This window comes from Triplophysa rosa, linkage group LG21 (genome assembly GCF_024868665.1).
Source record: "Triplophysa rosa linkage group LG21, Trosa_1v2, whole genome shotgun sequence".
Taxonomy (NCBI): Eukaryota; Metazoa; Chordata; class Actinopteri; order Cypriniformes; family Nemacheilidae; genus Triplophysa; species Triplophysa rosa.
Window position 1 is genome coordinate 11,077,249 of NC_079910.1, and position 287,072 is coordinate 11,364,320.

The 287,072-nt window shown below is 38.3% G+C and overlaps 19 protein-coding genes and 2 long non-coding RNA genes across 44 annotated transcripts in view; 5 read left to right on the forward strand and 16 right to left on the reverse strand.

Moving 5' to 3' along the window:
* Positions 1 to 6,448: 6,448 nt before the first annotated feature.
* Positions 6,449 to 79,425, forward strand: LOC130571970 (uncharacterized). Of its 3 annotated transcripts, XR_008965145.1 has the most exons (5): positions 6,449 to 6,550; positions 51,436 to 51,672; positions 70,782 to 70,866; positions 75,409 to 75,468; positions 78,863 to 79,425. It is a non-coding gene; the product is annotated as an uncharacterized LOC130571970 (long non-coding RNA). The 3 variants fall into 3 exon arrangements; XR_008965144.1 differs by lacking the exon at positions 75,409 to 75,468; XR_008965146.1 differs by lacking the exons at positions 70,782 to 70,866; positions 75,409 to 75,468.
* On the reverse strand, positions 28,071 to 72,429 carry pax7b (paired box 7b). Of its 3 annotated transcripts, none has more exons than XM_057363328.1 (9): positions 71,806 to 72,429; positions 70,738 to 70,973; positions 70,407 to 70,536; positions 70,021 to 70,149; positions 53,910 to 54,109; positions 46,700 to 46,865; positions 46,349 to 46,545; positions 31,854 to 32,103; positions 28,071 to 30,039 (listed from the first exon to the last, which is right to left on the reverse strand). In XM_057363328.1, exons 1-9 carry the CDS (start codon positions 71,888 to 71,890, stop codon positions 29,924 to 29,926), a joined length of 1,509 nt encoding a protein of 502 aa, XP_057219311.1. In that variant the 5' UTR covers positions 71,891 to 72,429; the 3' UTR covers positions 28,071 to 29,923. The 3 variants fall into 3 exon arrangements, with proteins under 3 accessions (XP_057219311.1, XP_057219310.1, XP_057219312.1); XM_057363327.1 differs by having other exon boundaries at positions 70,392 to 70,536; XM_057363329.1 differs by having other exon boundaries at positions 70,392 to 70,536; positions 71,748 to 71,862.
* Positions 79,426 to 84,415: 4,990 nt separating the features above from the next.
* Positions 84,416 to 86,363, forward strand: LOC130571971 (uncharacterized). Its single transcript, XR_008965147.1, has 4 exons — positions 84,416 to 84,660; positions 85,347 to 85,471; positions 85,712 to 85,911; positions 86,032 to 86,363. It is a non-coding gene; the product is annotated as an uncharacterized LOC130571971 (long non-coding RNA).
* A 3,680-nt stretch (positions 86,364 to 90,043) lies between these two features.
* Positions 90,044 to 97,071, reverse strand: LOC130545594 (ERBB receptor feedback inhibitor 1). Its single transcript, XM_057320208.1, has 4 exons — positions 96,436 to 97,071; positions 93,985 to 94,133; positions 93,813 to 93,883; positions 90,044 to 93,349 (listed from the first exon to the last, which is right to left on the reverse strand). Exons 2-4 carry the CDS (start codon positions 94,032 to 94,034, stop codon positions 92,379 to 92,381), a joined length of 1,092 nt encoding a protein of 363 aa, XP_057176191.1. The 5' UTR covers positions 94,035 to 94,133; positions 96,436 to 97,071; the 3' UTR covers positions 90,044 to 92,378.
* A 5,714-nt stretch (positions 97,072 to 102,785) lies between these two features.
* On the reverse strand, positions 102,786 to 107,183 carry zgc:154075 (uncharacterized protein LOC556929 homolog). 4 transcript variants are annotated; one of them, XM_057319312.1, is made up of 14 exons: positions 107,046 to 107,183; positions 106,559 to 106,663; positions 106,356 to 106,440; positions 106,193 to 106,266; positions 105,935 to 105,994; positions 105,722 to 105,829; positions 105,574 to 105,630; positions 105,358 to 105,488; positions 105,036 to 105,090; positions 104,859 to 104,951; positions 104,454 to 104,588; positions 104,204 to 104,305; positions 103,956 to 104,117; positions 102,786 to 103,367 (listed from the first exon to the last, which is right to left on the reverse strand). In XM_057319312.1, exons 2-14 carry the CDS (start codon positions 106,649 to 106,651, stop codon positions 103,242 to 103,244), a joined length of 1,281 nt encoding a protein of 426 aa, XP_057175295.1. In that variant the 5' UTR covers positions 106,652 to 106,663; positions 107,046 to 107,183; the 3' UTR covers positions 102,786 to 103,241. The 4 variants fall into 4 exon arrangements, with proteins under 4 accessions (XP_057175295.1, XP_057175296.1, XP_057175294.1 ...); XM_057319313.1 differs by having other exon boundaries at positions 106,559 to 106,684; XM_057319311.1 differs by having other exon boundaries at positions 106,559 to 106,819.
* A 2,515-nt stretch (positions 107,184 to 109,698) lies between these two features.
* Positions 109,699 to 116,449, reverse strand: ttc34 (tetratricopeptide repeat domain 34). 3 transcript variants are annotated; one of them, XM_057363231.1, is made up of 8 exons: positions 114,703 to 114,775; positions 113,434 to 114,415; positions 113,134 to 113,356; positions 112,830 to 113,022; positions 111,632 to 111,810; positions 111,194 to 111,467; positions 110,900 to 111,114; positions 109,699 to 110,798 (listed from the first exon to the last, which is right to left on the reverse strand). In XM_057363231.1, the coding sequence occupies exons 2-8, from the start codon at positions 114,267 to 114,269 to the stop codon at positions 110,262 to 110,264; spliced, it is 2,457 nt and encodes an 818-aa protein (XP_057219214.1). In that variant the 5' UTR covers positions 114,270 to 114,415; positions 114,703 to 114,775; the 3' UTR covers positions 109,699 to 110,261. The 3 variants fall into 3 exon arrangements, with proteins under 3 accessions (XP_057219214.1, XP_057219212.1, XP_057219213.1); XM_057363229.1 differs by having other exon boundaries at positions 113,434 to 116,449; XM_057363230.1 differs by having other exon boundaries at positions 111,632 to 111,798; positions 113,434 to 116,448.
* A 164-nt stretch (positions 116,450 to 116,613) lies between these two features.
* On the reverse strand, positions 116,614 to 123,080 carry si:ch211-112c15.8 (tumor necrosis factor receptor superfamily member 1A). 2 transcript variants are annotated; one of them, XM_057363234.1, is made up of 10 exons: positions 122,121 to 123,080; positions 120,866 to 120,926; positions 120,588 to 120,695; positions 120,261 to 120,398; positions 120,069 to 120,177; positions 119,575 to 119,621; positions 118,963 to 119,118; positions 118,772 to 118,809; positions 118,530 to 118,653; positions 116,614 to 117,776 (listed from the first exon to the last, which is right to left on the reverse strand). In XM_057363234.1, exons 1-10 carry the CDS (start codon positions 122,148 to 122,150, stop codon positions 117,442 to 117,444), a joined length of 1,146 nt encoding a protein of 381 aa, XP_057219217.1. In that variant the 5' UTR covers positions 122,151 to 123,080; the 3' UTR covers positions 116,614 to 117,441. The 2 variants fall into 2 exon arrangements, with proteins under 2 accessions (XP_057219217.1, XP_057219218.1); XM_057363235.1 differs by having other exon boundaries at positions 122,294 to 122,536.
* A 301-nt stretch (positions 123,081 to 123,381) lies between these two features.
* znf362b (zinc finger protein 362b) lies at positions 123,382 to 128,956 on the forward strand. Its single transcript, XM_057363233.1, has 9 exons — positions 123,382 to 123,787; positions 126,327 to 126,393; positions 126,735 to 126,981; positions 127,064 to 127,168; positions 127,256 to 127,577; positions 127,664 to 127,888; positions 127,969 to 128,047; positions 128,599 to 128,757; positions 128,840 to 128,956. Exons 2-9 carry the CDS (start codon positions 126,331 to 126,333, stop codon positions 128,954 to 128,956), a joined length of 1,317 nt encoding a protein of 438 aa, XP_057219216.1. The 5' UTR covers positions 123,382 to 123,787; positions 126,327 to 126,330.
* On the reverse strand, positions 128,925 to 145,975 carry ccdc30 (coiled-coil domain containing 30). Of its 5 annotated transcripts, none has more exons than XM_057363226.1 (29): positions 145,921 to 145,975; positions 145,290 to 145,439; positions 144,513 to 144,692; positions 144,231 to 144,351; positions 143,948 to 144,138; positions 142,381 to 142,461; positions 142,158 to 142,235; positions 141,576 to 141,729; positions 140,252 to 140,323; positions 140,033 to 140,148; positions 139,846 to 139,934; positions 139,556 to 139,748; positions 139,361 to 139,450; positions 139,098 to 139,223; positions 138,847 to 138,984; positions 138,560 to 138,738; positions 138,087 to 138,297; positions 137,853 to 137,975; positions 136,040 to 136,210; positions 135,688 to 135,897; positions 135,452 to 135,609; positions 135,195 to 135,360; positions 134,820 to 134,941; positions 134,446 to 134,587; positions 133,247 to 133,383; positions 133,048 to 133,165; positions 132,895 to 132,953; positions 132,553 to 132,787; positions 128,925 to 129,024 (listed from the first exon to the last, which is right to left on the reverse strand). In XM_057363226.1, the coding sequence occupies exons 2-28, from the start codon at positions 145,302 to 145,304 to the stop codon at positions 132,583 to 132,585; spliced, it is 3,645 nt and encodes a 1,214-aa protein (XP_057219209.1). In that variant the 5' UTR covers positions 145,305 to 145,439; positions 145,921 to 145,975; the 3' UTR covers positions 128,925 to 129,024; positions 132,553 to 132,582. The 5 variants fall into 5 exon arrangements, with proteins under 5 accessions (XP_057219209.1, XP_057219208.1, XP_057219207.1 ...); XM_057363225.1 differs by having other exon boundaries at positions 145,723 to 145,955; XM_057363224.1 differs by having other exon boundaries at positions 145,290 to 145,955.
* A 773-nt stretch (positions 145,976 to 146,748) lies between these two features.
* On the reverse strand, positions 146,749 to 150,659 carry usp21 (ubiquitin specific peptidase 21). The gene is given in 15 exon segments (XM_057363236.1): positions 146,749 to 147,124; positions 147,226 to 147,340; positions 147,436 to 147,545; positions 147,701 to 147,734; positions 147,737 to 147,773; positions 147,865 to 147,951; positions 148,065 to 148,168; positions 148,259 to 148,323; positions 148,479 to 148,601; positions 149,316 to 149,355; positions 149,358 to 149,429; positions 149,602 to 149,719; positions 149,846 to 149,899; positions 150,190 to 150,374; positions 150,529 to 150,659. Coding segments are annotated over 14 exon segments (1,206 nt in total). The 5' UTR covers positions 150,346 to 150,374; positions 150,529 to 150,659; the 3' UTR covers positions 146,749 to 147,033.
* Positions 150,660 to 151,089: 430 nt separating this feature from the next.
* Positions 151,090 to 159,859, reverse strand: arhgef3l (Rho guanine nucleotide exchange factor (GEF) 3, like). Its single transcript, XM_057320105.1, has 13 exons — positions 159,631 to 159,859; positions 159,346 to 159,403; positions 159,177 to 159,236; positions 157,626 to 157,670; positions 157,232 to 157,339; positions 156,718 to 156,882; positions 156,131 to 156,193; positions 155,957 to 156,053; positions 155,801 to 155,877; positions 155,444 to 155,701; positions 153,437 to 153,607; positions 153,089 to 153,281; positions 151,090 to 152,063 (listed from the first exon to the last, which is right to left on the reverse strand). The coding sequence occupies exons 1-13, from the start codon at positions 159,684 to 159,686 to the stop codon at positions 151,816 to 151,818; spliced, it is 1,599 nt and encodes a 532-aa protein (XP_057176088.1). The 5' UTR covers positions 159,687 to 159,859; the 3' UTR covers positions 151,090 to 151,815.
* A 915-nt stretch (positions 159,860 to 160,774) lies between these two features.
* uba1 (ubiquitin-like modifier activating enzyme 1) lies at positions 160,775 to 181,086 on the reverse strand. Of its 4 annotated transcripts, none has more exons than XM_057320226.1 (26): positions 180,938 to 181,086; positions 175,772 to 175,888; positions 175,560 to 175,618; positions 175,290 to 175,458; positions 171,177 to 171,311; positions 170,947 to 171,053; positions 170,394 to 170,484; positions 169,433 to 169,565; positions 168,248 to 168,345; positions 168,012 to 168,158; positions 167,371 to 167,547; positions 167,154 to 167,258; positions 166,919 to 166,999; positions 166,573 to 166,725; positions 166,292 to 166,457; positions 165,080 to 165,276; positions 164,902 to 164,966; positions 164,622 to 164,817; positions 164,392 to 164,466; positions 164,099 to 164,288; positions 163,846 to 163,934; positions 163,668 to 163,760; positions 162,253 to 162,444; positions 162,069 to 162,170; positions 161,869 to 161,969; positions 160,775 to 161,764 (listed from the first exon to the last, which is right to left on the reverse strand). In XM_057320226.1, exons 2-26 carry the CDS (start codon positions 175,886 to 175,888, stop codon positions 161,629 to 161,631), a joined length of 3,174 nt encoding a protein of 1,057 aa, XP_057176209.1. In that variant the 5' UTR covers positions 180,938 to 181,086; the 3' UTR covers positions 160,775 to 161,628. The 4 variants fall into 4 exon arrangements, with proteins under 4 accessions (XP_057176209.1, XP_057176206.1, XP_057176208.1 ...); XM_057320223.1 differs by having other exon boundaries at positions 180,848 to 181,085; XM_057320225.1 differs by lacking the exon at positions 180,938 to 181,086 and adding an exon at positions 178,430 to 178,903 and having other exon boundaries at positions 175,772 to 175,901.
* Positions 181,087 to 181,708: 622 nt separating this feature from the next.
* Positions 181,709 to 211,536, reverse strand: camkvl (CaM kinase-like vesicle-associated, like). The gene is made up of 11 exons (XM_057320227.1): positions 211,332 to 211,536; positions 190,537 to 190,643; positions 190,213 to 190,344; positions 189,219 to 189,293; positions 188,089 to 188,227; positions 186,674 to 186,794; positions 186,519 to 186,594; positions 186,200 to 186,336; positions 186,023 to 186,101; positions 185,797 to 185,884; positions 181,709 to 183,945 (listed from the first exon to the last, which is right to left on the reverse strand). Exons 2-11 carry the CDS (start codon positions 190,629 to 190,631, stop codon positions 182,644 to 182,646), a joined length of 2,244 nt encoding a protein of 747 aa, XP_057176210.1. The 5' UTR covers positions 190,632 to 190,643; positions 211,332 to 211,536; the 3' UTR covers positions 181,709 to 182,643.
* Positions 211,537 to 222,072: 10,536 nt separating this feature from the next.
* Positions 222,073 to 231,609, reverse strand: adnpb (activity-dependent neuroprotector homeobox b). The gene is made up of 4 exons (XM_057320004.1): positions 231,125 to 231,609; positions 229,038 to 229,154; positions 226,278 to 226,370; positions 222,073 to 226,170 (listed from the first exon to the last, which is right to left on the reverse strand). Exons 2-4 carry the CDS (start codon positions 229,143 to 229,145, stop codon positions 223,342 to 223,344), a joined length of 3,030 nt encoding a protein of 1,009 aa, XP_057175987.1. The 5' UTR covers positions 229,146 to 229,154; positions 231,125 to 231,609; the 3' UTR covers positions 222,073 to 223,341.
* Positions 231,610 to 232,310: 701 nt separating this feature from the next.
* On the reverse strand, positions 232,311 to 235,089 carry dpm1 (dolichyl-phosphate mannosyltransferase subunit 1, catalytic). The gene is made up of 9 exons (XM_057319535.1): positions 234,928 to 235,089; positions 234,615 to 234,714; positions 234,507 to 234,540; positions 234,351 to 234,427; positions 234,240 to 234,265; positions 234,073 to 234,168; positions 233,255 to 233,323; positions 233,048 to 233,162; positions 232,311 to 232,834 (listed from the first exon to the last, which is right to left on the reverse strand). The coding sequence occupies exons 1-9, from the start codon at positions 235,056 to 235,058 to the stop codon at positions 232,730 to 232,732; spliced, it is 753 nt and encodes a 250-aa protein (XP_057175518.1). The 5' UTR covers positions 235,059 to 235,089; the 3' UTR covers positions 232,311 to 232,729.
* A 315-nt stretch (positions 235,090 to 235,404) lies between these two features.
* LOC130572015 (collagen alpha-1(XX) chain) lies at positions 235,405 to 258,043 on the reverse strand. The gene is made up of 42 exons (XM_057363413.1): positions 257,253 to 258,043; positions 256,137 to 256,258; positions 253,275 to 253,379; positions 250,198 to 250,341; positions 248,888 to 249,037; positions 247,803 to 247,994; positions 247,110 to 247,277; positions 246,874 to 246,993; positions 246,601 to 246,765; positions 245,613 to 245,771; positions 245,317 to 245,486; positions 244,274 to 244,403; positions 243,988 to 244,133; positions 243,780 to 243,909; positions 243,496 to 243,635; positions 243,281 to 243,407; positions 243,058 to 243,197; positions 242,846 to 242,978; positions 242,611 to 242,753; positions 241,981 to 242,110; positions 241,742 to 241,858; positions 241,361 to 241,507; positions 241,212 to 241,268; positions 240,766 to 240,804; positions 240,502 to 240,640; positions 239,809 to 239,951; positions 239,154 to 239,263; positions 238,748 to 238,906; positions 238,557 to 238,634; positions 238,386 to 238,472; positions 238,237 to 238,290; positions 237,991 to 238,086; positions 237,841 to 237,894; positions 237,681 to 237,734; positions 237,475 to 237,528; positions 237,320 to 237,391; positions 237,185 to 237,220; positions 237,029 to 237,095; positions 236,763 to 236,951; positions 236,595 to 236,672; positions 236,341 to 236,499; positions 235,405 to 236,258 (listed from the first exon to the last, which is right to left on the reverse strand). Exons 2-42 carry the CDS (start codon positions 256,231 to 256,233, stop codon positions 236,230 to 236,232), a joined length of 4,707 nt encoding a protein of 1,568 aa, XP_057219396.1. The 5' UTR covers positions 256,234 to 256,258; positions 257,253 to 258,043; the 3' UTR covers positions 235,405 to 236,229.
* A 799-nt stretch (positions 258,044 to 258,842) lies between these two features.
* Positions 258,843 to 264,424, reverse strand: slc35c2 (solute carrier family 35 member C2). 3 transcript variants are annotated; one of them, XM_057363416.1, is made up of 10 exons: positions 264,205 to 264,424; positions 263,622 to 263,748; positions 263,360 to 263,510; positions 263,046 to 263,109; positions 261,899 to 261,971; positions 260,492 to 260,660; positions 260,275 to 260,358; positions 259,782 to 259,957; positions 259,444 to 259,573; positions 258,843 to 259,334 (listed from the first exon to the last, which is right to left on the reverse strand). In XM_057363416.1, the coding sequence occupies exons 2-10, from the start codon at positions 263,733 to 263,735 to the stop codon at positions 259,207 to 259,209; spliced, it is 1,089 nt and encodes a 362-aa protein (XP_057219399.1). In that variant the 5' UTR covers positions 263,736 to 263,748; positions 264,205 to 264,424; the 3' UTR covers positions 258,843 to 259,206. The 3 variants fall into 3 exon arrangements, with proteins under 3 accessions (XP_057219399.1, XP_057219397.1, XP_057219398.1); XM_057363414.1 differs by having other exon boundaries at positions 263,622 to 263,782; positions 264,205 to 264,419; XM_057363415.1 differs by having other exon boundaries at positions 263,622 to 264,421.
* A 140-nt stretch (positions 264,425 to 264,564) lies between these two features.
* On the forward strand, positions 264,565 to 265,446 carry taf13 (TATA-box binding protein associated factor 13). Of its 2 annotated transcripts, none has more exons than XM_057363419.1 (2): positions 264,565 to 264,687; positions 264,828 to 265,446. In XM_057363419.1, exon 2 carries the CDS (start codon positions 264,829 to 264,831, stop codon positions 265,201 to 265,203), a length of 375 nt encoding a protein of 124 aa, XP_057219402.1. In that variant the 5' UTR covers positions 264,565 to 264,687; position 264,828; the 3' UTR covers positions 265,204 to 265,446. The 2 variants fall into 2 exon arrangements, with proteins under 2 accessions (XP_057219402.1, XP_057219401.1); XM_057363418.1 differs by having other exon boundaries at positions 264,571 to 264,687; positions 264,809 to 265,446.
* A 748-nt stretch (positions 265,447 to 266,194) lies between these two features.
* Positions 266,195 to 268,645, reverse strand: tnnc2.2 (troponin C2, fast skeletal type, tandem duplicate 2). The gene is made up of 6 exons (XM_057363417.1): positions 268,526 to 268,645; positions 267,502 to 267,553; positions 267,260 to 267,403; positions 267,040 to 267,154; positions 266,814 to 266,950; positions 266,195 to 266,732 (listed from the first exon to the last, which is right to left on the reverse strand). The coding sequence occupies exons 1-6, from the start codon at positions 268,526 to 268,528 to the stop codon at positions 266,701 to 266,703; spliced, it is 483 nt and encodes a 160-aa protein (XP_057219400.1). The 5' UTR covers positions 268,529 to 268,645; the 3' UTR covers positions 266,195 to 266,700.
* Positions 268,646 to 268,859: 214 nt separating this feature from the next.
* tnnc2.1 (troponin C2, fast skeletal type, tandem duplicate 1) lies at positions 268,860 to 276,413 on the reverse strand. The gene is made up of 6 exons (XM_057363271.1): positions 276,257 to 276,413; positions 274,762 to 274,816; positions 274,426 to 274,569; positions 274,133 to 274,247; positions 270,886 to 271,022; positions 268,860 to 270,663 (listed from the first exon to the last, which is right to left on the reverse strand). The coding sequence occupies exons 1-6, from the start codon at positions 276,257 to 276,259 to the stop codon at positions 270,632 to 270,634; spliced, it is 486 nt and encodes a 161-aa protein (XP_057219254.1). The 5' UTR covers positions 276,260 to 276,413; the 3' UTR covers positions 268,860 to 270,631.
* Positions 276,414 to 285,137: 8,724 nt separating this feature from the next.
* Positions 285,138 to 287,072, forward strand: part of si:rp71-17i16.5 (phosphatidylinositol 4,5-bisphosphate 3-kinase catalytic subunit gamma isoform) — an 8,641-nt gene continuing 6,706 nt past the window's right edge. For 2 of the 4 annotated variants that reach the window (XM_057363254.1, XM_057363257.1), the window contains exons 1-3: positions 285,138 to 285,269; positions 286,067 to 286,103; positions 286,209 to 287,072. The exon at positions 286,209 to 287,072 is cut by the window's right edge and continues 1,048 nt beyond it. In XM_057363254.1, the coding sequence (XP_057219237.1) occupies positions 286,228 to 287,072 (845 nt within the window). In that variant the 5' untranslated portion in view covers positions 285,138 to 285,269; positions 286,067 to 286,103; positions 286,209 to 286,227. The remainder of the gene's footprint in view (positions 285,270 to 286,066; positions 286,104 to 286,208) is intronic. The other 2 variants (XM_057363255.1, XM_057363256.1) reach the window with 2 other exon arrangements.

Genomic DNA, 287,072 nt, shown 5'->3' on the forward strand with positions numbered 1-287,072 from the left:
GAATTAAAAAAACTCCAGAATTTATTACCTCGAATTTTACTGTCCTTCATTTTAATTACTTGAAAATCTTTTTGTTTGAATTCACCGTCCTAAAAAAATTTGGGTTGTGAAATTCAGGTTTTCTTTATTCAAGTTCACGCTTTCACAAAACGTCGCAAAACGTGTTTTAAAAGGAAACGGTAATGAACACCCTGTTGTGATGACACGAGTTGAACTATGGCAGCTGAGAAGACCATTCTTTGTGTTCTTTTTTAAGTATTTTCGGAGCCTGGTGAAATCTGTATACAGTAAATACGTGTTGAATACAGCGGACTCATTTGTAAACGACTTTACTTGGACCAATTGTGCGAGCTGTGTCTTTAATACCGCGTGGGTTATATACTGTACATGTTGCTGCTGATTGGGCTGACATTCTTGACACACCCACCAAACAAGAGAAAACGTATCTCAAACCCTGTTGCACACCGTTTCCCGGAAAGCGTAGCAAAACGTTGCGAACCGGTTTGAGCTTGAACGTGCCCCTGGTGATATAAATCTGACGCCATACAACTTCATTGTTTTGGATTGGAGCGTGATCTTTGAACTCTAAAAAAAGTGGTTCTCATTAAATGCGAATTAATCAGAAAGCATGGGGCATTATAATTTGTTTTTATACATTTTCTACCAATCCTAAAAAGTTTAACCAGGTAAAGTAAGCGTAGGCTATAGGCTAGTATGTGACAAATACACGGAAGTTCGGGTCTATCTCATTTACCACACAAAAAAAAGATGTATTTCGTAACTCATCCACTAGATGGTACCATATGCTTGTTTAATAGTGAACTTCGAACAATCAATGTTTTTTATTTGTGTAATGGCCAGACTATAAAAGTATACATGTACATTCTTTCAAATAAATATAATATATCAAATAAAATAATGTGTGAAAGGTGTGTATAAAACCAAGGTCAAATCTGTTTATTTTAGGTCAGAAAGTTAAGTCTGAATTGTGTATCCCAGTATATAATACCATTTAGTGCCATTTTGTTACATTGCATGAACACAGTTTTTATGAGATTTCATAGCCAAGTGCTTTATCATTCATAATAATGTAAATATGAAACAATGTAAAAATGTATCTTGAATGCAATAATGTAACTATGTATTTTGGTGGCTTAAAAATCTACCAAATCACTATGATGAACACTGCAAAATGCATCTGGGCTGTATATTTTCCTGATATGATTTGCATATAATTAAGCATTTATTAAACTTGCTTGTAATGCAGGTAACCTGTTATGCGGATTAGATTCAGAAACACTAGCAATGCAAATACCCTGGCTGTGCCATCTGTATAACGCTGCAAACTTAAATCAGCCATAGCATGGCATTCATCTAAACATTCAACTTTTTTCTAGCCTGCTTTGTTGTCGTAAAGCAGGGAAAAGCCGCTCCAGACACAAAGAGGGAAGAAACAAAAAGCCTTTTGTCAACTAATTACACTAAGCTATTATTTTCCCTTGCAAATAAAAACATCTTTTTTATGATTAATTCAGATTTGTTCTCAATGAATCTGACTTTGCCTACGCAGCAGAAATGAACTATTCATTGCATTATGCAGCAAGCCCCAAAACTTTCTTGTTTGTCTTTATTTGAGAATACAGATTTTATTTCTTTTTTGAAGTTTGGAGTTTTCTTTTGACTACAAAAATTTCACACCGACACTCATCAAAATTTTCGATCACATTAAAACAGTAAATGACCCACATAAGTTTGACTACTGTGAAATCTGAATATTTTATATCATAGGTTTTGGCTGGGTTGGGGTAACTGTTTGGCCAACCAAGGGAAGACATGTTCAGAAAATCAGTTAGACTATTATAAATTTGGCACATACATTACTCACTTTAATATTTTACAGTTCTAACAAACTGAAATTAATATCCAACTGTACATTTATTATACACACATTAGTCTTATAACATAACTTACTGCAAGAGTTTCATAGAGAACCAGCAAGCACTGTGTAAATGCACATGGGTGTTTTCATAAAGCTTTCAACATGAGATATATACAATATGCATGACATGTACGCCTGTAGAGGTTTTCTAGTTTCTTTACACCAGCACCTCGTGCCTTGTATCACTCTCACCTAACATCAAATCAGCACCTTCAGCTAGCTGCCTTCGGCCTCCATTACAGCACCGCGTGGAGAAGGCAACTGATCCCGCTGCAGCGCACAGCTGTAGGAAATGCTGCCGTACGATGTAATAAAGACACAGGGATTAAAGCAGTGACTCACAGCCTCGCTGCTCATAGTGTCCCTCCTTCTTCTCGCCATCATGGGAGAGACTGTTGTCTTTATGAGGTGATGGTGATGAAATGTTGCATAGCGCAATTCTTATGAATGGAGAAACAAGTGGGCTATTGAGTATCTGAGGAGGGCTGGATAAACCATGATTAGATTTACAGGGAGACAGTATAAATGTCACGGACTGGCAGAAGAGAACCCAAATGCAGGCAGGCGGTGAAGGGGTTAACAAACAAGACTTTATTATAAATACAAAGAAACAAAAACACCCGCGTGGGGGTGAACGAAAAGATAACTAAATAATAAAACGAGCAACAAGACCAAGACTACCTAAACAATAAACTAGACAACACTTTGACAGAAACTAAACTAACACTTACTAAGACAGGACTGGGTTATAGAAACCAGGAACACAGGAACAACGACTGGCACGATGTACATACACGACGATGTACATACACACGCAATACATGAGCACAGGACAAAGAAACAAGAGGGTATATATAGGGAAGACAAACGAGGGATAATGGGGCAGGTGTGAGACATTAACTAATCAACAAGCAATAACGAGGGAACTAGAGGAATGGGGCCAATGACAAGACACTGGAGAGAACGTATATTATTGTCAAACGGACAACAATATGTTTCTCTCCACACATAACCAAAGACTTTGTCATGGCTCTGCTACAGGACCAAGAAAAACATGACTAAGGAAGCAGAGCCATGACAATAAATCAATTGGAATCAAAAGACGTCATGCGTCATTTAGACATTTTTTATACTTCTGATGCTCTCTTGTGAAAATATTTTTTGTGGGCCATACAGCCAGGTATAGAACTGATTATAGAATGTACAGACCACAGGTTAGCAGAAAGTTAAACATCATTACAGGCAGTGTTGGGTGTAACTAGTTACTAAGTAATTAGTTACTGTAATTTAATTACTTTTCCTTGAAAAAGTAAAGTAAGGGATTACTCTTATTTTTTCTGTAATTTAATTACAGTTTCTTCTGATGTAATTAAACTAAATACTTTGTGTAATATATGTGTGTGCAATAGTGGAATTGACATCAAAATTCAAAGTCTAACTTTAAAATCTGTTTTAATATATTATTCTCACATTTGTAATACTTTGGTTAGTTAATAAGAGTACTTTATGTAGTTTAATATTATTTATTTGAATAAAATAAAAGAGCCGTTTCATGCCTATCCTTGAATCACTTAACTCATCAAGGTTGATGTAGGATATAGAAAGTAATTAGTATAACTAAATACTTTTTGGAGAGAGTAATTTGTACAGTAATCTAATTACACTGTTGAATATGTAATTAGTAACTATTAATTAATTACTTTTTCAGAGTAACTTACCCAACACTGATTACAGGTTTGTCCTCTGATAGACAGACATTGATGTACAAATGTTCTGTCATGTCATGACATGGCATCTCTGACTCTTGTTTTGCGCAGTAGTCTTTGTGCAAGCCGCATTTGCCTTCATCTGGTAGCTGGCTCAAGTTTTGCAGTGCCACTTATAGAAGATCCTGACCGGCATTAACATATGGACTCCATCGATTTACCCTTCCTCTGAAAACCTCAAAATCTCCTTACACACGAGAGATTTACACCCAAAACATCATGGTGTAATGTTTCTCTCTCTCTCTCTCTCTCTCTCTCTCACTCTCTCTTTCTTTCTCTCTCTTGTTGTACTCTTCCTGAATTTTATACTTTGCCAACATGTTTGCATTTGGGCTGTTGGTCATGGTACTGTGGATTCACATAGCCCTGGAAATGGAGAACAGAGGTTTTCTGTTAAAACTTGGCTTGGTTTACATGTTTATTCACACCTCATTAGCCAACAGTGAGAGGTCCTGCTCTATACACCATTCATATGGTATGTTCAAAGAAACAACACACATCTTTTATCACATGTGGTCACTTCCTTATTACACTACAGCACAGTTTTTTTGTTAACAGATAACTTATGTAACATAATTAAAGTGAACTCTTTAATTGTTGCAACCTTTTTGTGAATTTGTGTTATATTAATATTAATACATTCATGTCAAAGACCTAAAATATTATTATTGTATTTGTACTAAAAAAACGTCAAATAGTTACTATTTTTATGCTTTTTATATAAATGTTCTTATAAAACATTTTGTAAGAATTAATATGATTAAAATTTTTAGAATTTAAGAATATTTAAAGAATAAATTAAAATCACTTCATAAAATCAGATAATACTTTTTTATGTGAAAATGCAGTGCACTATAAACAGATGAAATGTCCATCCTGATATTGGGTAGAACTAACATTTACTAACAAATTATTTAATTCAATTAATTAATTAAGTCACATTTCTGTTTATTTAAAGTAAACTAACATGTCAGTTGTAGATTTTGCAAGTGATATCGCTTCTATTCTGAAATGTCACAATAATAACAAGCTTCCAACTGCTTCCGCTATCACTTATTTCAGCAAAACATCCAACCATAACAAAATCAAGAGATCACACTCAAGGTCCCAACCTTTCTTCCTGTGAAAAAAGAATTGCTCCCTTCCTTCATGGAAGACAAGTGAATTAAAAACAAATGTGCGCTGAGAACAGTTTTTCCACATGTGAAAGAACAGTTAAAGAACATGGCAGATGTTTACGTATCTACATCCTTCTCTTGTCATTAGGCAAGTTAGTTGCGTCAAATCTGCGTCTGCAGTGAGTCATTCACGATTATGGCTAGCTGAGCACAAACTTTCATCTTTTGCTCTCTGGCTGCCCAGTGAGTTGCATCATAGAGATTGATGTCAGTGGGTTGATCCAGTAAATATAATTTTCATTTTCAAAATGTGCAATCATACTTTGTTGAAAAGACACTGTTGTGCTGTGGATGCTGGTTGCCTATCCCAACCATACTTCTTAACTATTCTAACCACTGTTTCTGTAGCTTAACTGGTAGAGCATTGTGTTAGCTTTGCAAAGATGTGGGTTTGATTACTTTGGACTTCACACGCATAAATGTAAATATAACCAGCAAGCCATTCTTGGTCAGCACCTTTACCAAAACATACTGTAGGCTATATTTACCTGTGACATTCTATATTCACAAAATTGTTTATTGCTCATTTTCCTAGTTGATAACTGAGCTTATTTTAGACTGAACTAAATTAGAACATTCAGCAAACATCAGATGTACAGTAGCCACACTCAATGTCTGCCTCATAATAACTGCTAAAAACATCCCATAATGTTTGTTCTAATCCTACTGTAGTTGGAAAGGCTTCCAAAAACACTCCACACTGATTTAGTTTAAATTTTGAACTGCTGTTCGTCCCACTTAAAAGGGTGAATAATTGATGTTTCAGCCAATTGACCAATAAAGACATTTGCAGTGCTTATGTGTCATGGCTGCATAGGCTGGATGTGATGTTTTAAAGCAGGTCAGTGGAGCTGGTGTCCATCAGGCCTCTTTCACACAGCAGATGGAGCGTCATTGGAAAGAATTCAGCTGATATTTGCTAATATTGAAGCTTCTGTATGGCCACTTTTACCCATACTGTTGGTTACTGATGTCTTTGTGCAACTGTTAGTTATTTTACCATTAAACTGTTGTGCTGTTTAATGTGATCAGCTTGTTGTGAGAACAATTTCTTTAAGAGCTTAAGTTGACTTCATTGCCATGGACTTTAACTACATAAGTTAAATATTGGAGTACTTAACTGCTCAGATTTAATAATAAATGTGTATTTCAACTGATAGAGCATTACGGAGCAAAGGTCATGACAACATAAACGTTACAGTATATGTGGCCCAAACGTAACTTCCAGTAGACCTCCTTAAAGAATCAATAACTATTGAGTCATTTTAATGTAATTTACTACAATTAATATACAATAAAATTATGAATAGGCCTATAAAGTGATATCAATGTAAATGTCACATAAAATAACTTGTTAAATTAAAACCAAACACAGACCGGAAGTTAATTTAGGGCCAGGCGCCTGCATCCGATGAAACCGTCTATAAGCATGTTGGCGTACATGTAAATTATATTAACGACACATTAGATTCTCTTTCTTGTTGCATAGAAACAGTTGCAATACAACATCATGTCAACAGAGGGCAGCCTTATCAATTATTGGGTACTGCAAAGACACAGTACTCCTAGCGCAGAGGATATGACCCAAATATGAGCAGGCGGGACTTTTCAGCCTATACAGTGCTCAAAATACCCTCTCCAAAAGATATACTCGCTTGCTCAAGGAGGTATGTACCATGTTCATATTTTTTTCATAAATTGTCCCGACATAAAATATGTAACCTGGTGATCACAAGGATTTTACAATGCTAGGACTGGTAGAAGCAGCTGCACATCAAGCAGATGTTTGGTCGAATCACACAGTAAATTTTGTTGATACTGTACCATGAGAATATCTTTCACACCCTCAGCAACAAAACATAGTCACACACACCCAGTCCTCGGCGTTTAAGTGACATAGAAATCGAAACCAAGCGCAAAATACCCAGCTAGGCTTTTGCGCGGACGTGAGGAGAGCTATCGACAAGCCGCTTGTCTATCTTTATTAGCCAAATCCAACGCAGAAATCCTCTGCTTCTCAGCGTGGTGCTCAGTGCTCACTGTGGCTGTTCGCGAGCCAGAGGTCAGAGACGTGACACCAAATTATGGGCACTGTAGACTTATTATATTGATGGAGAAGATGAAGGAGAGAGAGATTTGGGAGAGGGAGGTTGTATAAGAGGATACTGAAGATTAGGAAGGGAATTGCCGCAGTACACTGGCTGCTTTTGTGAGCCCTGCACTGTCAGAGGGGAAAATATCTCCTGGGGCAAAAGCAGTCTGCCACAAAGCACTAGTCCTATTATAGATACAACAATTTGTTTTCAGACTTGAGATGAGATGGCATGTTTGAGTGGTAGTTTGGAGAGACGGGCATGTGAGCAAGGTCATGTAAAATCATTTTGGGACACAAATAGATGGGGGTATGTGTTTACAGACAAAACTGTCAAAAACATTAGCTGAAGGGAGATTGCAAGTGCTGCATCTACGGTATGTGGTCAAGACAGCTAGTCAGTTGTTTGATCAAACATGAAGTATATGAGCAGTGTTGGGTAAATTACTCTGAAAAAGTAATTAATTACTAGTTACTAATTACATATTCGATAATGTAATTAGATTACTGTACAAGTTACTCTCTTCAAAAAGTATTTAATTACTAATTACTAATTACTTTCTATATCCTACATCAACCTTGATGAGTTAAGTGATTCAAGGATAGACATGAAACGGCTCTTTTAATTCATTCAAATAAATAATATTAAACTACATAAAGTAGTATTATTAATTACAAATGTGAGAATTATACATTAAAGCATGGATTTTAAAGTTAGACTTTGAATTTTGATGTCAATTCCTCTTCTGCACACACACATATTACACAAAGTATTTAGTTTAATTACATCAAAAGTAACTGTAATTGAATTACAGAAAAAATAAGAGTAATCCCTTACTTTACTTTTTCAAGGGAAAAGTAATTAAATTACAGTAACTAATTACTTAGTAACTAGTTACACCCAACACTGTATATGAGTAACGAATAGTTCAACCAAAAATGAACACAATTTCTGACATTTTACTTTCATTTTAATTGCAATGAAAATGAATGGTGAAATAGTAGGATTTTATTTTTGTGTGTAAATAAAACTAGTACATAATGACAGTTATTTTCATAGTGAATCAGAAAGTGTTGTGATGCTTACCTCCTCAGGCAAACACGTCAGTTTGGCAACAGGTGAAAATATGCACTCTGACTCACTTTTAATCCAACTCTAGTGTTTTCTGACATGTTTGAAGTCTCTATGGAGGACAAACGTACAACTTGTCGTAAATTTGTCTAACTGAAAGACTTGTTATGACTCGTATACAGATAAGCAACGCAAAGGCTTATCTTACTGATCATCACATTAACAAACAAACAAAAAGTCTATAGACGGTTTCAGCTGCAACAACATAAACAAACATTATGTGGCCCAAACTTAACTTCCAGTAGACCTCTGTAAATAATCAATAACTCTTTGAGTAGTTTTAATGAAATTTATTACAATTCATATACACTAAAATATTAATTTAAATGAATATTAATATAAATTAAATATAAAATAAATTGTTATATTACCAGCCAGACCGAGAAGTTAACTGCAGGTCTACGTCCAATGAAACCTAGTCTGTAACTGTATATCAATGTTCTTTGAAGGTAAAGTGTCTCATATGATTGCAATGAAATCTTTTTAAAGATAGAAAGGTAATTTACAGTCTCTGGAGGCTACTTTGTAATGCTCCACTTATTAAAAAGCAGCGCTGGGGTCCCTGAAGTGGCCCAGTATGGTCTATACACACAGGCACAGAAAGAGATATGTTTGCTTTGCGTGGGTCATATTAGCATTGGCGGTGAGCTAAGCTCCATAACGAAGCCTCAGAGTCTCTCCCCAACAGAAGGGCCCTTCACAAACACTCACATCACAGTGTGGTCCTATCAGACCTATTCATCTCCTCAGAAATATATGATATAGATCTGTGAGCTTTCTCCATATGCATTCTCTACAGGAGAAAGCTTAACGTTGAAGGTAAAGTTGCTCTTTACTTGAATTCCTCAATTTCCCGCATAAGCTTTAGAGCACCTGCTTTTTTGATAGGGAACTAGTATGATCATTAAGGTGCACATATTGTATCTGCTTGAACAACATCTAAAACACTGCATGTACTGGATCCTACAGTATATATAGTGAGATTTAGATACCTGAACTGTCACACACATTTATGTGAGCAAACAAAGATTTCAAGTATTGTGAACCAAGTGTGCTTCTTAAAGGGATAATTTATCCAAAAATGAAAATTCTTTAATCATTTACTCACTCTATGTAATTTGTAATTTATAACCTTTATGACTTCTTTATTCTGCAGAACACACACAAAAAATATATATTTTGAGGAATGTTGGTAACCAAACAACATTACACCCCGTTGATTTCCATTGTATGGACACAAAACCACTGAGACATTTTTCAAAATATCTTCTTTTGTGTTTCACATAAGAAAGACTTTACAAGTTTATACAACATGAGGGTGAATATATAATGACACAAGTTTTACTTTTAATATCTGTTAATATCTGATATCTTTAATATATGTTAATATCTGTAAATCAGTTAGCAGTAGTGAAAGGAAACCAACCCACCTCAATTTACCTACATAACTATCAACTCTCTCTCCTGCTCTCACGCTCGCACACACTCTCTGTGTTTTCTACTGGGGGCCAGCTGCCCTCTGATGACATCACACCCTTCCAGCTGCATTACAGCTGGTGATATGAGCAGATGTTGGCTTTTGGGGGGCCTGGCAAGCACAACTTTCTCTGCCCACCTCCAGTTGCGGAGCAGAGAATACTTGACATCTGCTCTAGCATTTTACTCATAATAGAGCTAGCGGCCAAGACTAAATATGCTGAAAACCACCCTCCAGCTTGCCCCGTCCCATGAATTTCATTTTTTTTTTATGGCGCTATAAAGTTAAGTTTGTTCTCATGATGCATCCCAAAATGCATTTAAAATGCTTAGGTGTTTAAATTCCTGAGTGTCACATGGTCATATTTTTGGGAAACTGATCATATGACATTGTCCATATTAAGAAATTAGAAGAGCAGGATTTGTGTTTGCTTTATTATTCTAGTGTGATGTAATACAATAATAATGCAATAAAATACAATTATTTGATAAGCATGATTTCTGTATGTTGAAAAAGACAAACCACGTTGTTTTCTTCTGCTTATAATGCTCCTTAAACTTTTGTCTTTATTTATTCACCTCATGTTGCTTAAAACTCCTGTGGCACAGGAAAAGAAGCAGTTGTTAAAATGCAGTGGTGTAAAGAGTACCTGAAAACCATACTTAAGTAAAAGTACAGATACCTTGCAGTGAAAATTACTCCATTACAAGTTACAAGTCACCAATTCAAAAATGACTTCAGTAAAAGTCTTAGAGTATCTGAATTTAACAGTACTTGAGTATTTTACTCGTACTGAATGTAGGCTCAAAGCAGCACTAGTCCTTGAACACTTAAGAGACACGTCAGTGAAAAACAAGAAACAGTTGATTCATGAGGAGAGCAATCACATTTATTTTCTTAAATCAAAATAAGACTGAACACCTCAAAATTGCAACAAATCATGGTGGACACCATAACACTCAAGTCTCATTTAAGCTCAAGTGATCATAATAAACCAAACTCTTTCAAAAGGTTTCTTCAATATAACGGATAAATAAAATAATGTTAAGTCCAATTAAAAAGTCAAAGCCTTTTTAAACTGGGCATGCTGGTTTTGGCCTCATCATCAGCTGCTGTCATGTCCTCATTTCACATAAACCGCCAGCGATTGACATTGATAACCCTATCCTAACCCTAATTGATAATGCACTCTTTATTCACATAAAGAAGCCATGTTGACAAGTTTTAGTAAGTAAGAGCAAAACCCACAAGATATAGTACCTTCAATGCCTTGTAAATGGCTATATTAATTCTTCTGTATCAAAAATAAACTGCCGCAAAAGAATGATGGGTACCAGGTGAAATGTAATGTGTAATTGCATTAGTCATTACAAATGTAGTGGAGTAAAGAGTACATATACTTGTTCAAAAATGTAGTCAAGTAGAGAGTAAAAGTTGCTAATATCTTTAATACTCAGTACAACTACAAAGTAGCCAAAAAGATACTTAAGTAAAGTAACTAAGTACATTTACTCCAATACTTTACACCACTGCTCCTGTCAAACATACGAACATAGAAAAAGTATCAGCAGACACGCTTCACAGGCCAACTCTCACATTAGCATTTAGCACCACATGCTACTGCATTCACTCGATTAAACTTTCACTTATGCAGGAAAAACATCTTTAAAAGGAAAGATTACATACTTGTGCATACTCGTTTACATTTTAACAAAACCGATCACTTAATTAGTGATTATTTTCACTTATAACACTCTTTTGAACAGGAATACACACAATACATACCTCGCTCCGCTCAGACCTCCCGCGGACTGAAGCGAGATCGCGCAGCGCGCCAATGACGTCACAACTGCGACAACCGCAAAAACTCCAAAAATTCAAATTCAAATACAATTTATATTATAATAGGCTTTTCATCAATTGTGCATTGCTCAAGCAGCTATGACGAGCATAATCAGTAACTCAGAAAGTGAAATAACACATGCACGTGCATGCTTACAAGACCACAGTCATCATGAAATGTCATGTAATGATATATATATAATTCTTAACATAACATAAGTGAGTGGTATAGATACAGTAACATGTCCCTCCTCTCTTCCCGGTGTATGATGCAAAAGCAACACTGATCACAGACTGCCTGCTGTTGGCGAGGCATCCCAAACTCCAATGCATCGAATAAATGGAGAAAAAAACCTTCGACGGAGAAACAGGTCTCAGCCGGGAGGGCAGAAGTCTCCTCTGACTCAGTGCTGCCAATATTGCTTGCAACTAAGCTATGGACGCTCCGATGACTTAAGAGCCTACAGCAGATTGTTGGACTGTTGGGCAACTGTTACGGGAAGAGGGGAGGCGCAGATGGCCACGGGCCCAGCCGAATCCGCAGGGACAGGCCATCAACCATTTCCACTCCTGCCCACGCGCGGAAACCGGTCAGTCCCAAAACGCGCCTCATTAGCGTGGATTAACGAACCAGGGAAGCACGAGAGATATCCTATACAGGACAGTAACAACCATATATATGCTTCATAAATATCTCTTATTCTTTCCTTATTACAACATACGCATTTTACTCATAATAGAGCTAGCGGCCAAGACTAAATATGCTGAAAACCACCCTCCAGCTTGCCCCGTCCCATGAATTTCATTTTTTTTTATGGCGCTATAAAGTTAAGTTTGTTCTCATGATGCATCCCAAAATGCATTTAAAATGCTTAGGTGTTTAAATTCCTGAGTGTCACATGGTCATATTTTTGGGAAACTGATCATATGACATTGTCCATATTAAGAAATTAGAAGAGCAGGATTTGTGTTTGCTTTATTATTCTAGTGTGATGTAATACAATAATAATGCAATAAAATACAATTATTTGATAAGCATGATTTCTGTATGTTGAAAAAGACAAACCACGTTGTTTTCTTCTGCTTATAATGCTCCTTAAACTTTTGTCTTTATTTATTCACCTCATGTTGCTTAAAACTCCTGTGGCACAGGAAAAGAAGCAGTTGTTAAAATGTCAAAGCTCTTTGCTCTTCCGAACACCAAAAACGAATAGTGACAATGGCTGTCAGGTTGCAATTTTGCTTGGATTATTATTATATTATTATATTAAATCAGGTGCCCTCGCTGATAAAAGGAACTTTGCTCCTTGTCCAATTTACTTATTTTAAACAAGTTCATTTAACACGTTTTTTTAAATTGTAGTACAACATGAATATTTCATGTTTAATCATCAAACTTAATCCATTAAAGTTGGTACTACTTGAATGATGTGTGCTGTGTTAAAATAGAATTGTTGAAACTGGACAGAGGATGTCCAGTTCCCAGCATGCTTTACGCAAGACTACATTAGGAAAGCAATTTTTTATGTACTTATAAGTTATTTTATGGGGTTTTCAATAAAGGGAAAACACATCTTAGTGTTTAATGTTCACTTTAAAATTTAGAAGTTTGTTGTATTCTCTAATTATTTTCCCAACATATTGGAAAAGATTGGCAAAGATTTTTGTCACATTAACTTATAAAGATTTGAGTTCAGAACTTAAATCAAAATCTGAAAGTTCTACATACAAAAATCATGTTCCGTTAATAAACAAATTTGGCAACATTAACATGGACACATTGTAATGCTTATTAAAGAAACTTTTAATGTGCAACCACTGTCCATTCTCTTTTTATGTTAATCCAACATATTTGATTTCTAAAGATACACCGTGCCAGTAGGCTAGCACATTTTACACATAGGTAAAGAACTATCAAATGTAATTTTTAGTCATTTTATCTCACCTACGCACCAAATGAGTTAGAACAGCCATTGGTGCCCCCTCCAAAAAAAACACAGTTGCATCCCACCCATGGGATTTTTATAGAACCCAATCAAGACAGAAACAAGAGTGAAATGATTTTGACACGTAATCAAAAGTCAATCATTCCCCTTACACAGAAAACAACAAGAACCATTGGCATATCAATCAAAAAGAAAATCTGTATACACTGACAGCGAAGATGAACCGCAGAGCAGGCCATTCTCATGAATTGCGTATAAATAACAAGCGCGTTGCATTATCGTGAAATACGTACGCCAAAGTTCGATTTTGCGTGCATAAATACGCCTATTTTTGCGTGCATATGATACGCCAATTTAGCGCGTGTGCATATTAACTGGCAATTTGTCTTATTAACCTGTCCCCTAACTCAAACCCTAAACCTAATGTTAGCATGCGTGCATATTATAACCTCTACCCTAACCCAAACCCTAAACCTAACAGTATTATTTTAATTATTTCAGTGTTTCCTCTTCATGTACGTTTCAAAATGGCTGCTCTCCAGCGAGGTGCACGCATACATTGGCGTATTTATGCACACAAAATCGAACTTTGGCGTACGTATTTCACGATAATGCAACAGCGTGTTATTTATACGCAATTCATGTGACCGGGTTGCGCAGAGATAGTCAGTCACCAGGAGAACCAAAGGTGCAGCCTCCCTCAAGCCTGGAGGCTTGGGTACCCGCACCAACGTGCGGAAGGAGACGCAGCTGTTCGTCCGATCTCTCTTTATGCATGTGGGAGAAAAAACATTAGGCAGAAATGGGCAATCTCCCCACTTTTCTCATTACACAACTTTCCCCGTTCTGGCACAACATCACAACCTTCTCTCCCTCACACACATCTGCAGTCACAATGAGCTGTCTCTGACCTAAAGGATGGGGGGAGGAAAGAATCTCAGCTGTTCTAGTTGTCAGAACCCTGGGAAAGTGTTCTCTCCTCTTTCTTTCCTCTGTTCTTCTCCCTCTTTATTTTCTCCCTCTCTATTTCTCTTTCCCTCCCCTTCCCCCTTGTCTTTTTTGATGCCCCTGTAACCTGAGGCCTTGCCTCTGATCAGGATTTTAAGTACGACTCAGTGATGGAGTGAGGGAACAGAGAGAGGTACCGAAGGGCTTAGAGAAACATTTATATCAAGGCACGAGATCCCTTTAAATGTGATTGATTGCGAGTTCTGCTTTGAGTTGTGATGTTGATCCCACCTCGATCTGAACTGGCAGATCTGTTTGATGGCCGCTACAGCTGTACTCATTTTGTCAGCACTATGTCTTACGTAGCCTACACATAAGAATGTACTGTACAAAACCAGACGAGGGGGAGAACTATTGAAGTATTTCATGTTGGTTTTAAGAAAATAAAATATTGTTTTAATCCCATCATAAAAAGTCTACATCCCTCAAACAAAAAAAACAAGGAAATATGGAAATATACTGGAAAACATAATGAAATATATGAAAAACATTTACATATCGTTGTTGTCCTTCCGTAACCATGAATGTCCAAATTAGCAGTTTTTTTTTAGGAAAGGTAAAAACACTGTACTTTTCAAATGATTTAATATTGTGTTATCAAAGTTGACAAGCACTTTTTAATACTTTTTATTGGTTAGATGTTTGCAAAACCCAATGACAAACATAAAGGGTGACTAATAATAATGATTAGCAAAAAATGAAAAACAGGAAATATGGAGATACAAGGTTTCAGAAGGGATATATTGGCACAAAGTGATCATTTTTTCAACATTCAAAAATTTCTTATGTATTATTCAATATTTTCAATACATTCAATAAATATTATTCTGTATATTTAAAAAATATATATTCTGTAATCTGTATATATATTAAATGATTTAATGTATTAACCGTTTATATATAGAAAAATATATTTTCTTTGTGTAAGGGATTGCTTGATAACTATACTAGAAGAAAATATGCTGGAGAAAGTTGGCTGTTTGATTCTCATGATCCGCAGAACACAAAAGAAGATATTTTGAAGAATCTTGTTAATTCGCACCCATTCACTTGCATTGGTTTTGTGTCCATACAATAGAAGTTAATGGGTGCCGGCGCTGTTGGTTATGAACTTTCTTCAAAATATCTTATTTTTTGTTCTACATAAGAAAGAAAGTTATACAGGTTTATAGGGCTGCATGATAAACCGTTAATAAACAGCATTCGATTAGGCGATTTACTACGATTTTTTTGCTCAGTTCTTCGGTGAAGTACGGTTAAATACTGCTGCATCTGAAAGACAGAGGTCGCTCTCGCACAGAAACTCCAAATAAGCACGGCAGGTCTGCAGAAGAAGTACACCACCACATGTAGTCCCAAAAATTGTTATGGGGATCTTTCTATCACTAGCTGCGTCCCAANATGATTAAAATGTCAAAGCTCTTTGCTCTTCCGAACACCAAAAACGAATAGTGACAATGGCTGTCAGGTTGCAATTTTGCTTGGATTATTATTATATTATTATATTAAATCAGGTGCCCTCGCTGATAAAAGGAACTTTGCTCCTTGTCCAATTTACTTATTTTAAACAAGTTCATTTAACACGTTTTTTTAAATTGTAGTACAACATGAATATTTCATGTTTAATCATCAAACTTAATCCATTAAAGTTGGTACTACTTGAATGATGTGTGCTGTGTTAAAATAGAATTGTTGAAACTGGACAGAGGATGTCCAGTTCCCAGCATGCTTTACGCAAGACTACATTAGGAAAGCAATTTTTTATGTACTTATAAGTTATTTTATGGGGTTTTCAATAAAGGGAAAACACATCTTAGTGTTTAATGTTCACTTTAAAATTTAGAAGTTTGTTGTATTCTCTAATTATTTTCCCAACATATTGGAAAAGATTGGCAAAGATTTTTGTCACATTAACTTATAAAGATTTGAGTTCAGAACTTAAATCAAAATCTGAAAGTTCTACATACAAAAATCATGTTCCGTTAATAAACAAATTTGGCAACATTAACATGGACACATTGTAATGCTTATTAAAGAAACTTTTAATGTGCAACCACTGTCCATTCTCTTTTTATGTTAATCCAACATATTTGATTTCTAAAGATACACCGTGCCAGTAGGCTAGCACATTTTACACATAGGTAAAGAACTATCAAATGTAATTTTTAGTCATTTTATCTCACCTACGCACCAAATGAGTTAGAACAGCCATTGGTGCCCCCTCCAAAAAAAACACAGTTGCATCCCACCCATGGGATTTTTATAGAACCCAATCAAGACAGAAACAAGAGTGAAATGATTTTGACACGTAATCAAAAGTCAATCATTCCCCTTACACAGAAAACAACAAGAACCATTGGCATATCAATCAAAAAGAAAATCTGTATACACTGACAGCGAAGATGAACCGCAGAGCAGGCCATTCTCATGAATTGCGTATAAATAACAAGCGCGTTGCATTATCGTGAAATACGTACGCCAAAGTTCGATTTTGCGTGCATAAATACGCCTATTTTTGCGTGCATATGATACGCCAATTTAGCGCGTGTGCATATTAACTGGCAATTTGTCTTATTAACCTGTCCCCTAACTCAAACCCTAAACCTAATGTTAGCATGCGTGCATATTATAACCTCTACCCTAACCCAAACCCTAAACCTAACAGTATTATTTTAATTATTTCAGTGTTTCCTCTTCATGTACGTTTCAAAATGGCTGCTCTCCAGCGAGGTGCACGCATACATTGGCGTATTTATGCACACAAAATCGAACTTTGGCGTACGTATTTCACGATAATGCAACAGCGTGTTATTTATACGCAATTCATGTGACCGGGTTGCGCAGAGATAGTCAGTCACCAGGAGAACCAAAGGTGCAGCCTCCCTCAAGCCTGGAGGCTTGGGTACCCGCACCAACGTGCGGAAGGAGACGCAGCTGTTCGTCCGATCTCTCTTTATGCATGTGGGAGAAAAAACATTAGGCAGAAATGGGCAATCTCCCCACTTTTCTCATTACACAACTTTCCCCGTTCTGGCACAACATCACAACCTTCTCTCCCTCACACACATCTGCAGTCACAATGAGCTGTCTCTGACCTAAAGGATGGGGGGAGGAAAGAATCTCAGCTGTTCTAGTTGTCAGAACCCTGGGAAAGTGTTCTCTCCTCTTTCTTTCCTCTGTTCTTCTCCCTCTTTATTTTCTCCCTCTCTATTTCTCTTTCCCTCCCCTTCCCCCTTGTCTTTTTTGATGCCCCTGTAACCTGAGGCCTTGCCTCTGATCAGGATTTTAAGTACGACTCAGTGATGGAGTGAGGGAACAGAGAGAGGTACCGAAGGGCTTAGAGAAACATTTATATCAAGGCACGAGATCCCTTTAAATGTGATTGATTGCGAGTTCTGCTTTGAGTTGTGATGTTGATCCCACCTCGATCTGAACTGGCAGATCTGTTTGATGGCCGCTACAGCTGTACTCATTTTGTCAGCACTATGTCTTACGTAGCCTACACATAAGAATGTACTGTACAAAACCAGACGAGGGGGAGAACTATTGAAGTATTTCATGTTGGTTTTAAGAAAATAAAATATTGTTTTAATCCCATCATAAAAAGTCTACATCCCTCAAACAAAAAAAACAAGGAAATATGGAAATATACTGGAAAACATAATGAAATATATGAAAAACATTTACATATCGTTGTTGTCCTTCCGTAACCATGAATGTCCAAATTAGCAGTTTTTTTTTAGGAAAGGTAAAAACACTGTACTTTTCAAATGATTTAATATTGTGTTATCAAAGTTGACAAGCACTTTTTAATACTTTTTATTGGTTAGATGTTTGCAAAACCCAATGACAAACATAAAGGGTGACTAATAATAATGATTAGCAAAAAATGAAAAACAGGAAATATGGAGATACAAGGTTTCAGAAGGGATATATTGGCACAAAGTGATCATTTTTTCAACATTCAAAAATTTCTTATGTATTATTCAATATTTTCAATACATTCAATAAATATTATTCTGTATATTTAAAAAATATATATTCTGTAATCTGTATATATATTAAATGATTTAATGTATTAACCGTTTATATATAGAAAAATATATTTTCTTTGTGTAAGGGATTGCTTGATAACTATACTAGAAGAAAATATGCTGGAGAAAGTTGGCTGTTTGATTCTCATGATCCGCAGAACACAAAAGAAGATATTTTGAAGAATCTTGTTAATTCGCACCCATTCACTTGCATTGGTTTTGTGTCCATACAATAGAAGTTAATGGGTGCCGGCGCTGTTGGTTATGAACTTTCTTCAAAATATTCATATTATGCTAAAATAAGTATTCTTGGATGGTCTACCGTTTCCGGTGAAAATTCGAAGTGTGAATCCATGGACACTTCATGGCTGATATTACCCACAACTCACGGTGAGAGGGCGGAGTTTAGTGACGCTACACCGCATTAATAAAATAAAATATTCTTACAGTAAACATTACATATGAAATAATCAATGAATATATACTTAAATGCACGGAAGAGCTGTATTTTGATGTTTGTGACAGTTAAGGATCACAGTGTCATCTAGGCAACAACGGCTGCTTCCGTTTCACATTAGTATGTCTTAGTGCGTGCATACAGTTTTGTGTCACGGTCGGCCCTGAAAAGGCCAGCTAGACAGGGCTTGATGCCGGCTGGAAGGCCGGCTGGACAGGGCTTGATGCCGGCTGGAATGCCGGCTGCTGCACCGGCTGGACAGGACAGGACACCGGACTGGACACCTGACTGGACACTTGACTGGACACCGGACCGGACACAGGACCGGACACAGGACCGGACACAGGACTGGAGTGGACTCCGGCTGCACCGGACTGGCTACCGGACTGGACACTGGACTGGATGCCGGACTGATCGCCGGCTGGGACGCCGGTTGCTGCACCGGGCTGGGTGCTGCACCGCCATTCTCGGTGACATCCAGGAACCTCTCCACGTACTCGTCCACGCTCTCGCTCCCCTGGCGAAGTCCGCAGAGGAGGCGAGCTAGGTGGGACCGCCCGGTGCTCATGCTGCCTACTGGGTTCTGATGTGGCTCGTGGATTCTGTCACGGTCGGCGTGGCGGAATAACCCAATTGCAGGCAGCAGGGAATTAAGGGGTTAACACAAGATTTTATTTTAAACAATAAACACAAAAGAAAAACCCACGCGGGAGTAAAATGACAAAGACAAGGGGAATAAATAATTACAGACTCCACAGGAACAATAAACTACTAACTAGACTACAAAACACTTAACCTAAACTGACATAAACTAGACAAACATTGACTCACACTGGAAACACGGTACATCGACTTGACAGGCTTGGAATGCAAAACGATGGCACACTGAAATCACAGGTACAAAGAACGTAATCCACGAGCAACAAGACAATGACACATGAAGACTATTTAAAGGGAAGACAAATGAAGGATAATGACACAGGGCAGGTGGGAAACATGACACGGCAGGGAAGCAATACATGAAACGAGAGGGGCGGGGCCAATGACAAGACACGAGAAAGCACTTGAGATGTAAAAACAAACAACTCATGGCTTTCTCACAAAAAACCTAAGGGCTCTGTCCCGATCCTGCCACACTACTAGAAGTTCAGAAACAAGAAGGCAGAACCATGACAGTTTTGCTATGCACTAAAATGTATATACTTTTCCATAACAAAAGCATACTTTAAGGGCATAGTATAAGTAGGCGAATTGGAACGCAGCAACTGTTTTTCAAGCCTTCTCAGGTAAAGTATTTATAATGATGATGATTGACGGGTGTTGCTTTTTCAAATGCATGTTATAAGCGACTCAAACTCGTAGTGATTTCAGACAGAACAGCACTTCCTACTGATCAAAGAGCCGTGCTTAACGGACAAGCTGCGCATAAACACTTAATTGAATCCGCCGCAATATCATAATCGCACTAAACGGGTCGATTGATTCAATATTTAGTGAAAATCACGATTAACCGTGCAGCCCTAGAGGTTTTAAATGATAAGAGGGTTTGTCCATAATGCCCATAATGCAAATATGCCAAATTTAGCCATGCAGGTTTCATTTAGCCATACAGCATTTCAGAACATTTTGTATGCATTTTGCTTGTACTGTGTCATCTGACATGACGCAAAGAAAAACTTTAGGTTTTAATAGTATTATTTCTGTGGTTTCTATGACCGAAGTAAAACAGTATCGTATACTGCTGTTCTGGTCCTTTATCAGCATTATTGGAACACCTCTCATCCAATCACTAAAATGAACCGTTGAATAATTAGTAATCATTCTTCCTAAAAAAGCAACATTTTCAGGTTTGATCCTATACCAATTTAAAAATGAGTGCACAAATCTTAATCCAATTGTGTTGGGAAACCTTTGACAGCATCATGTACAATCTGGCTGATCTCTGTGGCTCTAATCCTTCAAATTACAATGTTCTCCCCCTTCTCCGCTTTTCTCAGATCAGTACCAAATTGCCCATGTGTGCGATTGTAATGAGGGTGGAGAATTCTATAACTGATATAAGGCCTTGTAATCCCGCTCTCGTCGAGATGTTAAATTCATTTGTAATTGCCCTTTCCCAAACACACGTCTGCTTCAGATGTTCAATATTCCCCTGACTGCATGAAGGCACAATGAGAGGCGGATTTCTTATTTTCATCCCAATGAGACTCCAGAGAGCATAATAGATTTAATACAGGTGTTAAGCATAGGAGACAGACTGCAGCTGATTTCCCGTCTCAAGGATTATCGTATTCTTAAACGGTGAGGGATAGTCCCACTAGCCATTTTGAATATGTTTTCATAATGAAACAGTGACATAATGCAGACAGAAGGGGGAACATTGGTTCGCTCATAAACCGCAAACTACTATTCGAGTGTTTCTTTGTCTATTACTCAATTCATACACAATAACAATTAGGCCCTTAACTTTTGAACAAGAAAGCCTTTTGTTATTATTCATGTGTGCGTGAATTTATGTTCTTAATATGACTTGTAAGCCTCAATATTTGCACAATCAAAGCTTACAAGGAACTCAGAACAATGTGGCTCAGCAAAAAAATTGGGACAAGAAAAGATCTACACTGAATAAAAACATACTTAAAACTCTTCATCTCTCAACACTAGAGGCTTTACAAGACATCACAAATACTCTTCCTTCCATTCAAACTTGCTCTCCCAAAAGAAAAAATCACACTCATGTAGCCTGGAGAGCTATCGCCGCTGTTGTCACCACACATTGTAAACTGCACGAAGAGACACGGCCCCAATGTCCAAGAGTCTGTTGGTGCTACACACAATGCCGTCCCTCCAGCATGAATGCTAATAAAAACAAGCCCCCGAGCAAAGACGCAGAGAAAGATTCCTCGCACTGGCAGAGGCTTATTGGCACAAAACAAGCACCTTTTATTACCGTCATAATTAATGACCCGCAGTGTCGCGGATCTGAAAGGAGGCCTGTCTTCCTATAAGGGTATTAAACAGAGCCAAATGACGGCCAAAAAGAGCTCAATTAATAACAAAGTGAGAAAGGCTTTGGAATCACATAACAAACAAGGCAGAACATCAGTCAAATGCGGAGACATGTTGGATAAACAAATGCTCGATTCATTTCTTTAGGCCGATGGGAATGCTGTTGAAATTAGAAAGCTCAAGAAGCGACAATCATGCTGGAGGATAAACAATACTTACTGGTGTATGTGCTACAGGGGGGAAACAGAAACAGAGAAACATTCAATGATGTTTAATACAGTTCCTAAGCCTCATTTGGGTCAAAGCTAAGAATATTTCATGAAGAGTGCGGTATTTGTAAACAGGGGAAATGTTTACTTGGATAGATATTAGTGAAATAGTATTTTTTACAATAATTTGTGTCCAAACACGATGATAATTTTGATAATAAATGTAATAATTGGGGCAATTTGTCTTTTCAATTTATGTATGTCAAATATAACTTGATTCATGTGATATTTTTGTTATGTCAATAGACAAATGCAAAAATTTTAATTAGAAAACTATCAAATGTTCCTAAAGGCGTCATGAATTTCAGACTAAATGATCACGTTCAATCGGGAATTTATTGCACTGTAAACAAAACAAAACACAATATGCATTTGCTTTACATTTAGTTACATTCGATTTACTTCAAATTCATTGATAATCAAAAGGTTAATCAAAAAAGAAAATTGCATTGTGATGAATGTTGTTAACTGGGACCCATTCACTTGCATTGGTTTTGTGTCCATACAATAAAAGTGATTGGGTGCCGGCGCTGTTTGGTTTCGGTTACCATCATTCTTCAAAATATCTTCTTTTTGGGGTGAGTAAATGTACAGAATTTTCATTTTTGGGTGAGCTATTACTTTAATGGTAGATTGAAATGAACAAATTAATATATATGATCACAATTGGTATGTATAAGTTATTTGAGATAAAATGCAATTCTTATTTTTATTCATTCTTTTATTTTATTTTGCCTTTGTAATATTACTGAAAACATTCCAGCTGTTTTATGCAGATGTTTGTCTTTCATGAAAAACAAAAATGTTTGATATTGATTTCTGCAGACCTCATGCTGGGCTTTTCATTCTGTAGGGTTGAAAAGCAATTTTGCCCAATCACTGCCTCTTGTGTCAAGTTTGCCAATTTTCAGATAATATGAAGGTTGTGACTGAATCTGCATTGGTCTTGGTCTTGGTAGGAAATAAGGGCAACAGAACTGTAAATTTTTTGGGGAAGGGGGGTTGAAGTAGAGGAAAATTCCCTTTGAGCACTAGTAACACTGAAGAATGGAATACATTTTTCGTCTTGATGTGTCACATTAGATTTTCAGAAGTGCTCGGGTACATGTTATTATTGGAGTAACAGTTTTGATGAAATTAAATGTTTAAGTCAAAAATTTCTGCTTCAATGCCTGTATAATGTGAAAGAGGATGATTTTAGGTTAAGGACATTTAGGTTTTTGAATATTTAGGAATTGTCATTATTACATCGTGAATAAAAATGTTTTTTTTTATGTTTTCCATACAAAACCTTAACTGTTCATGCAATTGATATTTAATAGTGCAGAATTTTCGATCTTTCTATTTTTGGTCTCGTCAATAGTTTTTTTTCTATTGTGCCCGAGCATATTCAAAGAACACATCTATAAGTTTGAAAATAAAACCATCAAAAACGTCACTCTGTTGAAACCTGAAGGTCACAGAGCCTCACCCCGTTTTTAATACCTTGTTTCAGATATGCCGCAGAGCCGTGTTCTCCTCCGGTTTCTTTAGTCTTCTGGTCCTTGAGTTGAGGTGGTCAGGGGCTTAAGCTTTCAGCGGGAGAACGTCTACATTCCTCCAGCTTCCAGCAACCCTGTTCTTGGTTCGCCCCCTTTGTAGCTCACAGTGTGGTGGGGTTAGCAGACTGCCGCCTGAGCTGGCCGGAGCCCAGAGCTGCGGCCTCAAACAACTCCACTGTTAATTTCCCTTTCATCTTGTGTGTGAAATTGCTGCTGGTGTGGCGCTGACCCCTAGCATTATGAGGTCAAGTGCTGAAATCTGATGTGCGCCTTTCAGGCGGACGGCGCATGGAGATGGATAGAGGAGTGGGTGGGGAGGTACAGGCGGGGAAAGGAAAGTTCTCTCCTGGCATTGTTATAAGCTTCGTCGGGTGAAGAAGAGAGGGAACAAATCCATCACATCCTCCGTCATTTCAGCCAGACAAGTGTTGCTATGAGCCTTCTGCAATATTCTGAAGTGCAAAAGATAGGCTGTCGAAGCTATGAAGGAGAAGATGTAAGGTCAGGGAGGCCATATTTTATATGTGAGGTTTCGTTGAAATATATGTTTCAATTTGTTCAGCGAACAGATTGGTCTGCTTTGAAGCAGTCACTTTCAATATGTCTTTGCAGAGTCCTTTTTTATTATTGTTTTTTATTTTTGCATCAGATATAAGGAGTGTTGCCTGAGCCTGTATTTGCATTTAGATGCCACCCGGTCATTGACATGCATCTATCCCATCATGCTCAGCGGCCTTGCACACCTCAGAATTACACGCCTTTTCCTTTGTGCTGCCTGCAATTCACCGTAACTTTCCGAACGAAATGCACAAGTTAACATCTTTTCTTCTAAAGGTATTCATAATCACAAATAAATGCAGAGAGGCAGTGAAACATCTGAGCAGATAACCATTAGATATGATTTTCACGATAAGACTCTGTAATTCGCCTTTTAGAGATAACTCCAGGGGCTGTCAGGCTGAACGGCAGCAATTTACTGTTTGTTTTATTCTCCCCCGTCCTTTCTTTACACATTTTTATCTTTCCTGTCAAGGGGTTTTTTATCGTCGATGATTTTCCTTTTTTTCTGGCTCCAGAAGGTGAGATCAGAAAACTGGCGTGTTTTAAAGCGATGGACGAAATACAAATATTTGGGAATGTATTTCATGGTAATTATATCAGGTTTTATGGCCTGGGCTGTGCACTGAGGCACCGCCTGAATGCCTTGATTTGTATAGAAATTGTAATCATTTGTTCATTTCAAGGTGAAAATTGCATTTTTTAATTTAAATTGTATCCTGCGTGATAGGCTATTATCTAGAAAAATTGTTTTTGTGTATTAGACTCTATACCCAGGCGTGACGCTTGTTATAAGCTGACCGGTTTTCAAAAAGAAGATAGAGCATTCACGTTCTGTAGTGTTTCAGCTCGATTGCATTTCCGACCATTAATATGAAACTGGAAGATGACGTTGCATGTCTCGAGAAACCTGTAAACAGGTCTCCACTTATCTCTTGGATTTACAGCTACATGTTCACCTTAAAATCCCTCCTGTTTCTTCTCACTGAGGTACGAGTGGATGGAGGAAAAACAGACGCCTGGGGGACATTAAAGGGAGATACGTGGGGTTGAAAAAAAAGTGTTGACTGCTCCAAGACTCCAAGAATAGAGTGTATTGAGAGCCTTTGAGAGCGAGCGGGGTTAAAACTCCCAGCTCCCTCACAGCTTAATTTTGCAGTGATGCTGGAGTGTAGAGATTAGAGTCTGGGGGCAAGGAGCGGCACACAGAGGCTTGGTTGAGGGATGCCAGGGTTACTATGGGGGACTATAATCTTGTATTAGGTGCCTAGAGACGGCAAATGAAAGGCTGTCTTTAAAAAGGGAAACTTCGTATGAAATACAGGGAGAAATAAAATTGTCTTAGCCTATTGACATCTGTACTGAAGAAATCCATTTTATTAGCGCATAATGCTTTAGAGAAACAGAATATGGCGAACAATGGAGTCTGTCAAAGGGATACTATAAGAATCTTCTGCTAAGCAGTCTACCAATCCAGGTTATTAGGCAATCATGCGATCTGTCTGTGTAAGCTGATTGTAGGAATGTGGAATCCCTTCGGTGAAGATCAGACACCCGGGCTCAGGTACATAATGTATCCTGGAATAATTATGGGATTTAAGGAGATGTTAGGCTTTGTAAGTGCTTTCTTTGTTACATTTTCCAGAGGTTGACACTGCAGAGTTTCTTAAACATAATAATAACAGCTGAAGTGATGGGGTGGGGGTGACGGGGGAAATTCTTTAGACATGTTAAAATCAGTCTGTACCTTGTGGCATGTTGCTTTCTTGAAAAATACCGCGCGAGTGACCTGAAATACCCATTTATCAAGAAGGTACACTTTAAACCTTCAAAATGCTTGCGCTGGACTTTTTGATCCATTGAATTCCATTTATATGCATGTGAAAGTACAAGCTCATGCGAAAAATGCGCATTTTGATGCGTTCCAAAGGTCAAGTTTGGTGAACTCTGACTTGCGAATTCGCATCACATGAAGGTGTGTGACCCATAGAAGACTGATGTATCACAGCGTGACCTTTTCAGGTAAAAAGGAAACACTGAATGTAACAGTATCAAACAATCCCATTTTGTAAAATACAACTTTAAAATGACAACAACAGCAGTGCAAATATGTCAAAAAACCCAGAGGTTGTTTCTTACTAGCTGCGTAGAAACAAGAAATGTCTGCATGGAAATGTCACATTCTGAAAGTCCCGTTTGACCGGAGCATAACTTGTATTCTTCATAATTTGATCATTTCGATTGAATCACAACATGCGGAATTTAAAGTCTGCAGTAAATGTTTTCTTTTAATTACTTTTGTTTTGTCAGTTTCATACAATCACTACAATTCTCCTCTTTTTATTGTGTATTGTGGCTGTCACGATAGCCGATTTTTTGCTACACAGTTATCGTGGCCAGAAGAATTCACAATATTAACAGGGTATCTGTTGCTTTAAAAGAAATCAACAATATCATCTGTCAAATTCATCTTTAACTTTGTTTATTTTGTGTTTTTTCTTTTTTGGCCAATGAATTGCACTCAAAATACGATTGTAGTGAGGCGGACGGAAAGAGAGTTTTCAACAAGTGTGGTTCCTAAGGCAAAAGTTTAAACAAGTACTAAATTATTTACAATAGTATCATGTGTAAAATGAACATGATATTCATGATTTTTTATATCATGGTTATTGACAAAACCGGTATAGTCTGACACCCCTATTATCTAATAAATATACTCAAAAAGATCAAAACCTGATGTCATTTCATAACATTTTAAAACAACCGCTGTGTGCCAAATAAAGGCCAAATAACACATTAACAATGTGTCTCTTTTCAAATCATACAAAAAGCAAGTTTGACTATTTTCAGCAGCTGTTCCCCTAATAGTAATATTGCAAATATCTGAAATGTTATTTGATGACATCATACTCCATTGAAGACAGCTGAATCATAAAGAGGGATTCCTGAGAGCAAAATCACATTCCAGAAACATTTCCTAACTGTGTGCATCTGTTAAACAGACCCAGATGGTCAGACTCTCGTTTGCATTAATATTCCTATGAAGTTCTTACTGTAATTAACAGGAAAAACTACAGACTGAGGGTTTGTAATCCATCATCAGACGGGTGCCCGTTCTGAATAGAGCCGCGCCACACGCCCGCATCTTCCCCATCACGGGTCTTTAATACCATTATACATTGGATGGTATTCAGTGCCCAGACTGTGCCCCCATAGAGAGAAGTGCAGTAAATGGCCCCGGGGCCCTGCGGATCACACAAGCCTTCTGTGAACGCAGTGCTCTGAGGGTCTCTGTTGTGGCACTGCCTGTCTGTAACTCATCACTATTCAATTCCAGTTCAACTCAATTACTGGAAACTGGAAAGATATTTTTAGTATCTTAAATCACCACAACTGTCATGATGTTCTTGACTTCAAAGGGGCTATAAAAATACTGCATTGTTAAAATGGGGATTAAATCATGATTATAGTTGACAGCGACATCAAAGCAATGGAAAGACTGTATGTGGTAAATGTCAATAGATTTTTATGTTTTAAGCAGTATTGAATATGAATATTTAAGATTAAAAGCTTGTAACGGAGCTGTGCGGATTTAGAACTATACTGTAGGTGGTAAAGAAAGACAACATGATACTTCTGGGCATATTTCATCACGGAGTGATCTATTAAACGCTCGCATGTTTATAAATAAAAAGCCATGCTTTTAACATATGCCTTGAAAAAATAAAATAATCGTCATGGGATTATTGGATGATCCACATGGTGACATGGTTTCTCTTGACTTTCAAATGAACATAATTGAGAGTGTTGAGAGAGAAAGAAGGCATCTTTGTTTATTTCTCCAGTTTTTGAGCTTTAATCCATAAGAGATATGCCAGTGCTACAGAAATGACACCAACAGGCTGAAGGTAGTAAATGCCAATACAAGTTCCCACTACGCTAGTATTTCATAGAGCTGAATAAATTATGCCATGATAATATACACACATGCTGAACGAAAATATATCAAAGGAAATTACATATGCAAAAAAGGTAAACAATGAAAGAATAAAGAGCAACTGAGGTTGGCAAGATATTTGGAAAAGGTGTTTTACCCCGTCAGATAGTGCTTTAAATATCCCAAAGGTAGATTAATGCTTGTATTAGAAATGAGTGCTAAACACTAAAAACATACTTTTTTACATTTTTTATATATTTTTACACTGTTTTTTTTACTACAAAATGTCGGAAGTGTTAAAATGGAGACGTCCTCAGTGTTTAGTTGGCACAGGGATGCGTTACGTTTCAGAAATTGTCCTGAATGTATATGGCATCACGGGGGATATATCCAGTGTCGATAGAGCATTCGGTTCAATCACAGTTTAATTTCAGTTCATCTTGGTCACCCCCACCTCTGAGGTTAAGAACAATAGAGGAGATAAAGTAGAAAAGGAGACAGGGTGGCAAACAATAAATGAGAACAGAATGAATGTGCTCATACTGTATATTCATCTCCATCCCTCAATTTTATATTTTTGAATAACTTTACATTTTTTACAGTCTCACACTAATTTGTAAAAGGTGCCACAAATAAAACTTCTTTAAGACAACATTAGGGAACATCATACGTTTTGAAATGTAATACAGTAATGGGAAATACCTTAGTACATTGAGTCCCATGATTCCATGGTCATTACAAACTGTTGGTCCTAAAACACCCGATTCTCATTTTTACATTTGAATTCAGGTCATTACTTTACAGTGACTAATTCAATTCTTCATCAACAAAAAATGCTACCAATTTATACTTTAAAAAAGTTTGTGTTTGTGATAGCTTTTCAGTGGCTGATATTTGAATGTTTGTTGAAGTTTTTCAATTCTACACTTGCTATAAATGGCACAAAAGCATACTGGAAATCCCTAGAATTCCATTACAGGCTAAAAATGTAATTTGCCTGTTAGGGCTCTTGACGTTTTAATTTCATTAGAGAGATTAATGACAATATAGTGGCCACAGAGAATAATTTGTCTGTGTGCATTTGTACGTTTTCATTGCAAAATTACAAGAACGTGAGCGATTTGGTCATCATACTTGTTTTGTACATGCTTTTAGGAAAACTAAGATAATTTTTTCCACCTGCCCCAGTGACACAAGTTTTTGGAATGTGAGGTTTAGGATTAAGATGAACAAATTATAAGCACTGTGTCTCTGCGCATCTCCATCAGAAGTGTAATGTTACAAAGCAAGGCCTTGTGGTTAAAATAAAAACATGAACTAAGCAAAATTGAAATGAAACATGTAAACAAAGAGTAATTACAATAGTAAATGTAACTGCAATAGGAACAACCACATTATAATAACAAATATAATACCATCATTTTGAGTCTTATAAACAACATGGTCCAAACAGTTTGGAATGGGCAAGTGGCTATGTAACTGTTGCTTATGTGTGCTAAGATTGGATGAAGACGGTCAGGGCTTTTTCCCTTGGCGTTGTCCTCAAAGGGCCCTCAAAGGGTCTCTTTGTTGTGAAAAAGAGCGAAAACAGGGCATATAAGCAGATGCGGCACATTAGCTTCCGTCTTTTGTGTTCACGCAGCCATAGTATAGTCTGCTTATGCCCGTCAAATTGACCTCACGTGGGCACTGCGGAAAATGGCGGGATGCTGGTGAAATAAATTGATGTGCAGATTCATCAATATGCCTGTCCCGTCTCCACCTGTAGCAGTCCAAGCACAGCCGAATGCTCTCCCAGCTTCATCCTTCTCTGCGTGGACAAGCTCACATTTTTAGCCAGATAATCCACTGCAGCTGCACACAGAAACAAAAGCAAATTAATCTCTCAGAGATATAAAACTGATGTATAAGAAAACTCATTTGGGTTTAGTTTGGGATTAGTTTCAATGCAGACGTGATGAGATCTGTGATCAGAGCATGGGACAGTGCTAAAATAGATCACCTGTTCCCCACGGTCACTTATACTGGACATACAGTAGTTGGTCTACCTTTACACAAATTTAATTATGTTTGTCAACCCTATTGATTCCATGCATGTCCTTCCCGTCATAAACAACACAAGTTCCATTCAAAATCATCTTTTGCAGTTAAAAAACTGTTCATCTGAAACTTTTCCAGCTGTACTGAGTAGATTTTGATAATGAGTCCACTCAATTTTCTACGCTTGTGAAAAACTGTTACTATCGATCGAGATATGCATCTGTATGCCTGCACAAGATGCAATATATAAGGAGAGGGATGGTGGAAGAAGTGGAGAGATCGGTGTAGCACACAAAACGGTGTGACTAACACAGCACCTGAGGGCACAGCTCTCCTTGCATTGATCTGGAGTCTGGCTTTTCTGGGAGATCTTTATCAGGAGCACGTGTCGGCTCTATCCTGCGGGCTAATCCAGGGTCAGAGGGCGCCCCGAGTCTCGCCCGCAACCCGGGACCTCTTCATTGATCCGCCTCGCATCTCACACGGTTTCAATTTAAATACATAAGCGAAAGACATTAGAGACGTTCGATTGGTGGAAAAAGACGAGTGAACTGAGAGGACAAACCAAGGACAGGATGGAAGCGGTGCGGTGCAGGGGCGAAAACCGGGGAAGTTCCAATTAACCCCTCAAGCCACTTTCCTTTTTGAAACAGAAAAGCAACCCAGGCCTCCCTTGCTGTTTGTCCTTGAGTCAAACTGGAATTGGGTAACTTATTAAGTTAGCAGCGGGCTAGCTGTAACCTTCAGGTAATTATTTGCATAAAAATATCCCACCCCCATTCTCAAACCCAAAATGAAGAAATGAAAGAGGGAAACAGCCAAGCGGGAGGTTAAACCTGAGGGCTTTGCATTTCAAAACTGACAGGATTGAGTTTTAGTTGCTTGAGCGTTTTTTTTGCATTAGCGTCGCACCTAGCGCCGCTCCTTTTCCGACAAGCGGTAAACATAATGATCATTCGATCAAAACGTCAACAATAATGACAAAACGTATCATTTGAAGCTCACGACAGAGACGTCTGTGATTAATGGATATAAAAAAGGCTTCTGAACGAGAGCATTAGCGTGCTGGCATTAGCTGTTGGCATGTCATGAGTCTCTGATGTTTTTTGGTCTGGGGCCCTTTGATTATTTCGACTGAGGAGGTGTTATTTGAACCTTTCCTTCCTTTATTCGTCATTAGCAGAAGTGTTGAGGCAAAGCAGAGCGAGGGTTCGCGGACGGTGCCAGACATCTGTCAGTGTGACAGTAAGCGCATCGCGTTAGCGTCTGTAAGCAACAGCAGAAAGGAAGCTGTCAGGGACCGGTGGCGTGTACGGTAGCAGCCGCGCACCTGTGGGTGGGCTAGCTGTCTGTGTAGGAGACGTTAGCGCTGACAGCTAGCAGAGAGAGTAAATCACAGCTCATTTAACCTCTCTCCTGTCAGACACGTTTGCTTCTTAAATCCTACTTAGACTGACTCTTTTCATTCTCTTTACCAGAGGAATCTGCTCTCTGACACTCATGGTCACAGCAAACACTCAAACGTGCGCACAAAGCGCGCCCTTAAGCCGAATTTCAAATAAATAGTAGACAGGTAGGGTATATAATGATATGTTAAGCCATTTAGTTTTTAGTGGAGAGACACTTACTCTGGCCGTATTGACTGTATTGGTAGCCCGCAGTGACGGGGTCCACGCTGTAGCTGGTGGTGCTGTACGTGGGGTGGCAGTAGGACTGGGAGGAGGCAAGGCTGTCGGCAGTCTTGATGGGCTCGGTGAGCTGGCTGCAGCTTGCTGAGATGGGGTTGGAGGCCTCCAGGCTGCTGTGCAGGGGGGAGATGGAGTACTCATGCTGGTGTTGGGGGGCCACGGCACTGGGGTTGCTGAGGATGCTCATCACCTGGTGGATAAAGAAATGGTGTGAGTCAAGACATGGAAAATACTTCAGCAGGCTTTTTACCCCCATGTTAGCTGTAAATCAGTCATAACACAATTCATGGTGATGCAAACAGTTCAAGGCCTCAACCTTGATGGGGTTACGCATCTTCAAAACCGTTTCCCACTTCCCAAGGGAACGTTTAGCAGTCTATAAACAACGTCAGACTAAATAACAAATAGAGCAAGAGGGGACCAACATGGGTGGTGGTGGCGGGTGGGCGGGGGTGTTGTCCTGAGGCTCTTCTCATAACAAGCTCCCAGGGAGAATTTAATCTGGAGCCTTCAGCCATCCCAGTCGCAGGCCTCATGAATGATTTAAATAATAAACGTTCATATTAGATGCCCCCAGAGATCGGGAGATCAGGCACTCAACAAGGTCTGTCCTTGCTTCATGCTGTATTTGACATTAAGCGTCGACCCAACACACTACAAAACTTGTTTATAATAGAATAATAAATCAATTTGTATGGGTGTAACAGTATATCGTGATTCTTAAAATGTATCATATCTTAAGAAATATATCGATTGACCTGCAGCAACATATATAATTGTTTAATATTTAGTGCTTTAATACGTTATTTTTAGTCTTTAGCTCTCTTAATTTTAATTTTGTGTTAAAATTCTAATTTTGTGTTAAAATTCTGACGCTGCCGGTAGATGTTGCTCTGCCTGCCACATGCTATCCATACGCAGACAGAAACAAAGCATCCTTCTGAACATCAGGTTCACGTTGTGGCTCGCTACGCCCCGCTGCCCTTTGGCCGTCTCAGGACCCAACCTGCTAAACCAATTAGTCCATCACAGAGCTGCTGTGAGCAAAATCAAGCCCACATGCATCATTCAAACAACATCCATGGGCTATTTGTTGAAGTCTGATACAAGTCGGCAGTCAACAGAAGACTTCAGAATGGTCAACAGGGTATCGTGAAATAAATCACTCTCCACTCTGATTCGTGGGCTAAACAGATAAGTGAATTTAGACTAATAACCTCTTCCTGGTGTTTCCAGGAAAATGCACAGCACTTGAAACATATTAAATACATAAAAGGGCACTTGAAACCGAGCATGTTGAACTACACGAGTGCGGAAAGTCTCGTGTAGCTTCATGTGATATTTGATATAAACGGTGGAACAGACTTCCTGTGATGAAGGTGGTGGAGAGAGAGAGAGAGAGAGAGAGAGAGGGAGAGAGAGGGAAATGTGTTAATTAATGGGCCAGCGCACGTCGGGCTGTCACGCTGCTGAGCGCTAGTGTATGACCCTGGACACGGGGCACTGGGTCAGGGGCAAACCGCCTGCCCGACAGGGGGCTGAATGGGCAGCTGGAGGGGAGACGGTCTTAACAGGCGCTTAATCGAGGTCTGATTATATTCAGCTCTTGCGGTTAAATTAAACGCCTCTCTTAGCATACAGCACTATTGTGTTGAATGTGTGATATGCAGAATAATCTTGGTTTATTGTATTTTAAAATGTTTAAAGGAGGATCTTTTGACAGAAATGCAATATAATATACATAACTATGTCTTCAGAGGTGTATAAAGACCTTAAATAAGGAGCGAGCCGTTGGTTGCAATTCGCAACATCGCCGCTAGATGCCGCTAAATTTCACACACTGGACCTTTAGAGAAGAAGTAAAAACGAGATGTTTGTCATTTTTACACACGTTCCAAACATGTATGTTTTTTTTTTAACTTTATTACGCTCCAAAAGGGAAAAAAATCAATCCATAACTATGCAAAAAATCTAATCTTTGTGCTTAACAGAAAAAATAGCGAGGTCACGTAAATAAAAACTGAATTTTTATATTTTTCATAACCTTACCCTTTAAAGTTGTCTTTCAGTCCCTTTTAACTGCGCATAGAATTGCAATGAAGTCATACCATTCCATAATCCTCCATATTCCTCAAATACTGATGTTTCACTGTAATATGTAATAATTTGAGTTAATACTGAAGCTTGAGCCTATGTAAGTTCAGCATCTCTGCAGGAGTGGGCTTTTAATCAGATGAGCGGGGAACGCAAACACAAGGGGTGTCAGTCCAGAATATGGGCAAAGAGGTGGGCGAGTGCTGGGTGCCTGACACCTCCATTCAGCCCCACGTTTAAGCAGCCTGTAGCCCGGGTGATACCATTATTGTGCCGGAGTGCAAATTATTCAAATCTTCAAATTTAGCAACCTTATTGACATCAATTAAAGTGGCAAACGGAGAATATTCCTGCTCTGCGAGAGAAACAGCCTGGCTTTTATCGAGAGAGGCGGCACGTGGTGAAGCTATTGTCAGCTCAATCCTATTGCTGTAAAGCACACCATGTAGAGCTCCCAGCCAGCTGTGATTGGGACATTTGACTTAAAGCACACATAGAGCCACAACACAAACACACAAACAGCAGGGCTGCCTGTGAACTCCTTACATGGGCTACTGCACTCACAGTGGGACAACCACCAAAACAGAGGGGCCAAAATCTGGGTCTGTTTTAGAGAGGACTTCATTGATGGCCACGTTTTAACCCAGAAACTCATATTTCTTTGTAAATTAAAGGGACAGCTCCCTCAAAAATGAAAATTCTGTCATCATGTACTCACCCTCATGTCATTTCAAACCTGTATGACTATTTTTTTTCTTCTGCAGAAGAACACTAGATATTTTGAAGAATGTTGGTAACCAAACAACATTGCCTCCCATTACTTTTTTTGTATGAACTCGAACCATTATAACATTTCTCAAAATATCTTCTTTTGTGTTTCACAAAAGAAAGAGTCATATAGACGGTTTCATCTTAACAACATAAAAAACGTTACTGCGCATGCACACTTTTGTGACCCCAACTGAACTTCCGGTACACATTCATAAACAATAGAGTGCCTGTAGATTTTTTCTGATAACAATCAAAATAAACCGAGAAGAACTGTTACTTGGCTAAACTTGTCTCTCCAATATTTTGAATTTAGACTCCGATACCAAGCTCAACCGCTAGATGTCAGTGTACTATATGGTTAGTTTAAAGGAGTCATATTGCACGGCTAAAACGAATATTATGGTTTGTTTTAGATGCAATGCAATGTGTATACACCATTTAAAGTTTAAAAAACGTTGTATTTTCCACATACCGTGCATGTTTGTATCTCCTCTTTTCCTCGCCTCTCTGAAACGCGCTGATTTTTTACAAAGCTCATGGCTCTGAAAAGCGAGGTGTGCTATGATTGGCCAGTTCACCAGTGCGTAGTGATTGGTCAAATACTGCAAGCATTTCACGGAAATGTAACGTCTCTTACCATATTCGGAACATCAGGTTCCAAAGCAATTGTACTGACAGACGATACAATGAGATTTACAATTACGCCCACCTTAACTACGTGTAGATTTGGGCGGTCTTAGTCAAATCATGTTACGAAGTTACGTAGATTTGTGGGGGTGTGGTTACACGAGGCGTTTCAGGCAGGTCTGGGTGAGCATTCGCTTTTAGATAGAATGCATCTTTTGTTCCCACACTTTCATTTGTGCAATTTTACCTGTCTAATACATGCATGGGCAACTTATAACACACCAAAGACACAGAAAAACACGTACTTCCACCATATGACCCCTTTAAATGCGACCAAACTACAGGACCCATTCAACAAATTGTTTGAACATACAACAAAATTCAACAAATCGTTTATTCAATACAATTATGAAACAGTAAAATAATAATACAAATTAATATGAACATAAATTTAATTCAATATAAATAGTGGTATTATTAGACACTAGCCAAACACAAACCGGAAGTTAACTGGGGGTCAGGCGCACGCGTGTCCGATTAAACGGTCTATATGGGTTTTAAGATTCAAGAGCAAAAATGATAACAAGGAACTTATTTAACCTTGCCTGAGGTAACAACTGAGCCATGAAGACATGAGAGTGAGTGGATCGACAACCCAGCCAGAAAGTTGTAATCTATTATTTCCCACCATACTACCATTGCTAAGTAAAAATCTATATTCTTTCCACATGTCTAACCTTTTTTGTATCTGATACGGCTGGTGGGAAGAAACCGAATGTTTGCCAATCATCCAGTCTGACAAACAACATCCCCGGGCAGTACGACCCTCCAGGTCTACAAACACCAGAGGACAAATCATCCCCCAACACACACCCCAGCTGAGACACACTTAACTTTCTTGAGCCCTTTCAAAGTCCCCCCCACACACACCATTTCCTCTTTCTGTCTTGCTCACTCCGTTTCTCTTACGCTTTCGTTCTGTGAAGCTTCCCCCCAGTAGCTAGGCTTTCATTTGGTGTCGGTCTGTGTGAGAGCTGCTAGAGCAGATAATGCCAGGCAGGATCCAGTTTAAAGGACATAGCTCCAGGCAATTCTCTACTCTCGCTTTTTCTCTCGCTCTCTCCTTTTCACTTTCTGTCTCTCGACTGATAGATAACTTTATAAATAAGAATATAAAGTAATTAATTCTCTCAACTTCAGAGGCCTCTAGCCCGCAGCGGTGCGAATGTAAAACTGGAAATTGATACAATGTGCATCCTTTCAGATAAACAAACAAAAGAGAAGGCTTTCACACCGCCGTAATTTCCTGAACTGTCAAACTATATTTTTTGTCTGCGTGAATGTTTGACGCGACTTGGGTCTTTGTTGGGATTTTTTGCCGAAATGGAACCAGGCTCATGCTTAGCTGGAACAAAACTAAAATGTAATGACAATGATCTCTCTCGCTCGCTCTCTCTCCTTGTCTCTCTTTAAATGGGAGAGGCTAAAATATGATTCGAACTGTAACTAAACTGATCCATAGAAGAAGACTTAATAACGCTCAGTTTTAATGGCAATGTGATATGTCAATGCAAATCACAATACACATCTATAGAGAAAATTAGGGTGGGGGTTACTGACAAAATGGGATATCACTTATTTTACATGCAAAAGATTGATAACTGAACCGATGAAATGAAGCTGATTTGACTAACATGAGTTTTACTGCGGGGTTAGGTGCAGTATAATAACATTAATGATAACAAAACAGACACTCAGAATCTGAAAATATAGCCCAGAATCAGAGAGAGAGAGAGAGAGAGCGCGCAGTATAATAAATGTGGGTGGAGACTCTTGTGTGGGTCTATGGGCCGGCTATAACTCAGCCCAGCGGCTTCACACACAAACACATACACAATCTCTCTCTCTTTCTCAAACAAACACATAAACACACACAGCTTAATCTGTCCAAGTCTGGATTTGCCAGAGTGTAGGACACCAGCAGCTCTTATTTCACTGAAACATAGACAAACAGATGCCTGAGTGATGTGAAAATGTCACCTGCGCAGGGAATGCCAAGGGTTGATGTCATGAGGTTACACCACAAAAGGTTAGATCTCCAGAATTCTTATCAAACTTGCATACAGTAAATCAGCTCAAGTAAACAAGCTGGGTTACGGGGGGTGGATGCAGTATGAATAAATTACACGCATAAAAAAAGACACCGCTTCCAAATGATATTGGATTCGAGGATTAGGAAACGGAGCAGAGTGTTCTCTTGAGTGACACGAGTATAAAACCAGTCACAGACTTTGGCATCACATTTCAAGGCCAAAATCTGATGCAACGCGGCTGTAATTAAAGAAACGCTGACATTCTTTGTCAGGAAGTTGCTTTTCAATGAGCCATAATCCTCAAAATCCTCAAAAAACACCCCCAATCCCAGAATCAGCCAGCAAACAATGTCAAGGCACAAGATTGTGAACATAAATAGGAATATGGACATTTTAGTGCTTTCGGAACGCCATGATGTTTGTGATGCAATTCCACCTGGATTTGGGCAATATAACAACAACATCATGACTCAATGCTGAGCAGATCAGAAATGAAAGATGAATTTTTATACCATCAGCACCAAACTGAATTACAATTGGGTTTAAAGTCAATTTGTGAATATTTATTTTTAAGTACTCAGTTACTGCATTGGTCAAACCATCAGATTGCAAAATTATTACTGTTATATAATTATTTATTATTATCATAATTTAGCTGAATGATGGTGTATTTTGCAAACACACATGACCTCACATTGCAGCGTCACCATATAATGACATGATAACGTTTGGGTCAAGGTAAGAAGACTAAAATACCATCCCACAGATAAAGACCATTTTTAAAATAAACACTATTGCATAAAATCAATTACAGCTGGAACTAAAGGTGGATAATTACAAGTCCCATCTATTTAAAGCAATGATCTCTCTCTCTTTCTCTCTCTCTTGCCCTCCTCCCCTAGTGGCAGAGAGCAGATGACAAAGATGATTTCCTCCGCTGGCTCTGTGTCACTGCGTTAATTGGCCACAGCACATTAATTGAAAGTGAAAAGAAGAGGCATCCAAAAATGAGGAGGGTGTGTTGGCGAGCGGGGAGGGGATGGCTGTGAGAAGGAATGGCAAAGTCTGTCTGTTCAGGGAGTCTTTAATTGTTTCAAATTAGGCATGTGATTGACAGTGACAGAAAGTGGGCATTGACAAGCTGGGCCCAGATGAGAACGATTAGCGTGCAACCAGACAAGCTGTCGCTTCCCCGCAACATGTTCGCTGTAGGAAATATCGTGCATATGGCTCTTTTAACCCTGTGTAGCAACACAGGGCTTTGACAGCAAACTCTGATCTGTGAATGATGGGAAACAACGTGCTAGTATTAAAGATGACACATTAAGTACAGCAGCTAGAACACAGGAAACACATAGGCTACTTAATATTAATGTTAATGTCAGTTAACAGATGTCAGTATTGAGGTGCCGTCAAGATGCGACACGTTTGCACGTTGATCACTTAACGTATAAATCTATAGTGCTATTTTATATTATAAATATCAATAATAATAATATAAAATAATATATTATTAAAAGTTAACACTTTCTGAATTTTTGCTGTCACACCATAGGACACATTTACAGTTTATTTGTCAACTACCCATATTTAAGGCTGTTAAATGATTAATGCCGATTAATCGCATCCAAAATAAAGGTTTGTGTGTACATAATATATGTCTGTTTACTGTGTATATTCATGTTATTTATAAACACATACACGTATATTTTAAGAAAAATATAAAACATAAAAATCAATAAATGTTTATATGTCATTTAAATAATATATACATATAGATATGTACAAGCAGATATTTCCTAAATATGTACATGTAAGTGTATGTATGGTATGGTGAAATATTCTTTAAGTTGCTATAAGTTACTTTATAATAGGTAACTTTAAGTTACTGTAATTTATACATTTTAATTTACATAAAACAAATTGAGTCATCTACCCAAAATGCTTACGAAAAACCTTTCTCTAGGATTTTCTAACATAATACATTTGTTAGCGGCAGCGAAAAACAAGCAGCGTTAAAAAGTCTTTTCATGAACGCTAAATGTGCCAAAGTGTTACAAGGCCTCGAGCTAACCAAAGGTTAATGCTTCCTATCGGTCTCACAGAGGAAAAAACTGTGAGGTGCAATCTGATTATTTTATTCAATGTTTGCGGATGTGTGCGATGGATTCAGTCACATCGCAAAAACCTCCCCCTCTGACCTCTCATCCCACCAGCAGCTCTTTTCACGCCTCGCGCTAACGCCGCTTTCTCTTCTGCCAAATTAAACGTCTGCTTTGAATGATTTCACGAGGAGCGGCTCGGCAGCAGCCGTCGCATCCACAAATAATGCAAGGTGGATGTGAGAGTTGGCGGAGGCGGCGGGTGGAGGGGAAGTGGGGGTGTTTGTTTGCTAAAAACAGTGGGACGCGGGTCTGGTGAAGAATGTCAAGTCAAATTGTTCTTGACACTGTTAATATCTGCACCTCATAGGGATAATTACATGTAAATAAATAGCGAAATAGCTCTCAGCTGGAGTCTGAGAGGAAAGCGTGCGCCAGTTAGCGTCAACCAGCTGGGGACACCAGCGCCACGGTCGGTACGGTAAGCGTGGGGATGGGGGTGGGGAAAGAGACAGAGGGAAAACACGAAGCAATAGCCTCCAAGATGCTGAAAAAAAACCGCATCACAGCAACTGTTAAAAGTTTTGTAGCTTTACATACAAAATCCAAAACATCGAGACAAGCTCACAAAAGTCATAAACTTGTGATAACTGCAGAGTGGGCGGGCAGTGCGAGTGGTACTTTTGCGAGGCTGTAGTATTAATCATAACTTCACACCTGTCAGATTGGCATCTGGAACTAACAGGAAGCATGTGCAAGAGGCCGACCCCCCAATCCTTCCTGTTTTAGGCAGTTTCATAATTGTTGGAAGATCTTTTCTCTGTTCATACCCAACAATTCTGCACACTCTCTCACTGCACACTAAAGCTTGTACCGTCACAGCCGGGTGGCAATCCATTCTTCAAATATGCAAGATTGCAGGAAATTACAGGATGTGACCTCGCATGAGACTGCACCTTTTCAAGGTGTCAGAAAATCTTCATTTGTGGATGTAACCTATATAAGTGAAACTTTGTTTATGCGAGGTATAAAAGTATTTTTATTTACAAATGCCCAGTGCTGATTTGTGTGTAACGGAAATGCTCCAAATAAAAACAAACCAAATACCAGACTACATTGATGTTTCAAGAAAATAATACTGTATAAACCGTACATTTTATTTACAGTATGGACTTTAAGTAGACATTTGAGAATTTCACTATTCACAAGCAAATGAGATTAAAGAATTATTAAATCCATTTTATGGATTTTTTTCAGGAATACATTCCTCAAATACTGCCTTGAACCCACATTGCAACGTGTTTATCAGTCTCAGCCCATCCTTACTATAAATCCCCATCTAGCGGGATTTACTGAAATGTACATTGGCTGCCTCTGTGAGATAAATGTATATCACGTTCCCTTATATTTTTATTTTTTCTACAGGTAAATGCATCAGTGCAAAAATGCATTTACAAAAATGTATAACAATGTTGTGCGCGCACACAAATACCCAATATTTTAATGTCATTTTTATAATATTTTGTCTCTGTAAGGGAATAAGGATCCTGCTCTGTGTAGAAAGAGGAAAGAGTTGGAATAGTTTAAATGAGATCAGAGATGATGTTAATGAAGAACAGCCATACATTCAATAAACATACGCCCTTGTTAAAATTAGATTCATGACTTACTGAAATACTGTAAATACTAATTTACAGCTGCAGCATGCCAGCAGGAGCCACTACATGTTAATTTGACACATCTTTGACCTGAGAAACAGTTTCCTCAACACACACACACTCAAGACTCCCAATTTCACTCCGTCTGCACTAAAGAAAAAAAGATATGAAAAGAAACTAAATAAATGAATGCAGAAAACATTCTGCCAGTGGATATGATTTAAATTCCCCTGATTTTCTAGGCAGCTTCTGAGCAGGTCTTTTTATAAAGCCTCTTAGTTTTTAACTCTTGCCAAATTGAAACAGCATCTGTATTTAAGACGGGTTCTAATTAACAAGTATTTCTCCTCTGCACTCGGAGTACGGGGTGATGTAAATAAGCATTTATTTAGTCTTTTGATTGGTAGATGGAGACTCGTGCCAGCTGACATCGTGCCCAGCGAGCGGCTTAATACACGCAGTCTTAATAATAGCAGACGACACACAGATCATTGATATTCAGGTGCACAATGTCTTCCTGCAGAAAATAAGGGAAAAGGAGTGAACCAAAATTCAATCTTTTTTCCCCCAACCCCTCTCTCTCCCCCTCACTCTCTTTCTCATATAAATTTGTCTTTTTTGGCAACCCCTGTGCAGGCGTCTTAAATATAATTCATCCAGTTTAAAGTGGCTGTTGTGGTAATGGAAGAGAGGAGAGAGGTTGGAGTCCCCCTCCCTTATCTCTAGCAGACAGTTGTCAGGAATCACTGGTGAGGACTGAGTTGTGCGCGTGGCTCAGGCAGGGAGGCCTGGGGATACGGATCAAAGGAAGTGTTGGTGAGCGCCACTCTGCCTCTGATCCCCAGTGCTGAAACCCAGCCTATTTGCTCTCCCTTCCTAACATCAAATGCTAGCCAGAGTCCTTCATTCCAAAACACAAATCTTCCAAGTGCATTGGAGGGGGCAAAAAAATTACAGTTAATATTACAAAACAATATTACTTTTTCCTTTTCACCTCTGTAACAAGTTTATGGTTGTGTTTGTACAAGTATGTTCTTAAGTTGTACAAGTACGGTCTATTACGTTATTTCGTTTTTGTTTTAAATACTAATTTAAATATAAAAATGTATGTTTTAAATATTAAATTATGAATATAATTGAATAATGTAATGTAAATATAAAATGAATTCTTTATTTTATTATAAAAAACAACAAATAATATATATTTATTATATTATAAAAAATGTTTTTAATAATATTGTGTTTTTTAAATATTAATTTCAGGAAAAGCAGTTGAATATAAAAAACAAAAAATGTAATGATATTCATATGAAATTTGAAAACAATCACTTAAATTAATTTAATTTTTAAATAATTTCATGTATAAAATTAAAATATCTCAAAATCAGTGGACTAGTGTAATAACAACAACATCATATTAATGTACTAATAAAATTTCAGTCATTTTATATTTAGAAAGACTCCCATTTATTGTCATAAAAATCATTTTCTGTCTAAAAGAATAAAGATAAATGACTAAAATAACATGTCAAGTTAATAATTGGTTAATATTGTTAACAATATGTGGGCAATACTGTGCCCCAGTTGTTACCTGACACAGACTAATGCAATAATACTGCAGAGAGAATTGATGTAATGCTCATTAATACTGGCACACTTAGTTATTTTTCCCTATAGCTGACTCCAGTGCCTTCAGGCCTGGTGTTGTTGCTAAGGGGCCCAAAACAAAAAGCTTGATTGATTCTACTGAATAGTTGGTTTCAGTAAAACCTGTTCATTAAAAACGGCTGTGGATTGTTTTCCTCTCTGGTTACGACAACTAACAACAAAACTGCACATGTCAGACACAAAGCATCTGCTGCACAAGCAGGAGTGATTGTAGCAGCCTACAGCTTTATTACCCCCCTCCATTCTTTCTACATGTCCAGTGTTTGGACCGGTCTCAATGTCCACCAGAAGATGAGACATAGAAAAGACATGCAGTCAAGGCCATAGAAATCCCTTCATGGCTCTGACCCGGTCCAAAAGTGGGTTTAATGGAGATTAGGTCTGGCATTGTGTAATTTTTATACTCACTGAGCTGCGGTGCAGTTTAATGTGTTTTCCAGAGGTGCAGTGAAAAAGCGCTCTGCTTTTGAGGGTGTGCACCTGTTGGTGTTGTGAACCCAGCAGGGTTGGATTTCATTCTGGCGAGCTGCCATTGCAGCAGATTCACTAAAACCCACAGGTCTTTCTACTCTCGGTAATGGCCGTAAAGCAGTCCATCGACACAATGAATGTTTTTAAAAATCTGAATATCAGCATACTAGATGTCATGCCATGAAAATGCTGCTCATATTTTTCTCAACTAAATACAGCAGGGTCATTTATAATATAAAGTATACTTTTTATGTCATACGTCTAAATAACAGATAAAATATTAGTCCCAATTTATAAAGAAGGAAATCATAGTAGTTTTTTAGCACAATGTAACAAAAAAGTGAGCATGGGGTACATTTTAAAATAACAAACAAAAAAGGATATTCCAGTCGTGTCCAGTTGTTAAATCTTAGTTAAAACTAAACAAATATTTAGTAATATTTTTTACTAAATATATAAATAAGTAATATTTTTGTAATTTACCTTTTTAAGTTTTTATACTTTCTTTTTCTAGTAAGCAAGTTTTAATATATATATATATATATATATATATATAATAGAAATATTCTTTTTAGTAAATTTTAGAAATATAAAGCATATTCATTTATTTTTGCCCATTTCTAACTAACAGACTAACAGTGGTTTACACAGGCATGAGAAAATCAAAAGCTGGGTTGATACTAAATATTAAAAGGCTAAAAATAAAAGTTCTGAAGGAAATTAAAGTGAACGCAAATGTTTCATACAGAAAATCCTAAGAAAGGATTATTCTAAAACTGTCAGTTAGATGTGTCACAAAAATACAAAAAATCTATTAAAAACAGTGTCAAAGGAGTTTTTGTCGAGACAAATAAGAGTGAGCTTTTACACTAACAACTTTAGGCTATAAAGCTTTTCAAAATGGCTGATGGGTTTTCCCGAGCAAATAAACCAAACAATAGCTCTCTGTGCATTCTGCCGCACAGCCCTCTAATATCGGAGCAATAGGAAAAAATAAATAGAAATGAAACCGTTCTGCTACTACATTGTTAAAGAAACTCTGCACCACACAGATGTTTATATAAGCGATAAATGAATTAAATTCTACATATCCATACAGAATAATTTAGCACGCACAGAACATTTGCATTCATTTGAATGAATTGTCTTCATTGAAGATTAAATTCATGTGCTGAAATAAATTACCAGAGGGGGCGATTATAAGTAAAAGAAAGCGAGTAGATTAGACAAATGATGGAGAAAATCATGATTTACAAAAACAAGCTTGTAAGGTCTGCCATGTGGGCTGCCTGTAGCTGAGAAGAATGGAGGGGGGTTGCCTTGCGGAGCACTGGCGGCCCTTTCATGGACATTGAGGCACAGTGTGATGCTGGGGTTGAACTATGATACTCCTGTCAAAGAGAACATTAATTTTTCCTACAATAAGGGCCTGATGGAATAGCCACATGTGACATGTGGAACCGGCAGAGTGAGGATGGACTGGGGAGGAGAGGTTAGGGGGATCAGGAGGGGTCGGATGAACCATCTTTATTTTTGTGTGAAATACAAAACCCACCAAAAATAATTATTGCCGCTAAAGAAATTTATTTTAACTATAATTTCTATAAAATCATCGTTTTTAATTTTTGGTTCATACATTTTTACTGTAAATTGCAAGCAAAATACTCAGCATATATATGTATATGCAATTGAAATAAACTGAAAATGTAAACGTACACAATAATATAAAACAAGAAAAAGTTGTTATTGTACATTTGACCCTTTTTTATAGCAGGATATGAAAAGACACTTTAACCCAATAAACGACAACCATGTTCTATGTTATTTATGCAGGTTTGCAGCGAGAGCATTAGTACTTAAAGCCCCTCCACTACGATTAACAATCAAACATGCTGAGAAACGCTTGTGTTATCCCCAACTCTGCACTACAAGAGAAAATCTCTTTTTTGTCATCAAATCCCTAATTCTTTCCTCTCTTTGAAAAAAAAAACGAGAAAGAGAGTAATACCAGTTCCCAATCTGCTTTGAGAAATATTTGGTGAGGGGGGAGAAAGTAGCCATAAAACGTGTGAACAAGAGGGTAATTGTGGACAAATGCAGTATTGAATTTCATTTTCAACTCCTTACGCACCATTTCAATCTTATTTTCTGCCTGTTAGTCAGATCTTCTTGGTTGTGGTGGGCAGAACTGCCCACTGTTGGTGAATAATTGCTTGTAATTGACTCTTTACCAATGATGTGAGTCAATGGCAGTCATTTTTCTATTTAGCATTTAGGAATCATCCCTGAGCGGAGTTTTTTTTTGCTTTCATTGCTCAATAGCAGGCAAGGAACGGTGTATTAACAATCTTGTCATACACATATGAGACATCCCTCCTAGAAACACATAAATGAAACCTGTCTACATAATTTAAAATAATAAAAGAAAAGAAATGTGTCTTAAAGTTAAATTAACAATAGCTGAAAATATGGCATTTCATACTTATTGAACTGAATGACTTATGTCTATTTAACTCTAGAAAACATACAGATCTAATAGTTTGGTGCGATTACTTTCTCCTTTCTCATTGACACACAAGACTCTTCACTACTATGTCTTCAAAAAGCCTTTATTCTCTTTAGGCTACCCTCTATTGCTTTAAACTCAAGCTGCTATTTTCTCTGAATCAAAGTATTAAATCATTATTTTAATTAGGAGCGTGGATGAAACAAAGGACTATTAATTACAACGCATTATCTTACGAACACTTCACCAACACAAGGGAAGAAGTCAATTTCTCCTGTCTGCTCAGTACACATGAGACACATCTAATCACCAAACGTACACAGTAGCGAACAAATAATATGCAGCTTTATCTTCAGAGAGATCTCGTAATTCCACTTGAAAGACTACTTGACATCTGGCTATAGAGAAGAGCTTTTAAGCACTGAGGCCAGTGACCCTTACTGACCTGTGGAGATAGCCCATTGCTCACTGGGTTCATGTGATTGCTGGATGCTGATTGGCTCATGAAGGTATCGGTGTAGCTAGAGAAACCGTGGCGGTTGGACGAGAGGCCGTAGGCGGAGCTGCTGTCGCTGGTGAGCCCGCCCTGATGCATGGTGGAGGGGGGCAAGGGCTGTGGACGATGCAATGTGCCGCTAACATCTGGCATGAACAACACATTTAATTGCATTACTAAATGTCTCTTGTAGGCATCATGGGAGCTTTAAATCGGTCATGTTGTTGTGTCATTTATTGGAGCTGATTAGAAATCTTCATAAATAAAACAGGAGAGTGATGACATTACTGGTTAACTTACCTTGTGGTAATGTTGTCGATGGGTAGGTGGACTCTTGAAGCTGGTATGTTTGTAAAGTGGGCATGCCTGTGGGTGGGAATCCTCCAGGTAATAAGTGGTTAAACGCTGCCAGTTGATTCGCTCCTGCTTGTTTACGCCACCTGGCCCGTCGATTGCTGAACCAAACCTGGAATTGATAAAAATGTTTAGAAAGATTATAAAAAAGATTTTTAAAAAGATTATAAAAATACAAAAGAAAAAATGAAGATTAAGCAGTTTTTAGTATTCTATTTATTTTTTAAAGAATTCATAAAATGTTTAGACAGATTATAAAAAGTATTTGAAAAGATTATAAAGAAGATAGAAATACAAAATTTTTAGATTTAAGCATTTTATTTATTTTTGAAAGAATTCACAAAATGTTTAAAAAGATTATACAATTATTTTTGGAAAAACATGATTAAAAAAGATTAAAAACTAAGAGAGGAAGCATTTTCTATTTTTTAAGGAATGTTCCTATTTAATATATTAGAGATTTTTTCCAATTGATAACCCTTTTAATTTATTGTAATGTATTTTGCAAAAAAGAAGCAAAGCGCCTGTCACATTAAGACACGTTTTCAAAGTTTTATTCTAATGTGACTGGCTGAAAGGGAGAGCATGGCCAATAACCTGCACCTCTCAGGGGCCGAGGCGCTGGCCCTGTGTATGCAAAGGACTGAATGACATTGATCTATGCCTCAGAGGGGCCATTCTTCAGACTTTAATACACTGGCAGTGCAGTTAATCTACTGTTGTTTTTCAAATGGTCTCCACCATTGTGAGTGGAAGTGAAAGAGGCTGACAATGGTCCTTCAATGAATCAGAGCACAAAGAGAGGGCGTCCCTTTTTAAACAGCTCCTCGAGAATGAGGCTTTCAGCCAGGGCATTGATCAAGGGGCTAGACATACTGTATGAGTACACGCTCTTTCCCTCTTTATCCTCCCAGGCTCCCCTTTAACCTTTGTATACAAGAGGAGCTGAATTAAAGATAAAAAGTGTCATTCAACATAAATTCTCAAGCATATTTATGTAGTATCGTTTAAATGGGTGACAGAGACCAGTCAAAATATTTTGATAAATGCATTACAGTCAATTGTTTCTCTCTAAAATAGGCTGTCCAAATGGTAGTGCCGTGATTTATTAAACTTTTAAGTCAAAAATATTTAATTAATTGAAATGGTAATTCCCAAATTGATGAAAACAGTTCCACCCATGGAACCAACGCAACAATTATGAGATTCCTTAAACACCATTCCCATCGGTCTAATAAAGATTAGGAAACACCTTTAAGACCTGTATAATTATCCTTATTAACACACCAGGAGACTAATTCCTGCTGTGCACATGATTAGCGGCAATTTTCTACTTGCATACGCATACCATAAACACCCAATATGACCACAAATCTCACAGATCACAGAAATCCAAAATCATAGAATTACTTTATCGCAGCGAACTGAGATTTCTGAAAAAGTCGTCTGCTTCTGATTTTTCTCTTGGAAGTTCAAATAATCATGAATGTTTCCCCATACAGACTTTCAGATTTGTTCTAAGGGTGATCTCAACAGAACCTCATATCACAAATTGTGCTCAGATGTGCCAAGGAAAAAGGTTTGCTATCAAAAGTACTGCAGATCTCAACATGAGCTCAAACAAAGAAATACAACATTTTCCAAAAACTGTGCCCTCCACAATTTTAATGCTCTACATTGTTATGCCAGTTAATCTCACTCATTACTATTTGTTTTTCCTAAAACGTTTGAAAGAATACTTGAAAAATATTTCTATAGACCACTTCGGAAAATGTAAGCAACGCTAATCCAACGCTGGTCCAGAAGAACTACCCGTTTGAGGTTTTTTTACACAAACATTTAAACAAAATACAACCACCAGAACATTTCAAACCGAATTAAAATGTTAAACAAATACCTTTAAGATTTAATGATATATGGAAGATTTAAAAATAAAAGAAATGAAACCGTAGGTGCTTCTGGACCAGTGTTTACATCTTGCTCAGTGGTCTATAGACCATAGGATGACAGTGAATCACTTCCTGTTTCAGTTTTATTTATTTTACTTCACATATATAATTAGGTTTTAAAGATGTTTGTTTAACGTTTTAGTTATAAATGTTTTGTTGGTTGTATGTTGCTCCAAGGTTTGTGTAGCGTTAAAAAACTGAAACCGGACGTGCTTCTGTACCAGTGTTGTTAACGTCTTTTATACGTCTTTTTTTACTTTCCTAGATTTTTTTTATTAATTAATATGTGTTATTAAACCAAAAGTTCACATTGTGGTGTCACACCATTAGCTTCTCTTCTGACAATATCGCAACGTATCATTGACCCTTCACACAAACCCCAAGTCGAGCTGACACAAGCCCCATTACTTCACGTGTCTTAGGTTAGGGTGGCTTCTGGTATTAGCGAGAAGTAGACACACACGAGGCATTAGAAGGCGCATATCTCAGTGTTAGAGGCTAGTGTTTGCCGCCCCACTCAATGGATCCCCATAAGAGGCTTGCTGTGACCAGGGGCTCCTGAATGCTCCATTCTGGGACTCGATGGCAAAGGCACCTTGAGCATGGATTTTCTCTCTGCTGTTCTTTTTAATTCCCCACTCTTCTCATTCCCAGCTGGAGAGAAGACACAAAGCATACTGCCCGGCCGAGATGGCCGACTCGTTTCGTATTTCCAAAAGAGTTTGAATAATTTGAATGGAGCCACTAGGCAAAACATTTAAGAGAGGAGATATCTTTGAGCTGTTGTCTGATTGCGTTCGGTTTGGAGGGAATGGAAGTCAAAAAATTCAATATGCTTTCAATCTCCCAGTGATGCCCAATACAGGGAGAGAGAAAGACAGAAGGAAAGTGGTAAATGTAAGACAAATCTGATTGTGGACTGTGTCATGATTTGACAATCCCACTTGAGAGATTCGAGCTGAGACGGAATCTCGCGTGCTCATCCGATATCAATCATCCGGCCACCCTATCAGTTCCTCTCCCCATCTGTATCTCTGATCGTGACAGTCATACGTCTTTCTTGAATTTCCATTGCCATGCACAGGGTCGTTGGTGAGGAAGACGAGCGGTAAAACCTGGATGTGATTGAATTTCACAGCAAAAAAGTAGAACATAACAGTGGTTGAGAGGCGTAAAAAAGGCCAACATCGCCAGCCCTGTGCAGAGGGTTGCTGGACAGGGACCGTGGATGGGCAGTGGCACGGGATGGGGTCAGGAAAGATGAGGGCGCTGAAGGTAACACTGTGGCCAGACCTTGTGAAACAGGGCCTCCCTGCAGGAACATCTGCAAAATTCAACTTTTAGTGCACCCAGATGTTTATGGTAAAGATAACACACACACACACACTCTCTTCTTTGTTTCAAAAATCGCACGTATGTGTATCCATAAATATAAAACACACAATCTCATATATTTATTTTACCCTGTTTATTGAAAGCTCTTATTTTATAGTAGGACAGGTGTGCAAGCTAGCGCAGAATTATTGGCTCCAGATTTTGCCGGGACCGTTCGCATGTGATACGACTTACAACAGTCAACTGTGGGCCGACACTTGTGGCCTGGAAGTCTTGTTTCCAGATTGGATCAAAGAGTGCTAGATTAGAGAGGGGAAGTGGAGACATCTTCACGTCTCCTTGTGAGGAACATGTGGAGGACTAACAGTCCTTGGTTACTCAATATCTGACAGCAGAACTGCTCAGCATAAAATAAATCAGGTTTCAGATGGTCATGTTTAGGGGATGACAATTGTTTACATAAGAATAAAAATGTATGTTAAACTTAGGTCATAGTATTATATTTATTTCAGTATTTCATTTCATTTTTCATGATACAAAAAGACACATAGTCTACCCAGAAATAAAACGTTTTGTTCGTAACGTTGTCTTTGGAGACTTTAAGGTATAGCTCACCCAGAAATGATCTTTTTTGTCAACATTTACTTAGCCTATTATGTCAAACCTGTATGACTTTCTTTCTTCTGTAGAACGCAAAAGAAGATATATGAAGAGCGCTGGCACCCATTAACTTCTATTGTAGGAACACAAAACCAATACAAGTGAATGGGTACCGTTTAACAACATTCTTCAAAGTATCTTCTTTTGTGCTCTGCAGGAAAAAGAAAGTCATACAGGTTTGAAATGACAAGAAGGTGATTGAATAATGACAGAAATTTGAGAAATAGATAAATGGAGTTTTTTTAATGATTATGGAGAGCATATCCCACAGAATATGGGTTAGAAGTTGATACTGAATGCTCTCGCATCAATCTTACTCTTTCATTTCATGTGGTCACACCATCAAACATGATATTTTAGCACATCACCACTAACTCGGTGACATAACTGCCACTGCTTAAGAAATTCACGGCAAATCATCATTAATTCATCTTAGGGTCATGTCTTCCTATAGTCTTACAAAGCGCAGTGAACCAGAAACACAGCAGCAGTGCTGTAAGACCTGGAACCACTTAACCCTGTGCTTACTCAGATATGGATCACTTCCCGTGAAGTGTCACAGACGGCAGTAAAACAGTGGAAGCAAGAGTGAAGTGTCTGTGGTTAAAAATAACCACACAGTGACTTGCTCAATAAAGACAGATCACAGATCTTAGTAAAGCACCACAAATATAAATGTGAAAAAATGCCTTTGACATCCTCACTGATCCACTTCCGACTTCCCTCTCTCTCTTTCAGACATCTGGATACTGTGTCGGTGCAGCTGCATTCAAGTGGGTTGACACTGGGGCCGCGGGGTGTGCCAAAAGCCAACAGGGTCAAACACCTTCCCCTCCGAAAAAGCAATGATCCCAGAGCCCTGGCATCTCCATCTGAGCCATCTCCAGCCAAAGAGCTGACACACACGCAAATGCTCATCTGCTCGGCCTCTCAACAACCAACTGCTGGGCTGTGACAGCGCTGAGAAAACAAAATGTAAGTCCTCGAGCCAAGACATTGAGGTTGTGGCGGTCTCAAATGACTTTTACTATGACTTAATTTCGTATGATCTTTGAAATCTGTTCTCTGTCCAATCCGAAATGTTTGGCAGGATTTTTTTTTTAATTTACATGTTATTAAATCTTCATTTTTTCAAATAATAATTCAGTCCTGACATGTGCATGTCCGGCAAAAGAACTGATGTCACTTTTCAGTAATGTTTATTCACTTGTCTAATTAGCATCTGTTGCCATAAACACACAAAAGGGCCAAATGTCCCATGGGGCCGCGTACAGCTCAGGGGCCAAATCACTGACATGGCAGAAGAGTCAGCAGGGTCTCTGACACCGGCAATAAGAGAGAACTTTTCTTTACTAAAAAGCGTTTCACAATGCCACTGTGAGCCAACTATTTCTAAATGGAGCCATTGCTTAAAGTTTTACATTTATCTTCAAAATTTTGAGCACCAGCATCGTTTGATGTTTTCCAACAAAATGTATAAGTTGTTATAAAAAAACTGAAAATACTTGCAAAACATCAAAACAAAAGACCTTCCGCTTCTTTTAAAGAAACTGAGACAGCTGTCTTTCAATCATAAGATGATATCATCTGAAATACAACTTCTGAAAAAGTCAAGTCCACATTTTCATTTAATCAGCATTTCTAGATGTATTGTGGTCATTCCAGTCCATTGTCTGTTGAATTTCAACAAAATCAAACCTCAGGAGTGACAAAGTCATCCAACAGCAACGTGAAAGACTGACAGCATGACAAGACACATGAAACTGTTATAAAAATTGATCACGTGAGGTTATCACATAAAAAATAATTTTTGAACTTATCCTAAATACATGTACAAATATTATTGGTGTATTGACTAGAAGTGAATTTGAACTTGTTTTCTTTGCAGTATTTGAGGTCTGAAAAATACAGAGCATCTTTTCTGTTATTTTGACCTGTTTCTCCAGTTTTCGTTTTCTGCAAATAAATGCAAATAGAAACAATATTTTTATTTGAAATTTGGAAGAAATATTGTAAGTAGCTTTCCTGTGGCTCAGTGGTTAGAGCATGGCGCTAGCAACGCCAAGGTCATGGGTTCGATCCCAGGGGATTGCACAAAGTCGGAAACAAATAGTACAATACAATGTAAGTCACTTTGGATCAAATCTTCTGCCACATGCTTCTGTATAAATGTAAATGTAGTTCACAGTATGAAACAGAAAATGATTATTTTACCTAAATACATTTACCTACAAACAGTAAATTCAGAAAAACTGAAAATAATTTTGAAATTGCCTCTTAATTTTTTTTCACAGCTGTATAGAGAATTTACCTTATCACAAATCTGAACAACAAACACAGATTGGTTTTACAGGATTGCCCTATAATTTACCATACACATACAAGCCCCATAGCATTTTTTTTTACTGATAAATGTTACTGGTGAAGAGGCATTTCCATGAGTGAGTGTGGGATGCTCTAAGTATACTGCAAATTTACGAGAAGCGATGGTGGGCTTGCAAGTGGTGGGAAGAAAAGATCTCGGCCAAAAGCTGAAGTGAGAAATCCACCAGGAATGTGCTCTCGGTCTTTTTATCCCCCTCCCTCTGCTCCCAACAGCTGCTGCCATAACTCTACTGTATTTTCCCTCCTCATTGTTTCAAATATCCACATGGGGATCTGTCAGGACCAGAGTCGAGTTGAGCCAGTACCCACAATACTACAATATTTGTGTTTGTTTCGAGCAAACAAATGATTTTATTTGGAATAAACGAAAATAAGCAGTGATTTAGAGCCATCATTTTCTATTCAAATGCACGTTAACAGAAGAAGTGCCATGTAGGCCACATGATCAGGTTTCTGTCTTCATGGGCGTCCACTAGGACACAGCTGACAGGTAGGGGCCTACTGTGCTGTTCTCGAGCGCTCTTTAAAATGAGCGGTCGCATTGTTACACGCATCATCAATCAGAGGACCTCAGTCCAACGGTGCTAGTGACATATCAGAGCTCTATAGACCTCTAAGCTGAACTCCGACTGAGCTCTCATTGTGAAATAGCATCTACTTCCCATCTACAAACTAAGATCATCAGTCTTACAAACCTTTGACATCCCTAATAACCTGCATACAGGAGCCTTTATTTTACAGAATAATGGCGGCAATGACTCTTGATGCAACTTGCATCACATCCAAACCATGTGTATTGCAGGGAGCATTGCTGCGGAGCGTCCTACCTGCACTCTGGCCTCGGTGAGCTTGGTTCTCTGGGCTAGTTCCTCTCTGGTGTAAATGTCCGGGTAATGTGTCCTCTCGAAAGCCTTTTCCAGCTCTCCCAGCTGCTCGGCTGTGAAGGTCGTCCGACTTCGCCTCTGCTTCCTTTTCAGGGGCAGATCTGGTTCTGACTCTATATCCGAGCCTTCATCAATTCGACCTGCTGCAGAGGACAACAAAACTGAGTGTGTTGTTCACGCTAGCAAAATTACAGACAACTACTAAAAGATGATCTTATCAGAAAGCTCTCTGCTCACAAACACTGTCATTTTACTCATTTTGTTGCTTCAGAGTGAATGGGTGCCAGTGAGTTGAGATGATGTGTATTCATGTGGCTTTTAAGCAAATATTATTTCAATGCACAGCTATTTATATAAGTGAGGCTCTGACTACAATCCCACATCGGCACATCCTAGCTGGCCCTGAGGCTATGGAGGAAAAATAAGAGGTAATCTCTGCCGACCACCTTAGCGTTGTCCCAGCATTCTCCAGAATGAAAACTGGCACTTCCGATATACTGCATGTGTTTATTTCATTAAATGGCATTTGCAGTATACTCAAAACACCAGTAGTGGATTATCTGTTGAATGCAGTCAAGTGCAAATAACTATTGCATTGCAGTTTACTGGTTAGTTGGATAGCTGAGGAAGAATGAATTGGTCCCCATTTGATCTCATGCAAACCAGAGGTCTGTGACTATGGGTGGCATAGAAATGGCATAGAGCTTATCGTTGCTATGCTAATAAAAAAAGTCTTTATACAGGTGTATGCATAATCACATTTTCCTGTTAAATCATTAAATGATGAAGGATTGACAAGTACAGCATTAAATAACTTAGGCTTCTCAAAGGCAGGTTTAAAAAGATCTACCTTCCTCTTTTTAATTCGCAGCCCTCATTTGATTTTAGTTAGCTATTTCCACTTTGCCTGGAACTGGGTTAAGCCGCATAAATCTCTTCAGCGGTGATGGGGGTCTAGCTCCGCAGACACTGGCCCTAATCCAGGCCATGACTTCCCTCTAAATTGAAGCAATTTTATATTAGTAATGGCTGAACCCTGACTTCTTATTTGCTGGTATGGACTTTATAGCTGCCATGGTGGAAGCACTGTATCGTTTCCATGCCATGGGCTCAACCCAGAACCCTGTACACCTTTTCTTTAAGAATCATAATTATTTTATCACTCATTGCGTCAATGTTACGCACAGTAATATCCAGCAACAGAAGAGTTCAGGCCTAGCCTTGGGTTTAAAAGAGCCATCTGCCCATAAGCCACAAGGAGAATGATTGTTCCAAGTGATACCATTTGATTAATCTGAAAGTAGATGATGGACATGACCGCATGTGACATTTCCTGCTCATTCAGTTAACCCTTCTTCGATGCCAGACACAGACAGTTCTAGTGTAACAAGCCCAAGGCATGAGAGGCACAAGAATGAGAGCTGAGCTCTCTTTCCTCTATGAACAAATCAAGAGTCAACTTCAGAATTTCACATCCTAAACACCTGGTTTGTCCATTGAAAAGGTGTACACTAAAGTAAGAACTGTTTTTTCAGGCCAGGTGAAATACAAGAGGGATTTGAGAGGTAATACAAAAGCAATAGAACTTATACAGACGACAGCAGATTCTGTTCACGTTCATTCTGAGTCCACACTACTGCCGTGACGACAGCAGTGAGGTGAGTCGTGACAAAATAAGATTGTAAAATATGTAAAAAAATATTAGATGCAAGAGAATCAATGTTTTTAAATGTATATACTGTATTTTTAAAACGAGTTATGTAAATGATTGTAACCTTCATTTTGAAATGAAACAATTTGTCTATTTTAAATAGATGTCTTTTTTATACATATTGTTTTTTAATCTCATTTAAAGGAACAGTTTACCCTAAAAATGAAGTTGTTCCAAATCTGTATAAATTTCTTCTTTCTGATGAACACAGAGAAAGTTATTTGGAAGAATGCTTGTAACCAAACAACTCTTGGTCAACAACAAAAAAACACAGGTTTGGAACAACTCGAGTAAATTTATGTTTGGGTGAACTGTCGCTTTAAGTGTTAATAAAATGTTACTCGGGTACCTGACATTGGCTTGATCCAAACAAAGCCAACACCAGACTACCAAATGTGTGTCTGCTTGTCTCTACAGTGTTTGTTTACATGTTTTTGTTTGCCTGAACAAAGGCTGGACATAAAGCTCCAAAAGCAGCCTCCAAACAGAAACAAAACGACGAAAGGGCTATTAAAGGGTCTCAGACTTCAGGCCAGCTCTGTCTTTTAATTAAACAAGGAATTATGGGATTACAGAGAGGTTCCCATTACAGGGCACTTGAGGAGTCCTCTGGTTGATGTCTTTTTGTTTCCCTGTGCTCACGCTCAGGAATTCTCAACGGATTACATGTGGCCGTAGGACATGAGGCCGCATTAATTAAATCAATTCCTTTGCTATTTCTTTTGGCCGAAACTCTCCCTCCACCACAACACTGTGGCAGAAACCTCAAGTATACATATATATTGGATCTCGTCTTTAAATCCTGGTTTTGAAGAGATCGGAACAAAGTGATTTGCTTTTGACTTGCCATGAAGACACTTGAGACCGGAGCATCACTTTCATTTCAGAGACAGCGTGGAATTTATGCTACTAGATTTTAAAGGCAGATTCAGCTTTGCCTTCTCACATTGCCCACGTTTTCACTTTCAAACAGAAAAAAACTAAATCGGGAGAACAAATTTACAAAAAAACACAATTTGACAGGTTCGAGTCGCGACACCGATGCGGCTGCATGACTGATGAGTATGTATTCTGCCACATCCCATTCTGCCCACGTCACAACAATTACAACCCACAAGCTGCTCCTCAGCACAGACAGAGAAATACTGAATAAGTTTGACAGCACTCTCCTGCTAAAGGTCAGCATAATGGAGACAGGATTATGGAAATGAAACAGACGCTGGCGAAGATACGTGTCTAAACCTGGACCTCATCTTTGTCTCTGTGAGATCCCACGATTGACATGCCGAGTCGCATCATACGAACGCGACCATGGCAAGTACCCAGACGTGTCGAATGTGCTGCAGCATAAACATTATCGAGTAAGACATATTTTGTCTGAGATGGCCCAGAGCAGACAACAGTGAGTGTGGGATCTTTTGAATAAAGGTGAAGGAATCGAAACGAATTATTTCAAATGTTTTTAAAAAGAATGAGAGCGCATGGCCAAACCTCTAATCAGAATTTCAATTACAATAAGACGACACTCAAATATATATCAAAAGATAAAGGGATGTTGATTAAAAAAATGCTTAATCAAGATTTCCTGCGAATACATTATTCCTCTATTGTGGTTCTCCAGGGATCGTGCGATGTTTCCAACAAAAGGAATAGGATGCGAAACACAGACATCATTTCATTATTGAACTACATAATCTGACAGTAAATGAGTGTTTTCTTTCTCGCAAGCTTCGACAAGTTATGCATACCCAAATCCTGCAGTCATCCAAACTTCAAATCGTCTCCCTGCATCCAATCAGTTATTAACAGTAACTGCGGCCTATGGGATCAACCTGATTTGTACTGTAGCACTTACACTTCAAAGGCAGTTAAACAAGTGAGATTTGCTCTAATGTATCTCAAATATGAATTGAATCGTAAGCCGCTGGGTAAAACTGAAACCAAAAGAGTAGCCAACAATCTGAACCGATTCACTTTATACAGTCAAACTGACTGATCTCGAGTTGACAGCTGAGGGGTAAAACTCTACATGCAGGACAGTGATTAAACACTATACGGGTGAGGAGTGACTAAGGCCACAGAGAAGTCATGACCACCCTACATAAGATCTTCTCTCAACATAAGATCTCCCAGACCACTTCCATCACCGATGATCCAGTGAGCAGATGGGATATTCATCATCACGGCCACACTCAGACCTTCTTCCCCTCTGTTGCCTTTTCCCCTGTACTCTTTCTTGTTCCCTCTCTCGCTATCCTTTCCTGTCACAATCTGTATAAAGAGCGAACAGGCCTGGGGTAAAGTGGCCCTCCACAGCTGCACATTCCACCAAGCTTAGCATCGTAGAAAACATTTACGCATTTGTCTTCATCAGAACTGGCTCTCAAAACAACATTATACCCGAGTAGAGTATTGGAGGAGGCACACAATTGGCTGCTTCATTTTTTGACAGTCTGACACAAGAACAGTCAACAAAACGTTCATCAATTTAGCTTCACTAAGATGTGTAGTCAAGGAAGACTTGATTCATTTCATTAAAGCAGCGTAGCAGAGTGTCCTATTTGTTTTTAAATGATACCTTTATTATCAGATTACTAAAACCAATCTCATTTTAAAATAGTATAATACTATTATTAGAACTATTAGTGGGTTCAAGCTATGAACAAATTCACACACGTTAACAATCTCTGGTCTCATGAAAATGTAATGTATATATCATTTTCGTCTCATATTTTACACATTCACCTGCTTTTGCACCATCTCTGTGGTTTCAGAGCTGTCTCTCTTGCCATTATTTCCTTCATAATACTAAAGCAACTACATATCGCTGCTGCCCCTTTGAAACCTCGAATAATTTTTTATTGTTAGTCACCCTTTATGTTTGCCAATGGGTTTGTCAAATATTTAACCAATAAAAAGTATTTAAAAAGTGCTTGTTTACTTTTGCAACAGTACGCAATCATTTAAAAAGTACAGTGTTTTTTCCTTTCCTTAAAAACAGTGAATTTGGACATAAAAGGTTTCTGAAAAACAGTGACGATATTGTGTATTACCTTTTTACCGACCTGCTATGCTTAACTAAAAGAAAATTTGCAATTTAACATTACATTTTTATTAGAGATGCACCGAAACCAATTTTCTCCAACTATACCGATAGCCGATTATTCATAGTGATATCTGTCGATACCGATTCAGAAAATGTACTTAATATTTCTTAACTCTCTGAATGTTATTTATTCATATAGCTAATGACTATTAATATTGAACCGATAGCAGCCGATAGTGTGAAAATGTGCTTTTATTGACTGACACCAATTATTGGACGATATATCGGTGCATCTCTCATTTTTATTCAAACTTTTTTCAAATTAAAACAAACAAAAACACCATCACATAACATCTAAACCCAACAGACCTGTGCACACACAAGCTTCATTCTCATTCACTTTCCACTCAACCTTCATTTTTATCATTCACTGAATAAAAGAACGGCGTCTCTGAAAGAAGCGGCAACGGTTGCAAACAGAGACAGATTAAGTAAAAACGGAGGGAACGCTTCATAATTTTGGCTCCCACAACAAACAATTAGCCCTCCTTTCTTTTTTGCAGCATTGAAAAACATTTGAGAGAAAAAGCGAGAAGATGTGAGGGAGAAGTGATGGGTGATGCTCTTTTGTACATCTCATCATGTGCATGAAGGCTCAGTGGGCTTTTTGTCCGCCGTGTCTGTGTGAGAGTGTGCTCACCTTAAACAACAGAGAGACTCGGGGGCCACCGTGCCCTTTCAGGCCCCATAGAAGACGCACCTTAGGGGGCCATTTAAGCCTGAAAAGAGGCCTGACAATCCTGTGCAGCTCTGTGGGGCATCAATAAATGCTGACATATTGACTCTCTGTGCCCAAGCGCCAGTGGAAAATGCTGCCTGAATATGAATCCATTTAAGGGCAGGAGAGGGGGTAGCTGCCCCGAGAGAGACGGAGAGCTAAGGATGGCTTGTGTCTGTTAGGTTTGGAATGTTCTGGAATGTGGAAACTTGAAGAGTTTTGATAATGAAACTTTTGATATAAGGCTAAACAACAGGGGAAAATATGAACATAGAATGTGTTTGGATAATAAATGTACTTAAGGGGCAATTGCGTGAAAGAAATCTAATTTTGCTGAAGTTGGCAGATTGAAACATGAACGTGAATGTCAAATCTGTTCTGCTGTATTAGCTGAATTCCACTTTTTCCCTAGAATTAATCTGAAATGGTTCTTAAAATATCTTTAGGCAGTAAGGGGGAAAATTATTTTAATCAGTTTGGCAGAAAGTGCTGACTTGGTCAACAGAAGCTGGATGGAGTTCTAATTCTGTTTCGAGCTGTTGGAAACTGAATAGCAGGTGTCCATTTATATCCAGTTACATTATTTTATTTTTCAACGTTGAGTTTTCATTACCTGGAGTTGAGATCTTGCTAATTGAGGTCAAAAGCAATCGAAACCGTGGAACTTAATCAAACATCTAAAAGGTGAGAAAGATGGCAAAATCAGCCGCTTAAACTAGCATGCCTATAGCTTATTAAACTTTAATGTGTGTGTCAGTGAACACCAAGAGGCATGAACATACTTCAACCTTCATTCAGCAAATTTCAGTTAAACGTGTTAGACACAGATGGCTCTACTTTTGATAAAATGTCATTGTGTCTAGTTAAAGGATCAATTCAAAGCACTACGGTGGCTCTCACAGGCTCTCTCGTGTTTTTGCCGAAGAAGATAACGTATTTATGAAACGCGCTCTGTAGAGAAGTTTGTCCGTTTAGGGCTACTGTAGAAACAACATGGCGAATTCCATATAAGGGGACCCGCGGTGTATGTAGATAGAAATAGCTCATAAAAACATAACGCTTCATTATTTAAGGTCTTTATACACCTCTGAAGACATAGTTATGTATATTGCATTTCTGTCAATAAATCCTCCAAAAAAATACACATTGCACCTTTAACAAACAAAATACAGGGACATGCCAAATGCAAGCATATGCCAACCATGAAAAAGAACTAGCAAAGTTCTGAATATAGCAATAACATTTCTGGGGAACTTTACGGTATGTGAGGCCTTACTGTAAATACTTAGAGTAAGACTGCGGCTGAACTAAATTCCATCCTCACAAAGATGTTTGCGTTATCATGACTTTGTGTCTTAGCAAACTACCATTTATTAAATGCAAAGCTTTTATCCGCTTTGGGCACAGTGGTGGCGTGTGTCTCCTCTTGAGATAAAACAGTTGCATAAAAGAAAAATGCTGAGTGTCAATTTCACCACTGATTTAGCTTATGGGAAATAAATCTTAATATAAGTGGACAGCCTAAGGCTTAAATACAAACGCCGAAAGAGAAAATAAATAAATAATAGCAAAAGGCATAATCTTTTTTTTTTTTAAAGAATGAAGTATTGCACAGATAAATAAACAAAGATGAAGAAAAAGTGATTTGAAATGAATCCACAAAGTGCTTCTTAAGGAATGGGTAAGCCGTTCTTCAGAAGTCTGTCAAAATTTGGCCCAGTATAAGAAGTAACCCTTTAACATAAATTAGATGCTGTAAACAGTTTAATGGGGTCCATGATAACCGAGCGCTGAGACCAGAGCAAAACACAAATCCAGTTTGGCTGTTTTTAATGACAAATCTCATACCAACAGATCCATAAATGTAGGGAAAAACAGTCAGCAGTGCTTTTGTATACTGAAGGGAAGGGGGAAAAAAGTCAGTGTGAAAAAGTGTAGCCTGAAGAGAAAGCAACAAAGGCCGCATAAATAAGCCCATTAGTTAAAAATGTACGACAAGTGCCCTGTTTGATGCCTGTGTGGGGAGAGGGACACGGGCAGACTCCCTCACAGCTGCCTGGCCCCTCTTCAGCTCTCACACTGCCTGCCACATTCAACACTTAAGTTGGTGGAGAAAATCTGAGCAAATTTCTGATTTGCAACACTCTAGGAACATGTTTATTGTCTTTGTGCGAGTGCAAAACACACATATAAATAAAGCTAATGAAGAATCTTGGGGTGAGGCCGCTGAAGAGCATAAAATGGGAAATTTTATGGCCATAAGTAGCGTGGGCTGATGGTGATTTCTAAGCTATTGGGCCATGTTGTGTAGCACTAATTATAGGACTGATGCGGTACAATTTCCCTTGCCACTTAATTACTGTTACCTATGGGCCATGCTTTTATTGTCATATAAATTGGTCTTAACTTTTGTAATTGGTCTTAACTTTTCATTCGTAGGGCTTATTTTGCTATATGATATTTATAAGCAGTTAGGGTCTTTACAGAATTAAAATCTAAGTTCCATCATGAGCGATTTCTATACATTTTAGACTGTCCTTAAACTTTTTTTTTACTTTTAGACTTTTTAGAAGTGAATTCATGAGACCTGAATTCAGCACAGATCAGATGTTCAGTAGTGATGTGATTTGATTTATTATAGACGAGCTCTCACTACTACATCAACAAATTTGAAGGGATAGTTCAATTCTTTCATCATATACTGACCCCTCATCTCATTCCAAACCTGTATGACTTTCTTTGAAGAATGCCGGTAACCAAAAAACATTGCAAGTCAATGGGTGCCATTGTATGAAAACAACCAATGCGACATTTCTTAAAATATCTTTGTTTGTGTTCCACAGATGATAGTTTTTAATGACATGAGGGTGATAACAACAACATTTTCACTTTGGGTGAACTATGCATTTAACTTGGTAAAATACTGATTACAGTAATGACAACATGAAAATAGTCACTCATTTCTCCAAATCACTGTCTTGCTGAAAGATTTCCAGCCAAAACTATACTGGTCATGATCATTTTTAAACAAAGTCTACACTGTGGGTCAGAGGTAAATTAGACTTTTTCTGCCAAAATTAAAGCGACGTGTGCACTAGCCTTTCTTGTGCTGTCCTTAACAAACAACTTATTTTAGACATGAATACAAAACATATGAATGGCCAAGTTGTTAAGCGTTCTTGTAAATAACTCCAGGAAGGCAAACCAACGGCAACAACCTTCTGGTAATCTGGTTCCTTCTTTGTTTCCCATCTCTAACTGCCTCTATTGCTCTGATAAATCTGCCAGGTGGAAGGTCTAATACAGCACTTGCCAAATCTGCCAAACTGGTGGACATCCCTGTCACTCCCGAGTAATTTCTGCAAAAATCTTGCAAATCACCTCACCAGTAAATACTTTAGCTGCTCTTCACAAAAATCTCTTTGTTTCATCTTGTTACTTGGTTCATTTGTTCTTAACACTGTATACTGTAGCTCAATGTGCTTTTGATTCTATGATGAAACATATCTACTTTTAAATAAAAATTATAACTTAAAATAAGATATGATTAAAAATCACCGAAGAGTGAGAAGTGTCACAAAAAATGTTCTAAACAAGTTAATAAATAATTGTTCGTAATTTTTGTATTTTTAAATATCATGGTATTTAAATTTTAAGCTGGCATTTGAATATAAATGTTATTGAATTTTATTTTAAATATATATTTATTTTATCCATGCAGTGTGTAGTAAAATGTGTAATAAAACAATATATTAAAATATCTCTTGTCCACATTTTTGAAAAATGTTCCATGGCTTTCCATGGAAGCCCTAAATCCTATTGCCAGCATTAAGACAAACTCCAAACCCTACAAACAGGCAATTTCAAGTCATTCACTTGGAAAATGCTCTCTTTAAAATGTCAAAAGGAGGGTGACTTAGATTACCATATTTCTCGCAGCCTTGTGACACCTGCAACCCACCGAGGGTGTGCAGAACATAGGACTTTACTTCAAACAGCCTAAAAGGCTGTGGGTTCGGGTATTGAGTGGGATTGAGCCCGTCCAGCTTGGACCCCTCCTACCGCAGATGTACATTAATGCAGAAAATACAAATCTGTGCAGCAGAAAGAAAGGCCGTTCCTTTTAACATGCTGTTGTCTAGCTTGATCGTGTCAGTTTGAGGGAGCCCATTCAAAGGTATTCATGCATCTGCCTTTGAGGGACAATAGCAGCTAGTTTATAAACTGTCTCTTTGGGCTGCCTAAAGCCTTTAGACTCCATTGTTTTGCTCCTCTTAATAAACTTTTGGAGGAGTTCATCAACTTGCCTGAATAGCCGACGCAGAGAGGCCAAAGACACAAAATAACAGACGGTTCCCTTTTCCCTTTTCTTTCTCTCTTTAGAAGTGACTGTCTTTAAATCAGGAAAGAGGGCTGTCAGACACCAGAATAATTTTTGGTCAAACAAAAAAGGAACCCCTAAAGGAACAAAAGTTAATTCACGCAAGAATGGAGGACTTGACTTTTTAAATAAAACTGATAAAGGTGCACCTGAAACACATTTTAGACTCTCTCAAATCTCCCTAACACCACATGGTGGATTTGTTCTTACAATAATTAATGAGCTTAATGATAATTAATGGCCTTCATTAGGCAAATCTTGATGGGATTTTTGTTGCTTGAATTTAAGTAAGCTACTTTACACATGTTGCAAAGAAATGTTGGCTATATGGTGTTGAATAAATAATGGACTGCTTGCTGCAAGTCTGTTAAAAACATTTTTACATTTCGTGAAAAAATAATAAAACAACAATTAAAAAACAATAGAAATTATTTTTTAAAAGTTCAAAGCAATGTTTTGTAATAATTTGTAACCTATATATTAAATCCATATTTCAGTCAAAATGTTATTTAGACGCGGTTTCTTTACATCACTTAAAGTGACATAATCTGGCCCAGATTGTTTTTTGGGCCAAGTGACACTGGAGTTACTTATTTTTATGCACAGGAACACCTTCAGTGTAGGCTATACCACAGCCTGAGCAGGTTCTCAATTGCAATGTCGAAAAATGTTTCGACATTTGTGTTCAAAACGTGAGATATGAGCAAAAGGTTCCTTTTCCTTTGGTCTGTTTATGAGTTCCCTGAACCACGATTGGCACTCCTGCTTTGTGGATGGATTCCCTTTTGTTAGCTGATCAGTCTCCCATTGGGTCTCCAGACAGGATTCTTGGCATTTGTCGGCAAAAATGAAAGCAGGATTAAGGAATGGCTACTGAACACTCCATGGTAAAGGAGTGGGCAGCAATTCCCCAGATTCACCCCACCCTCCACTTTGGTAACTCCTCTTTTCATATATTTGTATTCCCAAAGAGGCCATTAAAGCTGGTTTGAAAGCGATACGAACAATAAGATCAAAATCAACAAGTCAAGTAATATGTTGAAGGTTTGTTTGTTAGTTCGTTTCCTTAAATTCCACATTACGTTGTGTTGAATATATAAAATATTTGATATTATTTGGGTTGTTTATTCGGTATTTTTATATATGGTTATTAAATTATGATTTATTTTGTCCGATAAAATTTTACTTAATTGTATCATTTAATATGCCAGTTCGAACTTTTACGCATCTATTTAGAAAAAAATTACGTAATATTACTAAAAAATGTATAATGTTGTTTTTAAATAGAAAACGTATATTTATATATATTAATACCTACATCCAAGTCTTCATTTGGGGTCACCATGAGTTCCGTTGACATTCAACTTTAAAGGGACAGAGTTCAGCACTAAAGAGATGGCGAGTCTAGGGCATCAAAAACACTTTTGTGACATCACATAGCCCGGAGGCAATACTTTTATTAGTGTCAGCGGGAGTTTTCCCTTGTCGTTTGCTCGTTTTGTTCTTTTGGTCCAACAGGATGCCCCCACCCTACAACACAGTGCCCATATTCTCAAATGACATGTATTTTTGCACCTAATTGCTCAATTTACATGAAATATCCTACATTTGGTAGGGCTTGTTTACAAACTTTTGGGGGCCTTTTATTTTGGACAAAGTAAATGGGATATTAAAGTGGATCTTTAAAATTACGCGCTTAATTACGAATATGTTAATAGTATTTCTAGTATTTTACTACAGGCCAAAATGGGAGATAGAGTCCTTCAAACGCGCGCGCGCACACCGGCGCACCAGAGATCCAAAAAGCCATTCACATAGCAATATGTGCACGCCGGAGATAGTCCTTGTCCCACATGGCCATACTTTAATTAATAGACAGGCAGTCTTGAAAGAAGCACTGCCAGTCTGTAATATGATGAACTCCCATTGTCGTGGTGTCACCACAAATGTTTCTGATAAGGAAAAGCACCCAAGGATCAAAGACTATAAGCCTCTCAATTTCCTCCAGACGCCTCTACTTTTGTGAACCTACTTTTTTTCTTCCTCTCTCCCTTAAACATCTGAAACACACAAGAAAATCCTCTTCATAGCATAGGATCTGCCCCAAGTTAACAGGTCAGCAAAGCTGTTGAAAATAATTGCATATGAATATTCTGTGCAAGAGGACATGCGCAATCTTTACCCGAATTGTGATTTCATGATTAACTGTAATTTGTAATGACACGGTACTCTGACACATTGTCTATTCGTTTTTATTATTATTAAGGTGTACTGTTTTTTTGTTGTTGTGTTGTAATTCTAAGCTACTTTTTACTATATTATATTACTTTTTATTTGATTACAGGCTATAGAATAAAATATGTATCATCCATTAGGAATTAGGGAACTTTTACATCCTTTAATTAACCAAAGCGGAACCAAGAGAGTAACATACCTAGAAACGCTGTCAAAGAAGGAAAAATAAGTGGACAGGATATGGCGTTTTCCCACATTCGATTCGTTCCACGAATTAAGGATCTGGGTTGGGTGCAGGCCTATATTTGTATAAAATTTGTCTTGAGCGAACGTTTGGAAAACAATTTACACGACAAAGTTAACTAGCATGTAATTCAGTTACAGTGCAAATGTTTCACAAGGCAACGTAGCTGACACTAGTGTCATGATCTCTAGATTAGCGTAGTTCACACACAGTAAAAACTAAGATGATTATGATGACCTTGCAACGAGATGTTCTATTACTTTACACCATTGTTAATGTCCATCATACCCCCGGCAATCTGTTGTGGGCAGCTAAGACTGAAAGTACTACTACTACTAGTAAATAATCATAACAAATAATAATAATAATAATATGTCATTTATATTACTTTTTTACAAAAACGGTTTCTTTGCACCAAATTCCAACGAAATGTGTTGGGTGGCAGTGCGAGGGAAAGGGGAGGTTAATCCGACTTTAATACATTGATGCAGAGCGCAGGACCGCGGCTGTGATGATTGTGTTATCTCTTCCCAACATTTGGGTCTCCCTCAATTTCAGCCCAGCCAAATAGCTGCAAGAAAGTGGAGATGGAGTGACTCTGGATGCCCGAGGAAGAAATATTAATAGCTAAATAACTTCCTCATACTTTCACTAAATCTCTCTCTCTCCAGTCCAGATGGATTTGTTTGAAGTGGTCTCCCGACTCATCCTATGGTCGCCTTTCTTCAAACGAGACTTCTTTCAGAGTCCCTGATATAACTTCATTTTCTCTATACGAAATATACTGGAACTGACCACGTTTAATTCTATCTTTTGCAGCCTTCTGGAAACTGCGTGTGTTCATTAAACTTGCTGCCAAAGGCACGAGGCAAAATTATGTTTTAATTTATTCGATTTTATTCTATGTGTCCCGTTTTCATGATTTTCTAAATATTGTGACTGCCATGGCTAAAATCTGTTCCATATTTCAGCATGGTCACTTAACATGTTAATTGTTTAGTGGCACCCTAAAACAAAAACGTTGACAAATCATCATAGTTTATTAAACGCCCTTTGGTTTAGGAAACTGATGTCAAATAAACATGCTGGGTTGTTTTGTACCCATCTTTGGGTAAAATATGTACAAAACTCACCGTTGGGTTGTAAATTGCCTAATCTATGCCATGTTGTTCCCCAACAATTTGTTAAAACAATGCAGCATATATTATTTTCAGAATCAGTAAATGCTATTAATTGACCAAAGAGTTTTTCCTTTGGTTAAATGGGACGTTTATTGGTCGAGTAAAGCACATGGTCCACGCGCATCAGATGGTGCGTAAAATAGTTGTTCTTAAACGGAGAGTTTAGCATATTCCAAGAAAAGCACGACATCAGCACAGGGAGAAAAAAATCCTTAAATGCATCATGACATGTACGCTTTGGGAACAAACCCTATTTCAGCTCATTTAAAATTGCCCATGTTTTAAACCTATATGTGATTATGAACAAACAGTTAGTCAGGGTTTTGTTCAACAATTTCATCCTCCCAGTAATACAAAAATGTCCCATTTGTTCAAATAGTGTGCTTGGAGTCTTATTCCTTTTCCATTACAGTTTGCGCGTCGAATCAACTGAAAATAATCCAAAATAAAATGAAACAATATTGTCAAATAAATATATGAATCCCTAACAAGTGTGTGCAAAACGTAAAATCTCATGAATTTGCGCCGAAGGCTAACCAGCGAGGGCCGTTTAAAGATGAAAGAGAAGAGAAAGAAAAGGCTCAATTTAATCTGCTTTAAAAACCCTTCAAAATAACGTAGTGCTTGAAACTCAGCGAGTGAGAGCTGATTGGGGATAAATAAGTTTCTTACTATGCCTGTGAGCTATTACACCCGTCTCCAACACATGCGCTTTTTAAAAAGACACGTTTTCATTACAAACTCTAATAAGTCTTAACATTGTTAAATGCCAGTCGGATGATCAGTGAAACAAGCCCCGAGAAATGTCCTGAAAGCATTTTGGCTCCATCTCGTTGGCATGACAGTGTGGAAAGACATTCGACAAACTGTAAGACAAATGTGGAATGAATTTGCAGACTTGAGATGTATAAACATTACTGATATCTACGCACATGTGCAGATGGTTGTTCGTGGTTCTTGACCAAAATAAATGCGTGCATCAGTTTTAGGCTATGCATCTTTCATATTCCTAATACACTCGGTGTTTGAAACTAATCTAAGGCAGTGGATGAAATTTCTAATCGTGGATTGTCACTTCGTATATCCGTAATCCAATAGCTGTGACTCTTTCTGCGCTCAACGCCAGTCCAGGTTATGAATGCGCTGCGTTTAAGCGCGCACGCATACACGCACAAAAATGGGGTTTAGACAATGCCAATTTTATATCAGTTTTTATAAAGTTAAACACACGCAAATTGTTCCAGAGAGACAACACAATCGCAATGTAAATAACAGAAAAGCCATAATGCAACATGAAACTGCAGCTTCTCGTCATTGTAACACATCAAAATGAAAATCATCTGTCGTTTTTATTGGGTGCGATGACACGAGGGCTCATTAAAACTGACATATTCCCTACGAACTGATGTTGAAATAGCATAAGCATAACGACAAACTGATCACCCCCCTTAACCACCTATCCAAACGTCAGCTAAGAAACACAATAGTGCTTTCCAAAAAAAGAGCAGTGGGCATTTCCAAACAAGAATAAAACATTTTGCACCCTCCAAATCTCATTCTATTCCAACAGACGATTCGATAATATTACAAAACTATCTACCAGCGGGGTGTATTGAATAATTAATCTCTCTATAGTTCCCCTCTTGGCCTTTTGTTACAAAGTTTTTCCCCCCTTTTATGGAGTTTTGAATGTGAAAAGACGGGTTCATTCCTCCATCTGAAGCCTTGCTTTTAGGCTTTACTTTGTAGCACAGATTCTTTTCTTTCGCTCAAAAGAGCTTCAATGAAGCAGAGATCTTTAGACCGAAGTTCATCTTCAAGTTTAAGAAAAAACTCTCACAAAATAACGTTTTATAAATAATGTTTTGTAATATTGCTTTAAATAAGCAAACAATACGATCTCTCTAGTTTTGTATAATTTTAAAAATAGCCCATGGCTCTCTGACTGCGACTGTCGACATTGGTAAATATTTATTTAGTTACCGATATAGCCTACTTTATAAATGTATAGGAGAAATTTTATAGCATTACAAAATTTGTATAAAAATTAATAACGGGTTGAAATCTTTACGTGCGAATAAAAGGTCCGTATTATTCCGTGAATCAGAGGGCAATGCTGAACCTATGGTCTGTAATTGAAATTGATTGCCACATCGGTCATCTGTCAGTTACCATTTTCAAGGGACCGTTTACTCGGCGTCAAATGAGTGTGTTGTACAAATAGATCAAGGCCTAAATACCATACGTCAGGGCCAGTATAAATACACACTAAATCGAATGACTAAATGGTCATTTAACGGGCAGAAAAAGCGTAGCCTTAATGTTTGGGAAAGACGCTGAATACAGACACAAAAAAAACGATTTAATGTGTAAACCTCCAAATAATCTCTAAATAAAAAATAATTAGAAAGCAGCAATTTATTTAGATAGGTAAGCTTTTCTGCATTGTAAACTCAGAAGAATATTTAATTTATTTACCTTTATCTCCCAGTATACCGTCAATGCTGTGCTTAGTTTTTTTCTCCCCACTTTCATCTTTTTTGTCGAAATCGTCCTCATCGTCTTTCTTGCCGAACCGCGCGCGCAGAACGCGGCTAATAGAACTTACTGATGGAAAAAAAATGAACAATCACGAAAAACAAAATAATAATAATAAGAGTTCAATATTTAAATAAATGTAATTTATAAAATAAAATTGGGGTTATAATCTATAAAATAAAATTGGGGGTTAATTAATAATAATTCATGTTATTATCCACATAAGGCCATAACAAAATAAATGTGATGGAAACTGCGCTTAAGATCTGAGCTGAATGTGATGTTTGCATGATAAAAAAGGGTCTGCTTACCAGATGAGGCCTCACCTGAGGGAACTGTACTTCTGTCACAGAGACCGTCCTTCAAAAGTTTGTCCCGAATCTCCCAACTGAACATACCGGGGTTTTCGCGCTTATATTCTTCGATTCGTTTTTCCACGTCAGGTGTTGCCACTTGCTTTTGATATTAATTCAGCAAGAAAAAAATATAGATGCGAACAGAAAAAAAGAGAGAATAAGTGAGCACAATAAATTTAACTACAAAATGTAGTACATTAGTGTGCCCAATAAATATATTTCCTTGTTTCATTTTTTACATTTTTCTCCACAATTGTCTGTGTAATATATATATATATGATAATAGTATTTAAATACTCACTCTGGGTTTACTTCCCCCTATTGCTCCTGGGCGGATCGAGCCAGTTTCTTGATACCGGCAAAGGATTTTGGACACGCAACCGTGGGAAACGCGAAGTTGTCGGGAGATCACACAGGGACGGATGCCGTGGTGAGCCATCTCAACTATTTTGTGGCGGATATGATTTGGCAAAGGCCTGCCATTGATGAATACTCCGCCAAGCTGATTCACCCGACCTTGACCCAGAGGAGTTGAAACTGTGCGGTAAAGAAGTATGAATTAAATCTAACTTTTCCAGCCTATACTCCAGATTTCGTTCATTATTATCGTATCCTAAAACACATACGCAACTTCCTCAAAAGAAAGGTTAATATCATTCAAAATCAAGTTCGTTTGTTACAAAGTTCATTTTTGTTACAAAAATACTATTACTGAAAGAACGAAAATGTTTAAGTACTTATGATTTAAATAAAATATTACATTCAAATGTGATATTTTAAAATATACATTTGTGTTAACATTTTCCATTTTAGAAGTTGTTCAATGTCCTCACGCGTCGTGTGTTAATGCAAAGAAAAATTACGGTTGATTTTTTTAAACAGATTTCTCCTGAGTGGTGCATTGGGCCTTTAGAAACCATGGACGCGTCCTGCTTTATTATTCGCACTCATGCACATATTAGTATAATCTTTTGATATGCATGGGTTCATTTGCGCCAATAGACCACTTCAGTAAATCCTGGACTGACGAGAGGCTTAGCGTTTGAAAGTTTTATTTGAGCCACTTAAACACGAACTTTGCCAGTAAAACTGCCTTGGGAAAAAAATGCATGCGAAATCTATTACTTATAAGCATTGTGTAGTTTAATAAAGTAAAAGAAAATAATCATTAAACCATTTTAGTAATATATTTTAACCTGTAAGAAACGAATTTGGCTATTGGGAACACCACAGTCTAAACAGGCGCTTGCGTAAGAGTACAACAAATTTTAACATATTTGTCAAAAATAAACCAGTAAAGTATAGGCCTACCTGACTTGCAATATTAATTACAACTTAACAAGATGCATCCTACACCTGTCCAACAAACCTTCCAGGGGGAATCCAGTGCGAGGATAGTTCTGTCCTGGAGCCGGTCGCATCATTCTCGGTACTGCTCCCGGTATAGATGACATTCTGCTTTTAATAAATGACGAGGCACAGTAAGGCTGACGTTTAAACTGACAAAACGGGTCCAGATTTGATGAGTGTTTCCCTGATGACTAAAATGCATTCAAGTCCTCTCTTTTAAAAAGAGAAAATATAAAAAATATCCAACCAGATTACTGCGGAGATAGGAAACCTCCAAAAAAATCAAACAAAGATGAACACTTCTTTCGTCTCGTGCGGAGGGGGCATGAGCAAAATAACTACTGCTGGAACAAGATGCAGCGCGCGCCAGGGAGGGGGTACACTCCAAACGCTCTCCAGTGAACAAAGGTTACTTAATTCTTTGCAGTGTTTTCTTAAAAGGTCTGGTAGTTTTGGATGACAAAGTCTGCTTAGGGGTTGGGAGTAGCTGAAGTGGACAACTTTAGCGTGCGGTGTAGGAGGGGTGTCGCGCGCGCCGATAGGCTCTTGCAGTCGTCTTTTATTCATGTGGGCATGGAGGGGAACGAGCAAGTTTTTTCGACCAATCACAAAAAGCAGAGAATAAGACAAACACACACGCAGTGCCCAGCTTTTCATTCACTCTACCTTTGAGCAGAAAACAATTGATTGATACCACTACTGACAACGTCAAAAAGTAAAAAAAGTCTTGTTTTATAAAACAGCGCTTTGATTCCTAAGTTTTTTATTATAGAATGTAGATACGCGTCTTTATGTTAAAAAGCATAGCCTGTAATGTATTGTAAACCATTAGTTCAAGTCAAAGTGATGACACAGGTTAGTTTACACGACCGATTTAAAAATATATATTTATGCAGAGGTTTGTGCTATCGAAATGTTCTGCCAAATTATAAAAAAAATTACAACTACAGATAATCTAAATTTGTACATTGGAAATCTAGATTTGTTTAGCACAGTAATGTTTTTGTAAGTATTAGCTATTCGTGCGTAAACGTCGTTTTACGCATTAAAAGTAGGCTATCATACAAATTTAACGCCAACCTTCTTCAGAAACGAAAGTTCGTTGTATAATTTAATTCAGATTGACTAACAACAACAAAAAAACTATTAGAAAATAAATTCCAGGTTCAGTCAGAAAGTGGAAAGCCCAAAAGCATTCCACGAATGAATATGACATTTATAAAAACGTGGACAAAAATACAGGGTGAAAATGACCTTGTTGCATACACGTGTCCAGAATAAATAATAATTGAATAATCGAATCAACTTTGCATGTAAAACTATTTAACACCTCATCGTGGACTTCATAATAACTTAAAAGATCAGTAATTATCAAACACATAATAAAAAACACACATATTTTGTGACATTTATAGGCCAATCTGTTAAGCATAATATGTTATTAAGGGATAGCACGTTGTTGTCATACTATTACTATAAATACAATATGTTTTATTCTAATATTTATATTTATTAATATTTATTATAATATTTAATGTGTAACCAAAAATTGTTTCAATGTCCCCCCATCAGGTTGTGATACCACCCAAACGTTAGTATAACCCTGTTGGTGTAGTTTTATTTTAAGTGTAAGGAAGAATCTTGTTGTATTATAACATTTACGGTTCATTTGATTAACTACCGGCAAAACTACGATTAGTAGCCTAATTTACAAGAACAAAGGGATTGTTTAGGCGTGCCTGTGTGTGCCAAACTTGTTTAAAAACATCAAACATGGCCATTCAACTTTAAGAACAGACAGGCAGCAATGACTTGAAAGCTGCGCTTTGTTGTTAACAATGCTGTCGTTAATTTGTGTGCATTGCTGGTTAATATATAGGCTACTTCCACATGACTACGCATGTCACATCCCAAGGGACCAAAAACTTGAATGGCTTTGCGGTCTTTTAAATAGACAGCAGAGTAATGCAAGGCAGCCCGTGCAGATGTCATAAAACTGTTGTTGTCACAAGTTGGGCAAAGAGTTCCTATTTTCAAAAAACCAGTCTGTATGGATAAAACTAATTTGGCAAATTTAATGTAGACTATTATATTGAGTTGTTGAAATGACGACTGGGCCTTTTAAGTGTAAATGTTTTGCCTATGTCTATTTTAGCCTATTTTTTCTCATTTTTGTTAGCCTATAATTTGGGCGATAATCAATGCATAATGAATGAATCGGGTTTACCCCATTGCAGGTACTCCTAGTGTTTTTCAACTATGCTTTATATTGATAGATAAACAAAAAGGTGGTCTTTTTGGACTTGAGCTGAATTAAAAAAACTCAAGGTCTTTTGTCAAGTTCTTGCTAGGTTTTGTGATGAACAATTGAATTGCATATGCTTTTCTTACATAATATAATACGAAATACAGTGTGCACGCCGATGACTTGCTACAAACTATAACCTAAAACACAAAATTTAAAAACACTTCTTGGTTCTCAAGAATCATACATATAAAGTACAAATCATAAAGGCTGTGTATTGTTGAAAACTTCTCAATGGAAGTCCTTTAAACATGACGGCCACATAACTTACCACTAGATGGCAATAAAGTACCAAATATTACAATTCGGATGGAGATAAGGTTTTATTTTTTCTGGACTGGTTTGAAATTTGCTGGTTTGCGATATGAACTGTGTGGTTATAATCTGTTTGTGAAGGAAATGTGGTGTCGTTACTGATGGTAAAAGGCAAAATATATTTTAGAAACGTCTGTTTACATGTAAGAACTGTTTGATCAAAACTCAGCAACTCCTCACAACCTTTTAGTTCCTATAAGGATACTGTAAATCATGTTTGATCTAATGACCAGCTGTTGCAAAACAAATGAAGATCCACATTCTAAATTCACACATAAAAATATTTTCAAAACTCAGAGGGTTCTGCGTAACAAATGCAGGAAACATCGGAATCCCTCACAGACCTTCCAAATTTTTCAATTGGTGTCATGTTGAGAGGCTATAAGACATAAAGTATTTAGACTACATTAAGGTAACAACAGACTATATATCTATAATATCCAGAATACACCATCAACCACACTAAACCCACATAAGTTTGCAAAACTCAATAAAATGAAGGCTTGGTTTAAGTAAACAGAACTTTCAGATTTTGATTACTGTTAAGTTAAAGTTCTCCATTTTTTGTTAGTGTGACTTCAAATTTTATTTATCCTTGAAGGATAAATGCATTTACGTAGATAGAACTTTAAAAATAGTACACAGAGATGTATTTTTAAGTAAGCTAAACTTATTTTTTAGTTTCTTTCATTACACATATTTCTTAATCTTTTATGCATAAATCAAACACCTTGACTTATCCAACTTAAATTGCGCAAGAAGAGACTGATCACAGAACTGGCATTAGCACAGTTATTGCTCATTGGTGAAATAACGCATGTTACAGATTACATGTGCATGGCCTTCCACATCCTAAGCACTGATCAATGGTAACCACCAAACTTAAAAAATATATCAAACTCTTCTAAATATTAAAGATAAATGAAAATTAAACACTAAAAGTCTTTAACTTCACTGAAAAACTCATAAAATAACCATTCAAAATTGACTCTCCCAATGTAGGATGGCTCGGCTGAGGACATTCAGAGGAAGAGCATGCAAAGGAAGGGGAGCGGTTAGCAGGTGCACCAGATCACACAAAGCCCACCAGACTGATGTTGACTTCCATATGACACTTTTAGCATAGAGGCAGACTAACATTCCAGATGGAAGCATTTAAGGGTGATGACATTTTGTCCCCATACATCAATGATGTCAAGGAAAGGAATTTTTGTAAGGTAGATTTTCTTATAAGCATTCCTACCCATTTCTAGCATAGTAAACTTACCTTATTTAGGTTTAAATGTAATAATCTATTAATAATTAAATTCAACCAAATACGCAAATACTGTTGAATAAGAAAAATAAGAAACAAATATACCCTTAGCTGTTTAGAGTTATTTGTCAGTCAGGCCCCAAAAAATGGACATTCTCCAAATAAACAAACATATTTATTCACTGAATGAAATATTTCAGAATTACTTCTATGTTATATGGTATAGACAGAAAAAATAACCACACGCTAATGAAAAGAAAGACTACAACATACTCAGTCAGACGGTCAGTTGTTATGATTTGGTGGCAAGAAGCTATAATGAATCGAAAATGAACCAGAAATGACCGCAAAAACAAAAAAGCAAAGTACGTTACCATCTGCAAACTAAAACATAGGGAACGAAATGTCTGGTAACATCCTCTCGAATGCAAAGAAGCTAGCTTTTACAATAAAATAAATAGAATTTCAATTCAAGTACAATGACAGATATATTATTCTCTTCTCCCCCATCTTTTATTCACACATAAAATTCACCATGAAGGCTCTCGGGATGCATCCATATGCCAAGCATGTGATTTTGTCAAGCAACACCAAACCACTGCACCATGAACTCGTGTCTGTTCCTCTCACACGATACCTCCTCTTTTGTTCAAACTCTTTCATGTGCCGGTGTGTGCTGTGAAGTCTGATGGGGAGACATGTGCGAGCGTGAATAGGTCATGACCGGGAAGGTCATGCTGCGTGGGGTGCTGCTCTCTGTCCCTAGCGTTCTCACTTAACCCCGTATACGCAGGGGCTGTTAACTCCTCACCGCATACAAACCAGAGGTCATGTTCAGACATTAAAGTAAACCAAGCTGATTCACAGTCACTCTGTGCCACTCAGAACCTGATGGATAATATCATGTAGCTGTTAGTACTGGCCCTACAGAGCAACACACTGACTTAGTCCAGTTTTGTGAGGGAATTAAAAATGACCACAAAGTTATAAATAAATGAAAAAAGATACAATTGAAGACAAAGTACAATTATTACGTGAACCACAAAACATATTAATTCTTAAACAACAGTGTCTAAAAGTGTTTGACCCAATTCTGTATTTTTGCATATTTTACACGGAATACGATTTTTACACTGATCATATGTTTAACCAAACCTGTAAATGCATTAAAATGACTCTTCATAAACAAAACACAGAAATTCATTATTCATACATTTATCTGTCTTCAAGTCATTGGTTCGAAAAGTGAACAAATCAAAATTGGACCTTTTTGGTTGACACTGGACACCACTGGGTTTGCCAAAAAACTCTACATTAAAACGATTCTTGTGTGTTTTGTTCACGAAGAATCATGTCTTCAAAGGTTTTGAGATGGAGGCTCTGATGACACAAAATACAGAAAACCAGACATTTTTCAGATATCACAACTGTATGATAGCATCAAATATGCGATGTTTAATAAATACGTTCGTATAGTCTACATGAAATATTTCTCTATTCCTAAATTGCCAATTCAAATAAAATGTGAAAGCTCAATTGAAACTCAATCCAATATTCAGAAAAACATCAATGTGAATCTATTTAGTGTTTATCTGTATGGTAAGCTTCATGCAGGTCTGAATAGATGGCTCAGTAGCATGCGAGTGGAGGTCACCCCCCTAACAAGACGTTTCTCAAGGTTTATCAGCATGTGATAGACTGGACGTTTTTGTGGCGTAATCAGTTTGTCCGGACCTTTCTAGAAAATGTCAGAGAAGAAAGAAGTCTGTTTCATGTGGATGAAAGTAACCTCCCCAATTTTACATGCTGCCCCAATTGGTTTCACTAAATCAATCTGAAAGACTAACGCATGAAGAGAATCATTTGATGCCCCTTGTGGCTCTCCTTAGCTCTGACTTTTGCCCCTTGTGTGTGTACTTGCTCCTTTAAAATAAAAAAGGTTTTAACTTAAAACGTCTGTCTCAAAGGTTATGAAAAATCATCACACAAGATACCTACCTATAGCTGCCTGACAAGAACAAAAATGTTTCTCTGTCAATTTACATTTTTATCAGTTTAGAGAATTTCGCCACATTACAACAATTGAAGAAATCGATTGTTAAATTACATCAACTGTGATCTGTCTAGAAGACCTAAACATTGATTTAATCCCCTTTTTATCCGAATTAGTTTGAGTTAGCTGGCAAGCATTAGACAGGGCATCAGCATTGAATCCAATCAAATTACTCTGCAACATTTATCTCAATTTAGTTACAGCAAACGCTGAAACACAAATGTTGGTTTAAATGATAATCTAATTGAAATAGAGAAAATGTTTCTCCATACCGCTCAAGAAGGCCTCGGTTCATATATTAGAGATGAAAATTATGGGAGGTTCCATCCTTGTCCATTTTCGTACAACATTTTTTAAAACGTGCTTCATGTTGCCAAAGAACAACTATTTTCGGCTGAATGATTTAACTAGAGCAGTGTTTCCCAACCCTGGTCCTCGGGGCACACCTTCCAGAATGTTTTAGTTCTCTCCCTATAAGAAACACCTGATTGATGAGTTGAATCAGGTGTTTTATATAGGAAGAGATCTAAAACATTCTGGAAGGTGTGCCCCGAGGACCAGGGTTGGGAAACACTGAACTAGAGACCTTTAACATCCAAAGAGCTTTCTGTTTCATAATGGTTTTTAAGATTATAAAAAGGGGGTTGTTCTTAGAAGAACCTTTAAGGAACTGATTCTTTGGGGAACCAAAAATGATATGATGTTCCAAAAATGGTGGTTAATCCCATCAATAAATACAAAGGGTTACATGAGGAAAGTGTAAATATTTCACAAAAATTTCACCAAAACTTTACCAACAATTTGTTTTACACATGGGGCTGTATGCAGTATAAGCAAGTAAAATCAATCTTTACCTTTCAAACATGCTAGTTCACTTACTGTTTTAAATGATATTATGCATATTCTTTGGGTCTACAAACTAAATGTTCAAGTTTTACCATTTTTTTACTTTCATAAGTAGATGCAGTGTATATAGCAATCAGGCCAGCCTAATAAAAAATAAAACATTTTCTCTATAGCTTATACAACACACAGCCTTGTGTTCGCAAAGGGTTATAAACATAGCTAATTTAGTATGGTGGGTTATTTTTTGCACTTGATGAAGTGTTATCAGGTCATCCCAGCATCTCTAACTTGTTTTTTCATAGATGATTATGACTGGAACAGACAGCTTTGGAATCCAGAAGAGCATGAGACCTTCATGTGGGGATGAGCCACCTCCGAGATCAATGTCTGCATTTTGTTGATCAAGGACTGCAGATCTACCATGCAAGATGCATTTTGTTTGCTAAATAATTATCTGAAGTCTCTATTCATTTGCAGATTTTTCACACAAAAACAGAATGCATGATAATGACGTTGTATGGTTGAATAACATTTCTAGTCTTTATTTGGCACAATAGGTGATTAATGGAGCGAAATCGCTTCTGGTAATTTTTCCCTTTACTGCATGCATTGACTTTTAAGGCCATTTACCACTGAACAGAATGCAGTAAAGTTACTTTTAAAATCTTTCAATCTAGAGCTGGTTTAAAGGATGTAAACATACAATATACTGTGTAAGATCCCGAAGCTCACCTTAATATCCTAAATTAATTTCCTTACCATGGGTATACCTACTTTATATTTATCAGTTATTGTGCAAAATAGCATTCCTACCACTGTTAAGAGTTTTGTGTGCCTTCAGCTTCAATAAAAACAATATCCTAAAAAATGCACTGCCTGTGTGGTTCTCAAAGTAATAGCCTACTACTGCGTTTGTATATACTGTCCAGTTTTTATTACGACATTCTGGACTAGCAGTTTACATGTTTATCAAAATGTGAATTGTAAAATGCAATATTTTTTTTACTTTATTCATTTTTCATTCAAAACAACAAATCCAACAAATGGTCTAACACTGAAAAAACAAAACTAAATATTCAAAAACTTCAGTAGCAGTTTCTAAAACATTTGTAAATAGTTATCTATTACTACAACTATGTATTATTAATAATGTTTATAGTTGCTCGTCATTGTTTCGTGTTGCAAAACACAACACGGAGCAAGTAAAAATAAAGGACAATGTTTTACCGCCATCTGCTGGAAAAAGCAAGAGCTACATTTACCTCGATTCAACAAGTTGCTTTGATGCATTCATGCAAAACCCTGCTTGTCCAAAAACAATTTAACCAGGCCGTTACGTTATTTTACAATAGAAATTGTAGCCTTCATGGTTACAATTTATTGGGTTCACAGTACCAAATAGGAGAAATACGAGGATTTTAATATTATTATGAAATAATACTGGCAGAAAGCAGGGGCCTATCTAGGATATAAAACCATCAGGGGCTAAGCCTAAAACATTAGGGGCTAATGTAGGGAATTTGGATTAGGTTGTAAGGGGTATTTTTTTCAAGGAAAATATGCTTTGCATGAACTTTTTTATGCTACATGTTTTATTAGCAGACACAAAATAATCACATAAATTTAAATGTATTCTTCTCAAGGAAAATATGCTTTGCATGAACACATTATGCAATATATTATCAAACACAAAATAATCATATGTAACTTTATACATCTGACCCATTGTTATCTATGTCTAGCTACTTATGTCTACTGTACTTCATTCTCTTGTGGAGAATTCTCTTTATGATTCTTTCATCCATGTATTTTTCCTGTTCGTTTTTTTGATGGTGGAATCATCACAGAGTATCTTCGAGACTTGACTTGAGCAAAAAAATGGCATATGGTAATGTTTGTAATGCGTTAGTGCTTTCACGTTTATGAGCTGGGCGATAATAATGCATGAAATTAACAGTCAGTTCCTTACAGATTTCATTCAAGGAGTTTTCCTTGTTTGTAAATTGTGTAAATATTTGTAATGTTTTTTACAACTTTAATGACTTAAATACTAAAAGTATTTATTTGAATAGAAATACTTAATAACTATAATTGATAATGCTTAACCTAATATAAATAAAAAATGAAAGGTTTTGAAGTAAATTTTTAAGTAAACACAAACAGCCAGGCCTAATAACTGCTGGTGTGACTGCTGGCACTTTAAGACTTGCGGTGAAGCGCGCATCCAGTGATACACGTCCCAAAAAGTTTCTCCCAAAAACTGTTTGTTTACTTCATACCCGATTGTGTTTAAAAAAACTCGACGGACATTTTGACATATTTTTCCATTCAAGCAATAAGCCTGAAAGACAAGATCCGCGCGCTGACGGGTATGGAGGACTAAACCTGCAAAAATTATAAATAAATAAATGTATAAATAAATAAATATATAAACGAATAAATGTAATAATATGAAAATAAATAAAGGAATGAATGGTTTGATAAAACAAAATAATTCGTTTTAGCTATTATTGATCTTAGCTTTAACTTTTCTTTTCATTTTTTAAATTGATTTATTATTTTTTGTGTCCATTTTTTAATTATTTTTAATTATTATTATTATTTATTTTTAGATTATTTTATTTATCATTTCCTTTTATTTTTACATTTATTTATTTATACGTTTATTTATTTTTATATTTATTTATTATCGCATGTATTTATTTCCACTTTTATTTATTTATTCTTGTATTTATTCTTACTTTTCTGTGTCTTGTATGATAATTAGATGGGTTGGTCTTGCCTACTATTGGTTCAGCGTAGATTGAAGCGTTTGATCGATTACTCTTGACTTGTTTTGGACTAACGTCACGTCACTCACTGATCGTTTGCTTCGTGTATAACGTTAAGTAACTATGGCGGGCGCACAATTAGCTAGAGAGTTACAGCATTTAGCCAATGAAGTCGATAACCATGCATCAAATGACTGTGTGTCATTTAGATTAGGTGCACTTATTGATGATTTATTACAGATTGACGGCGAGATAAATGACAAAGTTCTTCCTCAGTTGTTAGCCTCTTTGCAGCACATTCAAAGTCTGTGCGAGTCAGAGGGTGCTATGGTGGTGTTACAGTTCAACTGGTGAAAATCATAAAGCACAAAATGTAATAAGGTTTAACTACACAGATGAGCTTGTAAACCGAAGTCGCAAACTGACGCTTTGTCAAAGTGATAGTTATAAGCAGCCTTTCGGTTAGAAAAAGCGTAAAGATTTAATGTAACATGATGTAACATAATGTAAATGAATTGAGACATAGTGAACTTAAGTCACAAGTTAACACGGTAGTAATGAGCATCGTTCTTTCACTACAGGGGCCATCAAATGGAAACCATTCCTTCTAAAAAGATGTGGTTACTAAACGGTACTCGTAAACTACATTCCATAAGAGATAAATAACACAGAGGTCACAAGTTAAGACGGGCATATTCCCTTGATTCATCCAGCTGCATATTGTTGTGTGACATCTTGATATTATTGCAAAGATCAGCAGCATCTAGCATTGCGAAATAGCTTAGTGTGATTGTTACCGTAGTGACACGCTGCCTCGCTTTATTGTATGGGTACGAATCCCGTGTCAAATCGCTTTATTTATTTTTTCACCTCGCTTCAGCCGTTACGGGCGATCATACCAATAATTTGCAATCTTAACAAGAATGTCAAAATCATGTAACAAGAAAGTCTGTGTTTATTAGACATCTTAATATCAATTCGTCTTGTGCTTTCAGAATCGACGAATCTGCTGAGGTCGTTCATGCACTCTTTGGCAGAGGACTTGTAACCGGAGCTTGGTCACCACCTTAGCACCCCCTGACTCGCACAGATTTTGAAGAACTTTGTCATTTATCTCGCCGTCAATCTGTAATAAATCATCAATAAACGCACCTAATCCAAATGACACACAGTCATTTGATGCATGGTTATCGACTTCATTGGCTAAATGCTGTAACTCTCTAGCTAATTGTGCGCCCGCCATAGTTACTTAACGTTATACACGAAGCAAACGATCAGTGAGTGACGTGACGTTAGTCCAAAACAAGTCAAGAGTAATCGATCAAACGCTTCAATCTACGCTGAACCAATAGTAGGCAAGACCAACCCATCTAATTATCATACAAGACAGAAAAGTAAGAATAAATTCAAGAATAAATAAATAAAAGTGGAAATAAATACATGCGATAATAAATAAATATAAAAATAAATAAACGTATAAATAAATAAATGTAAAAATAAAAGGAAATGATAAATAAAATAATCTAAAAATAAAAAATAATAATAATTAAAAATGGACACAAAAAATAATAAATCAATTTAAAAATGAAAAGAAAAGTTAAAGCTAAGATCAATAATAGCTAAAACGAATTATTTTGTTTTATCAAACCATTCATTCCTGTATTTATTTTCATATTATTACATTTATTCGTTTATATATTTATTTATTTATACATTCATTTATTTATAATTTTTGCAGGTTTAGTCCTCCATAGACGGGAAGCATTTGCTCAAGGATTATGTTTTTACAAGGAATACAAAACAGTATTGCTCCACTATGCTGTCATATATTAGGATATTATTGCTTCGCCCGGTCCTTAATTGGCATTTATGTGAGACAGCAGCAGGTAAGAAAGGTTCACACAGACCACTCACTGACCTCGCATGAGCGACAGGCAACATCTGTGCATTATCCTCGTAAAAATAATGCATCACACATTGATAAAATTCATGTTTGCTATCTTTGCATTGATTTTGATTAAGATTATGCTGAAATAGCAGAATCACGAAAAACTGTGCGGGCTTGTTGTGATAATCCGGATTTTTATATCATGAGTTAAAGGTGTACATTTTCGTCTGCGTGTACACGCACACTAAAGTTACCTTTCTTCGTCTTCTCCCAAAATGAAAGAAGATTTGTTTGTTTCTTGGCAGACGCCATTGCCGTTCGGTAGTCTTCTCTACCCTCACACTGTTATATCTTATTTTGTCGAGCAGCTCAACTGCATGGTGATGTTCTAGGGATAGGTTGAAATCAGTCACATGTTGTGTGTACAGTATGTGCGTGCCTGTGTGTGTGTGTGTGTGTGTGTGTGTGTGTGTGTGTGCGTGCGTGCGTGCGTGCGTGCGTGTGTCAGACTCGGTGGGAGAGAGGCTGCAGTCAACATCGTCAGCAGCGAATTTTAAACGTCCAGTGACTGAATTCTTATTATTATTTTCCAGGCCCAAACAATCGGGGCTAGACTAGAGCCCCGAATAAATTGTGCTAGCGACGCCCATGGCAAAAAGTATGAAAATTGGTTAAAATGTTTCTAAACATATGGCCGCTGCACAAGGGAGGGGCTAGCAGGTGCTTCTGCGTCCCCAAGGAAGACAAACCAGCACGGGGGTATAAAATTAAAAAAAAGTTAACGCGATTTTCGTAATCTTAATTTAAAGACATTTAATGTAAAGAAATGGAGCAGTTCCATGTCTCCCTCGTAATTCTAATTGAGTTTCCGTGTCTACTAAAAATGAGAATATAAAATTAACGTTACCTCAGCCGAGATTAAGAATGATTCAAATGTTGATTTTCGGACACAGAGGATCCCATCGACGGTGCAGGTGCAGAGCAAGGCTAGTAGCACAACTGCAACACAAAGTCAAGCGTTAACGGCCCTATGGATTTAAGACAAAAAGAACAGGGGCCGGTTGCATAAACTGCTTAGACTAGTTTTAGAAGTTAGTCATCTCATTTTTTCCTTCTTGACTGGTCATAATTTCTTTAAAGGCGAAGTTCTTGAATTACAGCGGCCACTAGCGTTGTATTATAGATTTGCAACGAATCGCTCAGTCCAAACACGACGGTGGCCACCATAGTACAAAAAGATGTCGTTCTCATGTTAACGCAGGGAAGAGATCATGCGGGCATTAGAAAGTAGGAAGAGCGATGTCTAATTTATTACATAAAATAAAAGGTCTGTGGATATACTCACAGATATCTATGGAGATACTTTCCAGCAGAGAGTTGTTGAAGAGAAAGATCGTCTTAAAATCACCCCCCAGGAGGTTGCTTTGATTCGTATAAGTATGTGAGTAACATTGTTTTTTTCTGTTTGTTAGAACCAAGATATGTTGTTGTTTTTGTTGTAATATTAGCTGTGTGACGGAGCAGTTTTGAGCGTCATTGTTTATGTGGAACCGCTTTAATATTGTACTCGTTCAGATACTGGAGAGAGAGAGAGAGAGAGCGCGCGTGTGTGATAGAACTGTAGAGAGAGTGCGTTTTACTCTTTTACTCAATGATGAATAAATTTACAGTTAATCCGCGGGTCACATGCGTCCCGAACCGTAGAGTACGATCCGTACGGATCATCCGCGATCCGTTTCACCACTATACCTCAGGGGAGAGGGAGAGGAAACGCGCGTTGTCGAGTTGTTTGTCCGTTTAGGGCTGCTGTACAAAACATAATGGTTCATTTCATAAGGTGTTTATACACCTCTGAAGAAATAGTTTTGTATATTATATTGCATTTCTGTCAATAGATCCTCCTAAAAACCCTGATCTTGTTCCTTTAAATAAGTTGCATGAAAAGGTAGATTGGGCTAATTGGAATATGAAAAGTAAGACTGATTTGTCCTAACTAATTAATAGTCAGTGAGACTAGTTGTTAATACGCAGTCTTAATTTAGCGGCTAACTTTATGCAACTGGGCCCAGATTAGTCCAAAAGAAAATGTATCATATCCTAACCCAAGATGCATCTGTTTGGTTACAGCGCAATCCGTCGACGTTTTTGCCATGTATGCAGAGACAGCAGATGGCAAGTTAAGCACCAGGTCAAGTAGAACAGGCCTATGGGTTAAAGCCAAAAACCAGAAGAAGGGCCAAGACGCCCTGTTTGTAAGTACCTATCACTGTATTCATGAGATGTCTTGTTTATTAACAACGTTATCAAAATCTATGTTAGTCTTTAATTTGCTAATCAAACTTATGTTCGCTGCTCACCTAACGTTAGTTTTGAAAGTTACATGGCAACATGGTTCGTAGACAGGGTGCGGAAGAACCCATGTAAGTAATTTCCTGTTACTTTTAGATTACAAAAAATTGACATAAAGCATTGTTTTGCTGATCTGATTTTAGATGGCGGTTGTGAGCATTGAGTACTTGCTCAGGCATGACGGTGGACTATTTGTGTGCACTGTGCAGGGGACTGATTTGCTGAATAAGAGCACAAAGCTCAAGGTTTTGAAGGATATAATCAGCAGGTCAGTGTTGTTGACTCGTCAGTGGTGCCCACATCATCTGTTGATCTAGATGATTGAGTGAGGAAATGCATGCAGGTATGCAAAATTTCTACTTTCTAATTTTGTCGTGCTTTATACTATATGGCATTGCGATTTGTGCTGTAAAGCATTAATAATCAGAAATCATATCTAACTAGTTTTGTCACCCTGTTCTAGAACATTTGCTGAGACGTCTGCCAACATCAGCTCTTCATGATCTCACTGAGGAATTGGCACACCACATTGGAGTGTCAGGTTTATGTTCTGAGTTTATACAGAACATACAGTTCCATGTTTTTATGAGTTCGTTATTTTCTAATTACTCCCCATTATTTTCATGGTTAATTATTTATAATGTACACTTCTTTCATTTAGTTCATTGTCTTCCCTTTGTTTATATAGCTCTGTGTTTTCTGTCTTAGTTTGTTGGTTATCGTCTTACTCTTTATGCTGTTGCATTTGCATTGGAATACGCATTCATTATCTTTGTTTTGTGCTAATTAAACAGAGCTGCATCCTGATCTCCTCATCATTCTTTTTCAGCTTAGAAGTAACATGGAAACATTAGAGATTAATTGCAACCTGCTGAACGTTTCCTGTACTACCAGGCATTCCCCCTACAGATAAGCAGACTATTGGACCAAACCGCTCATCTCTGTGTTAATTTAATACAAACTTCTGACCCCACTTGAGTCACTATATGAGGGAAAACATTGTAGGTTTTAAGACGGCAATATAAACACCCTGTAGTTGTTACAGTTAGTTTTGTGTGATTCTGACAGGGTGAAGAACACAATGGAGTATTTAAGGAAACTTCATTGGCAAATCATTCAAAACAAAAGCTTAATAGGCAGTAGGGAAAATCCTCGGAATAGGCGAGTGAAAAATAAATTTGGTCATTTAAATATACTGTATATGTATGTATAAATTGTAGGGTGACCAGTGGCCACTTCTATTCAGAATAAATTACAATCCATTTCTTGACCTTTCTTACAGTTCTATATTCTTGCAGATGTTTCATTATTTTTCACAATGGTTTTTAAAAACGAGACACATTTATATATAACTATGATAGAAATGAACAAAAAATAAAACATTAAAATGAATATTATGTTAAAAATGTATTCATCAGAATGGTTTTCATGCAGATTTCTGTTTCTTTAATTCATGCTTTTTTATTTAAAGTCTGCATTGTATATAATGCTGGATACCCCGTTTGACTACACAATTGTAAGTATTAGTAAAGTTTTCAATAACATTGAAAAAGATTTAACATAATATGAGTTGTAGCCCATAAAACATATTATAGGGTTAAATTTCGCCCTTTTACTGTAACAAATTACTTTGACTTTTATGATAAGCCTACGTTTATTCTGATAACATGACACGTTTCAGAGTTTAGACAGGAGGTGGTGCTGTTAGACCCAGTGCTGCCAGGGTCGCGGCTGCCCGCACAATTGGGCTATTTTGAAAATGCAGTTGCGGGAAAAATTATGGAGTTGCGGGTTTTTGGGCTACTTTTAGAATGTACTGCGGCCGCTAAAATTTGATTTATATTCTAAGGATAAATGTTAATTGATGAGTTTCTTAATGTGTATTCATACCTAGAATGAATACCTGGCAACTCGAGGACCGGACCCTTTCTCAAAAGTGTGGGGAACGAGCGTCTGACAGGCAGGCTACAGTACAGGGAGGGGACGCGGGAGCTCAGCTCAACCAAAGAGGAAAATATAGCGGTGGTATTTGACAATGCATCAGAATTATGTTTCTACCAATGTTTCGTACTAAAGTGCATGTCACGTTGCAAAATGAAAAAAATCACGCGTGAGTGTACAACGGTTGATTCTTCCGGCTGCCAAATATCACGTTTGAGCAGCTACGCAGTCTAGAACAACTAAAACATTGACGTGCTTGTACTCATTATACATATGCAATAAATTTAACCATGCTTATTTCTTAAGCAAGTTTTTGCCAGTCTTACGAAGAGAAAACACGTTTCTCGTCCATTTCCGTGCGTGGCGTCGAGCACACGTGGGATCTTTTTTAAAGGGACACTCCACCCAAAATGAAAATTATGTTATGAATTACTCACCCTCTAGTTGTTCCAAACCTGTATACATTTCTTTGTTGGGTTGAATACAAAGATATTTGGTAGAATGTTAGCAACTGAAAATTCTTTGCCATCATTGACTACCATAGCAGAAAAAAATAAAATGGTTGTCAAAGGTGACCCAGAATTGCTTGCTTTCCTAAACCCCCCAAAACATCTTTGTGTTCAACAGAACAAAAAATATATACAGTACATAGTAAACCATTCAGGTAAGTAAATATAGCAATAGAAACGTCTTTTGGCAATTGTTAACTTTGATTTGACACCGGAAAAAAATTGGGCTAGTTTTCATTCCTTTTGGGCGGGTTTTGAGGGGTCATTGGCTGGAAATATTTCTTGGACCTGGCAACCCTGAATCTGACAGACTTAAAAGCTCTCACAGAACCACTCATGCAAAATATTTTATTGAAATACAAAGTATAACCTTCCTGGATGTTAACTTGATTGTTAGATTAATTAAGTCCTGTCTATTGAAATCTATAAGTCTATATTGTTTTCCCATTAGTTAGGTGGTCACATGCATAGTAATGATTCTCAGTTTAAAGTAAAAAAACACACAACAGTGGTGACTCAATGTGGGCAAATCTCTTTAGAAATATTCCACTTCTCTGTAACATCTGATATATTGATTTGTTGGTACTTTAAAGGAAGTGACTCATGCGGAAGGTTCAAAAGATTAACATTCTACTTATCACTGCTTCAAGGAAACAGCACAGAGATATGACACGCAGCATCCACAATAAAGCTGATACCACCTGTGAACACGTCCACGATTCTGATCAGGGAGTGTAGTGCGATACCTAAATATCCATAAGCAACTGCATAATAAGAGTCATTTCATTAAAGGTCCAATGTGTAATTTTTTGGAGATTCTATTCTATTGATAGAAATGCAATATAATATACATACGTAACTGTGTCTTTAGAGGTGTATAAAGACCTTACATAACGAAGCGTTATGTTTTAATTACCTGAAATTAGCTATTTGTATTACCTTAGAATGAGCTATTTCTATCTACATACACCGCGGGTCCCCTCACATGGAATTCGCCATGTTGTTTCTACAGTAGCCTTAAATAGACAAACTGTTCTATAGAGCGCGTTTCATAAATACGTTATTTCTTTCCCCAAAAGAAGCAAAATCGTGATGACATTTTAGTTCTGTGTCAGCCACCGTAGTGCTTCTAAACGGAGGGGTGGAGTGAGCCGTTCAGGCGCGGATTAACGCACAGGCTTGCCTAGGCTGCAGCGTAGGGGCGCCACCTGTTTAGGGGCCTCTGATTGGCCAGATTCTTATTTTAAATTTACTTAAGCGCGAACAAAAAAATAGACCCTCAGTGACCCATAAGAAATACAACAAAAAATAAGCCGGTGAATGGATAGATGTGACATTTGGGTCACATCTGTCCAATCAGCTGCTGGTGAAATCATGTCAATCATTTTCATATACGTCACTGCTATTCGATACACGGTATAGCGGCAAAATGTCTGAAGAAAGTACCGTTGTGGAGCACAAAAACGTAAAATACAAAGGTTAAAAGAACAACGTGACTATGACAGCAGCAGGAGGACTGACAGCTCGCATTGGCTAACATCGGTGCTGCGGTTGAAACAACTGCAGCAGGATCCTTAGATGTTGCAGCAGTTAGCTCATCGTGTCATCGGGGATATTTCAGGGAGTTATTCCACAATAACACGCATATTATACAGGTTGGTTTTTAATTGTGGCTTTGTTTTATTCACAGTTTATGTAATGCACAGTGGTTTGTGTCTCAGTAAAGATCCACCGAGGCGTTTTAGGGGCCGTTCATATTTCGCGTATACTTGTATAAAACTGGAGTTTGCGCTCTTATGGTGTTGGCAAAGTAACCCGGAATGTAGAGGAAACACTGTAGTATTTGCTGTCTCAATGTGTGTGTATCCGAGTGCGATTGTTCCCGACGCCCCCTGCAGCGTTGGTTTTGTGTCTCGGCTTGATTCTATCGAACCCTGGTGCGTTTGCATTCAATTTACGTCATCGTGAACGTGCATGACACATGATAGTAAACAGAACACGGTGTGTTTTTTATTCACTTGATGCTATTATGCGCAGTGCAGAGTAAACAACACTTGGTCTTACTGTATGTTCGCTTACAGAGCTTTCTGCTGCTTGCAAACAGACTATCAGGACTGTTTTTAAAGGGGTCATATGACACGGCTAAAACGATGATCGTTTGTTTTAGATGTAATGCAATGTGTATACACGATTTAAGGTTAAAAAACGCTGTCTTTTCCACATACCATGCATACCATCCCCCATTTTCTGTAAAATAGTCTTTATTTGATATATGCACAATTTAGAATCTTTTAGACTGTAAATCGTATTATATTGTATTGTCATTGTGTTGAATGTCTGTACTAGAAGCTTCCAACACCAAAGAAAATTCCTTGTGTGTGCAAGCACACTTGGCAATAAAGCTCTTCTGATTCTGATTCTGATGTTTGTATCTTCTCTTTGCCCCGCCTCTCTGAAACGCGCAAATTTTTTACAAAGCTCATCGCTCTGAAAAGCGAGGTGTGCTATGATTGGCCAGTTAACCAGTGCGTAGTGATTGGTCAAATACTGCAAGCGTGTGACGGAAATGTAACGCCTCTTACCATATTTGGAACATCAGGTTCCAAAGCAATTGTACTGACAGGTACGCCCACCTTACTTGCGTATACATTTGGGCGGTCTTAGTCAAATCATACCACGAACTGACGTAGATTTGTGGGGGTGTGGTTACACGAGGCGTTTCAGGCAGGTCTGGGTGAGCATTCGCTTTTAAATAGAATGCATCTTTTGTTTCGACACTTACATTTTTACGTGTCTAATACATGCATGGGCAACTTATAACACACCAAAGTCACAGAAAAACACGTATTCGCACCATATGACCCCTTTAAATCTGGAAACATCGTTTTACCATTCATGTGCCGGCGCTCTGATTCCACTTGCAAAACAATGCAGGCTCACTCTTGCTCAAATCTAAGGTAAATTTCCATTGTATCATCTCTTACATGTGTTTTATTGAAGTAAATGCATTGTTATCAACTAAAGCACAACTTTACAGCTTTTACATTTGCGATTTTTCATGCAAACCGTGCCCCGTTCCGAACTAAACTGCAAGCGTGAAAGGCACCTGAAAGCCACCTAAGGGGGGCCTCACCCAAAGAGCAGCCTAGGGGCCCCTTAATCGGCCCCTGAAGCCGTTGGTTGCAACCTCACCGCTAGATGCTGCTAAATTTCATACAATTGCCCTTTTTTGAACGCTTGCCATGATCACAAAACTACACTGCACATGTATATTCACTGTGCCTTAGAAGGAAACAATGTATGTATAAATAAGTTACTTTATTTATTTAAATAGATTGATGGTGTGAAAAACTACACCAATAATGTACATTTTAGAAATGTTTCCTCTGTGTTCGAGACAAAGGTCAGTTAACAATAAGCATCACAGAAAACAAATGTAAATCTGTTGGACAATAATAATAATAATAATAATAAAATGTAAACAGTTATTGGTTTGATAATTGTAAGATCCTAAAAAGGTCAAAAGACAAAAAAGGACATTTGGTGAGAAACAAAAAAACACAAGGTCAGGAACAGCATGGCCTTTCTAACCTCCTTTCATAATCTCTTCTTCAGTAAAACAACTTCATGGTAAACAAGTATAAAAATACAGTAAAATACCATTCGTCAACTCATTTATGTCCAGTGTTCTGGACTCCAGATGGAGTAGTGGCTGTACTGCCCGTGTAACAGACGCAACTAATGAAAATTGTCTTGCTCTTAGCAAACAAAGTAGCGCTTCTGTTCAATTAAAACGACATTTTGTCACATCTGAGTGGTCAAAAAAAGCAGCAAAGCACAAAGATATCAAAGAAAAGATGTGATTAACAAACCTCACTGAAAATGTCTAAAAATCTAAAACTATCCAATCTTGTCTAGTGCGCTTTTTTAATGTTTCAGATCAATGCTATTGCTCCAACTTTTTCAAGAATAATGTAATTTGTGTGCATAGTCTTAATAGGGACAGCTTTTTAATTCACAATAAGACCAGCTTATACTCAGGGTACCCAACAGTATTAAGAGTGTAACGGAGTATCCCATTCCTTCATAAATGGATACTGCACACTCAAATGTAATACAAAACACACACACACAAAGTGACAAATCGTCCATAAATGACACTTCCAACAGAGCTGCCCTGCAGTTTCCAGCAGTGGTAAACTATCAATCCTTTGTATGTTGTCTGTGTGTGTGTATGTCGAGTCCAAGAACACACTGTTTAATCGCCAAAAAGGCCAGTTAAGTGAAACACTGCAAGAATTAATTCAAAAGTCCAACAATATTAGGATCTAGCTTCTATATCCTTCTATATATTTCAATTCTAACTGTTCCACTTTGGCTTGTATCCATTATGAGCAGAGTCGGACTCTTTGAAAAACCTTTCAAACTTGTCCAAGTATCCGGGCCGATGGGGAAGGAGGAAGTAATGGGTATTGCTAACTTTTTTCCCATCCTCAATGATAGGCAGTATACAGGGGGTACGGGGAGCTGTCAGACCCTCACAGCTCGGCTTTTGTTGAGCCTTGCTGACGTACTCGGGATAGGGAGCGAAGCTCTGAGTCGGAGGCATTACACCATTGACATATATGGGGAGACTTTTTGGACTGATGGCACGTGGTATGACTTGAGGGATGGGCTCCCTGGGTGGAACTTCAGGGGGTTTGTCTACATCATCGTCATCAGCTGATGGTTGTCCGCCACCCTTGCGCTCCCCAGGGCGAGGACGGATCGGAATGCGAGGCGGGACTTCGGGTTTCTCATGTGGGTGGTTGTGGGGCGTGTGGTGCCTGAAGTTGGCAGCCTTAAAGGATCTAGCAGGTCCAGAATGGGAGCGGTGTAGCCTGCATGGAGGTCTTTCATGCGGTCTGTCTCGGTCTTCCGTTACTATCTGCTCCAATTTCTGATGTTCTTGTATCCCTTCATAATAAGCAAAGTTAACCTGACCGCTTCCCCGGAAACTTCGCCTGCCCAGGAAGCCGTACTGGAAGGATGAGGTTTTAGAGTAGCGCGTGGGCACCAGACACTGGTTTTCAGAGGTGCTGGAGAAAAACTCTACCTCGCTGTCGTCTGCTTCATCAGTGGACAGGTCGTCCATGTCTGGGAGAGGAGGGAGGGGCTTGGTGTTTCTCCTGGGTGAACAAGGGGGTATGTGCTCATATACAGAAAGTTTCTGTAATGATGGAACAACCTGGTCTCCCGCAGGTGGGTGGCACTGGGAGGAAAACAAGAGCTGTGTAGGATTTGATGTCTTGGGAGACAAACACGGAGGAGAGCACGAGCCAGACATCCTTCCTATCAAAATACAGAAAGAGAACATAAATGAGAATTCAAGCCATTGTATATTGACGCATTTGGCAGACACTTATATCTGAAGAGTGCATTCATCTATGAGCTTGTGCATTTGCTGCTGGGTATCAAACCCATGACATTTGGTGTCTATAGTGCCACGATCTACCAGTTGAGCTACTGTTCTGTAATGCCCACGTAAACCAACCAAGCCATAAACATCATTCCAGCTGCACCCTAATGGGAGTAATTTTGCAACGGCTTTATCTCCCAAGATAGTGTCAGCCACAACAAGGGGTTTATCAAAGGATTTGTTTATCAGCAGAGCAAATGACAATCTTACAACTTCCTATAACCTTCTCCGCTTCCTGAGATACATCCGTACACATGCTCCGAGAACAGATGGTGACTAGACTGTAATACGCAATATTAAAGCACTGATATGATTTAACATCAAGTAGCTACTTACTTTCGAAGCCAACGGCTGTAGAGCCTTGCTGATACATTCTCAAGCTGTGATCCATGGACTCAAAACACAGTCTGCAAAACACCACATTGGAAGGCTGTTCAAATCTTGCGGTGACTAGAGGGATAGGTTCATAGAGGCTCATTGTCATAGCACACATAAAATTCACACTTACCTGTCCATGGTGTCATGGTGTTGATCCCAGTGTGGTTGGGCAGAGGCCATACCGTTGAAGAGAGTGGAGGATAGTTCTCAAATCAGCAGAACTCATAATCTTCCCATCAGTAAGCAAAACAGGTCTTATATGCTCCACTATTATAGTATCTGTAGGGAGAGAACACAGAGTTATTGTACAGACAATGTGATACATTCAGGTAAAAGTCAAGCAAAAAGTCAGCAAGTTCAGGTAAAAGTTTGCATTTATTGAAGTGACAAAACCTCTCCTGTCAGTCTAAAACACTGGATCTTTTTTTACTTTAAAGAGACAAGTTACCCAAAAATAGGGCTGTTAAACGATTAATCGCATCCAGAATAAAAGTTTGCATTTACATAATATATGTCTGTGTACTGTGCATATTAATTTTGTATTTATGAACACACACGTACATCATATATTTAAGAAAAATGTAAAAATAAAGAAATGTTTATATTCATATAGTCATTTAAATTATATATAAATATTCATATATACGTGCATGTATTTCCTTTTATAAATACAAAATAAATATGCAGTCCACAGTACACAGACATATTTACATTTCGGTTTATCCATTTGGCAGATGCTTTTATCCAAAGCGACTTACGTTGCATTATACTATACATTGTTTTTGAGTATTTGCAATCCCCTGGGATCAAACCCATGACCTTGGTGTTGCTAGCACCATGCTCTAACCACTGAGCCACAGGAAAGCACTTCAAGAATATGTTATGTACATATTCTTGATGTGATTAATCGTGATTAATCGTTTAACAGCCCTACCCAAAAATCATATTTTTTCAATTATTCACCCTCGTGTCATTCAAGACCTGTATATAATTCTTTCTTCTGTGAAACACAAAAGAAAATATGAGAAATGTCTCAGTGTTTTTGTGTCTGTACAATGAAAGTTAATGGGGCCCCAAATTGTATATTGATGCATATTTCCCCTAATAAATTATTCTAGCACTTGTCATGACCAGAAAAATGTATATTCGTTCTAAAAAGGAAAGCTGATATAACAAACTGCTGAGCTGAGGCTTCGGTGATGCAACATCAGTTCTTTAAGACATTACACCCAAACACAATAGGGCATCTGTGTTAGAAAACAAAACCATTCAGTGAGAAATGTGCTGGAATGCTGGGCACAAGTCAAAATATAATCAATGAAATACCCATGCAGCCTCCATTATGCAACACATCACATGTTGTGCCTTAGTCAGAACCGTGAAAGGCAGAAAGTAACAATCGTCAATTCTCCCAGTAAGGACCTCCATGCAGATGCTACGTTAAACCATAAATAGTCCTTTGTGCTTTTGTTTTTCAGCATCGGGCAGCTCTTATCCGCGAGGTTAAAGCCGTGCCATAAAGGCATGAAAGAGGTGTGAGGTAAAACGTCAGCCAGCGGCTGGGAGAAGAGCTCAAATGGACACATATCCACTGTTGAGCTGAACAGCACCTACAGTACGCCAAATGATAGGACGTTGTCGTCACCTTAATTAAATCCTTCCCTTTATTAAATACGTAATGCTATACAAATTAATCTTATAAACACGCATCCGGAGCACGTGACCGTCCGTAACACCCACATCCAGAAACCACACTGACGGACTATGAGAATTAATTTTAAATGTAATAAATTCCTGTCCTTTAGCAACATTATTAATGGTTTCATTATAGTAAAAGCGCGTACGTGTACGTGACGCATCGATTAGCATTTTATTGCCACAGTTTTACTACAAACATATACTAAATGATAAATGTGTGATTACTATAGTTTACTACAATAAGTTATAGGCCTACGATCGTTGATGTAGTAAATTATGATCTATACACAACACAAATATATTTATCTCCATTTATATGTAACGCCAATTACGATATGATTTTCGTGTTATTTTAAGAAAAAAAAAACATTTAGCTAACTGTTTTATATTTCTAAGTAATCTGCTGCTGTAGGAAATAAAGATTAATAGTATAAATGTGTGCAGAAAAGCAGAATCAGTTGTAAACTGAGTCATGTTTCACAAACTCAAGCTAATCCACTGTAAAAGACGTGCATGTAGTCAGACATCTGGTGGTAAATGATAAACTAGCCTACTACAGAAAGAACAGGTCGTACTCATTCACGCTGTCAGTGGTCCTGTAAACAGATCCCTGGAGTGACGTGGGACAAGTACGAAATTGCAGTGCCGAAATAAAGATCACTCTGATATGCGGACAGGTTGTCAACATCTGCCCCAACACACACCCACTGACAAACCCTTTCTGCTGCGTCTGACTCAGGTGCGACTCATCTCAACTTTATTCCAGTCCAAAGAATAAACTCGTCTGAACAAACTCGAGCTACGCATACATTGTTCTTCTTAATATGTTGACAAACGTCTCTGAACGCTCCAAAACTCATACACAACATTTAAGTGTACTTACTAGTGAAGTAATTCTTAAGAGGTCCGTTTCTTGCGTCTTCTTATATCCAGTGTACAAGGGTCGAGTGCTGCGAGTAATCCCAGCGTATCGCTCACAAAATCAAACAAACACGTGTGAGAGATGATTCTGCCGCGCAACTTGCCGCTTTCATCATGGAAAGCTGCGCGAGCTGGAAACTATTTATATTAGCGTCTACGTCAGCCTGCAAGCCCCGCCTACCGTCTTAAAGGTACCGTTCAGTGGAGACTTTACGGCATCGTTTGTTATAGAAATACAACGCGCTTTGCTTTCGGAAGCGTGAAATTGTTTGACAAACCAAACAACTGTGAGGACGTTTCTTTGAACAACCCATGTCAAACGTTTCACGGGAATCGGGTAAGGTACACACAGATCTGTCAAAGCATGTGGGCGTAGAGAGTGGGCGTGCGAGGGTGGTTCCGTGGATGTTGCGCGTTTCCGCTGGTTGCGTCTGTCTTCCATATGAAGTTGTGTGGTCTTGAATCACTGCTCTAGAACGCAGGCGAGGCGAAATTACAGTTATATTAAAACATCTCCGTGATTACGCTCATAAAAAGTCGTTACATAACCTAATATTAAGCCTGAAACATTAGACATGCATTTGTTTCATAAGAATCTTTAAAGGTCCACGTGGTCTGACAAATATTGCACTGAGAACATAATTACATTGCAAATTGCTAAGAAATACTTCGATTTAACGTAACAGAAGAATGTTTGAAGTATAAATCATGTTGGAAAACCACCCCCTCATCAGGAACTTGGTGTGCTGTACTGCTTGTGTCCATAAAGCCTGTGATGATTGTTGAAAGAGGTTGAAAGCCACAGTGGGACTGAACTCCCAAAGAGAGGGTCAATTAATTTCCTGTCCCTGGTCCCACACAGCTGCTGGTACCATGCGTCCCAAGTGAACAGCCTCCACAGATATATTATATCAAAGCAGACCTATATCAGCTTCAGTCAGAGAAACTAGTGGTTACAGCTCCTTTTTCTTATGCTTGATATAACATCACTGGTTAATCTTTGCATTAAAAGGGCAAACATAATTTTAAAATATATTTAGCAAATACAGAAATGAAAATAAAACAACAAATAAAATAAATGAAAAAGCATGTTTGAAATATAAGTTTTAAAGAGGAACGGTTCTGTTACACTATTACATTTTCATCACTTTCATACGCAAAGAAATGTTGCAAGTTTGAAAAATAGGCCATGATTATTTGTAATTTCTGATGTAAGAGAAAGCAAAGGCTACATTTTTTTTTACCAAAAATGAATAAAAAACATAATTCAAAATAGTTTTGCGTATTGGTAGCCCAGTACTATCACAGCCTTCAATGGGTAACAAATATGCAACAGTAAGAAAAGTGACAGAAAAAAAATAAAGCAATTATTTTACTGTATCATTGTGTTGTTGTTTTTAGGTGAATCAGATGATATGGAAATAAACTTGAATATCAGTGAACTTTATCTTGAAAATTTGTGACAGATGTGATTGTAAAAATGACGTACATTCCTAAATCAGGAAATATTTTTTTTATTGATGAGGAAGGACTGAACTCTACAATCAATGATTGAAGTAAAAGGGTTATGACTCATGATCTCAACATACTTAAAATTAACCTACAGTAACCTACAATGTTTCGTAGTATATAATGTAAAGACCATATAATGTAACTGCAGTCTCATATAACTATAGCGATTGTGAGCAGTATCCCACGTGAACCTCTTGGTCTTTGTGACTTAACCAACTTCCTGTGAAAGCCATGAACAATAGGCACCCCGTGGGCCTTATATCAACCCTAAAATCAGCCTTCAGAAACACCATATCTGGAATATCGGTCCTTTCGGAGAATAAGCTGTGGGTGTGTGGTCAAAACGAAGTGCTCCCAGGTAGCGAGCACAGTGCATGACTGTACCTAAAAACCACTAATGATTTCTCCAGGAACGAAATATTTAAACATTATGTCCTGATACAAAATTAATCCAAATACCAAATGAACCTGTTATGTTGTCTGAAGCAGAGCACAAACATTTCATCATAAATAACAGTTACAGGTCTTTTAGGGGCAATGGAGGAATTACGTGCAATAAACTGCAAGGCGAATGTTTTACAAGGACTGCTCTCCATGCATGTTTTGTCAATTCACAGAGTGTTTCCCCCAACATAGATGCATCTTTTTAGTTTATGTTCCAGATGTTCTGGCTGAGTTCTCTGATGCATGAGTGATGGCAGCTGGAGAATATTTTGCATGGCAAAGGGGAAAAGAACATCCAGGTGACCAAAAGCATTTCCTGCAGCCTGATTTTGTGCTCTGCAGACATTCTTTATCTCTGGGGCAAAGCTGGAGCAACAGAAAACAACTGAATGGAAATGACATTATAGAACAGTATGCATGTGTTCAAAAACCTTCACTTATGTAACATATGTTTTTCTATATTTCCTGTGCATAAAAATCATAGTTAAATAAACTAATTAATCATATTAAAAGTAAACATCAGGTATTTTAATTTAACCCTTATCTGCATATACACTTTAGTTTGATTTGCCGGGTATTAGAAATGCAAACTTGATTTTTTAAATTCATTTATTTATTAGGTTATAAAAGACATTGTTTGCTTGTCAGGATGTCACCATCTATCTGTTTCAAAAGAAAGAAAGAAAGAAAGAAAGCATCTTTTTTCCCTTTTTTACTTGATAGACCTGAGTTAGTATAGGTGGCTGAACCTGAAAGGGCTGTTGAGCAGCTTTTTGTCTTGTTGTTTTAATAGGCCGCAGCGGCTCAGATCACCCACTGCATTTTTTCTTATGAGTAAGACTCTTTGTAACCGAGCACACCAGTAAGCTTCAGAAAGGCGGAGTCACGCAAAGACACTGGTTGCCCCTGTCACTCCATGGCACCACTGTACTACTAAATATCTGCTCATGTACACACAGAGATGTGTAAAGAATCTATTAAAAAAAAACATAAAATGGGTAAGAAATTCAAGAAATGCCATTAAAAGAATAATAATTGTAAAGACTCCTTACTCAACTCATATACAGTACTAATGTATATAAAAATAATAGTAGTGATTTCAAAGGCCTTTGTGTTGTTTTTATTCTTACATGGCAAATAATGAATGTATTAATAATTAAAAAAATATTTTAAATCGTTTTTGAATGTTTGCTGGTATCTTTATTATAAAAGGTTCTTGGGGGGGAAATGCCAAATGCTTGACTGTCTACACTGTAGATCAAAAGGCTCCGTTTAACGCTAAAGACAATCTGCAACTTACATGCTTTAAAATAAAATCAGGACAGGTCAAATTAGATTGCCCTTATGTGCTTTTAAGCAAAACAGCACCACATTCAGGATGTGTTGTAAGACAAACAATACAAAAGCTAAAAGTCCTGTTTGCATTTCTGTGAAAGAAGGTTCAGATGTTCTATGAGCCAAATCATTTTTGACCAGAATAAAAAAACGAAAAATACTAAAAGATATATAAATCTGTCCAATGACACGACATGAACAGTTTTTAATAACATTGTGGGTTGCATGTAGGTTGATAAGGAGTTGCTTTCATGAATAAGCAGTTTTATTAGGGGAGGATTAATATCCGACGTCTCTGAATCACTCAGATGTGACCTTGAGTAGGGAAGCAGCTGCAGTGACAGTAAATGCTACAATATCAATCATGACAAGCAGGACCAAAGAGCAAATGGAAGTATAGATGTTTATTTTTATACCAAGCAGCTGTTATATAGATAACAAAAAGGCACTTATTGGTTTCCTCTTTTCATTCAAATATTTTACGCTATAAAATCACAATGGCCATATAAAAGCAACACTCCAAAGGAGTTTGGGACACACACACACACACACCCACACACATACCCACACACAAACACTGAGCTCCAGTCACACGAATACAAGGCCATCCATTCTCAAGTCACGCACACTTTCCCAGGATGCTGAGGGAACTGAGACAAAGAGAGTCATTTAATTTAATAAGTGTGCTAGGAAGGAGCAAATGATTTGAGGACAAAAAACAAATGATTTCGTGGTAACAGAAACTATGAAAGAGCATTTAGGCTGAAACATTGAGAAGAAAGAGGTAATTACTGCTGTTTGCCTGGGATACGGCAATAGAAGGACGGGTCACTCAATTACCCATGGATCCAGGCAACAGAGGGGGCATGAGGTTTACTCACCCAGAGGGGTGCCTTCCGCAGTGCATTGTGAAGAAAAGGCCAGCACATTAATCTTCTCAAAAAGTGCCTTTTTTCTTTAGGCTGAGCTCCAGAGACTCAGAGCTCCAGAGAGGAATACAAAAGAGGCAGATATAGAGGAATAAGAAAGTAAAAGAAAAACTGGGATCATTTAAAGGAATTAATTTACTTGCATGTGTTGTGTTTGCCGAAAAGCACACATTTTTTAAACATTATAAAACATATTTTGTAAGTTTTACTTACAATAATAAGATTTTTAATCGCGAGTATTGTGATGCTTTAGGGGGCATTAAATGACCATCCTTTGTATTTGTATCCTTTATAGTTTCAAAGCTATAGCAGGAAAGCATTAAAGCTTCTCAGCATGCAAAATGAGAAATCACAAAGGACACTAAAAATAAATGATCTGAAAGAATTTTCTAACATTTTTGTAGCAAGGTGAAATGATGATAATTTTCACTCACTTTATCACAGATGTAGAGCAACAACATTGATGTTACGTAAGCATTTCCTCTATATGATTTTAAGATGACAAAAAATATCAGAATAATTTTGATCACATTTATTTTCGAAGTATGCTTATGCTATTGAAGGCTAGAAGAGATAAGAAGTAAGGGAGTGAATAGTCATGTGTGGAACTGACTGTATCCGACTGTAAATACGGAAGTAGTCTGTCTGTTTAGTCCTACAAGTTTCCTCTGAGGTCCCAGCCAGGAACTTGTTTTGGGATCTGGGGAGGCGACTGCCTCCACTCACCTCATAAGCTACATCCTGTGACTCACCAAATCAGAGTCATGTTTAACAGTAAATCAAATTCCTGGCCCTGATTTTTGCTGATTCCATCATCTCGACCCACATAAAAAATAGATTGAGCATAGTTTCACAAACCTTTTGAATTTTTTAAATATCTGTAAAACTGCAATAATAAACGGCAAGATACTAAAACGACCTGCAACAAAACTTGCTTTGATCATGCAATGTCACATAACTCAATACATTTTTGTGCCATCACTAAACAAAACTATGCATGCATGTATAACCAACTCATCAAGAATCTGATTTCAAAAATCTGCATTTCCAAAAATTATTTTTTGTATGAGTCAACAGCTGTGTTTGGTGAACCACAATGTTCTCATAGCTGAGCTCACGATGATACATCCTGATTTTGGAAATCATTTGGTCTTGGCCACTCAGATTGGTTTCTGTGGGCTCTTTGGCAATTATACAAATAATCAAATCCATCTTTGTAATGCTCATGATAAAGGTGGGAGCTAAGCCGTCATCTGATTCATTACTCATTCAGTGAGTTCATGTGTGTACCCACCTTCACAGTCATAACGAAACTATGCAAGTTGTAAAGTGGCCAGTGAACAGAGTGACGCAATGTGGCAAATCCTGTATTATAAACGTTACAGCAAGAAGACAGCGTTAATTTGACACGTGAGTCAATTAATTGATCAAAATGCTTGCAGAGGTGTCTTGGCTCTCAAGAAATCTAAAAGGACTGTAACAGAAGAAAAGCCATCAAAAAGAAGTACAACAAGCTCCAAACAAAACACATATTGTGAAACTTTGTTTAAAAAAATCGGTGTGCATGTTTTTTACAGACATAGGCTACTTCAGACCTTATTATATGATGCCAAACAAAAACTATAGTTATACACTTTTTTTGTATAGTAAGTGGAATTTTTTACCCATGGATGTCTGATGTGTGTAATGTGTAATATTTTTGTAATCTGTTCCACTGAGATAACCAGCCCACAGAGGCTGTAAACAGACAGTAGGGAACTGTGTGGACAGACTGCAATGTTGTGACTTCAATATGACATCATGACTGTGACACTAAACTTACAGTCCTGCCAAAAATCCCTTTTCTGTTGACTTCTTCCATACCTTAGAGATTTTTCATCACTCATATCTGCGGAAATTGTTTGAAGAGCTTTCAATGGTCTACAAGCTAACAGACTTCTGCCATCTACAGGACATTAACAAAATTACAATTACAATGGATTTCATAACTGGCAGGACAAAGGGAGTTTAATTTTCTCCCTTTTAGTCCTCTTATTTAGACATTTTAATTTTCTATGCAAATGAAGAGAAACATTGAGATAATTTTTGTTCATCAAAATGTATTTTACTTTTCTATTATTCTGTAAAGTACATCTTTACATCAACATTTGAACAGCATCTAAAAACGATTAAAATGTGATGATTAAATTTATTGTAACTATTTAATACCACATCCTTCATTTTATTCAGTGCTCTCATGATTACTAGCCTTGTAACTGAAATATGAAACAAGTTTTGATATTGCCTTTATAGGCCACATCATGATGTTAATGGTTCAAATATTAATAATTTACTACATCGATGCATTCAAATATCTTCAGGTTACACGAAACAGGAAATGTTATTAAAAACGTAATTTATTTTGTTTACAGTTGGTCCATTTTTACAGTTGGTCCATCACTGAAAAACTGACAAGAGAATACAAGTCACGTACAGTATGTTAACAAAATAATGTTAGCAACAAAGTGAATGTGATTATGGAGTGAAGTATAAAGATCTTATCCAATTATCAGCTCTTCTGCTCATCACAGAACACTACTCTGTTCTCCAATCGAGCACGTTCAGCCGCAAACACAAGTTTATGACTTGCTAATGTCTCCTCAGGACCGGATCGAATCAGAGCCGGGTCTTTATTCTATATTGATAAAGTAAACATTATATGTACATTACATAATATTACATTACATTATATTTAAACATTAGGAGTGAACAAATGACACAAATTCTGAAATACAGAAAATTAAATGGCAAATGAAATGACTTTGAAATTTATGCAATAAGGTAGAAACTACATATTTTATAAATTCATGTGTATTTGAAGAGTTTGGTTCCAAAATGAGACTCCGTTTTTCTTTTTTTTTCAAAAATCATTTTTTAAATTATGTTATCATGTTTTTATTGTGTTAGTTAGCTGTATTTTTTTGTCATTATGGCTTAAATCAAAACAAACCAACTGCAGTTTGATTGATATTAATTGGAATGCACAATAAAAAACATGATTTATGATTTTTTTTTTAAATAGTCATCTCATTTTGGAACCAAACTCTTCATTTATATCTTAACATAAAGATTAATCTCATTGCCATATATACTGTATTCTGATGCTGAGAATAAAGTATTTTTAACTATGACAGTTAAAACAGTTAAATGACAACTGAACTGAATTATGAAATTAAACAGGACACTGACTTGAAAGGGTAAAATAAATGTGGGTAAATCTTACCATCACAGCTGCAATAAAGGAATCGATCAGGTGATAATCTGCAGACCCGTGACCCCCTTTGCTAAAGTTGCCTGGAACGTTCATATCCGCTGTTTGCTTTGTGGTCTTAGACGTGAGGAAGTCAAACACTTTGATCTCATGTCCATCATATGTCAGTTCCCCCTTGTGTGAGGATCAAAAAATACCACAGATGTTAAGCATGATTATACTCACGATGAAGTGCTGACATTTTTAAACATGATACTCACCTTACTACCATAAATGCTGGTTCTGCGAGTACAAATTTCTTCTGTAAATGCTACCATAGTTAAAGCAGCAGTCAGGCCTCCTTCAAATTCCATGTTTACCACCTGGAATAAAGGTGGCCATTAACATTTACTTTGCACCTTATATTCTTTGTTTATGACACACACACATCTACATTTATAGGTAAAAACCAAAGGAAACATTTTATTCATTATCTGAAAATAAGCGGAGAAAGAGGGATGATATTCCAACCTGATTTGAGCAGACATCATTATCACATTCATAGACACAGCGCCCATAAGGTCCAGTTCTGAGGGCTTCAGTGACAGATTCAATATCAGGAACTGAGTTGGAACAGATCACCGACACTGGCCATCCATTATGCCCCTAATTTATGATTAAAATAACACTTAATGAACTTCTCTACAAAACCAATAAATCCTTGTTTTCTTTATATATCATATGTGACCCTGCCAGTAAAAAAACCCAGTTTGTTTGGTTTATAACATAATGTAAGTAATGTCAAATATTAAAATCGTAGTGAAATTAATGGTTGAAATCAAACTTGCTGTTACTTTAGTTGGGTTTTCACAGACAGGGTCACATATACAACGATGAACTTATGCATAATAACTGTAATAAAATATATATTTTTACTTTTTTCACTCGATCCAAATAGATTTTCTTTGCAGAGTATGCACAATCACCCTCTACAGGGCAGTCTAAACATCGATTCCCTGCCCCTGCTGGCTAAAACAGCAGAATAAATGTTAACAAAAAGCTCACATTACAAGCAGAATTTTATATTTAATACTTCTTGACATAAAGACCAACCTTTTTCTCTTTTCTGAAGTGGCTAAGGGATCCAAAAGACGAAACTTTGATACACCTGTACAAAATACATTTCAACATTAAAACAATTCTAAAGATTCATGATGATCATTTGTGGAGGAAGAAACAGATCTTAAAAAGCAGAATAAGCCAACGCTAAAACTCAAAACTATTCCAGTCCGGATATCGTGAGAAAATGACAATCCATCATACAAAAAGCATCAAAACATTATCTAAATAGGTTAGGTAAGATCAGCACAGCACAAAACCACACTCTTTCTTCAGCTCAGCGTCACTAAACATGCACACGTCATGTTAAGCGCACCTTCGTCCACCAGCCCAATGATGAATGAGGTCCAAATCATGGCAGGATTTGGCTAACAGAGCAAAAGAGCTTTCAGCCTCATTTCTCCAGTTCCCTCTGACAAATGAGTGAGCAAAATGATAAAACCCCACCTGTTAGAGAAAGCAGACTTAACATAAAACAACACTGCAAGAAGCACACACACTCACACCACATGTGTAGTTAAGTACATCCTACTGGTTCCAAATGCTGAATGTGGATGACATCTCCAACCACACCTCTGTCAATCAACACCTGAATACATGGGGGAAAATATTAGTATGACTACATCTTTTTCTGAGAAAAATGATGGTCATTCATTAAAATTTTGAGGAAAATGTTTTACTTTAATTTTGTGAATCACAGGGTCGTATCTGAGGACATGGCACACTGTCAGCATGACTTTACTTCGAATGCAAGTCTCTACGATCTCCGAGCAGTCGTCCTCAGTAACCTAAGAAACCACAGTATAATAGTACACACGTTATAAACAAATGTTTATAATGTGTTCATAGTGCTGTGTCACTTCATGGTAACACGGATGCATATGGAAACTTACAGCCATTGGTTTCTCCAGCAGTATATGATAGCCTTGCTTAGCTAAAGCAACAGCAGGATCCTGAAGAACAATAACATAGTTGGACAGTGAGTCCAAAACAGACAACTTGTCGTGCAAGATATTTCATTACCAAGTTAAGGAAAGAGCTTTGTTTACGATGTTGTTCTGCCTGACTCTAATCATGTGAACACTGACCCAACACGCGTCAATGAGTTCAACGTCTTAAACTGTTCTCAGTTTTGCTCCCGACACACATACCTTGTGAAGGCGATCAGGAGTGCAGATCAAAACAGCATCTGCAAACTTTTCTCTCTCCACTATACAACGCCAATCTGTAAAAACCAAACAAGCACTTTAAAAAGAAACAGATGCAACACTTTTATGTAAAAACACAAATCTGGGCAGCAAGGATTGGACATACCATCAAACGTGTTTTCACTGGCAACTTTGTGACGCTCCTGGATTTTCTTTCTAGCAAAATCCCTTGGGTCGGCAATTCCTACTACCTATAAAAAAATCCAAATAAAACGATTTTATTCTGGTGATGATGGAATGACACTTAAAATTTGACATTAAAGCCTAAAACTTTCCCCTGATAAGAGATGAAAACCGTAGAAGTCATACCCGCATGCGATCAGGATAAATCACAGCATAGTCTGAATAGTTTTCTCCTCTGTTGCCAACTCCAACCACTATGACATTCACAGGTGATGACATCTCTGCAGAATGCTGCAGATTTACAACACACAACTATAACTGTATGAATCAGAGCATGTGAATGTTTACCATGTTTCAGATTGGGACTTAGCTTTATAGGTTTGGGCTTTCCATTAACTTCACAGGAATATAAAGGTCAGTGTGAATCATGTCATGATGGCGTGAACACTAGTTACCAGAGTAATCATCATTAAGTGAAACGTGAAAGCAGCTCTAGCGACATGATATTTATGATAAAACGTTTAAAACAAATCTTAGAAAAAAATCAGCCTAAAGAATAGCAGGAATATGAACAAACGGAACTATGGTCAACTTGTCTTTGTGATAGTGTCTACAAAAGTAAAGGGCCGAAGCTTTAGCAACAGCAATTACACCAATCTTGTTGATCATTCACCTGGTAACGTTAATGATCCAGTGAACGCGTTATTACAGAAATTTAATACGTTGCTATATTTATGTATATGAAGAGTACAAAAGACGGTATAGACGGGAGCGCTCAGCTCACAGTGCATCAGTTACTTCCTTGTTTACGTTTGTGCGATGACGTTCAGATGACGCAGTTGCAAAGCTGGAACGTAAAGATCCCTTGGCCTCCAGTCAGCTCAGACGCACATTCTGCACCTACACTTAAAATAACATAAAAATCCGTTTCGCTGGCAAAATGCATGACGTACCAGACACAGAGCTTTTTCATTATACGTTTTTTTCAGAACAGAGAGTGTATGAGCCATTCTACAGAATTCGTGCAAACTCCCACATCAAAAAAACACATTTAAAAGCATTTCAAAGTATTCAAAAGTTGTTTACTAAGATCCTTCTATCATCTTTCGAAACCCACAATAATATTTATAATAGGCCTATCAGTAAGCTAAAAATACTGTATATAAAAATCATCATTTATTGGGTACTTTCAATTGGGAGATGGGTGTCCCGAACCCAAACCCCTAAATTTCAAGTTATTTTTAATAAACATATTTTTTCCATTGTTGTTTCTTAAAAAAATATTTTATTTTTAAATGATTAAACTTTATGTAAAAAATGTGTCCCAGATCTTCATGTCACTATCGAAACAGTGTATGTTTTAGTTCATTGGCTGAGACTGATTTTAGCCACACCCATACATTTTTGATCAAGAATCATTACCATGTCCCTCTCTAATAGCTACATGGTGAGTTGATCGGTCTCATCATTTTGAAGCAAATGTGTTCAAAAGTCTCAAAATCTGTGTGTAACTTTAAGGAACGTCACTACCAAACATCTTTTTTCTGCAATTAAGCAAACTTTTTTGGGCGTTATTCCATACAATTTAGTTTTCATGTGTGTACATCTGTTCAGAACTGTGCTTGCAAACCACGTGCTGAAATGGTCACTACCAAAACAGTCACGACCGAAACGTATCACTGGGTATTATTGTTTCGGTAGTGACAAAATTGTATGTAGTGAGAAAAAGGTCAACTTAATCCTTTATTTGGGGACATAAACAAAACTCTGTACAGTTATGCAAATCATTAGTAATTTAGTATGTTTAAATAGTGATATAATATGTGAGCTGTAGATTTTCTATTAGATATTTACTGTCAGATGTGTGTCTGCTATACAGTATGTGCTGGCTGGGTATATCCAACATAGATAGTTATATTTGTATTAACATAAAATGTCTGATTTTCGAAATTAAATATTGTGATCACAACCAAAACATTACCATCACTACTGAAAATGTGTGTGTCACGACTAAAACATGGGATGTTTTGTCAAAAATAAAGTATATTAAATGATCAACCAAGATGTAATGATAGTGTTTGGTTCAATGTATATATAAACGAATGAATCCTTAACTTAGAAATCGGTATGATCAATTTTATGCCTTTTACAAAGAGAGATTGGATTCAAAATACAACAAATCTCATGAATTACACTTGAAATATTGTTTAAATTGTAACTGTTATTGATTTACATGTGGAAAAAAAATTAATTAGCAAAAATATATTTAAAAAGTATATTTAAACAAAATCTTAATATGTAAATGTAATCCTTCTTATTCAATTATATATTCAAGAGTTCACACTTACATATAATGAATAGGAAGGGTTATGCGTATTTGCCGTGCTGTCCGAGGGGAGTGCTCTGAGCCCGGGATTCGGCCCCGAGTCCAGAACTCGGCCCAAAGTCTAGGACTCGGCCCGAGTCCAGAATTCGGCCCCGGTAAGAAGTAAGATGTGCGGCGAAGGGAGTGGTGGAGTGATGCTAGAAAGCTGTCGAAGAACATAGGTATAGTGATGTGGATTTATACCCCTTGGTTACTGGGTGTGCTCCTCCCATGTAATTAGGTTGATTATCTGACATGTTCCTCCCGAACTTTGTTTATAAAACATAATTTATTGTGTTTCGGTAGTGACAAAATTTGGGGAGAGGAAGAATTTTCCAAAACTTTCTGAAATTACAATAGGAAAATTAACTGCACAATTACTAGAAATGTGTACCTTTGATATTATACAATTTGCATAAATAAAACATTCTGGGAAAAAACAAGATGTTTTTTTTTCAAGGTGTTTCCAACTCTGATTTTGCACCAATGGGCTATATGCATGCGTGACATCCGCATTTCTCAGGAAGAACCCTAAGCAGTTTCCAGTTGTGGAGACTTAAAGCAGAGAGAAATGGGTCAACATTCTGTCTTTGTCAGGTGACGTCACACTCGCGAGAATCGAAGTGCATTATGGGTATCGCCGCCATTTGTCAGGCATCAACGCTGAGATGTTCTATCTTCTTCATTCAATTTCACTTCATTTTTTAGATAAAATTGTACGCTCTTCTTGTGTAATATGTTGTAATACTAAGACACACAGTAGAAACTACTAGGAAAGATTCCCCACTTGGAAGAAAGATTACAGACAGCATGTAATAACACATTCTGTAATGCATTTTAAAACTGATTTTTAACCCAATGTTACTTTAATAAAAAAAGTATGTACAATGAAATTTTCATAAATGTGTTTTTGATTGTTATCAGTATTACTTGACAGCCAAATGAATGACAGAAAATTAAAAAAAGTTAAAGAAACAGGTTAAGGTTTATTGGTAACGTTAGAGACTCACATAACGTATATTGCTTACAATTGTGTGCAAATCAATTATATGTACTGTACTGTGTTTGTCTACAATGTACTGTATTTGTCTGTAAATGTTCGTTTTTATATCGTAAAGAAAATAGTAATATCCAAAAATGAGGTTGGAGGCACCAATACAGGGGCACTCGACTATTTGCGGCCAGGTATATGGATCTGTGTTGTTAATTATATAAATTACGGTTCCTGACATCTTTGATGAGATTATTTTGGTATCGTATGTATACTTGCTTTGCTTCTGTTTCTCCAGTATGATGATTTAATTGGTCTTTACTGTACCACTCCGTATACTCTCGGTTCACTGCTCAATGCAGCGATACCTCCAAAATGGCGCCTCGGTGATGTCACACACAATAAACCCACGTGTCTGACAAAGGCCGATTCAATCATCATAAATTTTTTGACTATAACCCAAAGCTGTAATTATCATCATCAAGGGACTTTCCGTTAGCTGTCATAATGAATCATCTCAGTATGTGTAATCTCTAGTGGACTGTACATGGACCTGAGACCTCTCGTTTGATTCTAGCCTTCAGCCTACGCAGTTCTGCATGATCGCTCTCTACTTTAAGTCCATTCTCTGTCAGAAGCCAAGCCTTGTCAAGCTGTTGCTCTCCAAAGTGCTGCAGGGCAAAGCGCAGAAACAGTTCAGCAAGCCGTTGTCTTCCGGGGCCAGCCTCCACACACAGCAGAGCCTGTTGCTCGTGCAGATCCAGGGCTTGAGAAAAGTCTTGTAAGCCGGACTCTTCGCGTGAACACAGCAGGAGACTGCGGCCTCTGCGGCACAGGTCCTCTGTCCGGATCAGGTGTTCCTCGCCGTTGTCATAGCTGTGACCTTCAATGACCTTGTTCAGGTCGGACACAGCCCTTTCATGAAGGCCCAGGTGGGCCAGACAGGCTGCACGCTGCCTGAGGTAGCGAAGCTTCTTATCATTGACTGCTCGTCCTGCCAGCGTCAGCAGGGCTAAAGCGTGTTCCCACTGGCCGCTTTGAGAAACACTGCTGGCCTGCTGAGATGCTACCTGGAAGGCCGCAAATAACAATACTTGGCATTCAAATGGTCCGTATCCAAATCATCAAATAAATGTATGTGTAATATTTGTTTGTTTGCACTTGTGATTACCTGTGCCACTCGTTTCCTTTGAGACATCTGCATAAGACCGATCAGAAAGTCCAGTGTTGCTGGTTCTTTCTCAGCAACCTCACTCAGATAGTTGGCTGCCAGTGTGTAGTTCTGGTGCCAGGCCTTTACCACACCCCACCTGGCTTTAGCTGTGGCATCCCTAGGCTCCTGACCAAACACTTGCTTTAGATGTGCACCTGCAGCATTCACCTCCCCTTTGTAAAGGACAATACATTTTATATCAAGTTACTTGTTTTCTATACGAGTGACATTTATATCTTCTGTACCACTCACCTTGGGCAAGTAGTGTGTCTATGTACAGGAGGTGCCACCTGGGTTCCCTGCAGTCAGTGTTCATTAGTGCTCCACCAATCAAAAAGGCCTCACGAAGATGCTCCTCCCTGCAGGGTACAGGGTTGGCCAATAGGCTCTCTGCGAGGATGCTGCGACAGTGCTGGCCCAACCATTCCCTAATGAGTTTTCGGGCTTTGTCTTTAAGGGACAGCATGCTCCGAGTGACCTCTTCCGCATCAGACTGTAGGGCAACCAGTATGTCTTGAGTGCATTCCTAGACAATTACAATGAGAGTTGACCATGAGTTTATCACATGAAAATGCATTCAAGCTGTGCACTTTATTAGTCTGCGCATGCCCTGGGATCAAACCCATAAGCTTGGCATTGGCAGGGACTGCCAGATGAGATACAAGAAACCTCCTATAAGTTTTACAATACCTTTTGCTGGTTTAGCATAAGATAAGTGAATCCTCTGCCACACAAAGCCTGCACACGATCTGGGTGCTCCTTTAGGATGGTAGTGTAGTCAAAGATTGCCGTCTTCCATTGGCCCAATAAAGCATAACATCTTGCTCTCTCCAGCAGTGAATCTACTGCTCCCCCACCTAAGGAATAGACTGTATATTCAATTGACACGCAGCTTTAAAACAAGTTATATTTTCTTTGTTTAGTGTATTATTTCTGTTCACTGATTCATGAGACTTGCATGAAGTGATTCACAGTAAGAAAAAAAACAGGGCTTTGGGAAACTGACACCAAAATAAAACAGGGGAGAACCTCCTCCCCAGGGAAAGTTTTTTATTTATTTATGCTAACTAACATTATACAGCCATGGAATAAATTAAAAGACCATTTCAAAATTATTTTCAGTGTTTCTGAATTTACTTTTTATGGGTAAATGTTTAAGTAAAATGATCATTTTTGTTTCATTCTGTGAACTTCTAACACTATTTCTCCCAAATTTAAAATAAAAATATTGTTTCATTTACATTTATTTGCAGAAAATGAAAACTGAAGAAACAAGTCAAAATAACAGAAAAGATGCTCTGTATTTTTTCAGAACTCAAATATTATCAAATATTACATATTCACTGAGCAATTTTATGTGATAACTTTTTTAACTTATTATTTTAATTTTTTATCACAGTTGTCTTGCGTCTTGTCATGCTGTCAGTCTTTCACATTGCTGTTAGATGCCTTTATGTCACTCCCGAGGTTGATTTGGTTGAAATTCAACAGACACTGAACTGGAATGGTCACAATCCATCTAGAAATGCTGATTTAATGAAAATTTGGAATGGTCTCTTAATTATTTCCACGGTTGTATGTTTAATTCAGTTCAAATCTAAGTCTATGTACTGATGAGTTTAAAAATAGTCCTGAGAATCAATTCCAGGAGACGAAAATTCATAATAAAAAAGACAAATATTACAGCTGAAGAGGAAACTATGTTTTCACAGAAAAAAACTGTCATTTAGATAAAATCAGTAGTGTGAATTCCTGTAAGCACAAAACTGCACTTTTTTTCTGTGCTGGAATACATGAAGTGCTACACAGATTCAAATAATCTAATTATCTAACTATATTTTTTCCTGTAAAATCATATCATTATAAATAACATATTTCTGACATATACCTGAGGCCATAATGGCGATGGACAAATAGGCCACAGCTTCCCTTATGGCAGTTTCTGCTTGTTGGCCACACAGAATACGTTTTGAGGCAGTGTGACAATGATTTTCCAAAAGGGCTCGGTCTTGCGTAGATGTTACAGAAAGAAGTGGGCGCAGACAGCTAGTGTCTCCAGAATGAATAAGTTTTTTCAAAAGCTGTAGGACGAGAGACAGGTCATTATAAAGAGGACAAACCGATACATTGTTGTCATGGAGCATTTTATTAGTTTGAATTTGTGTCGCTGCTTAAGAAAAACAATATGCAACCTGATAGGCATCGTAAAGGAAGCCGCGATGCAGCTGCAGTATTGCGAGGCGGGCGAGAACAGGAGGCCGCGGAGCTGTGCGCTCAATGTTGAGAAGAAGCCGGTAAGCCTCCTCAACCCGACCCAGCTGGTACAAAGCATCTGCTGTGAGAATCTGAGGTCCATCTGCACCAGGTTGCAGCTCAGTTAGAAGAAGCGCGAGAGCGTGCACACCAACTGCAATCCTGAAGCATGCACAGGAAACCAAATAAGAGATAAGACAACAGAGATAGCGAGACGTTGAGAACCTCATGTACTGTACCTTCGATTGTTGTTGTTGTGCTCGTGTTCCTGTTCCTGTTGTGTTCTGGGATCTGTGTCAGCTTCCTGCTCGCCGGTTCCCTCAAGCATAGCTCGCCCCTGTTCCAGCAACACGGTGCACAGCAAACCACGGTAATTCCACGGTACCAGGCACCTCACGGTTAAAGCCGTGTCCTGCAGCTGTAACCGGCTCGCTGTGATATAATCCAGAGCAGTCAGGTAATGTGAGCCGCCCATCATACGGAGGATACCCCTACCACATAGTGCACGCACGCAGCTGGGGGGATGAGGAGCATTGTGCTCAATTACGGCCTGGAAATCCTCCAGAGCGCTTTTTTGGTCATCGGTGAAGAGATGGGAAAACCCTCGGAGGACTTGCACCGTGTTCTGGTAGCTTTGCTGGGTCGGGGCTGCGGCAGCTAGCTGGCTGCTTATGGAAAGGGCTTCTCTATGTTCCCCACGCATAAGGAGACAATCTGCCAAACGTACGCGCAGTTCCCTACCTCCTCCAGCCGACTCTAAGTGACAGAGTGTTCGCAACTGTGCAATGACGGGATCCAACAACTCCACTCCTTTGGTCAAGCGCAGGTCGGGCCTTGTAAGAACAGCTTCTCTGAATTCTGACACACCTTTCTCTGCCTGTTGACGTAGTCGGATGCAAGCTGCCAACCCTATGTCACTGTCAGAGAAAAGGCTTTGGAACTGCTGTCTCGCGGTAGCTGGGTGAAGTCCAAAAGCATCACTGAGGTCTTTGCAGACTTCATCTGCTCGCCCGCCTGCTGAGAAATGGGCGGCTGCTCGGCCCACCATTAAACAAGCTCTTTTCTCTGGTGACATCGGATGCTCCAGATAGCCATTACATGTGTTCGTCTTGGTTTGAGGTTCATCCAGTTGAAGAGCCAGGGTCAAAGCATCCACGCTTTCCGCAAACCTTTCTGATGAAAACAAAACTGCTGCTTGAAGCTCTCTTATTTGGATGTCATCTGGTGAAACGGCAAGCAAAAACTCAACCGCTTCATAGGGATCAATATGTTCACTTTCTAGTGAACTTAACAATTGGTGCTTATCACTGAAAATACAATATTTCTGCGACATTTGCTGGTAAAAAGCTTTAATTATTACAGGCACATGCTGCTTTTGCCTTTCTTTAACAAGTCTAATGGTTTCTGATTTATTTCCATGAAAGGCCTGCAGATAGAGCTGAGGACCTTCGGGATTTTGCAGATCTGAAAGCAAGCAGGCCAGTGCTCTTGTGAGCTCCAGAACTAACCGTGTTTGGCCTCCTGGTCTGGCCATTTGTTTTCCCTCTAAAAGAGTGGAGCACCGAGCAAAGATCTCATCCGAGCCATGACCTGCTCCCTGCAGGACAGACTCCATTTTAAAAACAGAAGCAGAAATATTATTGGGGCATAATGTGGACAGAAATACAGCCACAAGACCTTTGCTAAGGCCCTCAATTGAGTTAGGGGAAACTACATCAAGCCAGGCTTCCAACATCGAGATCACCTCCTCCAAACGGCATGGGTCGAGACCACGCATGTGTGCCACAGCCGATCCGGCATGGTTTCGGAAAGCATGGGTGTACAGAGCTGCAGCTTTTCCAGGATCACCAGAAAACAATATTTTGTCGCCCTCTCGGCACAGTTTAGCAGCTTCTTGATGGATGCCATTCATCTCTTTTCTCTGTGATGCTATTCACATTCGGATAAAATTTCCTCCACAAAGGTCGTCGAACAACTTTAAGTAAAAGTACATAATTAAGATTAGACAGTTAAATGTTTAAATGAATGCCAAATATCATTAAAATAATATTATATAAACTGAGATACACACAATTCAACACTTTAATTTATATACATTTATAAACTGGTACAGATTTGGTCATAATTCAATATTTTACTCACCAATGGGGTCTGTGAGGGAGAACAGTCCACGCTCTTGACTTAAATTCGTAAAACATTTTCTGTGACGTCAGAAATATGCTGTCCTCGTCGAATAATAGTGTGGCATTATTTTAAACATCGGTAAAAATGCGACTGTTTGGTTAAAGAAAGGCCTCACTCTGACCAGGTGACGAATACGAGCTTACTGAAACTCTATACGCAGACCCCATGAGTGAACGACGATAAGACACAACAGAAAACACGTTAACATCGAGAAAATGTTAAGTTAAACTCTTAAAGTTGGGATATTTTTACCGCGTTTGTAGCATATAAACAACGCCTCAATGACGGAATTCAACGTTTTCTATAAATGCTAGTTCACTCCCATATAAAAATAATAGTAACCTAACTCGAGACAATTACAGTAGCCTATCGTAGCAATCTACATGACAAAACTTTATGGAGAACTTCGCTATTCTTATTTAGTCACCTGTTTGGTACTTTGTCACATCCAAATTCCAAAAGCCTTGACTACAGGAAGCCCGCGCTGCAGCCAGCATGTGTTCACTGGTTGCTATGGACACGAAAAAATAACGCTTCCCTTTTCTTGTTTGAAAAAACAAACGGACTCTTTACATTTCCAACAGAAAATTCGTTTCCAGTTAGCTGGCTAAAATCATAGATGCTTTTTACCATTATTGTATGTTGTACACATGGAAATATACAGTAGAAAGAACGAAACTTAAAAAAACTAAAACAAACAAAAGTCCTTTGACCTAAGTCAAAATGCTTTTGATGTACATTGTGGTTTAAACAGAAGTTAAATGAACCTCAAAAGGTGGGGAATTTCCTCCTGTATAGTTCAGAGGCCTCAGTAATTGAATGCTGACATTCAGCAAACTTAATGTCAGTACTTTTCTTTGTGTGTACAGCACTGCCAAACACTTTTCCTGTCACACTTTCCACAGAACTACGTGTAATCTCTTTACTGTCAAGATCTGAGCCATACTTATTCCACAGATTCATCAAGAGTCTTAGATTTATTTACGTGGTGGCGGGGACGGATTATGAGTTCAAAGGCCCCGGGGCAAGTTACCCCCAAGTGCCCCCCCCCACAATTTTGCCCCCCCACGATTTTTCCATTCTTTCCCTTAGCTGCGCATTCACAGTTATAGAAAGTGAAAGTTAAGATGATAATGAATATTAAAACCGTACTCGCTCTGTGTCAAATGCCTGCGCTACGATAAAAATAATCTGTACAGGGTTTATAAAAGTCTAATATTAGCTATACAGCGAAAAATCAAGAATGGACCAAATTAAGGCGTGTGAAACACGTCTTTAATTAACTGTCAAACATACACGTATTTAATGCATCACATAAATAAAAAAATATTTTTCACCATAAAATGCCCCTGTGACACATGTCTGTAAACATCAAATCATCAAGCAAAAGATTCCGAAAATGCTATTTAAATGTGCTGTAATTTAATCATTAAGTTCATTTTTAATAAGTCACATTTAATTTAATAAGTAAAGTAACATAAAAACATGTTGCCATGATTTGTTGATCATTTCATTTTTTACGGGGTATCCACAGAGGCCTTGTATAGGCTATGGGACCCATATATTAAACAAAGATAAACATTTGTTTTCATTGTTGTTGGGTGCTCTGTACCAAACTGGATGGTGCAACCTTGAAGCCCAGGGCCCCCTCGGGCTCATGGTAGTCAAGGGCCCCTGGGTACTGGCCCCATTGGCCCTGTCAGTAATCCATCCCGGTGGTGAGTATGCAATACTTACATAAGATATTCATAGATACGTTCAATGTGAATGATAACCGTTAAGCACCTGTGTTATCCTGAAAACCATTAGTCTATAGTAGTATAAAAATACAGACATTTATTTCTTACAATGTTTTTGCTTATCGTCTCAAACTTTGAACCATTCAGTTACCATTACAGTTCTGTGATATTACCTGACACAACGATTATTATCACTTAATACAAAGAACTGATGAAACATCACATTAGAATAGCGTCAAATAACGTATGAGTGACCTGTCAATAGCACAACATCTACAGTATGTGCTAACATCTATGTGAAAAAAAACGAATCAAATGTAGCTCTCAAACATGAGGAGATAAGCTCAAAATTTCAAACTTTGAAAGCTGTAGTTGCTCCAACTTTTCTTGCAGTTTCTGAGCACAGCCTGACAGGTTCATGTAGTGTAACGTTGAATAAATGTTCTCTTGCTTTGCGCCGCCGCTCTGGCTCCACAGACGAAGCATCATGTACTGCTTTTCTAAATAGGACGGGCCTGCCTCCAGTTCAACTCGTTCTATCTGGTCATCGGACACAGAAAGCAGTCGCAAAAACTCCTTCCAACGTTGCACGGGGATCTCTCTTACGATAGTGTAAAGCACTGGTGCTGGCCACAACTCCTTCTGCAGTATCTGCATCACTGGAAAAAAACATATAGATTTGGTCTTTAGATAAAGATATGGTATAACTAAAATGGTGTGTGAAAGGTTAGAAAACGTGTTATGTCAACAGTGTCAGGGCTAAATAAGTTTAAGTCTAGGCACTAAAATGACTGGATATGATTTACAATAAAACGCATTAGAAATGATATAAAATAAATTAAAAACAATTTAGTAATATTAAAACTAACTAATTAAACAATTAAAATGGCAAAAGCACAAAATTGATTAAAAAGACCAAATGTAAAAATGAAAGAAATTCAGAATATTATTTAAACTACTCTGCTCATATCTGATCGAAACATGTCTCACTCATGATCAAAAACATGAAAAACAGAACTGTTGGACTCTTTTTTTGGTGCCTAGTCATAATAAATAAGAACCTTTCAAAGATATTTCATGTAACCTTATGCGATAAACCCACATAGTTTTTTCCCATACTTTGAAAATGATCAGTGTTATTTAATCTTCAAGCTTTAATGTCATCCTGTAAACGTGATGCTGTAGCCTATTCTGGGACACTACCGAACACGTGAGACTTATTAGAACACACTGCCCTATCTGATCAGACAATTCTCAGAAGTCCTTTGCACGAAAACTTTAACCCGCCTACATGATTGACAAATGGATAAAGAGTTAGAGTTGACAAGAAAGACTTGTCTTTACTATTAATTGTGAACAAATTGGCAATTACAGTGTAATGTTATGTTTTGCTTATATAAATTTTTTATTACATTTTGGGTCTCCTTTTGCAATCAAGGGGGTCATGATGCTCTGCAGATCTCCATTAAAGAGGCTGTGTGGATGGCTGGTCGCTGGATCTCCAGAGGAAGGTTTGAAGGCTGAGTTATCTTTCACCTTTAAGTACAAACAAGTGAATATCATCAAACAACGCTTTATTTATCAAAAAAGTCCGAAAACATAAACCTCCTTTCATTCTACAACAAAGAAAAACATTATTACTGAAAATACAAACCATTGTTGAAGGAACATCGAACAAGTCATTAGGTTGATCTGATAAAACAAAGAAAGATAACATTCACTACATTACAAATATGCGCCCATACAATATTTGTCATATTAGAATAGGAAATCACAAAACACAAAATAACCAATAAAGAAAGCTCCTCACTCATTTAAATAAACTGCATGTGAGTGTATTCATACCTGGTTGAACCTGAATGCCAACAAGCCAGTTTTTCGCTTGCCAGCAAAACCTTCTCCGTTTGCAGAACCATATGGGGAGAAGACTCAGAAGGACACCCAACATGACCACGATTATCAAAGACAACAGCAAGAGCGGGTCAGGATGAGATGGCACATCTAAAAAAACACAACATTGCACCAATTGCTACACATAAAATGTGCTTGCTACATATTCAAATAATAAAGGGATACTCCACCCAAAAATAACAATTCTGTCGTGAATTACTCACCCTCAAGTTGTTCCAAACATGTATAAATTTCTTTGTTCTGTTGAGCACAAAGAACAAAATTTGGGAGAATGTTCTGAGGAACCATTGACTCATTAAAATGGTAGGTGCCTGGAACTGGTGGGAAAATGGTACTGTTTGCTTTCCAACATTCCTCAAAATATCTTCTTATACAATCATTTCTTCAACTATGGTCAATGGTGCCCCAGAACTGTTGCTTACATTCTTACAAATAACTATGTTTTGTGTTCAACAGAACACAAGGTTTGGACTTGAGGGTGAGTAATTCATGACAAAATTTCCATTTTTGGGTGGAGTGGATTCTTTAGGATGTTATAAGTGTTACCTTGTTTAATACAAAATGATTTACATGCCTCGCTCTTACAGCCAGATCTGAAACATCAAAGAATAAAACATGAACAAAGACAACTGATTGTAGTTTCAGCTCAATACACTGTTTTATGTGCCGGTGAAAATGCAGGACGTATGCTGCATGACATAGTGTTGATGTTTTGAGAATTTTCGCAAGTTATATCATAACAGAATGAATGTTATTAGGTGTGGTGGATATTGTCATATTCGGTTGCTATATCTTGGGTGGATGTTCAGAAATTATCAGAAATACAGGAAATTCGGATGCTTATTGCGTTAACCTTTGCACAGGAAAGCCACAACCCAATAACCTATATGCTGTAAGCTTTGAATAATCAAACAAAAACTTTGAAGATCATTGTTCTTGACATATTCCATTATTTACTAATGAATTCAGTACGTACGTATACAGTATTAAGATTTCTACAATGTACAGATAAAAGTAGCTTGAATTGTAAAACAACATACTTTGTACACTCCTGGCACTGTCCGTCAACCAGAAAATAGCCATCCTTACAAATGGATGTTGTGGTTGTAAATCTGTTTTGTTGATTGCATTGATCTCCACAGCTCATACCTGAGGGATATAAAAGAAAATCACATACAGTATTTAGTTTAATGTAAAAGTAAATTGTAAAGTGTATATTAAATGATACTTACATTCTTTGCAGTTCCGACACTCTTCACAAGATTTACAAAAAAATGAAGATGAAGTTTCACTGATTTTATAATATCCAGGTTTACATCCGCACTCTCTGTTTTGTGTTGATGTACAGGGTAGAACTTCTATTTGATCAGCTGTAAAACCAGGACACTCTTTTAAACTTTTTACATTCAGATAGTTTTGTCCATTTTGATCATTTTATATTAAAATGCAAAAACTACATAAATTGCCTGTACAATATATGAATACAAATATATGCGACCATAGAAAAATACCTAAAAATGTTCAGGCATTAACTTAGTGTTCTGTACTGTTCAACCTACCACCAATATCACATGATATGCAATCCATACAATAAGGCACTGCATTTCTTAACTTTGTATAAGTACCATTCCTACACAAATTACATTTATCTCCGTTTAAGTAAGATCCTGTTAGAAAAAAGCAGATAAAAGCTTTAGCACTTTTTTGAAATAAAAAATATGATTGTAAAATGTAAAAGATGCTTTGAAAATGTATATGTCAAGGAGGTGGAGGTAAATCCTTTATGAGTGTTTTCCTGTGGTTTTGTTATTATTTTAATGAGTTCTTGAAGACTCACCTGCTGGACAGGCAAGCATGTTGTTACTTTGGCATTGAGAGTTTACAGATAGTATGAATATCTGCAATGAAAACATGTTAAGTGGCCATGAAATAACAATGAAAACATGACTTTAGTATGTAAAGAGACATAAGAGACATTTTTGAGAGAAAACAAGTTTCGAGCTGTGGCTTTCACATTGTGTTTTTAAAAGCTGACAACGGCAATTTTTTATATGAAATATTTCATATCCTGATCACATTTTATTTAATGTATGCTTTTCTAACACTTGACAACTTCCTTGACAAAAAATACATTTTGGGACACCAAAGTTCCATTTTGACAACTGATTTGTGAAATCAACTTACTTCGACCACACACTATTTTACTGAAATTACAAGATCCAGTAAACCAAAACAATGAAGAAAAAATTCCACAAAACCAACTCTGAATTTTGCAATAAAAGCCTACATACAATCAATGACCTATACATGTTAGCACACATTACCTGTGGCATTTGCAAAGGATAGTTTAAATTCATCACATTTGGCAGTTTAAAGACTTTCGGCTGTACAAAAATGATATCATACAAATACACAGGGTTGGACAAAATAACAAACACCCATTGTTTTAGGGATAAATATAATTTGTATACTGTGAAAAAAAACATTGCAGTTATCTTTTGTTACTATATGTCATATAGGTTGTATGCCCCAAAGAAGTTTTAAACAAGTTGTGTTTAGCAGTGGTTATAGCTACAAGAAATTGATGAAATTGGTGACTATCATGTGGGAGAAATGTGGGTGCCAGTTTAACAAGAGCTTCTGCAACATTTCATGTTATTTTGTCCAACAACCAAACAATAGCAAAGTTAAAATAGCCACAGCAAAATCCTGAAAATTCAGCTTGTATGAGGAATAGTGTTTAACAGGGAGGATGTTTTAGAGAAAAGTAATAGGGGATTCAGACCAATTTAAAGCCTAAAATACTTTTGATCAAGTTAGCCAGCAAAAATTCCTAAAAAAACTGCCCAACTAGTAAGATTCCTTAAAATCTTTTAAATCTTAATTTTCAAATCTAAGTTCTCATAATGCCCTCTTTCTCATTCTTTAGAATCAATGTTGTTTTAAATGTAGGCCTTATGTTAATCTTCGAGGTCAATGGATATAATTCCTTTACCACAAATGTGTCACAAATAGCCTTTTCAGTACAGAAATTATTGTAGCATGGCTCAGCAATGGTAATCTCAACAAAGCTGTTAAAAACTGGTACTTACCAATTTAAGACACAATGTAGACACAGTCATGATCAAATAGTGGTTTAGTTTCAACTCAGGAATTAATAATGATTATTACGAGAAAAAAACAGCATTGGATTTTGCAGATTTATAACCTGATACAGACATGGAATAATCCAAATCTACTACATGTCAGCATCTGTGGCATTTACCTTCTGTCTCACTCTCACACAGCATCTGCTTAGACAGGAAGTTAAGTCAGCAAACCAGAAAGCTTTAAGTGGAAGATACAAGGAAATGTGAGTGATGAGAAACAGGAAAACACATCACACCAATAACCTCAACATGCTATGGCTGTGTACAGGTTTCATTTACAGTATACTGTATGTCATATAAAGTAAATACAATTCATCTGATCTTGCTTATGTGCATTCTATATTACCTTTGCATTAACAATAGTAAAAACAACAACATAATGATTAAACACTGAAAGAACACACTACACAAGTTGAAACAGTGACATCCAGTGGGGAACAAGAACCATCTACACTTTTTTATTGTGTTGCATATTTAGGTGAGACATCAATATTACAATGAAATTCTACCACTTAAATGTTTATTGTTCTACTGTAGCAAAGCAAAAATGATAGATTTACATGGCCACAAGACCACTGATGGTCATCTTGGTCTAGCTAGCTAGATGCATATAGACCAAGGTCTCTGTATTGGTCTGCATCCGTAATTTTACTTTCACACTGAGTAAACCACTCGGAAATTAAGAATGATAACCACATGGTGACTAAAACACTATCAGGTAATTAGTGAGTAGTTTTAAATCGTGACCAAAATAAACCATTTTAGTTGCTGCCTATGAAGCGAAGGCAAAATCACATCAGGGGACCCCAAAAGTTTAAAGTTCATAAATGATCCTACATGGTAACACAAGTGTCCATTAAAATAGATGGTTACACTTTACTTTACAGTGACCGTGTTACAGTGTAACTACACATTTAAGTACTGAGTAATAAAAAATAACTACATGTACTTGTAGGGTTAGGACTTGGGTTTGGTTCAGGGTTACATGTAATTGTGCATAATTTATAGTAAATACTATAGTAAATACATGTAACATGTGTAACAAAGGCACCGTAAAATAGAGTGTTACCAAATAGATTATTTGTTTGATTTGTTACAATGAATCTAAAATCTAACCTTAAAAGAAAATCACATATTACTGTGAAGTACGGTAGTAATTGGAATTAAAAAATATTTTTTAGAATTAAAAAATCTAAAAAAAAAAAAAACACGTTACAAATAAAATATTAGAGTACTTCACTGTTTAAAAGATGGATTTACAGTAAGAATTGTACTTATTGTAATGTAATTTAAGATACCACTGTAACTTTTTACAAGAGAAAGTTCCCAAATGTCTGCGTATGTAAATGTGACAAAAGGAGCACGAGCTAAGTGCACAAGGAATAGAAATGGAGAAACCCCACCAATCAAGAAAATCTCAAAGCAAAGCACCACGCATAACCAGCCCGAGATCTCTGCTAAAACGAGAGATTTTGGTGTACAGTACCCAGAAGTGAACAGGCTGACCCGGAAGCTGTGCTATCTGGAGGCGCATAGAGAACATCCAGCCTCTTTTCTGCTCTATTAAAGCATCTCCTGCAAAGAAAACCACACTGCGACCGCTACAAAAGGTTTGTGCCCACAAGTCGTCTTTTTTTTCTTTTGCCCACGCCGAGTTATCATGTACATTCTGCATGATACAACAAGTGACTGTCTGACGGGCGGCAATTTGTCGCCTTTGATCACCACAGGTTGCGAACAGCGGAATATAAGCGTATACATTTCATTTCGTGAATGCATTGTGCATCCATCTACGTGTATGTTGGTTAGAGAGCTGTTATAAAGCAGTCGGAATAGTGGATGTTGTGAAATCACACAGACGATCGCCGCTTGTAAGACGTTTTGCACGGCATGATTGTCGGAAGTGTCCTTTTTTTCAAAGGGGGGCCGGGCAATTCAAAGGTGCTAGCCTTCATAAACAAACACACACACACATAACCACAAACATCTCGTTATACGATCGTTTACGATCTGATAAAAAACCGACCGAGTGTGAATTTTGGGGTCTGCAGAATATGGCGCCCTTATGAAAATATAACAGGCTGCCATTTTTGTTTTTTCTTTTGTCTGAAATGTTTTTGCTTAAACTGCAGGAATCGGCATTGGTGTTAGTCAGAGAGCAATACTGACTGTGCGGCTGCAGAAGAGGGAAATTAGAAAGTTTCTCAGTTGCTGTTTTCCTCTAAATGAGCTAAAGTATTTTTTAGTTTATGTTAGATCTCGCGTGTGGTTAACTTATAAAACAATTGCTTATGGTTAAATGTAACGCTAACGTTAGAAAGTTTTGAGAAATGCAAAAAAATTGTCAATTTATTTGGTGTTGTGATTTCAACTCAAAATAACTTATAGACATTTAACGTTACCACAACTTTTAAGTTTGACTCTAGTAAAATATTAAGATTCTTGACTTCTTTACCTTTTACCTCGAAACATTTGTTGGTAGGCAAAGATTCATAATATCTATGTCTAGTTTTAGCAAAATATACCAACTGCAGTTTTTGCTACTTCAGTTACAGTAAAACTGTTTAACTTGTTAATAGCCACTGTCATGAAAAAACAACTTTTCACAGTATTTAAAGGGACAGTTCACCAAAAAAAGTAAAATTCTGTCATGAATGACTCACCCTCAAGTTGTTCCAAACCTGTATAAATGTCTTTGTTTGGTTGAACACAAAGAAGATATTTAGAATAATGTTAGCAACTGACTGACAGTTCTGGGGCACCATTGACTACCACAGTAGAAAGATTTTTTGTATTTTTTTACTGTTGAATACGAAAAGAAACTATTTTGAAGAAGGAAAACAAACAGTTCTGGAGTACCTTTGACAACCATTTTAAGTAGTAAATTGTGCCCCAGAATTCTCAGTTTCTTACATTCTTCAAAATATTTTCTTTGTGTTGAACAGAACAAAGAAACGTATTCAGGTTTGGAACAACTTGAGGTTGAGTCATTTAACACATTTATTGCTGAAATTGCATACATTAATATCTGTGAAAACTAAAGCCATTTAGTACATTCCATTGCCATATTACATTCAAAATGCAATATAGGCCTAATACAAATGTATAAATAAGAAATATTAATAAAAATAGAAAGAATAATTTCAAAGGTAAACAACTAACTTCAGCTTATGCATTATGCATTTAGTTTATCTAAATTAGTTTTAGTTACTTTTTTTACTATTAAATAGTAATATGTTTGTCCACATAAAAATACCGAGTTAACGGGCTTTTATTTTGGCAGGTCGTTGGAAGACGCTTATTTTTTTAATGTGTTAAGGTCAGTTTATGGTTCTGCGTAGGACCTACGCCGTAACCTACGGCGTAGCCTACGCAGAGCCGCGTACCCTGTGCGTACCCTACGCCGCTTAGCTTCACTCAAATGTTCTGAAATAAACTCTCAGAGCAACTCTGGAGATGAAGTTCGTGTCCTCATAAAGCACAGACGCAGACAAATTCATGAGCATCACACGTGTAGCACGTTAAACTGTGCAGTTCATTCACTCAGACACGCAGAACAGACAGATGGCGTGTAAATAACAGGATTCGGTGTCCACTAGTGCGCATCTAGTTTTATGGACTCAATGCAGCCGGAAAACAAGTTTCACTCGCAAAATAGACTAAAACTAAGCAAAATAGCAGTTCACCATTTCAATAAGCTATCACTTATTTATCAGCATGAGAAATACGTCTGAACAGACTAAAATGAGTGTGTCTCACGGTGAATGCGTGAAACTTGAGAGCCCTGTAACATGAATAGAGTTTAGCGAGCTGTGCGTCAGTAATAACGGTCCGTGGGGAAACGCAGCGCTCCGTGTGTACTGTAGTTAAATGGATTAAACGAGGCTTCCAGGCAACAAAAATTGCCTCGATGATTTTCTTGTATTCGAATTACTCGAGGAATTGTTTCAGCCCTAGTTAGTATTTTCACCCAAAAAATGATTTTAAGACCGCTATTTGTATAAAATACGAACGTGACTTGCACAGTACTGTACATGTTTGTTTACATAAAAATTAATTATTTTGGTTAGAACTAATGTATGTACTCATGTTGTTGATGTTAGATATACTACATGCTGTACTATTTGACACTTATTCTGTTTTTATTAGAAAAATGGCAGAGCCTCGATTCAATAATCCATATTTCTGGCCACCTCCTCCCTCTATGCCTGGTCAAGTGAGTATTTTGTTTGAAGTAGCAAAATTAAAAATAAATCCCAGACCTTTACTAGTCTTCTTTAGAGAGGAAAAATATAATTGTAATAGTTCCTAGATGCAAATAGTTATACATTTCATAATGAAACATAAAATCATAGTAACCAGAGATGATTCTTCTATGTTTCTTGTTTGTCGTGACAGAAAGTATGTCACAGGCATGTTTGCAGGTTTATATTGTACCTACCAGTGCGGTTTACCAAAGTGCATATCGAAAGTTCCCCTCCAAATTTTCCCCCATGTTCTGCCTGGTACAGTGTCATGACATGATGCCCTTTCAAATGTAACCCTTGACTTTTACAGTTGGACAACCTGATTCTGATCGACAAGATCAAAGAGCAGCTGATGGCAGAGAAGATAAGACCTCAGCATTTTCCACCCACCACTGTACCCTCTCAGCAGACCCTCTTGGTGGCTTCAACAAATTCAGACGGGGGGCAACATGTGATGTCTATCCCCAAGCTGCAGCAGGTGCCGGGTCTTCAGGCGCACAATTCCTCTCAGCCTGACATCGCCCTGCACGCCCGCCCAGCATCTAGCACTGTTTTAGGTATTGATATCACGTTCACATAATAGTGTTTATAGAAGTATTATGTATGCATTCACTGACTGTTTTTACTGTATAAATTTAGATCTGAACATTGATGACAAGTCAAACGTAAAGACGAAGGGATTATGGGAAGACTGGCACATGCGTCAAGCAGTGGATCAAGCCACCCGAGTACACCATCGCTCAGGTGGACAAACACATATAAACACAAATATGTTTTTTAGCGTGCTGTAGACAAACTGTAATAACCTTCTTCTTTTGCTTTTCTATACAGGTCTTACTTTGTCATCCCGCACAGAGAGCCACAACACCTCCGAGGCCATAACGCCCACCACCCTGACATCAAGCAGTCAGAACCGCTTGGGCGGAGCACTATCCCTAAACACTATCGCCGGCCTGGCCTGCGCTCCTGGAATGGAGCATGTTAAAAGCGGAAGCCTGGTGGGGATGTTGGGACCACAGCCCAAAGCTCCACGGGGTCGCAAGAAGATTAAAGCAGAAAACAACACGGGGCCCCTGCTGGTGTTACCTTACCCGCTTCTGGCCTCAGGTCCCGACCAGGCAGTCACCATTGCTAAAGAAGGAAAAACATACAGGTTTAAATTCGTTTTATTGAATGAATCTCATCATCAGCAGAAGGTGGAGTGAGGGTCAATGTAATTCTGTTTTACGTGTCATGCAGGTGTAAAGTTTGTCCGCTCACTTTCTTCAACAAGTCAGAGATGCAGATTCATTCCAAGTCCCACACGGAGGCCAAACCCCATAAGTGCCCTCACTGTTCCAAGTCTTTCGCCAACGCCTCGTACCTCGCACAGCACTTACGCATTCACTTAGGCATTAAGCCTTATCACTGCTCTTACTGTGAGAACTCCTTCCGCCAGTTATCACACCTCCAACAACACACCAGGTAAACAGATCTGAAGTGATCTACACATCTGAAAACTAGAGCTGTTGCAGATTTGTAGTGATGATGTATTTATTTTTAAGGATTCATACTGGTGACAGACCGTATAAATGTGCCCAACCTGGATGTGAAAAGGCATTCACACAACTCTCAAACCTACAGGTGAGCACTTCATAAAACTTCATTTTGAATTCCAGGTTGTTTGGTTTTGTGTCTCTAATAGACGGTTTCATCCTCACAACATAAACAAACGTTACTGCGCATGCGCACTTTTGTGACCCCAACTGAACGTCCGGTACACATTCACGAACAATAGAGTCCCTGTAGATTATTTCTGACAACAATCAAAAGAAACCGAGAAGAACCGTTACTTAGCTAAAATTGTCTCTCCAATGTTTTGAATTTAGACTCCGATACCAAGCTCAACCGCTAGATGTCAGTGTAGCATACGTTTTTTTTAATGCGACCGAACTACAGGACCGATTCAACAAATTTTTATTTAATAAAATGAACATGCAACGAAATTCAACAAATATTTAATACAATTATTATACAGCAAAAGAATAATACAAATGAATATTAACATGAATTAAATAAAATATAAGTAGTTGTATTATTAGACACATTAACCAAACACAAACCGGAAGTTAACTGGGGGTCAGGCGCACGCGCACGTCCGATGAAACGGTCTATATTATTTGTTCTCCGTTTAGTCTCACCAGAGACAACACAACAAAGACAAGCCATACAAATGTCCGAACTGCTACCGGGCCTACACAGACTCCGCCTCCTTACAGATCCATCTCTCAGCACACGCTGTCAAAAATGCAAAATCTTACTGCTGCAGCATGTGCGGCCGTGCATACACCTCTGTGAGTACTGTTATATCAGAACTTCAACTATTGTCTTGTTGTTTTTATCATGCGTTCATATAACGCCGTGTTCTGTTTTTAGGAGACGTACCTTATGAAGCACATGTCTAAACATACAGTGGTGGAGCATCTTGTAACTCATCATTCCCCACAGAGAACAGAATCTCCTGGCATCCCCATCCGCATCTCACTCATCTGAGCTTCCCTGCACTTCCTTGCTCGCTTTTTTCTTCCATTAAGTGGTATTTCATTCACGCGCCGGTCTTCCTTCGAGAAAAAAGAAGGCCATGTTAAGTTGGTGCACAGCACCCTAGACCTCAAGAGGAGACATTGAGTCTTCTGTTGTAACTGCCCCTCTAACTGTTTGATGTTATTATCAGTCACAGCAACGTCTGGATTGAACTGTTCATGGCAGAAACGGACTTTTCCAAAACAAATAGTTTCCGAGTTTTATCCTTTTATTTTAAATGTGTGTAAGGGAGATTTCCAAAGATACTCTTGAAGCACTTTTCAACTTTGCGGTTTTTGGGAGCGTTTTTCAAAATGGGAGCAACTTTCTCGCTTTGGGCAGCTGTGAGAGCTCCGACTTTGTTCTAGAAAGCGAGACGGCTGTTTATTCGCCTCCACCTCACATTTTCTTTAACATATTATTTTATTTTACAGTGGATGGGCTTCCATTGTAAGTTTCTTTTCTATCCTTTATAATGGATATTAGGTCATGACTGAATAATGAAAATGAATGTTTGCTGTAATGTGGCATCAGTTATAGGATTTTAAAGCCGAACCTGCGTAATGATTTGACAAGCACGGTCATTGCCCCTTTATTTTTATATTGGCAAAGCAGACTCCAATTTGAGAAATTCTGAGGATGTTTTGCTTTGATAAAAGAGCGTCAGTAAGACACGGCACTCTCTAAAAGAATTAGTGGTGTTTTTTGCATCATAGATGTTTTACTTTAGTTCGTTTCATTTTTATGTGTCGAGATTTTTGTGCAATGCCATGGGAATCTTCTAGATTATTCCTCCCCATCCAATCATATTTTGAGAAAAAAAGTGTCCTTTTGTCATTGTTTTTATTATTAAATATAATATAATGGCATAAGTGCATCATGATGATGTCCATTAAATGGGTGTTTGTCATGATGTTACAGCAAAAGTGTGACACGGAATCAGTGTCATAAACTGAACCACACGTAACATGTGACCTCACAACATCAAGTGCTGATTACCTCTATTCCGCCACTAACACGACGCAGAAGCACCTTGAGACATGATCATTACTTTTTAGATTATGACCCAATCTGTACCCCATAATCTAATAGCAGTGGTCTAATTCGTGGGTGAATCGCCTTTGTCAAATTAGAAATCTTTTACACTTAAAAATCAGTAATGTTGTATTTAAATTAAAGTCAAGTGAAGTCTAATTATTGTATTTTACAATCAGAATTGAATGTAGTCGAGTTCAGAGCTCATCCAAAACTAATAACTCTTACATGTTCAACAGATATCTTTTTTTATATCAGCACACATGCTTATAAAAATAATACAGCAGTTTAGCATTTTTCACTGAATGGAAGCAGCATATGGTCTATTGAATTATTCTTGCCAAATTTGATCATACGTGATCATGTACCTACTGTCCTTGTGTGACATCGACAGGCCACAACACTGCAACTGTAGAACATTAATTTTGTATTCATGCATACCAGTCATTTGTTAAGCTTCTTTCATTTATTTGTGGAAAACTGCCTAAAGCTTTTTTCTTGTTTTTGCAAAGGACCAAGTTGTTGCTTTGAAATGCTTTTATATATATATTGGCGATTTGTTACACCATAATGGTTTTGTTTAATCAATCAGGATTTTAAAAATAAGCATTTGGGAATGTGACCAATAGTATCACAATTTTAGGTGACAGCAGTGTGATAAGAATCTCCTTCTTGGTGCTTTTATGAGGACTAGAAAACCTCATTGCCAGAAATAGATTACAGAATAATCCTGGCTTATTCAGCCTTAAACGTTCCCCAAATCAGTAAAATGTGTACATTTACTATAAAATATACCCTGTATTCTATTCATGAATAGTGAAAACTGCAAGGTTTAGATACTGTATATTGTTCATTTTTGTATCCGTTTAGTATTTCAGCTTATTAATATTTGTTTTTTTTCTGTAAGTACTGATCATTGTTTTTCTAGACATCCTCATTTTTTACATGTACGCCTTCATTTGAAAGACTGGTTTCTTTTTCTCCATGTCAGTGTTTTTCAGTATTCAGTTTACTTAAGCCTTTTTTCCACATGGAACACAGTAATCATTCATTATTATTATTATTATTATTAACTGTTAACGTGTATTACAAATGACATTGTTATATATGTCCTGAAATAATTCACATTTTCCTTTGTCTTGCATTGTGGTTCCATATAAAGATTTTGTTTTTTACCCACAGACAAGACTGATAGATAAACTAAGAAAATATCAATGTCAAGAACACTTTGTATCTCTATCTTGTTTATTAAATTCAGACTGTTATACCTGAGACTGTTTTTATTGACGGAGTATATTAAGTAATCATGTATTGGCGATAGTGTTAACGCTGAGAATACAAAAACATTTGAGGGTTGTCTCTGGAGCATTTTAAGGTAGTATTGTTACATTTATTTATGACTATTAAAAAAAGACACAATGAAAATGTAACAGTTTATTAAGAAAATACATGCTCTTTCAAAGTGTACCATGTACAGTAATGTCTTTTGCTCACATTAGCCCTATATGCAGATTTTATGAACGTTGCATCCTAATATTATATAGCAGCAGGACACAATAATGTACAGGCACAACTGCAGGAATTTCATCCTTATGCCACAGTTCAGAGTGGTATTACAATATTTCTCCTTAAGATTATTTTGCTCCCAGATCACAGGTCAATTCAGTCTCTGAAGACTACAAAATCTAAAAAAACGATATAAAAACTCCTTATAGAAGGATTCATATTCACCTTCCTCAAAATACCATAGGGCTGATAATGCTACCGGTTTTATGATGACAAGACAAGCTGTGTGTCTGCTTTGATCAGTAGCCAAACAAAACCCACAGACTGGCTAGTTTAATAACTCATTATCATACGCATGGCATACACTACACCTAAGCAAAAGTAACACATTAACTATAGCAAACGTGAACTTGTCACACCAAAGTACCTCAAAAAACATTTTGAGAAACTGCTGCTAAATAGAAAACAATTGAAGCTTTTGTCTTTACACAGTGAACTAAACATATCAAACTATTTAATTATGGCCATCTCAGTATTCACAAACACAAGGTTTTTAACTTCATTGATCTGTAACATTTGTAACCTGCTGGCATTTCTACCAGATCTCAATAAGACATAAACACTCTTCATTTCAAATACTTGTGCTTATCCAAAGGCAATAGTGCATTTCAGTTGTAAACACTTGCAGATAGTGCCATCTAAACAGGTTAATAGTGCTTTAAGTGCTTCACTTTAGTTGTCCCATTTGAAAGTAAATCTGTACAAAAACTATGGCATCATAGATGTGCCACAGGAAATCACTTTCCTTGCCGCTGGCAATGGCCAAACATCCTTTTCTAGATTTGATATAAAATCTCAGGCATTCCACTTCGATGAAGTACCAAAGACAAAGTACCATGGTTTTACCATCACTGTGTAATAATACATGCATCAATACATGGTGGGGCCACAATGGCAAAGCAACTGATTTCAACCCAAGTCATACAAACTAGTATATTACAGTTTTGAAACCTTTTCAGATTTACCTTTTCAAACTGTCAGACACTGTAAGTCTCTTAGGTCTCATCACTGGTGGCACTGAGACGCTCTCCCTGCTCTGATCTGGGGTTGGGAGCCACAGGCGAGGTCACGTTTAGGTAACCCACCTCAGTGGATTGCGAGATGGGCACAGGTGAGATCTCCAGGCTCTTCACTCCAGGCTCGCCCACTTTGCGAATGGCATCTAATATTCCCCACGAGTCACAGAGCCCATGTATTGGACTACAGTAAGATATTGCAATGTAAGACATTAATGTGTCAGTGTTCAAACTGGGCTGGTGCTTTTAAACACTGTGTAAGCTGGTATACTAAAAATGATGAGATCATACCTTGGAGAGGACGTCCGCAACAGACCATCGGCTCCAGAAGGAAACATTTTCTTCACCTCCTAAAACAGATTTGCACACAACACTCACCATTGCAAGCTAAATCATTAAGAATATTTCCATAAATCAGAATAAAATTGCCACATAAATCAGTACCTCAGCAGTACACACAGACTGAAGCTTTCTCAAAGCACGGTCTAAAATTCCTATGTGATTGGCCAGTGTTAGTGTTTTATCTTGCAGCTGTTTATTCTCCATCTCCAGGAATTTAACCCTTCAGAGAACAGAAGGATAAGAGGGTTAGAAATCTTCTGTGCTTGCTCGTCGGGTGCTGAGAAGTGCATGAGATGTTTACCTCTGCTGGATGGTAGTGGCTGTTCTCAGTCCATTGTTTCCCATCTCTTCTGCCTCACTTATACGCTGCAGAAGTTCTCGTCTCTCCAGGAGAAGCTGGTCATTTTCTTCCGTCACGGTCCTAATCCAGTCCTTCTCCTGTTCATAGTGTAACACACACACTGGAGGTGAAATAAATGTGAAGGCTATGCACAGTATTGCAATTTAAATAAAATGATGTATTTAATGTGCTATTTTAAACCTGTATTAAAGGACCAGTGTGTACTTTTTAATAGGATCAATTCACAGAAATGCAATATAATATACATAACTGTGTGTTCTGAGGTTTATAGAGACCTCACATAATGAAGCGTTATGTTTTTATTACCTTAGAATTCCCCATGCATGGAATTCACCATGTTGTTTCTACAGTAGCCCTAAACGGACAAACTGCTCTACAGAGCATGTTTCGTAAATACTAGGGATGTAACAATTCACTGTGAGCCGGTTGAAAATCGATTATAATATGTGACCATTCAAGTCGGTTGAGATGTAAAATGAATCGCAATACATGTTTTGAACAGCAGGGTCTGCTGTGTTTATGGCAAACTTGGAAAATGTGAATATGCTGATATTTCTTAAATGTAAAAAATCCAAGAAAAGCACAGACAAAGTCTTAAGTTTGTTTATATTAAAGAGACTTTGATTTGATTTGGAATACGTTTTAAAATTGCAGTTTAGTTTTGTTATTTGACGTTAAAGATATTTTTATTTTACAAAGAAATGTGCAGCATTTGAGAAATAATAAAAGGGCAGATGTCTCAACTCATTTTGTAAAAATACATCGCGAATAAATCGTATCGTGAATCGCATCGCGATAGTAAATACATTATCTCCTTCAGCAAGGAAACATAAATGTGATGACATCTTTGTCCTGTGTCAGCCACCGTAGTGCTTCGAAAGGGAGGGGTGGAGTGAGCCGTTGGTTTCAATTTGCAAACCCGACCGCTAGACGTCGCTAAGATCTCCACATTGCTCCTTTAATGCTTAAAAGCTCGAGTCAAATATTTGTAATTGGATAGAAAAGAGTGACCAGTGTTCTCTAAAAAAGTCTCTTTTGTGTTTACTGTAAAAATAAGCAAAGTTGTATGGGTTTGAATTGAGTAAATATTTTGGGTGAATTGTCCCTTTAAGTTCTGAAGCTCAAAAATAAGATCTCACCTTCTCTGAGAGGCTTGTTGCTAGAGCCAGATCATTCTCCAGCTGCTGGATCCTGTGTTCATGTTGCGTTACTGTCTTCATGAAGATCTGTTTAGCGCTGCGTAACTTGGTTTTATGCTGGGACTGTTTCTCAATGTGTCTCCTGCCAAATAGTACACATAAAAGTCTAGTTAATCTGACATTATACAAAAGAGCATCTTGTGTCCTTTTTACGCAATCTCTGACCTAATCACCTAGAAATTGCACAAAACATTAAATAATTCTTCCTTTTACATCATAACCTTTATTTTCCAAATGCTTATTTCTTTTCCAAATGTTTATTCCCTACATTCCCTACTCATCAGCTCAACAGTAGAGTGAATTTATTTATTTACCTGATGTTAATGTCAAGTTGCTGGACGACCAGTTTGAGTTCCTCTTGCAGTCTCTCAGACTCGTGCTGAGAGGAGAGAAGTTGCTCTTCAAGCCTATGGCAGCTCCTCTGACTGAGTTTATGCTGCGGAACACATGGGGAATAGGTCATGACAGAAGCTTCACTGACACACTGTTGTTGGCTATCATATTAACCCTGCTCCAAATGCATTCTGGGACTGCACTACATACAGTGATGCAGTACAATAAAGTTTTTTGAAAGACAGCATAATGTTGCTTTTAGTTCGTGCTTTAAAATCTAAAGCGTTTGCTCAATGGGTTTTCAAACAATACATTACAATTATAACATTTTACTTTTGATATATTACACTACAAACCTCATCTCTGGACGTGTCGAGTTCACTCTCCAGCACCTGCAGCCGAGTCTCCAGCTCATGTACGCGATGAGACAGTTCAGAGTTGGCACGCGTCAGATTCGCCTCCTTCACCCGCAACGAACGCACCTGCTGCTGGAGTTCCTCATCTTTCTGCTCAAGCAATTTCCTGTTCGAGAACACAAGCAGCAGGGAAACCGTAAAGTCATTATGACGTTGGGCGTGATGTCACTATACTTCAACTGGTGATGTGAGCTGACCTCTGCAGCTGTTCCTCTTGCATTCTGGCTCTGAGGGCAGAAAGGTTATCAGACATATCTCTGGTGTCTCTTTCCAGTTGGCTGGTCTCTCCTGCTCGGGCCTCCTCCAGACGCAGCTGGTGCAGGGTGTTCTTCAGCTGCTGCTGCAGATCTACAACCTGCAGAAGAGTTCACAGAACTATGAACTGATGAGCCACGCTTGCACAAACATATCTATGTTCCCGCTGTGAACGAACCTTCTTGTCGGCAGCGATCACGCGTGCCCGCTCTGCATTCAGCTCCTCCATTAAGCTGCTGTTAGTCTGTCTGCTCTGAGAGCTTCTGGCCATCTCCAGCTCCAGATCTCTGGCCCTCTGCTGCAGTTTCTCCAGCTCTGCCAGCTGCTCTAATGTACTTCCTTCCAGCTGGGACGCTTTGGCCTGGGCCTGCTTCAGCTCTGCACATAGCTAAAGAACACAGGAGACACGAGTTTACATCATTTACCTACTTTAAAGGACACTCAAAATCTGGGATTTGAAAGCCCATTTAAACCTAGAAACAACCATTTTAAAGCATTTAAAAAAGCAAAACATCCCGTGTGAGTTCTACCTTGAGCTTCTCTTGCTCCAGCAGTGCATTGTGTCTCTTAAGATCTAGATTTTTCTCTCTCTCGTAGCGTAGCTCTCGTTCAGCAGAGGTGAACAGGTGCTGGATTCTTTGCAAGTCTTGTTTTAGCTGTTTGTTCTCCTCTCCTTTCTGCTGCAGGAGCGAGTCTTGAGCCTGCGACGACCACATCATGTTCACATTAATAGTCACGTTGAAGAAAATAATAAAACAAACATTTAACATTAGATATACGTTATGGGAGCGTTATAACAACGTTTAGTGCATGTATTTTGTGCATGTATTAAAGGTGTCATGAATTAAGACATCAATTTTAACCCGAGCTTTTGTTATATAAGAGTTAATCGTATTCAAGCGAACATCCTGTAAGTGTCAGAATTGAAAACGCCCTTGCTACTGAAAGGACAACTGTTACTGACACCAGGCCCAGCGAACGCCAGGTCCTGGAATGCACCTATTGAACACCGCCTCCACAGAAGAATATCAATGACTACTTCTCTAGCCCCGCCCACTGGTTAGCGCATGACAGAACTGAAGTGACACAAGTGGCGCGGAACCAGATAGAGCGAGCAAGCAATAAACATGCCATTAAAGATCGCAAAATAGTGTGCAGTGCCTGGTTGTGGAAGAACATAGTCGCAGCATAACCTTCCTTCGGATTACGACATTAGGATTATTTTTTTAAAGACGTTCCAGCTCACGTGGGTAAAACTTTGAGCGTTTGTTCGCTTCATTTCACCGTGGATTCCTTTGTGAACAAGGCCCAGGTCGACGCTGGATTCGCAGAGAGACTAGATTAAAAAGCAGTGCTGTGCCGTCAATATTGGATCCGACAGGAATGGCGCAGCAATTTTATGCGAGTAAAAATATATGTACGATGCGTCACTGCGTCAGAGATCGCTTGATATGTCCTGATAATGTGTAACCTAACGTTACGTGTCTAACCAAATTCACAGAAGGCTCCAACTAAGTTTACTACGCAAACTGCTATCCAATCATAGCAGTGGGCATTTCCTTCCAAGTCTTCAATGCAGGCACGCCTATTAACACGGAGCGTTTGTAGAGCTGGCCTCAAAACCCGGGTAGAAAACAGCCTATTACTTATTGATTTTGATGTTTTTGAATGTAAAAACCACGTGAACGTCACAAGTAGACCTCAGACAACAGTATAAAACAATAAAAAGGGCCAGTTCATGACACCTTTAAAGGGGTCATATGACACGGCTAAAACGAATATTATCGTTTGTTTTAGATGTAATGCAATGTGTATACACGATTTAAGGTTCAAAAACACTGTATTTTCCACATACCGTGCATGTTTGTATCTCCTCTCGCCTCTCTGAAACGCGAAGATTTTTTACAAAGCTCATGGCTCTGAAAAGCGAGGTGTGCTATGATTGGCCAGTTAACCAGTGTGTAGTGATTGGTCGAATACTGCAAGCGTGTGACGGAAATGTAACGCCTCTTACCATATTTGGAACATCAGGTTCCAAAGCAATTGTACTGACAGGTACGCCCACCTTACTTGCGTATACATTTGGGCGGTCTTAGTCAAATCATACCACGAACTGATGTAGATTTGTGGGGGTGTGGTTACACGAGGCGTTTCAGGCAGGTCTGGGTGAGCATTCGCTTTTAGATAGAATGCATCTTTTGTTCCGACACTTTCATTTTTGCAATTTTACGTGTCTAATACATGCATAGGCAACTTATAACACACCAAAGACACAGAAAAACACGTATTCGCGCCATATGACCCCTTTAAGTGTTTGTATGGATGTTGGTGAGCAGATCTGACCTTAGCCCGGGCCTGAGCTTCACTGATCTGGGCCTGCAGGGCCAGCAGGTGTTGGCCGGCCAGCTGTCTCTCCTCCTCCAGCGTGGAGTTGAGTTTACTCATCTCTGACTTCACACAGGCCAGCTAGAGGAACAGCAAAATGACACAAAACAATTTAACTTCAGCTAACAGCCTGAGCACTCCACATACAAGTCACCACGTCAGGCAAGTATTGGAGAATTGATATCGTCTCACCTGACACAGCCCCTCATTCTCTGCGATGGGTATAAGGTTGGTCGTGTGCTCTTGTGAAGGTCTGGCTATCTGCTGGAGCTGCTGTTTAACATGCTGGAGCTCCAGAAGGAGTCTCTCCCTCTCTCCATCGGTCTGAAGCCTGTCCTGGGCTTTCTCACTGAGCTCCTTCTGTAGCTGCATCACATGACCACGCTTCTCCATCAGCTCGTCCCTAACACACACACAGCGCATCTCATTATGTGCTTTTCTCTATAGACTAAAGTATGACAACTATTTATGGGGTCTGGAAACCCACAGACTGTCAATAAGCTGTGCTACTTATTTCACATAAGAGAACCCATCTACATATAAAAATCTTAAAGGTACAGTAGCATAAAAAAGGTCAAATGTTAGTGTCAGAGAGATGGTGGAAGAGTCAGGTAAACCAAACATTAAAAAGCATTATTCTGATAAAAAAATGAAAAGTGCCTTACCTTAGTCTGTTGTGTTCCTTCTCCAATCGGGTCAATTCTGTTCTCAGCTTTTCCACCATTGACTTCAGCTCTGCCACCTGCGCCCTGCTCTCTCTCAGGTCCTCTTCGGTCCGACTGTTCTCTGTCTGAAGTGTCAGGTTGTCTTGAAGTCGCGTCTGAGCGCGCTCCAACTGGGCCACCTGCAGAGTGACAAACATGACTTCAGTGAGGAAATTTGCCAGTAAGATTTATTCACACAAACACGAACACAAAGTCTACTGTACAGTTCCAATAAAATGATACATTACCTTGTCTTCCAAGATTCCCTTTTCTCCTTTAATCTGCGTGAGGTTTTTGTTAAGTGTCTTGCCCTGTCGACATTCTGCCTCCAGTCTCTGAACCTCCACACGCAACCTCTTCAGCTCCTCATGGTCTCTCTGCATGACCTGTTTAGAAGTAATGTAGCAATGTTTGCATTTTGCCTCGTCAGTTCAAAGTCACAGATCATTTGATTAGAAATCTTCTAAAAATCTGCATAATGCAAAATGATTTCAATAACCTCTTTCTCCTTTTTAAGAGTAGACTGAGCTACGGACAGGTCCACCTCAAGCTGTTTCCTCCAACCTTTCTCCTCAGCAAGCCGACCTTCAAGAAACTGAAGTCTTTCTTGAACGCTCTCTTTAAGCTATTAGATGAACAAACAATGAAAATGACATGTAACTACACACTCAGAGAGTGCACAGAAGTATGGTGTTACAACATGTCCTGACCGGGCAGGATGGAATCTTGTCACGGCATGTCCGAGATTTGTTTTGCTTTTACCTCTGAGCCAGATCCTTTAACCTGATCTTCACTGTTCTTCTCAGGTTTCTTAGTGTTCCTCTTATTCATGTCGTGTTCTATACTTTTAATCTAGGATAAATACAGGTCCCACATTGATGTTCAAGCTGTCATTCAATCAATCGAATCCATCCCAGTGTGGGTGACATCACAAAGACCGAGCAAACGCAAACTCACCTTTCTCTGTAAGCCCTCCATCTCACACTCATGTCGCTCTCGCTCGGCCTTTGCCGCATTCTGCGCCTCCCCCAGCAGAGCCTCCAACTCCTCGTTTCTCTCCACCAGGTCCTCGTGCTCTCGCTGCTGTTTCTGCAACCTCCTCTCCAGCTCCCGCAGACGGCTGTCCTTATCTTCAGACGCCCTCCGACACCTGCCAACACATCACGGTCCCATCAGCATCCTTACAAAGCAATGGCACGCCCTAAAATGATATGTGGCTGTAAAAATAAAGTGGGGTGAGGCTTTACTTTTTATGAAGTATCTCATCCCGAGTAGCTGGAGAGGGATCTGGATTGACATTATTCCCTTGATTCAAGTGCATCTTGGATTGTTCAACCTGTGACATATACAACTTATTATATTTGTGCAAAGTTGTATATTTTCTACGCTTGCATTGACGGTGGAAATACACATCTGAAATATATTTATTCTTGCCAGTTCAATAAGAGTCTTCCTCTCTGTGTCCAAGGAGCGAACTCTATCCCGCAACACTCGAATCTCCCCATCCAGTCTTTCATTGCGTTCCTTGGCTTTCTGCAGCTCCACCATATCTGCCAAACATTTGGGTTTAGAACCAGAGCACACTTTATTTGCAAAGACAAACGTGAAGAGTAGGAATCTAGGATATATTGATGCAATGAGAAGTAACCTCACCACAATGTTTAAGCTTGTCCACTTCCTGTTTTAACTGCTCCACTTCCTCTCCAGTCTTCTGCAGGTCTGGTGCTGGGGATATGATGTTAATAGAGCTCATGTAATGAATTTTTTAAATCCAACATGTGACCCTGGATCAAAAAACTAGTTGCACGGGTATATTTGTAGCAATAGCCAACAACACATTGTATGGGTCAAAATGATAGATTTTTCTTCTATGCCAAAAATCATTATTAGGATTTCAAGTAAATATCTTAAGTGAAGATATTTTGTAAATGTCTTACCGCAAATATAGCACAACTAGTTTTGTGAGTGGCTGCCGCAAAATCGCAATCAAAAATGGCCTGAAACGCATCTCCAAACTTCACTCGCTGCTGCCCGCACTTTGAGAATTACCCACTCAAGTTTAGAATTTCAGCTTTCGGGTTCATCTACTCTCCACAACGTCATTACAGGGGTAAGCCAATAGAGAGCGTTAGGGCAAACGTTTCTTCTTAGCAACGGCCTGCTAGAGCGCATCTGATGAACAACTTTAAAGGCGATTTTCTCAATATTTTTTTTGCACACTCAGATTCAAGATTTTCAAATAGTTGTATCTCGCGCAAATATTGTCCTATCCTAACAACAATACATCAAAGGAAAGCTTATTTATGCAGCTTTCTGATGATGTATAAATTTTAATCTTAAAAAGTTGACCCTTATGACTGTTTTTTTGGCCCAGGGTCACATTTAATTCAAGGGGTCATATGGCGCGAATACGTGTTTTTCTGTGTCTTTGGTGTGTTATAAGTTGCCCATGCATGTATTAGACACGTAAAATTGCAAAAATGTAAGTGTCGGAACAAAAGATGCATTCTATCTAAAAGTGAATCCTCACCCAGACCTGCCTGAAACACCTCGTGTAACCACACCCCCACAAATCTACATCAGTTCATGGTATGATTTGACTAAGACCGCCCAAATGTATACGCAAGTAAGGTGGGCGCACCTGTCAGTACAATTGCTTTGGAACCTGATGTTCCAAATATGGTAAGAGGCGTTACATTTCCGTCACACGCTTGCAGTATTCCACCAATCACTACGCACTGGTTAACTGGCCAATCATAGCACACCTCGCTTTTCAGAGTGATGAGCTTTGTAAAAAATCTGTGCGTTTCAGAGAGGCGGGGCAAAGAGGAGATACAAACATGCACAGTATTTGGAAAATACAGCATTTTTAAACCTTAAATCGTGTATACACATTGCATTACAATAATATTCGTTTTAGCCGTGTCATATGACCCCTTTAAAGAAACAACAGTCAAAAAATAAAAATAAAACCTACCACACAAATTCTGGACCATACGAGCCACATCCAGCTCATCCGTCAGGTGGCGAATCTCTTTATGTGCCATAGCAAGACGACTTGATGCCTCTTCCAGATCCCTCTCCAACCTCTGACGCTCTGTGCGCTCTCTATTGAGCTCATCATTGTGGGTCTACAAGAAAACAGTTGAAATTAAATCCATCTGGACTTGGTAGAAAGTGTGTCAGGATCCATGAGTGGTTTACATGCAAGTGCCGTAGACGTGAAGCCAAATGTCAAACAAGTTCAAGACGTTTAATATGTTTCCTTACAACCATCAGAACTCTCAGAAGACAAAGACCCTCTGGTTAGTAACCACCCTTAAGCAAATGTGGAGCTGTTAATAAGTTAATCCCAGACTCAGCATGTGAAAGCCATTTTCAATTTGAATAACCATGATGCAAGACATGCATTATTTCATGAGGTGAACACAGAGACGTCATAATATGCTTCAAACGGATCATCCAGTCTAGAAACTCTCTGCAGATTCACATTTCTCTATAGGTCATGCTTTATTTGCGCATCAGCCCAAGAGAGAGTACGGATATGAAGGGAACATACAGGAACAAGGTTCTGTGCTCTAAGTGTAGCCTTGCGCACACCAAAGAACTTCCTCCAAGGACTTTGAACTGATGATTCCTGTCCATTTAAGGAGGAACGCAGAATTAGCACAAACTATGATGTAGAAAACACACGGATGGACACAAAAAGTTGAGTGCGACACTGTCAGGACGACACGTTCTTTATTGCAGCTTTTGGAAGATCTTCTGGAAGATCTCCTCACCTTGTTTACATTTTCCTTCGCATGCTGCATGGTTTGCCTTAGTTCCTCTTCCATTGTGTGACGGATACGATCCAGCTCCTCCTGATTTCCATAAGTGGGAGATATCAAAATTACCATAAAACCTGTATGCCACCTCTGTTGTATAAGAAGTTCCCACACAAAAACAGTTTTACTTCCGTTATTGATATCCATTATTACCAGTTGTACTTCCGATTACTATCATATTAATATTTACGCTTACTATTTATATTCATATTAATTTTTAGTGCTGTCAAATCGATTCATGGATTGCAGAATAAATGTTTGTGTGCATATAATATATATGTGTGTGGCATGTATATGTATACATACAGTAAATGCACAAACATATATGTATATAGAACAGATATTTACATAAATATGTAAACATTTATATTTAAATATAATTTACATTACGCATAAATATAACTATATATTACTCCCAGTCTGTTAAAACCAGGTTAAAGTCCCAAAATCGAATTATGAGATAACAAGCATCGAAGTTTGACTATAAGCATTTATTTCACTATGATTTCAATCTTTGACGTGGCCTTACTCAGTCAATATTAAAGATATTAATGTTATACTGTCTCAGAATGTTCTTTACATGATGTAGTATGATTTTATGTAGAAAACAGTAAATAACAAAAATGACTTAAAGCGACACTATAGAACTTGAGGTTATGAGGCTGCTCAGGTAGCAGCGGGAGAAGAATTTGTCCAGTTAAGAGTTGTTCTACCACTGAAATAATTTTAGAGACATTATTTTATGGTCGAAAAACTACAAAGTGTTGCTTTAAGCTGGGTTTTCACAGATTGGGTCACACATTTCTTAAATATATACATGTATGTTTGTGTATTTATATGTACAGTACATATACATGCCACACGCGTACAGCAATAAACACAAACATCACATTTGGAAGCGATTATTCGTGATTTTACATGCATGCGTTCAAGATGACTAATAGCTAGAGTTGACAATATTAGATTTTCACAACATAATTACCATAGCCAAAAGAATATATATTAACGACATTATCATGATATCCATAATTTTCAACTTGATCTTTCATTTTGTGTTTTCTCTTTTTGTCAATGAATCGCACTCGGGGGGCATAGAGAGAGAGAGAGAGAGAGAGAGAGAGAGAGAGAGAGAGAGAGAGAGAGAGAGAGAGAGAGAGAGAGAGAGAGAGAGAGAGAGAGAGAGAGAGAGAGAGAGAGAGAGAGAGAGAGAGAGAGAGAGAGAGAGAGAGAGAGAGAGAGAGAGAGAGAGAGAGTTTGCAACCATTGTGACTCTTACGGCAAAATGTTAAACGTCTGCAAAACTGCCACCTGCTGCTTCAACCAGATACTGCAGGTGATTTTTTATACAATATTATTATGTGCAGTATTACCACAATGCCAATAATCGCGTTTATTATTATCATGATTCTTATCCAATCCTATTCTACTGTGACCACCCTAATTCCAGGTATACATTTATTCGTTATGTGTGCTCCCTGGGAATCAAACCCATGACCTCTGTGTCGCAAGCGTCATGCTCTACCTGCAGATGCACCTCTCTGAGGTTGCCGGTGAGTGTCTGAGTGTCCAGCTTTCTCTCAGCAGCCTCCAGTCTCTCCAGCAGCGTAACTCTCTCTACCAGCAGATAAGCCACCTGCTCACTGGCGCTGCTCTGGCTGATCTCTGCCAGACCCTCCTGCTCCAGCATCTCCACCACCTCCTTACACTGCGAGTCTGAAACATACCAGCACGCCTAGATAAGTATATTCTCATTGGGAAACATACAGGACACAAGAGCTGTATTTCAGCCAAAAAGTCACCCTCACCCTGCTGGTGTTTCATCTGAGCGAGCTCAGCACGAAGCTGTTCGTTCTCACGCTCGTACTCCGCCGTAAGAGATTCACGCTCCTCCAGCATTCTTCGAATATGCTCCACGTAATTTTCCACCTTTCACAAAATCCATAAGGCAGTCATACACCACAACAAAGGCAAAGCTACATAATGAGTTTGTTTTGAAACACAGTGATCATGTTACAATGTTGATAACATGATGCCCATCATTAGCTATTCTTCAAGGTATCGGCCCCGCCTGCCATATGCTGGCTCACCTCTCGCATCTCGCTGGCCTGCTGTGTGCGTAAAGTTTGCAGGTCCTCTGTGGCTGAGGTCAAACTGCTCTCACTGGACTGGAGCAGATGCCACAGGTGGCGCTCACGCTCCTCCAACGGAGCCTCGGGGGACAGACCGTCCCTGCGCAAGCGGAGGCTGATCTCCTCCAGCTCCTTTTCCTTAGAAGGAAACAATACAGTCACATTTTGTGTTCCGAGTGCCTGAGCTGTTATCGGATAACGTCTTGAACACACGATCACCTCGTCAACAGTGCGTCTAGCCTAATTGCTTGGCGTAAGGAATTGTATGAGAAAACGTGTTTAAGTTGAATGTATCTTGCTATTAAGTTCTTTTATTATGTTTTAAAGGGACGGCTCACCCAAACATAATAATAATGTCATCATTTGTGCACCCTGTATATGACTCCTTTTTCTGTGAAACACAAAAGAAGATAGTTTGAGAAATGTTTCAGAGGTTTTGTGTCCGTACAATTGAAGTCACTTGGAATTGCCGCCAACATTCTTCAAAATATCTTCTTCTGTGTTTTACATGAGAAAGAAAGTCATGCAGGTTTGGAATGACATGAGTGTGCGTAAATGATGAAAGATTTTTAACAAAGTTCAAATGACTACAACCGCGTAATGAAGACAAAGAGGGAAAAGAGTTTTCATTATTTTCAACATGAACAACACACATTGTTATTACAGGCACATTACATGTTCTTAATTTTGAAGTATTTTTATTTGCTTTATGTTTTAGAGATGATTGACACATACCTCTCTTTGCTCCATGGCCAGTTACAGCACAACTGAGGTCCGTGCATCACTTGCAAATTAGCCAAGAGTGTTTATGAGAACAAAGTTCAGATTGTGGTTTCCAATATTTGCCAGCCAAAGCGCCCATGGCAGCCTCCGACTTAACCATCACTTTGGAATAAAAACACACCCAACACTAGATAACTGTGTTACGAGTTATTCAAGTGCGCATGAATTAAGATGAACACAACTACATGCTATATGTTCAAACTCCTTTAATATATTATGAAGAACGGCAACAAATGGCTCTGCATAATGTCCACAGCAACAAACACGCCCTCAACATCCGTCAATCAAATGTTGTCTTTTTCATCCAGACTAATGTTGCTTTGGTTATAAAATAAAAACAATTCCGTTCTCGTGTAATGCTTAATAAAACAAAAAGTTTTCTGACCTAAGTGTTCGTCCGCTAACTTTGGCTAACGGGCTAGTTGCGCACGCGTCACGCTACTAATCCTCCAGACGACTGCTAAAAGTAAAATAAAACCTGATTGTCCTTGTGCTTTAAGATCGATCGTAAAACACTTAATGGTGACTATTGGCTAGCAAATACCGAAGAAGCACCAGTGTGATCGTGACCACTGAGGCCTACCAAGTATTTTGTTGCTGCTGAATGCAGTAGCTTGGCTCGAGCACCTTGGCAACGGGTTAAACCACTGTGACAGCGAGGGGGAGAGGAGGCTGATGGAGGGGGGTTGAGCTATCATAATATACCAGCAGATGGCGCTGTTTAAACAATGACTCAATACACAAGCTCTCGAACAAGTGAATGACTGCTGCGACTACTCAAAAAAGTACATTATGGAATTATTTTATCCTACATATCTGCTTTTTAAAAGGATGTATTCCAATTATATTATATATCTCTGTCTGCCCAAAGTCCCTCACAAACTCAGGTCTGTTAATATAATTCACTTCTACAGCAGTTATTTTATTCTTTTTTTTGTTTGTTTATTGTAGTTTCATTAATATTTTAAATTAGCTTTATTTTTATTTTCATGTTAATTTTATTTGAATTGAATGTATTTTTGTTGTGCTTTTGTCATATTACTATTGCTTTTTTAAATATTTAAATATAATTTCGTTTTTATTTATTTCCAGTTCCGTAACGTTTGTGCCTCAGCTAAACTTATTTCAGTTTATCATAGTTTTTCGAAGAACACCTATTTAGCCTTATATTTTAGGCTTATTTGAATTAAATGAACAGAAATTAGTTTTAATAGATTTAGCTTAAGTAAACTATAATAACCTTCGACTATAACTTGAGTCAGTTGTGTAAAATATTAATTCATTTAAGAATATTACACAGTAATGGGGTTTCCTTAAGAAAATACAGAATATTACAAATGGCTACTCAATACATTTGTAAGCAAACAAACTTAAAAAAGTGTTTTAAATACAGATTTAATTGACAGATTTTTACATTATTTCCCTGTTTTTCTCAATTAAATCACATCGATAAAATCCACATATTCACAAAAATAATATTGGTGCAATAACATGTCTATAGATTTTTTACAACATACACTATCACATCAGGTTTAGTAAAAAATAAATCAGTAACGTGATTAAAGTGATCAAAACAATTACCTGATAAAAATACCAAAAAGTCTTTTTGATCTCAAAATCATAGTGGTTTTAGTGGCATCTGAAGCTTTGCCTGATAATCATTGAAGTCTCCTGTAACAACAGATGTCCTTTCTCTTCATTTTCTGCCGAAACTGTAGCTTTTAAGTTCATAGAAGAGAACATAAGCCTGATTGGACTGAAGTTTCTCCTCCTGTATTGTACTTACACTGTGAGAAAAACAGTGTGTTAATGTTTAAACATGATAATTTACTGTGAGAATTATCCTTAATAATGACAGACATGAGGTCAGAGTAAAAGCTCCACCCACCATGAGTCATTGTAGCAGCACCAGCCCTCCTCCTCTCGACATACAGCTGTGTAGTGACCCATATTTACAGTTCCTGAATGACTGCACACTGCATACAGATCATACAGCACTGGACCTAAAAGAAAACATCTAGGCATGATGCATAAACCTCCAAACAGAACATTTATTACTAGTATGTGTCCTATATATCATTAAAGTAACACAGCTCACCGCAGTCAACTGGTCCAAATGGTCCCAGATCCAACCCGGTCAAAGGGAAGGAAACGGTCACTGAGCTTTTACAGATTGAATATCTTGACATGGTAAATCGATTTAAGTCTGTGATATCAAGCGAAGTCAAGGGTAATAAATATAAACCTTCAGTAAAGTATGTATTTACTTGGATAATGTCACATGCAGCAAACTAAGTACAGAAACAGCCGGAGACCTGTCAAAATGCAACACACACCACAAATAATCTCCAATAACTCTATATTTATAAAGGATTCTAGGGAACCTTTGAATGGTCTTTTTGTGCTCTCAGTACGACGATTACACCGCTCGCACATCTAAGACACAAAATTTCACAGATTTCGACATAAATGTCCATGCAAGCAAGATATAACAAACGGGAACACATTGTTAATTTTCTTTACTTACTGGTGAGTTTTCCTTATCAAGTTTTTCCTCCTGTGAGAAGAGATCTAAACACTCCTTCAGTGTGACAATTCGGCCATATTCACTCTTCTTTAGCAACGGACAACATAATTATATAACTTTGCTCTGTATTACATGTGTGTGACACACATATACATAGACACATCATCTGCACACACCAGAAAGGACGTGAAGAATGTTACCTTTGGGACGGGAAGTGACAAGTCGCAAAACACGTCAAAGGTGTTGGAGTAATGAGAGCAGATGGAACAGTGCAGGGAACTGTGCAACTGACCTGAGAACAAATCTGTGGCAGTGAAACTGTGTGAAACTCAGGTGCTGAGAAAACAGTTAACAGGTTTGCAAACACAACACAAAGTGTAACAGCTCTTCATACCAACAATCTTACTGTCATCCCTGTCAAGATGTTTCTGCCACATGGCAAAAGCCTCCTCTGATATCCTGCAAGAGAAAACAGAAGAAGTGATTCTTAGCTGGTATGTCGCGACCCCAAAAATGTGTTCAGGGATACAGTACAGTACACATACAGTACAATAGGAGAAAAACTATGGATTCTGCTAACACAAACCAGACTTTGCATCTCAGGCATCATGTACCTGAATCGTGAGTATGTTGGTTCTTTATTTGGAATAACTGCAGGACGTTGGGATGGGCAACGGTTGATTTCTGTATGTAGTCTGTCTAGAAGGAACCGTAAGAACTCCTGGGCATCTTGTTGACTGTGTGAGAGTATAAAACACATTATGTAAGGATTGTAACATTTCAGGTACATACAACCATTATAAATAATGTTAAAGGGACAGTTCACCCAAAAATGAAAATTCTGCTATCATTTACTCATCCTCATCTTATTCCAAATCTGTATCAATTTCTTTGTTTTGATGAACACAGAAAAAGATATTTGAAAGAATGCTTGTAACCAAACAGTTCATGGCCACCGTTGACTACCAAAAATTGCTTTATATATATATATATATATATATATTGTTCTGTTGAATAAGATATTTGAAGAATGTAGGAAAGTTCTGGGACACTTTTGACTACCATTGTAATTTTTTCTACTATGACAGTCAATGGTGGTCAAGAACTGTTTGGTTACAAGCATTCTTTCAAATATCTTTCTCCGTGTTCATCAGAAGAAAAATGTATACACATTTGTAACAACTTGAGGGTGAGTAGACCTAAATTATGACAGAATTTTAATTTTTGGGTGAACTTTCCCTTTAATAAATGTTGATACATTTACATATTTCCATTAATCCAATTTGCAGAAGCTTTTATATAAAAGGACCTAAAAGTGCTTTAAAAAAGTATTTATTTGATTAGCTTGTGTGTTCCTTAGGAATCAAATTCATGACTTTGGCGATCTCTAATGTGAGTATAAAACTTGTACATGTGAAGTACAACAATAAAACGCATTAAACTGTACACACCGGTAGCCACTGAAGTGAGGTACTGCCTCTTTAAAAATGCATAAAACTTCCCAGGGTTCACTGTGTTATCTCCACTATCACATTCCCACAGAGCAGCCAAAACTTTGGAGAATTCTACATTGAGGTCACCCACAAAATAAACAAAGATATAAATAAATGATAACAATAGAAAATAGCTAAGACATCGGCATGCTTATATTAATAAAAAAATGAATACATTTAAATCTAAGCTATGGCAAAACTGAGTCACATCAGCAAAGTTATATTATAATATTGGGTGGATCACCATTCATAAGCACAGGCTCTTGGTTGGAATGCTTGTCCTGAAGATACGCTTTCATCAGACAATAGTCTCGAAGACCACGAGTATGAGAGAGACACTGCACAATTGCATTGAGGAAACACTGTAAATCAATAATGATATACATAAGAGAGAGATACTGACAAATAAATATAGAATTTTAAAGAATATCAAGTTTCTTTTGAGATAGAGAAAGCAACAAAACCATATTTTGTGAACTGAGACATACAGTGTTTCCAACGTTGCACAGTCCAACTTGTCCACTGCCCAGCTGAAGCTCCCTCTGTAGAAATACAACAGATAGTATGACATGTTTAATTACATCACACCACTAACAGGTATGTCCCTATACTGTGATTTATTGTTTATTTATAGGGCTCTGATCCAATTATAGCACAGCAGGGAGGGAAGACGCTATCATCTACAACACCGAGGTTAAGACCAGATATACATAACTCACCGGAGAACGGGTGAGTCTGATAGAAATATACACTATAACACAAATCTTACTGTATGTATCAAAACATACATGGAGTAAAATCATTATTTCAATAATGCACTCTCTTACTGTACCTCCTTATCCGTCACCAGTAGAAGTCCCATGATGGACGTGTATAGTACAGACTGTGATATGTCCACGTGTTCTGGCTGAAGGCCATTTTGAGTAACTAAAGTGCGGCACAAGGCCTGACACGAGTTGTTCATTGGAGTTGATTCGACTCTTGGCATTAGCTAACCTGTGCACCAAGTGACCCTGCCTGTGATATCGGTAATAAAAAAATTATATTTATTATTTATTATAGGCTATAGAATAAATATATAGAGTAGAATAAAAAAGGAAAATAACACATTTACCTATATGTTAACCCTTACAAAATAATTTTGTTAATCACAAAACATTTGTTTACTCACCCTTACAGGCCCGCTATTGTCCACCAATTTTCCGTGAGAACCAGTGTTTTTGTTGATCCAAACATCACCTCAATTGTACGATTTCAAAGCGTTTAGTTCCCTCTCACTACACCTGTTGTACTCCTGGCTGTCCTGTTTGCGAAGCTGCTTTAATCATCCCTAATCTTTCCTTTCTCCTTTCACGCCCTTCTATTTATAGCCATGTCTTTGTCTTTGTTTAAGAACAGCTTTGGCACTAACAGACTGTGACTGTCATGTTATTAAACAGCAGTTAGTACATATATACAATAATTGGAAAACATGTTATGTTGATTAAATACGGGTCTTAAATAAGCAACCCATTTTTCTTAAATATTCTGTCAAGAACAGAAAACCGTTTGTCCCCGTTGACTTGCAATTGTTTTGTGTCCATACCATAGAAGTCAATGGGGACCGACGGTTTTTGGTTACCAACATTCTTCAAAATATCTTCTTTCGTGTTTTGCAGAAGAATGAAAATCACACACAGGTTTAAAATGACAACAGGGTGAGTAAATGACGACCGAATTTTCATTTTTGAAGGTGAACTACTCCTTTAATCACAGTTTATTAGGAAAACACAAGTCAAATATTTACAATAAAAAAACTTGCACACAGATGAAAGTCTCAAGTTTATGGTGCAACAAAACTAAACTGGTTTTATGGAAGTTGTCAGTTTATTGAAAACCAAATGGTAACCATTATGTATTACAGGGGGAAATGGACCAAAGTACCTTTTGAAAATATCTCAGAGGACCTTCGAGTTCAAATGGCAAAAACCAGCACATCTGAGCTACATTCAGGTTGTATCTACAAAAAAAAACTACAGTAACAATGATTATCTCTCATACTGCCAAAGTGCAATGATGACAAGCATACATATACATAACATCAGATACCATTCAGACGGAATAAACCGTTTATTAACCAGATCAGATGGAAAATGGAGGCTCTATTTAAATTAATAAGGAATTGAGAGCTGGTTCTTATGTCTAACAATTCATATATTCATGATCACATCATTCACAACCTAAATCATACAAAAGCTAGAAGCACAAATCTAATACACATTATGTCCTCAATGAGACATCAGGCACCAGCAAACATTTGCATATGTGAAACACGAATACATATTGCTACACGTTCTCTAAATAAGGTATAAGACGTCAGCTGGGTGATGTCTTTTGTCCTGAGAAAGTTGGTTGTCACTGTCACAACAAAATGTGTTCACACTGACTCGATGAACCAGAGAGCATTTTAAGCCTCGGCCTATGTGTCTTGCATCTCCACATCAGAGTTTAAGTTCAGTTCAGCAATGTTGTTATAGAGTGCCGGGTCGGGGCTCAAACGGTCAGAGGGTTTGTATTGGCTGGCTTGAGCCTGTCTGTCTCGTGATTGGACCATTGCTTGGCGCAGACAGGAAATCCATTGCTGCTTATTGAAGGAATCGTTGGCCTGCAGGCTGTGAGACTGAGACTTGGTGCGTCCTGTGGTGCTTACACGGAAACAATTCTTCACTGAAGAAGTCAGAAGCAGAAGCGGGAGGTGTGGAGGATGGAGAGAAATTGGCATAAGATGAAACAATTAGAAAATGGCCATTTAATATCAAATGAAGAGGAAAGTAAACATGATGTATGTTTGATTTCATTTTCTGTAATAACACATTTATTTACATTTATTATAAATGATTTATAAAATATATATATTATAAAATATTTATATATTTATATTATATTTATTTATATACAGCGTTTCCTTTCATGTATGTGCGACAACAGAAAGAATTGTAACAATTTATGTCACAATACTGTATGTTAACTACATCACAGAATATAATATAACAGCCTATATAATTCATATATATTTATTTAAAACATTTAAATAATATATAAAATATAATATATTGTTTAAATTCATAACTTATTTGACTTAATTGTTAAGAAAATACAAAAAATATATATCTTTAAAAAGATAATGAGAAATTAAATAATAGCAGTAAATTCTACATACATGCAAAATAGATATCCTCAAGATGGTGCACAACAACAGATCTTTTTTTTTTAACAATGAACACTAGCTCTGATGTAAACGTATTAAATCAGTTTTAGAACAGTCTATTTACAATGTGGCATTCCCTTCCATTTTTTAAATTTGGTTAGAGATCTACTTTATTTTTTACCATTTGATTGTGTTTACCTTTTGAAGTGTTTATTTGAGTTTCAGAATCAACTGACTATCCCTCTGAAATGCTTGTCATTTATTGATTTGTTTTTATTTTTATTATTATCTTTTTTTTCTTCATTTTATCATGTACTGTTTCTGAACTGCATAACGTTCAACTGTTTTAATGTGCTTCATAAATAAAGTTTGACTTGTCTATAAACCATCATCCTTGATTCATGTTCTTGGCTTTCTATTTGCATTAAATACTTACACAGTGATACCCTGAGGCAACATCGTGCAATAGATGGTTAAGAGAAATATATCCCACAACGTCACTATAGTTTGCATTATTGCTAAACATTAGAAACAGTGCTATTACCTTTATCATTTCCAGTAAAGGCTCCACGAAAGGATCCAGAACTGCTTGGCTCTCCATCGGGTAGGTCCTCCAGATGGAGGTGAGCGGCGGGGAGGGGCTGACGATACACCTGAAACTGGACCGGTCCTTCCCTGTCCTGTGCCACCAGTCGAGTCAAAACCAACACCAGCTCAAACAGGAACACATGCAGCTTCTAGAGAGAAAAAACAGAAAACCAGTAAACAATAAATTATTTCTAAACATATGCTTCAAAGTGAGTATACTGTATACATTAACTGGGAATTAAAATAAAACAATATAAATATATATAAGGAAAAAATATAAAAAGCTCGAAGGAAATCTAATTACATGTCCTTTAGTGCTCTTCAGTTCACCATGACAGTATAGCAAACGAGAGGCCTGAATTTCCGGAACCCTCTGACTGTCTTCTGAGTAACACAGCCCACGTCTGTAAAACTGACACTCCGCCTCTCCAGTCTTAAGATTTACTTCTGTTATGATTCTTTGGATAAGATCCATCTGAGGGAACAACACATGAAGAAGTACAAGAAGTCATGAATATATACTACATATTAAAGGTGCCATGAATTAAAATCACAATTTTAACCCGAGCTTTTGTTATATAAGAGGGAATCGTATTCACGAACATCATGTAAGTGTCAGAACTGAAAACGACCTTGTTACTGAGATTACATCTGTTATTGACACCAGGCCCAGCGAACGCCAGGCTCTGGAATGCACCTATCCACGACATTGACAGGTTGACCACCGCCTCCAAAGAAAAATATCAACCACTACTTCTCTAGCCCCGCCCACTGGTTCGCGCATGACAGAACTGAAGTACCACAAGTGGTGCACAACCAGATAGCTAGCAAGCAATAAACAAACATGCCGTTAAAGATCGCTAAATATTGTGCCATCCCTGGTTGTGGAAGAACACAGTCGCTGCATAACCTTCCTTCGGATTCCGACAGTAGGAATGCGGGTTAAAGTTTATTTTTAAAGACGTTCCAGCTCACGTGGGAAAACATGGAGCGTTTGTTCGTTTAATTTCTCCGAGGATTCCTTCGTGAACAAGGCACAGATCGAAATTAAAAAGCAGTGCCGTCAATATTGGATCCGATAGGAATGGCGCAGCAATCTTATGTGAGTAAAACATATTTGTACTATGCGTCACTATTGCTTTGTTAGAGATCGCTTGATATGCCCTGATAGTGTTACCTGGGGACCTCTAGTCATTTGTAATAATTGTAATCGGCATCTCTGTGATTTGGCGGGCTCATATATCATTTTTCAAGGTTTTATCCACCGTTTGCGAATAATGGAGGCTGTTTTGAAGTGTTTTGGTATTCTTTCGGGTGCTGGGTGATATCCATAAGTTACCGGGAGTCTCACGTTTGTTTATTCATCATGGAAACTCTCGTAACATTTGAGACCCGCGATCGCGGTGATCTTTTGTCGGGTTCGCGATCACGGGTCTCAAATGCTGACAGGTATGGTCATATATCATTAAACGCAATACAAGTGTAGACTATACAAACTACACGCAAAGCCTTGCCATCACATCCGGGAAATAATTCAGTAAATATGAGTAAAATCATCCCGTGCGAATGCGTCACATGAAATACTGATGTGGGGAGGTAATTAATAAATCACAGGAGGTCTCCAGATAATACCAATGCCCTGCGAAAACTGCGAATGGTGCTAATGTGTAACCTAACGTTACATCTCTAACCAAATTCACAGAAGGCTCCAGCTACGCAAACTGCTATCCAATCAAAGCGGTGGGCGTTTACTTATAAAGTCTTCAGTGCGGCACGCCCATTAAAACCGAGCGTTTGCAGAGCTGGCCTCAAAACCTGGGTAGAAAATAGCCTATTACTTATTGATTTTGATGATTTTGACTGTAAAAACCACGCGAACGTCATACCTCGTACAACAGTATAAAACAATAAACAACACCACTTTATCACACCTTTAAAGTCCTGGTGAAATTAAAAATAACAATTCCTATTTATTCATGGAATATTGCAGTGTTTGTTATAAATAGGTTATCAGTGTGTGTCATTCACTTTTTACAATTCCTGTGCCCTCATAATCTTTAATCAAAATCTGAAAATGCACTTCTGCCCTTTAGTGGCTATCCATCTCAGATGAAGTCAGTTAGACGGCTTGGGCAGGGCAGAGCCGTTAACTCCTCCCCTTCAACTGTCAGTATGCTGCTAGTTTCATTTTGAAATGCATTTCGTGTTTTTATAAATCCAATCCAATCGCAATGTAAAACACAAGCCACGCCCACTATTTTTCTCAGTCGATTGCACTCGGAAATGCGTTGGAATACAGAAGTAAACTCACAGCCTGCGGCAAAGCTTCTTCATCCGGATGATCAGGTGGAGTGCTCTTCTGAATTTCCTTTAACAGCAGAGGATATTTTACCAGCCTGCTACGAGGCAAGTCCAGAAAGTTCCAAAGATCCAGTTTTCTGCTAAATGACGACTCCTGGCACAGCCGTAAGAACTGCTCAACACGACGGTCCTGCTTTTTCTGATCCAGCAGAGCTTTTGCCCCAACCTGATTACAGCAATATGTGATATATGCCTCCAAACAAGGAAACTATAAAAAGGGCACAAAGAAGAAATGTTTAAAGTTGCGACCTAATAATAATGTTTTCAATTGTCATGGCTATCTTTAAATCTTCTTTGTAACACTGACCCAATCCATCATTGTCGGGCCGACCTCCTGCACAGTCTTCTCCGCTCCACGAAGACCTTCAAGACGGGCTAAAAGATCTAAAACGACCAGGAAAATAGTGCTGAACACACCAGTCCACGGAAACGTCCATAGTTTGGGTTACAAAATAAAATGTACCTTCATGAAGGGGTATTAAAGAATCAAGGGTTCCAAAAATCTGTCCCAGTTCACTTTCTGTCATAATGTCTAATTTTAACATAGGCTCAAAGTATACCTGTAAAAAACAGTACAGATTAAAATCCTGTCTGTAAAAACACCATTGAGTACAATTCCACTGACTGAAGGACAAACCTTTTTCACTAGACTCAGATCTTCAATGAGCTGTTTCTCTCCCTGTGTCAACTCATATATGACCTGCAAAGAGATCATCAACAAGTGAAGCTAAATACAAGACAGTCTTTTTTAACCCCAAAGGTCAGGTGATCCTATTTACAAGCACAAATTTGTGGTTAACACATTTGTCTGGTTTACGAAACTGTTGCGATTTTTGTAAACTGGCACATTTTCAAAATAATTCTGCATGTCATCAGCAGAATAAAGTTCTGGCATTGAGTTATGCAGTCAGGTATCTCAACCAAACCCGCTTTGCATTTCTGTCTCACTCAAATGTAAGGAAACACGCAGGTAGAGCTAGAGAGGAAATTCTGCGACTGAAATAGAGAACATGGCCTCACATGCCAGCTCACTTCCTGTTTCACAACTAAGGTAGTGAAGACAGAGTCGGGCAGCCGAAAACTCTTGTGAAAAGGTGCACAGTAAGCCAGCACTTAACACTAACTCAAACTCAAACTAGTAAATAATTAAGGCGCTTTTTTCATTACAACCTACAAAAATAATCTTCAAAGGTTGTGAGTTCAAGTTCAAGCCGTTTATCTCACCTCCTGTCGCTTGATCTCTTTGGTGCTGAGCTCCTGACTCTGACTGCCCACTGTATCACTCCACAGCTGGCTACTCCGCCGCCGCGGAAACGACGAGGCCTTCTGACGTGTTCTTATTGGCATTGGGGGCAAAGGTCGGGCCTCTGTTCGGAAACTGATGGAACGCTAAGGGTGGTTTTTTTTTAAAATAAGACATTACTCATTTTCATTGTTAGTCAATTAAGGGTTAAAATTGGGGGTCCATATAACACATGCCACACAATCTGAGCGGTGAACATACATGATACCTCAAATCAATTGGAGAGATCAGCTTACAGCTTTCAAACCTAAAAAGCTTTACCCCGGCTGATAATAAAAGTGCTAACCTACAAAATCCACAATGAGGGAGGGACCCAAGCCCTATTAAGGGACCAGGAGGTGGGATTTTGTGACCTGGGCTAGTACGCAACCACCTTGCAACACACTCAGCCATAGAGTAACACACTATTAACAACTGTGTATTAGCATAACTCACCTGTATGGACTGACCCAAGCGCTTCAGAGCAGGGGTCTTCACTGGTGTTATGATACCAGTAACTGAAGAACTTTTGTCAACGGGTTTGACTCGTTTGTTACAGGGACCCTGTAGGCCAACAGCAGAGAACAAAAGCTGAAATTAACTTTCTGACAAGGATATCTACTGAAACTGAGAAAATTAACTGACAGCTCACCACAGACATTTGAACTTTCAATTTCATATAGATGAAACCGAAAAATCATTAGGCAAGGATCGAAGTTATTTGACTTCCATCATGATTTTTCGGAAAATATTATAAAGGTTAATGAGATACAACTAGCGTATTTTGAGAAGTTACATTTAATAGATAGAATACAGTATATTATAAATAAACAAACAGTGATGTCTATACCTCAGAATCCTGTATGAGGTCATCGATGGGAAAGTCGTCATCTTCCTGTAAGAGACGTGTATTATAGCACAGAATTTAACAACGGCACATCCCCACAGGCAATAAAAAAAATGAAATAGGTTAACATGTAAGGAGTTCAATCTATTCTAACATACACATCAGAATCAGTTGTCTGTTTTAAGAACAATAACAACACACACAGATACAATCATACATAATATTTGTTCAACCATTTTTTAACCATTAAGGCCATTGCACATCGAGTCCGAAATTTCCGCACATTAAAAAATAAATACGATCTCACATTGTGTCAATCACATTTACGCACTGCCTCTGATATTTTCGTCCGTCATAAAAAAATTCGGACTGGGTTAGATTGTCTGCGTTTTTCGCATCCATAAGCAAGCATTTTGAGAGGCGTTTGACAATTCAGAGACACCGTACAAACGAGCGCCAAATATGAAAAAACGCATACGAAAATTTCGGACTGTATGTGCAAAGACCTTTACTTTTAAGTTTAACCAAAACTCTGGGCGCTTTATCTGTACAGTATTGTCTACCAAATAAAGAATCAGTATCTTAACCATTTTTAAGATAAAATATGAAACACGATATGTGAAGAAGTATAAAACCATACTTAATTATTAGTATTTATTTATTTATTTAATTGCTTGTATTTAGGATACATAAAATACTAGAATGAAAGTGAGCTTAGCCAGACAAAAACATAATTTTAACCATCAATATTTGGACATTTTTTCAATACGTCAAAAATTAGACTACTGAAAAAGTAAAATATATTAAATAGGGCTGCTGTCCTTCTGAAACCTTGTATCTCCATATTTCGTGATTTTTTTGCCATACATCATTACTATTAGTCACCCTTTATGTTTGTCACTGGGTTTTGCAAATATCTAACCAATAAAGAGGATTAAAAGTGCTTGTCAATCATTTAAACAGTACAGTGTTTTTTTTCATTTCCTGAAAAACAATGAATTTGGACATACAAGGTTTCAGAAGGACAGCGATGATATATAAATGGTACATGAAGGAATCATGTATATTCACTGTTATCGGACACATCAAATAAAGCAATGACAGGTGAACAAGATCACTTAATGGGGCAAAGTGGATGTGTTCTGTGAGAGTATGTACGCATGTGAAGCCATCTTTCCGGATTGATACAGGAAACTGAGTTGTAAATGTCAGCTTTTTACTCACAGCTGAGCACTTCATTCTTTAACTTATGGCTGTAACCGTCCGTATGAATATCATTCTCTTGATTGTCTTTTGCATTATAGATATGTCCAATGACAAAGAAAGCTACAGATTGTTATGAAGTCAACGAGTCTCAAGTTTCTTGAGCCCACATACAGTTAAATAATAAAGTGCCAAAGTGTCAGCCCCCTTCCACCATTATCAAACATTTAACAATATCAAAAATAGAAGATTGAGGAATTTAATATTCAACATCAACAACACCATAAATAATTTTTATGACATAACAGTTGAGCACTCGTTTGATAGACTTTGACATAAACTACAACTTACACAGTCCTCCAAGATTCGGGATGAATTTTCAGCATCATCGGGGTCTTGTTTTCTTTTCTTCTGCTCAAAAAACCAACAGATAAACACTTTAGTGTCCCTCAAAAGAACATGGTCTACAGGTTAATCCAATTGAATTAGTTGAGATTTAGGACTTAAAGTGAAATCTTACCCCTGCAATATCTGGAAGGTTGGCACAGGTAAGGAGTCTTTCTCTAGGTTTAGGAGACCTGAGCGAGACACATCAAATAGAACTATGACACGAATATACAGTATAAACTTTAGCATAAATAATCTCGAATAAAGCAACTTCAAACTATTATATATTCATAACGTTTCGTTGTATGTCAAGAGACTCGGAAATAAAGGGTTTGTATATATATATAGACTCTTAACAGTTGATCAGAGTGACATCAAGACTTTAGGTTTGTGCAAATAGTGCCCAAAAAAGTCATACCAGGAAGGTATTGAATCAACCTCCGTGTCCTTAGGCTCCATCTTCGCCTCTCTCATTTCATCTTCAAACACGTATATAATAAAAATTCCGGCAAACAAATGAGAATTATATTCAAAATCAGATCATAAATCTTAGAAACACCTGCTCCAACTTTTAAAAGAAAAAGATAGCAAGACAAAAAAATTGATGTGCACCCTCTCCTAGCCCTCCCCTCTTCCTCTTACACTTGCATGTCTAAAACCACATCCTGTGCTGAAAAAAAGTTGTGCTTCCTGTTGTCAGGCAGAGCGAAGCCAAACCACCTCTGTTAACAGTACAGATCTCCACAAATGGCTTCTCTGTAATAACACCATCCGGTATATAACACCATGACTGAAAGGGAAAGGATGGTTTACCGGACCTACTGTCCCCATTCTGTGAAGTCTACAGCTCAACTGATCTGATCATGTCTGGATCAGTGACGTAGACAGGAGAAAGATACCCATGACTCGTATATTTGGCGAAAACATTTCTAGATGTTTTGTTAAAACAGTTGCATGCTTTCACAACCACTTGAAAGAGGAGGAAGAATATTCTTTGATGTAAACCATATTTTGGGGCCAAATACTGTGAAAACACATCACATGATGCAAAGCACAACAGTAGCAGCATCATGCTTTGAAGATGGTTCCTCTTGGTAGGAATGTGGTACAATGTGTAACAAACAAAATTATAGTAAGACGAGCCAAATGGATTTAAATTAGAAAGTTTATTTAACACTTAAACACTAAGTTTATACATTTATTTTTTTTGTTTAAATACGTTTATTTTTTATAAATTCTGATGTCTCGGTCATTTATCCAAAATATTAATAAGGCTCTTTTTTTAAAGATTTTTTGCATTTACAACTTTATACAACGTTCTATATTATAATATAAATGGGCTAATACATCAGTTCTTTTTAGTCTACTGAAGTAGGTATTTCCTCCAAAAGCAGTAACACCTGTACATTGTTTATGACCTCATCGCATGTATAACTTCAGACTTGTTCTTAACATTGAAATAATGGCGACGAGCAGTTAACTGCAGAAGTTATTTATTAGACTTATTAACGTCAGACACATTTTCAAAACAATGGTAGTAAAGAAAAGACAATAAAAGCAAGAACGTTTTCCAACTTTATTCACTAACACACTAAGTGCTCCCATTACAGAGTAAAACCACGTTTTGTACTGTAATGTTTGTTTTGGAGTTTAACAAAGTAGAAAGAATACAGAGTTTATGTTCTACAAGGTGTACACCAAAGTCTGCCAAAACATAAAAAAGGAAAATAAAATAAAAAGTTATGTGCAAGTTCCTGAACCCAAACCCAAACAGAAGCCAGAGAGGCAAAGGGATATTCCCACAGGAAGAGCAGGAGTTCAATAAACCAACTCGCTTTGACACCTCAGCCAAGAGCTTTTTAATATTACAAAATCCACCATGAGCACGTTGACAACACGCCAATGCAGTGAATTTGTAAAAAAAAACACAATCTGTATATTTTGTATGTTTTCCCCATCAGTCAATATTTTATTCAATTCAGTGTTTTCAGAATACAAAGCAAGATGGTGTCCACAAAATATATCATGAGGGCAGGAACAGAGAGAAGTGTGTGTATAAGATGATTGACGATCAGTTTACAGATAAATTCATTCACTGAAGTTGTGTGTTAGAACGACCGGTTTAAATAAGTTACAGCCAAAACTTCACATGCTCCCCGTGAACATTTCACATTCGTTCTTAAAGCTATCCAGCCTAAGATTGAACCATACCCAAGAGAGCTCGACCAATAGGAAAGAGGGGTGTTTGAGATATAATACTTGTATTATCCAGTAACTGATTAAAAAAATAGTATCACCCCTCTGTTGATTTTTCTTTGGGTTCTCCAAACATACCGATGCTCTCCAATTGGCTCCACATCCCCAGTGGGCCCCCTCTCACTCCTCCAACCCTTCCCTCCCGACCCCAAGAACCTTCTCAGCGGATGGTGTATCTGACATAGGGCACCTCCACGTCCTCTTCTGTGTCGTCATTGCAGCAGAGCTCAAAAACGAGTGCTTTAACATGCTTGCCCAGTTTCTTCTTGGACACCTTGGTCACGATCTCAGTCATCCTATGGAAAACAAAGGACAAATAATGTTAGCATTGCTACTGATGCTGCATATTACTTCTGATAAGTCATTCTGTCTCCAAGAACATAAAATGATGCAGACTTACGGCAGCTCCAGCCTTTCTTTCAGCTTGGCTGCAGGCATGAAGAACGAGTAGAGCATTGAAACTCCCTGAGACAGCATGGTGATCTCCAGTTTGTGTTCATTCTAAGGACAGGAGAATACACAAAGTCAGAGATAAAATAATGATTCAATAGGAAGTATATTGAGCACTTTAACACATGATTTACATCAAACATAACTTGCCTTGAAATAGTCCAAGAACTGTCGCAGTGTCATTTCCTCTCCATTGGGCTGAATGCCCTTCACTTCAAACCGATCCCAAAGTGTCCAATCAATCTCATAGTACTGCAAAAGAAGGTTAAATGTTCAAATAATTCAGAGAACACTGTAGATCATGTTTAAGAATGCTGCTAATTCGACTACGTACCTTGTGCTTGGGGGCAGCTATGGGCTCAGAGAAGGCGAAGAAAGGCAGAGCAAGGTTCATGAAGCCATTCTTGTACGACTCGAGCTTCTTGTGGCCCTGAATGATCTTCAGCAGCTCTAGACACACGAGACCCACCACGGCAGCCGTCGTCGTGGCGATGGCCGGAATGATTTTTCCAGCAATGAGTTTGCTCTGAAACAAAAAAAGGAAAGTGAAGGTTTAGAATGGGTGGATTTAAAGCAACATTAGAGAACTTTTGCTTATGGTTCCCCCGTGTGGTTGATAAGCCTAATTGTCTGTTATCAGTGTCGTAAATACTGTCGCTGTATAAGCATCCCCGTGGGCAACGCAATACACGTGAATTTGTTGACTAAGCAGAAACCGCTGTTACATCAGGTCAGTTCATAAACTATGCATGTACTAAAGCACTCTCTTTTGGCTCCAACGGGGTGCAGCTGGTTGTTAGCCGTTAGCGCATAACGTGCTAGCTACATAGCAGCTAATGTGCTAACGTAGCACATTTGCAGTCACCCAACGCATGGACGTGAATGTGTTTAGTAACCAACGAAAATAATTTTCTGTAGTTATATTTTCAGAAACACACTCACAACCAGACGTTGTGCTTTGTGTATCAGGTGCAATCACTAATTTACACTCAACTCGCTAATGGAATAGTGCCATAACTATAGATACCGATAACATTAGTCTACGTGCATGAACTAAGGAATCAGCAACTTTTGACCATAAAACATTTATTGTGGTTTGGTAGTCATCGTTTACAAGCATGACACTAAATTCACGATCATGCTACGTAAGCTATTGAGACCCGACAACATTACATTATCTCTAGTCTACCTTACGGTTATAAATTGTGAACCAGTAACATTAGCGCGCCAATAAACAAGCAGAGGACAGTAAGAAAAAAATGTACATTTCAAACTTTCAAATCCAGTAGCAGGAAGGCTAGCTCTCCAGCTGTTTTGCAACCCGTTGCCTCTTGCAGCTCACGCCACCGAGTGCAAGTCCGTATGAAAATTGATTTGTGTCTGGGCTCGTGTCCGCCCACTCGCTCTCTTTGCCTCTTTGTTTTTTTGTTGGCTCTGCCATGGTGATGGTTTGGAGACTTGCGCTGAACTAGATTGTTTCGTCTTATTGTTAGATGTTGGCTAACTTCACCCAGGCTACAAGTAAAACGTGACATATGCCGTAAAGCAGGTGATGGGCGGGGCTTGTGTACCTACCCGCACACCAAAGTTACAAGTGTGATTTCAGCCGATAAGAGGGCTGCTTAGGTAGAAGTGGCAGTAAAATTCTAATTCTAAAAAAATAATTTTAGAGTGACAATTTTAAGGTAAAAAAACTCCCTAGTGTTGCTTTAACATTCAGATAGTATAAATAAAAAACTGATAACACACCTTGTGTTTATCTGCAGGTGGAATGTCGTAGTTCTCTGCTCTCAGATTGGAAGCCGCTACAATGAAGTCCATGTGGAAGTTTGTGTCATCGTCCTGATGGAGAAAATTGAATCGGCATAACTAAAGAGTTCAAGAAAGTTCTACAGACCTGGAAATTGGGGAAAGCTATAAGTGGTACCTTCTCAAATTCAATAGGACAGAGTTTGAACTGAGAGGTCACTTCTGGGGTAGGCAACAGCGTCTTCAGTTCTTCAAGTCTAGAGTCATCTAGAAATAGATAAATTGACATTAGATCACCAAAATGTTAGACCACCAAAAGTTATCAATGCTGTTTAATGGATACAAGTAATGCAAAGAGACAAAAAACAACTTGGCAACTATTCCAGATCAAAATCTTCCCACCCGATGTTCTGCACCCGCTCTCAACTTACCAACAGATGCATTGGCACTCTGCAGCTCCTGATCGGACACATGGATCTTGACTCCTGACCTTGGGGTGAACTCGGGCACTTTAATATTCTGCAGAAGCTTGGCCAGAGACACCCGGTCATTGCTGCCTGGCAGGCCGTATGACTTTGCATACAAGTTAGCCGCTGCCAAAACGTAGTCCATGTGAAGATCCTGTGAGTGAAACACAAATTCAAGATGCATGTTTATTTTGCCTTGTTCTCGAGATTAGCCTGTCTGATTCATTTATTTTGAGTCTTTCATGGAGAACACCTACATTGCTAGTGCTGAATTCTAATGGATGAGGACATCTTTTTGGACCAGACCAGAATGGTGCCCCGGAGCTTGTAAGCTGTGAAGAAAAAGAAAGCCATTCAGATTTTTTAACAGTTTTTAACAAGAAATGAAAGAATTCAGATACAAGCGCATCACCAACTTAACTTAATGCTCAATATCATGTTAGGTCCACTGAGAGCTGATCTAAAGAAAACCACAGACAGGTCTCACCTGATTCGGAGGGAAGTTGTGCAGCAGCTGACGGATATTGTTGTTATATTGACACTGCCAGTGGTTGCGGGCCCAGGTTAAGCAGTCCTCCCAGCTGCGCGGGTAGTCTGTCACCAGGCATTTGTACACGGCCTCCACCACTTCCAGAGGCTGAGCTCCAGGCAGCTTCAGTGTGCGCTCCATAAACTTCGCGTCTCTGGAGAGGGATGACAACACTGCATATTAACCTCCAAGACAGCTGGAAAGTCCTTGGGGGTTGTTTAGAGTGACGGTAACTTACGTCAGATACTGCAAGGCGTTTTCAGCAGGCTGTTTGAAAAGTCCCTCAAACTCATCACGTGCCCACTGAGAAAGAGAAGGCAACAATAAAGCTACAGCTCAAGGATCAGGCTATATGAAAGTATCTAAAGGTGTAAAAGATGTTAACATTGTGTATATATCAGAATATCAGTTGTTACCTGCAGGGTGTGTTCAATCGCATTGGGGAAGTTCTTGAGAGTGCAGATAGGAATGGACTTCTCTGGAGGATCCTGACTGGAGCTGTATGACTCAGTGACGAAAGGAATGACCACCTGTACATTTCCCTTAGTGCCTAGAGTACCAGACTCCAGCAATGGCTTACAGTAGTACACGCACCTCCGGTCCATATACATACCTGGAAGAATGTCAATAAGTCATTAATTTCACAAGTTCAAGTTTGACCAATGATTTCTGCATCCTGAACAGTCAAGTCATACAACTACTTAACCTAATATAGAAAGACTACAATATCTGTAACAATTATGATAAAAGGTTTAAGCAGGGTTCTTACACCTTTTAAAAAGTCAAATTCCAGCACTTTTGTTCAGTAATTTCAATGTTTGTTTTCATGCTTTTCTAGTATACATACTTAAATCACAAAAAGTGAAGATATTTTGCTAAAAAAGATCTAAGACGACATTCCCAACTTAAATTGTTGATTTTCTGGGTAATTAAATAGGCCTACATTTTACATGCTTTAGCAAAAAACAAATGATAGTGAATTTTTGGAGTTTTAGTCCAACGCAGTTATTTTCACGTTATGTTTAAATAGCAAATGCACTTCCGCCCACTGGTATGCTGGTCTGAAAACGAGGGGCTCTATTTTAAGGATCTAAGCGCATGGCCTAAAGCGCAGAGCGCAAGTGCACTTAAGGCGTGTCCAAATCCACTTTTGCTAGTTTAAGGACGACAAAACGGTCAGCGCGCCAGGCGCATGGTCTAAAAGGGTTGTCCCTATTCTCTTAATGAGTCATGGGTGTGTTTTGGGCAAAATGTGCAGTAAACCAATCAGAGCCTCATCTCCCATTCCCTTTAAAAGCCAGTTGTGCTTGTGCCATGGCGGATTCGCTATTTACACGGCAGAATTGGCAAGAGCAAAGACAGGACACTTCTCCGAAGCTAAAGCGCGCGAGCAGACCACAGGACAAGGTGGATTTTTTATCTTTTACAAAGTAATCCATTTGTTTTTAATATTTGGCATGTTTGTGTGCTGCTGCGCATCCCTCTGCGTGTAATAAGCAGAATGTACGCACGCTGTGCACCCGCCTATAGGCGCATATTACAAACTACTCATTTTGACTCGCATGTACTCCGAGCTACATGTTTTTCCGGACCAAACACTTGTGGCGATGTTCTGCAATCTAACTTACGGGCATCTACATTGTCAAGAGCATTTGCCACCCCATCCAGGTTATCGAAGAAATCATCATCATAGACCTTCTCCGTGTCAGGTCCTACACGGTTTTGATGGCTTGTCACGCGGACTGAAGGGTTCATCCGTTTCACAGCTGCAGCGGCTGTATCACTCTTCATCTTCTGCTCAGCAAAGAGACATTGCAGTCAGCAACAGCTCACGATCAAAACAATCAGAGTGAATCAACAAAGCAATCAGTTCACACGTGATGTTTGTATTCACAATAAAAACACTCACTGAAACGTCCCACGGCCTGAAGAGAAACTGACGATTGAGATTTGACTTCTCTATGGTGTCCATGTCTGTCACTATGATCTCTCCTTCACCACCGGCCAGGCCCATCACAGCAAAGTTCTTCAGAAGCTCACAGCCAATGGCACCAGCGCCAACCTGAACGCAAAGACGACTCTAAAATTCCACATCTACAAAAACTAAAGGCAAACCATGCCAAGTGACAGGACAGTGGTATTGTAACAGTTAGCAGCATAAACATGGACTCGATACAAGTTTTCAAAAAGAAAACGCAGATTACATGTTGTATGCATCACCCATTTTGATATACAGCCAACCTTAAGTTCCTTACCAGAAAATATCGCTGTTTGGCTAACAGGTCCTGCAGCTTGGATCCAAAGACAGCAATCTGACCATCATACCGGCAGTTCCTCTGCAGAAAACAGACATCAATAAATGAAATCGCTCTTCGCATCAAGCTGTAAGCATTTTGAGTGGGCCACAGTGTGAAAGTAGCTTCAGTGGAAAAGCCCTTCAAATTAATTTTAAGGTTGATAAAGATAACCATGTAGGTTGCATGGACTCACAGGTGCACACTCCTCCTCTGTAAGAACAACATCATTCTCAGGTAAACACTCCACTGCATCAAAATACAGCCATTGATTGATGGGCATAAATTTGCCAGTGCAAGCCTGTGCATGTACAAGAAAAGCAATAAATAATATGCCATGACAGAACAAACGTATCAAAATCTTTCAACATAAATAAAGATAAGGTTAACGCAATAACAGGACACGGCATTACCTTCATAACCTCCTGGGCAGCAAGCCCACCAATGAAAGCATTGACAGGTGCCAGGTCTCCAGCAGCCACACAGGACAGCTTTTTGATGACTGCCTGATCCAACTGCTCCTGCTTGCCAGATCCCGTCTGTGCAGCATTCACCTCTTCGGCCAGAGTCACAAGCTCATCCGCATCTGCCTGCAATACAGAGAGAGAGATTAGACTTCTGAGTCACTCACTTTGATGTCCAAAGCTCAGCTCTCAAATGTAATTAAATGTAACGCCAGATCATTCTTTTAGGACCACAACCCTGTATTTGGCAACACTGTCTCATTTCTAAAGATTAATGTCTACAATTGATGAGTTTAGGACGTACGAGCCTATAAAATGTTTTACACATATTACACATTAAGACAACCTTTCTGAAAATCACAAGCTCCATTCTAATTGGCTGCCTGATGGAATAAATGTTATGTTACAGGGTTGCTAAAACGACACAAATTCACCAAATCCAAAGTTACCCAAACTTTTATTTAATAGTCAGAAGACCCTTTTGTTGTCTAAATCTGGCTTAATGAGACCTACAATTGGCCATGGCCTTTTGTCCATTATGAAATTTCTTTAAGCAGTCAGGCATAGTTTCTACTATGGACGGTGCTCACCTGACTCCAGGGCTTCGGGGGCCGGCTGTGTTTCTTCTCAAAAGCATGCAATGCCTGAAAGCCTATGTGCAGTTGTCCTGGCTGATCAAACTTGGCAAAATCAGTCAGCAAGAACTCTGGATCAGCCATTGAAGAGGGAATGGATTTCTGGGAGATGAAACAAGCAAATGAATCAAACAAAATATTCACTTTCAATATATTTTGGGATATTTGTGTCAGCAAAGGTATCAACTTACAAATTGGACCTTCTTGGGCATCTTAACCTGTTTGACAATACCGCCTCTCACGTAGTCTGTAAAGGAGCTAGTGTCACAGATGCTGAAGGTGTAAGGACCTGATGACAGAAGACATTACAGCTTTCAACACTTGATCTACCAACACTTGACTTTAGGTCAACTTATCTAAAAGGCATACTTCATAAAAACGAGCAATAGTTTGTGCAAAACCTGATGATTCATGTTATTCTCAGTATGATCTGAAAATGTTCCAGAGAGCATCTTGTGTTTGAATTGCACCATGATTTTGATAATCTGACAAGGATTTAATTCACAAAATTTAATTTTTTCTTTTCTACAAAATAAAATTTTAACTTTTTCACATTTTAACACCGTAACAGCTTCTATGGCTAGTTATTTAAAATTGTATTTAGGTTTAATTAGCTATTCAAAAATGAAATAAAAAAAAATCCTTTTCTTCTAAAAACCTTAAGACCTTGGTTAAAAACCCTTTCTGAAGTATCAACAGAAAAAGTTCTTGCGAGTCTTGAGGGTCACTCCAGCATTGTGTGTACGATCTGATCGATATGCCATTTAACATTCGGATATTTACAACATACACTATTGTTGTAACTTAAATACGGACTAATTCTTTTTTTAGCCCTCTTGTGAAGAGATAGTGACTGATGCGATCGGTATTCGAACTAATGACTGTTGGCTACATAGATCAAAGAACAAATATTTTTTTAAAGTAGGCCTGCATAAACTGTGGCAAATGCTTGAAATCTGCCAAATAAATAGTCAAGAGGTCCAGACGTCTCGAGCTGTTGCACACTTGCCAAGATGATGACACACATGCATCTGAACACACAATGAGAAAGATGAAGTAAAATAAAACATCCAAGCAACATCCTCTAACTCTGACCCAAAAATAACCACATGCCTTTCAATTAATCACCAAAAAATTAATCACCAAAAAAACATGACATTGTTTGCTATCTAACGCTCTAGTTTTCATGAAGAGGTCGCTCCAAAAAAACAACAACAAGACTATAAGAGATCTTTGACACTTTTGCAGAAATGTTTAACCTCTTTTTGTAAAAGTGTGTTCTAGTCACAATTCACCTTGATGCATATCTGAAGCCGATAACTCTTCATTACTCTCTGTGATGTCTAGATATTGTTAGAATAACTCAATCAACTCACCCAGTGTCTTGATCTCTATTGGATCACAGTTATTGAGGTCTGTCATGCCCTGCACTTCTGTGAACGTGACATAGTCCCCGCTCTCGAACCCATGGCGTGCTTCATCCAGACACGTGACCACACCAGCACTGTCCTTTACACATGCACAAAAACACAGCAAAATGTTCAGGTGAGCAGGGCCCGTATTCATGAAAAATCTTAGCTCAAGGAGTTGCTCCTAGTGACAAAATTCTAAGAAAATTCTTAGAAATGTGGGCATTTCGGTTTCCCCTTAAAATTACAGAAAAGATCTTAGTAAAGAAAAAAGTAATTGATAAAGCATCTTAACCCTTAAAAGAGCTCTTTAGGGACAAAATTGTTAGGAGTAGCGAGGAGGACTTTTAAGAGACTTAAGAGTTTCTTTGGCAGCAGAGAAAATGGACGAAACACGAAAAGTGAGAAAAGATATGTGTTGCAATGCATGACGATTAACAGATTACTTTTAAGGTTGATCTGATTTATTTTTTTTGTGTGTGTTCAACTTTTGTTTTTCTTGGTTTTTGTTTTCTTGTATAGCTGCTTTGATGCAATGCAAATACATGTGCAATTTCAAACTAACAAACCTATACTTGAAAGCGCTCTTTTTTCCTTCTTGGCCAACAAACCAATCACAGTCTTTAAAAGACAGTGTCATACATAGCAACAGGGTCAGCCCCGCCTCCTCACTAAGATAAAAGTTTTGTCTTTTCCTTGCTCAGAGTTGCTCTCAGATTGGTCCTGAATCGCTTTTAAGCCAAGACTCCTACGTAGAAGTTTTTAAGATAAATTACGAGCTTTCTTAGAGGATTCTTAGAAGCTTTAAGAATACGGCCCAGATGTTCCAATGTCTGAAAAGTAGATTGTGGATATCTTCGAGATCAACCATGATATAAAATTGTCAGATCGCCCACCTTTCTTTGTGGCTCAAGCTGACAGTTCTTACCTTTGTGATCATTGAGATCATGGCGCTCAGAGGCTGCTCTCCGTTGGTGTCCAACACAACCATATCATCTCCAAAATCACAGAACAGTTGCCTACGCAATATAAGTATAAAAACCATTTTTGTAAATCAACAGACACCAGAAATGCTACATCTAGCCAACATTTACTTAACAACTACTCAACAAATACAGTTGATTTTGACAAATATTTTATAGCGTGCTCCTTATTAAGATAACAATGCATACTTCTGGTGCGAAAATGAAAGCAACAGTTAGACAGCTTAACGTTCTTTGTTTGGGTTTAGCTTTCCTTATTCTTTCATTAACTTAAGCAAAAAATTTAAAAAGATAATTTTAAAAGACAGATTAGATTTTTTGTTAACTTACAAGATAATGTTTTACATTGTTGTATGAAAAAACAAACTTTTTTTGAAAATGTTCTTGTTCTGGAAATACATTTTTAATGATTCTATTGCATCGCAAAACCAGTATTGTGTCTCGTAATAAACATAAGCAGAGTTTATTGTTACAACCCTTTCTGGAAGCTTTTCTTACCCAAACAGCCCGCGCGTGTCAGCCACTATCAACTTGATGTTGTCACTGTGGCAAAACTCCCCGAGGCGCGTCTGTTCTTCCAGACTGCAGCTGGTGAGCACCACAACCTGGCCAATCACAAACGCTAATTAAATCAAACCCTGTTCATCATTAACCACTGCAATGTTATTTATGCACGTGGGAAAAGTATCACTTAGCCCATGTGTTCAACTGCGTGAACACTGCAGTACCTGAAACTGGGTCAGGTATTCATTGGTGAGGGTGCCAGTGTAGGCGGTTACGGGCACATAGCTGTTCAGTTCTGCCAGTCGAGCCTGGCTGACCTCTGCACGGTTCTTCCCAAGATCCTCCTCACGCAAGTAAAACTAAAACACAAACACCATGTTAGTCACACACCATGAACAGAATACTGTAATTTGGTAAAGTTTGATTATTTAGCCTATAGCCTACATATTAGTGGTGTAACGGATCGCGGTTGATCCGTGATCCATACGGATCGTACTCTATGGTTCAGAACGCATGTGACCCGTGGATAAACAAAGTTTATTCACCATTGAGTAAAAGAGTTTTAGCGCACGCGCTCTCTCCCCCTCTCTCCAGTATCTGGACAAGTACAATTTTAAAGCACATTCTCGCATATAACTTAACTAAAACTGCTGCGTAAAGCATGTGACCCGCAGATTAACTAAGTTTATTCATCATAGAGTAAAGTTTTAGCGCGCCCCGCGCTCACACTCTCTCTCCAGTTTTACAGCGAATGCGCGCTCACTCTCTCTCCAGTGTCTGGACGAGTACAACATTAAAGTGCATTCTCACATATATCTTAACCCTTTAGGCGCCAGGTTTTTTTGGAAAACATGCTGGATTTTGACATCAAGATTTCAAAAGCTTGTGGCTTGAAAGGACTTAAAGATAGAGATCTTCTGTAAATTAGAAAAATGTTGGGCATGACCGAAAGTTTATGTGGGGTGTAAATATACTCATCTACTTTGCATATTATGACGTCATCAGGGGCGGCCAACTTGAATTTCATAATATTCAGGAAATAGTAGATATTGAATTGATGTTTGAACTTATTTGCATGTTTTTTTTTACTCTTTGATCCTTATTCCAAATGATCAGAAAAGAAGAAACCAACTATAAAACTGGAGAAAGTACTAAATTATTACTATATTACTATACTTTATAGTAGTAAAACGCATGTGAACAGTAGCCTACTTTCTGATCAGTTCATCAGTAATATTCAGGAAATAGTAGATATTGAATTGATTTTTGAACTTATTTACATGTTGTTGTTCATTCCAAATGATCAGGAAAAGAGGAAATCAACAGTAAAACTATTAGTAACTATAGTAAAATTATTACTATATTACTGTGCCATAGTAAAATGCATGTGCCTATTTTTTGATCAGTTGACCAGCTATCTGCCCAATCAGCTGCCTCTACCTCTAGCAACAGCTCTCCTATGGACACTACGACAACGTTCACCCCTGCCACCCCCCATCTCCGTTAGGCAAAGGGTCGAAATGATCGCTCGTTTGTGCTTCGTGAACATTCACGCCTTGCACGGCAGCACCATTGCGCTGCACAGATGTACCGGGAGACGCGCGGACATTAGACGACCGATCGTGATTTCCAAAAGTTAAATATTCCCCTTCAGTGTCAGAATCGGCAAATAACATTCGTAACATATCCTCGCGGTACAGCCTTTTATTAGCCATTTGGCGATTTTCTCTCACAAATCTCACAATTTACTCTGACGCTCTGAACTGAACTGCTTCCGCTTCAATGACACGATTGCTCACTTGCTCTGCTATTTGCTCAAACACTTTGAATAGGAACATGACGTCATTTTGGTCTAGAATCGAAGTACTACATGTCTGCCATCTAGTGGTAGATCTGATCTCTAGAGTACCATTTGTCAGCTGTTTACTCTGATTGCCATTTATATCATATTTATTTGTTATAAATATTGTCATTTTTTAATGCATGCATACTGTACAACATAGCCTAGAAGATAAATAATAATATTAAATAAATCTGTTGCCATCATCTGGGTACTTTAACAACTTAATGTTTATAAAATTCTTTAACCCCTTATATAAGCGCCCCTATTTTTGAGCATTTTATTGATTGCAAATAAGTTATTATTATAATTAGAGATGCACCGATTGCAATTTTCTTGGCCGATTCCTGTTTCCGATTTTAATATAAGTGAAACCTGCCGATTCCGATTTTTGCATTTCCTGATTTTCTATCCACAAACTATAATTGACAGTACAATTATAAAACCATATTTACTTATAAGATAATATGAATCAGATAATCAGAGTAAATCAGATAATCACATATATAGGTTGATTTATTCATTTTTTTATATTTTGGATTTTAAAAACAAGTATAAGTCGTGTTGAATATGATTTTACCTAAGTGAAATTACCGTAGTTTTAACGCAAGACAAAAAACTTTGTCGTCTTGACAAGCAAAACGTTTGTTTTACACATAGTGAACGACTTCAACATGAGTTTAGCATCACTGTTAGCATACATACTAGGGGTGTAACATTACTTCAAGGTTCGCGATGCAAAAAATGTTACGATGCGCATCGTAGAGAGATGGGGATATTTTACGATATGTTTAATTCTATTCGTTCAGCAGTCAAGACGCTACCTACTCTGCGCCAGCGTGTCACGTGTGCTTATCTCACATATGCGGTAGAGAGAGAAGTCTCTGTGAGAAGTGGAAGCACAAGACACAATCTGTGTCTCCAAGTGGTTTACAAAGCGTCATATTTTCCTTCACAATCACCGTTAAAACACAGCAAACTTGAAGCGTGACTGCAGACGAGTCACCACGAAACTCATTACAAAGGCAGCACAAACGTTTTTAAATGCCAATGTTAATTTATCCGCTAACCTGAGCTGCTGCATAACGTGATATGCAACAAAGTAAGCCAAAAAAAACAGCGCTGTTCCGAACAGAGAAGCGATGAAGTGAGTCGTACTGTATATTAAAAGATCTAATGACATGCTAAAAAACAAGTATGTGATCTCCAGGATTGAAGAAATGTAATACAGTTTATGTAATATGTCTTTTTGAAAGATTTTTCTCATTCATTACTGTCTCAAGCGTTTCATTGGTTGAATGTACTGAATGAACACGCCCTTCACTGAACAAAGGAGTCAATTGAGTCAAAATGAGACTGAATGAACTGCTACATGTCGTTCATGGTCTAATATTCTCTGTGGTACAACAATGCATATCCAGTAGTTACTCAACTTTTCTGAAAAATAAAGGTAATGACCTGGTTTCATTTAATTCCAAGGTAAAGTAAATCATGTCGAAACAGTTAAATCTTGGTATGGAACATTTAATTACACCAGATAGATTTTAGTAGAGTAATATAATATAGATTTCGTCGACTAAAAATAGACTAAAACTATGATAGATTGGGATGACTAAAACTAAATTGCATTTTAGTCAAAAGACTATGACTAAAACTAAATCAAAATTTGCTCTTAATTCTAATTTCAGTTAAGCCTTAAAATGTTAAAAAATGTTCTTTATTAAGTTGTATGTGCAACAAAATAATTTACTGAAATTGTTAATATTTTGAAAATAAATGTTATTTGAATTTTTAATTTTGTTCAAAATATCGAGATGTGTATCGTATCGTGAACCCAGCATCGAGATATGTACCGAATCGTGAGCTGAGTTTATCGTTACACCCCTAATACATACCCCAAGTAGACGGAGCAACGAGAGATGTACTACAGTGCACCTTTTTTCTGTACAGTACATGATGCGTGTATGCACGTGTGCAGTCAGTGGATATGAGAGATGCGTGTCTGTCAGCAGAGACTTGCAACACAGTGGACCCACATGCGAGTATAAACAAGCCGTGAAAGACAGGCTGTGCACACGCACGTTTACTTGCGGCTTTGAATGTACTTATGGCAGTGATGTTATTGCCTGTGTAGCGGGCAACAGAAGATCGGCTTGGAATCGGCAAGACTTGAGACTGACTGAAAAACCGTCCGATTCCGGTCGCTGCCCGGTCAATCGGTGCACCTCTAATTATAATAATAAAACTATGATGAGCATTTACATTAGCTGACCCAAAATCCATAAAATGATCCGAACCGTGAGTTTTGTGATCCGTTGCACCACTACTACATATCAATTCTAGTCATTGTCGTGTTAATAACAATGCAGTCACTATGTCATTTCGTTGTATCACCACTTTATGTTAGTCATTAAACATTCTTGCAATTTCAAAATGAACAATGATGCATCTGATTCACATTCACACATTTATGCTTGACTCATGACCAATTACTGACCTGTGATGAAAGGTCCTTCCACTCGGCCACACCCTGGTCGTGCACAGTCACACTCTTGACTCCGCCCAGAATTACATTCTTTGCTATTTCTACACCCAAACCTCGCATCCCTGAGATCAGGACATTAGAGTTTTGCATGCGCTTCATAGCCTCATGGCCCAGCACATACCTGAGAGACAAATGTTAAAATGAGCAACCGCTCATGACCGGGTGTCTCTTTTTTTATTTAAAAAGAATAATGATACATTAAAATAAGGCTGTGAAACCCACAGTTGTCTGGAATACAGGCCCTCATCAATCTCAGCATCATTTCCATTCTTAGCCATGCCCTACAGAGACAAAAATAACAGTTGCACTATATTTAAACATGAGCATTCTCAATAACAGACGGACATTCAACAAGTCACATCTGATGGTCTGATTGTGATGTGAAAAATATTTAATGTATGACAGGTAGTGTAGATTGATTAAAGTGAGCATACGTTAGCTGGTGTGTGTGACTGTTCGGTTCTGACAGAGTTAGATGAGGAGCAGTGGGATCCCGTCTTCGTCTCTGATCCTGACACGCGACGCTTCTTGGACAGCGGCGAGCTGGACATCTAAAGAGAAAAACTGAAAACTCAGCTTCAGTATTTTCCAAATTGATAGAATGAGCATGTAATGTCTGATTATTGCACACAGACGCTGCAGATCACATGAAACCTGCAGATGTAATATAAAGCAGACTGTCTTGCAGCACACTTCATTTAATCATAAGTGTTTAAAGAAAGAAACAATTTAATGAATATTTAAGCATAATTTACATTTAAGCAGAAGCTTAACAGCAGTTTCAGTTTGCTCTAGGACTTGGCAAAAGCTTTTGTGCTACTAAAATAGCAACACTCGGGTGGTTTAAATAAATAATTTAATGTGCACACATCTGGATAAAAATAGCTCTACAAACAGTTTATATTATGGCTGAAACTGCATTAATAAAAGGTACATATTTTATGATCTTGCAATACAATTTTGAAGGGCATAAAAATTCTAGTAACATTTTAAGAGACTGAATTATTTTTAAAGCACAAGCTTCCATAGTCAGGTAAGTGCCACTTTCACAGTAAATTTTCCTTAAAAAAGGGCACATAAATATTAAAACAATGACATGTTCTATGAAGAGCCATCTCTTCTCCATTTGTTGGTAAATCCTAGAAAATACATCACTCAAAAGCATGTGTCCTTTTTTGTCAAATCCATAACAAATGTGTATTTCCCTCATCTTAAATAGAAAACGTGTATGATTTTATCTTTTTCCTGATGTCTGAACTCAAACAGGGATTTAGGAAAATATAAACAGAGTGGTCAATATATTGGTAATAAATAAATTTACATTTCACATTTTGACAGCAAATGTCACACTGATAATGCTGGAATTACCCTAATAAGCATCTGCTGGACTGTTAAAATGCTTATGCTAATACTAATAGTTATAAATTTGGCGTTTCAGCACTGGACAGTTCCTTTACAATAAAGAATATAAAATCAATTGTACCACAATGCAGTTTAGTCAGTCTCACTCGAAGTCTATAAACGAAGGCTAAAAATGGGAAGAAATGAATGTTCTTACATCGATTTTACACCAGCTGGGTTTATGTCACTGACAGAAACCATCAAAAGAAAAACTGACCTAGAAAACACCAAGCCAACTTCAAATAACTTAAGTCTATTGCGCATTAATTTGAAAGATCTTGCATTATTATTTTACCTATAATGTATTTGAAATAAGGCGATTTGCCTTTACACAACACAAAGCCAGATTTCTGCCGCAAGATGAAGCACCTCGGCTATAAATAGCTCACGGACCGAAGCATTGTGTTTATTGTGGAAAGGTCGTGAATCCACTGACTCGCCCATTCAGCCTTTAACAAAACCGCCGATTCATTAAAACAACGGCAGTGTGGCTTTTCCACAAACACAAGCTTCATTATGCTTGTCATTCATATTATGAATTTGACAAAACATTCATAAAGCGTGGTGCGATTAAACGCACGTTTAATAAAACAATGACCAAATTCACAAAATTAGGGGTGGACTTGGAGAAGCGCTATGGTTCAAATTACAGACATCAGAAACTAAACTTACAAAACAGTTTATTGCTTTATCGTTCAACTGTAACATACAGTAGATTCTAGAAACATTGCAACCGAGAAGCTGCCATAAAGCGGAAATTACGCATGCCGATGCAATCGTGCAGTATAATCATGTTACAAGATACTGCACATTTATAACTAAAGAACAACGTCTAGAAACAACACGTACGGGGTAGTTAATTCTGACGCAATCACCTACAGGAATTACTTTATTATTTCTCTAGTAACGTTAGTCCTTCATGAGTACAGGTAAGGATTTTTTTAATTGTATAAAATTAACGCTCAGAAAGAAAAGTTTGATGTATTTTTTTAAACGTTCAATGTTAAGTATAACTTAATACGTGACTATTCTTAAAAGAAACGAAAATGTCTTTTAAACGTTGATTTACATGTCTTGAATAAAAGTCATGTTTCAATGGCGTGATTTTCAGCGAGTGAGCGTTCAGTTGCCCACCCTCACCATAGCTAAATCGAAACGGGAATAATCCGAGTGCATGACATAAGCAAAAATATAACATCTAACGTTACGAGAACTATTAGCTGTAACAACTGCTCTGTCTAAATCAGTTCTTCACTTTTATTTCACGGGAAAGCAGCATATGCTGTATGTCAAGGAATCAAACATTAAAATCAAACCGAACATCAAACGGTTAGTCTATTATAAATGAACGTTACCAGGAAGATCATCTAGCAAGCAACGCGAGAGGATTTCTTGGAAACATACGGTACGGTTAGCTAGCCTGCTATATGCTTTGTATTAGTTGGTGCATGCAGTTTACACAGCCAGGTCTGAGGCCTAAGTTAGCTGTCACAGGTTCGCATGCTAATGAGTGAATGAAAGAACTCTGCGCTTTTACAAACGAGATGATCCGTGATACGTATAAATTATATTATAACACCGAGTCTACATGAGTGCTGTCGGGGAAATAAACCCTATAACACACATTTAAGTAACGTTAGGCAGCTGCTCGCACGGAGTTAGCATGTTGAGAGGAATGATTCGGCTCTTACCAATAATCCTTCTCAGTCCACGCTCAGTGTCAGCAAACCGCTCCTCGTGTGAAACTAACTCGCTGATTTAGATGAGAGGAGGATACGACGACAGCACGAACAGCGCTGGGCGAGATGCTGTGACTGAATCCCCTTCACTATCCTGCCGAGTCACTGTCGTCCGGTCTGCACCCTGCCTGTTTCGCGTTTCTGGTTTGTTTCTGCGAACGGAACAAAACCAAAATGGCAGCTGTGGCACAGGGGCGGAGCCGCTCGGATAAAAAGGAACAGGAAAAGGCTGCCTCGCAGAGCGTGCTGCAATCCTCTGCGGTCCCTCATTGGCTACCCTACCTATGACATGACGGAAAACCCCGCCCACTTTAAGTCCTCACTGAATGTGTTGGGACACTATGGCCCGGTTTCACAGACGAGGTTTAAGGCTAGTTCCAGACTAAGTGAATGTGCGGCCGTCTTAACTGAATATAACTTGCCCAGAAATATCTTAAAATTTATCATTGCCATTGTTTTGTCTCAAGACGCACAACAGTAATGTTATCTTCTAAGGCATTTTTATTACAGCGACATAAATATCTTAATTCCACTAAGGCATAGTCCTGGTTTAAACTAAGCCATGTCTGTGAAACCAGGCCTTGAATTGACACTTTGGTGCATATTGAACTGAACCACGCTATCTGTTGTCATAAAGCTACAAATAAGACACACAGCCCATGCTATCATGCTTTATGGAGTCATTTGGCTGTATTGAACAGATATTGCATTTGTGTACAGTATTTTAAGGAACAATATAGTTTAAAGAAAATAATTCGCTCATTTGACTAAATTAAGAATGGCACCAAACTCATCATCACATCACCTGCAGGAATTTAAAAATAAGATTTATTTGATGGTTACAATTAATTGCCAAAACAACAGTCCTGGGTTCTTAACTCTATATTTTACCAGCTTGTAAAAAATAACCATCCAAATAAGGAGGATACCAGCAGGTTGCTGGCAGAGAAATCAGAACTGCTTATTTGAGGTTCAACAGACATTCAGTGAACAAAATGAACACTAAGGAGGGTTAAAGCCTGATTGATTGTTAACATTACCAAAACTCTGCTTGTTGATAGGTGACTCTGTAAAGTAGGCCACAATTATTTACCAAGGAAGGAGCAGACATACTTGACAGGCTATGAGGGAAAACCATTTCACTCATGCTGGTGGTGAGAGGAAACGATTGGAATTACATAGAAGAGATGACAATGTAATAATTGTCTGTAAAAATCATCCAAAAGTTTATTTACCTATTTACTGTAATGATGCTTTAATAACTTCTGAAGAGCTCTCTTAAAGCCACACGTGCAAGATTTTTACCTGCGTCAATAAACCGTAAAAACTGTCTCTTGACAGGGGCTGCTAAATTAGGGGTTAGGCATGGGCTTTCTTCTTGTTAATGAGAGGAATAACCGTTGGGGGATGGGATGTTACCTTGTGACAAAGGCCCAAGTGGGCCGCTTACTCTCGCATTTGATGCATTAAAAAGACAATCGTGCCAGCTCACACCCTGCCCGAGTTCACTGTTAAGCAGGTACAAATAATGTAAACAACCCACAACACATAGCATCTTCCGCCAAGGCACCTGCACTTGAGAGTGCAAATCCCTCACTCTGTAGTGCGAGCCATTTAGCTCTATGTAAAACACCTTCTTGAGATTAAATCAGATTTGCACACTTTCAACAAAAAGAGCATCGTGTGACTTCATAAAGCGTCATTTATGAAATGACGTGTTTACAAGTCGTTTTTCAGCACAGACTATTAAAGCACAAGGCCACACAAACTGAATGAGGTTTGATCACTGATCAAGCCGGAGAAACAACGCAGTGAGTTCTCCTATATTTAGACAGTTTATTGTTTAATTGTAAAGCTTGAAATACTTTTTAAAGACTGTCTTTCTATGTACTCTAAAGATTTGAGACCAGCTTGCCAACTACGTTAGGTGTCAGATTATCTGGCTATCTTTCAAAGCTGCTGCTAGCTCTGGGAAACGATGCGAGGAAGCAACACTGGCATGCCGTAGACGTTGTGCGCGGCTCCACTGATAACATTAGCCTGTGAAAAACGAAGCTCGTTAGTTTAGCACACTCTTCCAATGCATGAAGGGATTCTGAAAAACAAGCCAAACCATATGACGTGAGAACTTTTCGCAAACATGAGGATGTCTTTTAGCCCTGGCTCATAATGCACGCATGGAGCGCATTGTCTTGCGCATGTGGTAAACTGGCTCTTCCTAAAGTAGCCAGTTCAGATTTAAAGCCACATTTTTGCGTATGCTTTGCTTACTTTAGCGGTAAAAACTTGTCTGTTGCTAGCAGCAATAGTTTTCTTATGGACACGTTAGCTATTTAGCATTAGCTAGGCACATAAGTATGCAGAACTCACCACATCCGATATTACTTGGCCTCTCCACGGTACTGAATACAGAAATACCTCGCAGGCAAAAGATAAACAACAGAAAATGTCAAATCAAACCGTTTCTGTAACTTTATCCCTGGAAGTGGCGTGAGCTCCGTGACTTTCCAGTCTGAGGGGAGGCTGGACGGTTGCCTAACCGGCTATTCCATGTACCGTTAACAGTACTCTCCCAGTTCAGCAAGTGTTCTTCAGTTCACGAGCGTAGTACCAACATGTGCAGAGTTTGAGTTGAGAATGTCCTATTATTTAAGATACATGGATGCTACACAAACGCGTTTTTGTCGTTGACGGTCAAATACATTCACTCGGCAGCAAATTACTTGCTAAACGTTTCACGTTGTAGTTAAAACAAGCGAAATCGTGTAATTCTTATAAATGTTGATCTAGTTTGCGGAAGATCTTCATTGCATCTTTGAAATCTCCCCATTAAGTAACACAATGGACTCGCCCGGAGCGTGGCTTACGCTGTGGACTGTGGGAAAAGAAGTTTTTGGACGTTAACCTGCTAGTTAGAAATCATATTAAACGCTATACATTTATTGTGTACATCAAAACGTTGCTACTCGCAGAAAGGGCACAAAGTTGAGCTTTTCTAGTCGGTAACGACGTTGAATAGATTTTAAGAACATCCTAAACTCAGTGAATGTAAAGTAAATAACAAGTGTCTTTGTGTTAGCCCTGTGCACGGTGTCCTAAGCAAATGCACTTGCTGAAGAATGGTGCAAATTAAACTTGAAGATGTTCGTTACAATTGTCATGCTTTTACCCATGACTTACTTGAGATTACAAGTCGTGCCAAATAAACAGTCTATAAAACAATATGGTTTGATTTGAGTTTTATTGAAATTTTCACAGAGTGTGCAAAAATAGCTTGAAAGAATATTCACATCACCAAAACTATAATATTTAGGAAAGTGGAAGCAACAGTTACATTTCACATACATTCGCGGCATATACAGTAGATATGAGATATTTCAGGATATATTAGCAAAATTACTATTATTCATCATCATTTGAGAAAAGAGAGCAAAGGGGTTAGAATTAAACACACAGATGGACACATATAACTGCCATAATAAATAAATGAAAAATAAATAAAAGAGCAAATGCTAGTCTCCTGTTTTCCTGTTCTGTTAGAATTTTTATTTCCTATCAATAAAGATTGTTGTGTAAAGATCTGTACAATTTGAGAGTATATAGATTGAATAGACTGAATTGTCTTTGAAATACTACAGAAAGTAGAAAGTAAGCACATGCACTGCTTCAACTTCACTATCTTAGAGCAAAAATCCAAGACCGATGAAGCGAGAAAATAAAAATATCCCCTAAAGTCACTGCTTGGTGAAGAGCAAATTTTTGCTGTTTAATGAAAGGTGATGTTTCTACACAAATTGATCTTGCATCCAAGTAAACCATATCAAGCTTGCATTCTCAACAGGACATTACAACTATGCTATCATCAATGATAGTGCTGAGTTATTTACAACCAGTTAAAGTAGTCTTAACTGTTGGATTTTATACTACAAAATATTGTTCTGCCTCAAACCTCTAAGACACTTTCCTCTTTAAACATAAAAAAGCTGCTTATCAGTTAAATACAATCTCTTAATATTTCAGCTTGAACCCCAAAACATTGTACAGCCCCCAAAGGTATGCTCTAATTTCATGTCAGAAACCCTCAGGCAAAAGATTTTATTTTAGTTGGTTGACCTACTTCACTGTTGAGCCTACACATTCTTATAACGTATTTACAACCCTTTTCCTCACACACTTCCCTTTGGTGACTGGCCAGACCGCATTGTATCCCTTTGACCATCACTGTTATCTTCATCAGCGGTTGGATGACCCTGGACTTGACTGGGTGGAGAGGGTGGTGGGTAAGCGGGAGGGGGGATGGTTAGATGTGGTAGAGAGGGCATCGTTGGACGTGGTGTGGTAGGTAGAGGCGGAGGGGTCGAATGATGTTGTGTTCGAGGTCGTGGTGAAGGTGAAGAACTGGCGCTCTTGGCTCTCGGCAGGGTCTCGGGATGATCGCTGATCTGCTCTAGCAATGAAGGCATGTCTCCCTCGATCTTCTCCAACACGGCAGCCATTTGCTTTTCTATTTGTTCAATTACGCTGTCCATTTGCCAATCAGCACCGGCTCCGCCCCCTGGTATGAGACCACCGTACACAGCCCCGCCGCTAACAGAATAGGTTGGACAGTATGGGTTCCCATATCTAGACGCACTGTGGATCTCTTGTACATCCTGCATAAATACTTTTTTGTCACGGCCGAGGCTTGATGACCCGAATCCTTCATATGTACACTGGATGTTTTTCACTGACTGGCTACCCTTGTCTGTTTTTGCTTTCTTTAGATCTTTTCTCTTGGGCTTAACCTCTCCGACAGCCCCAACTTCTACTGGCCTCTCTGCTACTGCCTCTGGAAGTTGTGTTTGACACCAGCTGCTCGGCTGTACATCTGGCACCGCTTTGGTCTTGTTCTCTTTTTTAACAGACTGTTCCTTTCCGGTTGATACCGTATCAGTTTTCGCATCATAACATAAGCCATGATCCATCGAAAGATTGGCAGCAATTTTACGCCGATTTGGCGTCTCGGGGAAAGATGACGATTCCTTCTCAACATTGCCGACAGGAACACTGTTCTCTCTGCTCGAGGTTTTCATGGGCTCAGTAGGTGCTGATTTCTGGCTCTCTTCTGTTGATGCTTTCTCCTGGCCTGCAACGTCCTTTTCGTGAGTTCCTTCTGTAGACTCTTTATTTTCATCTTTCTTCTGCTCCTCTCCTTGTTTTAAAGAGCTGTTTGATTTGGCAAGTGGCTCTGCAAGTTCTGAAGGCTCCTTCTCTGCTTTTCTGTGTCCTGATTTCTCTTCTTGATTCTCCCCGGGTCTGCTTTCAACGGTCACCTCATGTGACATGTTCACAGCCGAGTCTGTTTGTGGTCCCTTACCATCTAACCCTTCTGCTCTGACCCGTTCACCGTGGCTCTCTACCGCTCCATCAGATGATCCCATTTCTGAGGCTCTGAGACGCTGCATGAATGTGGTGACACGAATTGCTTTCTGTGAATGAAATAAAGAAACCAGACATTTAGTATTCGATGGATTATCAAGTAATGTGAAGTTTTCTTTGCTATCGAGTTGAAATTCGTGGTTAACATTTTAGAGGTCTGTGGTACTCTTGAAAAAAAAAGAATTTCCTCAAGGGACAGTTCACTCAAAAATAAATAATTCTGTCATCATTTACTCACCCTTGAGTCTTCTAAATTTCTTTGTTCTGAGGAACACAGAGAAAGATATTTGGAAGAATGCTTGTAACCAAACAGATGACCATTGACTAACATAGTAGGACATTTTTCTATGGTAGTCAAAAGTGCCCCAGAACTGTTTGCTTTCCTACATTCTTCCAAATATCTTTCTCTGTGTTCATCAGAACAAAGACATTTATACAGATTAGAACAACTTGAGGGTAAGTAAATGAAGACAGAATTTTCATTTTTGGGTACTATTCCTTTAATAAGCATATTTTTCTTGTTTTCTTGTACAAATATATAAAATTCATAAATCAAGATATACTTACTTGACAAGGAAAGTTACCTAAGATATCTAGTCTTGTTTCATGAAAGAAAATGTCAGAATTAAGTGAGTTTTTGTTTCAAACAGGCAGAAAATCTGCCAATTGTGTAAGAAAAATAAACTTGAATTTAGTTTCATTCTGATTTTTTACCGGTTTTAAACATAAACTTACTCATCTTAGGCCACTTTTCTTTTCAAGTAAATGTATCTTCATTTAAGATTTTTTAGATATTTGTAGGCCTACTATGAGACAGGACAAAAATGCTTACAAAAATGTAAGAAATATTTTTTTTGCAGTGTAGCAATTTTCACTCGCCGTATCCCTTATGAAATGTTTGATACTGGTTGGATTGTTCCTAGACGTTAACTAGCATGAGTTCGATTCCCAAAGAACGCACACATACTGATAAAATGTACTGTATATCTTAATTGCACTGTAGGAATAGAAGCATATGCCAAATGCATAAATGTAAATGTATTTTTGCTGTTGCATTGCATATAGTTAAGCAAATAGCGTTATGAGCGTTGGGTTTTTAAGGCAACATGTCCAGTTAAAACTTTAACTTTTAAAATCCTGTCTCAAGACCCTCAGTTATTTTGAAAAAAAAATTGACCCTCCAATCCAAAGTACTGTCCATCTGATCTTAAGGTATCACTGAAAATGACCATCATTAAATTAAATACGAGAGCACTTCCTAACACAAAAACACAGGGACAACTCCTCATACACACACACGTGACACTACAATGAATATTCAATTTGGAGATTTGTTTGAGTGAATGAAGGACTGACTGGAGCTCGAGCTGGAATATTGAGGACACTGTGAGTAAAAGCCAGACGGCGTATGATTGAATGCACATGGGACCAGCTGGGCAGTGATAAATTTGTTAGTTACTAGTGTGCAGATACAGGAAGGCTTAAGTACAGGGAGAGTCTTTCCAACAATCAGACTTGAACTACATATTTCCCACGTGTTGTTTGAAGAAACAGCTCAGGCCATGAGACACTAAAGCCATGATGCTCGAGGAAATATGAGTGCCCAAGTGAAAGATTGTACTGTATGCGAAAAGAATCTCTGCCTCTAGGCTGACCCGAGAATAACAGTACCTTCAAATCCTGGGTATCACATGCAAGGAAAAAGCAAACATGAATATAATAATAATCAGAAACATTTTTGTTAAACAACTGATTTATTGGCAATACCATCTTTACAGTTAAAGTCCTTATCCAGTGGACTAAAACTAATTGTCCTGTTTGCAAGAAAAATAAGTAATGCAATCATTCAAGGAAAATGGCAAACTGCAAATGACCGTTGTGTGATATTAGATTTGTCTTACCCTCCACTTGGCCTTTGCAAAGTTTTTCTCAAATTGAGCACACACGCCTTCCTTCAAATTCTTTTCCGAAGCCCCGTTTCCAGCGATCCTGTTTATAATACATGCAAGAAACAACATTTAAATCAAGCTTTTCTCAGTACACTGCAAAAAAAGAATTTATACATGAAAAGGGTGTTCTCTGGGTGTTCCCATGCTTTAGGCCCTAAACTAGTGTTTGTGGCCTTACCATTCATGCAATAGCGCATTTTGGGCAGTAATTCTCAGCATCTGGTCGACGTCCATCAGTCTGCACACCAGCTCTTTTGCTGTGCCACATGACAAAGAAGAGATTAATGTTTAAAGCACCAAGAATGATTTGAATTATTTACAAAGTTAGGAACTTCTCAAATCCTGATCTTAATACCAGCAGGTGAAATGTCGTCCCAATATGGCGAATCAAATTCAAACTCTCCACCAACAATACGGCAGAAGATGATCCTGTTGTGCATGTCTGTGTTCTCCTCCTCCGTTTCATCATAGAAGGGGGGGTTTCCAGACAACCTAAAAATCAGTTGTCTGTGATTTGTATTGTGTCCTGTTGTTTTGCATTACACATTCTCACAGGCATCGTTAAGTGTGCATTTATGTGTAAAGACGTGCTGTAGAATGTGAGCATAAACTTAATTGAAAGTGTTTTAAAGGGCAGAATAACAGAGAATCCAATTTACAGTAATACAACTTACAGTATGAACATAATGACCCCCACAGCCCAACAATCCACCGGCCTTCCGTACCGATGACGAGCCACCACTTCAGGGGCTGAAAGGTTAAGAAAGAATTAAGTAAACCTGATTTCACCATATATACAAATAATTTGCTAAATAACAACATGAGATACCAAGGTACTCAGGTGTCCCACATGGCTCCGTGATCGAGCCGTTCTCAAACCTGGACAGGTAGAAATCCCGCAACACAACTTTGTTGTGGTTACTCTCTCTATAGTACATAAGGTTCTCCAGCTAAAATGACAAAAAGCCAAGGTATAAAAACATGTTTATGAAAATAATCAATACTTTCATATACAAGTGATAATGAAAGGAATGACAGGGCATTAGGGCAAAGTATGATGGAATAAAAGATCTTTTCGCGTAATTTTTACTTTTTAGATGATCAGTACAGAGGAGGAACGCATCCTTCACCTGCTTTCAGTGTAAAGAATGAGCTCTATTATAACAACATCCATTTCTGAAAACACACTGCCAACAATTTGTAATACTAAAGCCTTGCTTATGACATCTCAGGCTTACAAACCCTGCTGTTGCTCTAAGACAATGATTCTCCACTATTTTTGTATTATGTACCCCTAAAGCCCTGTAAAGCTCAAGTGCCCATAAACTCACACCAAAACTAAAACGTGTTTCATTAAACTCATATAATACTGTATTTGCATTCAAAGCAACCAGATGTTTATATTAACTACTTAAAAAACAAAATTTATTAAGATTAATATAACAATCTTTTGACTGCTGTTTAAGCACCCGCTTTAACCTTCTGAAGTACCCCCTATGGTACACATACAAGCGATGCTCTTAAACAAAAAGGGAATGCCAATTTTGCAGAGCAACACAGCAACAACGTGCATTACTGACAAGAGAAATCTTTTTTATTAAACTAATGCTAGGGTTCTGAATACACCATACACCAGTCTCATAATTCATCTGCTCTCATGAGAGAACCTTTTTTGAAATTTAATCAGATGCACGCATACAGTATTAATAGAGAATGTCTGATACCGATATTCAACACAGCCTGATGCAATAGATGCAGGAACGATTGCTCCATCTATGTGCACTAGAGGGCACTACAAACACATGTTGTCTCATGGCAAACAGCCTTATAACATTAATGACTTTAGCATGAAGAATCAGAACCACAGGGGAATGCAATACTGTTTATTTCTTTCATATTTGTTTTGCACATTAAGGACACCCACAGGGAGAATCTGCAATATTACAGTCATACAGTGTTATGAGTGAAAGAGGACTAGGCGTTTGATTAATAAAACTGATTTCATTTAATAGTCTGCAGATCGGCACAAACATGTACACACAAAATACACACTAACATGGGTAAATGGATAACTTTAAGATGCAATCGCTGAGTGCCTCACATTCAAATATCTTGCATTAAATGTGCATAAAATGAAAACAAGGAAATGCGTTGCAAATCTTTTTTGCTTTATTTTTGCACCCAGTTGCGGTTCAGTGGATATCTCATACTTTTCAAGTATAAACAACATAACTGCAAACCCACCTTTAGGTTTCTGTGGACTATGTTGAGGGAGTGAAGATAGGCCACAGCTTCCAAGACTTGACGGATTACATTGGCCGCATCTCTCTCTGTGTAGTTCCCCTGATCTAATATCCAATCAAACACATCTCCACCTGTGGCCCTGTCACAAAACAAAAAAGAATTGCAAAATTCCTTTAATGCTTCAGTACTTATTATTTTTAAATGCAAGAAATATGCCATATATAATCACAATTCAGTGTAACAAAGAGTTCAAGCATCCAGGTTCATGTTTCACTTTCGGTTCAGGTCCAGTGTATTACATTTAGCAGCTTCTAGTGGTGAGGTTGCGAATTGCAACCAACGGCTCACTCCACCCCTCCCCCCTCTATTTCGAAGCACTATGGTGGCTGATACAGGACTAAGATGTTGTCACATTTTCACTTCTTTGCTGAAGGAGATAACGTATTTACGAAACGTTTGACCATTTAGGGCTATTGTAGGAACAACATGGTGAATTCCATGTAAGGGGACCCGCGGTGTATGTAGATAGAAATTCCTCATTCTAAGGTAATAAAAATATAACACTTCATTATGTAAGGTTTTTTTTACACCTCGGAAGACATTTTTGTATATAATTAAGCATTTCTGTCAATAGATCCTCCAAAAAATTACACACAGCATCTTTAAGGGTTAAGTAAATCCTTTTAATTCCTTAATTCACATCAAATTTCAAAACTAACTGTAGGTTATACATGTGAATCTGGAGCTGAATATCTTGGCAGAGATGTACACACGTGAAAGTGTAAAATCTGCATGTGAGAAGCAAACGCACCAACGTAACAACTCACAGAACTGTGATAATGCTCTTAAACTGTCAAGATTTTTCGTTCTCAACAAAACATCAATCCTCCCCAAAGAATACAAGATTAAAACAGATCTTTAACATGTAACCTCAGCTTTACAAGTTCACAGAACCGCATAGTTTTCAGTCCTGCTCCAGAAGAATGTGTATCACAAAAAATAAGAGACCGCTCCAAATTATTATTGGTTTGGTATTCTCTAGAAGAGAGAGAGAGAGACAGAGTCCTTGGCCTCCTGAATGACACACAGTAGAAACATGACTGATCACAGCAAACAGAGGTCAGACTCACAGCTCTTGTATGATGAAGAACTCTTTCCTGGTCTCGAATGCATCAATCAGCTGGAGAATGTTTGGATGTTTGACCCTGAAATAAAAACATCACGACAGAGAGTTGAATAGAAGTTCTCTCGAAGTTAATACAGAAAAGCGCTTCCAAAACAGTGAGAGAGGACATAGACAAAAATCACACCAAGGCAAATGCATTCATACCTTCTCCATATTTCATACTGTATCCCTCTACCCTTTCTTAACCATCATGTTATTTTCCGATGGATTTGATATTAGGGGTCCCAGAGACCCCAATGGTGTGTGTGTAAAAATAATAATAGCAGTTAAAATTTTTGTGACTTAATCAAAACCCAGCAGGCAGATATTATTAAAGCATTTATTTCCTCACTGTTGTACCACAAATCATATTTATGAATACTATGATTCATTTTAGCATGATTATTTTTGGATTCAATTGTTTTTTACTGATCTAATAGATATCTGATCATGAAAAGACCAAATGTCCCTCCAAGATGCCTCAGATGATCGCCACAGGAGGCGCATACAAGATGTGACTCGCCCAAGTGTAAATGCATCTGGTTGTTCAGGCAGGAACAGTAGATTTGTTTTTCTTTCACCGAATCACATTTATGCACCCGAGCGTTGACAGAATAGCAATCTGATCAATCAACATGCATGAAGTGACTTCTGCAAACCGTAAAAAAGAAACAATGTAGAAACAGTACAGGAAATCAAAATAAACAATAGTTTATGGAGGAGTGCTCTTTGTAAACACCACTCATTTATTCATAACCATCGTCTTTGAGACCCCAAACAGATTAGGAGAACTCATTAGGTATCATCCAGACACCTCAATGTTAAAGATATTAAAATGGCCTTGAGGTCTGTCGGACCCCAAACACAACATGAGGATTGAAATCTCCCAGCTGGTGTCTCAGATCAGCCCTCTCACAAACTCTACATCATCTGCATCATGCTTCCAGTCCCCCACATACATTTTCAAGATCATGATCTCGTTCTTGGCAGCCTTGCGCACTTTTCTGCCATCCTTCTTGAGGAATTTCTTGCACACGTAGACCTTGTCCGTCTGCCGTTCCTTTACGAGACACAGCTCGCAAAATTCTTTCCTGCAGAGAGAGAATAGACGCGAGTGACGCATTTTGCGCTACAGTTAATGCCAGACAGTTCTTACGAATGTAAATCATTTAAGTCCAATGTTGTGACAAACAAGTTCTACGTAAATGTTTAATGGTGTCATTTGTCTGTAATTGATGAATTGGCTTTTTTAAGGATATGATGACAGATCTATGCACACTCACGCCTTGAGGACCTGTCCAATCTCGTATTTGTCGGTGATGTCAGACAGGCTGTTGTATGTCCGCCCATCCCGCAGAGCAAGGCACCCAAATGGCATGACAGCATCCACCTGTCCAGAAGCAAAAACACACACACACAGATCACTCTCAATAAAACTAATGTCAGTCTAGAGGCGGATAGCCTGGCCTTGCGGAGACGGGTCCCAAACAAAAATAGTGAAATGCTATTAAATGCTATTTAAGTGATATATATGGTGCAACACTGTTAGGGAAATTTTGGTCGGTCTGAATACAATAAAATGCATCATGATCCTATTAAATTTTTTTTTATAAATTGCTTGAATTTTGTTAACTGGAATGTTTCATTGTTGCAGACATCTAGACGTACACTGTGGCATTTATGATCATTAAAATTACACTTATATAAGACATATTCTTTGTTAAATAGTTTTCCTAGCATAAACTAGCTAGAACATTCTCTCATTATTATGTCACTCCAAACCTGTATGACTTTCTTTGTTCTGCAAAAGAAGATATTTTGAAGAATGTTGGTAACCCAACAACACTAAACTCCATTGACTTCCATTGTATAGACACAAAACCACTGAGACATTTCTCAAGATATCGTCTTTTGTGTTCCACAGAAGAAAGTTTAAAATGACATGAGTGTGAATAAATGATGATCGATTTTTTTTGTCTGGACTACCCCTTTTACCATATCTGTAAAAAAAGAAATTTGAGAAAAGATCAAAATAAAAGAAATCTCAAGCATCAAACAGCCAACTCATATTTGTATCATATTCTCCAGAATTGATCTGATGTTTCTCAGTATTACAAGATCAGAAACACAACGGTCAAGTGAAAATGGTTGAGAGCGATGAGACAGATATATTTCTCTGTGCAGGGCAACCGAAGATCCTTAAGATGGAAATGCTGATGGTTATCAGTGAGAAAGAGGCGGATAGGAGTGATGAACGGCATCGAGAGCGCAGGACTGCTGGCTGTGTAATCCAGCTCCTGCCTCTAATCCCTAATCCCACACATGGATCTATGCAAAGGAAAGGACAGAATACAGTAGGGGAGGTTGGGAACTAGTAAAATATTACATAACCCCAAACACTGGAAAAATGCTGAATTTATCTGATATGAAGCCCTGAAATGTAAATGTTTTGTTCTGTCGAAATCGAAAACGTAAACGCAAATTACAGAGGCACTTCTGAAATTTAGCTATAGCCAGCTGTTCATCCTGAAGCAATAACAACGAGGCGTTCTCATAACAACTTCTTCGTTGTTTTTGCATAGCTATTTATGTTACCTGCCTTCTGGTAGCACAAAAACAACCTGATAACGGTCAATTAAAATGACACCGTCGTGATTGAACGTGACAAAATGAACAATTTAACAAATCAGACATGACAGACAAAAAAGCATGATGTCCCAACAATGATGTCTTAATGAAGACCGCCACATTATCATTTATATTACATTAATATTTATTTATTTGACAACTTATTTCAATTTATACAACGGATAAATTTGATCAAACCCATGAATATGCTGCTAACATCTGTAGCGGCAGCAACAATTGATCTTGAACCACACAAGAAAATATAATAAAGTGCTATGGGCTTTACTTTGAAATGGGAAAGGCATAAAAAATATTCAGGCTTCCCTCCGGATTGCGTGCAAATACCAGAGGTGACATGCTTATACATTAGGGTTGTGATGCCCATGTTTTGATGGGAGCGTTGGATTGGAAGGATGGATCACATGTGACAGCCCTGGCGCATCCAAATCCAACGTGAGCGTTTTGGGACTCAGGTGCACAATAAACACAGGTGTGAGATCAACCGACATCATTCCCTCAAGTGAACCTTTGTAGGCAAAACTTCATTAATGCTCCATTACAGTATATGCACAACGTGACAAGGGAATGAAGAATAATGAGCGATCAAAACTTCTCAGATCAGTTACGGCAAAACTAAATGTAGTTTTAATTGGGGCCCATCCATATTCATTATGGCTATTTTTACGTAACTACCTACACATCCCCAGCACTCACATACACACACGTGCACACACCCATATTTGGCTCAGAAATTAGCATTATAAAATTGACTATACCCCAAGTCAGTGAAAGTGACAAAGATGCCCCAGATATTTGAAAGACTGAAGTAGGGCTGGGTGCTATGAAGGTATACTGTATATACAATTATTAGGGAATAAAATTTAAACCGCAACAGATTTCCTTATTCTGTTTATACCGTGGTATGTAAATAAGTGGGCGTGGCTAACTCACATGCTGCACTCCACCCGAAAAATATTTACTCAGGTTGTTGGTTTTAGATGTTTAATCGGATTTACCCGAATGGCCCAAAGTTAACTTCCGGTCTGTGTTTGTTGATCGGTCTGGCTAGTGGCTAATAACTATTTCTATTTATTTAATTTTAAATGAATACTAATTTAAATCAATATTTTATTGTAGAATAATTGTATTAAATAAACAATTTGTGGAATGGGTCGTGAAACTTTGTCGCATTAAAGTTTAGCCAAGTAACGGTTCTCCTACTGGTAACCCAAAATAATACTGGCTAGACATACTTTTAACTTGCTAGCTAATGTAATTTACTTTTAACTTTTGCTTGTTTTCAGAAATAAACAGTGGGGACGTGTACAAGACGTTACGCACATGCGCAGTAACGTTTGTTTATGTTGCTGCTTTGAATCCATCTACATATATTGCTCCTAGTTAAAAAGCCCCTTTTGACATTTTGATATTTTATAATATTTTATGGGTCTAGAGTTTCAATTGACGTTATGGACAACATGCTGTGTATTACTGTACATCCTAACCGAGTTTCAACGACAAACCAAGTCATTTTTTACCAATTCTTTAGTCGTCACAGTCGCAGCTGGTTACATTTTATATATACATTATTAAAAAGTAAAAATGCACCCAAAACCCAATTCCAGCAGGCAAATACTTAATGAAAGCTGTAGTTCCATAGTCTGAAAGGCAACGCATCCACCAGAGACCGAGTTCAAGAAAGAGATGGAGACAAAGAAAGTGTCAGAAGGCTCTGGGGATGGGGGGTGGCTCTTCTACAAAGACCCGCTCACAACAGATGCCTCCCTCCATCATTAAAGACCATAAGAGCGGAGCAAGTCATCCTCACCATCACACTACCCCAGGATGCTTCTCTGTAATGGTGCTTTCTTCTCTCTCCTGTCGGTTCTGCTCTTATTAAAGCAATGAATCTTCATCCCCAGACACACACACATTTAACACCAGAACCAATCCCACAGGATATATGAGAGGAGCCCCGCTGTTCTGGAAACAACACACACACATCCACACAAACCAGTAAAGCAAAAAGCTCCTGAAGTTCAAAAGTCACAGCGTGAAGAGAAGTTTGATATTCCGTCGTCTTCCTAGTGCTTAATCTGGTGCTAAATTACAGCGTGCGGTGCTGCTTTTTTCCACCTTTCAGAGACAAACACCGTAATCATTATCATCCTGCTGGCTTTATTATGCATTTGGTGTTCTGAAACAGAATTTTGGCACCACACAATGAAATATTTGCCAGAGCTTTGGAAAACGCTTTAGATGTACTGAAAATATTGCGAAATGACTCGTAAGCAAATATTCTGCATTCAGATTCTTTTACTGTGGCAAATGTACACTATGAAAATCTGTAATCTGAGGATGTAAAAAATCTAAATATTGAGAAAACCGCCTTTAAACTTGTCTATCAGAGGCGCTTTAGCAGGCAGTTGCTAAGAAGGTTTGTTTTATGCTCTCTATTGGCTTACCGCTGTAATGACGTTGTGGAGAGTAGATGAACCTGAAAGTGGAAACTCTAAACTTTACATAGATGCAAAACTCGAGTGGTAATTCACAAAGAGCGGGCTGCAGCGAGTGAAGTGTTTCCGGCCATTTTTGTTCGCGATTTTGCTGCATCCATTCACAAAAATAAAGTTTTAATATATTTGCGGTGGGAAATTTACTTAATATATCCATATGATTTTTGGCATAAATGAAACATAATTTTGACCCATACAATGTTTCGTTTGCTATTGCTACAAATATACCCGTGGTATACTTATGACTGGTTTTGTGGTACAGGGTCACATATGGGCAATTCCAGAGTTATGGATGTGACATTTTCATTCAAAAATTGAAAAATAAATTCTCAGAAAATGTATTTATTACCAACATATGGAGTCATCTGTTTATATTTTACTAAACCTTTGATGATTGAGTTCAGAAAACAGAAAAATATCAGTCGATGCACTAGTTTTCATTTTAAAAGAGAGAAACATCCATGTGTTATGGATGTGACAAAAAAAGTATGCCGGTTTTTGAGAGACAACATTGCTGGATTTCTGTGGAATAAAATGGAGAAGGGATGCTCTTCCAAGATCACAAAATAGTTACTATATTTACATTTTTATGTGTCAATTCATGAGGAATATGGACCGTTATGGATGTGACAATTCACTTACCAGACTATGGAAAAAAAAAAAAAAAAGTGCTTTAAAACATTAAAGAGAGAGACCAAATCTGAATCTAAACCACCAAATATTGACATCTGACCTAGCAGTTTGGTGAAAACTTTGGGTAAAAACTTTTTTAAGGTTGACATTTGCATGGAATTGCCCACATACATTTGTTCCTCTGCTAGATGTATAAATAGGACCCTTACCATATTTTGGGTAATCCGTTTACAAGTGGTCAACATACTAACACCACCTCCAAAGACAATCAGAAAAGCATGTGACCAATTTTCATTCGTAGCGTAAACGCAACACTGAACAACATCAAGGACAAACTATTCAATTACCAATCATCCATTTTCTTAAAAACAGGCTTTTAAACTCTGCTTGTTACGTGGAAAGTCAATACATATGCATGCACGATCAATAGCGCATTCAACCGCATGGCCAATTTCTTGGAATTAGCCGTAGCGTGTGTGTACAGTAAAAGGGGCAGTATGAACCCCACCCAGACTGAGACAGTCCAGCTGGGCTAATGCTATAAGAGCAGCTGGATGCTCCACACATCAGGGTCAGGAGGGGGAAAGGGATCTCATTCACAGACAAGATGCTCATCCAAACTGTCTGCTCCTCAGGAGGGAGGCTCAGAAATCTGGAGCTGATGCAAAAGGACAGCCTCCACACGGGGCACCGAAGGCCGGCATTAAATCAATCTTTCACCCTTCGGGTATGCTACCAATTGAAGAAAACTGACGGCACACTCATGGTGTATGTGACTGGAATGTTACAATGTATGCTACTGAAGACCTACAGAAAGCAGCACAGAAAGAATAACAGGAGAACATCTTAAAAATGACCATTAAGTTGTATGAAAGCTAAATAACTTTGGACATATATTAATCATTTTTATGCAACATTTATTATTTATTTTTATGTTTTTTAAGGAAAGTTATTAAAATACTGTAGGTACAAATACAAATTTCATTCACCGATGACAGAAGCCATCAATGCTTTCATTCATCTCTCACACTGGGAATTCTCAGTCTCATTATCTTTAGTTACCAGTGATGACACAAACCCATTTTGTGCTTTGGCTCAATTTATAGTAAAGCACTCCTGTGGTCCTGTCCTCAATGATAAAAAGCTATTTTATCTACTCTCTGCATGAGAATGTGCCCTGCCCATTTATAATCACGATCTCCACACAGATCCATCACCACCACCGACTCGTCCGTGAGCACAAAATAACTCGCACTCGCTTTTTTAATAAGCAAACTTTGCTCACTGCAGCAATATAAATTTACCATTCAGCAATATAAATTTTAAATTCACCACTCTGCGCACGGAACGCCGGTGCTATATTTTTGTCTGAATTATGGGCGTATCTTGAATCCTAGCTGCGAAAACATGCAAATGAAGCCTGTAAATGGATTGCAAACAAAAAAATTATAAAACTAAGCTTGAAGACCCCGAGCTGTGAATGAGCCCATGTTTTTTTGCAATGAAAATTCTTTACTCACATTAAACCCATTAGTGCAAATCAAATGTGAGCTTATCCACACACTAGTACAGCAGGAGACGCTACTACTCCACCCGTTTGCCGTATAAGACGTTTTTAAAGCATGCTGACAGTAAAAGAGCCCTTCATGAGACCCTTCTTTCAGCAATTCTGCCTGTGTCCTGGCTAGCAGAACCTAAATGAGGTCCCTGGGGTCCCGCTCATCCAGGGCTATGTACAAGACATCCGCATAATTACTTTTCCCTGTTTCTCCACAGTTATAGATATACTGTATATCTCCCAGTGGGGAGACAGCGGAGCTAAAACAGGAGTCTGAGCGTGTAACCTTTGGTCAATAGACACCTGAGGATAAAAGCGGCCTCTGACTGAGAGCAGGGAGTAGAAATCAATTTGACTAGTGAAGAACAGCTACAGCCCAAGACAAAGATATTGGAGGAGGAAGGATACAGGAATGATATATATGCGCTGCAGAGAACGTTTTGCAAACGTCTGAATCGTTCATTTTAGTTTGATGATTAACTGGAGTATTTAGTTTTGATGGATTGTGAAAAAGGACAAAAATAGGTTTGATGGAGTGTTGGTGGGGTAAATGTGTGTTTGTTTGCAATTGTGTATGATTCATGCATCAGTATTAAGTTGATTATGGCTGTAAGGCCATAACTCACGCTTGCGTGTTGTAGTGAGAAAACTAATGAGATAATTCAGAGTTATGCACAAACCTTTGTTTGGCTCTGTGTTTTGGTTTGGTTAGTTCACCCAAAAATATACTTTTTTTGTCATTTATTCACCCTCACATCATTCAAAACCTGTATGCGGTTTTTTGTTCTGTGAAAGACAAAAGAAGATATTTAATCTTATTTATATATTTATTTGATACAATGGAAGTCAATGTTGCTTGGTTACCAACATTCTTCAAAATATCTTCTTTAGTGTTCTGCAGAAAAAAGAACGTCATACAGGTTTGGATGGCATGATGGTCAGCAAAATTAACGATGACAGATTTTTTTTAGGGTGAACTGTCCCTTTAAATCTTATTCAATTGAAAATATTCCCAACACAGCCATGCACATACTATATACATTCAGACACATGGTTTCTGATAATTTGGAGGTCTGGTTTTGGTGTATTGTATGACTTTTTGGAGTCAAAAACTTTATAAACTGTATTTAACCCAAAATATTATTTAAACAGGCCATTTTGGCTGCTGTGTATTTAAGACTTGTGTAACGTCTTGCTCAAAGGACATGAGTAACAACATATGGGTTGTGGGTTTGCTGTCAGGTCCAATATATTTGGTGCTCCCACATCTTTCAATTACAGTCTCTTTGCAAAGCCTACACTGTGACAGGTTCACAAAACAATTATCACTGGGACATGTTATTAAAACTGTCAAGTTTATCTTCAGGCATCTTGTTAAAATAATGGTTGTAGGTTCAATGCAAGTTAAAGGGATAGTTTACCCAAAAGTGGAAATTTTGTCATAATTTACTCATGCTCCAGTTGTTCCAGATCTGTATAAATGTCTTTGTTCTGATAAACACAGAGAAAGATATTTGGAAGAATGCTTGTAAACAAACAGTTCTTGGCCACCATTGACTACCACAGTAGGAAAAATTCTGTTGAACACAAAAGAAGATATTTTGAAGAATGTAGGAAAGCAAACAGGGCTTTTGACTACCATTGTAATGGTTTGGTTACATTCTTCCAAATATCTTTCTCTGTGTTCATCAGAAGAAAGAAATGTATACAGATTTTGAACAACTCGAGGGTGAGTAAATGAAGGCAGAAGTTTTATTTTTGGGTGAACTGTCCCTTTAAGGGATCATATTTAAATTTTGAAATTTAAAATCTGCCATCTCCGAAAAAAATATTTTTTACAAACTAAGGGATTAGTAGAACTGTCTGTGGTAATCGATAGCAGACATAAATATTTTTGATAGTGCTTAACTTGTTTTAAACCTGAAATATTCTTTTTTATATAACCTCTGTCATGGTTCTGCCCCATCTTGTCTTGCTTTTCTTGATCTTGTGGCAGAGCCATGACAGAACCTCTTGTTTTATGTGGAGAGAGACAGTTTTGGCCTTCCATATACTCCCTCTCTCTGGTGTGGCATCTCTGTTCCCACCCTTTCGTCTCGTTATTGCTTGTTAATTAGTTCATGTCCCGCACCTGTCCCCTTCTTGATTTAGTCCCTTTTATATAGTCCTCTTGTTTCATTGTCCTGTGCTGGTTCATTGTACTGTTGCATGTGTGTCCTATTTGGTGAGTTCTTGTTAGTTTAGTTATGTTAAATGTTTAACTTTAGTCTTGTTTAAGTGTAGTTAGTCTAGTCATGTTTTATACCCTTGTGTTTTGTTGTGTTACCCCCACGTGGGTCTTTGTTTTGTATTTTTGTAGTTATTATTAAAGTCTGTCTTGTTAACCCCTAACCGCTGTCTGCACTTGGGTCCTCTGTCCTTGTCTCCGCGTCTCATCCCGAGAATCGTGACAGAATGAACCAGCCATTCTGGACCCAGCAGACAGAGGGATCTCAGCGGGAGGGGTCGATGCCGCCGGACTCCCTTCCAGGGCTTGAAGCCACCGGACTCCGTTCGAGGGTAGAGGCCGCCGGGCTCCCGTCCAGGGTCGAGACTGCCGGATCCCCGTCCAGGATCGAGACCACCGGGCTTCCTTCCAGGGTTGAGGTTGTCGGATTCCCCTCCAGGGTTGAGGCCGCCATGTCCTGTCCAGCCGGCCATCCAGCCGGCGCCATGTCCTGTCCAGCCGGCCATGCAGCCGGCGCCATGTCCTGTCCTGTCCAGCCGGCGCCATGTCCTGTCCTGTCCAGCCGGTGCCATGTCCTGTCCTGTCCAGCCGGCGCCATGTCTTGTTTGAGCTTTTTTCTATGTATCACGTTTTTGGTTATGTTTTGTTTTGTCACAGTCTGTCTAGTCCTGTTTGTTCCTTGAGGAGCATCAGGATGCTGCTCCTTAAGGAGGGGCTTCTGTCATGGTTCTGCCCCATCTTGTCTTGCTTTTCTTGATCTTGTGGCAGAGCCATGACAGAACCTCTTGTTTTATGTGGAGAGCGACAGTTTTGGCCTTCCATATACTCCCTCTCTCCGGTGTGGCGTCTCTGTTCCCGCCCTTTCGTCTCGTTATTGCTTGTTAATTAGTTCATGTCCCGCACCTGTCCCCTTCTTGATTTAGTCCCCTTTAAATAGTCCTCTTGTTTCATTGTCCTGTGCTGGTTCATTGTACTGTTGCCTGTGTGTCCTGTTTGGTGAGTTCTTGTTAGTTTAGTTATGTTAAATGTTTAACTTTAGTCTTGTTTAAGTGTAGTTAGTCTAGTCATGTTTTATACCCTTGTGTTTTGTTGTGTTATCCCCACGTGGGTCTTTGTTTTGTATTTTTGTAGTTATTATTAAAGTCTGTCTTGTTAACCCCTAACCGCTGTCTGCACTTGGGTCCTCTGTCCTTGTCTCCGTGTCTCATCCAGAGAATCGTGACAAACTTATTCTAATAGTTTCTAATGAAAAATATTGCCTGCAGAATGCAGCGACTGGCCAGTCAGAATCGAGTATTCCAGAAAGTACTGTAATAAGAGATAATGACTTTAGCTTGCACAATGTGTCTATTCCCTCAGAAAACACCTTATGGAGTAATGCATCTGCTTACAGAGGCATTTATGTGAACAGCCCCTTCGGCTGTGCTCGTCTTAGTTTATTGGTCATTTCAGAAACTATAAAATTGGCCTGCCTGCTGATATATTTAATGGCAGATTGGAAAAACTTATGGTGTAATAATTATTGATTGTCTCTGGGATTTATAAGTACTTTCTCCGAAACGTAATACTGAGGCTCATTGAACAACTATTGCATATGTGCATGTAAAATACTCAGAATACCTACAGGCATTCACATGCACACGCACACAAACACCCTTCTGGCACTCTCTTTCACCAGCTGTGATACTAAACTAACATTGGAGACTGTTCAAGATTCTGTTTGAAAAACGCTCGAGCTATTCCGCTTTCCACTCCTTTATTATTTTTATGGAAATTTCATTATTAAAGAAGAGGCGAAACAAATCGAAGCCCAATTAATGAATGCATTATAAACAGTTTGTCTACATACTGCATATCTCTCTGTTTTCCTCAAGCTTTGATCCTTCACACTATTGTTCATTTCCCCAGCTCGCCCAATCCTCTGTTTTCAAATGTGAGAGTGGAAAGAACACACATAATGCTAGAATAAAACACAAAACCTGGGACGCTACAATTTTCAAATTTAAATCAGCACTGGACAAAGGCTTTGTGTTGAACAAATGTTACACAAGGCGAATCTGGCAACAGAATCGGAGAGCATCTGTTATGCACAGCCAATTAAAAACTGTTATGTCATTCATTGTTTGCCACAGTCACAAAAATGCTAAATGAAATGATCAACAAATACATTACAGCACACCCATAAAGCAGTTTACAGGGCAAATACTACAATCATTAAAGGAATAGTCATTCCAAACCTGTATGACTATCTTTCTTCTGCAGAACACAAAAGAAGATATTTTGAAGAATGTTGGTAACCAAACAACATTGGCCCATATTGACTTCCATTGTATGAACACAAATCCACTGAGGCTTTTCTCAAATTGTCATGATCCTAGTTCTGTGGACAGGGTCGTGACAGTACCATGCCTTTTGTGTTTGTTACGTTATGTGTGGAGACAGGTGGCATTTGTTTTTGACTTTGCGCCACGTGTCCTCTGGTCGCGTTTCTTTCGCCCCGCCCCCTTGTTTCCCTGTTAGTGTCCCATTAGTGTTCAATTCCCCTCACCTGCCCGCTGTAATCTTCCCGTTAGTTTCCCTTTAGTGTTTGATTCCCCTCACCTGCTCATTGTTTACTTCCCTCGTTAGTGTTTCCCTATTTAAGTCCCTCTTGTTTATTGGCCGGTGCGGTTCGTACTGAATTCTTGTGATTTATATCAAGTTATGCCTTGTAGATATCGTGTGGATTTGGATTATATAGTTTGTCACCTGGACAGTCTTGTTTTTGCCCAATGTGGGTTGTTTTCTGTTTGCCTTGCTAGTTTTGCCCCCTCGTGGGTTTATTATTTAACAAAGTCTTTGTTTATGTTTAACGTTGTCTGCACTTGGGTCCCATTCCTTGACGATTCATGACACAAATTATCTTTTGTGTTTTACAGAGGAATGAGTCACATACAGGTTTTGAATGACATGATGATAAATAGATGACAGAAATGTTTTTTTTTTTAGGTGAACTGTCCGTTTAAAATCCAACCAATATGGCATTAGAAGTCACCGCTGTCCATGATTCCATCAGAACAGACCCCATTTTTGAGCTAAAAACCCAGCAAAAGAAAAGCAGTGCTCTAAATAACCCTTCATCTTCACGATCCAACCTTCCTATCCAACAGGATCTTACAAGGAAAGCCAATGACGAACCTGCCAACAAACCAGAGCATCTGATCCAATAAGAAATCAAACTTGCACCCAAAAAACTTTTCACTGTACCCGACACTGTGCTGCAGCTGCAGTGAATTCAAAAATAGCTTTATGGTCATTTAATGAGGCCAGTCGTATGGACCTACAACAGATGATAAATAAACTACATCAATTGAGGTGAATCTGGGATACGAAAGCTCTTATTATGCGAGTTTGAGAAACAACGTTGGTGTGTGTGTGCCCATTTGAGAACAGCCATGTCTTCTGAGGAGAATTAGGTCAGTCGGACTCCTGGGAGAATCAGAGGGAAAAGAGAGAGCGAACAAGACCAAGCAAGTCAAAAGAAGACAGCGGGGACAAGGGACGGAGTGAACAATGTAGAAGGTTATAAGTGAAGGATAATGAGAGAGAGAGAGAGAGAGAGAGAGAGAGAGAGAGACCTGGAATGATCAGTGGAGGGTACCGAGGGAACAACACCTCAGTTGCAATGCTTCATAAATGCTTTGAGCTTCAATCTATTTACAACACTGAACTTTAAAAACCATGTGACTGTGGAAGTGTTGTGTTTAAAATGGTGTAGACAGGGTCCAAAATAAATTTTGTTGGCCACAGTCCACTATGGGTGGGTGAATTGAAAACCAGCCTTTAGCATTTTTTTACTGCAAATAAAACTGTTTTTTGTGTTATTACCTTAAAATAGTTTTGTCACCATCTCTTTGGAATTATTTATCTGTTAGCTATGTCTACCATGCAGGTCATTATTTTAATGTGACTGGCAGCATCATATTCAAGTCAGTCTTAAAGTGAAACAGTGCCTGTTACAAAATCTTGTATTTTGTTCCATCTTGATTTTGTTCCTGGTATTTTCATTTCAGTGGTTTAATGCCAGGAATATGTCTCCACATGGCATGACAATACTTGCTAATGCACTTCCTAACTAAACCACTGATTTGATGCGGTGCGCCATCTGTATGTTTTTTATTTTGTTGGGTCACATTGAGTATTACATTACAATTTAAGCCATACGTTATTTTACGATTTATACAAATGTTATTGCCAACTGGCCAGTGAGTTTAATTTACTCTACGTGCCAAATCCTGTTTGTACTTACATTTGGAAAGTGTTCATTTTGGATCTTGTTTGCAGAGATGGGAAAGATTCAAAAGATAAAGTTTTAAAATCAGACAAAATGATAGCTGTGTTACAAAAGATTAGACACCACGAAGACCAGACACACAACGCTGATATGTTGATATACCAAAGTTTTTACCAAAGGTTTTCACTACTGATAGGTCAATATTTGGTGGTTTAAATACCCGTGTGAAGTGTTTTTAAAGCATGATTTAACATAATCAGGTGACAGAATTGTCACATCCATAACGGTAAATATTTCTCATAGGCACATTAAAAATTTAAATTAAAAAAAATATTTAATGGTCTATGAAGTGCCATCCCTTCTCCATTCGTCGGGTATTATTGCTTCTGGTTTTCACATTTTAATTCACAGAAATCCTACTAAATATGCTGTCTCTCAAAAATGTGTGTCCTTTTTGTCACATTCATAACACATTCATTTTTCTCTCTTTTAAAATAGAAAACTTGTGCAAAGACTAATATTTTTCTGATGTCTGGACTCTGTCATCAGGGCTTTGGTAAAATATAAACAGATGGTTCAATATATTGGCAACAAATACATTCTCTGAGAATACATATATCAAGTTTTGACTCAAAATGTCACATCCATAATGCTAGAATTGCCCACCTATCAAAATTATAAAAACAGTTTCAGTTTTTTCCACTATACTGTAGGGCTTGGAATAATTAGTTAGTGGCTGGAATGGATGTATGAAATATTTAGTGCCCTCCAATGGGACTGAACATCAAATTGAAATCTTGTCGACCTTCTGAAAATGTGCCAAGTAGTAAAATGTATAAATATGCATATTAATAAGCCCCACTCTTAATTTCAGTGCTTGTCCACAACAACCAATAGAAGATGGACACTGTACAAATGACCGTCAATTCTCCCTAGTTTCCTTAGCTGAGGTTTTACTGTGATTCTGTCACTCAAATGACAAACGTCAAATTAAGCAATGTATGAATATGTATTATGATTAAAATGACTTAATTATTTGCAAAACAAAACCTTCAAAATAAACGGGTCATTCTGAAGACACAAAATCAATAGTGGGTTTAGAGAATGTGAATGTTTTTCTGAGGAGGGACTTGTTGGTAAGGTCCCCAGCATGAGCTTCAGAGATTGAGGACCAGGGAGGCCTTGAGAAAAGCAGCAGAGCGGGGGAAATGAAAGGGAAGAGAGCAGAAAGGCGAGTGTGAAATATTCAACACTGAAATCCGCTCCCTGAAGAAAGAGATAATGACAGAAATGAAGATAATGCGGCCACGTTACAAAAACGTCATTTATCCTCTTCGTGTGAAATCAGCCAATTGCGCCGAACACTTTCCCACACCGTCTTAAAGCATACTTAACAAGTCATTAACTTCTTGTAATACAGATTCTGATGTTTGCCCCCCGATGTTTGCGTTATGAAATGTTGCCTCTACAGTCCTGCTTTATGCACGTCCCATATGCAAATTAGCATTTCGATGACGACTGGAAGTCACAAGTGTAGACCGAAGAGGAAAATGAATCAGCAGGCGCAGACGAATGGCCAAAGTCAACACTGCCTTCATTGGAAAGTTGGCTGTCACTGTAAACTGATGGAGTCAAAACAGCATCTGTCACATCAACACACAAAACTCCGCTATCAGATTATCCATCACCAGCGAAGGCACATTGGTTATAAAGCAGCCAAATATAGGATTTATGGGCGACGATTCAGAGTTCTAAGTAGGTGGATTATCAGAAATCAGGTCAGTCAAAGGCATTGCAGTCTAATTTCTCTCGACTTCTGTTGCATTCACTCGATACTCTGATTATCTGTTGCGCAATACATCCCCTCTTTGTTAGAACATTGCGACTGTCTATCGTCTCTGCCTTCTCCATAACTAGACCGACAGATTAGACATCAAAGGTTCGGTTATTTAAAGTACACCCAGAGAGGGACAGAACGCAGAAGTGTGTGTGCGTCGAAGGGTGAATGGGTTTTAAACAGAATACATTAACAACAGACTGTGTGCGTGAGCATACCATGCTACAACAGTCGACTATCATGGATTAATGCTTACGTCCCAACTGCGCTTCTTTGGAACGAAGGTGGTTAGGAACGACGGCAGAAAGGAGGACAAAAGAAGGAGGGAGAACAAAGTGATAAAAAAACATGGAGACGTGAGGCCGAAGATCTGTAGGAGGGCTGAAAACATGAGTCATATTCTGAAAACGATGAGACGGTACATTGTTTGACCGTACACAGATATATTAAAATCATCAATCATTTCTTTCTACAGTTGAGAGGAAATCGTTGCATAGTCATTTTCTTCTATTTTTTGGCCTTTGTATTAGATCATTGAGTCAATAAAATTGGTAAAGAACATAAAGTCAGGTGTACTGCTGTTTCATCCCTTACGAAAATTAACCATGTTTTTTTTTAGGTACAAGTGTAGTAACCATGTTTTTTTGGTGCATTGATTACTCAGGGCAAAACCATGGTTTTACTACAGTAACCATCGTTTACTATGGTTTTTACAAAAACCGTGATAACCATTGTTTTACTACAGTAACCATGTTTTTTTGGTTTTAACTGTAGTAAAACCATGGTTTTTCAATTTGAACTGTAGTAAAACCATGGTAAATTTTCGTAAGGGATTATTTAGATTGCAATGGAGAGCTTACACGTTACTGAATTAGCTATTTTTTAAAGCAGGAATGTAGTGGACTTGAAATTGAACTTAAAGTTCAATAACTTCACACAGTGTTAACACATTCATTTTCCTAGTGAGGTCTTAAAGTTCACCCAAAAATAAAGTTTCTGTCATTTATTCAGTGTCACGTTTTTCAAAAACTGTATATAACTCTTTTTTTCTGGAACACAAAAGAAGATATTTTGAGAAAAGTGGTTTTCTGTCCTTACAATGGAAGTCAATTCAATGTTGTTTGATGACCAACATTCTTCCAAATATTTTCTTCTGTGTTCCGCAGAAGTCAGAAAGTCATACAGGTTTGAAATGACATTATGGCGTGAAAATGATGAAAGAATTCAATGCAGTTCATTTTTGCGTTAACTCCCTTTAATTACATTTATTTTCCACATAAAGGTGAACTAGTGACCAAGGGAAACATATCATATGTCTCCCATAGAAATCTATGCAAAGAGTTGTGCAGTCACTGAACCTTCTAGGTGTATAACTCGCAAAAATGAGTAAACACCACAACACAAAACATTATTTATTCTGTTATTAACATCATTTCTGTAGATTGCCAACTTGTATGCCGGTAAACTGAAATTATTGTCACTGAGAAAATATTTACAGACGGAAATGAGTATTATAGCCTTCAGAGACTTGCCCATAAACTTTAGTGGATTAACAAAACCGCAGAGACTTATCATTGTCTTTCTTGTGAATCATAGATAGAATTAGACTCGGAGACATTCATATTATAAAGAGAAAAAACAACAGCAGTAATTTAATTTCAAATATTGCACTGTTTTTTATTTGCTCCTCAGATAAATAAACAGGAAACTGGGAGATTATTGTTGAACGATGCTTAAACAACAAACATATTGAAAGCAACACTGTCATAATAAGGATGAAGTATTCAACAGCGAAAGCGACATCGCACTCCATTTCCCATCCATTCTGCATTCTCTTTTCATCTGCCTCTCTTTATCCCAAGTTGAGAGTTACGGCGGACAAAACAGGGCTACCGGGAAGAGTCCTCATACCTGATTTATGTTTGCTTCTCCGCCCCCTATGTATTTACTACACTGTGAATGCAACAAAAAGCATGACATAAGCACCCAGCATGGTCCAAAACCTCAACATATCTTACAAAGCCTTGTTTCCCGTTTCCCCTCACCGTATCGCTTTCTCTTTATTGTTTTGTTTTGTCATGAATGGTGAAGTGGATGCTGCTTCTATTGTCACATGCAATCGGAAACAAAATTACGCCGAGGAAGGTGGTCAAGCGCGGTCGAGACGGTAGAGAGGTTCTCAGATCTTTCTCAACGAATCGTCAGAAATTATATAATGTGGCTAATTAAAAGTAATTTGATGGAGAGAAAGAGAATGTGCACGTATCACGATTAGACTGTAATTGCTACTCTGTCCTCATGGTAATTTCTGTTGAAGGGCATTCGTAACAGTACCTTGCCTCTTGCTTGAGGGACAGCAACTCATAATCTGTAGCTTGTGAATGCATATTAGCGAGAAATAATTCAATTTTGTATAATATGTTTGTCAAGAGTGCTACAGGGGGTGGTAATGATTATCAACACTGTTACAGTAGACTTGTAGCATCTGAGCAATGAAGTAATCTAAAAATAAAGTTTGTGCCCCCTGGAGAGAGTTCACAGTAAGCCTTTGGAGATAAACTTCAGCTGTTATGAAAAAAGACAAGCTGGAATCAACAAGCAACATTTTCTCTAATAAATTCTGGACACATACATACCAAAATTCCTAATCGACCAATATTCCTAAATCTCTCTTTATTTCTCATACATACACGTAATAGCTATACGTGTACACAGAGGCTACATGAAAACCTATGGGAATATGTTTCACAAACATTTTATAAATCCTTTTCCATTTATCATTATAGATGACTGTTTGCGCACATCACACAAATCCATCTTGAAGGAGAGATCATTAGTTACGGGCTAATGCGATTAACACGTGTTTACCTCATTTGCCTCAACAGCACATCAGAGATTTAAAGGAATATTGGACAAGAGGCTTGGACACCTGAAGTACAGTACACCCAAATTCATCTGTGGGAGGTCTGTACTGTAGTGTGTAGGCAAACTGTATGAATTTAACTTGAAAGTGTGTTCTATGTGTAGTGCAGAATCATGATGTTCCAGAGTTGTTTAAATATATATTTACAAAAATAAACAGAAACAGAGAAAATGCTGCGTGAACACATTATGAACTGTGTATACGAGTGGTTGATATCTAAAACTTTTGTTAAGTTGACAAACACTCTAAAAATGCTGGGTTATTTTAAACCCAGCATTGGGTCAAAAAAGAATGAACAATAACTATTGGGTTATAAATTAACCTATGCTGGGTTGTTTTAACCCATTGTTGGGTCAAATATTAACATTTTGTCCCTTTTTAAACCAAATGATGGGTTAAACATAACCCAGCATTTTTAGGGTGTATCGTCCCTGCTCAAAAATTTTTTTTGAAACCAAATAGAAACCATCATAGAAATTCTGAAGATTTCGTTTAAAACAGCATTATGAACCATTAGATTTTCCATTAAAGGTCCAATGTGTAATATTTTGGAGGATCTATTGACAGAAATGCAATATATACATAACTATGTCTTGAGGTGTATAAAGATCTTACTTGAATGAACTATTTATATCTACATACACCACGGGTCGCCTTACATGGAATTCGCCATGTTGTTTCTACAGTAGCCCAAAACAGACAAACTACTCTACAGAATGGGTTTCGTAAATATGCTATCTCCTTCGGCAAAGAAGCGCTGACAACTTAGTTCTGTGTCAGCCACCGTAGTGCTTCGAAAGTGAGGAGTGAGCGGTGGAGCGAGCCGTTGGTTGAAATTCGCAACCTCACCCCTAGATGCCACTAAATGTCATTCACTGGACCTTTAAAACCATGGCAAAATTCCTTTTTTTGTAGTGTGTTTTGGGCATTATTCCAATAAGATTTTTACATCCCACCAATAGAATCCATCACATACCAGTAGCCACCATTATAGTTTCCATGAACCCATAGTAACCATGAAATCCATTACATTTTCTATTGTGCATTGGGCAGGGTTTAACACAAAGTCCTGATGTTTATATGGGCATGTTATCAACTACCCATGTGTGCGTCACTTTCGCTGAATATATTTTGCAGAAGGATAGCTTCTGTGATGAGTCTCCAAAATTAAATAACTTCATTGGCACCATCCAAGAAGTGACAACAATGTTGAGCGACACGGTGCTAATGGGCATTAACATGTCTATAAATAACCAATTCCATATAGACTAAATATGACTCATTGATTGTGATCTCCCTCCACTACTGTTACAGAAATACCATACGCGTGCCATTTAAAAAGTGTTTTTCCACACCGTGATAACAAGCCTTTCCAGAAATGTGAATGTGGTGGCATTGCTCTCGCTGAGGTTACCCACTGTCTTTGCACTTACTCTCATAAGTGCTCTAATTTGTTGAGTATACGGGATGATAGAATAAGAGGGTTTGAAAGCTATTGATTTACAGTTTCTTCCAGTAGGAAAACAGATAATGATGCTGACATTCAACTCTGGGTGCCGTCTTCTGTGCACATTGGTTACTTATATAATGACAAGGACAATGCATTTCTTTTGATCAAGCCAAATGTCATCTTTTATAAAGTAAAAGCTGTAAAATCTGAAAGAGAATTTCATGGGCACTGTACCTCAGCTGGAGTTTCAATCTTGTGTGGGTAAGCAATAATCATGACAAGGTATGAAAAACCTGCATAAATCTAAAAATCACATAGAAGAAATTTTGAATTAAGGGATTTATTGCTACTTTTGTACAAGACCCTCCAATCGGACCACAGGCAACCTCTCAAATAGTTGATTTATTTTAAAGTAATATTATTGCTGCATTGTTATCTCCACAACAACGACAACTATATTTGCATTTCATAAGAATACTTTTCTTTTTAAGCTTGTTTTATTCTTGTAACGCAATTCCATTGCAATCGAGCTTCTCCAATATCCATACAATCCATACAGTAACATTTATTGGATTTGTTCGTATATTATTTGCTAATCCACCGTGTTCCATTTCCTCTCCCGCTCAACCCTATTTTGGCACATTTCGAATTGGAGTCCATCACAGCCATTAACTATTATAACAGCATTTGTGAAATGCTGTAAATGAGTGTTAGCTGGGAAATCCTGCATCATGCTGCAACGTGTTAATAGGATGTGCAATATTTCAGTCGGGTTCACAGCTCACCTGTGGGTGCGTCTGTCACATTCACAAACACCTCTCTGGCTGCAAAGACTCTCTAAGTGTGGCACGGGGTTTAACCAATCTCTGTTTCACGAGCTACGACCTGCGAGATCTAGAAGATTCTTAAGAAATCTTTTCGTTCAGATACTCTGTGCTCATCCTTATATAAGAAAGCGAAGCAAACAAAAATACTTTCAAATTTGTAATGTAGAAAAACAAAAGCATTTTATGGTTTCATATGGGAGTATGAAAATCTCACTCACAGTTTTCTGTCTGTCTACAATGAATCATTTAATAATCATTTCAGTATGCCTGACAGTCAACAGATTAGATAAATACAGAACCAGATGTGCAACAGCATGCGTTTGCATTGGGGCCAAAGCATTGGAATTAATGTTAAGTGATCAAAACCTCACAATGATAAATGGTAAAGAGAACAACATGCAGCACACAAGGCTTGACAAACACACATATTTGTTTGATCCGAGTGTTACAAAACATAATATTCTACAAACAGAATTTAAAATACTTTAAAATGTCAATGTGTGTTAGTGGCCATGCATAACCCACTGTCACAACACTCACACATAACACCAACCTTGCTGTAACGTTCATTGACCCTGAATTTCTCTTTACCCTAAAACATGTTCTCTCCGGTTAAGCCTACTTGTACGATAAATTGCTGAACGCTTGTAATGAGAAGGACAACATGACAAAAGAAAATTATGCGACAAGTGGCCACTCGTGATTATTTGGATAAGAGCAAAAACTAGAAATAAATAAATGTAAAAACGAAACAACATTAATAATCTCACATTTCTCTCTCTATATTCTGTGAAGTTATAGCAATAATCGCAGAGCATTTGCTTGCTAGACATTTTTCAAAATATTTGTTCCACACCAAGCGATGCAAGGTCGCAAATCTGAACTGATTTTCTCTATGTATCTAATTTCTTTTCTTCTTTTTTTAAGAATTTAAGGACCGCGTTAAACGACTTTTAGCTGTAAATGCGGTAAGAGATCTCATTACTCCTGGAATAATACAAAAAAAGAACGCAACACCGCAGGCAATCGCTCACAGACAGACATCTCTCTACCTTGTATGCTCACGATCGACAGGTTGGATGCTGAACTTAAATGCATAAACAAGACATAATGTTCCCGTCCCGCCAATTTCCCGTAATATTTTCAGTTCTGAGGAAACCCACACACATTTAAGACGGCATACCAGAATGTCTGAACTTGATTTACCTGCTCGGGTTGGCACAAAGTACGCGCGGGCTGTGCAAGAAAATCCAAACTTTGAAGGAGCCCTCGATCGGGTGTTAACGTCTCGTGATGGACAGACGCATCAAATCGGCGCTTCTGACAAGACTGTCGGCGTTGAATGCTGCTGCCTGTCCTTCCCTCCCTCTTTCTACCCCAGAGAAATAAATAATCTCTGCTTTCATCTGGATCTCGCTCTCTCTCTCTCCTGCTTCTCTCTCTCACTCGCGCGCGCGCAACAGGAATGACATTATCACATTGCCTAAAACGGCACAGGTAAACAGGTGACGCTCTAAACTCCCGTTTCGGAGGAGCGTTGCACGCGAAGATTTCAGCGCGTTAACAGGTTTGTTGCACTTTAATATTAAACCATTACATTGAATAGGCCTACGTCGTTTTCCAGTAACCTAACTGGACGCTATGCTTTTGCAAGTATTTAATAGTTTCTAAAGGCGGTGAAATGCAGTGACTAGCAGATTGCGAGCGACGGGATTACTACATCGGATTAAACCGCAACAACCACCATTTCATCATCTGCGCATCAGCATGGCGCAGTGATGAGAAGCTCTCACGCGCTGTCCAGCTTTATTTTTATAAACATGGACACTTTTTATCACCCCCTAAGTGGTCCACAGTGGAACTCAATATGTGAAGTAACAATTGGTCAATGAATCAGTTTCTTAATTACCCATTGTAGTTCTGTGGAGTTTATGATGTCATTAAAGATTACCAATAGTCTCGCACAAATGAAATAATAGCCTACTGGCTTCTCAGCATGTAAAGGATATCTGCATGGTTCCACACCATTATGAATTTCTTCAGTCAGTAAGAGGGCGAAGTTGAGCTGCTGGTGTCATCTTAATGGCATGAAGCATTGAACCACACAGAGATCAGGGCAGCGATGATGCTGTACGGGGTCTTTAGTGTGCCAACGGGATATGGACAGATGGCTGTGTAATTACTCAGGAACTAACCCCATGTGCGCGCGTGCCGCTTCCGCTTTTGAATGTGAATATGGCCATTCTTGTTTTTGAAAAAAAAATCATCTGAACATGTACAAATTACATTATTAATAATTTAAAGTTAAATTGAACATCCAATTTTGTTGTACATATTCTTATAGCCCCAGGAGTTAATAAAAGCAAGCAGTTGTAAAAATGGACCCATTCCCCAAAGTGTCTGACCTTGATACTGTAAGCTAAAGAAACTAGTTTTAATGGATAGACTAAGCATGGATGAGATACTAAAAAGTGCGCTTTCATATAAAAATACCAAAAATAAAATATAACAAAGCTTAGTTAAAACAGTCTTGTCTTGCACAGTCCATAAAATCAAAAGCTCTATAACATTTACATTTAGTCATTTATTCAAAGCGACATGCAAGTTGGGTAAACAATGGAAGCAATTGGGTCAACATTAGGAAAACAAAAAGCATAAGTGCAATAAAACATGTCTCACAAAACCTACTACAGTGTACAGAGCTAAGAATTTATATATATATATATATATATATATATACAGATAGAGTAGAAAAGATATAGAAGTCAGAAATGATCGGTCAGATGCTAACGGAAGAGATGTATTTTCAGCCGATTCTTAAAGATGGCTACAGAATCTGCTGATCTTGTAGCAGCAGGCAGATCATTCCACAAATGTGGAACTGATCCAGAGAAGGTTCGTGAGAGCGATTTTATACCTTTTTGGGATGGCACCACAAGACGTCGTTCGTTTGCAGAGCGTAAGGATCTGGCGGGTACATAAGTCTGCATTAGTGAATAAAGATGGGGGGTGCCAAACCAGTGGTGGTCTTGTAGGCCAGGAGCAGAGTCTTGAATTTGATGCGAGCGACTATAGGGAGCCAATGTAACTTAATGAAGAGAGGAGTGACGTGCGCTCTCTTCGGTTCATTGAAGACCACTCTTGCCGCTGCATTCTGGATCATCTGTAGAGGTTTTGTTGTGCAAGCAGGAAGTCCAGCTAGTAGCGCATTGCAGTAGTCCAGTCTGGACAGGACAAGAGCCTGGACTAGTACCTGCATAGCATGCTCGGATAGGAAAGGTCTAATTTTCTTTATATTGTATAGGATGAATCTACAGGACCTGGTGGTACTGGCAACCTGATCAGTGAAGTTTAGCTGATCATCGATCACCACTCCCAGGTTTCTGGCCGTTCTGGAAGATGTGATGGTTGATGAGCCCAGTTGAATGGAGAAGTTGTGATGGATTTTAGGGTCAGATGGGATTACAAGCAGTTCTGTTTTAGCAAGGTTCAGCTGCAGGTGATGGTCCTTCATCCAGAGCGACATTTCGAGCGAGCAAGCAAGGGGAGCGAGCATGTGTCGGGGGTTTGGGCGTGATCAAGAGGCGGCAGCTCAAAGAACTGACTGCTGATGGTGGTAGGTAAGTTTAGAGCAAAGAGTGTTGGTGTTAGTATCCAAGAGAGAGTGCTGTTCTGATGGAGGGAGCGTGGCGGAAACCGCAGAGGATAAGCGGGAGGGAGAGAGTGTACGTAGGTCGCGTCGGAATGTGACCAGTGGGGAGGCATGTGTAGTGTCTGGGGATGTTAGGTCGAGATCAAGAGTCATGAGGAAATGATCCGACGTGTGCAGCGGGGTGACCTGGGAGTGATGAGTGGAGCAGTAGCGTGTGTAGATAAGATCTGGTTGATTACTAGACTTATGAGTTGCTGAAGTGGGAACTCGCTTGAGGTCAAACGATGCAGTCAGGTTGTTGAAGTCGGCAGCCTGCGGTTTTTCAAGGTGGATATCGAAGTCTCCTAGTACCACCAGAGGAGTACCATCCTCGGGGAACGATGACAGAAGCGTGTCCAACTCCTCCAAGAAATGTCCAAGCTGACCTTGGGGACGATAGATAATTACAACATGAGTTTTAACAGGGTGGATTACAGTCACAGCATGTGACTCGAATGAGATGTTGTCACATGAGGGTGCCAGCTGTTTAAATTTCCAGTGGTTAGGGATAAGTAGACCTGTTCCTCCACCCCTCCCTGATATGCATGGGCTGTGGGAGAAAGTGTAGTTATTAGAGAGGGCAGCCGGTGTGGCAGTGTCCTCTGGCTTGATCAAGGTTTCAGTAAGTGCTAAAAGAGAAAGACCAGAATGTTTAGCAATAGTTGTGATGAAATCTGCTTTGTTTACAGCAGATTGGCAGTTCCATAAACCAATGAGAAATGTAATTGAGGTAATTGTGGCTGCTGAAAGAGTGCACAGATTATTAGCATTGCGTTGCTTTCTACGTGATACAGGAGATTTACGAGTTGTAGTGACCGTAGAAATGTGAAAATCCATGGTCAAAAGCGGGGAAACAAGGAATATACAAAACAAATGACAAGAAGAGAATAAATAAAGTGCAATACTTAGCAATTGGTTGCTATAATTAGCAATTGGGTTTTAAGAAGGGAGAAAATGGCCCCAATAGCAGGCCTGTACGAGACAACCTATAATTGGACCGTAGGCACACCCATCGAGTCCGCTACACAGTGTCCCTGCATGATGCCTTACTATTTAATTGTAATAATTAAATTGCCCAAATGAAGTTGCAATACAATCCGAGTAAGAGATCATAACTTAAATGACATTGTGTTTATAGAAGATAAATAAGAACGAAAGCCATCCGTATGTGGAATGATTTGCATACATCCCCTGTTGTGTTTGTGTATTTCTGTAGGCAGTATTCATCACACGTTTATTTGCTGTGCTAGATTTAACACGGATTTGTCTTTTCTCAGATAGCCTTTCAAAGTGAAATTTGACATTCGCCTACACAAGTTCATACTGTGGCCTTGGGTTTGTGTGACAAAGTCTTCTTCTCAGAAAAAATACATCCTTTAGAAATAATAAAATTCTACAGTAACTGTGAATATATGTGTATGGTAGGTTAAAAACATGATTGGTTGAATGGTCCATATGAGACAGACAAAAAAGTGAAAAAGACATAATTCTCAAGATGCTGAGAATTCAGAGGGAAACAGAATAAGGAATGACAAAATAAAAGGGTTGGCTTTATTTCCACTGCAGTTGGATCTAGAAAAGTAGGTGTAACGAGGAAGGCGGGACGAGAGCCGTGAGGGAACGGTGCTAGTGATAATGAGTGTCAGCTGTGCGTTGCACCGGTCTCGCATCTCACGGAGGAGTGGAAGCATAAAAGGACGAGCGACAGGACTGGCGCCTGGACATTGTGTTAAGTTTTATTTATGTTTTTGTGGCCGGCAGTTGACCGTGAGGTAGCTGTCGGCCCTTTTCTTTCGTTTTGTTGTTGGTTTATTTCATTAAAAGTTTGTTTAACGTTGGCCGGTTCCCGCCTCCTTCCTTCCTATACTTGGAATGTAGGCATTTCAGATTTAGAGCAATATATTTTACGATTTTTAATCAGATTATTTGTTGTGGATTGACTTTCATGGACTACTTGTTTACCATAAAAAAGTAAAAAATATAATTACATTTTGGGTTTATTTATTTATTATGATTTTAATCAAATCTGGGTTAAGTTTAATGGGGACTTTAAATGAGTAGTTGACAAATAAACCGTACCATGTATCCTATGGCATGACAGCAAAAATGCACAACTAAAACAAACTGATTAAAAAATATTATTTGATATTGCATTTAGAGCTGTTGCCTCTGTACGGAGAATGCTAAATATTACCATTTTATAAATAATAAACTAATGAATCCAACTCAAAACAATGAATGGACATAGAATCATATTTCTTACAGTCTTATAAAGTTTTCTGATTGAACATTATGGTTAAATGGAATCACTCCCAGGCTAATGGGTTATTGGTCACGTGTTCTAGATGACCTTAATTATGAAGCTATATTTGAATGGGGATGTAGGGCAGGGATTACTCTTACATTAATGGAGTACAGAGGTAAATCATAAAATGATACATCCAGTGTCACTGTAGTGTTAAGATCTGTGCTGTAAGATCAACCCTGATCCAATAACCGAGCACATTCACAGTGTCGTCTTTGTGTAACTTTAAAGTTCTTAATTGGCTGTTCGGTGAGCGTCTCTAACCCAGCAGCACATATTGATTGAAGTGAGCTGTGCGGGCTCATTAATCACACAGAACACTGAGAAGTTCTTAGAAATATGGGACAGTCTGCGATGGCTAATTTTTGGGAAAAGGTGACATTTATTTTGAAAACTCGATATTTTGTCTTTATTGGGATTTCTAAGGCTAATTCACATATACAGTCTATTTTCAGACTTTCATGCGCAAAGCTGTCTTATCTGCAGACAGGGGTCTCCAATTAGCCTGCTCTCTCCTCACAAAGGCCTTAGAAATCTACAATCTTACTCTACACATTATAGTGTGTGATGTGTACACTGTTTTTGTGTCTTGCACAAAAAAAGTGTGCTAATACAGGCTCATATGCAGGCTTAGCGAACCAGAAAGACATTCATTTTGTTCATTTCTGTTTTGTAGCATAGATAAAATGCAGGTGACCGTACAGAGCATTATAGCTTTAACTTACATCCACATTGGGTCCATGAGTAACTACTCTATTGGTTTATTTTTTTATTTTATTGTAATACATTTGTTTAATAAAATATTTTAAAAAGTAATTAATATATAAATATATGTATAAATATCATTTATTTATTCAAAAGAATATGATGTATGTATTTATTTTACCACAATAGATCTAATACTCTTTTATTGACTTATTATTATTTATGTTTTCTGGGCAACTCTTAAAAGTGATAGTTCACTCAAAAATGAAAATTCTTTCATCATTTATTCACCCTCTTGTCATTCCAAACCTGTATGAATGTTCGTCTTCTGCAGAGCACAAAAGATAAGCGAAACAGTGAAAAGATATTTTGAAGAATGTTGGTAACCGAACCAAAACCAGTGGAAGTCAATGGGAATCGATGTTGTTTGGTCACCAACATTCTTCAAAATATCTTCTTTTGTGTTCTGCAGAAGAAAGAAAGTCATACAGGTTTGAAATGACGAGGGTGAATAAATGATGACAGAATTTTCCTTTTTGAGGGAACTTTAAATTTTAACAGCTGGAACCTGTTCCTGTTAAATTTCCTCATGAAGTTCTGCAAAGAAAGGCAGAAGACAGAGACTGTAAATGAATGCATTTATAAAATGAATGTATCCATACCCAGAGTCTCTCCTCTAGATTTTAGAGGTCACTAATAAAAAGAGGTTAACCCTGAAGAGAGAACACCCAAACTGGGTCAGAGCAGAGGTTCTTTAACTCCGTAGGTGCTCTTACGAAGACTGTCTTATAAAAAGTGAGTTACATTCAGTAACACGATCGGAAACACACACTTTCTAATGTTGACATGTTAAAAATACCACAGGGAACTTTCGTACCTTTGTCTCTCTCTCTCTCTCTCTCTCTCTTCAAATAGAAATACTTTAAATACAACTCCCATACTGTAAAAATATATATTAATATCATGCATTAAAATATAGGCTATAACAAACAAACATTATATTAAAATGATTGTTGGTTTTCCACAGGCATCAGCTTCCCTTATTACACCTCATATCAATTTGTCAGTAACAGGTTTCTGTACAAAAACATTTCCTTCACACGCGTCCCACTCAAGGTTCTTGTTTTGTCTCCAGTCTGGCTCATCAAATTTTTTGCGAGAAATGTCAGCGCTAACCTTTCACTCTCGCACACACATGCACACCATCAGCACCTTCTTTAGTGTTGACTGAGGCTACGGCGTACGCTTTTGTATGTTGCCTCTCTCAAACTATTCTGCTGACCTTGAGTTTGTATTATCAAGGGAATAAAAGCTGTGCTGAAGAAGATCGGAGTCATGGTAAGGCATGAAAGCGACTGATTGAAAGCGGTTTCTATCAAGCATGGAGCTTTAACTAGTTTTAACAACAGGCACGAGAAACCTATGAACTAGCGAGAGAAAGAGAGAAAGTCTAATCTATAGAAGTCAGTGTTGGGTGTAACTAGTTACTAAGTAATTAGTTACTGTAATTTAATTACTTTCCCCTTGCAAAAGTAAAGTAGGGATTACTCTTATTTTTTTCTGTAATTTAATTAGTTACTTTTGATGTAATTAAACTAAATACTTTGTGTAATATATGTGTGTGCAATAGTGGAATTGACATCAAAATTCAGAGTCTAACTTTAAAATCTGTGCTTTAATGTATAATTCTCACATTTGTAATACTTCAGTTAATAAGAGTACTTTATGTAGTTTAATATTATTTATTTGAATGAATTAAAAGAGCCCTTTCAAGCCTATCCTTGAATCACTTAACTAATCAAGGTTGATATAGGATATAGACAGTAATTAGTAATAACTAAATACTTTTTGGAGAGAGTAATTTGTACAGTAATCTAATTACACTATTGAATATGTAATTAGTAACTAGTAATTAATTACTTTTTGAGAGTAACTTACCCAACACTGATAGAAGTATTCTTTGGACTGAGGCCTTGGATACTGTTTCTGAAATGAATGTGCTGCATGTCACCATAATGTTAAAAGCAAATGCAAAAAACAAGCGTGTATGAAGGACGGCGATTTGAGAACAAAGATCTGAAGGTGGGAATCTATCATCGGGTCTAAGTTACAGCCAGAAATTTTGCATCATGAGCAGAAGCGGTGAAGACTTGAAATAAGATGCGAAAATAATTCATGACTCAACGGCCCAGGCAAAATAAATAAATTTTTCATTGCGTATAGAACAAGTTCTTCTAATGCAAAAAAATCAATACAACAATCTAGAGACTGGGGGGATCAGATCTCACAAACGGGTATAAATCCTGCAATTCCATTTCAATCCTTTGCTCTCCTAGGAATGATGTGCTATCAATAATCAATTGGTTTGAATGAAATGAACCAAATTATTGATAAACAATAAAACGAATTGATTTCCAGTATGCATATATTGAGATGTTATTTTTGAGCAGGTAAAATGATAAACAGACCATGTTTATAGTTCCGGCCATTGGGACAGATCAGGGCACAGATTGCTCTTGTGGCCAGGGACCAAACAGAAGCAGAATGAAGAATGTTCCAACTGTGTACATGTATGGCCCACTGAGATGCCCCCTTACATAAGCATTAAGAATAAGAAATCTCTGACCTGCAGTATATTACACCACTAATTGAACCTATTACATCACCCTCATGCCATATAATCCAGTTTTGGCATATTACGGTCGAAAAGTTGGAATTTTCTTCTGAAATATATATCTATTACATATGGGCTGCTAAATTCAACAACGCCATGAAATTGCCTAAAGAATGCAGCTTTCGGTTCCTGTCTCATGTATTTCTTGTGAGTGACGGACAAGCAAGATTTGTGTGTGCAGAGAAAGGCCAGCCTTTATATGGCTTTAAAGCCAAATGCTACAAAACTGCAGTTTTGAGTTGATCTCATGTGTGAACAGCAGATGTTTTTAATGAGGAGGCTACCGGCACATATTTCAACACCAGCTCTTTCGTTCAGTGGTATTTTCACTCTGTGTTATTTTTGGCTTAGTTTTCAGGCCAAACTCTTATTGCAGAAGCATTTTGTCATCGGGTGCACAACACCCTTTTTATAACACTGCCATCTAGTGTTGATAGACAACTAGCTCATCCTGAACCTAACATTTTAAAATCTCCTAGCAACCCTGTTCAGTTCTATTGTATTCATGGAATTCATAGAAAATTCAATTTACACTTTTCCTTAATATGTTGGTTTATTATGATTAACGTCACTGTCCTTCCGAAATCTTGGATGTCCAAATTTGCTTTTTTTTAGGTAATGGAAAAAACAGTACTTTTTAAATGATGTAATACTGTGTTGTCAAAGTTGACAAGCACTTTTTTAATGCTTTGTATTGGTTGGATGTTTGCAAAATCCAGTGACGACATAAAAATCACAAACTATGGAGATATAAGGTTTTAAAAGGATAGCAGCGATGTTTAGCCATTAGACCAACCAATACAGAATTCTGCAGAAAATGCAAATATTTCATTTAAATCTGAGAATTTTGATGAAAACATCAAAAAGAGACTAACTTTGTTAACACAGTAACTAATTAATTCATTCTTAATTCAAGCAAAAAAAAAAAAAAAATGTATTTACCAGTCTAAAATGCAAACCTCTCTCACTTTTACTCCACAATAAGAGACTCAAATGTTGACTCTGACCCCAAACACATAAAAGCTTTTTTCAGCAGAAAAAGCTTTTGAGAGATTTTATAAAATAGTATGGCAGCTGGAGCAACCTTTGGTTCCACGTAAGGCCTTGAATGTTTTGTGAAGTCAAAAAACCTCTTTGCATTCAGCAGGGTTTGCGCTGTGTGCTGACTCTCTTGTGTCCCGCATTAGCGCTGCCCTGACCATGACCACAGGACTCGACGGTTTATGTTTTATCGAATAAACATCTTTCTTAAGCTAAGGTTAATGTTTTCAAGACCACCAAGCTGCCAAAGCGAGACTGCCAAACAGTCATATCGTTATATGGTCAGAGTTAAATCAATAATTCTTTAAGCACCTTATAGGTCTGTTCCCTCTGAAGATTATAAATAAAAGCAATGCAACTGAAGATTAAAATATATTCACAGCGCATTTATAGGCTAAGTATTAAACTATCTTTAACAAGAAATTGTGTGTGGATAAAGGTTTCTTGTCAAGGCATCTGTCTAGTCTAGTCAAACTGCAAACACCAATTACCTGGATTGTTTACTGCTACGTACTTCTCAGTATGCACTGGATGGACACTGTTCAACCACAGGAGCTGAGGACCTGCCAAATTCATAAAGATAATACATTAAAAATAGTGGAAAACTGAGCTGGGCAGATTTTTAGAGGTACCAAGAAATGTATTCCTTGCGGTTTTGTTGCACTTGCACAACACTCCACGAGCAGCATCTGCAGGGGCAAAGCTCCTCTTCGCCTGCAGGGGGCACTAGAGAGACAACTCAAACTGTCTCATATGTCCCCCTTCTAGTCAAACTCATTTTCCCCTCCCCCATTTTGATACTGCTTGGAGGTCGAGGAGCGCAGGCATCCATCAGCCTCTCATAGGTCTTTGTGGGTGATGTCTTCTTTCACCCACAGATAAGTCTAATAACCGAGGCAAAATGGGCTGCTAATGATTTTTTAAAGTAATACTATTGAAAAAAGCTACACTGGATGTTTATATATAAAATCCATGCTGCTTAATTAAAATTCCAAAATATGACATGTGATTTAACACATGCCTTTTCTCTTTTTCCATCCCGCAAATGTGGACAGTCTAAGGAAATCAGTGATGCTTTACAGACTTGGTGGAGACAAAGACTGCATTTGATGTTGTCTTTGGAGGCTGCACCAAGGCATGTCCAAACACACCATTTCTTTGTTGTCTGCTAGGATGCCGTCTGGTACTGAGATACTGATCAATACATAAAGACACGCATGTTTCAATGAAATTTTTAATAGTGTCCGAGAAAGTGGTTTGAGATAGAAATTTTAAGAGATAGTACGCCTAAATATTCTTTAATTATTCACTCACCCTCATATCATTCTAATCTGTTTGGCTTTTGCAGAACATAGAAGATATTTTGAAGAATGTTTGTGCCCCAAAAACATTGGAGCCTTTGACATTGTATGGGCACAATGAATGACATAATGGTGAATAAATGCTAACATATTTTCATTTTTGAGTGAACTACAACTTTCTACAACTTTTGATTGTTATTCTACATAGAAATAACGACCAATTATTGCCAATTAGCTCTTTATTTTGATTTTTAAAATAATTTCACAAGGGTTGTTAAGCTGCCTATGAAGCCTGCCCAAAATGATTTCAAGAGGTGCACAGGGCAGTACGGCAACAAGTCAGCTTCATAAGCTTTCAGACGTTACCAATGTAGCCATTAACCTCCACTTTTGTCCACAGTTGTTCTACAAACTACGCATTATACCACTGTTTTGTGTGGGAAAGCATGTCTTTTCATATAAAAAATCAACAACAACAATCAAAAGATCACTGCAGGGAACACGGTCATAATCTATAATACAGGATAACTATAGTTTAAGTATACTTAAAAAATCAAAAATCAACCCAGGAAAAATGAGAGAGGAAAAAGACAAATACAGTCCAGGGTTAGAAGCATTTTGAAAAGCACAATACAGCACTTTATTCAGAAATGCTTGCAGTGACAAAAATGTAATAAATGTGGGAAAACAAAACAAGCTAGAGGTCACATATTTTAACAAACAGAAAGTTAGACTGAACACTTCAACAACTCAGAGGTCCATTTGACAAAAAAAAAAAACCTTCATCAGATGCTGAACCAAACACAATTCACTCTACTTAACCCAATGCTGCAGAGATCAAATAAAGTAACAATCTCTCTGTGGTTAGGGCTGACATGGATGTATGAAAAGCTGCTCGGAACGCAAAACACAACTTACAAGATTGTAAATATATTTATTAAAAAAGACACTTTAAATAGAAACAGGCAAAATAAAAGCAAGAGATTATGCTCTCCTTAAATAGCATTTTTATACTTGTATATATTTTTAACAAAATGCTATACTTTAAATAAAATAAAAACAGCCACCAAAGCCACATCCATTGTCTATGTAACCCAACAAACATCTGACGATTAAGCGGGAGCACAAAAAAAAAAAAACTTCAGTGAGTACACCTACACATCTCTTTAGAAGACTGTACAAATATACACTACCTGTTCTACATGGTAACATGTAATTCAAGAATACCTGTGGCTCCAATAAACACTCTGTTTGCCACATAATAGTGGCTGAACAAAATGGTTATGTTAAAGAAACTAAAGGAAGATCAGTATTTTCCTTCCCTATGCTGAAAGAAGACAGACCCCCAAGCTTCACAATCTTTGCATTCATAACTGCAAAATATGACTTTTTTGCCTTTTAAATGGCTTTGAGGAAGGAGCATATCCTTACAGCAACCGTCTGCAACCGAACGTTCAATGAGGCAGCATTGTTGGTGTACGTTAAAGACAATGTGCATTTTAACAACCCTGTCCTGTAATCACACCAGCCGCTTGGTCAGGCGAGTCGGATTGTTCAAGCTCGTTTGTGATACGTGACTGGCATTCGCCTTTTTGATGCTGTCTTTCGCTTAACACATCTATTGACCCATAACCGTTTTCGTTGTGGGTTTCCTCCTTGATGTCGGAGTCACTCCCATCCACTTTATTATTTATCTCGGATTCTTTACTTTTGACCAACTGTGTAATTATCCTAGAATTTTCTAACTGTTGTACAACATTCTCATTATCACCATCTGAGTCTACATCTGTTGGTTCTGACTTGACGAGTGCTTCCGATTTTAAGGTGCTTATAACTGAATCATTGCAGTTATACTCAACGATGGCCTTTTGACCATTCGAGTAGAGCGAAGCTTTGGCAGACAACCTTTTAAACGCCCCCTGCTTCTGTTGTGGGTCACCGTTGGCTGTCGCCATCTGCTTCAAGCGAATGGAATTGGCAGATCGGCCGATACGAGTTCTAGAAGTTCGTCTTATCTGTTCATGCTTGTGGCCCTCAAAATGCCATTTTGAGTCAAAGTTCATTGGATGACGGAAATGTACAACGTCTTCCATTTTAAATCCGAGTAAGACGCGAGCATTTAGCGTTTCGCAATTAAGCGTACAATTCCTCCGACGATTTGAGAAGTGGCTCGCGATGTCAGACTTCCAAAGCCAGAGGCTAGACGCAAGCTTCTCCACCTCTCGTCGAGTAGGGTATGGCTGCCTGTTGAAGTACTGGGTTAGGAAGACTTTACGGGCTTCATACGACTCATTCTCATGACCCTTTGGGTCCAAGGCGAAGACCACAGTGTCTTCTTCTTTGTCTGTTGAGGCCGATGGGCTTTGCTCAGTTTGGTCATCTGTCCCAACTCTTTTTTTCTTTGGCTCAGTTTGGTCAAAGTTTGCTAAACCTGCCCGTTTGAGGCCAGCCCCCTGGGCCTGCGTGACTCTAGGAGAGGGAGCGGGTCGGCCGTTCTGAGCTTTGCTGACACCGCGGCAATGCACTAGATGCAAGGTGATGGTGGAAGCCGTCATGTTACTAGTATAAACCCCGAGGCAGTGGATACACTTGTAGGTCAATTTCTTCTCCACAGGATGAACTGTTTGTATAACTTGATGCCTTTCACGCAAATGGTGAGCTAGAGAATCTGTGATAGGTCCCTTGAGAATCGAGAAGCAAAGCGGACAAAGTGTCTTGCCGATATCTTTCTTGTAAGGTACAGCCGTTTGAGGGGTAGCTTTAGGTGGCACAGCATCTGTTGAGGCATCTTGAGGTATCTTTGGGACTTGTGGCGTAACATGTTTACTCACTTGAGATGACGGCAAAGTGTTATTTTGCGCATGGAATGCCACCGATTCCTCAGGAGCATCGCGCATGTTATACGTGGTGACGATCAGCTGGACGTTCTTCGGATTACCCTGCTGGAGCGTGAGATCGAAAGTAAGCGGAGAGTCCATGCGTGGCTCGACTGATTCGTTGGGGTGCACCCCTCGCATGTGTGTCACCATTTTTTCGACATCGTTGAACGTGGCTCTGCAGTGCGGGCAGGAAAGGCCATGAATCAGCATGTGGTTAAGAAGCGTGTCACTAGGTAAGTACCGGTTGCAGTATAAGCATTTGCTAGTGAAATTGTGAATTTTCATGATGTAGTTGGCAACCGCTGGCACCTTTTCCGCTTTGTGCTCCTTTTCGAAATGCGAGCTGTACACATTTTCTGGGAAGAGCTCATTGCAGATGGTGCAGATCTTCCATTTCTGAGTATACGATGTGCCAATGATGGAGTTGACTTTCTTAGGGGAAACAGATGATACGGTGGTAGCCGCTGCCTGAACGCGCGATGTCAGCTGAGGGATCTTCAGTATGGTGGTGGATGCTGATGCAGAGCTGCGCAGACTGCCAGCAGGGATCTGAGGTTTGCTTGTTTGAGACTGCTGTGGTATTGAGAGTTGCACTGGTTGTCCTCCGATGGTCAAGGATTGGGTAGTCCCAGGCTTTAGACCAAACACACCTGGTTTCAGATGAACACCTGACAGTAGCCCGGTTGAGTTCAAACTTCCTTTTGGAATGACAATTCGACTGAGCTGTTGAGCGGATAAAGGTCGAACCCCAGCCATCACTACGGCACCCTTTGGCATTATACTAATGACACCCTTATCCCCTTGAACTTTAGGGGACACCATAATTATAGGCTTGGCCCGGGGTACCACTACATTTGTATGTCCAATCATGGCAGTCACCTGGTAACCAATACGTTCGTGGTCTTCAATGACATGCTGCACAAGTGCTTCATAGGTACGTGGAACAAACAGGCATCGTTTGCAATGGATGGTGGTGTTCGTATTGTTGGCACCACCAGCACCGCTATTGGAATCGGCATTGCTCGCTGTCCCATTGGTTGGGGTGGTCTTCTCACCTGGCCTTACCAAGTACGGCGCCGCTACATGTTGGAAATGTTCCCGGTAGATATGCTTGCGCACCACATTATATAGTGGGTCCCTGTATGTGCATTTTTTACAGTAGTACACCGCCTGTTCTATATTATCCCGTGTCTTGTCCACGCGAGCACCATCCTTCAAGCCAGCCCCTGTACCTCCAGCAGTCTGGCGCACAACATTAGGCATGTGAAACAACCTAATGTGTGTCTCCAATGTCTTTTTGTTTCCATTGTAAGTGCAATAGGGGCAGTTCAGGAGAATGCGATTTTCAAAGTCCTCGCTGTGCACATTGCGAAAGTGACTCTTGTAGGCAGAGAAAAACTTAGAGGAGAATGTGCATCCTGAACAACAGAAAGGCTTTGAGCGGTAATCCTGGGAAGACAAAAAAGCCAATAAATCATTACAATTGGGATTTGCCGATGATCAGAAATCTGACAAAAGACTATGAAAATATTCAGCTTTATAAGACTTTAACTTACTTGTGATTTGGTCAGTGAGGGATCCCACATGCAAACATCGTCCCATGTGGTGTTCTTAATGTAAAACTCAGTGGGAACATAGTCTTTGTAGTCCTTTAGAGGGGAAAAAAAAGGAGCACAGAGTGAGAAAGAATGTAGAATGTTGTCTCATTACAATAAGATCAAGGCTTCATAAAATACATATTTTGTGCATGTAAACAGTAGTACGGTGTGTAAAAAAAAAGGAACAAAGACGGAGAGATTGGACGTTGCAACATTGCGAGTGTGTTTATAAATTAGTGCAGCTCTGTATAGGATAGGGGAAAAAATCTAAAATTAACCCTTAATATTTTCTCAGAATAGTTGCATATATTGAATAATTGCTTACAAAGATTCAAGCTAAAGCCATTGTTGCAAAATTAAGATGCAAGAATTAAAGCATGGAAAAAGTAAAAAAAACTCAAATGTTTTCCCTCTGACTGATATTTGAACATTTTTCCATATGCAACAACATACTCAATTAACTTGAAAACAATTTGTATTATTTTAAAATAAATTACGGATTTCAATTAGACTATGAGGGCACATGACTTACTTAAAATAATTACCTGCACTGAGAAATTAATGATTATAAACTAGTGTTGTCACGATACTGGAATTTCTAACTTCGATTCAATACCTAAAAAAATATTGATATTCGATACCATTTTCAATACCACGGGGAATAAACTGCCATAGCAATAAGGCCCTAATAAGCAATAGCAATATAGGCCTTTTTAATTTTTATTTGAAGTTAAATTGAACAAGACTAGACAATGAGGTATATATTTTTACATTATTTATTAATTGTTAATCTAATGTTAATTTTACAAATACATTTACTATTTAAAATCAAAGTTGTATTTGTCAGTATTAATGGACCAGACCCTGTTGAAAAAACCAGCCTATGCTGGTTTGGTATGTTTTGATGCTGGTTTGTGCTGGTTTAAACTGTTCATGTGCTGGTTTAAGATGGTCATATGCTGATTTAAGATGGTTCTTAGCTGGTTTAAGATCAAACCAGCATCGATCAAAACATACCTTACCCAGCATATACTGGATTTTTCAACAGGGGAGCTTACATGAATAGTTGTATTTTTTAACTAACATTTAAAAGAGATTAATAAATACTTGAACAAATGTATTGCTCATTCATTGTTCGTTAATGTTAGTTAATAGCCTACATTTTTATTTGGCTAAATTGGCTTTTATTCACATAGGCCCATACTGTAATCATTGATCAGCGCACATATAGACAGAAACGCAAACTTAAACGCAAGAACTGTTGCAGAGACTCTGCACTGGACATCTTTCTAACATTAACAACTTTTAACCGGAGCGAATGAGACGAGTGGATGAAATCATTGAACAGCGCACATACATTGAGCGCTATGGTAAACACTGGAGTGCAAACGTTTATCACACGCGAGAACTGTTGCGGAGACTTTACTCGCACCAGCATTATTTCAAACATCAAATTAACCGGAGCGAAGAGACGAGTGGATAAAATCATTGAGGAGCGCACATAAAGACAGAAACGCATGCATTAAACATGAGAACTGTTGCGGAGACTCTGTACTAACATAAACAACATATAACCAGGGCGAATGAAACGAGTGGATAAAATGATTGATCAGCGCACATACATGGATCGCTATGGTAAACACGGGAAGCGTAACGAGACTGAGTAACACTGAGTAACATTGAGACTGAGTCTCTGTGTTACTGAGACTGGCCATCTTTTCTAACATAAACACGATTTAACTGCCACAAACGAGTCAAGTATTTGAGAGGAGGCGGGGCTCTGTTGTTATGCGTTCATGTGCAGTGTGTGTTAACTCACTGTCGGAAAAGAGAAAGAGAGCGGGAACGCGCAGCTGATATCGATACGTGGGACATGGGTATTGGAACCGTTTCAGATTCTTCAGTATCGATACTTATCGAAATATCGATATTTTTGACAACACTATTATAAACACAGCAATATTTCATAAAAAAAATGATTTCATGGGGACTTTAAGCATTACTGTGAGATGACAAGTGAATTGAGGAACTGTGCTTTGAACTGATTCACTGACACTAACTTTTTCTACTAAGGTTTGAAACAGATTTATTAATCAGAAAATTGCCCTTATATGATTTTGCAGATACTGAAAAGAATAATTATCAATAACAAAACAATAATTGGTTAAAATTAACAAAACATGCTCAAAATTCAATAATAATAAAAACTAATGTGAGTTTTATTACAACATAAAATTGATTACACCTTAAATAACATAAAAACGAGTAATAAAACGAACCAAAATAACAACACTAAGCAGTTACAGAACTTCATAATGGCCATGGTCTTCAGAAAACTTGATGAACCAATGACAACAATAGTTAATGCTATATTCACAAGTATAAAGTTATTTTTTCTTCAACATAAAACCACACAGCTCACAAAGACATTCCTTCACCGTGGTGCAAACAAGATATTATTAAAGACAGCAGAAACAGTCAATGTGCTTACACACAACTTTGAAACTGACAAGATCGGAACAACACAGGATTAACATCGTGTACACACGGCGTAACATTTAAAAATGTGCTTGATCTCACACATTCCACATACTGTTAGACTGGATGTAGCATAAAACCATTTATGAGGCGATGGTTCATGATTGTATGGATGTAGAGATCCTTGCCAAAGTAGACTAGACATTTAACTTGTGTGTCTTAAAAATCAGATAGACTTACATCGACATGCTCCTTGCAAAAGTCCAAGCCAATGTCGCTCAGCACTTTTTTCACATTTTTCCTCGCTTTCCTTAGACTGCTGATGTTGTTGACTGGGAGTTGAAACATTCTGCCCACCTGGACACAAATGAATGAATTCATTAATTTGGGCACTTAAACATGCTTCAAATGCAATTATCATAAATTATCACGTCATTACCATAATGATCATGTTCAAGCCATTAATGTTCAGCATAATATCGAATAATGCCAATTTTGTATGACAATCTTGATACACAATCATGGTGATGGTAATTTCAGTGATCTGTGATCTGGTCATTTCAGTAATCCAGTCAACGCTAATAAATGGTCAGTCCGCTATTGCATAAAGATCACACAGATCATAGTCCATAGTTCATCAGAAGTTCAAAATGGTCACTAAGATGAAATAATAACAAAATAAACATGTCATTACCTTCCAATTAGACCTTATTACAGCTTGTGTCAATGAGCTGTATACTAAATACAGAACACGAATGCTAGCTTACTATTGACACAACACAGTATCACTTCAATTTTTATGACCGCACACAAAACAAACCCATCCAATGAAGTCGTGACTACAGAAATGGGGTCAAAGATCAGCAAGGGTCAAAGGTCACGATCAGAAAAACCTGAATTAGCTGTTGGCCATACACATGACAAGCATCACCATCTTCACTGCATGAAGAAGCAGCAGCAGTTTTACTTCAGAACTGAATGGGGGCTCTCTCACTTTGGGTTGTGTTCCTTATCTCCCTGACTTTGTAGATGGCGCTAGAGAACAGTCCTTCCTCCATGTTATATAAGCCTCTCCCTGTTCTGCCTGCCCTTTTTCCGCTCTCTTTTTTTGTGCACTCTTCTGCATTATAATCCTGAAATGGCGCCTCCTGTTGAGGCAGCAGCAGAGGCCAGACTGTGGTAAACTAGATCTGCACTTTGCTTTAGGTGGTGGTTATGTTTTGATGTGAATAATCGAATATATACAAACACACAATTAAAACTCAAAACAGCATATATTACAAATATCATAAAGGTATCAGCTCTTACGTTTCAATATTAAAAACAACTGAAGGTCTTTACTGACGTTCTCGTTGACCCCTTGAATCCAAATGGTAATGCATAAACCAGTGTCAATGTAGAGAAACAAAACGTCATCAGCATCTCAATGAAATCTATGGCATAACAAACACAGCTTGCAAAGTAACATTGCACTGGTTCATACTTGTGGAGAAAAAAAACACATGCTTATCGTGAGGCGTCTAAACATCTGACACAAGCATTACCGTTTTGCTGGCTTTCATCCGACTTTGAATGAAGCCGTAACTATGATTCACGCTGAATGTCATCCACTACTGAACCTAAGTGCAAAGCTAAGAGCAAATCTACAATCTAAAGTAAATACACTTTATCACATGGACCGTTTACACTTGCATACGCGCAATGCATTATAGACCACACAGAGCAACAACAAAGTGAGAATGACAACACACCGACGAGCAGAGCAACGCAGATCAGTCGACTAATATCAGAGCAATAAGAGTCGCACGTTGGTTTGTTTAGTTTGTTGACATGTCAGAAGTGACAAGACCCTGTAAAGTGCCGACTTACATTCACTATTAAAACACAACATATGCTGAGCTGACAGGACTGCTTGGTTACCGCATCATTCAACATTTCAGCAAGCGCCCGAACCGTTAACCGCGAGCTATTCGCTTTGTGCCTACCTGTCAAAGCAATGAGAGATGTAACACGGTAAACTCATGTCTAATTTAGGTCTGTCCACGATAAAGACCACCGACAGGCTAGCAAAGTTCCCCGTTTACAGTTAACGGTCCAGATAACTTGCATCACCAAAAACTTTAAATCCGCGACCTCGTGCACCGACCAGCCTTCGTCCCTTTAACTCGCAGCAACTGCATGACACGCGACTAGCTACATTTAATTTGTTTGTCTCCCTACTGCGGAGCGTTCAGCCAGGCTTTCGTGGTTAACTCTGAGTCGGTTTCTCTCGTACGGCTCTCCGCTGTTTAACTGCACCCCATACGCGTGGCTGAAAGAGACTTTACCTGACTAGCACAAAGCAGACGCCCGCAATCTTTCCCTCTTCTCGACCCGAGCGCCTCGTTCGCCGCCTCACGAGCGGACACACCACGCCGAAAGAGGGAGCCCGACTACTGTCACGGGCCGACTCGGAGCTGTCTGTCTGCCGGGATGAGCTGCTGCATCTAGCAGCTCCTGTTGTGGCTGTGGTTGTCTGATGGTCTCCTGGAGGAAGGGGGAGTGTGAACCGCCGAGCGCCCGCTGCGTTTCCGACGATGCAGTCCACCCAGACGCTCAATGACGATGTAATTGAGAGCAATTAACGTAATCCGCCATCCACTTACAACAATACGACCTGGTCCGGTACCCATACGATCCAAAATGGCGTGTGAAAAAGGGCGGAAGTGACATATGTGTTTGATTTGCATAAAAAAACCCATTGTGAGCGTTGGGTCAGGGAATTTGTAGTGAGAGGTACCGGGCGACCGTCAATCAAACCCATACAGTAATCCAATTACTTACCTGAATTTTCCAAGGACTCCCACAAGAGTGTCTATTTGCGCATATGATGTTTTATTCAATGCTTACAATACTGGCGTATACAGCCCCTGAGTGCAGTTACGTGAAAGAACCCATAGGGGGCGCCACTGACTGAAAGTTGATTGGATAGAGGCGTATGCGTCAATTCTGCATCTGGTATCTACCCCCGCAGAGAGTCGGATGTATACAGTGCCTCAGTACCCACCGAGCATCGGACTCAGTGCTCAGGTGGTGGCGCTGTAGCGCTCGTACACGCAACTCACCGGGACTACTTGTGAATGTGAAGTGCTGGGGTTGCAGACTGTGCGCGGCGGTGATTTCCCCACCCACTGGGCCTGCAGCACTGAAAATAATCCCCCACACCCTGGACCTTGAGCTCTGGAGTTATTCCACCACCCTCCCGGTCCTCTCACCTTGATGCTGGCAGCACCAAATTCAATCCAAGTAGTTCTTACATTATGATACATTCATTGAGTGCCATGCGAGTCTGCACATTGTAAACCCATGGAGAAGAGAGGAATGAGTTTCTTTTGTAAATATCATGGTAGGGTCACTCACTTGGAAATTACTGGAAGGATGTTGCATGTGATTTTGCAGTGACTCTGGCACAAGTCCAAAATCTTTCACATCATTACATATTTAAATATACTGCATTAACCAAAGGATTTTGCAAGACATTTTTATTTCAGGGCATGCATCTCTTAGATACAAAAATGTTCCTTTGGGGAAACAATCATAGATAACTTGGAAAATGTGACAGAAATAACTTTTCAGCAGTCTCAATTTGGTCCTTTTGGTTAAAATTTAGAAATTCTTGCTGACGTTTTTGATGTATGTTTCAAAATACAGTATATAACCATGTAATTAACAAAGACAAATGCAAATTCAGTCAATGCATCCCGTTCTGAACATCCAGCCATGTATGCAGTCACATCTGTGGGTTTTATGGCACAGAGCCATAAAACAGAACTGCGATTTAAAAAATATGGAGCATCATTGATTTAAACAACTACTTCTTGTTGAACATGTATGTCAGTTGCATTGCAACGATGATAAGCACTGATCTAAACAAAAACAAATGAGGTCAAAAGTCATGTAGTGGCAAACAGAGTGAGCAATCCTTTTAAAAAGGAGACAATTTCATTTCCACCCAACTTGGACTCCCCATAAACACGGTCCACAAATGAAATGGGAACCTACGTAACAGATAAAACCACTTTCAGTCATACGTATCAAAAACAATTGCTACTTTAAAATAGTGTACAGTCATGTACATAATAACAATAAATGTATATGTATAAGTAACTATGCAATAATAGCCTTATTATAGTGTAGTTAAATATTTATATACAAATTCTAAAAAACATGACCTATATATGACTATTATTTATTAAAACAAGCAATCTGACCTCTCCAATTGTACAGTCCAATTGTCTAGCACGGACAATCATCTCCATTTGAAAAACATAGCCTTTTGACACACACCGCTCTACCAGTTTTTCAAGCACCTCTTTCTTATACAGCCTGAAACGCACAATATTAATATTATACAATTATTAAATACATGAATATTGTGTTCTTCTTATTATTAAAAAACATTGATTCCGTTAGCATACCTAAAACTTCCTGTAAGATCAGATGCTCCTGGTCTGAGCAGCACTTGTGTGACGAAGTTTGCTCCTCGACTAAAAATAAAAGAAAATGCAACGATTTAATTTATTCAAACAAAACTAATTAAATGTCACAAAGTCATAGCTGATAGACATCACCCATACACCCAGTACTGAAAAATGCACCTAGTGGCCCCCTTCATCCCCGACTACGGCCATGCATAAAATCATTACTGTGATTATAAATGTTATTTATCCATGCGCCTGTCAAAATCACAATAGCTGTATTATTGCACTTGGGGCTCAAATAGTAAGCATAATGTTTTCAAAGCCAAGATCATGACTTTGTGTTGATAACATTTTAACCACACCCCTTTAAAGGTGCTGTGTGTCATTTTTTGGAGGATCTATACAATACAATATACATAAATATGTATTCAGAGGTGTTTAATACATAAAAAGCGTTATGATTTTATAACCTTAGAATGAGCTATTTCTATCTACATACACCGTGGGTCCCCTTACATGAAATTCACCATGTTGTTTCTACAGTAGCACTAAACAGACAAACTGCTCTACGGAGCGCGTTTCGAAAATATGTTATCTCCTTCGGCAAAGAAGCAACAACATATTTGTCCTGTGAGAGCCACCGTAGTGCTTCGAAAGGGAGGGGTGGAGTGAGCCGTTGGTTGCAATTTGCAACCTCACCACTAGATGCAGCTAAAATCTCCAAATTACTCCTTTAAATGACATTTTCCCACTTCCCAGCTATCCAGATGTTATAAATGCAGGCACAAATTGTCACCTTAAATGTAATCACATACCTGATTAGTTTCCTTCGCAGGTCCCAACCATAGACGCCACCATCTCCTCTGTACCTTGTGCCAGACACCAGGTCATATCCACCTTCTTTCTGTTTTCTGAACATTCAACAGATGCATATAAAATTCTTACAGCTAAGGCATGAGGCAATAGAAAGAAAGTTACTTACTCGATGAATTGTGGGATAAATTTTGGCTGCAAGAACAAAGAACAAACATTACACAAATTACCCACAATGTTTTGCTTACTAAACCCCTCCCCACCCCCCAAAGAAACTTACATGATGTGAGAGGTCTGCATCCATAATGATGACAAAGTTTCCAGTAGCATGTTTAATGCCGTGGATGTAAGCCGTTCCTGAAAATATAGTAGCTTGAGTTAACGTGGCACCTTTCCCCTCATTAAGGATTAAATAAACAAACATACACAAATTTACCTAATCCCAGTTTTTGTGCACGCGGTCTCAGGATCTAGAGAGAACAAAGTTTTAATGATTTAACTACACACGCAATTAGATGGAAACAAAGCGTCACAATCGACTCACAATCTTGTCAGATCCGTAAATCTTCTGCAACTGTTCAGCGATCTGCAAGGTTCCGTCTGGACTGCCATCATCAATCACTATAATCTCATAGTTGTAGCCACTGCATTATAACATACAGGTGATAAGACATTTTATATCGATGTGAATGAAAGACATGAATGTTTTAAACACCAAACAAATATCTTAAATTAGCGTAGCGAAGTTTGGCGTAATCAGGTTGTTGTTATGATGTTGACACTGACAGCTCATCAAAGCAACAGCTGTAATTTAACTCATTCTCTCTCCTATAGACTACACCAAACAACACAATTACCTCTCGCCGAAGTATTTCACCAACAACCATACAATCAATGGTAGGTTTTCGCGTTCGTTGTAGGTTGGCAGCAGAACAGAATATTTATCAGACTGCAGCTGAGTCTTCGCATTGCCTCTCCGGCTCGCCATGTTGGCGTGTCTAACGTCATATAAACACCGGTGTGGCATAGGATGTTGTCCGTGAAAACCACCAACTGGATCCTTTGGTTCCGCGGATTTAGTATAGTTACTACTACTACTAATAATTATATGTCAACTATTCTGACAGACTTTGCCTATTTTTAAGAGAGATTATTAAATACACTTTATAATAGTGAGGCTTTGACTTGTTATTTTTTATAATTTTTATCATGTTAATTTAAAAATACTGGATTTTATAAGTAATTTGGGATTATTAAATGTGCATAGTATGTGCATACTATGTCATTTTGCACGTATCTAGTTACATATTATACATCTACATTTTATTAATCATTTTATTATATATTTCAGTAAATCAGAATAGTTATTGCTTTTACTGGCACACTATCAACAGAAACGACCACATGTTTTCTTGAACAGTTCCATTACATACAATCTGTACATAAACACTAAACAAAAAAAGAAAATCAAAAGAACAATTCTCTCTGTATGATCATATAAAACAGTATGAACAGCATGTGAAGAAAAGTCAAATAATACAATATCACAGTGTATTTCATTTAGACAAATTGTTCTGGCAAAATAATGCTTATTTCATATTACAAAAGTAATTTATATAAAAATCAGAAAATAAGAAATAAAAACTGGAATTGAAAGTATTTAAACCAATATGCCTTCAACAAAATACATTTAAAACACATACAGTGCATTAAATACAATAAAATACAATTTTAGGAACATTCTTAGTGCGGATTGTAGTTATTATTAGGTAACACGCTAGTTACTCAACACTAGTTAACCAACACGTCACGTTTCCCTCTATAAAACAGAGTCTGGGTGTGTTGTGACCTCATCAGCTTCAAGCAGAACATCGGTGCAGCACAAAAGAAGTTCTACACAAGAATCTGCTGTTGTCTTGTAGCAGCGGATCAAACCGAATACTGAGTAACATAAACAGGAGTCAAGAATGATCAGTGCTTTGGTGATCTCAGTATGAATGTATGATCAGTTTGGAGAGACTATTATGCAGGCTCATTAAAAGTCATCCCCTGGCACAATCGGTTCATATGTTACTTCCCACAATTCCTTTCCAAAGTCTGGGGGCAGAGATGATACTAAAAACGTGGAAATACCACCAAGTCTTCACTGGTTTCTCAACTCAAGGTTGGTATCCAAGGTATGGGTCCTCTGTATAATGAAATAAAAACAACAGAAGAAATGATACATGCATGAGCTACAGATCTGCATGGTGTACAGCTTTTACATTTACCTGCAACAGGTCCTCCTTGATAACATCCACTGCTGTCACACACACCAGGGGGGCCAATTTCTCCTTGCTGTCCCGGGGCACCTGGAATACCCTGAGGTCCAGCTTTACCATCCTCTCCTTTGGGGCCTGGTTCACCTGTTTTGGTTTCACCTGGAGGTCCTGGTAAATGCCAAACAAACAGTGCTGCTGACAAACACACTTTACTATTAAAAGACTTTAAATGAGATTGTAATTGTGTGATCTGATTACAATACCTGCGAATCCTTTAGTTCCTTGCGGTCCCAAGACATTGTCTCCCTGATAGCCCTTCTCACCAGGAATACCCCTCCGTCCTAGAAGTTAGAACAATGCAGAATTGTAGAAAAGTGACCACACATCACATGTGGAGTTTGCCTAACAGATCTAAAAGCACAGAGACTTACCCTGCTCACCAGGATACCCAGGTTTCCCAGACTCCCCTCTGTTTCCTTGTCTTCCCTGAGGGCCTCGTGGTCCAGGTGGACCCCTTCCCCCTGGTATGCCAGGCTCTCCTGGTGGCGCCACCGGTTCCTGGATGGGCACTGGCTTCCGATTGATCTCATTCAGGAAGACATCCAACTTCAGCACCTCATCTAGAACATGATGAGCTATTATAAACTGCGTCTGACTGAATGAAACGAATAATAAATGGATGCAGTTTCCTACATACTGTGCACAAGCTTTTCACAAGCTTGGGTAACAAGCTGGTAGATCATGGCAAGAGACTGTGGCTCTCCCTAATGAAAGAAACAATGATCAAAACCACAAAAATAACCAATGTTAATTTACAAATAACATGTCAATGAATGAAAAAACATTAACGTACCTTCTCTCCTCTCTCTCCTTTGCTTCCAGACAGACCCTGCGAAAATAATAACACTGTGCATTAAACTCTCCGGAAGATCAAATACACATCACATTGTCAAATAAAAAAATTGTAGTGTGAGGGGGCTGTACTCACTGTGGGCCCTACCAGACCTAATGGGCCTCTCTCTCCCATTGGCCCTGGATGGCCCGGCATACCCTGAAAACCCTACGAACGGCAGATACCGAAATATAAAAACAAAGTTTAAAAAACAGATATTCCTTAAATGTGTGTAAGTAGGGCTGTCTTACCCTTGGTCCAGTAATTCCTGGGGGTCCTATGTTACCCTCTGGTCCTCTGACACCCTGTGAAAAAATAAAATAAAAATAAATGACAGTCTGAACATTCTGAAAATCAGAACATGGTGCTAGCAACACCAAAGCCATGGGGTTGAATCCTAGAGAACACACCAAATAAAAGCGTGAATGCAATACATAAAATGCATGTCAATTGTTACCTTAGGACCAGGGTTGCCCTCTTTACCCTTTGGGCCAGGAGGCCCTGGTAACCCCTGCAGATGCAAAATTAAGAAACAGTGAGTAATAATATGAAGAAAAAAAATGCTAGAAATTTGCGCTGGGTAATGAAAAGCAGAGAAGGTGGATGTTAAATCTCACTTGACTTCCAGGCCTTCCAAAGTCTCCTTTTTCACCTCTTGCTCCTGGAGGACCCTTGTGCACAGATGAAAAGAGAGGATTTCAATCTACTGTGCATGATCTATAGATTATATACTTTAGACTGGGTATACATAGCAAGTGTGAACATACCACTTTTCCCATTACAGTCATTCCCCGTGGACCAGCGGCTCCAATAGCACCAAAGTTTCCCTCAAGACCCGGTTTGCCTGGTGGGCCCATCTCACCCTAGAAATAGGCATAGAAAAGGAAGAAATACAAGGATGAGACTTTAAACTGTATATTAAATTAACTCCTGATGCGGTTATTTTAGATTTAATAGCATTTTTCATCAAATAATAATGATAAGGTTACACGACAGTGGAAGCCTCAATGCACCTTCTGTCCCAGCTCTCCTTTCTCTCCCTTCTCCCCACGAGGACCAGGTTTTCCCTAAAGACAAGCATTGACCTCAGTTTATATCATTGACAATTCCAGCAGCTTTTCATAAGCTGTTTTGTCACAAATGCACTGTGTCGTTGACTCACAGGAGGGCCTGCATCTCCAGGTGCTCCGGGCACATTGGTGCTACAGGTGCACGCATAAGCAGGTTCTGGACAGCTCTCCTCGTCCCTCTAGAGGATAGAGTGAGACTCAAAAAACAGCAGCTATATGTATGTGCACCCTTAAAACTAAATGAACAAGTGAATCTCATGTACCTGTGAGGGCAGATCACAGCATCCGTCTTCTGACGGCCACGTGGTGTTGCACACTATCTCAAAAGACTGCAGCTGGAACTAGGGTAAAAACAGTATCACAAGCGTTGAGATTTAAAATTGGTCATACTGTATGCATGGCCCCAGTACAGTATGCATCTTTATATAATGTTTTTATGATATTTATGACTCACAGCTGCAGATCCGCTTTGAGGTCCTCGTGTCCTAACTAGCTTGCCCAGCATCTCAAAGCCATCAGTAGGCAATGTTCCTAAGGGACGAGCAGGTCTCTCACCTACCCGCTGACAATCTACATACAACGATACGCTCACCTGATTGATGGACAAATGGATCTGCCAATAGCATTGAAGAAAAAGATTAGAGACTATCAGTGGACATGAAAAAGATACCTTTTATCGTGTGTCATTAGGTCACTTTGCATCTGGTTAGGACATGGTGTTAGGATTTTAAACTTTTCATATAGTTTCATATAGTTTTGAAAGAAAAAGTTGTCTGAACTAAAAATACACACAGCATATCTGTGGTTTGCCTGACATCAACATGAAATGATACAGATCTCACACACACTTGCACACAAACCTTATGAAAGCTGCCATAAAAGAGAGAATGGACTTGTGATTGGTCAAAGGTCAGTTCTTGTATCTCTCCTCTGTAGTCCAGACTGAAATACAGCAGCACCTTCTTTTCAGCTGACAAACAGAACAGAGAAAAATGAATCTCATGAAAATGACTATGGATACACTAACAGAATCAACTAAGGATGCATGACATTTTTTTGGGAATAGTTCCCCCAGAAATTTAGAATTTTATCACTAATTCACCCTCATGTCATTTCAAACATGTGACTTTCTTCTGCAGAACACAAAAGATTTTTTGGAGAATGTTGGTAACCGAACAATGTCTGGACATAAAGTCCTAGGTCAACGGGGGCTAGCACTGTTTAGTTATCAACATTCAATAGCTAAAAATAAATAATGAATTAGATTTTTTATTTTATATATATATATATATATATATATATATTAGTATATATACATATACACACACACACACATACATATATATATATAATATATGTTTTATTTATTTATTAGTAATTAATTATTTGGAGTAATACACTAATGTAACCACAACACTCCAATTTGTAAAATGTTGGACTTCTCCAAATAGACCAGATTTAAACAATTCTCTAGCATTTACACAAGTCTAATTTGACAATTTGACATCCACTTACGGTCTAGCACCACCCCCATTTTAGGCTGGAAGTCATTGTCTGTGAGCTGCCAGAGGGCAAAGGGTTCCTTCGGTGAATCCTGCAGGAGCCTGAAGGCTATGCTGATGGTGTGTTCTGGAGCAAAGCCAGCCGGGTGGATGAAGCTGAGACACAGATGTACACAGAGAGAAGCCGTAAGCCGTTTATATGAATGTGCTCATGTTTAACTCTTTTCCCACCAGCCTATTATTTAAAAAGTTGCCAGTCAGCACCAGCATTTTTGAACAATTTCACTAAAATGTGATGGCTCACAGTACATTTTCTGTAATGAATATATTCACAAATAAAATATCAAATGAAAGAACAGAGTCTATGCTTTTAAACAAAAGAAACCGTATTCTTCATTTGTTCTTTTTTTATCAACTATTAAATGTATCATTTTGATTAAACAGCTGAGATCATTTGCTTTTTTTTGTCAAAGACTCCGCCCAGATTAGATTAAAGATTATTATTAAAAACAGATCAAATATTTACCCCAAAAACAGATAAAATATATACGTTCTTTCCAAAGTTGTGTAACATCGCCACCTGTTGTACAACAGTACAAACACCGATTGCAATTATAACTTGTCTTTGTTGGAAGCGTTGGATTTTAAATGATGGGATAACTGGTCAATGGGGAAAGAGTTAAGCATACATGTGCTTGTTTCTCACCCTGTGCTCTGAGTCAGTTGTACGTCTCTGTAGAGAGTGTAACTGGGCAAGGTGCTGAAGGTGAATGGTTCAGCCGCCACACCCTCAATAGTGGAGTGAGCTCTCAGACTCAGACCAAATGCCTCCATCATGTTGAAACCTGGAATACAATACACACAGTAGTTTGATGGAGTTTTGTGTTTTAAAAAAGCCAACATGCTACAGTCTTTGATGTTGCCACATGTGTGCAAGAAATTCAAACTACAGACTCACTGCAAATCTTACCTTTAACTACACGATTTCTGACCGCCATCTCAGGACACACTGAGAGAGAGAGAGAGAAAATCTTGCTAACTCTTTATATCCATAGTAAACATTTGTGTGTGGTGTGAGTAGGCCTTAAAGTGGTAATTCACCCAAAAATGAAAATTATGTTATCATTTATTCACCCTCTTGTCATTTCAAACCTGTATGGCTTTCTTTTTTCTGCAGAACACAAAATAAGATTTTTTGAAGAACTTGCAACCAAACAGCGTCGGCACCCATTCACTTCTATTGTATGGACACAAAACCAATGCAAGTGAATAGGTGCCGGTTAACACAGAATATCTTCATTTGTGTTCTGCGGAAGAAAGAAAGTCATACAGGTTTGAAATGACAAGAGGGTGAGTAAATGATGACAGATTTTTCATTTTTGGGTGAACTATCACTTTAACCTTTTTATATCTTACCCTCCTTCTGTATGGGATGCAGTCTAGGGGGAACCTGAATCCTCACTGGAGCCGTTGCTATATAAAACAATTACATGCAATTACAATTAAGCAAAGAAATAACAACAATTGTACTTTTGAATGAGGTATGCCCTTAGCAGGATTCTGACCTGTGGGGTGAAGAATGGTGACAGCGGCGCCCTCTACTGTTCCCAGACGAGAATGAACACTGATACGGTATACTGTCTCAGGCTGTAGCTCAGAGAAACAGTGACTGCTGCTGGAGGCGTCCACTATGTCCTCTTTAGTCTGTTTATCTGAAGTTATACATACAGAGAAAGTGAAGATGAAGCTTTGGCGGTCCAAAAGACCACATAGGGAAATATAGGAATTCAATCGAGAAATAAAAGTTAGGACGTAAAATAAGTAAGAAATAAATCCAGGACTATTTTTAGGTATTTGTGACATTGTTGGTGCTTTTGAGTCCCAGTTTCAACTGTACATGTTAATGATTTACAACAATTTGTGGTGTGTTTGGGCAACCGTGGTACCTCTGAGAGCCTGGATGACTATACGATAACCGCTGACGGCAGCTACAGGCCTCCAAGACACACAGATGCTGAAGTGATCAGATCGCACAACACTAACGCTGCTCACCCTCAGACTAGCTGCATGTGCAGAGATGAAAATACATTCAAATGTAGTTCAAATACGATTACAAAACACTGTCAAGCAGAAGGCAGTACAGTCTATACTGGCCATTAAGTTATTGAATAGGTGTGTGACGTACTGGTCTTCCCCTGAGCTGTGGCACTCCCTCCCTCTCTGTTACGGTACTCGGCAGTGACCAGAACACTGTACCGAGTGTCAGGCTGCAGATTCTGAAGCAGGACGCGCTTCTCACTGCCTGGCAAAGACACCTATAAACAGATAAACAACAAGACTACATGACACTCTTTACAGTACAATTCTACCAGTTGAGCTTTGTTGTGGCTTAAAGTGATAGTTCAACCAAAAATAATTTATTCAAAAACCAGTATGATTTTCTTTCTGTTGCAGAACACAAAATAAGACATTTTGAAAAATGCTGCCCTCCATTGACTTCCATTGCATGGACACAAAACCACTCAGACATTTCTCGAAAAGTGTCATATATAGACGGTTTCAAAGTGACAACATAAATAAATGTTACATTAATGTACATTCAACAAATTGTTTATTTAATAAAATGAACATACAATAAAATTCAACAAATCGTTTATTTAATACAATTATTATACAGTAAAATAATAATAAAAATGAACATAAATTAAATTAAATATAAATAGTTATATTATCAGACACAAGCCAAACACAAACCGGAAGTTAACTGGGGGTCAGGCGCGCGCGTCCGATGAAACCACTCTATTAAAGTACTCACTGTGTTCTCTCTTGCATCTCCAGTGAGGGGTGTGTACGAAACACGGTACTGCAGCACATGGGCGTTAGGGGGAACCCAGGTGACCAGCATACTGACTGGAGTCTCCTCTGAGATGGATAAACTGCTGGGACCACCTCCTGATACTAACACACCAAACATATCAAATCTTTGTGTTTCAATGCTTTAAAGTTTGCAGGTTTACCTTGAACGTGTGTAAACGTGTGTGTATACTCACAAGTGCTGTATCGTATTGCCACTGCCTCGCTCTGAGCCCCATCAGCATATAGTGCAGACAGCGAGACCTGATATTCATTATCCTCCTCAACTCCTTCCAAAATGGCTCCTTCACTCTTCCCATCTACTGTAAGCTGGAATATAAAAATGTTTCATACGAACCACACACTCTTTGAGAAATGAACACAGGTAGTGCTGGGACCAGGAGCTGACCTGCCTGAGGTCTCCTCCACTGAGGGAGATCCATTTGATGAGGTACGAGACCACGTCGTCCGCTGCGGCGTCCCATCGCACGGTGATGTCACTGCCAGAGAAGTTAGTGACTCTCAGATCTGAGGGAGCCGGTACCTTCACTGCGAGACGAATAGGTGTGTCAAGCTTTACATAAATGGTCAAATGGAATCTCAAGGGTGTCATGGATATGCATGTAACTTACATGTCGTGACATTGGCTGTGACAGGTGTTGACAAGCCTTTCTCATAGAGCGACTGCACTGACACCAGATACCTGGATAATGAAGAGAGATTCTGCAACAACACCGTGTTCACACCTCTGACTTCCACCTGAGAAAGACAGAGACACGACAAGAACAGAGAGATAAGAAACAAACGTTTTAAGGCAGAACAATGTGGAACAGAGAGACTTGATCACCTGCTTCACATCACTGCCGTGATTGGTGCTGTAGATGATACGGTGGGCGGGAACATCCACAGCTCCAGGGACCCATGTGACCTTCAGAGCGCTGTGACTGACCATGGGAAACTGCAAACTGACAGGAGACGGCAATGGAACTAGAGAAATTTTTTTGAGAGAATAGAGGGAGTGAGCTGAGAATATAGCAGCACTGCACTGTATTACAATGAAACAGTTCAGACTTGATTTTTTATATTTCTTTTTTATTTCTTTTATATGCATGATAATGAGTTTGAATTTACAGGTGGTGCCGAGGGCAGTGACGGGATCACTGGGGTCCTCGTCATATAAAGCATAAAGAGTGACTGAATAATCTGTGGACGGCATCAGATCCACCAACTCCACATCCGTCTGAGCAGGTCCAAACTTCACCTGCCACAAATAAAACAGGAAAGATATAACATGATTCGAATCTGTGAATCTAGCTATCAACACATCATATTGACTTACCTCTTTGGCATCATCAGGTTCTCCATCAGTAAGCGCTGAATACAGTGCCATGTACTGTGTGGCTCCTACGGCCGGCTGCCAGCGCACACGCAGACTGCTGGGTGAGGATGCCGTGACCTCCAGAGCCTCAGGCGTGGCCAACGGCACTGGAGGAGAGGATTTATATGATATACGGGAACAGTTATATAACCCCTTTACCTGCCCCCTGTAGTGGGGTCCAATAGTCTAATAAAACTCCACTATTGAAAATGCATTTAGAATTTGTTTAACCTAACCAGAGACTCACGTGTAGTAAAAGTTCCTCTGAGAGCAGAACCCACATTGTTCTCATAGACAGGAAAGATGGACAGATGGTACTGTGTCTGCGAGGCCAGTCCTGTCAGTAGTGTTGTTGAATCTGTTCCATTCACCACAACCTGACCATCAAAAACATAATCAAATGCATTGCATATGAGTTAATACATAATAACACAGTATTGACTGATAATAAATCAGTCTTGATAAGTTTCAAACAGCAAAATCCATGACATGCCACGTTAACGTCAGTTTAAAAAATGTCCTGTAGGAGGCGCCAAAAAACAAGTTAAACTCCTTCAGCGTCCTGCATGAGTGACTTCATGGTTGAAGAGTTCAAGGATAGTTCACTCAAAAATAACATCTATGTATTAACTTATTTTTAGGTTGTTTCAAACCTGTATGAGTTTCTTATTTTCTATAAATATAACATGCGGATAGTCAAAGCTGCGTCTCAATTCGAAGGCTGTTACAATGTTTTCCAAACGGGTGCATTAGTCCTTAGTCTTCTGAAGAAAATGAGTGAAATTTGGCTTGGATCCTGTCTATTTATTCTTATGTATGTACATTTTTTACCAAATGATAAAAAGTTGTACAAAACAATTGACGCTCTTTTTATATTCATTGGAATAATATATCAAAAACATTAAAGTTACGTATGATATCTGTTTTCTGTCTAATAAAGTTTTCCATATCCACCCAAAAAATTGTTTGTAAAAATGCAACAAAACAGATGGATAATAGATTATTTTGCTATTCGCATTTGTCGGGCGCACACGTCATCGAGGTTTGTTTTTCAGGTTTTATTTTAAAAAAGCAACCGTTACATTTCAAGGTAAGAATGAAACTACGATGATTACGTTTTAAGATAAATACATTTTAATTTTATAATGTTTTTTACTGAAATGAGACAACCTCGATGACGTATGCGGATGACAAATACACTTTTACAGTAAAACAGCCTGGCTCAATTAATAGTTTTTATATATGATTTTTTTATTTAGCCTCAAAAGGAGTGCTAGCGACTTGGCTCACCTCTTTCAGACTTTGTCCTTCAGACGTGTGATAAACCACTCTGTACTGCTGGAGACTTTTGCTGGGAGAGGTCCAACGCAAACGCACCTCCCTCGAACCAAGTGCCACGTACTGCAGATCAGTTGGGCTGGGGTAGGACAGAACTGGGTCCTGAGTGGGACGCTCCATTCCTTCTCAACAAAAGACACACACTTCCATCATATTTTGAGTACATATGATATTTCTACAATTTAGGATGACAATATTCGTTGGAGGTCTGTTCATTACACCAGTTTTCACATGTGTGATTGACTCACTCTTGGCTTTAATGCGATCTTCAATCTTGCCACAGAGGATGCGAGCTAGTCTTCCCACCAGTTTGCTAAGCAGAGGAAAATCATTCACATTATAGACATTCAGCTCTAGAGGCTCAGACGCCACCTGCCTCAATTCTGCCTCATCTGCATTCTTTACACCTGGATGTGGGCAACAGAGAAAATATTACATACATATAGATACAATGTAAATATTATTGTATAATATTTCATTTATAAATATTTTGTATGTATGTATGTACAGATATGTGAAAGTGACCTATTTGTGAAAGTGACCTATTTGTCAGGTATGGTGACCCATACCCGAAATGTGACCTCTGCATTTAACCCATCCACAGAGTAGTGAACACATGCACAGCAAGTGGTGAACACACGTACACCCGGAGCAGTGGGCAGCTATCAGCGACTGTATGTATGTATATATATATATATATATATATTACTGTTTAAAGGTTTAAGGTCACATTAATTATTGTAACTTATTTTTCAACATTTTATGTTAATAGTAAACTCATTAAAATATAAAATACCACAAATGTAATAATGGGAAGTTCCCTAAATCTTCAAAAACCTCAATCAAAACGTAATCTTCAATGTAGTCTCTCATTGACTACAGTTTGTATAAATACTCTCCACCAGTGCTTTAAAAGTACTAAAGTACAGTAGTTCCCATCTATACTGGGGTCTTACTGGCTTTTTTCTTCATTATTCAATAAAGGTCAATCAATAAAAATCTATTTATTTAAAAATAAATAAATCCCTTTATTTTTGTCTACAAAACCACTTTCAGACATTTGTGAGTATACCATTAGTTCAAAAGGTTTGTTAGGTCAAGAGAAACTCACTCAAGTAACCCTTAACCTTCACTCACATTTTAAGATCTGTATCGAACATTTACTAGAATTAAGTTGCATTGCCAAAACTAACACTGTTCACATCCATGAAACAGATGTAGTAATGAGGATCTCACCTATAGCAATGATCTCCACGCCAGCATTCTTCAACCTGCTGGCTGCAGCGATGGCATCATCTTGAGATTTGCCATCGGTCAGCAGCAGGAGGAACTGTGGTGTGTTGGGTCGTGCTCCAGCCTCCTCCTTTAGATTGTTCTGAAGAGCATGAATGAGTGCTTGACCTGAGGTGCACACATCATGATGTTAAAAATAAGAGGTCAGGTGTTCACAAGTGCTCTTTAAAATGTGTTTCATATAATCCAAACAAAGCGTGTGACATCTACACTTACCTGTGAAGGTGTTGCCGCCCTTATACCTAAAGTTCCTGATGGCCTCCAGGAGCGGCTCTCTGGAGGTGAAGTTATTAAGGTTCCACTCTGTGCGTGGATCTCCGCTGTACTGCGACAATGCTGAGACCACAATAAAAACGAATAACATATACAGTACATCACACCAATGTGTATGGCATTGTTTCAAGGTCATATATCTTTGACATGCCAATATAAATACCCATTAAATAGCTCACCTATTTGCACGCCCTCCGGGCCGATGTGAAAGGGAACAGCCAGGCCCTCCAAGAAGTCACGCACCTTTCTGAAGTTGGTGCGGCCGATGCTCCAGGATCCTTCCACGAGAAGAACTAGATCTGCCTGTGCGCCAGCACTGCATTCAAACGGCTTCCGGGTGGATATGGCTGAGACCCATCCATAAGAACCAAATGGACAGGTTGACAAACGATAAAGCATTTAAGGACGGAAAAGATAAAGATCTTTTAGTCTGTGCTTGTTTTTAAGTATAGTATATTGCTGTGAGCGATATATTGCATACCAGCTAGCATTTTGCAATCTTCTCTGCTTCTATGCCAATCTATTGTTACACCCCTTTAATACAATCATGTGTGTCGACATGTACAGTATACTTTATGTGTGTGTTCTTACAAAGTGCATTCGTGTCTCCATGTGTTTTTGTTGGAAGGAAGGTGGGGACAAGTTTCAGGCCTGAGGTCCCACAGGGTCTCTGATAACAACCTGAACAGTGTCATTAACTCTATTTTGTACCTAATTCTGCTATTAAGCCTCTGATATACAGACACTGTTCATTAGCTCTGTTAAGCTCTGAGGGAATTTAAGCTTGTTCACTTCACTGATGGTAGGTTTGGGAGCCTTGCAGTGCCCATGTGATGAGGATGTGATGTTATGATGTGTTCTGTGAGTATTACCTGTGACAGGTTGGGTTGGGGTGGTTTTCCTTGTTTTGTCAGTGTTGGTGATCTCCTCTCTTACGTTCTTCAGTTTGTTTTCCTCCGGATCATTTTTATCTTCAGTCTTGGATCGGTTCTTGTCTATCTTCTTCTTCTTGTCTTTAGGACTCTTGTCAGCTTCTGGCTCAAGCTCAGGAGGAGCTGGAGGTTCTAGAACAGCACAAATGACAACAAATTTTGTCTTGCGTTTCAAAAAGATGACTAAACATCCTTAATCCTATTTGCCTATAGGTTAACAAATTTAATTCAGGATTAGGGACGAACCAATAGGAATGTTTTGGTTTGATACTGATTTTAAAAGACAAACTTGTCAATTCTGATACTGATATTTGTCACTTGCTTACTTATGGTCCTTAAATAGATCACTGTTTTGATCCCAAATAAGCAAAAACACATAAGGTATAGCCAGTTTATTGTTCATCAAATCATTCTTAAAACTCAACAGACCAACATTGCAAAAAAGTAAAAAAAAAAAAAAAAAAAGACAACATGACAACCTTCAGAGGTTATTTCTGCTATCACATATTTCAATTACATTTTGGTTTGGCAAGTATTTCATTATTTTGCCCAATAAAAACGTTGGATTATGCAACAGACATAACTCATTCAGTTCATTAATAAAAAATGGTTTATTTTATCAATTTTTAATGCTATAGCTGATTTGCCAATGGTTTCAAACTCAAAATCGTATACCGATACATTTGTGCAGTATTACGCAAAAAACTTAATGAAAGCATTAAGGCTACAGGGAGTAACAAAGGCTAGTGATTCTGTCTGTGCTCCCATACCCCACCTTAGTGTAAATGCACACTCAGCACAGATCTATAGCATCCCCTTCATGTCCTTTCCTGCCCCCTGTCCAATTACTGAAGCATTGATTACAGGTGTTGGGGTGAATGGACTCTTATTAATAGGTTAAGTCAAAGAGCTGGCGCCAGTCCAACCATCTTACGCTCCACCAGTAAAACATGTATAATAACAGGGAGACAACAGGACAGAAGGCTTGGAGATGTTCTGGCGGTCTGTGTTTGCAGGTTCTTTACCTGTGGTTGTTGGTTCTCTGTAGAGCACCGTGGGCTGGGCAGCTAGAGCCTCTGTGATGTCATCCACCTCCCCAGAGCCAGAGGTGTGCGTTTTCTTCTTATGCTCCCTGTTCCCGCTACGAATCAACTCCTCCTCACGCAACCCATCAACTGAGACATGGACGGATGGAGGGGGAAGAGGAGGAAATGAGGTAGCAGCATCATAATTATCATCATATATAGATAATTAGATGGATAATATGTTTACGTTTTTTTACCCAACTTGGGTTTATATATTTTATTATTTTATGTATTTATTTCAATTTAATTATTTATTTATAATATCATCTACTTATCCTGTTAAATTCTACACAAAGAGCTAATTCCATGGAAAATTCATGTGGAAAAACGGTGGATGCTTTAGTTAACAATGGAATAATCTGACAAGCAAGCAAGGCCTTCAAGCCAAACCCTACAACCGGCCAGTCCAGACCTGCCCGGCTCGACATAGTAACCACTCTTCCACCCTACACACAACCTTTCATCCCACGGCATCACACATACTGTATTTGGGATTATCTGCATCTTTTGAGTTTTGACGATGAGATCACCCTCCCATCACAAATCTCTGCCTAGAATTAAGCCTGATCTCCCATAATGCATTGCTTCAATCTCTCTTGCAACTACTACTATTCTAATTTTAGCACATTAACAGATGTGTTGTCAAAAGGCTCATACAGCTTCTCCACTAAAACATTTCATCATCTGATATCAAGTTTCTTTCAGGGTGGTCGCTTAGGTGGGTGACTGGGTGCTTGTAAAGATACAAGTATCATTCCAGAGTTTCCCTCACTCTGTTAGTCACGGCCTGTAATCCGTCAGGAATCTACCATTAGACAATGTCAATTACAGACAGCGGCCCCTTAAACACTGTGTGTGAAATGAGTTTCATCGGCATACCCAAAGGATTCTAGTTTGGGACTGTGTGTTGACAGCTCATGACTGCTGGGAACTACTTCAACTGACGTACAGATTTCTGTTTCTGCCACAAAATACAGCACTTAACTGTGAGAAAATCACCCCACCTCCAACACAATCTACAAAGAGTCGAAAGGGATTTAAACAAACCTAATATAAAAAGTTTAAAACTCTACCATTTGGGGTACAGACATAAACGAAACCTTGAATCTTGCAAACAACCCACAATACTCTCACATCCAAAAACTTGTATACAGTCAAGCACCACATCTTCTGGTTAAATCCTTAGATGTGTCTGAATCTCCTGATATACATTGGTTAACGTTCCCTCAATCTCTCATCCTTGCTCTTACTGTTGAAGCGTCTCTTCGCGATGAGTTTCTCCTGCGTTCCATTGAGCACCAGGACTTGCAGGAGGTATTCCTGTTTGGAGTCCAGGCCTGCCACCGTGGCTCGGCCGCGTGTGGTCGTCAGCATCAGCTCTGGCTGAGGAACCTCTGGAAAAGACAGAGTAAAAACGATGAATATTTTGATTTTATTTAGTCACGTTTGGAGGTGAACATAATATATCAGACTGGAAAGCTGGAATCGACTGGAATAATATATGTGACTGGAAGGACGTCGTATGCCCCTGGAAGGACGTCATATACACATTGGCTGTGTAAACTATGGATTACATTTTATTTTTGGATGAAAAATTCCTTTAAGTTGAAAAATAAACAAAGCAACTCCCAATAAAACAAGGTGGGTCATATTTAAATTTGTGTGTGCAAATGCGTTAAAGATTATTTGCAAAAATGCTCACAACCACCACAAGTGCTTTTAAACACTTTGTAGTCTTTGTTTGTAAAATTTTACCACTTTACAATAAGGTTGTATTTTTAACATTAGTAAATGCATTAACTAACATTGTTACACAGCGCTCTGGAATACTTGATTCTGATTGGCCAATTCCAACTGATTTATGGTTTATTAGGATAGGACGATATTAGGCCGAGATACGACTATTTGAAAATCTGGAATCTGAGGTGCAAAAAAATCAAAATATTGAGAAAATCACCTTTAAAGTTGTCTAGCATATTAGTCACAAAAATAAGGTTTTGATATATATATATACGGTAGGAAATTTCCAAAATATCTGAATGGAACATGCATATTAGCAAGTGCTGAAATTAACATGAACTAGGATTAATAAATGCTGTAGGGCTATTGTTCATTGTAAATTCAGGTTAGTTAATGCATTAACTAATTGTTGAAGTCCCTGTGAACCAGAAGTTGCGATCGTTTTTACTTCAGTATTTTGACGCATTTCTGAGTGAAATGGAATTTCTAATGTGAAAAATAGTGGGTGTGGCTTTCATCTTTCTCTGCGATTTGATTGGATGTATAAAAACAGCCGTTGCATTTTGAAATGGAACTGGCAGGAGATTGACAGTTGAAGGGGAGGAGCTAACGGATGCTCCGCCCAAGCAGTCTAACATACTTCATTTAAGATGGATAGTTATTACAGGAAGGAAGTACATTTTCAGATTTTAACTGAAGTTTATGAGGGCACACGAAGGTTAATGAGAATGACTTAAAAAGAGAATGACCCACATTGATAAACTATATTTACAATAAACGCTGCAATATTTCATGAAAAAATAGGCATTGTATTTTTTTATTTCACTGGGACTTTAACAAATATAACCTTATTGTAAAGTGATAGATCATTCCTTATTAAACTTATTTAAAAATTATTTTATTTCAAACCAAATTTTAAAAGACCAATTTAAAATGTCGAAGAAAAGCCAGAGCCTGGAAATGGGTTTTTGGACATTATTTTCCATGCTTACAATCTAATGTAATAACAGAAAGTACATGTGTTTAATAACATCTCAAAGCAGACAGTACAGTCTGGGAGTTTATTATTACACATGATAGCTGTCAAATATGCTGTTCAATTTCTGTTCTGTCAGCACTGTGGGGCATGTGCCGGGTTTCTTTACTGTGTGAACTTTTTCAAAACTGAAACAGACCTGTCTGGACTCACCTAGCCAAGAACATGGGCGGAAAAGCAGATAAGAAAGACAAAGATAAAGAGAAAAGAAAGAGACACCCACATGTAAGAGAAGGGGTTTGAGGCAAAGATAGAGACTGAAAGAGGTTGAAAACAAAATAGGTTTGCTATGTCAGACAGAATTGAAATGGACTCATAAGAAAGGTTATGGCTGACTGCAGGCCTCATTCCATCATTGCTGAAAAATCCTTCCTTGCCATTCCTTACCGGTTCTGAAACACTTACTCAGTGACACAGGAATGTACTAGAAAGAACGACAGACAAAAAGAAAGACAAAGTCTCTTCGGGAGTGGCTGGTGGGAGTCGGAGGGAATAGATTTTTATTAGTCCTGGTTACAAGGTCTGTAACCAGACCTTTAGTGAAGAACGGTTCACTAAATTACAGTTAGGCCTCTTCAAACACTTAACCTTTAAACTGTGTACATTCGGTGTTCCAGGTTCAATTATGCATTTAACATCCTCATGAAAACTAGCCTAGTGTAAAAATGTTTTGTCAGGTAACCAAAAATGTTTCATGCGGTATTGTCTAAATTAGCTGCTTTTATCCAAACAAAAATAGTCTTACATATGACTAACTCAGCCAGACTACATCATAGTCCACGTGAAATCAAAAGGTTATTCTTAAAGTGACCGTGAACTTGAAATGGACAACTTAAATTTTATATGGAATATTGTAGTGTTTTTTATAAATTACTTTCCTGCACACTTTATTATTTTTTAATTCATGTGCCTTCATTATCTTTAATCAAAAACGTGAACATCTTCACGAATAATGGCTCATTTCTGCCCGGCAAAAGACGATCCAGTCAGTGCTCGATGGACCAAATCAAGTCCCACCCAACATTTTTTTTCTCATTTCAGAAGCTGTTCACTCGGATATACGTCACAATATGGAAAAGAAGACAATCGCTATTTCAGTTTCATGCCAAGTTAGGTTATCTATAAGCTAGTTTTCTTCAAAACATGACAAAAATTACATTTATATAACATTCAACTCTCACTTCCATTAATAAAAAAAATCTACAATTTTGATGACATCATTCTGCACTCCCCTCACCCTCACATGATAAAAGACGCTGAAGCTATTTTTGAATGAAAACACGCTGTCCATTGTGACAAATGAAGTCTTATTTTGTATCACCTGCACAAGTATCCAACCCATTTAAAATCCACACAAAAAGTTTAAAGGCTGTAGAGAAGATTAAACATCGCAAAGCGCTCCAGAGAGTGCACGTAGCTATGATTTGCTCTTGTACTTTAAGACTTTGGTTGCTCACTGGAAACTCTTGAGGCATTAAAGCATGATTGTCTGTAAAGCTGCTTTAAACACAATGAATTATAAAAAGTGCTATACAGTTGAAAAGGATTCACCTGTGAGGGGCCGTACTCGGACCTTGTAGCCTTGAACTGGACCTTCTGCCTCCTTCCATTTAATCTGCAGCCGATCTTCAGACAGAACGGTCAGCTTCAGTCGACCTGGAAATGTATACAAAGACTTTATGGAACAAGGTTTGTGGAAACGTAAGTTCCCAACATATTATTAGTAAAGAAAATAGCCTGAACACTTTGTAACCCCTACCGGATGGACACACAATGCATTTGAATAGCCACTGATGAGAGACAAAACAAGCCTGTAACTGCCAGAGAGAATCATGGGAAAAGTCATCTGTATGTGAGACTTTAGGGGTGACGCTCAGAGACGTACGTCTTTAAAGATCAAAGTCTTCCTCTACAAGCTTCTCAATGACATTTTTCTCAACTTCCCCTCTGAGAAGATGTAATATTTGAATATTCAGTCTTGCTTTTCCTTCATAACTGTTCTCTTTCTCAACTCTGCCCTTGTGCTCGGCCTATCTGCATAATTTCCACATGCCAACTTGGTACAATATCCTTCTTTCATGTCCCACGCCGCATCCTTCCCTCTTCCCAGCTGTCTGTGAACGCTCAAAGCACCCTGTGATTCCCTGCAGGGTAACAGGGGGTTGAGGGCCACAGGAAATCTGCTTTTCGGTGGGGTTGAAGGTCAGCCTGAAGGGGTTGCTTGCATGTAATGTCATGCTCCAGAAGAGTGCTACAATGGGGATGACCCCGAAACGCACAAAGATCTTTGTAGTATCTTTATGAATTATGCTATCGGGGACAAAAAAAATGTGCTTCATGCGGTACCATCCAAAAATACATTTCAAAAATATTATTTGGTATGAATAAATTAAGCTGACTGCATTACAGTAGGTTACAGCAAGGAAAGTCATTTTTAAGGATAGACTTAAGGATAGGACACTTTCACTTTTATAGCGATGCAACAGAGAAATATCAACGCTCTGCATTAACTGGCAGCGGATCAGAGCCTAAAAGAAGCTTTCCAGCTGTCACCGCAGCACCACCAACCCAGAAGTCAACAAATGTGCAGCCAATCGTGGTGGAAAAAAGACACGCGCAGCGTGTTTCCTCCAGGGAGGACAGAGATAACAAGAAACCTAGGACACATAAATTATTCCAAGCATTTTTAAGGCACATTTCTTTCCCAAATGTCTACTAGGGGCTGTGTGCAGTTGTCTAGGGAATCTGCAATGTTGCACAATGGCCTTAAGCAGTAAGTCTATTCTTTTGTGGTTTTCTTCTTGCCAAGAATTTTCTTCCCTTGGGGAAAGCTGGTACTTAGAATGTGCAATTGCGGGAGACGGAATGAAAATGTTTCACTATAATTTCAATGCGCCACTAAGAACCTAAAATATTAGTTACTCTGCAGCAGAATATTTTTTGTTGCATGGTGGTTACAATACACATTTCTAGCATGCGCGTAGGTGCAATCGGATGGACTTAGAAGAATGCAGATGACATTTCTCAAACAGAACAAAAGCTACGTGTTTGCTGTCAGTATTTTAGGATCATCATAAATCACAAAGCTGACACAATAATAAAGAGATGTAAATTAATTCAAGATACAATCTTAAGATATATGGCTTTTTTAACAGTAGTGACTGCACATCAAACTGCGATAGAGAAAATATTTAATTATATATATATATATATATATATATATTGTTTAAGAGCAAAAAATGACAGGCTTTGTATTTGGTTTAAAAATTGAAAATCTAATAATAAAAGCAGCAGTTCTTCGTGATTAGTAATCACCTTTAAAGAATCACCTTTAGTGCACACAGATATTGCCAACAGCAATATAACAGGTAAAAATATTGTCAGTAGTTCACAGAACGAAAAAAAAAATGTTCATTTTACCAAAACACATATAAATAGAAACATTTTAAATCAGAAAAACGGTCTCTGAAATGGTCTCTTATTTTTTGCCGCGGCTGTATGTAAAATACCCGAACTACAGGTACAAAAGTATAGGAATGAACAATTCCTTACTTTTACAATTATTACATGAATTATGAATTCACAAACCAAACAGAACAAATTTTTTGTTAAATTAAAATTATCAAATAGAGTTTCTGTAAATGACTTTAATTTAAGACCATCACAAATGACGTAATGTAGATGGCTTGGGCGGAGCATCCGTTAACTCCTCCCCTTCAAGCTGCCAGTTTCATTTCAAAATGCAACCGCTGTTTTTAATACATCCAATCAATTCGCACTGAAAAATGCAAGCCACGCCCACTAATTTTCTCCTTTGAAATCTCTATTCACTCGGAAATGTGTCAGAATTCGGAAGTAAAAACGATCGCAACTTCCGGTTCATGGGGACTTTAAAGGCGACTTACCCTGCGTTCCATTTCGAAGGGCTAAGCCCTATGCCCTAAGCCCTTCGTATGGGTTACCCTCCGGAGTGAGAGCTTTGAAGGGTTAAAGGGTGTAGGGGACCAAACAACTGTTTCTTGAAGTGCCCTTCTGCGTCATCATCCTGCGCCCATAAGGAGGGCGGGATGACCACGGCATCACCACGCAAAGAATCTGTGCAAAGAATCATGGGAGCCCGAAGAGACCACCAGTTGTACCCTTCGAAATCCTTCATTCTGAAGGGCCCTTTGAAGTGGCCAGTTATGAGCACTTCAGTTTGGAACGACCCTTCAGTATGGCGGCCATGATTGTTGTCACTCCGAAGGGCCCTTCGGAGGGCGATATATCCCAGTTGGTACGCAGGTTTAGAGTGCATTCAAGTATGTACTGATCAGTACTTCAAGTACTGATGAACTCATAAAATGAGTTGTTTATCATTTACCTGGGAAACAAAACCCACAGCCTTTGCAAGTGAACTACAAGAATACTCACCTTGTGTATGAACTTCTGAAACCAGCATCAGGAGTACCGTTACCAGGATGAGAGACATCTGGTCTGACAAAAAAGGAAGAGAACGGTGGGCAGGCATGACTGTTCTGGTGTCAGTTAAAAACCTGTGGGAGAAATGTCAATGTGAGCGTGCTATAAAACAGAGCATGACTACTTGACATCACAAGCAGTGGTGCTCATAATAACAGCAGTGATAAATGACCATCCAGAGACTAGCTGTTTGCTGCTTTTTCTGATGATCCCAAATCCTTTAATGCCTTTACACTGCGCTTTAAGTACAGCCTCTTATACAATGAACACTTATAGAAAAGGCTACAGCTTCAATGGTCATTAAGGGCCCACTAAAGATAATAATACGACAAATGGAGGGAAAACTAAACACCTGTTATAACAACCTGTTAACCAGAAGAATGTGTTGTATGCCTGCAACATCTGAATAGAGTTTCTGTAAATGACTTTAATTTAAGATCATATACTGGATTATCGGTTGTGAGCTGACCCACATACATTAATAACAATCCCCATCCAAAATTATAGAACGAACAAAACAACCATATTAGTATTTGTATGGGGCTTAACGTTACATAAAAACAAACTTGACCTGTAAAATTATGCAATTATTTGACACCTATTTTTTAATTGAACTCCTCCCTCCTTGCTTCAGGCCAGCAATAAGAGGGAATTCACATGCATTGGCTTGTTGTATAAACACACCGGATGATTCGGGACCTTTAAATCAGCGTTTAATCGTTTCTGATACCACGCCTACAGTTATTAAAGCATGCACGCGAATTATGAAACCTAAAATTAAAAACTTGGGACGAGAAGTGCGCATTCGTACAGGTGAGACTTCACTCTATATCTCAATACTCATTTAAATGAAGAGACAACGGCTTACACAAGTTACACAGCAAGATATGCAAGTCAGTCAGTCAGACATGTAAACCACCACTGTCAGCTACCAACAGCGATTTAAAACGACCATGAATTTAGTTTTCAAAGAAAAAGACGTAGGTTTTTCCTTCTGCATTACTATGTGGAACAAACACAGATATTTGGATTAAGTAAGGGTCGGTCGGAAAAGGTGATTTAAGTTACCTGAAGCTGTGTTCTTATGTCCTCGCGCATTCCACACAGGTAAGAGATGTTAACACATTGAGTCCCGTTCACTAACTTCCCATTTGTAGTCTCTTGTGGAAGGTTAGGTGTGAAATTTGATACGGGTTTTCTCTGCCCTCCTCTTGGGATACAGAGGCGGGGGATATATTCAGGGTTTTGAGCAACTTATAGCCTACTTTGAAGTGTAGTTTGCTCCTAGTGCATATGGTAGCTTTAGTAGTTTACAAAAAACACATTCCATTTGAAATTGCCCATGAAAAGTTTATAATCGCTTACCTTAATTTAGTCGTTTTTTTACTGTATAAGAGCTGGTCAGGTACGTTTCTGGAGGCACAGAATTAAGAGGAAATGTTGCTGCACATACGGGTTTGACCCGCAAGGAGCAGCATCGTACCACGCTAAAGTCTTGGTTCAGCTTTTGTAGATTTAATAAAATCTTGAAATCGCTGTCTACTCAAAATTAAACGAGCTGACCATTAAATAATTTACTATACAGACTAAACGAAGCTAATTAGTTTTGCCACAAAGCAAAGATACTCGATTTATTGTTTAATCAATGTTAAATAGGTTATTCCCAACATTTATTAGTCTTCTAAATCTGTTTTCCTCCCAAAAGAATGGTTAAAATAGGCTAAATGAAAAACATTAAGGTATAATTCACCCAGAAATGGAAAGTAGTTCGTGATTTTTCTCACCCTCATGTCATTTTAAAGCTGTGTGACTTGCTTTCTGCTGTAGAACACAAAATAAGATATTTTGAGGAATGTTGGTAATCAAACACACAATCACTGAAACATTTCTCGAAATATTTTCTTTTGTGTTCCACAGAAGAAGGTAAGTCATGGAGGATGACATAAGAGTAAATAAATGACTACAAAACGTTTATTTTTGAATTAAGTATCCCTTTAAAGGGGTCATATGACACGGCTAAAACGAATATTATCATTTTGTTTTAGATGCAATGCAATGTGTATACACGATTTAAGGTTCAAAACCGCTGTATTTTCCCACATACCGTGCATGTTTGCATTCCTCTTTGATACGCGCAGATTTTTTACAAAGCTCATGGCTCTGAAACGCAAGGTGTGCTATGATTGGCCAGTTAACCAGTTCGTAGTGATTGGTCGAATACTGCAAGCTTGTGACGGAAATGTGACGCCTCTTACCATATTTGGAACATCAAAGCAATTGTACTGACAGGAACGCCCACCTTACTTGTGCATTCATTTGGGCAATCTTAGTCAAATCATACCACCAACTGACGTAGATTTGTGGGGGTGTGGTTACACGAGGCGTTTCAGGCAGGTCTGGGTGAGCACTCGCTTTTAGATAGAATGCATCTTTTGTTACAACACTTTCATTTTTGCAATTTTACGTGTCTAATACATGCATGGGCAACTTATAACACACCAAAGACACAGAAAAACACGTATTCGTGCCATATGACCCCTTTAAGTACAAGAAATCGAAGCACTGAGTAAAAGCACTCCATCAATGTGTCTAGTGAACAAAATATGACATTCAATAAGTTCATTCATTTTATTAAAAACACATCTACAAGTAACCATGTCCCATTATATGGTTTTTAATTAAATAATTGTTTCTCAAAAACTGAAATATAAATTATCAATGTAAACAGAAATTTCAAAGGTCACTTGGGTATTGGTCCTGTGCTGAGACTGTTGGGTTGTACCCACTCACATATTTAGAGTAATCCTACCAAAGATTGAAGAATTTCTCTGTATTCTCTCAAACGAGTCAAGCTATAGCTATATAGAGTCTGTTGAGTAGATCCTATGTTCATCGATCTCATAGATGAGGCCTATTTTGTATCTGTGGTCAATGTGACCACCAATTACCCCCTCAAAGAGAATAATTCATGGCTCTATTCAGTCCTCTTTACTGTATGACATCATATACATCCCTTTTCAGTCTAATGAAGAATCTCATGTTCCTCCTCATCGTTTGTGTCTTCATTATAGTCTTCTTTAGTCTGCAGAAGTGGAAGCTCAATGTCTGGTTTGTCTCTTCCTGGTAGCTGTCGCACCATCAAGTTAGTTCCTACAAAAAAATGACACATACTAAGGACATAGATTGGATTTAGGTTTCTGTTATGTCATACAAGACCAAAATCGCAACAATTCTCGGTTCAAGTTAGAATAGGTCATACCTTTATTATAGTACGTTTTGAGGCCAATATGCAGTGATATCCCAGACAGACAGACAGTAAAGCCCAACCAGTTTACCATGCTCATTTTATCGCCCATGAACTCCACCGCCAGCAGCAGAGTGCAGATTTCCTATAGAGAGAGAGAGAGGGAGAATAAGTTGGATTTTTATCACCAAAAAATAGAAAGAGACAGGGCAGGGATGTCTTATTAAATAATCACAATTCTTACCAAGAAAAGATTTGAAACTGCTGAGAAAAGTTTAAAAACAAGAAGCTATGAACAAAAACATGATACAAAGGTAACTAGAAGTGAACGCAACTCGTACTTATATTCTTACCTTAAAAATGCCTGCAATGGATAGTGTGAGGCTGGACGTGCGGGACACAAGCAGGAACTCAGAGAAACCCAGCCCAAAGGCCAGCATGCCACCCACAGACAGTGTCAGCAGACAGTAGAGCAGGTGAGAAAGTTCAGTGACCCGGAAGAGTTTCTCTGTGGTGCTCACACTGAGCCCTGCATGTGCAGAATACAGAATACATAAAACCAGAAACGGGATGAATACATTTCTTTGTGCGACTCAACTAAAACTGCACTGAGAAAAAAGTAAGAGTTTTCACCAAAATAAAATGGCTTATTTAAAAACAAAATTACAGAAAAAAGCTACAAGCTACTACTTAATAACCTGTAAATTAAAACGTAATGGGTTGCTCTTACTGACTTGTATGCAGGTTTTCTGCCTGAGAGTGACAATACATTCAAACATAACCAAACCGAAGTTAAACAAAACCGAAACACAGGCGAAGAAAAAAAATTCCAGTTGTCAGACTGACCCTCATTTAACAGGAACAGAGGAAAGAGGCCAATGAACATGAGCGGCTGCAGGTGATACATGGTGTCAATGGGGTTCTGGAGGCCTGTGTGTGCCAGGGATAGAGGCTAGTGTCAATCATACAGAATCAACACAGGTAAATGACCTGTGAAGGTGAAGGTTTAGTGAGCTGAACAAAAATCTAGTCATTTCCTTCTTAATTCTTGACCCCAACATACCAAGTTCAGCTTTCTGCATGAGGATCTGGGTCAGAGTCCAGCGGATGCCACCTATGAAAGAGGCCAACACGACCATGAGGAAACCCTCCAGATTAAACTGGGTGGACTTGAGTGTGAACATGAACAGACCGCTGGCTATCAGTAACACCACCGGGATCAGGAATGGATTCTGTTGGATTAAAAAGGACAGAAGATTTAGAGGCCGTTTACACGAGACCGTTTTCAACTAAAAACGGAAAACTTTCATGCGTTTTGGCTGTTCATTTACATGAAAACGGCGTTTTGGGGGACTGAAAACGCAACTTTTGAAAACGGGTCTCCAAGTGCAAATTTTTGAAAACGATGTTTTTAGCGCCTGATTGCAATTCTTACAAAATTACGATTTATGTCGCTAGTACTTTGTTAAAATGACCATTATTGTCTTTTTCACTAAATGCTTCATATAATAGTACATCATCGAAGCTATGGGATGTGAAAACAAACAAATCCCGTTCTTACTGTTTTAGTTGTTTACTATAATAAAACCATGGTAATTTTAAAATATCTAAAGTGATGTTTTTTGTTTGTTAAGCAAATGTTGACCCAGAAATACTAGCGTGTATGTTACATCAAGCTTATATGCTCATATGTTTTTCGTAAACTTACTTTTTAACATGTCATTTTAATGCTTTTATTTTACCCAGCGTATTTAGCTCGCTAGAAGCTAACGCAGCTTCGGCTAGCGATATAACAACTTTGTGATCAGGCATTACAACTACCTATTAAATTGGGTCCTAGGCAGACACAATTCACACGGTGACCAAATTTGTCATTACAGCGGCCTCCATTCTGCATGTTTGTGCCGCGTGACATACTATGACATTCAACACGACTTCTACTTGTTTTTAAAATCCAAAATATAAAAAATGAATAAATCAACCTATACTGTATATGTGATTATCTGATTAAGTTCTTTACTAACACTAAAAATGTGATTATACATATACAGTACATCTTTAGTGTAGAATTCATTGATGAGATTTTTAACTTTTTATTGAAGTTGCAGCTAAAATGAATTAACCCACTTCTTGTATTACTACAGACTCAAGATAAAGACAATTTATTTTACATTTCAGAAAATAAAGCAATGTTAGTTTCATGAACAGGAACAGACAAGAATAAAGTTAAAGTACTATTTTATTCATAGGCTTGAAATCTCAAGACTTTTGTGAGATGAGTACAAAAGAGAAAAGGGTCAATTAAGCGACATTTGTTTAGTTGTATTTATTATTTCTACTTCTTTTCAGTCACAGCGTTCCTCCAAAAATTACACACAGCACCTTTAAATGCTAGCTGTTTAATGTGACCTTTTTATATCCTGAATATAATCCTTTACTTAAAGATACATTCAGTATATCATCAACTTACCGGCTCCTCTAGTTTGAAGACAAGGGAGAAAAAAAGAATGAAGAGTACAGCGGAAGACTTGGTCATTGTGTACCTACAGGAAAAAAACATTCACATTTACATGGATTTATTTAGCAGACACTTTTTTCCAAAGCGATATACAGCTAAGAAAAACAACAAGCAATTCATCTTAAGCAGAGAATAATCACAATAAGTGCCAGGATGACAAAGTTTCAGATATAACGATAAGACTGTATAAACCAGCATACAGAAATGGAGAAAAAATAGATAGTCAAAATATTTTTTACATTCCAATTAACATTTTCTGACTTTTATGTACTAGTAGGGGTACTAAATGTAACAGTAAATTATTATTGATTCCAAGTAAATAATAATATTATTATACACATTATAATAAACATAGGTCATAACATACATTTTTGTTTGATCCATTTAAGTATTTGCTGAATCCAAATTCAGAGATGGTGGATTTAGATATGGCTTGTTCTGGCACAACTTAAAGTGATAGTTCACCCAAAAATAAAAATTCTTTCATCATTTACTCCCCCTCGTCATTTTAAACCTGTATGTTTTTTTTTCTTCTGCAGAAGATATTTTGAAAAAAGTTGGTAACCGAACAACGGCAGTACCCTTGCGTTGGTTTTGTGTCCATACAATAGAAGTGAATGGGTACCGCTGTTGTTCTGTTACCAACATTCTTCAAATGATCCTCTTTTGTGATTTGCGGAAGAAACCTCATAGAGGTTTGAAATGACAAGAGGGTGAGTAATTGATAAAATAATTTTCATGTTTGGGTGAACTATTCCTTTAAACCTACACATCTACAGGCAGTGTTTTGGCATGGAGTCTGTATTTGCTTCACATAGTGTGCCAATTCAGCAGCAAATCTAAAACATTTTTATGAAGCGACAAAAAACAGCAAAACATTTTCTATATAGTAAATCTGACATCTGACAAAAACATGTTTATACACAAACCTACTGCTGCCTTTGTGCCACTGCTCCGCTAACACATTCTTAACATTTGCAAAAATAAAATGCTGCATCAGATCAGTGTTGCTGTTGTTTTGACAAAAACCTCAAACCATAATGGTTAAGAAACATCAAAACATTGATGACTTGCAAACATGGTTAAAAAACATGCTTACAAACTGATTGTGATGAAAAGGAAGCTCCAGTTGGATAGTCCAATATCCAGCACTGATGCCAGTGCTGAAAAAGACAATAGCATTGGTTGAACTACTAAGCTTTTTTTGACAATAACCAAATTATACTTCACAATGTACAGACTCAATGTATAGACTTTGTGATCAATCTTTTTTTGGAATAAAAATATACTATGTATAAAAACAGACATGGTATTCAAGCAGAATAAAACTAGATTCTCATGCACAATGAATGTGGACTTCACTCTAACCCAATTGTGATCAAGTCTGTTATTAGTTCCCTCTCTTTAGCCCACCTGTTGGAGCCACTTTTGAGAGGTAAACTTTCCAGGAGAGGGTTACGCGAAGCTTTCCGCTCCAGCACTGCATGGCACAGCGTATCAGCGTAGAAAAACAGAATATTATGATGAGGTGGACCAGGGTCATGAACAAAGGAAAGTGGAAGTCCTAAAGTAAACGAAAATGACAAAACAGTCAAAAACCTTCTGGATGAATGCATGCAAATGTTTGAAATTTAGAATAGCATACACATTTTCATATAGTAAAAGTTTACGTTACCCTCATGAGCCATTTGTTGTAGAACGTTATCCCAATGGAAAACACATAATAGAAAAGCACAAGGCCAACCGTGCGCAAAGCCTTGAGGATGAACTGCCTCGGGCACGCCATCATGGACAATCCGGATCTGAAAAAGTGCGGCTTTCTCGAGACAGTTATGTCTATATGACCAAAGGTATATAAGAATTAGAGCCCGTCTAAAAACAGTGTTCAAACTGGGGACCACTGTATGGTAACATATGGAGAGCTAAGCTTTGAGTGGTTAGATAAGAACAACAGTTTGATCAGCTAGATACGTATTGATCAGAGAAACAACACGTTAACACATGACAACATAGAATACTGTGTTTTAACCATAGACTGTATAAAATAGGTTTTAACTGATATAACTATGCACGGTTATGATTTCTATGGCGTCTTTACGCACGAAATTTACGCAACGCAATAAGCTTTAAACGTTAAACATTTTCCAAAGCCCTGAGAATCGCGATCATTGATGCACGTGACAGGTTACGCATGCTGACTGTGCCATTTAAAGCTAATAGTTAACTACTAACAGGTCAACGATCACATATTTTCTTACCTCACTGTTTACATAGTTTGCGCACTCGCATCTTCTCAGAGCGTCTGTGGCATGGCTCTGCCATTGACTTCCGCTATTAAAATCAAACAGCTGTTTATTTTTGTGATCCACCAGGCACCCCTGTTTACTTACTGTGACGTGGACGTTGCTCTGGTTGACGCATGCAGTGCATCCCGGGAAAATCTGAATTATATCAGGTCAGAAATGTTTTAAATGTTTGCTTTTCTAACCTCGAGCAAATCCTCTTGTTATTTCTCCGATCTGTTATGAACTGTGCAAGATTTTTTAATATATATATATATATTTTGAGATCTTGCAGTAGAAGTTGGTCTTTATTATTTGATTCCTCCATAACGCTAGGTGGCGCTGGCGGTATTATTGTCATCGTACTATGGCGCGTAAAATGTGAGTGAATGAGAATTACTTCCTGTCTCTGTGGCTGCTGTTTGGATCGGAGGTTTTGATCGTATTTCGTTTTAACGCGTAAGTTACACAAATTATTGAAAGTATTTAACTTTTGAAATAGCAGCAGGGATTTTTTTTGCGTTGACGTTTAACATTACATTTGTCTCTTTCGTTGTTCTTCGTTGTTGAATTGGCGGAGGTCTGTGTTTGGTTCATAGAATGGCTGAAGAGGAAGATGATCCTGGCTTTGAGGAGGATACAGAGGACGGAGGTAACGGCATAGACTCTGGACATGGAAAAAGAAAGCGACTTTTTTCGAAAGAGTTGCGCTGCATGATGTATGGGTTTGGTGACGACCAGAACCCGTACACGGAATCCGTGGATATACTGGAGGATTTGGTCATCGAGTTTATCACGGAGATGACCCACAAGGCGATGTCTATAGGACGACAGGGCCGTGTTCAGGTGGAGGACATTGTCTTTCTAATCCGTAAGGACCCTAGAAAGTTTGCAAGAGTGAAAGATCTTCTTACAATGAACGAGGAACTGAAGAAAGCCCGCAAAGCTTTTGACGAGGCTAATTATGGGTCCTAAAGTATTTGTTAAGTTGTCACTTTTTATAATAAATGTAGTTTTGCTTAATTGTGTTTTACATGTTTGTATGGTAACGCACGTCATGCATAAGGCTACATTTATTTTGCTTTGTGAAATTAGGAATAAGAATTTCCAGGTGACTGTAGGCCTTAAACTGTGGAACATTTTTCAGTTTTGTCCTGAAATATAAATGTTTTTTATTGAACAATAAAGATACATGGTTAAATGTTTCATAGGAGAAAATACCTGTGTGCAAATGACTTGAAAGGACATTCGTGGCGTAAAAGTTTAATGTCATTTTTTCCATATGCTTAAACTGAAGACAGTTAATTCTGTAAGTTTAAAATAAATTGTTCAGTTAATAGTTTGTAATGCTGAGTGTTCACAATGTTTGCAAAACAAAAAATTTGACAAAATAAAGAATGTTGTGTAAGTTTCTGACACATTTGTGTTTTGTCAAAGCATTGAAGCTGGATTAAAATGTTAGGATTTTAAGATTGTGGTGGTTGAAGATGTAAACATAAATGTGGGAAGATAACTCTTTTCAATTACATTTAATTTATAGCTTTTGCATGCATGAGTTGTTTAAAAATAATGTTGGCTAATAGGCTGGAAGATGAAACACATTTTCTTAAGATGTTAGCATTTGATATTTTTAGTAAACATCACTTTTCACCAAAATCAATTATTTAGTTGCAAAAAGGATTGTAAAAAACCTATAGATTAAAATAATACTCAACAGCCTTATGAACAAGACATAATTTACTGATTTACAAACTTTGAGGTATAGAAAAATATATTTCAGTAATATGTGCAAACAGAAATAGAGCAGTTTCCTATGAATAATAAAGCCAATTACCATGAAGTGCTTGTTCAATTTCTGTTGATATTATGAATGTTTCTTTTTGTAATAAAAAGCAATAATTATGTTTTTATGGTACTATAAACAGAAATTGTAAACTGACTGGGAAACTAAGAACATACCAGAAACTTCTCAGAAAAAAATAAATGTTTAATTGATAGATTGCTCAAAACAATACCATACAAATCAAAATGTCAGACCAACTAAATATGAGTGTGTTTTTATTTTTTATTCTGTTTCAAGCGTTTGTTCTTAAATACAGTGATTGTAGCTTTAGCGTTGGTCTATGCAGCGATAACAAGCTGCTGATCTAGACGAAATCTAGACTAAACACCCACTAAGATGAGGTCTACCATGGCATATGCTTCTAGTGAACTGAGTACCATCATATATGATGAAGTTAAGAACCACATCACATCCTTTGGTCTTGAAGGTATGGGGGTCAGTGGGATCCCAAAATAAAGAGCATTGTAAGCTGAACCTTGGCAAACCACACACAGGTGTTTTTCTGTCTGTCTGCTGAAGAGGTGAGATGGAGGCAGTAAGGCAGATGAGGACAAAAGGGGAAGGAGAGTTTGAGTGGCATTAAAAGGGTAAGGGGTGAGAGGGGAAAGGAATGTCCATGAGTTTCTGTTTTACTGCACATTCTCCATCATCTTGAGGAATTCTGTGGAAAAAACGGAAATGTCATTTCTTTGGTCACCACTCATAAATACTTTAAAATTGACGTAATGATTTAAGGTCATACCATCAAAGTCCAGCATGCCATCGTTGTTCTTGTCTCCGTCTTTAAGCAGCTCATCAATCTCTTCATCTGAGATGGATTCACCAGTGCTACGGATGATCTCGGCAAACTCATCTCTGTCGATGTAACCGTCACCATTCCTGCAGAATAAAAGTGTTGCGTAAAATGAAGTGAGTCTGATGTCTGATTCAAACACACACAAATAAAAAGGAAAACATCAAAGACATACTTGTCCAGCACACGGAAGCATTCAGCCAACTCTTCCTCACTCTTGCCAGCCTGGTCCTCCTTTAGGAGTCTCACCATCATGACCAAGAACTCTTCAAAGTCAATGGATCCGCTGCCTACAAGTTTACAGTATGGAATACATGAGCTGTTGCGGTCTACATTTTTGTTTTTTATGTTTAATTGATAAACACGTTATTATTACTCTGTCAGGAACTGTTTACCGTCTTCATCGACCTCCTCAATGATTTCTTCTAACTCTTCTCTGGTTGGATTCTGACCCAACATCCTCATCACGGTACCCAACTCTTTGGTGCTGATATCACCGCCACCGTCAGTGTCGAACATGTCGAAGGCAGCCTTGAACTCTTTAAAAGCGACAAAATGCATTGGAACAAATAGATGCATTTAATAACATATTATGTAAGAACCAGAGTTAAATTATAGAATTGTTCTGGCCACCCACCGGCAAGCATCTCCTCGCTCAAGTATGAGCGGGCCTCCTGTTGCGCGTCAGTCTGTAAAACGACAATGGTTACAATGTGTTTTCTAATATGCTTTTTTGAATCCATGTCTGCAATTTATTTACAGTAGGCTAATAACAAAAAACAGATTGCTGTTGCTTTATGAATGTTTATTTCAAGATCTGATTTACTTGTGATAATATACTATTTTAATTTGATTTGATACCTATTTTAATTCACTTTTTATACAATAGTTATTGCATCATATTTTACATTTTAAATGTGTGTACTTAGGCCTATATTCTTTGATAAAAAGGTTCGTTGTGTGCATTAATCATATCTATGAATAAACGGGATAAAAGGCTCATTCTGAAAGAGAGATTTTTATCTGTATTTCAACTAGTTGCCCATCTGGTGCGTTAGGTCGTGGGCCTTGCGAGCAGCATTTGGTGTCCAAACCCCTGCTGTGCAATGTTGTAACTATTTTAAGACTCAACATATTACCCCCCCAGTCAAATAACTGTAAATGGTAATTCCGAAATGGAAACCCGGGAATGTGTTGCCTAAGCTTTTAGTTAATTTACTAACCCGCTGACCATTTCCATATCAAATAACAGTAACCAATATCAACCTCTACACTTTTATTTTTAACACTAGCACGCTAATAACTTCCAGATACAGTTTTACAAACAAATACGTAGAAAGGTAAAAAGAGAATTTATGCCATACTTATATGAAATTATGTAGGCTATTATGATAAAAATTTGGGGATAAAGTATTTGAACACAAAGAAACAAAATGTTCAATGATGTTGCGAGGCAGGTCAAAATAGCATAAGTCAATTTTTTTAAATGCAATTTTAAGCTTTTTAAAATGCACTTTGCATGGGAGCTTATAATCATATTTTACTATTAACGGACGTACTGATAAATGCAATTTCAATTTAATAATTATTTTTGTTTTTCACATTTCATGTTTTCATGCGTCCATTAGCAAAGATGACGATTTAAATGTTTAATGTCTTACCATGGTTGTGGATTAGTTTCCCTTATATCCACGAGACAAGCAGTGGTCAACGCGCTCACACCCCAACAGAAAGACTAGACGTCAAGTGACAGTTCAGACACACTTTAAACAGGCCACCCAGGACACGCCCACCGCCGGTAACAGGTCTCCGGATTTAGAACCCTGAACTTTTAGGGCTCGGAGGGTCCCGTAAGCCAATCGCAATGTGAAATGAGTACAATTAGCATATATTCTTTCTTTATAAACAGTATACAAGAACACATGAAATATACTACTGCTTCATTCTGCTGTATTTATTATATTAGAAGGAAACACATTGGAACAACCGATGAGAGATTTTCAAACTGTACTTTATTGTGGACATCATCATTCATGATATTTGACAACAGCTTTTCTGAGGCTACCAGTCCCTGTAGTATTGGAGAGCTTTTTTGCACTTTTCTTAGTTCACCCCAAAACACTTGTGTGATTCAGTCATGTCTGAAACAAACGATAATGTTGTATAATATTAAGCAACTGTTCAGTCTTATAAGCGAGGGAATAATATTGAGCCTTTTCTTAAGTGTACAGACAGGAGTTCGTTTTTAAAGTGGTTACAGCCGATAGCTTTCTGTACCACCACCCCCCTTTTAGTGAAGCAGAGAAACCCTAAACCTCTTGGGAAAGTGCTGTGCTGCAAAACTTTTGTGTGCTCTGAATAGCAAGCGATTCTGATCTTCACCCCACCCAAAACCTAAAAACACAAATGGTGACACAGGTACCCCATACCCTGAAGAGCCTTGTATGGCATACGCTTCCTGACTGAGGAAATATTAAGACGTGGATTGGAGAAAGATCTACTGTAGGGGGAACTTGGAGGAGGGTGTTGTCAACTATATACCTTGCGGCAGAAATGAAGTGATTTAAAATGAGAGTTTAAGGGGGTGATCCGAGAGCGGAAAGGTTCTGTTATGCAGTTTGTTGTCTGAATCATCTCAAGGTACCTCCTGAAGGATAATTATGATCTAAGCCTATGGCACCTTTCCATTGCAGCTCTGGAAAATGTATTCACAGCATTAACGTGAGAAAATACTTTCACAACCTGAAGACAGAGGTGTCAACAGGATCACGGCGCTCTACCACATGAAGAAAAAAATGGACATTTCAGCTTTTGCCTCATTTTTTTTACCGTGAGAACATTATACATATATCTCTATAATATATGTGCGCATGCCTTTGTTGCAGTGGCATGCAAGGTTAGGAATTACAATCTACCAGTTGCTTGGCAATGTGAAGACTATGTCCAGTTTTGTTTACATCAGTAGGCAGGGTAAGTATGACAATATTGAAATGACTGGAATATTCCAATAAGAATTGAAAGACCAACCGAAAAAAATAACTGTAGCTTGATTCACTGAATGGCCAAATGTTTTGTATTTTGGACATGCCTACTGAGATGGGGAAGACCTAAGTATGTTTTGTCTTAAGAATAGATGTTGATGGACGGATAACACCACATGAATGTCATTACAGCTTTTAGATATTTTTAGATACGTATCCTCGTGAAATTAAAGTTGAAAAATATAAAGGACTATGTTAAAACATTAGGAAATAATGGCAATTAGCTGCATTGTTCATAAAGATGACTTTAGTAACATTCCTTGTCATATTTGCACTAATAAACGACATGAGGCCAAAACAAGTAATGTGTTTCCTTTTAAAGTGACAATGTTAACCTGGGGTTCCTTATTGCCATGACAACAAAACATTCTAAGGTTACTTTGAAACACATATTCTAACAGAAGAAAATAGGGGGTCTTGGGAAGAAGTTGGTGTAATGAGACAGCTGGCGGCTTTTGATTGAGGTGGGGTAAGAGGTTTTCTCCTAAAAGGTCTGGATGGTTATTTATAGACGCCTTCACAATCCAGTCCTTGAGGGACGTTACCAAGAAGACAGTACTGACCCACCATATTTTCTTTCTCAAAGCAAATGCCACTCCATTGTTCTGTTAATAATTAAAACCTGGGGGACTGAATTTCCTTGAGCATGTTTTCCATTAAAGATAGCAGAATGGCTTATACTGGTACATCATTTGGGGTGTGAGGGGATGGAATGTTATATTGATTTTATTGGACATTCTCCATCATTTTCAGAAACTCTGGAATGACAAGAAAAAAATCTAAATGTCATACATTATAATGAAATATCATACATTACATCCAAATGTAATTCAGTAACTTTGACCCGTAACAATACACTTTTTTTCAAGTAGAAATGCAGAAATGCCTTTTGTCTTATTTTGTCATGTCTGTAAATACTTTTTTACCGCTTTAATACCTCATTAAACAGTTTTAATAAAATAAAATAAGATTTACATTACCATCAAAATCGATCTTTCCATCTTTATTTGTGTCTGAATCTGCCATGAGTTCATCTATATCTTCCTCTGTTAATGGCTCTCCAGTGGCGTGCACAATATCTCCAAACTCCTCACGATCAATGAAACCATCTTGGTTCCTGTTTATTAGAATAATAAGGAAAACAAATCAGTAACCTGACATCAGTAAAATCAGCTTCATATCACTAACAAGCAACTCTTGTGACCAAATTTCTTTCATTTTTCTTTAAACTAATGTGACTGGGCGAGAGAATCAGGCCTTCAGTTTTAACGCTTCCCGACCTTCAGCCCACAGTCATCTGCTATAATTGTGACCTAAAGTGCGGTAATAACCCCACACCTTTCCAGGGGCGGATTTAGTGATTTGGGGGCCCTAGGCAAATCCATGTATGGGGGCCCCAACTATGCACCATTTTACTTTACTGCAACCCTTATTTTTCTTCCTCCTCAAAGCACACAACTTTTCACCCCCAGTCAAAGTGACAGGGGAAAACTAAGCTTAATAAACACAGATACTGACTAATTAAAAAAAATATAATAATGAATTCCCAAATGAAAAACATGGGATAAGTGTCTTAACAAAACACTTATTTAAAGTTCTAAAAAAATTTGATGAAATGAAAACTAATAAGTTATATAAAGCATTAAATTTATTCAATCAAACAGAAAAATTGAAAATTTTAATAATAAGCCTTTTTTATAAGACTTTTTAGCCCACAAGTAACCAGTCTAACTAAATGAGCAAAGCTCATTAACACGTTCTCTTGTAGTTCACTGAGCTTTTGAACGATTCACTGATCTCTTACATTCTGTGTAAACGAATTGGTTCAACGGAGTCATTTGTTTGCGAGTCGTTCTGATCGCAATATGCGTTCATACTGGCGAACTCGCTGTGTACAGAATAACGCTGATTCAACGAGCCAACTTCACAGCTAAAAACATTATAATGATGTACAGCAAGTTAATTTAGGAAATCTTTTCAAGAAATTCAAGAAAATGTAAATTTAACGTAAAACTCCTGAACAGCCGTGAAACACAGCTAATACAGCTCCTAATATAGCCCTTTTACAGAACTCTTCAGCGTCTCACTGCTGGTAACGAAACAGCACCTCCATTGTGGCGTAACTGCAGTTACAAATGACAATCTGTTTAATAATGCACGCAGTGTTTTTTGTGAAGACACTCGACATATTTTTGACGACAGTCTAAGGCGGCACGAAATTTGATTGAGGAAAACCCTAATCTGGGATTACTATATACAAAGTGTGTCCTCTCTCCGTGTTTTTTGTGGTTAACGACCTTTCATGCATTTAAATGTGACCAAATTTCTGTACTAGTGCATACAGTATGAATCGTTAGCACTGTACTGACGTTATTATATTATGTCTTTATGTGCCCATCGGTCTGCGCAGCGGAGTCAAACAACCTTTCTACCTTTGAACTGGCGAGCACTACCAAGCGCACAGCGCTTTTTGTTTGACAGATGTTGTGGTCGTCAGTCATTATAACTGTGTTGTCGGTGTTCATGGAGAAATACTCACCGGCACATTATCATTGCTCGTGGCCGGGAGAGTGCTGTGTCTGGCGGGAGAGAGATGCGCTACTGCTGATGGAGCGGCGGTGGAGTTTGTGAGGGGAAAAAGAAGAGACTTTGGATACAATATTTTGCAAATCATATTTTTTCCTCTCCGCTGGTGTAGCTGCGTTTCTTTGTTGTTTTATTTCCCTGCGACTTTTACTTCGTTTTGCAGCTAATGTACCACACAATGACACTCTTGCTGTGGGTAGTTCTTCTAATTCCGCCGCTGCTTTAACTTTCTCTAGCTGGTGTCGAACTCGTCTCGCGCATATACGGTGCTAATGGAATGGTCCACTCTAATCTATAATGGGGGGAGTGCCTTCGTACAGATGTAATAATGTAAAATGTTAACAGGGATATCCCGACTATTTTGATGATTACTTGGGGCTCTACGTGGCTGTTGACATGGCTTATTGGTTTAGTCCACCCCTTCCTTTTGGGGTCCCCTGGTATCTCGGGGCCCCAGGCGATTGCCTACCTTTGCCTAATGGTAAGTCCGCCCCTGCACCTTTCTAATCCCTTTTAAGTAATTACACTTTCACTGTAGTCTTTACAAATGTGACCCTGCACCCAAAAAAAAAACAATCTTAAGTACTGGAATATTTGTGGCAATATCTTTTTTTAGATTTTCTTTTATGCCCAAAATCATTAAGATATTAAGTAAAGATCATGTTCCATGAAGATATTTTGTAAATTTCCTACCACAAATATATCAAAACTTTATTTTTGTGAGTGGATGTAAAAAGAAAACGTGAACAAAAATGGCCAGAAACACGCCTTCAAATATCACTCGCTGCTGCCCGCTCTTTAGGAATTACCCACTCAAGTTTGGTATCTAAGTTGAGAATTTTCACTTTCGGGTTCATCTACTCTTCACCAGGGGCGGACTGGGAAGCAAAAACGGCCCTGGAGTTTTCCAGATGGATGGTCTGCCCCTGGTCGCGGTAGCAGTCCGTCGGTGGGACGGCCGTTCTGGACTTTGACAGAATGTCCTACTGGTCTGTCCGCCCCTGCTCTTCATAACGTCATTACAGCGGTAAGAGAATAGAGAGTGTTAAATCAAACCTGTTATTCTTTGCAATCGCCTGCTAAAGCACCTCTACTTAACAACTTTAACTTTCTCAATATTTTGTTTTTGTCTGAAAAAAATTATATCTCTAATAATTATATCTCTACGAAATATTGTCCTATTCTAACAAGCCATACATCAATGGAAAGCTTACTTTATCAGCTTTCATATGATGTATAAATCTCAATTTTCAGTCTCAAGTTTATTTGTCCAGGGATAAGATAAACTATTTGTAAGAACATTGCAGTGCATACTCAGTTAGCCGTAAGTTTAAATGTTAAACAAAAATCGTATCTTCACCTAATAATAACAACAACCTGCATAGTAAGCTAAAGTAAATTGTCTGAACAGTGTTTTTGTGAATAATGAGCCAGATTTCATTACTTAGAGATAGAAATGTCCAATATGCATCTCATATCTTCTGCTCTTTACATATTATTAGAGTTATTAGAGTTATGTTTTACTTATATGGGAACATTTGCTTTTTAATGTGGACATGCCAGAAAAATCACATGACCATCCAAGGACATTTTCCAATGCTGTCTGCATTTTTGGTGAGGGCATTAGGCTATGTGACATACTTGTCAAAGATGCGGAAGCATTCAGATAGCTCTTCTTCAGACTTGCCAGCCTGGTCTTCTTTTAGCTGTTGTACCATCATGACCAAGAACTCCTCAAAGTCGATAGTGCCACTGCCTGAAGATGAAAAACAAGAATTGATTGAACTGAACTGTGTTTGTTTATGTAGTTTAACTGGTAGATCATATCAGCATTGTCACAGTGACACATGCAATGCAAGTTAATATAACCATCTGCCATAAGGGAATAAAAATTCAGAGTGTTAGATAAATTTGATATTTGAATATTAACTTACCATCTTCATCAACTTCTTCAATGATGGCATCTAACTCTTCTCTGGATGGATTCTGACCCAACATCCTCATCACGGTACCCAACTCTTTGGTGCTGATATCACCTCCACCGTCCGTGTCGAACATGTCGAAGGCAGCCTTGAACTCTTACATGTAAGATGAAAAAAAGAAATTTAAGACAGAATGTTCAAAAGCTGGATGATAGGACAATTTACCCCACAAAAATTTTAAGGCAGGAAATGTGTTTCATGTGTGCCACAATAATAACACTTGGTTTGTACTCCTAAAGTTCATTGTGATGTATAAAAATAGTATCATTACTGTATTCACACACTCACCAGAAATCATTTCTTCGCTCAGAAAAGAGCGGGCGTCGGCCTGGGCATCAGTGGGCTAATAATATGAAATGGAGTTAAAGAAAGAAATTACAAAAATTACCATTTACAACATACATTAAAAATATGCAAACACACACAAACAACATGACTTCACATACTCCTGTAGTGCACACATTGGCTTAATATAGCAACACTACACGGACAAAAGTATTGGGATGCTTCTAATAAAACATGTTTATATACAGTATCCTAGTAATTCAAATCAAAACAAATATTATTGCTATAAAACCATATATGAAAAAATTGTTTCCAGTTTTGTTGCAAGTGTTTTGGAAGGTCCTTTTTCTGTTTTGAAATGACTGTACCCCTGTGTATCCTGTCATTGATGAGTTTAGCTCTCTCATCCCTGCTAAAAAAAATCCATCAGTGTCCATGATGGTCCAGCCTGACGTACACTGTAAACAAAGTCCATAAAAATAGTGCACATTGTACTGTATTAATTTGACAGAATTTTCCGTATAGATTTTTTTACAGCTGTTTGTCCTGTATTTAGAATTTTTTTAAATGAATGAAAATGTCTGTCAAAAGAATTTAAAGCATATTGCTGGTACATTTTCCATTTTTTACAGTGAATGCTGGATATTGTTGGTCTGGACCAGAACAGCAAGCACGAAGCTGCAGGTTAGGCTAGTTAGAATACCTGGAATAGAAAACTGCCTCCTGCTGATGTCTGCCTATCAAATCTTGAAGACCTACAATCTCACTTATTCTGTTTTTCTCTGCCTTTTGATGGATCAGCCCTTTTCAATTATTTGATGGTTAGTGAAGGACAACAGAATCATACTAGAGACCACTGGCCTGATTTCTGTCATCAGGCTTTGTGTAAAAATGAATGATCTCAACTAACAGCAATATATACGGAACATTGTTCCTTTGATGCTCTAACCAAGGACATCGTAAATGTCAAAGTACCAAGATAGGCTCAGCACTGTAATTAAATCTTATGTTTTCTCTCTCTCTCCTCTTTGATGATGGGGGTTACTTACCACTTGTCTCCAGAGACACAAACAAGACCAAACACTATTAAGCATGCATAACAGCACGTAGTAAAAGTAGCTGACCGCCTTCCAATCATTTGTAGCAAGCACACTAAATACTTAGTATTCTATTACTTGTATTATAGGCCTGCTGACTTGACCGCTGTGGATATTACTTGAAGTGCAAATGGTTTGCAAACAAAACAAACACACAAAAGCATGTTTACATTTAGTGTGCCTATACACCAGATGTAACACATGTATCATACAAGTAAAAAAGTTTTCATTATTCGATGGACATAGCACATTCTGAATTTGCCATACAACTATTAACCCCCAGTTACAGTGTGAAATGTATTTAAAATCCTCAACCAGGCGTTTGGAAAATCCATGTTGCGCGTTAAAAACATCAAGCACTGCATGACGCTTCTGATCCATATCCATTATAGAAATCTTACCATACTGACAGCTTGTTAGTGAGACCTGTTTAAAAACACAAGTAATATGTGGTCTTCTATAAAATAAAATGATCTTCTGTGCACCAAAGACCTCCAAAGTGCTCCATGTACCCAACGGCTCCAGACTCCACTAATAAGACCTCACTTTGCCTCACCTTCCAGAAAATGGCCAGGATTGGACAAGAAACTTTAGACATGGAACTTGTTAACCAATGTCTGCACAGCCCAAAAAAAGCTCCACCCCTCTCCTTCATCCCTTTCTAATCCATCCCCACCTCTATGTGCCCTCTATTGCCCCATATTTAGCTAAAGGACAAGTGATCTCAATGGCATTTCTCCCCTCAACAAATAAAAAGGGAAAGCAATGAGACGTTGTTTAGGCAGTGAATAAATAGAGAATCTAGAAACAGATGTAGGTTGCACACGCAAAGACGCAACCGCTCGCCAAGCATCGGGATGAGATGTATGTGCTTGCATCACTCACATGCCTGCATTTCTTCACCTTTCTATCAGTCCTTAAGGGTTTGTATTTGTTGATGAAAAAGAAGATATTTTGAGAAATCTCTCAGTGGTTTTGTGTCCAAATAATGGAAGTCAATGAGGTTCAGTGTTGTCTGGTTATCAACATTCTTCAAAACATCTTTTGTGTTCTGCAAAACAAAGAAAGTCATACAGGTTTGAAATGACTGCACGAGTAAACAATGAAACAACTATCACTGTAATATGTGGATTATTATAATAATAATAGTGTTTTATGTGACCAGATAAACAGAAATATTGTCCTGGCAATGTTATTCGGGGGTTGGCACGAATGCTACAGCACCAGGAGTGACCTTGTCAGACTCCTGAGGATTCGCATCCCTATCCCTCCAGGCCTTCTCCAGTTTCTCATAGTAATCCTTAGACTGCTAGAGTTTCTTTGGCTTTGCAAATATATCTACTCTGAGGCTGTGTCACAAATTACAATCAATGTCATGACATGTGGAGATGACACAGCCATATGATGTCACAACCACAATTACAGGTTGATATGATTTACAGTGCATTTCTGGACAGGTAACACTTATAGCAAGTCATTATCTGTGATAGAAGGTGCTAGCATATTAAGAGTAGAGTACAGGCACCTACTGGTAGATCGTGAGGCCTTTTATGTACCTGTGTGCTAAAATAAATTGTGTCACTAGTTCCTTACTGAGTAGGTTGCAATGCCAATACAGAAATTATTTTGTTAATGAAATTTACTACCTAACCCAACCCACTTCATTTAAAATGATAAACGTATAACAACGTTATAATTCATTCTTTTTCATCCAACCCATTTATTTCAAGTAAACATTTCTCACATACAACATGCACACAAACCTATATGATTTGAAAAATAATGCATTTACTTATAGTCCAATCTTAAGTGATTTCTACTGTATATTACCATATACAGAAATAATTCATAATTATTGGAAATAATTAATGGAAATCGTTTTTCAAATCCTGGATACGATGTCTCTTCATTTTTTCTGATGTGCCCCCCTTCCTTATCTTACTAAACTAATGTCTTATTTTGCTCTGTTGCCAGGTAACACACCTGTTGCAAGAAAAAAAAAAGCTTTTTATTCCAAGCGCACTTATCCTCATTATGTTGTTCCGCTGAAAAAACATTTTCTTTAGGTTCACTGTAAAAAAAACATATTTACAAAATACTGTTTTATTCCACAACTTTTTTACAGATTTTTGAAATACGGTAATGTATAACAGAAATGGATGGACAAAAACTGTGATTTTACAGTATTACTGGCACCCTGGGTGCCGGAAAATTCTGTTCTTTTACAGGGTTTTTTACAGTGTTGTCTAAATCTCCCCTGAACTCAGTAACAACAGTTTAAGAATAGCAACAGGTGTGTGACGCTGACCCGAATGACATCAGGAATAACCAACAGCTCATACTGTAAATATTTAATGATTTTCTACCTCTTTTTAGTTCATTAAACTCATGTCTACTCTAATAGTTTAGAGGTTAAAGTACACGTTAGTGAATTTGTTCATCAAACTAGCAGTTATAGATTTAAGTAAATGAAATCACAAATCACTCAGTGAAGAATTGTGTTTCCTGTCATCACAGTTTTTAATCTCCAATGCTCGGCCCTCCCTTTATATCTTTAACACAGATCGTGACGGTAGTGCAGCATTAGCCTATAGATGACCACTTTAGGGCTCGGTTATAAAAAGCATTATTTTCATGAATGACTAATGTCACCCAAGCTCTCCAAGGCTAAGCTGAGCTAAATGACAGCACCAACTGCAAACTCTGTCTTTGCTCCCCCCCCCACACTATTCTCGGACATTCTTAAGAACAGCAGCTGAATCTTGGAGAACAACTAGACATGTAGCAAGCTAAATAAGGAAGGAGCAGTGAAACACTCTCCCTCCTGTGCTCTTACCAAAGCCCTACGACCTCCAGTACGAAAACCAATTGCAGATATTAAAGTGGCCAAGTAATGTGGTCATCTATTACAGTTCATTTTTGCAAGTGTTTGTGCGTCTGCGTATGTGTAAGTACTTTTTTTGCATTATATCAACAATAAAAAACCTGGATTAAATGTTATCAAATGGTATAAAAATGCAAAAGTACAAGACAACCGGTGTGTTTATTTGTGATGATTTCTAAAGCTTCCTCCTGCCAGTCACTTCATGAAAATATGTAAAACATAAGACTCGCATTAATGAATAATACTGTAAGAAGTATAAAATATTTAAAACAATTATGAAATAAAGTGTAAAATAAAGTGATCTTTGCTATGGATCTATATAGGATTGGATATGGATATGTCCATGCCATTTTATAAAGGCTTTTCTTACATTCTCTCTCTCTCTCTCTCTCTCTCTCTCTCTCTCTCTCTCTCTCTCTCTCTCTCTCTCACACACACACACACACACACACACGCAGCATGTCTGGTTTACTATCCCCGTGGGGACAGTCCATAGGCGTAATGTTTTTATACTGTACAAACTGTATATTCTATCCCCTATCCCTAAACCTAAAGATCATAGAACACTTTTTGCATTTTTAGATTTGTAAAAAATATTGTTCTGTACAATTTATTAGCTTTTTTGCCCCTGGGGACCTCAATTTTGGTCCCCACGGTGACACGAGTCCCCATGTGTTGGTGTGTATTCAGGTTTAGGTCCCCACCGGGATATACAAACATGAACGTACACACATACACACGCACACATGTCTGGTTTACTATCTCCGTGGGGACAGTCCATAGGCGTAATGAGTTGTATACTGTACAAACTGTGTATTTTATTCCCTATCCCTAACCCAAACCCTAAACCTAAAGATCATAGAACACTTTTTGCATTTTTAGATTTAAAAAAAATATTGTTCTGTACAATTTATAAGCTTTTTTGCCCGTGGGGACCTCAATTTTGGTCCCCTCGGTGACACGAGTCCCCATGTGTTGGTGTGCATTCAGGTTTAGGTCCCCACCGGGATATACAAACATGAACACGCATACACACACACATACACGCACACACATACACGCACACACACACGCACACACACATGCATGCACACATTGTGGGGCCTTCTCATAGACATGACATTTATACAAAGTATATATTCTGTCCCCTAACGCTCGCACAAAGTGATGGGGGAGAGAGAGAGAAGAAAGTCACATATCGTGCATTTTACATAGGCTACATAGAAAACACGTTAAAATACAACTATAAAAAAAATAGAATTAGTCAATTATTTGTGTAAACATCTTGGCAGATAGTCCTAAAGTGGAAACAAAATCTGCTAAAATCCTTTCAAACTATTAATTTCCAGCAGCATTGTGGTTTCTATATGCGCAGTGACGTACAAGCTAAACAGTTTAACTAAATTCTGTTACGATAACTAGGCCAATTGCAAAAAAATGTCAACATATACATAAATTGCCACTTGCTACCGAAATTCTACTAAAATATAAATGACAGCATAAAAACATTCGCAATACTGCCAACATCGCAAACGCAGCTATATAGTCGTTTTCCATCAAGTCTTTGTACTCCTTGTGTTTGTAAGACATTTGGCCAAATAATAGGCCTATAAGCCCCACCTTCCCTGAAGTCACTTACCTGCCAGCATCTGTCTCGACGCACGCGTCTGTGGGCGCTCAATTAATACAAGCATATCACCGAGCGAGTCTTTAAAAATCCAAAGCTCAGTCTAATACAACGTGCATAACCCATCACCGTCGTCCAGATGCATTTTAAACATGCCATACCTTTCTTCACACTATGGACTGCTGCTTCTGCATGCGACTCTCGAGCTGTTAGACCAGGGACGCTGCCTCTTCAAATCCATCCTACCCTCAAACTCAGCAGTGCATGTACTGGTTTGTGTTATTGTGATAATGACCATCATCTCGCTTCTTGTTAACAGTTGCACACTGCTCAGTCTTGGAAATTCTGAAGACTTATCCTGGGAGCCACGCTTTGCTTTGCTAAAAAATCTTATTGTGAGCGATGTTATGCTCATTGTCACCCAGGGTCCAACAGTAATGCACTGTCTGCAGTAATAACAGGACTTCTCACTTTAGGACACAAGCCCTCATTGCTAGGAAAACCAACTACAGGACTCCTTTGTGAACCAGATACCATCGAGACCCACTTGGGCTGGTAGTGGTAGGGCTCGTATTGACTCTATTTTGTGTCTTTTCGTATTTTTTCTCCTATCTGTGGATGTATCAAGATGCACGCAATGCCATACAGCCATTCCAAGTTAACAGAAGGGCGTGCAGGACTGTGGTCTTTTACTGCTCCATGTTTCTACTTCATCTGCTGCCCATCTTTCTTAAAATAGTGTCGGATGCTTTGTGGGAACTTGAAGGCACCGTGGCAATGATCCGGTATCTAAATAACCCTCCAGGCTGGACATCAGCAGGGACCCTGCACATCTTATTGGTGGTGCTACTTCAGGTGCCACCTTGTATAAATCCACTCATCTACGGTCTGGGTAACAGGGAGGTGAGGGAGGCTCTGCCTAGGCTATTGTGGTGGAAGATCCTAAGTGAGCTCTAAAAAGGTATAAAGACAATTGATAAAGACAAATCTGACTACCTCTTTTGAGACGTTAAGGGGATTTTCAGCAGTATACAGAATGTTTATGGCTGTGCCGTTTTATTGTACATGTGTTGGTATTTTTAGTTTATTGTGACACTTTTAAGTGCGTGAAAGTTGGCAACCCTGCTAATATACTAACAAAATAAGAAAGTAATTTAAGTACAAACACTAAAACAATACAATACAGAAAACTGCAAGCAGATTGCTCTCTAATCCGCTGCACTGTCGACTTCCTTGTCAGGAAGCTATCAATCAAAAACTCACTAGCCAATCCGCGTAAAACGGCCATAAGTCCCGCCTACACGTGAGAGTTGTGCCAGAGAGGATAACGAAAACTTGAGAAGCGTAAATGAAAACTCATAAAGCGCAAATGAAAAATCTACCAGCGAATTCAAAACTATTATTTGCAAAAACGAAACTTAGAAAATTGTTAAGAAAAATAGCAGTTTATTTGAAGATCATGTCACATTCTTGCAATTGAGTTTATTGTTTTCATTATCAAAGTGTTTTTTTCTTTCTCATTGTATATTTTTTGTTCGTTTTTTTAAAGTTTGCGTTCATTTTTATTGACACAAAAGTAATCCCATACTAAACAGGATTAGATCGCGGCCATGACGCAGTCAAATCGGCTTCATTCATAAACAAGCGGTGTATGATTTGTAGGATTAATACAGGATTAATAGAAAGAGCTTTGTGAATTTAACATGTACAGTAATTAACGCGATGCTTTCCTTTTAGAACAATATTTAATATAATATAATATATTCAGAACAATTTTTATTTACTGTGAAAAGTCTTCGGTGAGGACTGAAATAAATGAATGAATGAATTCTTGTGAAGGAGATATTTGCCATATTAATTTGTTGGACCTTCATATTAAATATATATAAAAGCACGCATTTGGGCAGTTGTGGCCTAATTGTTAGAGAGTCGGACTCGTGACCAGAAGGTTGCCGGTTTGATTCTCAGGACCGGCGGGTAATGACTGAGGTGCCCTTGAGTGAGGGGCCTTACCCCCACTTGCTCCCCAGGGGCTGCAGTGATTGCTGCTGAGGTGTGCTTGAGTGAGGCACCTTATCCCCACTTGCTCCCCAGGCGCTGCATTAATAGCTGCTGCTCTGGGTGTACGTGTGTCCGCGACTTACTGTGCATGTGTTCACTACTCACTGGATGGGTTAAATGCAGAGGTCACATTTCGGGTATGGGTCACCATATCTGACAAATAGGTCACTTCACTTCACTTTACATTTGCAATTTTGTGGTATTTCAGTCTCTTAAGAACCCAGCTTAATAAATATTATATAAGGGAACTAAAGATTCTGCAGTCATGATCATTTATGAGAATTATGTGTCTTGATTGATTGTCTTGAATAGACTGCATCATAGGCCTCTGAGGCCTCTGAGGTTATTTTCTGAAAATAAATTATAATATTTGCAGGTAATATTAATTTTAATAGTAGTAATTGTATTAAACAAAAAGGAATTTAATCAATAAGGAAGCTGACTGATTAAATATCTCAGATGGTGTGAGACCTATGTGCTCCTATATCACCACCAGCACTGGAAACGACCTGAATCTGCATCAGTCAACAATCTTCAGTCACATTTATGATGGGACTGTGTTTGTAGAAACCATTCCCTGACCCAAACCTGTTACACTGCAGCTCTAGCCAGGACAGGATCATGAAATGATCTTTGGGCAACTGATAGGAATGAAGGATTCCAGTGTATAAAAAGTCTAAGGAATGAACCTGACAGGGCCTGTATGTTGCATGTGCAGGTGCTACACTACATACATCATCAAAAAAGAGAGGAGACCTGTGATGGAGGTGCAGACTGATGATGATCTCCAAACCACTACACTTAGACTGAGCTTCATGAGATGCAACTTTTGGAATACCATTTCTTTATTATTCTTAAATAAAAAAAAAACACAAACATGCTTAGGCCCACATGCATTTTAATTTTAATCTCCATGAATAAGAGGCAGGTACCAGTGTCATCTTTTACCTGCAATAACTGTTAGGTCAGTAAACAATATAAAAATAGTTTCTAAATCTCCAATCTTTTAAAAACTCCAGTTTTAGGTTTGTGTTCTTTATATTGTCAAGGTCAATGTATTGAAGTTTTTTATTTTTTGCATATATTCAACCTTTAAAGACTTTAAAAAGTTTATACATGGATGTGCCTTGTGCCTTTTGGGGAGAAAAAGCAATAATTCACAATACATTAAAAGCAATAAAACAGCACAACAAAATCATATTTTCCTCATCTCTGTACCACAGCGGACTCAGGCAGATGGATGCCTTTCAGATGATGTAGACTTGCAACTGCTATGAGTTTATCCAATTTAAGAAATGTTATTGAAATGGACAGTCCTCCAGACACTTTCCTCGGTATCCTATGCAGTGAACACTAATGGGTATAAAATACTTTATTTTGTGGGGAAAAACACAATTGATAATCTCATTGATGACAATGAGACAAATCTCATTGATAATAAAGAGAATTTATAAAAAAGAGCTAAAAGTTCATTTATCAAAATATACAATTTCAGTTTACAACTGCTTTAAAATGTAATAAATATCATTAAAGTTATCTGTCTGTGCATCGTTTGAAGTGTTCCTGAAGGTTTTAAAATTTGTCATAATCTTCAAGCAGCTGTAAAAAAAATGGATATAACTACGTCTTTTGACGTAACAACCAGCCAACAGCAGCGTGGCTGATCACTAGTTCTTCTATCGATATATGCTGCCTTTCCAAACCGTGCGTGAGCGTGCAATGATCCCAGACAATTTAATCCAGATATACTAATCGTACACATCAAGTGTGTTCGAAGAACCGAATTATCCAGATGATGATTAGCGAGATTAGGACATCTCGGATGTTTAATTTGATCTTCGATGTAGTAAGTGACGTACGGAGAACGGGCCCCACGTCTCAACTGTGATTAGATAGTTCCTTATTATTATCACATTTACACTTACATACATCATGATTTTGAGCAAAATAAGCAAACAAAATGTAGTGCATGTACTGTAAATATATACAAATTCTATTATGTCTTAGTTTGTCAAAAAAATAAATAAATAAAGCGCTGTTTGTTGTCATGTGCGAACCCCGGAGAATCCCTTGGGTGGAGTGATGTAAGAGGTAACATTTATTATGAATTAATGAAAATGAATGAATGAAACAAAAAAAAACAGAGAACAAAAATAGGATCACAAAAGTAATCTTCAAATGCAATGTACGTTATTTACAGCAATAATTTGACATTAATCTGATCTGGACACTCCACCACTTGTGTGACGTCATCAATTTTTTGCAAATTCAACAGAGTCAGAAAGCTTTGAAATCCACAAATAGGCCTAATAGTAATGCTGCTACTGGGAAGAAAAACGACGAAGCAAGAGACAGTCAGGAGCATATAACTTCCCAGGTAAAAAAGTGCACTACTTAAAGTGCTCTATTTTCACGCATTAGTTTTGTACTTAATGTCAAACCTTTTTAGTAGTAGTTCTTAACATAAATGTAGGTTTAAGTGTACTTAACTGAGCTATTTTGAGACATCAAGAATATTTTTAGTGTATTCACCCCTTAGTATTCCACTGTACCACCTGTGGTACCCTTACAAAAGAGATCTTGGGAATGCTAAGCGGTTAAGTGTATAAAATTATTGTGTGACAATACACAATATACAGTTGCACTCTAAGTCCATTATGGAACTGTATTTTAGTGAACTTTTACCTGGGTTTCTTCCTCTCAGGTGCAATCAGACAAAAGAATGAGGAAGTGATGAGCCATTGTGCAATGAGTCTCTTTACAGGCACATATTACGGAAAGGGAAATTAAACAGACATATTCCCTTACGCACAAGCCACTGAGACCAAAGACAAGCACACAGGTAAGAGTTATGAATGCAGTTATGTCATATAAATGCATAAATATTAATCTGCTGCTGTAATATAAAAATCTTGAAAAAGAAAAACTTGACCTGTTGACCTTGACCTGTTGGATTTTTGGTTCTAAACTTTGTTTGCACTTTGTCATTATAAAAAGTTGTACCGAAGTGAAATGCAAAATGTGTGTATTTATAATCCTTTTTGTGAGCATTATTCTTCAAGAGGACTGTACATAGCCTCTTGGCTTTGCAATGTATAGACATGTGTGTGATAAATAAGGCACAGCTTAAGAAGACTGATGCGTTCTTCAATAGTTCGAACCAGATTTGTTGTGGAATAATGTTCTTCAACCTAAAATGGTATTTGAAAACCGGTTTTGACCGGTAAAAATATTATCATGCATAAGGATTTGATAAGTTATTAAATCACTTGGAAATTAAAGCAACTTCTGGTTTCAAGAATTCTTCACAAAGATGGTCTTTAGGACTTTAGAGAACAAACAGCTCTATATCTCCTAACAACTAAACTTTGGAAACTGTTTTTTTAGTTTGATAATTAGGAGTTTGTTAGCGATTGCACTCGCGATCAGAGGCACAAAAAGACCATGGTGACGGAATTCCCAGTTTAGGTGAATTTATTATGCAGATCCAGACAGATTTTGCCCCCGCATTGACTACCATAGTAGGAAAAAATACAATTGTAGTAATATAAAGTAATTTTCCTACTATGGGAGTCAATGGGGGGTAAGATCTGTTTGGTTATATGCATTCTTCCAAATATCTTTCTCTGTGTTCATCAGAACAAAGAAATTCATAAAGATTTGGAACATCTCGAAGGTGAGTAAATGATGACAGCATTTTAATTTTTAGGTGAAGTATCCCTTTAATAGTGAGAACTGGACCCTAATCTAAAGTGTGACCGCTTTTTTTCTGGTATCTTAGTATATTTTCATATTCTAGTATGGAGAACAAAACAGAAGCATTACAGCAACAAGAACCTCTCCTCAAAAGAAATCCTGAACGACTGCTTCGCTCTGATCACAGTCTGGTATTTATTTGCAAGTCACCTCCTAGTGAAGGTGGTTTACAATCAGTGGACAGCCAGCAGCCTCTTCAGGTCAAACTGCCAGCACAGTGTAACGTCCACCAGCTTCGTGTACGCCTGTGTATGTTAGCGCAGGAGACGAACCGATATCCTGATCCGTTTGCGCTTCTGGACCCAGAGCGATACAGCTTGTTGTACCGCAAGGATGAAGAGTGCTATGAAATCTATGATGACTTCCAGGTATTGCGAACTTTGGATGCACCCTGGTCTCAGAGTGCCGATGGTCTACAGACCCTCAGTGTCACTGTGTTGGCTCATGAGGCTGCATCTGAGGAGAGAATGAGCTTCCAGTGCATTCTGAATGAGCTGATTGGATATGATTTAGATTCAGATATTAATCGTTTAAGTGAACTTTGCTTTACCAGAAGAAAGTTTGCGACACCGAGAAGGGAAGAGCTAAAAAAACGGGATCCTGTAGCATATGCCACTGAACCGTGGACGACTTCTGCGGCTCTTCCTATGGACCAGCAAGATCAGTGCAAACTGTCTGTGAGTGTTTATTGTAAAAAGTCAAGCTTTTCTGTTCAAGTTAGCATAAGACATACTCCTAGTGATCTCCTTAAGATCACATGGGAATCATTGGCCATGATAGACCATTCATTTGAAAGATGGTCTATGGAAAATGTTCTTAAGGTGTGTGGTAGAGAAGAGTTCTTAAGTGGAGATTTCCCGCTTTCAGACTTCCTGTGGGTCAGACACTG

Excerpts from the sequence above, each read along its gene's own strand:
- pax7b (XM_057363327.1), bottom strand. The coding sequence starts at position 71,890 with ATGTCATCTATACCGGGAGCAGTACCGAGAATGATGCGACCGGCTCCA. Across the intron at positions 70,974-71,805 it reads CACTGGATTCCCCCTGGAAG|TTTCAACTCCTCTGGGTCAA; the intron begins GTTTGTTGGACA and ends TTTACCGCACAG. Across the intron at positions 70,150-70,391 it reads CTCAGGTGAGGCCTCATCTG|TAAGTTCTATTAGCCGCGTT; the intron begins GTAAGCAGACCC and ends TTTTTCCATCAG.
- LOC130545594 (XM_057320208.1), bottom strand. The coding sequence starts at position 94,034 with ATGGCCTCTGCCCAACCACACTGGGATCAACACCATGACACCATGGAC. Across the intron at positions 93,884-93,984 it reads CACCATGACACCATGGACAG|ACTGTGTTTTGAGTCCATGG; the intron begins GTAAGTGTGAAT and ends GGTGTTTTGCAG. Across the intron at positions 93,350-93,812 it reads TACAGCCGTTGGCTTCGAAA|GAAGGATGTCTGGCTCGTGC; the intron begins GTAAGTAGCTAC and ends GTATTTTGATAG.
- zgc:154075 (XM_057319312.1), bottom strand. The coding sequence starts at position 106,651 with ATGTCATCACCTGTGAATGTCATAGTGGTTGGAGTTGGCAACAGAGGA. Across the intron at positions 106,267-106,355 it reads CAGTGAAAACACGTTTGATG|ATTGGCGTTGTATAGTGGAG; the intron begins GTATGTCCAATC and ends TGGTTTTTACAG. Across the intron at positions 104,589-104,858 it reads ATTTGGATCGAGTGAAAAAA|GGGCATAATGGATGGCCAGT; the intron begins GTAAAAATATAT and ends ATCATAAATTAG.
- ttc34 (XM_057363229.1), bottom strand. The coding sequence starts at position 115,106 with ATGAATGGCATCCATCAAGAAGCTGCTAAACTGTGCCGAGAGGGCGAC. Across the intron at positions 113,023-113,133 it reads TCCTTTACGATGCCTATCAG|CTTTTGAAAAAACTTATTCA; the intron begins GTTGCATATTGT and ends CTCGTCCTACAG. Across the intron at positions 111,115-111,193 it reads AGACACACTACTTGCCCAAG|GGGAGGTGAATGCTGCAGGT; the intron begins GTGAGTGGTACA and ends TCCTTTACAAAG.
- si:ch211-112c15.8 (XM_057363234.1), bottom strand. The coding sequence starts at position 122,150 with ATGACTGTGTCTACATTGTGTCTTAAATTG. Across the intron at positions 120,399-120,587 it reads CATATCATGTGATATTGGTG|CTGATCAAATAGAAGTTCTA; the intron begins GTAGGTTGAACA and ends CTGGTTTTACAG. Across the intron at positions 119,622-120,068 it reads CAGTGCCAGGAGTGTACAAA|ATCTGGCTGTAAGAGCGAGG; the intron begins GTATGTTGTTTT and ends TTGATGTTTCAG.
- znf362b (XM_057363233.1), top strand. The coding sequence starts at position 126,331 with ATGGCAGAGCCTCGATTCAATAATCCATATTTCTGGCCACCTCCTCCC. Across the intron at positions 126,982-127,063 it reads AGCATCTAGCACTGTTTTAG|ATCTGAACATTGATGACAAG; the intron begins GTATTGATATCA and ends GTATAAATTTAG. Across the intron at positions 127,889-127,968 it reads CACCTCCAACAACACACCAG|GATTCATACTGGTGACAGAC; the intron begins GTAAACAGATCT and ends TTTATTTTTAAG.
- ccdc30 (XM_057363226.1), bottom strand. Across the intron at positions 144,139-144,230 it reads TCAGATGAAACACCAGCAGG|ACTCGCAGTGTAAGGAGGTG; the intron begins GTGAGGGTGACT and ends GGTATGTTTCAG. Across the intron at positions 135,610-135,687 it reads TGATCGCTGCCGACAAGAAG|GTTGTAGATCTGCAGCAGCA; the intron begins GTTCGTTCACAG and ends ACTCTTCTGCAG.
- arhgef3l (XM_057320105.1), bottom strand. The coding sequence starts at position 159,686 with ATGAGAGAGGCGAAGATGGAGCCTAAGGACACGGAGGTTGATTCAATA. Across the intron at positions 159,237-159,345 it reads ACCTTCCAGATATTGCAGGG|AAGAAAAGAAAACAAGACCC; the intron begins GTAAGATTTCAC and ends TTTTTTGAGCAG. Across the intron at positions 156,883-157,231 it reads GCTTGGGTCAGTCCATACAG|CGTTCCATCAGTTTCCGAAC; the intron begins GTGAGTTATGCT and ends AACCACCCTTAG.
- uba1 (XM_057320226.1), bottom strand. The coding sequence starts at position 175,888 with ATGTCCAGCTCGCCGCTGTCCAAGAAGCGTCGCGTGTCAGGATCAGAG. Across the intron at positions 161,970-162,068 it reads AGTTCTTGGACTATTTCAAG|AATGAACACAAACTGGAGAT; the intron begins GCAAGTTATGTT and ends TCCTGTCCTTAG. Across the intron at positions 161,765-161,868 it reads AAAGAAAGGCTGGAGCTGCC|GATGACTGAGATCGTGACCA; the intron begins GTAAGTCTGCAT and ends TGTTTTCCATAG.
- camkvl (XM_057320227.1), bottom strand. The coding sequence starts at position 190,631 with ATGCCATTTGGGTGCCTTGCTCTGCGGGATGGGCGGACATACAACAGC. Across the intron at positions 188,228-189,218 it reads TTCTTCATCATACAAGAGCT|GGCCACAGGTGGAGATGTGT; the intron begins GTGAGTCTGACC and ends GTTTTGTGACAG. Across the intron at positions 183,946-185,796 it reads TTGCAAAGGCCAAGTGGAGG|AAAGCAATTCGTGTCACCAC; the intron begins GTAAGACAAATC and ends TTTCATTCACAG.
- adnpb (XM_057320004.1), bottom strand. The coding sequence starts at position 229,145 with ATGTTTCAACTCCCAGTCAACAACATCAGCAGTCTAAGGAAAGCGAGG. Across the intron at positions 226,371-229,037 it reads TTTGCAAGGAGCATGTCGAT|GACTACAAAGACTATGTTCC; the intron begins GTAAGTCTATCT and ends TCCCCTCTAAAG. Across the intron at positions 226,171-226,277 it reads CCTCACTGACCAAATCACAA|GATTACCGCTCAAAGCCTTT; the intron begins GTAAGTTAAAGT and ends TTGTCTTCCCAG.
- dpm1 (XM_057319535.1), bottom strand. The coding sequence starts at position 235,058 with ATGGCGAGCCGGAGAGGCAATGCGAAGACTCAGCTGCAGTCTGATAAA. Across the intron at positions 234,169-234,239 it reads TTTATCCCACAATTCATCGA|AAAACAGAAAGAAGGTGGAT; the intron begins GTAAGTAACTTT and ends TTGAATGTTCAG. Across the intron at positions 233,163-233,254 it reads GATCTTACAGGAAGTTTTAG|GCTGTATAAGAAAGAGGTGC; the intron begins GTATGCTAACGG and ends TGTGCGTTTCAG.
- LOC130572015 (XM_057363413.1), bottom strand. The coding sequence starts at position 256,233 with ATGCCTGCCCACCGTTCTCTTCCTTTTTTGTCAGACCAGATGTCTCTC. Across the intron at positions 253,380-256,136 it reads TTCAGAAGTTCATACACAAG|GTCGACTGAAGCTGACCGTT; the intron begins GTGAGTATTCTT and ends ATACATTTCCAG. Across the intron at positions 241,859-241,980 it reads CACAGCTCAGGGGAAGACCA|CTAGTCTGAGGGTGAGCAGC; the intron begins GTACGTCACACA and ends CTGCACATGCAG.
- slc35c2 (XM_057363416.1), bottom strand. The coding sequence starts at position 263,735 with ATGATGGCGTGCCCGAGGCAGTTCATCCTCAAGGCTTTGCGCACGGTT. Across the intron at positions 260,661-261,898 it reads TCTTCAAACTAGAGGAGCCG|AATCCATTCCTGATCCCGGT; the intron begins GTAAGTTGATGA and ends TTAATCCAACAG. Across the intron at positions 259,574-259,781 it reads CCATTGCAGGCATTTTTAAG|GAAATCTGCACTCTGCTGCT; the intron begins GTAAGAATATAA and ends CTCTCTCTATAG.
- taf13 (XM_057363419.1), top strand. The coding sequence starts at position 264,829 with ATGGCTGAAGAGGAAGATGATCCTGGCTTTGAGGAGGATACAGAGGAC.
- tnnc2.2 (XM_057363417.1), bottom strand. Across the intron at positions 267,155-267,259 it reads TGAGGAGGTCGATGAAGACG|GCAGCGGATCCATTGACTTT; the intron begins GTAAACAGTTCC and ends GTAAACTTGTAG. Across the intron at positions 266,733-266,813 it reads TGGCATGCTGGACTTTGATG|AATTCCTCAAGATGATGGAG; the intron begins GTATGACCTTAA and ends TTTTTTCCACAG.
- tnnc2.1 (XM_057363271.1), bottom strand. Across the intron at positions 274,570-274,761 it reads GAGCGAAGAAATGATTTCTG|AGTTCAAGGCTGCCTTCGAC; the intron begins GTGAGTGTGTGA and ends CTTACATGTAAG. Across the intron at positions 274,248-274,425 it reads TGAAGAAGTTGATGAAGATG|GCAGTGGCACTATCGACTTT; the intron begins GTAAGTTAATAT and ends TTTCATCTTCAG.